Source organism: Rhinopithecus roxellana, chromosome 10, assembly GCF_007565055.1.
Source record: "Rhinopithecus roxellana isolate Shanxi Qingling chromosome 10, ASM756505v1, whole genome shotgun sequence".
Lineage (NCBI taxonomy): Eukaryota > Metazoa > Chordata > Mammalia > Primates > Cercopithecidae > Rhinopithecus > Rhinopithecus roxellana.
Genome location: NC_044558.1, coordinates 86546952 through 86835309, shown reverse-complemented (window position 1 = coordinate 86835309; position 288358 = coordinate 86546952). Strand labels below are relative to the sequence as shown.

At 43.0% G+C, this 288358-nt stretch overlaps 1 protein-coding gene and 1 non-coding gene across 2 annotated transcripts; one reads left to right on the top strand and one right to left on the bottom strand.

Moving 5' to 3' along the window:
• Window positions 1–14790: 14790 nt before the first annotated feature.
• LOC115900194 lies at window positions 14791–14921 on the bottom strand. The gene has a single exon (XR_004059864.1). It is a non-coding gene; the product is annotated as a small nucleolar RNA SNORA38 (small nucleolar RNA).
• A 95958-nt stretch (window positions 14922–110879) lies between these two features.
• Window positions 110880–286099, top strand: SRRM4 (serine/arginine repetitive matrix 4). The gene is made up of 13 exons (XM_010368269.2): window positions 110880–111392; window positions 231108–231254; window positions 243246–243332; window positions 245573–245644; window positions 248944–248970; window positions 250771–250821; window positions 254075–254173; window positions 258235–258391; window positions 272992–273296; window positions 278380–278583; window positions 279786–279896; window positions 280492–280632; window positions 282709–286099. The coding sequence occupies exons 1-13, from the start codon at window positions 111262–111264 to the stop codon at window positions 283028–283030; spliced, it is 1854 nt and encodes a 617-aa protein (XP_010366571.2). The 5' UTR covers window positions 110880–111261; the 3' UTR covers window positions 283031–286099.
• The last annotated feature ends 2259 nt before the right edge of the window (window positions 286100–288358 follow it).

Genomic DNA, 288358 nt, shown 5'->3' with positions numbered 1-288358 from the left:
ATGAATTGTCTAGCACAGGAGGAATGAGCAGGTTGTCTATGAGAGCATAAGGGTGGGTGAAAATAATTCATATCTCCAGTGTCTGCTCAATGAATGTTTTCTGAATAAATGAATGAAAAAGACAGAAAGGTTCTTGGAGGAAGCAAGATTTTAAGACTCCCTTCAGTGTATGAAGACTGAGTCTGGAGGGCATGTAAATAATAATGATTTATTCTCAAGTATTTTTCTACCGAGGACTCTTAATTTTATTGATAAGTCTGTAATGTAGTTTGGAAGGTAGAGGATATTACCCCCATTTGGGGATGAAGAACAGACCTAGCAAGACTGAGCATTTATTCTAGATGCCTGGTGTCTGCATCAAAGCAAAGTTCAAGTTTTCGTCTGCTTTGCCCTCCTGTAAATTATGTGACTGCAGCAAGACTACAAGCTTATCCGAAGTACCAACTTCACCTCCATTTTCATCCCTCCTCTGTGTGTAATTCAGCACAGCGAATACAGAGGATGTTAAGATCTAAAGTAGTTTCTAATTTTGTTTCATTATGACTGTGAATGCAACCCTCAGGACCCATCCCTATGGTCTTAACTAAACTTAGTCTTTCAAGCTATGAAAAGGTGAGATAAGGATCTGAATGGAGACTCCAGTGGAGGTGAAGGGCTGGGCTGACTTAGGCCCCGATAAACCTGCAGTCGAGAAATCAATAGAGCCATTATCCAACAAGGAAAAAGGTCCAAAAATAAATTGTGGCACGGAGTAAGATCAGATGAAGCAGATAGCAGGTTTTGCTGACTGTGGGGGCTGAGTTCGGGATGGCACAGGAAGGAGAGAATTAGCGATTTAATGAACTCAGTTCTCTCCCTGCTTGTGCTATGCAAGTGTTTTCTCACTGACTGAAGAAAAGACTGAGGCCAAAGGTGAGCCAACAAATCCCAGTTTCTGCTTGAACTTCACCCCAAAGCTGACCCTCCTCTGAAATCTAGGATAAGCTTAGACTTGCAGCTTAGATGAACAGGACTTGCAGAGTGGTTAACCCCTGTAGCCTTGAAGTCATGGATTTGAGTCAGGCTTTACCACACTGTGCGACATTGAGCAAGTTATTTCACCTGTGTATGAGCCTCAGTTTCCTGATCTTGATCGGGCTGCACACTGACTGGGGCTGGAGGAGAGCCATTACACAAGCGAAATGTTATGATGTTATGAGAAGAGGAGGAGAGGAAGGCTGAGCAAGAGCAAACAGCAAGGGTATGCCAGGCACAGATTTGACTCTTTCTTCCTGTCTTGCCTTCAGCATTTTGGGAACCCTCAAAAATGGCCTCACTGAGGTGGTCTGTAGTTAAAGTTCATATGTTGATTGGTGCAGTTTTTCAATGGTAATAACTGCGATTACTTCTGCACCAACGTAATGAGTTTATATAAAACCTTCTTGAAGGGTGCTGATTGCAGAGTGTTGCTGACAAGCAGGAGGCTGATTGGGTGCAGAGAACAACTGCAGGACAAGACGGGGATTCCCTTCAGGAGGACTCACCTGCCCCTCCGCTCCTCTGGGCTCTGCTCCCTACCTAGTCTCAGGGCCAAGTGTTTCTTCTACGTGCCACAGGTGACTTCTCTGGACTTGTATATCTTGCCGCCTACACTATTGTTACCTGTGAGACCTACCTGTCTTCTTCTTATTCTTCTTCTTCTTTTTTTTTTTTTTTTTTTTTTGAGACAGAAATCTCCCTCTGTCACCCAAGCTGGAGTGCGGTGGTGCAATCTTAGCTCACTGCAACCTCCACCTCCCGGGTTCAAGCGATTCTTCTGCTTCAGCCTCCTGAGTAGCTGGGACTACAGGCGCGCACCCCAATGCCAGGTTATTATTTTTTTTTTTGTATTTTTAGTAGAGACGGGGTTTCACCGTATTGGCCAGGCTGGTCTCAAACTCCTGACCTCATGATCCGTCTGCTTCAGCCTCCCAAAGTGCTGGGATTACAGGTGTGAGCCACTGCGCCCAGCCTGCCCGTCTTCTCTTAATCCTGGCCCCTCCCTTCTGGTTAGCTCAGTATTGCTAACAATGATACTTTAAGTGTTGATTAGGATATGACTACCCTCAAAGCAACACCAAATGCCTCATACAAGCTGAGGATCTGGTCTAAGACGTGCTCCCTCTGATCTCCCCACAAAGCTCTTGTGGGTGGATGTGGCTGGTTTTCAGTCACTGAGTCCTGAATGGGATCAGTCTGTGAATACAGCTTCTTCCTCTCCCTGTCCCATGACTTCACCCAGCATTCTTCTGCCAATCAATGGCCTCCACACTTCAGTCCACTCCAGAACCCTTAAAAAAACTTTAACCTCAAATTCCTCGAGGAGATGGATTTGAGATTTCAGTGACCCTTTAATTAAACCTCTTTCTCTTCTGCAAGCTGGTATATTGTCTTGACTTGCTGGGCATGTCAGGCAATGAACCTATTACAGTTACAGGGGTGTTAACCCCTGCACTTCTGGGGTTTCCCCTGCCTGAGGCTGAACAGGTTCTTGCAGCTTTAGAGAAAGCATTGAGGCAGAGAAGCAGAGAGGTTCTGGGTTCTGGAAAGATGCTTTAGGTGGGATGGTGTCAGTGTGCCACAGTCAGGGGAGAGCTAAGGGGATGTGACTTGAGCACCAGAAGCATCCGTTACCTCAGCAAAACTGCTGTGTGCAAGATTGAGACTTACAGATGTTACTGGGTCAGGAGGAAACAAACAACATGGCATTACCTACCGGTATGTAAAAGTCAAAATAGGCCGGGTGTGGTGGCTCACACCTGTAATCCCAGCACTTTGGGAGGCAGAGGTGGGTGGATCACTTGAGGTCAGGAGTTCAGGACCAGCCTGGCCAACATGGAGAAATCCCATCTCTACTAAAAATACAAAAATTAGCCAAGCGTGATGGCACATGCCTGTAGTCCCACCTACTCGGGAGGCTAAGGCAGGAGAATTGCTTCAACCTGGGAGGCAGAGGTTGCAGTAAGCTGAGATTTTGCCACTGCACTCCATCCTGGGCACAGAGTGAGACTCCTGTCTCAAAAAAAAAAAAATAAAATAAATAAAATAAATAAATAAATAAATAAATAAATGTCAAAATGAATACAAGTTCTAGAACTTTCTAATCTTAAAAACCTATTATGGTAACACACATGCATGCTCACACACAGAAGATTTCCCAGTTCTCTCTACTGCCTCTTCACCTCCCGAGTTGCTTTCTTCCACTGTTCGAAAAAGAAAACATTTCTGCAGCCTGTGCTCTGAGGAGGTGGGTGCTTACTGGCAACCCAAGTGAATTAGGCAATTCTTGCATTGCTATAAAGCACTACCTGAGACTGGGTAATTTATAAAGAGGAGAGGTTTAGGCCGGGCATGGTGACTCATGCGTGTAATCCCAGCATTTTGAGAGGTCGAGACGGGTAGATCACCTGAGGTCAGGAGTTTGAGACCAACATGGCCAACATGGTGAAACCCCATCCCTACCAAAATTCAAAAATTAGCCGGATATGGTGGCAGGAGCCTATAATCCCAGCTACTTAGGAGGCTGTGGCAAGAGGCTTGCTTGAACCTGGGAGGCAGAGGTTGCATTGAGCCAAGATTGCACCACTGCACTCCAACCTGGGCAACAGGGCAAGACTCTGTCTCAAAAAAAAAAAAAAAGAAAAGAAAAAAAGAAAAAAGAAAAGAAAAGAGGTTTAATTGGCTGTGGTTCTGTAGGCTTTACAAAGAGCATCATACTAGCATCTCCTGGCTTCCAGTGAAGCCTCAGGGAGCTTTCAACCATGGCAGAAGATGAAGGGAGAACAGGCACGTCCCATGGCAAAAGCAGGAGCAAAAGAGAGAGTGGCAGGGGGAGAGGTGCCACACACTTTAAAATGACCAGATCTCATAACTCACGACTGCGAAGACAGCACCAAGCCATGAAGAATTCGCCTCCATGACCCAGACATCTCCCACCAGGCCCCACCTACAGCACTGGAGATGACAATTCAACATGAGGTTTGGGCAGGGACAAATATCCAAACTATATCACCAAGTGTTTAAAAAAAATAAAAACTGGTGTACACATGTTAAAAATACAGAACCCGAGCATCTCAGAGGCAAGACCAATTAGCAAGGGGTTGCTGTATGTCCATTCAAAGGGAAGTGTCAGAAGCCTGATAGTTTGGGCCCTGCCCATCTAAGGCCTGCATTGGGTTGTCATCCACTCAGCCACATTTTCTCACCCCCATTTCCTCATCCTGTGGCCTTCATGCTTTGTTTCCCACTCCAGGTTCTGTTCTGGTCTTGGCCGGGAACCCTGTCTGTTCCGGCATTGTCCTGCATACTAGGCATGTCAGAGAGAGGAAAGACAGTGAGAGGGACAGCCTCTTAGGTGCACAGAGGTCCCATTTTCTAAATGCATATTCATTTGGATAACCAAATGAAGCTCTGAGTATGACTTGATTCTCTGAGCTTCCCTCCTAGATAGGAGCATCAGGGATAACTCCCCATGTGAGCAATTAGAACTCTGAGGCTCTGAGGGGGAAAAAAAAGACTCAGCCCAAATCCCAGCAGTGCATTTGTGGCCAGGCACATAGTAGGCATTCAGTAGTCACTTAATTTTTGTAAGAGGCCGTTTATTATTATAGTTAGAGCTCAGGGTTTGGGATTGGATAGATTGGTGTCATGCCCTAACTCTGCCTTTTCAGTAGCTAAGTGCTATTGAGCAGATGACTGAGCTCTCTAAGCCTTAGTGTTCCTGACTATAAAATGAGAATAACAGCACTTGTGGGTTGTTGAGAAAATTCAGTAAGATTGTGAGCTCTGCAGAATGTTTGACAGGTAGTAGAAGTTATATCATGATGATGATGATGATGATGATGATGATGATGATGATGATGATGATGATGGTGATGATGGTGATGATGGTGAATTAACCAGTCCTGGGCACCTGGGTGGTTAGGTCATTCCTCAGCTGTCTGACCTCTAAGAGTTTAGCCACCTCCCCATCTACCTTGTAGGTGAACAGAGGCAGAGGGCTCCCAATGCTGTTTTTCTGGCTTGCTGATAATTGTTTCTCATACAAGCCAGTGTTTCATTGATTCATTATTGATTTTTGCATGGGGCCAGGGAAATTCTTGGTTCATAAAGACAAAGGCAGCATTTTCCAGCCCAGGGGTTCCTGGTGGGTGTCAGGGGCATCACCTCCTGACTTGAGTGGCTGACCTCTGCCTTACTTGGGACAAATTCTTAATCAGAATCAGCCCTTCCCAATGGCCCCCTGTCTCTCTTGTGTCCCTTTATTGCTTTCATCAACCTTCCCCCTACTATCCCCCTGCTGGCTCCATTTGACCTTTAATAAGCACTGCTTTTGTGCAGAGCTGCTGGTGAGTTACTGCCGTGTGAGCAGCTCCCCAGGGCAGGCCACCCCCTAGCCCCTGGCCTCACTGCAGCTTGTAAGGGAAAATTACATTTTGATCTACATTCCCCATTTCCATTCTCTGTCACCTGGCTTTGGAGACAAAAGGAAGAAAATAATGTTTTCTTGTCTCTCTGTCTTCCTCCTAGGTGATGCCTATACACAATTTCCTCTCCTCCCCAAGCTCTTTCTTCCTTCTGTTCATTTGGGGAGAGAAATGACCTTGTTGGGGATCTTCACCTATGTCATCCACCCCTGGAAACCTGGGTTATCAAAGCCCCAGCAGTCGGGGCAAGATAACCCCTGAAAGTTGGAGATGGGCCTTGAGAATAATAATAAAAAAAAGCCATTTATCTTTAAGTCTTCCGTGACTGCTCCAGATCAGGCAGGGCTCTCCTATTAGATTGTTCTCACCACACCCTGCACCTCTTCTTTCTCCTTCACTTTTTTCTACATAACACAAAATTCACTTTTTAAGCCATTTTAAAGTATATCATTCAGTGGTTTATTGTATATTCACAATGCTCGGCAACCATCACCACTATCCAATTCCAGAACATTCTCATCACCCCAAAAAGACATCCTGTACTCATTAAACAGTCATTCCCCATTCCCTCTCCCCAGCCTCTGGCAAGCACTAATCTACTTTCTATCTCTATGGATTTGCTTATTCTGGACATTTCATATAAATGGAATTATATAATATGTGGCCTTTTGTGACTGGGTTTTTTTACTTAGCAAAATATTTTCACAGTTAATCCATGTTGTGGCATGTGTCAGCACTTCATTCTTTTTCATGGCTGAATAATACTCCATTGTATGGAAATACCACATTTTGTTTATCTGTTCATCCACTGATGAACATTTGGAGCATTTCTACTTTTTACCTATTAGAAATAATACTGCTGTGAACATTTGTGCAGAAACTTCTGTTTGAACACGTTTCCAATTCTCTTAGGTGTATAGCTAGGAATAGAATTTCTGTGTTGTATGGTAGTTCTTTGTTTGACTTCTTGAGTACAAGGGTTCTAATTTTTCCACATCTTCACCAACAGTTAATAATTTCCTCTTTTCTTTTGTTGTAGGCCATCCTAGTGGGTGGGAAGTGATAGCTCTGTGGTTTTCATTTGCATTTGTCTAGTAACTAGTGATGTTAAGCATCTTTCCATGTGCTTAGTGCCATTTATATATCTTCTTCGGAGAAATGTCTATTCAATTCTTTCTCCCACTTTAAAATTGGGTTGTTTGGTTTTCTGTTTTTTGTTTTTGTTTTTGTTTTTGAGTTACAAGACCTGTATCATCTAGATACTGTACTCTTATCAGTTATGTGATTTGCAAATATTTTATGCAATTCTATGGGTTACCTTTTCATTTTTTTTTTTTTTTTTGATACAGGGTCTCACTCTGTCACTCAGGCTAGAGTGCAGTGGCATAATCTTGGCTCACTGAAGCCTCTGCCTCCTGGGTTCAAGCAATTCTCCTATCTCAGCCTCCCAAAGTGCTGGCAGTACAGGTGTGAACTACTGTGCCCAGCCACCAATTTTCACTTTTTTGATAGCATCCTTTGATGCATGAAAGGTTTTAATTTTGATGAAGTTCAATTTACTTAATTTTTTCTTTTGTTGCTTGTGTTATTGTTTCCATGCTTATGAAAGTGTTGCCTAAACCGGTCATGAAAATTTACATGTACCGTTCCTTCTAAGAGTTTTATGAGTTAACTTTTACATTTAGGTCACTGATCATTTTTTAAAATATATATATATACTTTAAGATCTAGGGTACATGTTCACAATGTGCAGGTTTGATACATAGGTATACATGTGCCGTGTTGGTTTGCAGCACCCATCAGCTCGTCATGTACATTAGGTATTTCTCCTAATGCTATCCCTCCTCCAGCCCCTAACCTCCCGACCGGCCCTGGTGTGTGATGTTCTCTGCCCTGTGTCCAAGTGTTCTCATTGTTCAATTCCCACCTATGAGTGAGAACATGCAGTGTTTGGTTTTCTGTCCTTAAGATAGTTTGCTGAGAATGATGGTTTCCAGCTTCATCCATGTCCCTGCAAAGGACATGAACTCATCCTTTTTATGGCTGCATAGTATTCTATGGTGTAAATGTGCCACATTTTCTTAATCCAGTCTATCACTGATGGACATTTGGGTTGGTTCCAAGTCTTTGCTATTGTGAATAGTGCTGCAATAAACATACGTGTGCATGTGTCTTTATAGCAGCATGATTTATAATCCTTTGGGTATATCCCCAGTAATGGGATGGCTGGGTCAAATGGTATTTCTAGTTCTAGATCCTTGAAGAATCGCCACACTGCTTTCCACAATGGTTGAACTAGTTTACAGTCCCACCAACAGTGTAAAAGTGTTGCTATTTCTCCCCATCCTCTCCAGCACTTGCTGTTTCCTGACTTTTTAATGATTTTCATTCTAACTGGTATGAGATAGGTATCTCATTGTGGTTTTGATTTGCATTTCTCTGATGACCAGTGATGATGAGCATTTTTTCATGTATCTGTTGGCTGCCTAGATGTCTTCTTTTGAGAAGTGTCTGTTCATATCCTTTGTCCACTTTTTGATGGGGTCGTTTGTTTTTTTTCTTGTAATTGTGTTTGAGTTCTTTGTAGATTCTGGATATTAGCCCTTTGTCAGATGGGTAGATTGCAAAAATTTTCTCCCATTCTGTAGGTTGCCTGTTCACTCTGATGGTAGTTTCTTTTGCTGTGCAGAAACTCTTTAGTTTAATTAGATCCCATTTGTCTATTTTGGCTTTTGTTGCCATTGCTTTTGGTGTTTTAGTCACGTCTAACATTTAAGTCTTTAATCCATCTAGAATTAATTTCTGTATAAAGTGTAAGGAAGGGATCCTGTTTCAGCTTTCTACATACGGATAGCCAGTTTTCCCAGCACCATTTATTAAATAGGGAATCCTTTCCCTATTTCTTGTTTTTGTCAGGTTTGTCAAAGATCAGATGGTTGTAGATGTGTGGTGTTATTTCTGAAGCCTCTGTTCTGTTCCATTGGTCTATATACCTGTTTTGGTACCAGCACCATGCTGTTTTTGTTACTGTAGCCTTGTAGTATAGTTTGAAGTCAGGTAGTGTGATACCTCCAGCTTTGTTCTTTTTGCTTAGGATTGTCTTGACAATGCGGGCACTTTTTTGGTTCCATGTGAACTTTAAAGTAGTTTTTTCCAATCTGTGAAGAAAGTCATTGGTAGCTTGATGGGGATGGCATTGAATCTATAAATCACCTTGGGCAGTATGGCCATTTTCATGATATTGATTCTTCCTATCCATGAGCATGGAATGTTCTTCCATTGTTTGTGTCCTCTTTTATTTTGTTGAGCAGTGGTTTGTAATTCTCCTTGAAGAGGTCCTTCACATCCCTTGTAAGTTGGACTCCTAGGTATTTTATTCTCTTTGAAGCAATTGTGAATGGGAGTTCACTCATTATTTGGCTCTCTGTTTGTCTGTTATTGGTGTATAGGAATGCTTGTGATTTTTGCACATTAATTTTGTATCCTGAGACTTTGCTGAAGTTGCTTATCAGCTTAAGGAAATTTTGGGCTGAGACAATGGGGTTTTCTAAATATATAATCGTGTCATCTGCAAACAGGGACAAGTTGATTTCCTCTTTTCAATTAGGTCTCTGATCATTTTTGAGTTGATTTTTGTATATGTCTTAGGTAGGGTTCTAACTTCATTCTTTTGCGTTTGTCTGTATGTTTGTCTTAGGACCATATGTTGAAAAGATTATTCTTTCCTCCATAGAATGTTATTAGTACCCTTGTTGAAAATAGTTGATTATAGACACAAGGGCTTATTTCTGGACTTTCAATTCTGTTCCTTTGATCTATGTGTCTATCATATCCAGCACCACATTGTTCTGCTCATTGTAACTTTGCCATCAATTTTGAAATTAGGAAGTGAACATCCTCCAACTTTGTTTTACTTTTGTAAGTTTGTTTTGGGTATTTGGGGTATCTTGCAATTTCATATGAATTTTATGGTCAACTTGGCCATTTCTGCAATAAAGGCAGCTGGAATTTTGGTAGCAATTTCATTGAATCTGTAGATTAGGTTGGTGAGTACTGCCACCTTAACAATATGAAGTGTTCCAATCCATGAACATGGGGTATGTTTCCATTTCTTTAGATCTTCTTTAATTTTGTATAACAGTGCTTTGTAGTTTTCAATGTACAAGAATGCTTTCTTTAAAAAAAAGTATAATCATTACTAAAATATTTGTTGTGTAATTAGCAGCTCAGAGTCTGTCTCCCCAGGCTATAGGCTTCCACAGGGCAGCAATCTTTTCATTTTTGTGTACCCTTGTGGCAGATGTGGAGACGTATTGCTTAGATCTTCCTTCAAGAAAGGACTCATTGCCCAGTTTCAATGAGTGAGGCGAGGGTAACTGACAACCTACAGCTATTTGCTTAATCAGTATTTGCCTCAATTTTTAAACTAAGTTTACAGTATTCTCAAGAGAACCCCTGGCCAATGATTGAGCAAGACGATGAGAGCTGAGGGCATACTATTCTCAAGACAGCCCCTAATCTATAACTCAGAAAGGTGGTGGATGGTACAAGACCTGCTCATTTCTGCTCAATGGGTCCCTCTTCTAACGGGCAGTGCTTATTCCAGAGCCCCATTTGGCTAGTAGAGACTTTGTCAGGTCCACAGTTGTGTCTGATGTCTCTTCCTGCTCAGTTCAGCTTCCTCTCTTTCCTTTTTGCATGTGTAACTCCCCAGTCACCCCTTTGAATTCCTAAGTCTCTCCTGACTTCTGCTTCCTGGGGAAGCTGACTTGCATGAAATCATCTTATTCTCAGTATCTGGCTCATTGCTTGGCATATAATTCAATTTCTAGAAACACTTCCAAATAGAAAGAAAAGCACTGCTGATGTGGATCCTTGTGTATATAAGAAAACTCTGATTTTTTTTGTTGCCATCAATGTATAATTTTTCATCCTTGGTTCACTTGGTAGGGAGTCCAAGGATAAAAATTAATGAAGATGCATTACCTTTTTATAAGTTTTGGCAAAATGAAGCCTGTCGATAGTGGGGTCAGCTAGGATGATAAAGGGCCTAGAATTACATGCTCTGAGGAAAGAGAAGGTTATTATGAGAGATGAGTCCTCAGTGTGGACCACTGTGGTCAGAGTAGAGTGACAGCATAGGACAGTGCTAGGAACGGAGGCTAGAGAGCTAACTTTACATTTGAAAGGTGGAACATTTTTCTGTGTTGCTCCTCAAGAAAAACTTGAATGCTAACTTCTTATCTTCCAGGTCTCAGATTAAGTGTCACTTCCTCCAGGAAGCCTTCCCTGAACTTCCTCTCTTCTACCCCCAAGACCGATTGAGGTCATCATGCATTCCTGTCGTAACTCTGCACTTCTTTGAAAGGTTTTGTGAAGGCAGATCTAGGTCTGATTCATTTCCTGGTGGTATTTCTTCAGCAACAAGAGCAGTTTCAGGCTCACAGTAGATGTCTTATAAACACTGGATGAATAAAAAAAAAAGCTAGTGGAGAAAGTTGAAAAAGGAACAGATGTGGTTTTCATTAAAACAGTTCATAACACCAAGCCATGTCCAATAGTGGAAGGGGTCGCTTCCAAGAGCTGACTGAAAGCCGAGACAGGTGGATCACGAGGTCAGGAGATCGAGACCATCCTGGCTAACACGGTGAAACCTCGTCTCTACTAAAAAAATACAAAAATCTAGCCGGGCGAGGTGGTGGGTGCCTGTAGTCCCAGCTACTCAGGAGGCTGAGGCAGGAGAATGGCATAAACCCGGGAGGCGGAGCTTGCAGTGAGCTGAGATCCGGCCACTGCACTCCAGCCCGGGCGACAGAGCGAGACTCCGTCTCAAAAAAAAAAAAAAAAAAGAAAAGAAAAGAGTAATGACACAAACCCAAGGCTTTTGCCCTCTGGTCCTGTGAATTTTTGTGGTACCAAAGCTTCCTTGAACCTACAGCTTCTAGTCTCCTGCATTCTTCTTGCTTCTCTCTGCATCTTTCTCCATCCACTAAGAGAGACTCGAATTGTTCTCTGAAAAGGAACAATGTGAAGTACAATAGATTTTCCATCTGCTAGGAAAACTAATGCGAGTTGGAATATTTGAGAGCTACCCAGAAGAATAAATTTTTGGCTTCTCTCAAGCTCTAATACATTTTCCTACTATGAGAATTTACCATTTACCATTTACCATTTACTGAGCACTTACTAGGCACAAGACACTGTGTAACAAATGTGACATACAAACTATGAATCTTCAAATTCTTCTGCTTGATGGGAATTGTCATCTCCCAAATATGATAATGTTGTGGTTCTCTTCAACTCCCTTGGAATTCAATGCTAATATCCCACTGTTTAAAGGAGCCAGTCTAGGCATACAACCAGCTTGGAAGTGGCATTCTACTATAGGATCAGTAGACTGACCCCAGACAGTGGGCCGAGTGTCTTCTTGCACCATTCAATGTGACTCAGATGATTTTGATCAACAGCCCAAGAAACTAGATGTGACATTTATGTTTGGACTTAGTCCCACAACCATGTAACACCCAGAAGGCTCTAACAAGCAAATGTAAAATTTTAATTTTATTACACAGATTTTTTTTACAGTCTTGAATAAAGGGGAATGACATTCACCAGTACCTCCTAAATCATCAGAGAGAGAGATTCAATTATGTTTGCTGTCATTTGCGTTATCTGTACTTTGAAGAATGCTAATTTTCTAAAAATTGGTTATCTGAGTACGGTAAAAAAAGAAAAAGAAAAAAAAGTCTCTCCCTAATCAAACAGGCTTTAGTTCCCCGAAAAGCTTAGTGGTGGGAAAATTCAAGTCCTTTTCTTTTCTGGGAAATTGGGTTATGTTATGTAAGGTCACCAGTGCAAGTGTAAGAGCCCTGATAATTTTTCTTTTGCATTTTTAAAAGGAAGCAAAAGTGACATCTGAATAAGGAAGCCATCCAACACAGTGTGTGCATATAAAATTATTGATAATGGGTTATGTATAACTAATCTTCGTGCCTCATTCTCAGCTCCCCAGAAATTGTGAGTCTCCCTTTGCAAACTTGCAGGCAATCGGTCAGAATGGTGAGAGTGAGTGTTAATCTTGAGGAAACCCAGTCCCAGCTAAGTCTAGGTGCTTCAGTCAGGCTTCTTTTGATTGGAGCCAATAGAAACCCTCTCTGCTTACCTCCAGTACAATTGAGGCTTTGCTGTAAGATGCAGAAAGATCTCTTGGGAGTCTAGAGAAAGCAGAACAGTAGGCCTCAGGAAGGGCAAGGTGCATATCAGGAACCAACAGGATGGTGGTAAGAAAAATAGGCTCTTCCAGTTGCTTGCTGTGTGCCCCCAGGTAAGTTACTTTGCTTCTCTGTGCCTTAATCTCAACAGGCGAGATGATAATGTATATACTGCCATTGGCAATATAAAATGAGTTGATAATTGTTCTAGTGCTTAGCACATACTATACGCTCAATAATATTAGTTGTTATTATTATAAACATTTTAAAATTACATTTGTGCAGCTGTTTCATCTTCCTTTTGGTTGCTCATGACTTCAACCTTTATAGTGGCTCCTGAGTCCACCTGAGCTTTTAAGTTCTAGTGCCTGTAACTCCCCAGAAACGATGCCTCCTCTCAGTTGAAGTTGCTAAGAGGAACAGTCTGATTGACTTATCCCACCCAAATCACAGGCCCTTGCCAGCTCATGGCTGGGATCCCTGTAGGACAGAGATCTCCCTGGTCCTTCTGTCAGGGGATGGGCTCCCATCAACAGGGTTGAGGAGTTTCTCGTTAGGGGGCATGGATGAGCAACAGGCATCTGGAGCACGTCTAGGAGCACAGGTGTTGTCACTTCTGGCTGGGCGGTAAAGGAAGACCTTTCATGGGCTTCAGGAACAGGATTATGTGTGGGGCTGTGTGATCAGTGTGACTTGGAAGCAGTAGTTAGGGATGAACTGTCATGGTAGTTTCAACTTACTTATAAATGGAATAAAAAATATGTATGTATATGCAGTATGTGTCATTTAACGATGTGGATATGACTGAACCTATATAGTTCTTAGGCTACAAACCTGTACACCATGTTATGGTGCTGAATACTGTGGGCAATTGTAACACAATGGTAAGTACTTGTGCATCTAAATATAGAAAAAATACAGTAAACATACAATATGAAAAACAAAGGGTACACCTGTATAGGGCACTTGCCTTGAATGAAGCTTGCGGGACTGAAAGTTGCTCTGGGCGAGTCAGTGAGTGAGTGGTAAGTGAACATGAAGACCTAGGTCATTACTAAACACTACTGTAGTCTTTGTAAACACTGCACACACCGGTTATACTCAATTTATTTAGTTTTTACTTTTCTTTCTTCAATAATAGATTAACCTTAGTTTGCTGCCACTTTTTTACTTTATAAATGTTTTTAGTTTTTAAAACCTTTTTGCCTTTTTTGTAATAACACTTAGCTTAAAACAAAAACACATTGTATAGCTATACAAAATATATGCGTGTTTATATGCACACACATAGGTGTATATATACACATAAATATTATATATTAATATGTAATGTATAATGTCTTATATATATTATATTATAATGCATAATCAAATATTTATTATATAGGTAATATATTCTTACATAATGTATTATTATATTATATATTAATATATTATATATATGAAATAGGATCTCACTCTGATGCCCAGGTTGGAATGCAGTAGCACAATCATAGCTCAATGCAGCCTCAAACTCCTGGACTCAAGAGATCCTCCTCCGTCAGCCTCCCGAGTAGCTAGGACTACAGTTGCACGCCACCATGCCAGGCTATTTTTATTTTTCCTAGAGGCAGGGTGTCGTATGTTGCCCAGTCTGGTCTTGAACTCCTGGCCTCAAGTGATCCTCCTGCCTTAGCCTTCCAACATGCTAGCGTGAGCCACTGCATCCAGCCACTTTCTTTCTTTATATCCTTATTCTATGAATTTTTAAAACTTCTTAAAACTTTTTTTTGTTAAAAACAAAAACACAAATATATACATTATCTTAGGCCTACACAGGGTCAGGATTCTCAACGTCACTGTTTTCCACCCCCATACCTTGTCCCACTGGAAGGTCTGCAAGGGGAATAACATGCATGGAGCTGTCATCTCCCATGATAACAATGCTTTCTTCTGGAATACCTCCTGAAGGAGCTTCCTGCGGCTATTTTATGGTTAACTTTTAAAAACTATAAGTAGAAGTAGTACACTAAAAAATAGTGACAAGGAGTATGGTATAATAAATACATAAATCAGTTACATCATTTATTATTATTACGTACTGTACATAATTGTATCTGCTATCCTTTTGTAAAATATTTTTTCATTTTTTTCTTCTATGTGGCATGGTTGATGTTGAGCCTGTGAGCAGAAAGTTGGCCCCAGATTTCTCCAAGTCCACATTTCTGTGCCTCCAATTCTTACATGTCTGAAGACAAGAAACTATAGACATGCCTTTGTAGGAGGGTGTGTGTGCTACACTTGCATATGACTGGAAGTGCAGTAGGTTTGTTCACATCAGCATCACCACAAAAACTTGAGTAATATATTGCAGTACAGTATTACAATGGTTAAGACACCACTGGGCAGTAGAAAGTTTTTAGCTCCTTTATAATCTTACAAAACCACCATCATGTACGTGTTCCATTGACTGAAATGTCATTATGGAACATGATGACTCTGTGTGTGTGTGTGTACGTGTGTGTGTGTGTTTTCCTTCGGAGAGAGGGAGGGCAACAGATAATTTCATGAATCTAGTTGAAGGGTGTATGTGTTCAGTAAACTATTCTTTTAACTTTACTGTAGGTTTTAATTTTTTCGAAATGTAAAGAATGAGAAAAATCACAGTTTAACAAGTAAAGCAAATATTCTCATAATAGATGCAAATAAGTATGTAGATACACAAAATGGGCAGTAAGCAAACAAGCTCAGGACTCAGCAAAGCCCAGATCCGCTTATCTCTTCTCGAAGTGATATTTTTCTCTCTGAGCTTCCACTTCTGCATCTGGTAAATGGGTTCACATTACTGCCTCCGAGCCTGCTGAGGGGTTTCACTGATTGACAGATATGCTGTGCAGGACTGATGTTCAGCTGGTGGGCATTGGTATAGCTGCTGTGCTGGTTATCTGCAGCTAGCATCCACTCTGACTGGTTGGGTTGTCCTGGTTGTGAAATATGTTTGAATACTGTTCTTGATACCTGGCATGTAGTACGAGTCAAATTCATCGACACTGTCTTTAATGTCATCATTATTATTATGATCTTTTGAAGCATCATTCCTGAGTGCCTTTGGTCTCCCCACCCTAAGGATCTATAAAGAAAGAGGCTTTGGGAATAACTGCTGGATTGGGTGGGGGAGGTGGCCTCAGCACTGAGTGTTTTAGGCACCTCAGGGAACGATATTCTAACGTGAAATAGACAAAGAGATTTCAGCAGCACTTCAGGCTGGGGTGAAGTGTGCCCTCCTGATCCAGAAGAGATAAACTCTATTTGCAAACTAAATGCTGGTACAAGCTGAGAGAGCAAAGGATTTCCTGGGCTGCAGGGAGATGGAGGGATGGAAGCTGAGACCTTGGGCCTGTGTCTCTGGACCAGAAGGAGAAAATGTTGGGGATAAGGGGCCAGCTGTGTGTTCCTGAGTGGGCCCCAGGTACAACTGGATGGGATACAGAAGGGTGTATATTTCTACTCTTTCTGACTGTTGCCTTGAGATCCTTTAAAATAATATTGATATCTGGCATGTAGTAGGAGTCAAATTCATGGACACTGTCTCTTTTTTTTTTTTTTTTTTTTGAGATGGAGTCTCACACTGTCGCCCAGGCTGGAGTGCAGTGACACGATCGATCTTGGCTCACTGCAACCTCCACCTCCTGGGTTCAAGAGATTCTCCTGCCTCAGCCACCCGAATAGCTGGGATTACAGGCACCCACCACCACGCCCAGCTATTTTTTTGTATTTTCAGTAGAGACAGGGTTTTACCATGTTGGCCAGGATGGTCTCAACCTCCTGACCTCATGATTCGCCTGCCTCAGCCTCCCAAAGTGCTGGGATTACAGGCGTGAGCTACTGCACCCGGCCCCATGTACACTGTCTTTAGTGCCATCATCATCATTATGATTATCTTCAGCATCATCCCTGAGTGCCTTTGGTCTCCCCTACCTGGGGACTTGTAAAGAAGGAGGCTTTTGGAATAACTGCTGTATTGGGTGGGCACAGCTATACCAGTGCCTACCAGCTGAACATCAGTCCTGCATGGCACTCATTCTTGAGTGGGCCCCAGGTACAACTCGGCTGGATACAGAAAGATGTTTAAAAGCTGATGCTGTTTAAACCTCGTATTTCTACTCTTTCTGACTGTTGCTTTGAGATCCTTTAAAATAAGCTTGATAAATGTTTGTTTAAACCACAAATAGATGAATAGATAGATGTATGAGGGTGGATGGATTTAATAAATAGAAGAAAGAATGAGAAAATCATTAAAAAATGGACAAATAAATGAGTGGATATTTGAACGAATAAATGACTGAAACAATGAGGAGTGAAGGATTTAATAACTAATTTATAAATAATAAAAAAAACTTTTATTGAGGTCTTTCTAAGTCCCAGATACTCTGCTAAGCAATGTACCTACATTATCTCATTTAATCCTTACAAGAACCCTATAAAATAGACACCATTGTCATTCCTATTTTATAAAGAAGAAACTGAGGCAGAGAGAACTAAAATAATTTACCCAAGATGGCACATCTGGGAGTAATGGTGCCAGCATCCCAATGAGTGCTTTTGTTTCTGTCCTTAACCACTGTGGTACCCCGTTGTCTTAGTCTGTTTGGCTGTTGTAAGAAAATACCATCAACTGCATAGCTTATCAAGGACAGAAGTTAATTTCTCACAGTTATAAAAGCTGGAAAGTCCAAGATGAGGGTGCCAGCATGGTTGGGTTCTTGTGAGGGTCCTTTTCTGGGTTGCAGACTGCTCACTTCTTACTGTCTAGAAGCAAGACCACTACCCTCACGTGGTGAAAGGGGTAATTTCCCTTGGGCCTATTTTGTAAGGGCATAAATCCCATTCCTGATGACTCTGCCCTCATCATCTAATCACATCCCAAAGGCCCCACCTCTTAACACCACTACACTGGGGATTAGGATTCAGTTTATGAATACTAGGGGGAGAGAGATATTCAGACCATAGCAACTGTGGACCAGAAATACATGGACTTACTTTACTCCTTGGATAGTTGTTGGCCCCAGCACCTCAAGTCAACTTAGAGATTCATTCATTCATTCCACAGATATATGCTGAGCACCTACTATATTCCAAGTCCTCTTCTAAGCACCAGGGATACATTGGTGAACAAGCAAACATGGCTCCTCTATACATAGCTTATGCTTCCATAGGGAAGACTGAAAATGAACAAATATGTAGAAGTAAATGCCATGCAGAAAAACAAATCATGCAAAGAGTTATAGGAAACTGGTGTAGAGGGAAGCTATTTTAGATACAGTGGTCAGGGAACATCTTGCAGAGGAGGTACAAAGACCTGAATTATGAGCAGTGAATTATGCAAAGATCTGAGGAGAGAGCATTCCAGGCAAAAGGCACAGAAAGTGCAAAGGTACTGAGGTAGAAATGAGGACATAGAGAGAGGGAGACAGGTGCTAGACCTTTATCCTGGATTTTGTAAGTCAAGATTTAAAAAAAAGACTTTGTTTTAAAGGAGATAGAGTGTCTGAATTACATTGTAAAACATCACTGTGGCTGCTGTGGGTTGTTCCATTACTTTTGTCCTTAATCCAGAGAAACAATGGTGTAGGAATAAAGACCACTTGTTTGTCCTACTCTAAATGATTCCCCTCCTCTCCCTTCCTTCTTGAGACCCCATCTGCCACTGGCATTACCACCAGTTGGTACCAGCACATTTACTGCAAGCCATCCTCTTCTCGTGCTCTGTCTTCTCCTGGAGATCCTTGGCCTTGCTACTCATCCCAAAGCCCCAGTCACCAGAAAAGTAAAATGGCAGCAATGTATATATCCAACAATAGGGAATTGGTTATGCAAATCTATTTACTATACCCCAAAAATTATGTTGGGACAATGACAGGATCAAATCTATCCATACCAATATTAACCTTGAATTTATATGGGCTAAACACTCCACTTTAAAAGTACAGATTGTCAAGTTGGATAAAGAAGCAAGACCCAACTGTATGCTGTCTTCAAGAAACTTATCTCACATGTAGTGACACACATAGGCTCAAAGTAAAGGGATGGAGAAATATCTACCAAGGAAATGGAAAATAAAAAAGGAGTAGGAGTTGCTGTTCTAATTTTAGACAAAACAGACTTTAAACCAACAACAATAAAAAAAAAATAAAGAAGGGCTTTACATAATGATAAAAGGTTCAATTCAACAAGAAGACTTAACTATCCTAAATATATATGCACCCAACACTAGAGCACCCAGATTCATAAAACAAGTTCTTAGAGATCTATGAAGAGGCTTAGATAGCCACACGATAATAATGGCAAACTTCAACACCCCACTAACAGTATTAGTCAGATCATAAAGGCAGAAAACTAACAAAGATATTCAGGACTTTTAATGCTTGACCAAATGGACCTAACAGACATTGATAGAACACTTCACCTGATAACAATAGAATATACATTCTTCTTATTGGCACATGGCACATACTCTAAAATTGACCACACAATGGGACATAAAACAATTCTCAACAAATTAAAAAAAACCCGAAGTCATATTAATCACACTCTGGGATCACAGTACAATAAAATAGAAATCAATACTAAGAAGATCTCTCAAAACCATGCAATTACATTGGAAATTAAGCAATCTGTTTCTGAACGCCTTTTGAGTAAACAATGAAATTAAGACAGAAATAAAAAAATTATTTGAAACTAATGAAAATAAAGATACAACATATTAGAATCTCTGGGACACAGTTAAAGCAGTGTTAAGAGGAAAGTTTATAGCACTACACACCCACATCAAAAAGTTAGAAAGATCTCAAATTAACAACCTAATGTCACACCTAGAGGAACTAGAAAAAGAAGAGCAAACCAACCCCAAAGCCAGAAGAAGAAAATAAATAACCAAAATCAGAGCTGAACTGACTGAAACTGAGATATGAAAAACCGTACAAAAGAGATATGAAAAACTGTACAAAAGATCAATGAAACCAAAAGTTTGTTTTTTGAAAGAATAAATAAGATTGATAGACTATTAGCTAGACTAACAAAGAAAAAAAGAGCAATCCAAATTAACACAATCAGAAATGACAAATGACACATTACTACCAACATCTCAGAAATACAAAAAAAAAAAATCCTCAGAGACTACTATGAACACCTCTGTGCAACTTACCTAGAAAACCTAGAGAAAATAGATAAATTCCTGGAAAAATAACCTCCCAAGTTTGAACGAGAAAGAAATTGAAACCCTAAACAGACCAATAAGAAGTTCTGAAAGTGAATTTGTATTAAAAAGCCTACCAAGCAGAAAAAGCCCTGGAGCAGATGAATTCACAGCTGAATTCTGCCAGATGAATAAAGAAAAGCTGATACCAATCCTACTGAAGCTATTCCAAAAAAGTGAGAAAGAAGGACTCCTCCCTAACTCATTATATGAGAGGCCAGTGTCATTCTGATATTAAAACCCAGCAGATTCTGGATATTAGACCTTTGTCAGAGGAACTTAAACAAATTTACAAGAAAAAAAAAAAACCATTAAAAAGGGGGTAAAGGACATGGACAGACACTTCTCAAAAGAAGACATTCATGTGGACAGCAAACCTATGAAAAACAGCTCAACATCACAGATTATTAGAGAAATGCAAATCAAAACCACAGTAAGATACCATCTCAAACCAGTCAGAATGGCAATTTTTTAAAAGTCAAGAAACAATAGATACCGGCAAGGTTGTAGTGAAATAGGAACGCTTTTACACTATTGGTGGGAATGCATATTAGTTCAACCATTGCAGAAGATGGTGTGATGATTCCTCAAAGATCTAGAACCAGAAATACCACTTGACCCAGATATCCCATTACTGGGTACATACCCAAAGGAATATAAATCATTCTATTATAAAGATACATGCATGTGAATGTTCAGTGCAGCACTAGTCACAATAGCAAAGACATGGAATCAATTCAAATGCCCTTCAGTGATAGACAATGGTATATATATGCCATGGAATACTATGCAGTCATAAAAAGGAAACAGGCTATGTCTTTTTCAGGGACATGGATGGAGCTGGAAGCCATTATTCTCAGCAAACTAATGCAGGAACAGAAAATCAAACACTCCATGTTCTCACTTATAAGTGGGAGCTGAACAATGGGAACACACAGACACAGGGAAGGAAACAATACACACTGGAGCATTTTGGGGGATGGGATGAGGGAAGGGAGACATTAGGAAAAATAGCTAATGCATGCTTGGCTTGATACCTAAGTGATAGGTTTATAGGTGCAGCAAACCACCATGGCACTAGTTTACCTGTGCAAAAAACCTACACATCCTGCCCATGTACCCCAGAACTTAAGAAAAAAAACCTGGCAGAGACACAATAAAGAAAGAGAAAACTTCAGGCCGACATCCCTGATGAACATAGATGCAAAAATCCTCAACAAAATACTAGCAAACTGAATATAGCAGCACATCAAAAAACTAATCCATTACAGTTAAGTAGGCTTCATTCCTGGGATGCAAGGTTGGTTCAACATATGCAAATCAATAAATGTGAATCATCGTATAAACAGAACTAAAAAGGAAAACCACATGATCATTTCAATAGATGCAGAAGAGGCTTTTGATAAAATTCAACATGCCTTCATGTTAAAAACCCTCAACAAACTAAGCATTGAAGGAACATACCTCAAAATAGTAAGAGCCATCTATGACAAGTCCATAGGCAACATCAAACTGAATGGCAAAAGCAGGAAGCATTCCCCTTGAGAACTATAATAAGACAAGGATGCTCATTCTCATCACTCCTATTCAACATAGAACTGAAAGTCCTGCCAGAGTAATCAGGCAAGAGGAAGAAATAAAAGGCATCCAAATAGCAAGAGAAGAAGGCAAGCGATCTCTCTTCATAGATGGTATGATTTGCTACCTAGAAAATCCCATCATTTTTGCCCAAGCATGCAGATCTGATAAACAACTTTAGCAAAGTTTCAGCATACAAAATCAATGTACAAAAATCAGTAGCATTCCTATATACTAACACTTTCCAAGCTGACAGCCAAATCAAAAATGCAATCCCATTCACAATAGACACACACACACGCACACACACACACACACACACAACCTAGGAATAGAGCTAACCAGGAAAGTGAAAGATCTCTGCAACAAGAATTACAAAACACTGCTAAAGAAATCAGAGATGACACAAATGGAAAAACACACACACACACACACACAAAACACAAAAAACACTGCTAAAGAAATCAGAGATGACACATACAAAGAAAAATACTGATTATTAAACAATATTGATTTAACAATCAATATTGTTAAAATGACCATACTGGCCAAAGCAATTTACAAATCCAATGCTACTTGTATCAAATTATGAATGACATTTTTCACAGAGTCAGAAAAAGCTATTATAAAATTCATATTGAACTAAAAAAGGGACCAAATAGTCAGTACAATCTTAAGTAGATTGAACAAAGCTGTAGGCATCACATTACCCCACTTCAAATTATACTACAAGTCTACAATAACCAAAACAGCATGGTACTGGTACAAAAACAGACACATAGAGCAATGGAACAAAATAGTGAACCCAGAAATAGAGCCACACATCTACAATCCTGTTGATCTTCAAGAAAGTTGACAAAAATAAGCAGTGGGGAAAGGACTCCCATTCAATAAATGGTGCTGGGATAACTGGCTAGCCATATACAGGAGATTAAAACATGGACCCCTTCCTTTCACCATATACAAAAATCAACTCAAGGTGGATTAAATACTTAAATGTAAAACCTGTAATTATAAAGACCCTAGAAGAAAACCTAGGAAATAACATTCTGGATATAGGTCCTGGCAAAGATTTCAAGACAAAGATGCCAAAAGCAATTGCAACAAAAACAAAATTGACAAATGGGATCTCATTAAACTGAAGAGCTTCTGCACAGCAAAAGAAACTATCCACAGAGTAAACAGACAACCTACAAAATGGGAGAAAATATTTGCAAGCTATGCATCTGACAAAGGTCTAATATCCACAATCTATAAGGAAACTAAATATATTAACAAGCAAAAAGCAAGCAACTCCATTAAAAAGTAGACTAAGGACATAAACAGACACTTTTCAAAAGGAAATGTACACACAGCCAACAATCATATGAAAAAATGTTCAATATCACTAATCATCGAAGAAGTGCAAATCAAAACCACAATGAGATACCATCTCACACCAGTCAAAATGGCTATTATGGAAAAGTTAAAAACAAAACAAAACAAAACAAAACAAAGACAGATGCTGGCGAGGTTGCCAAGAAAAGGGAATACTTCTATGCTGCTGGTGGGAATGTATATTAGTTCAGCTACTATGGAAAGCAATTTGGATATTTCTCAAGGAACTTAAAACAAAACTACTATTTGGCCCCGCAATTCCATTGCTGTGTATATACCCAAAGGAATATAAATTGTTCTACCATAAAAGCACATGTATGCATATGCTCATCACAGCACTATCCACAATAGCAAAGACATAAAATTAACATAAGTACCCATCAACAGAGGACTGGGTAAAGAAAATGTGGTACATATGCACCATGGAATAACTGTGCAGCCATAAAAAAGAATGAGATCATGTCATTTGCAACAACATGGATGGTGCTGGAGGCCATTATCCTAAGTGAATTAATGCAGGTACAGAAAACCAAATACCACATGTTCTTATGTATAAGTGGGAGCCAAACACTGACTACACGTGAAGAAGTTGATAATAGACAGCAGGGTCTACATGAGAATGTAGACTGGGAGAAGGATGATAATTCAAAAGCTACCTATCAGGTACTATGCTCATTACCTGGGTAACAAAATAATCTGTAGACCAAACCCCTGTGACACGCAATTTACCCACAAAACAAACAAACCTGTACATGTACCTCCTGAACCTAAAATAAAAGCTGGAAAGAAAAAAATGATTGCTGATGTTATACCAATATTATATATTATTATACCAACAATAGTGATAGCTACTTGAACATCTATTGTGCACCAAGCTCAGTATTAATAATGAATATATTTTACTGCATTTAATCCTCTTGACACAGAGAGATTAATTCCACTTTTGTCCTCGGTGTATAGATGAGGAATTTAGGGCTTAAGCATCTTGCCAAAAGTTGCTAACTTCGTATAGAGTTTAGTAAGAGTAAGTTGCAGGTCTGTCTGATTACAAAGTCCATGTTCTCAACCAATGCCAATTCTGCGTCTCATTGGACTATGTGCTGCATTGTTCAGTGAAGGCTGGCTATTAAATAAAAGCGTAGCTTCCAAGCCCATCTTTTTAAGCACCAAAAGGGCGTGCAGCTAAATGTTAAAAGTTGTTTTCTCTGGGCAGTTAATTATGGGAGAGTTTTATGTGTGTTTATGATTTTTGTAATTAGAGCTCAACAAAAGCAATAAAAGCCTCTGTGTGTTTTTCTTCTCTACTCAGCCCCTCTATCTTTCTCCCCTGTGGCCTTCAGACCAGCTCTGGGATTCTCTATTAATATAAAGCTAGCATGGCCTCTTCCCCTTGGCCTCCCGGCTTTGCAATTTCAGCACAGTTCTCTAGATTGCTTCAAATTTTGCTAGCATTCTGGATGCTGAGTTAGTTGCAAATTTTTCACCTCCAGAAACAGAAGTGTTGTTTCTTAGCTAAGGGCTTGAATAATACATTTGCAAAAAAGCCAGGTCTCTAACATTTTGCCATTTAGGGTGTGGACTTGGTAATGGCCTCAGCTCCTGGAGTCAGGGCCAGGGGTCTTTGGTGAGAAGAAAAAGACTTAATTTGCTCGTAAGAGGCTGGACCTGGAGAATAACTGGAGGTGAGTGAGAATCTGTCGCCAACATTGAGACCTCAAATGGTTCGTTCTCAAACAGGGATGGGGATTTATCTGAGTTTATCCGGTATTTGGAGGTAATTCCTATGGGAGATAACTCCAGGACTCTGATATTCATGCATGCATTCATTCACGAAGGCAATATATGTTGGGCACTGACTCTCTCCCACACTGTGCTAAATGCTGAAAAGTCAGCAGTCAGGAAGAAAGACCCATTCCCACCTCCGTGAGTACACAGACTTGGAATTCACGGGGAAGACAAACGTGAACAAATGTTCAAACATTTGAATGTAACAGAAGGTGGAAATGCAGGCTACTATGGAAGAGAGTCAGCTGAGCCTGAGAATTTAGTAGAGACAGCCCAGGAAATGATGTTTAAGTGCAGTGTGGAAGGATGCTTAGGAATTAACCGAGTGAAGAATGAGGCAAGAGAGTGTTTCAGGCTGAGGAGGTGACATGGCAGGACATCAGAGTGGGGAAAAGCAGGTGCTGTCACCTTCTGAAGGAATGCATGATGCACAGATGCAAGGCAGAGAGGGGTGTGAGCTGGGCTGAAGGGGAACCTCGAGCAGACGCAGAGGGTCCAATAAACCACATCCAAACGTTTGTATGCTATCCTAGGGATGATGAGAAAAAAGCTAGTGATAGATTTACTGGGGGAAAAAAAGTTTTATTTTTAGGTGTCTTCACAAGCGAAGGCAATTAGACCTGAGAATGAGATGACTTCTTTGTGATAGAGGAGGCATTTGTGGTAGTCCATTGTCCTTTCATTCAACAAATACCTACGCAATGTCTACCACAAAACAGGCACCGTCCTGGATATTGGGAAAATGGAGGGAAACAGATTTCTAACTACATGAAGCTTACAGTCTAGTGGAAAGAAAGAGGCAATAAACAAAAGAACAAATGAGTAGATAATGCAATACTGGGCGTCACTAAGAGTAATGAAGAATGAAGAGTAATGAAGAAAGGAGGGTAAGAGGGAGGAATCATGTGGATATCTGGGGAGGTGGGATGAGTCATGATATTCCTGGTAAGTGGTCAAAAACATCCTTCAGAAGTTCGCATTTGAGCAGGGAACTGAGGGATGTGAGGGAATGAGCCATATCTCTTTCGACAGAGCTTATGATGTGGTCTCCCCTTAGTGAGCTTCTTGGGTGGCCAGCTATCTTTGGGAGGCAGGTGGGACTTTGGAACAGTGAGGGATGCTGGCATTCCCTCCGTCAGCAGAACCCTCGACCTTGTACCATTGACCTTGGTGCAGGAGATAGGGAACAGGAGGAGGAGAGTGAGAGAAATTGATTGCCAACCTTAGTCCAGTGAAAACTTTGCTCTGATAATATTTCCTTGGCCTGACCAATCCAGATCAACAATCCCCTTCTTTGGTGATTGAATAAGGGAAGAAGCTCTGTGAGTAGGACTAAACAAATTTACTTCTACTTTTGACTTTTTTTTCCCTACTAACCAACATTTCTTATCAACCAGGCACCCTGAGGAAGATCCAGGCCTACCATTCCACAAATGAGAAGTCCAACCCCAGAATTCACAGCCCATTCTGAGCTGCCTCCCCATGACTATTTAACGGCTGCTTTGGCCTCATTTCCTGATCACTAGTTGCTACACTGGATGCTTGTAGTTACCGACCTTTTTATTGAAAAACAGAGACGAGCCTGATCAAACTTGGGGCAGAACTGACACTGCTGGCCAAGCAAATTATAGCAGTGTATCGCTGAGATGAAAATCTCCTGGTGATATAACAGGCATCTATTAGGCAGCCCAAGTTAGAGCTTTGCTCATTAATCAGAGCCTCCTGATAAAGTCTGCCACAGCCAGAGCGGCATGTTCTTTCTTTCTTTTTAAAGATATAAAACACTATCATTGCCTTTATCGATCTCTACTACTATTATTATCAGAATATACCCTTTGAAAGTCATCACCTGCAGCTTCCCTTCATACAGTCTATCCTTCAGCCTCGTATGCGGAGACACTAGTGGGAAAGAGTAAAGGTTTGATGTCTGGTGTTTTGTGTTTAAACCACAGCTCTTTGACTTACAGGCTGGGTGACCTTGAACACATCACTTCACTTCCTCGAGCTTCAATATACCTGCCATCAAATGGGAATAATCACATCTACCTCCCTGAAGAGTCAAGAGGATTAAATTAAATAGTGAGGTAGGTGCTTCCTATAAATGGTTCCCCAAAAATGTAGCATATAAGAATGACTTACAGAGTCTTTTAGAGTTCAGATTCATGAGCCCTATCAACAGAGACTCTCACACAGTAGGCTAAGGATGCTTATCCCCAGGTGATTTTGTGCAAAGAGTTTTTTTAGGATACACTTGGAAAAACATTGTTCTATCATTTTGTTTTGCCGAAAATTTTTTCCTACTATTTCCTCAGCCTGGATTGTACAATGTTCAGCTCTGCCTTTATTTCCAGACCCACCTTTGATGCCCCCTCTTCCATAATTTCCCAACTCCTTTCCCAATTTCACTAGATTTGAAGGCATTTTTCTTTCTTCTGACTGCCTGCACAAGTGTCTCTCTTCTGACTATGTATCTCATATTATAGGTTATAGACTAAATGTTATCTGTTAGAAACATGAAAGTAATACACATACACTAGATACACATTATTCACTATGTATTTCTTTCACAGTAAAGCAGATAACACACAATATTGTAATAGAGATAGATAGCATATTTTATAGATATCTTCCTTCATGCACTCAACAATTTTTTGAGCATGTACCATATGCCAGGTGCTGAGCTAGCTACAGGGGATAGAGCAGCTAGCTAGGCACCACTAGGATCTAAGCATGGAACCTAGAATCTATCTATCTCTCCTTCCCTAGAATGAAAGCTCTTCATAAGTTCCTTGGCTCCTAAACCCCTTTATAATCCAGTTGCTATTGAGTAGAATAACATCAAGGTTTTTGAAGGACACCAGCTGAAGCAAAGGTCATCCACCTGTAAGATCCAACTTGTGCCTGTGGGTCATGGTCAAACATTCTCTCCTTGAAATTGAGTTGTCTCTTTTTAGATTTTCAGTTTTTTTTTTTGGCAGCCAAGCCATTATTTACTCCCCTGGGTTTGTGCGTTAGTCATATTTGCAGCAGCTGGACTAACATCTTTGGGCTTTTGCCATGTATTCATCGCTTCTAGCTAATTTCCTTCAGATTTGATTGCTTTTTGAAAATTCCATTTCCAAATGAGGAAGCATTATGGATTCCTCAATGAATTCACACTATATAGACTTTCATTCATTTATTTAGTCACGCATTCACTTGTTTAACAAGAATTGAATGTACACCCACTTATGTGCCTGGTACTGTGCTGGCTTAAGCCTCACTGCTACAGGAGTCTAACAAATGTTGGTGGAATTAATGTTATATTGGCGAATAATCTCCATTTCTAGCTTTGAGAGTGTTGTTGTCTTTACCAGGCGGTGGATGTGTGAATGTCATTGACCCAGTCATTTCTGTCATCTAAGCCAGTGGTGCATTGACTGGCTTTGATGCACAGCTATCAAGGACATTAGAGTCTATTATCTTCAATGCACTGGGACGTGTTGTGTGAGATCAAAACATTGATGTACCAACATGGGAGGAAGGGAATGCAGATTTTTACATTTGCAATAAAACTCCCATCAATCACACCACCAAGACTCAGAGCAACTGAACTAATATCTGAGCTGTAAGATTGCACTTTCTCTGACTTTCCTGTCAATAGGAAATGCTTGTGCATTCCAAATCACAGGCTGATACAAACACTCAAAGACAAGGGAGAAGGAAACATAAATAAGGAAAGAGAAACATCCTGTCAACCTGCCCAAAGTGTGCTAATTACATTTAAGTTGGCACTGGGTACCAGACATATATTAGGCTCATATTCATTCCTTATTCTGCTGTAAATGTTACCCAGCTCATCTGCACAGCCCAAGAATGAACAGGTATAGCATTATTAATGAAGTCCTAATCAATGTTATCATTATCATTGTCATCATAGCAAATACTCATATAGGTTTGCCATGTAGCCAAAAGATTACATGGATTATTTTTAATTCCTTGAAAGCAGTCTATAGGAGATATACTATTATTATACCCATGTTATAGATGAGGGACTGAGACACAGAGGGTAAGTGACTTTCCCACATAAGTGTCAAGACTGGGATTTGCTCCCAGGTCCGTTTTTGGATACCTGAGGCAGGTGGACTTCCAAAGGGATTGGGTTCTCACCAGAGAATAACAACTGGATAGAGTGCAGGATCGTTTACTTCAGCCAACTGACTTGTAAGATCAAAGCTGATAATTGGTTAATCTTGGGAAATTGATCTGAACAAAACTGGTGGTCAGATCCTCTCATGAATGTGGGCCTGAAGCACAGGTTACATTCCTATGAGTTCTGAGAATCAGCCACACCGATGTGAACAAAGCATAGTTCACGCCATGAAGATGCTTTTAGTCTGGTGGTGGGTGAGGGGATGAAGGGAACTCTGGGAGGAGACCAGGTCTGTGGGGCTAGAGAAGGAACCCTAAACCTATTCATTCAGGATTAGCAAAACCTACTATTTTGTTGTTGTTGCTGTTTGTTTGTTTTTTGAGATGGAGTCTCACTCTGTTGCCAGGCTGGAGTGCAGTGGCGCGATCTCGGCTCACTGTAACCTCTGCTTCCTGGGTTCAAGCAATTCTCCTTCCTCAGCCTCCAGAGGAGTTGGGATTACAGGCACCCGCCACCATACCCAGCTAATTTTTGTAATTTTAGTAGAGACAGGGTTTCACCATGTTGGCCAGGATGGTCTTGATATCCTGACCTCGTGATCCACCCACTTCAGCCTTCCAAAGTGGAAACCTACTGTTTTAAGGATAATCTTACTCTAAGGGCAAGTTTGTTTTCTTTCTTTCTTTCTTTCTTTCTTTCTTTCTTTCTTTCTTTCTTTCTTTCTTTCTTTCTTTCTTTCTTTCTTTCTTTCTTTCTTTCTTTCTTTCCTTCTTTCTTTCTTTCTTTCTTCCTTCCTTCCTTCCTTCCTTCCTTCCTTCCTTCCTTCCTTCCTTCCTTCTTTCTTTCTTTCTTTCTTTCTTTCTTTCTTTCTTTCTTTCTTTCTTTCTTTTACTTTAAGTTCTAGGGTACATATGCACAACATGCAGGTTTGTCACATAGGTATGCATATGCCATGTTGGTTTGCTGCACCCATTAATTCATCATTTAGATTAGGTATTTCTCCTAATGCGATCCTTCCCCCAGTCCCCACCCTACAACAGGCTCCGGTATGTGATGTTCCCTGCCCTGTGTCCAAGTGTTCTCATTGTTCAATTCCTACCTATGAGTGAGAACATGAGGTGTTTGGTTTTCTGTCCTTGTGATAGTTTGCTCAGAATAATGGTTTCCAGCTTCATCCATGACCCTACAAAGGACATGAACTCATCCCTTTTATGGCTGCATAGTATTCCATGGTGTATATGCACCACATTTTCTTAATCCAGTCTATCATTGTTGGACATTTGGGTGGGTTCCAAGTCTTTGCTGTTGTGAATAGTGCTGCAATAAACACACGTGTGCATGTGTCTTTATAGTAGCATGATTTATAATCCGTTGGGTATATACCCAGTAATGGGATGGCTGGGTCAAACGGTATTTCTAGTTCTAGATCCTTGAGGAATCGCCACACTGTCTTCCACAATGGCTGAACTAGTTTACATTCCCACCAACAGTGTAAAGCATTCCTATTTCTCCACATCCTCTCCAGCATCTATTGTTTCCTGAATTTTTAATGATTGCCATTCTAACTGGTGTAAGATGGTATCTCATTGTGGTTTTGATTTGCATTTCTCTGATGACCAGTGATGATGAGCATTTTTTCATGTGTCTGTTGGCTGCATAGATGTCTTCTTTTGAGACGTGTCTGTTCATATCCTTTGCCCACTTTTTGATGGGGTTGTTTGATGGGGTTGTTGTAAATGTGTTTGAGTTCTTTGTAGATTCTGGATATAAGCCCTTTGTCAGATGGGTAGATTGCAAAAATTTTCTCCCGTTCTGTAGGTTGCCTGTTCACTCTGATGGAAGTTTCTTTTGCTGTGCAGAAGCTCTTTAGTTTAATTAGATCCCATTTGTCTATTTTGGCTTTTGTTGCCATTCCTTTTGGTGTTTTAGTCATGAAGCCTTGCCCATGCCTATGGCCTGAATGGTATTGTCTAGGTTTTCTTCTGGGGTTTTTTATGGTTTTAGGACTAACATTTAAGTCTTTAATCCATCTTGAATTAATCTTTGTGTAAGGTGTAAGGAAGGGATCCAGGTTCAGCTTTCCGCATATGGATAGCCAGTTTTCCCAGCACCATTTATTAGATAGGGAATCCTTTCCTCATTTCTTGTTTTTGTCAGGTTTGTCAAAGATCAGATGGTTGTAGATGTGTGTTGTTATTTCTGAGGCCTCTGTTCTGTTCCATTGGTCTACATCTCTGTTTTGGTACCAGTACCATACTGTTTTTGTTACTGTAACCTTGTAGTATAGCTTGAAGTCAGGTAGAGTGATGCCTCCACCTTTGTTCTTTTGACTTAGGATTGTCTTAACAATGCGGGTTCTTTTCTGGTTCCATATGGACTTTAAAGTAGTTTTCTCCAATTCTGTGAAGAAAGTATTTGGTAGCTTGATAGGAATAGCATTGAATCTATAAATCACCTTGGGTAGTATAGCCATTTTCATTATATCGATTCTTCCTATCCATGAGCATGGAATGTTCTTCCATTTGTCTGTGTCCTCCTTTATTTCATTGAGCAGCGGTTTGTAGTTCTCCTTGAAGAGGTCCTTCACATCCCTTGTAAGTTGTATTTCTGGGTATTTTATTCTCCTTGTAGCAATTGTGAATGGAGTTCACTCAAGATTTGGCTCTCTGTTTGTCCATTATTGGTGTATAGGAATGCTTGTGATTTCTGCACATTGATTTTGTATCCTGAGACTTTGCTGAAGTTGCTTATCAGCTTAAGGAGATTTGGGGCTGAGACGATGGGTTTTCTAAATATACAATCATGTCATCTGCAAACAGGGACAATTTGATTTCCTCTTTTCCTAATTGAATATCCTTTATTTCTTTCTCCTGCCTGATTGCCCTGGCCCTAACTTCCAACACTATGTTGAATAGGAGTGGTGAGAGAGGGCATCCCTGTCTTGTGCCAGTTTTCAAAGGGAATGCTTCCAGTTTTTGCTCTTTCAGTATGATATTAACTGTGGGTTTGTCATAAATAGCTCTTAGTATTTTGAGGTACGTTCCATCAATACCTAGTTTATTGAGAGTTTTTAGCATGAAGTGCTGTTGAATTTTGTCGAAGGCCTTTTCTGCATCTATTGAGATAATCATGTGGTTTTTGTCTTTGGTTCTGTTTATGTGATGGATTACGTTTATTGATTTGCATATGTTGAACCAGCCTTGTATCCCAGGAATGAAGCTGACTTGACTGTGGTGGATGAGATTTTTGATGTGCTGCTGGATTTGTTTTGCCAGTATTTTATTGAAGATTTTCACTTCGATGTTCATCAGGGATATTGGTCTAAAATTCTCTTTCTTTGGTGTGTCTCTAAGGGCAAATTATTCTTGACAGTTGTGCATTCATTAATTGTTTCCTTATGTAAAGCAGTCAGAAAAAAGTTCAGAACACCAAGCGACAGTAACGTATCAGTTCAGCCTTCCCCTACCACCACCGCCCCACACAACAAATCTTTTTTGTTGTTGTTGTTATTATTATACTTTAAGTTCTAGGGTACATGTGCACAGAGTGCAGGTTTGTTACATATGTATACATGTGCCATGATGGTGTGATGCACCCATTAACTCGTCATTTACATTAGGTATATCTCCTAATGCTATCCCTCCCCCCTCCCCCTTCCCCACAATAGGCCCCAGTGTATGATGTTCCCCTTCCTGTGTCCAAGTGATCTCATTGTTCATTTCCCACCTATGAGTGAGAACATGCAGTGTTTGGTTTTCTGTTCTTGCGATAGTTTGCTCAGAACGATGGTTTCCAGCTGCATCCATGTCCCTACAAAGGACATGAACTCATCCTTTTTTATGACTGCATAGTATTTCATGGTGTATATGTGCCACATTTTCTTAATCCGGTCTGTCACTGATGGACATTTGGGTTGATTCCAAGTCTTTGCTATTGTGAATAGTGCCACAATAAACATACGTGTGCATGTGTCTTCATAGCAGCATGACTTACAATCCTTTGGGTATATCCCCAGTAATGGGATGGCTGGGTCAAATGGTATTTCTAGTTCTAGATCCTTGAGGAATCGCCACACTGTTTTCCACAATGGTTGAACTAGTTTACAGTCCCACCAACAGTGTAAAAGTGTTCCTATTTCTCCACATCCTCTCCAGCACCTTTTGTTTCCTGAATTTTTAATGATTGCCATTCTAACTGGTGTAAGATGGTATCTCATTGTGGTTTTGATTTGCATTTCTCTGAAGGCGAGTGATGATGAACAAATCCTTTTATTTTTTACTGCAGGTACCATTAAGAATAATCTGTTATTGGCTGGGCGCGGTGGCTCAAGCCTGTAATCCCAGCACTTTGGGAGGCCGAGACGGGCGGATCACGAGGTCAGGAGATCGAGACCATCCTGGCTAACACGGTGAAACTCCGTCTCTACTAAAAAATACAAAAAACTAGCCGGGTGAGGTGGCGGGCGCCTGTAGTCCCAGCTACTCGGGAGGCTGAGGCAGGAGAATGGCGTAAACCCGGGAGGCGGAGCTTGCAGTGAGCTGAGATCCGGCCACTGTACTCCAGCCTGGGCGACAGAGCGGGACTCCGTCTCAAAAAAACAAAAAACAAAAAACAAAACAAAAAAAAAAAAAACAAAAGAATAATCCGTTATTACCCCATTGGTTTTTCAACTCTTTGCTCATGAGGCTGTCTTCTTACAAAATTTCAAAGGTCTAACTACAATGAAAGCATGCCTATTTCCCTTGTCTTGCCTAGATCTTGGCAAAATGGGATGGAACAAGATTTTTATCCAGGTGAAACTCCTTGACCACAACCTGGCCTCTACTTCACTGCTCCTTCCCCAGGACAAATGACCTGCCTTCCACTTTGTACCCAGGATAATTGATAGTGATAAAACCCAGTTACAAACTTTTTTTTCTGTTTGGGCAGGCTTCTTCTAGACTGTGATAGAAGTAACTAGCAAGCAAACAAAAATTTTTGTCATGTAAAACAAGATGAATTTAGTGAATAGCTCAAAAGATTTTGTTTCTTTCCTTGCTGTAACTCAGGGATTGTCTCATGGGCGTGATCCCTCGTTGTAACTCAGAAATTATCTCATGCCTATGAAGTAGCCCAAATCTTTTGGTGCTGTGATCCCCAAATGACAATTTGTATCTGCATCTATATCTACTTTGTACTTACAAGGGAAGGAAACAATGTATCCATCTCTATGTCTACAGGGAAGTAAGCAGTATCATGTAGAAAAGGCCCAGGAATAACCCAGCTGCAGAAACAGGACTGTCTGAGGGTCCCCTGGCCCTAATTCTTGGAGGAGGGGACATTTAAGCTGCAATATGAAAGATTAGTTAGGGAAATAGAATGCCCCGGGTATGTCTGCAAAAATCTGGAGGAAGGAGTGAATCCAGTGTTTCCCAAGGTGTAACAAAGGCTGGAAGGTAAAAAGCAGAACAGAAGTGCAAAGAAAGAAAGTTAGTGTAGGTAAGCAAGGGCCAGAAAATGGTGAAATTGCCTTGAAGTAAGAACCCTGATAATGTTAAGAGTTGTAGAATGGAGATGGATTTGAGGAGGAAAAGTTCTGCTTCGGTGAAAGATTTCTGTTTAGGGAAAATCTCCAAGTATTTCTTCTTATGTGTGCACATTTATTCATTTTATTGTCAGTGTATGATTAATACTTTCATGTGTAAGAGAGACCATCTCACACATTGTAGTTACAGCCTAATATTTCCACAGGAATACTAACAAATGCAATTTTATCTTCAACTCCAAGTCTACATCACTGATGCCATTTCCATTTCTCTCAACTTCATCATCAGCATTTAAAGTAACCCAGCCTGCCTGCTATTCTCCTTTTAGTCCAAGACTTTCCTAGGCACTCCCCTCTTCATCCTTCACTCCCAGTCATATTTGTCCTCTGGAGGAGGCATTTCCTGGACAGGTTCTGTTTTGTTTTGTTTTAGACAAAGTCTCACTCTGTTGCCCAGGCTGGAGTGCAGTGACACAATCTGGGGTCTCTGCAACATCTGCCTCCTGGGTTGAAGCAATGCTCCTGCCTCAGCCTCTATGAGTAGCTGGGATTACAGGCATCTACCACCATGAGCAGCTAATTTTTATATTTTTAGTGGAGATGGGGTTTTACCATGTTGGTTAGGCTGGTCTTCAGCTCCCAGCCTCAAGTGATCTGCCCACCTCAGCCTCCCAAAGTACTGGGATGACAGGTGTGAGCCACCACACCTGGCCCTCCTGGACAGGCCTTTCAGTTGGAGCGGATATGTGAAGGGTACTGTCAAGAGCGTGCATGCCATCAAGTGAACTCGTGAATCCTGCTCCCGAGCCACTCTTTCTCCCTCCAAGTTTCGGAGGCCATGAGGATTTCTTTCTTTGTCTAAAGAAGCAGAGAGTCTTTCCTGTGGGCCTCACTCTAGTTTCCCTTGAGATTCCAAAAGGGCAGGGGAAGTGTTCCTTTTGCATGAGAGGGAGGTGGTAGTATCTTTTTTCCAATCTCATGAGAGAAAAGAGAGAAGAGCGAGAAGAAGGAGAAGAGAAGAAGGAAGAGAAGAGTAGAAGGAAGAAGAGGGGGAGGAGGAAAAGGAAGAGAGTGAGAGATTGACTGCCAACCTCAGTCCAGTGTAACCTTTGCCCCAATAACACGTCCTTGGCCTGACCAGTCCAGGTCAACTCTTCCCTTCTTTGGTGATTGAATGAGGAAGAGGAAGCTCTGTGAGTATGAATAAACAAATTTGCTTCTTCCTTTGGTTCTTTCTTCTATTAACCAAAATTTCTTAGGCACCCTGAGGAGAAGAAAACAATGCAGTAAGTTGGAGTGGGATGGTAGATGCCCTGTGTATCATGTTCAGGTGGCTTTGGTAGGGCCAGGGACTCTCAGCCCTTAGGTGACTGAATACTTTAGATCCTTCAAGAAGAAATATTTATAGTCTGAATTCTTAGGGCTTTTCACATTAACCAAGGACCTTCCCAGATTCTACAAAGCTGAAAAAAAAAAAAAAACCTTTCAATTTGAAGACATAATTGGTTAAAGTTATTTGCAGGGGGTAGGGCACACATCAGCAAGATGTGGCCATGTTAAGTCACAACATTTTGTGTCAATTAGTTTCACAGCTTAACAAACCACCTCTAAGCTATGTAACTTGCAAGCAATAGCATTTATTATTGTTTACCAGTCTGCAGGTCAACTGGGCAGTTCTACTGGTCTAAGACAAGATTAACTGATCTTGGCTGGGTTTTCTCATGAATCTGTGGTCAGGTTGCAGTCGATGGAAGCTTGCTAGTCTAGGATTGCCTTGCTCACATACCTAGAAGTCAGCTGGCTGTTGGATGGCATGCGGGGTGGTAACTGGGTTATGTATCTCCCATCATCCAGTAGAGTACACCAAGCTTTTTCCAAGAGGGTTGAAATGTGCATGTTTTCAGCCTTTTGAGCCCTAACCTTGAAACTTGCATACACTCACTTCTGACACATTCTTTTTAGCCAAAACAAGTCATTAGTCTAGCCCATACCAAGGATTGGAAAAGAGTTTTTGCCTCTTGATAAGAGGAGCTGTCAGGTCACTGTGCAAGAGGTGTGCAGAGAGGGATGAAAAGTTGCAGATATTTTTGCAATTAATCTACTTCAGGACTTAAGGAAGCAAAAGGTTTCTGAGAGATACCAAAGCTGTGAAGTGAGTTTCATAACCTATGCAATTGACTTCATGGATTTTTGACAGATCTATCACATTTCTGAAAGTTATGAGATTTCTTTCCCCTAAGGGAAGGCAGGGTAGGAGGGTAGAACATACCCTCCCTCCCCATCTTCCTCCTATCTTCCCAATGCTGTGGTGGTGCCCACCCCATGCCCTAGATACCTGTAATCTGTGTTTAATGGAGTCAATTGAGGAAGTCAGCAAGATGGAAGAAAGATGCTAGGAATGAGGCAGCAGAGAAACAAACCCAGACTCTTACTCACTTCCTGACTGTGCCAGATGCTCAGACCCCTTCCAGATGGATGAATCAGAGCCTTTCCAGAGCTCTCAGCTCGGGCCCGCCATTGCCACACAGGTATTTAATATGGGAAAATTTTAATCACGTTTGTTTTCCCATGTTTTGTTCTAACGACAAATCATTTTTAATGGGAGACTAGGGGGTGGAAAAAAAAGATGTAGCAAATCTTGGCTGACAGTTTTATCACTAGTCTCAGATCTCTGGTCCCAGGGCTGGATTTGCCACCAACTGCAAATCACCCTGAGTGAATGAGATGCGCAGGAAGAAGAAAGAGGGGCCACGAAGGACCCATGGTGTCCCTGCCTCCCATTTGTTCACCACCTCCCAATAAAAATTCAGGGACAACTACTCTGTTCTAGTTGTTACATTTTAATCCTCTCCATAATCCTGCAGGGTAGGAAATTGCTCTCCCCAAATGGCATCATGGGAACTGGTGCTCTGAGGTCCCCAGTGATTTGCCCAAGTTTACCTAGCCAGTAAGTCATGGAGAAAGGGCTTAAATCCAGGTCTATCTCACCTGAGAGCCTGGGTTCTTCACCGTGGCACCATGCTGCCTCTCTTTACAAATCACCTTTTAAAATTCCTTGAAAGTTACAACTTCTCTTACAGAAGTCTATTTTCTTTCTTTCCTTTTCCTTCCTTCCTTCCTTCCTTCCTTCCTTCCTTCCTTCCTTCCTTCCTTCCTTCCTTCCTTCCTCCCTTCCTTTCTTTCCTTCTTTCCTTCCTTCCTTCCTTCCTTCCTTCCTTCCTTCCTTCCTTCCTTCCTTCCTTCTTTCTTTCTTTCCTTCTTTTCTTTTCTTTTCTTTCTCGAACTCTTGCTCGTCTCCCAGGCTGGAGTGGGGTGGCACGATCTCGGCTCACTGCAACCTCTGAAGTCTATTTTCTAAGTATGTTTACAGACATGGAGAGGTTCACTTTGTCATGGACAAATATGCCATTCAAGGCCCATGTATGGATCCTGGCAGGGCCAAGCCAAAATGCCAAGTCTGCTGAAAACAGGGACTCCGTGGTTCATTGCCTTCCGTGAATAAGGCAGAAACTCTATCAGCCCTGGCTCTGACTAAGCCCCCGCCTGGATCACCTGAAGTACGTCCATCTTTGTGGTAGAAAGACCATTGGTTTTAGGAGTTCTAAGGAGACCTGGGTTTCTAAAATGGAATAATGGTAGTAAGGCATATAATTTTTGTTTTATTTTTCAACTATACTTACTTTTAAAAATTATATGAATAATACTTGACTGTATCTGGGGTAGTTTATTTATTTATTTATTATTTTAAAATAGGCTCTCACTCTGCCACTCAAGCGGGAGTGCAGTGGTGTGATTATTGTAGCCTCGAACTCCTGGCTGAAGTAACTCTTCTGCCTCAGGCCCCTGAGTAGCTGGGACTACAGGCATGCACAACCACGCCTGGCTAATTTTTAAATTTTGTGTAGAGATGGGGGTCTCATTATGTTGCCCAGGCTGGTCTCTAATTCCTAGCCTCAAGTGATCCTCCTACCTCAGCCTCTGAAAGTGTTGGGATTGCAGATGTTGGCCACTGCACACAGTACATCTGGAGTATTTTAAAGCAATTCCAAGGTATTGTATCATTTCACTCAAAAATACTTTAGTGAATATCACCAACAGATGAAGACTTTTGAAAAAGAACATATTCACAATCATGTAGCTAATTGTAGCCTTACTTTATTCCCTTGTAAAATGGCATGAAATACCCAGGAAGTTCAATTAAGAGTGGTAAATGAGAAATTGCCGTCAAAGATGTAAGTGAAGAGCCAGGAATTATTCCTGCATAAATCAGGAGATAGAGTTTCAAGCAGAAGGCAGGTGGTTAACAGCATCAAATATTACCAAGAAGCCAGACAGAATAAAAGCTGAAAAGTAACCATTGAATTTGGTATTGGGAGGTCTCCAGGGATCATTAGAGCTATTTTGACAGAACTGTGTGGATGGAAGCCAGACGGTAAAGGAAGTAACAGATGATGAAATAGAAATAGTGAATCTAGACTATATTTTCTAGATACTTGCGCAGTAGAAGGTTGGGGGAAGCTTCTACTCTTAGGGGGAAGGCAGGAGCGAATGACAGTGCTCTTTAGGGTGGGGAAACAGGAATTTCTTGTTGTGGGTGAGGATATAGTCAAGTTGGTGAGCTTGAATATGTAGGATTGAGAAGGAATAATTGATAGAACAAGGTCATTCTGAAGTAGGAATAATTGGTATCAATAGCACACGGAGAGGAGCTGGCACTTGAAAGAAGGAAGAGCTCTGCCATCATCCAACGTGCATCTATTGAGCTCTTCTTGTATGCATTGCACAGAACACTGTATAGGACAATGAGGGATATAATGGGAAACAAGGCCTGGCCTTCTTGTCAAGGTTTGCACAGTCTACTGATGGCTAAAAGCTAACTAAACAGACAATTAGGCATGGTGTCTATGCCAGTTGTGCAGAGAGGGTCAAGAAGAATTTGCAGAAAAATATCTCTGAGACTGGGAATATAAGTACAAGTAAGCAAGTGAGAGGAATGAGGGAAGAATGCTCCTGGCAGAAGGAATAATGTGTGCAAAGATCTGGAAGCCAGAGCAAACACCATTTAACTTTTAGGAAGAACAGAAATAGGTAAGCATGGGTAAAGATGCAGGTAAGCATGGGTAAGCAGGTAAGCTCATGCCTGTAATGCAGGCATCCTGGGAGGCCAAAATGGGAGGACTGCTTGAGCCCAGGATTTCAAGACCAGCCTGGACAACATAGTAAGACCCCATTTATAAAAAAAATTTTTAAAAGTCTGGGCATGGTGGTGCACACTAGTAATCCCAGCTACTTGAGAGACTGAGGCAGGAGGATCTCTTGAGCTCAGGAGTTTAAGGCTGCAGTGAGTTATGATCACTCTACTGTACTCCAGCCTGGGAGACAGAGTAAGACCCTGTCAAAAAAAAAAAAAAAAAAAGGTGCAGATAAGTTTGGAGATGAAAGACAAAGTGGGCAGAGTGCATATTGAATGGCTTATGTTTTCTTGGAGAGTTTGAGGCTGAGAGAGTTCACCGCGGCGATAGAGGCATATCGAGCAGAACCCATTAGAAAGGAGATGAGATGAGCCCATTTATTATGTATTTAAAGGGCAAGCATCAACTTTCACCACGGAGAAAGTTTTCCTACTTCTCACCTCCACTGTCAGGAAGTAGTCCAAGTTATCCTTGCCTTTCCCCTAGATCACAGAAATAGCCTCTTTTATTGGTCTTTGCCCATCCATTCTTGTCTCCTCCATTTCCTTCTCCATGCAGCAGTCTTTTAAAAAGATGACATAACTGCCTTGCTTAAAACCCTCTGATAGCTTCCCATTGTACTTAGAAAAAAAAAATCTAGGCCCTTTGCCACATCCTGCAAAGCCCAGTGTAGTTTCTTTGTCCACCTCTCCAGTCTCACCTTGAGCCTCTTGTTTTTGCTCTGTTCCAGCCACTCTGCCTCCTTTTCCCTGGATCTTCCTCTTACCTCCTGGCTTTTGCACATGTGACTTCCTGTGGCTGGATGCCTCTTGTGTCTGTTCTTTCTTTAGACCTCAGCTCCGTCATCACCAACTCCAGGAAGCTCTTCCTAACTTCACAGAATAGGTCACATTTCCCTCTTTACAGCACTAGCAGAATTGTATACCTCTCCATGTGGGTACTTAATAGAGGGGCAAGTTTACATTTAATTGCCTAATTATCTGATAAACACCCCTCTCAACCATTACTGTAGGTTCCATGAGAGCAGTTCCATGGCTGTCTGATTTTACCGCTTTCACTATTGTGACCCCAGGATCGAGTGCAGGGTCTAACACAGTAGACACTCAATAAATACTTCATAAATGAATGAATGAATACATGGATATTAGTACTCCTTGAAAAACCATTGAATCCTTTGCAATTCCTTGTAGAGCTATTGATTCAATCTGGTTTCATCTGAGCATGAACAACCTTTCTCTGCCAGTCATGTCCCTGTGATGATTTTTATCTTTCTGTACAAATATATCTACTTCCCACATGTCCGTGCACGTATGTCAGTGTGTATAATCCCAACTCCAGTAAATACTTTGCTTAGACAAGAGACAGCAGACACGCGCTCATCAAATCCATGCCTGCAACCAGGAGAGAAAGCAGCTCTCCTTGCTTTCGCACACATGTTTATTGATGATGCAGATTAAACTTTAATCATATTGTACAGTTTCAATTTCCAATTGAAATTGAAAGTCTGAGCCACGTATGGGTTTTTATTACCTTCCACTTACACTGCTAATGGAAGCGATCGGAGGGGAGCCATCTTCCCAGGCCTCAGGTGGGGTGGCTGGGTCATAAATCAAATTAATACTGCAATGTAGTGGAGGTGGTAATGCACAATAGGAGATGAGAGGGGTTAGGAGCAATTTAGGGAGTGGGGGGCCCTGTCATCAGGGCGGGATGGTGCATGACGTGTGGGGCTCCAAAGTGAGGAGTGGGGCTTCTGTCTCCAGTTATCTCTGCAGCATTTTTATAAGCAAAGAAAAATGTTATTTAACCATGCTTTGATTAACAGTTTGGAAAATAGTTGCAATGGCGAAAGTTCCTCCTGAGGAAGAGATCAGCTTCTGCTCGTGACAGTTTTAAGGTGCATATCCCTAAGAGCAGCAGACACTGCCCAAAGTGATTACAGTGGGTATTAGACCAAAATACATTTCTGCAAATTTTTTAGTATTATTGTAATAATACCTATTGCCCAAAATGTGGATATCCATATATCCACAAACGCAGAACACTGATGTCCATGATTTTTACCTGGGCTTTAGGGCTAGAAAGATCACTCACCTTTTTGGGGGAGATGGCAGTATCCATGAAGTTGTCTTGGGTGTCAGGCTGGTACCAGATCAAGAAGTAGAAATTAAGCAAGACTTCATGCCCCAAGTGGAGAATAATAATACCAGTAAGTAGCATTTATTGAGCACTTACTGTGTGCCAATCTCTGTGTTGACTCTTAACTAGTTTGCATAATAATGGTATGAAATAGCTGCCTTTAATAATATGTGTAAAGCACTCACTCAGCACTTGGTACATGGTAAGTGACAGTAAGTACCAAGCTCTTGTTTAGTGTTCCATTGTACACTTGGGGGAATGGAATGAAGAGGTAGAGAGGTGTGTGGCTCTTGCCTATAATCCCAGCACTTTGGGAGGCTGAGGCAGGAGGAATACTTGAGCCCAGCAGTTCAAGACCAGCCTGGGCAACATAGGAAGACCCTGGCTCTACAAAAAAAAAAGAAAAGAAAAGAAAAGAAAATTAAAAAAATTAGCTAAGCATGGGGGCATGCACCTGTGGTCCCAGCTACTCTGGAGGCTGAGGTGGGAATATTGCTTCAGCTTAGGAGGTCAAGGCTGCAGTGAGCAGTGATTGCACCACTGCACTGCAGCCTGAGTGACAGAGCGAGATCTTGTCTCCAAAAACTAAAAATGAGAGAGGTGAAATGACTTAGCCAAGGTCACACATCTAGGAGGTGGCAGGGATGAGGTGATTGGCATCAAGATGTCTGATTTTAGTGTGTGTCTTTAACATCTTTGCACTGCTGCCTCCTCATGTAGAAACCCCGCTCTGAAGAACAGATCTGTGAGAAAACCCACCTGTGTTGGGAGGCGCAAAGTTGAGTGTTAACCGGTGAAGTCAGTGTCGTTGAACTGAAGAACTTTGGGGCTCATGACAAATTGGAGGGCTGGACGAATAGCTGCCAGGATGAATCAGTGATTGGATAACTGTTTATGATGGGTCCACTTTGGGGTAGACTTTTGGGATGCGAAAACGAAAAGATAGCCCTGTTCCAAGGAATTGTGATCTATAGGGGAAATCCATTGTTTTACATAAGTTTTGCTCAGCTCCTCAGTGTTCTTCACTGCAAGTCCCTGGTTTGCTCAGACCTCTTTCCCAACATGAGAACTCACACAGGGGTGGAAACCTGGCTTCTTGCCTAAACCCCTATCCCTTATATGGCTTTGTTTTTGCTCAGCGCCATCAAAAATACCATGGGAGAAACCGCTTGAGTTCTGCCTTGTACATCCTTAAAGAGCCTGGCAATCTTCCTTTACCTGAAACATATGCTTAACAAGTCAGCACAAGAAAATCCCCATCACTGGCAAGTAGAGGGGGAAAATGGGCAGGAAAAAGTCTGAACTAAAATATCTAAAATCCCAGTAGGATTACTAAAGATAATAGCGGCCCCACTGGCCTGCATTGTAAGATCATAGTCCCCGCTATGTGCTGAATATTTCACTGGGTGCATTGGTTATCATATCTCATATAATCCTTCAAGGAAGGTGGAATAATCCCCATTTTACAGAAGAAGAAACAGGCTCTGAAAGGGTAAAACATCTGCCCAGAATCACACAGCTAGAATCTCAGGGCACAGATGTACGTGTCTGATTCCAAAGTGCAGGCATTTTCAACTCAACAACGTTGTCTCTTTTTTCATTATAAATTTTAATCTCTCTTACCTTCTTGAATAAGTAATATCTGCAAATGTTATAAAATTCAAAGGTGTAGCAGTATATAGAGCAAAGTCTCCTTCTCAACGCTCTCTCCTAGCCCCCAAACTCAACTGTGAACATTCCTGAGAGGAAAAGGAGAGAGATCTATGAACTGTATCCTCTGCGAGTTTCCAGGTCAGTTGAGTAGCTAGAAAAGCACCTCAGAAGCAAACTTACTGGAAAAAAAAAGAGAGATGGTGTTATAGGTGCCTTCCAAGATGGATACAAATGCTCTGGGAAAACAGCTGCCATGTTTTCAGATATTAGAGAAGGAAAATCGCGAATACTTCCTTGTAGGGAGTGGTATTAGATCTGTCATTTGAAGTACAGAATGTGGATGAGAGACTAGGGAGGAAGATTTGAGAAGAATGTCATTTATTTTGTGTCTTTTCTGCCCCAGGGTCTTCCAGAGGCTGTCACTTTTCCTGAAGCATGCTTCCTTTCCCCCTTGCCAGACCAAATCCTACTTATTCTTTCACTCCCAGTTGGAGTGTCTCATTCTTTTTTTTTTTTTTTTTTTTTTTTTGAGATGGAGTCTCGCTCTGTCGCCCAGGCTGGAGTGCAGTGGTGTGATCTCGGCTCATTGCAAGCTCCGCCTCCCGGGTTCACACCATTTTCCTGCCTCAGCCTCCCAAGTAGCTGGGGCTACAGTCGCCCGCCATCATGCCCAACTAATTTTTTTTTTTTTCTTTAGTAGAGATGGGGTTTCACCATGTTAGCCAGGTTGGTCTCAATCTCCTGACCTCATGATCCACCTGCCTCAGCCTCCTCAAGTGCTGGGATTACAGGCATGGGCCACCGTGCTGGGCCTAGAGTGTCTTATTCTTAAGAAACCTTTCCTGATAAGCCATACTAGGTTAGCCGCCCCTCTTATGCAGACTCTGATGTGCTGTCTTAGTGTATGGTGAATTTTTATTTGTAGCACTTACCACACTTTGAGTTATTTGGGTAATTCCCTGATTATATTTGTCTCTTTCTTCTAGACTGGGAGTCCCATGTTAGCAGGAACTGGGTCTTTCTTGTTCACTGCTGCATCCCTAAATACATAGTTGAGAATTGGTGAATATAACCTCGGTTCAGTCCTCACTCTGGCATGACCTTGGGCTAGTGACACTACCTTGGGCATGACCTTGGCTCTGGCTGAACAACCTTGGGCAAGTGAATTAAACTCTCATTGTTATTTTTAATTATAATAACAAACACTTTAATAACATTTTCTATATGTCAGGCCCCAACCTAGGTGGTTTTGCATATAACAACCATTTACTATATATAACAACCTTTTTGGGTAGGTACTGGTGTCCCCATTTTACAGATGAGAATATTGAGACCCAGTATGGAAGGCAGACTTCTAAGATAGTCTCCAGTGATCCTCACCTCCTGGAATCCATGCTCTTTTTTGCCTTTTCCTCTCATATGTGAACTAGACTAACGACTTGCTTCTAGTCAATAGAATATGGCAAATATGATGGGATGTCACGTCCATGATTAGGTTACAGAAGACTGACTTTTGTCTTGCTAGCTGACTCTTGATTGCTTTCTCAGCTTGCAGGCTTTGATGAAGCAAGCTGCCATTTGTAGATGTTCATGTAGCAAGAGCCTGAAGGTGGCTTCCTACTAACAGCCTTGTAAGAACAGAGGCCCACAGTCCAACAACCCTCAGGCAGCTAAAGGATGCCAGATGCGGGTGAGCTTGAAGGTAGATCCTCACCCAGTCAACCAATGAGATGACCAAATCCCTGGTCCACACCTTGATGTAAGCCTGATAAGAAGATCCAGCTAAGCAATGCTCACATTCCTGACTTACAGAAGCTGTCAGATCATAACTGTGCATTGTTTTAAGCTACAAGGTTGTGGGGTTGTATGTTACACAGCAATTGGTGATTAAAACAAGAAAGATTAAGTCTCTTGTCTAAGATTGCTCAGTAAGTAGAGAACCTGGATCTGAACTCAAAGAATTTTGTTCGGGAAAAGTTCACACTATTAAGAACTATATTCTATTGCCTTACTGTAATATGGTAAGGGATGCTTCTGGTACATACTTCAAATGCTTTTCTAGAGATTAAATGCTACCATGGGTGTAGAAATGCCTGGTGGAGTCCATGACACATAGTAAGTGCTTAGTAGATGTCAGCTATAATTATTATTATCTTCATTGCTGTTTGCTACCTTCAAGACATGAGCAAGGAAAAGGGAAAACCCCATAAACATGAAGTCAGAAAAGACACTCGTAGTAGCCTCTTGAAAGAGCAGCCATTTTCCTTCATTAAGAACCATTCCAAGGAAGGTATTTAATAAAACATTCATGAGCTACCACTGCCTGAAAGGCTGAAATGGCAGCCCCCGCAGTGACCCACAACTTCAGGCAGATGTACTTTCTTGGTCTCTCTTTCTCCTTTCTAGCATCATCAAAGAAGCCCCCGAGAGCAAGGAGGGAAAGAATAGACTGAAACTAAGTAGATATGTTAGCTGGAAAGGAATAGGTTTGGGAATTCTAAACAACACTCCTGGGATACAGTTTTCCTCCAGAGTTACAGCACCACAAGCAGAACTGATTTGGGCTTTTAAACACGGCTTTGCTCCAGGTTTTTAGGGAGCCACAGGACAGAGGATATTTCTGGAGGCTGTACCAGGGGGAAAACTGTCAATGTTATTCTGTGACCTTTCACCTTTCACAGAGTTCAGGACTGGGGATTCCAAGGGCTGAGACAGTGGGTGAGGATACCATGTCCTGATAATCTCTGACTTGGGGACCCAACAGAAGGGAGGAGAACATGTAACTGCATTCAGAGATCTGTCATCTCCCCACTCATGATGGGCACTGATGATAGAAGAGTCATAACAGCCTAATATTCAAATGGAATTGGAATGCATCCTTTCCAAGAGCAGAAAAATGTGAAATATATTCTGGCTTCCTCTTTATCTTCCCCACTAGGAATTTGCATGAAGCTGAATTATCCATGTTTACATAATGTCCTCTATTAGCTTTTCTTAGTTAATTTTTAGTATATCATGTCTGATTCTACTTTTCTTTTTTGTCTCCCCTGATGGAGACCTAGTTTTCTTCTTGGTAAGTGTGTATACTCTAAATAATTTAAGATTCTTGATATATGACTACTAGCCTTTAGGAAAGCACAGATACATTTACATTATAAGAATCTAAGAAATGCAGAATGTTTGAAGACACTGATGACTGGTCTGTTAGCAGCATAACTTGAAATGTCAAAATTTATATTCAGAGAAGTCAATGTTCGAATTCTTCCCTTATTTGTTATTGCTTCTACCTTTTCATTATATAGTGTGGGTTGTTGTGGTGACGGGCAACTGGAATATTGAGAGGCTCTTGGAGAAAATATTTTATCTATGTGAAATGATCCATTTCTAAGTCAAGTTGGGGATGGCAAATATTCTTCTATGGCCTAATCAGTCAAGAATCATAAGGTTAATAAAATATCTCAATGTTACTTGACTTATACGGCTTTGTCTTCTTTAAAGTGCTTGAGACTCAAAGGGTTCGATGCTGTAGGACAGGGAGGGTCCTTCAAGTACACAGGGATTTATTTAGTAGGGCTTGGCAAACTATGCAAACCATAGTTAAATCTAGCCAGTGACTTTTTTGGTAAATAAAGTTCTATTGGAACACAGCTACATCTTTTTTTTTTTTTTTTTCATGTTAACTAAGATTGTTTTTGTGCTATAACAGCAGAGTAGTCATGACAGAGGCCATATGCCTTGCAAATCCTAAAATATTTACTATCTGGCTCTCTAACTAAATGTTTGCCAGCCCCTGATGGGGTCATAGCCATGAAAAAAGCATAGTCCTGCTGCAGTTAAAGTTGAGAAATATGAGTTTCAAAGACCTGAGTTCATATCTCATCCTCTTGACTAACTAGCTATGTGAACTTGAATGCACCTATGCCCTACCTTGGTCTTTCTCATTTGCACAATGCAAATACTTCTGTCCACAGCTGACATCCTACTCTAGGACAGGGTCTATGATTCTTTAACCTTTCTTTTATTTCCTCATTCATTCCCATAAAAATGCTGCTGATATATATAGCAGGATCTGAGCACATTTGTTGAATGAATGTGTTTCATCATAATTATATCACAGAGCTGTCATTAGGCTCAAATGGTGTATGGTGCACACAATGTGAGACATATAACATGCTCCAGGCACCAGAGGCTATTTTAGACAGATCCATTTCTGGCTTGAAAGCTAGGGTCAGAGAAAATGGGGATTAGTTCACATGTTCTCCTCGATCTTTGTGGCTGGATTTCCTTTGTTTCAGTTGGATTCTTTCAGTTGCAAGACACAGACTCCTTCAAGTTACCTTTTTAAAAAGCAGTTTATTATTAGGAGTTGTGAACTGTAATTAGAACTGGAAAGTTGTCAGCACCTACGGCTGTTTTAGGAACCAGTCTCTCTTTCATTCTCTCTCTCTTGTCCTCTCTAATTATGTGTTCAATTCTCCTTTCTCTCAATTATGTTTTCCCTCATATTCTTTTTTGCTTATGTAGAAATTCGTTTTATTCATGATTTTGCCTGCCATGCCTCAAGATGTCTTTTTATCCTCAGCCCTTATGCTATCTCAGTTTCCCAGCTTAATAATGCTCAGTACTCCAGAGGAATCTGATTGGCTAAAGAGATCTTTTCATCCCAGATGATACAGGTCCTAAGCCATTGGCCACAGGTTGGATCCATCTTACTTGGGTCACAGAGTCCATACAATGCCCCAATTGGCTGCCAAGGTGAGAGGAGGTTGCTGAAGCAATAGGGGATGTGAGACAGTTTCCTTAAAAGGGTATGTGGGAATAAGCACTGACTGACATCCCTATTCCTCTCTTTGCTCCTTCTTGTTCCTTTTTATAGACTCTGCCTAATAATGGATTCAGAAACAGAACTTCTTACCTTTGTGGCATGTGAGTGTTGTCAATTAAAGGTAGAAGACAAATTTTACAAGCCTCCAATTTGTTTCCTGACTTACGGGCCATTGGAAAGTCACGGGATTTTCAGACACGGTATCCCTGCACTATCTATGAGGTTTCCTCTCCATGTCGCTTGTGATGTTGGGCCAGTCTATAGAGATAAGGGGTGGGGGGACTTGTGACTGAGCACCCAGGCCCCCTGGGAAATGAGACAGAGAAACTGGGTTCTAGGAGGACTTGTATCAGGAAGGCCTTTTGAGCGCTGTTAGTCATGCAGGATCTCTACCTCCCTATTGGAGGTTAAATTTGTTGGACCCTTTTATTTTACTGGAGGCTAAAGGGGAAAAACCATTATCTGAAAGACACAAGCATACGCACGTTTATAGCAACACAATTCACAGTAGCAAAGATATGGAAGCAGCCTAAGTGCCCATCAGCCAATGAGTGGATAAATAAAATGTGCCATATCTACACCATGGAATACTATTCAGCCATAAAAAGGAGCAAAATAATGTCTTTTACAGCAACTCAGATGGAGCTGGAGGCCATTTTTCTAAGTGAAATAACTTAGAAATGGAAAACCAAAGATCATATGTTCTCACTTATAAGTGGGAGCTAAGCTATGCGGATGCGAAGGCGTAAGAATAATGTAATGAACTTTGTGGACTCGGGGAAGGGTGGGAAGAGAGTGAGGGATAAAAGACTACACATTAGGTACAGTGTACCCTACTCAAGTGACAGATGCACTAAAATCTTAGAAATTACCAATAAAAACTTATCCATATAACCAAAAACCACCTGAACTCCCCCATAACTATTGGAATTAAAATTAAAGTTAAAAAATATATATTTTACTTGAGGCTGAAGCCAATCAAAAGAGGCAAGGAATTTGTTTCCTTTGGCAGCTCCCTCCGGTCAGCTTTTCACCACCTCTAGGGCTTGTCATCCTCATGATTCTACACTGAAATTTCTCCCCCTCCTTTTTCTCACTAGGCATTACATTTGTTTGGGTTCTTTTCCTTGGGAGAGTCTAAGTAATAAGTGTGATAAATTACCTGTCACTGGAAGAGAGTTTGAAAGCCCAGGTGACGTTCACCTCTTGCCTTACCTCTTGCTCCTCAATTCAACAGCATCAATTAGAGATCCTGTAAGCTAATCGAGAAACAGATTCAGGCTAATTTAAGCAGAAAGTGAACTTATTAGAATGATATTAGAAGGATATTGGATCACAGAATCAATGAGAAGGCTGGAAAACCAAGTGCAGAAGAAGAAAGGAATGCTCTGATATTGGCAGTGTAAAGTAGACCACTTTCTTGAAAGGGTGTCACTCTGGAAGAAGTGGTGTCAACTGCCTTTTCCTCCTTATGACACTACACTCGAGATCCACAAAAGCTACACCAGGAAAGGGCTGATTGGTCACCCTTGGGCTATAGACTCTTGGGTGGGGGAGGAAAATTGCCTTGACTTTTGGTATCATTAAGACTACACACATCAAAGGAGAGGAAATTCTCCCAAAAGAAACTGTAACACTATTATGAAAGCCAGAGGCAATGGATGTGGGGCGGAGGTGGGGGGCATACCAAAAGCCAGCAAATGTTCTCTGCTCTAAATCAGAGACTGTAACAGTGGGGATCTCAAACAACAGAGGTGATGACAGAAGGATGGCAGAAGGCTGCCCCATTCAGATCACATCTTATCAGCATCAGATCGCATTTTGTCAGACACTTCACACATTTTAAGAATTCAGTGGTGTTCTTTGCTCCTAAGACAGTTTCTGTTCACTGAAGTCAGTCCAGCATGTAATCAGAGCGGATAGACATCTACAAGCTGTGGTTTGATGAGTTCTTAGGAGCACCCCCCAACACTATCCTTTTTGCCTCTGGTCACTTCTTGATGCCTGGAATCACACCACACTTGAACCATCTCTTTGGATTCAGTAGTGCAATCTCTAATCTCTGTATTCAAATGGCAGATGCCTCTAGGAAGAGCAGGATTATGAGTCCCTAACATCTGAGATTGGACACAGTTTTAGCTCAAAAGCATTAAATCAATTCAAGAGAACAAATATTGATCATCTACTGTATACCAGACACTATGATGTGTGCTGGCATTTAATGGCAAACAAGATAGGAGTCCCTGAACTCACTGACCTTATGAACTAGCAGAAAGGATAGACACATCAAAATGTAAGGATAATACAGTGATAAGAGCTTTGAGAGCATAGTTTCCTGGGGAAAAAGGGAGGAATCAGAACAGAAGAGGCAGGAGAAGAAAAGGGGAGTTTTGTGACTTTTTTGGAGTGAAATGAAGCTCTCCAAAAAAGTTCACTGCCCTACCTTCTGCTAAGCACTCTCCAGGGTGCTGAAACACCTCAGCAAGGCTGTTTTTCATCTTACGCTCCTATTGGAGCTCAGTATAAGAATCTCAGTACAATCTCAGACCTGACACCTGCAATTAGCACTTTTGGCAGAGCCATGTGTTTAAAGACAAGTAAGAAAACCCTTGCTTATTCCAGAGGCTGCCTACCAGCGTGGGGTACGATGACCCAGGCTGTTTTACCCAGCTGTTTCCTCTATATCTTGCAATCAAAGATTACTTTAATATCTTTTTCCTTCTACCAGATCATTAATTCTCATTATTTTGGCATCTAAACATTTTTTCATGAGCATCAGACACTGGGTTTTAGAGCGAGTGGCTTCAAAGAATGAATCTGTCAAGGCTATGATGTATGAGTTTAAATCATTTCTTGCCTGTATTTTTTAAAGGAACCCATTTCCCCCTTTTCATATTCCTCAAAGCACAAGGCTAATGTGGTTACAATAACAAAATTAGCTCATCACTTACTAACTGTTAATTTAATTTTTAATTGTCCATTAAATCAGGCTCTGAGCTGTTTATATTTTAATTTTTAATGTCAGGGAGTTAAATTGCTTTCCAAATGAAGGTTACAAGAAAAGGCTATTCCTGACTCTCAAAACAAGTGAAATCATGTGAAGTCATAAACATGATGCTGCTATTTTCTGGGGAACAAGGGAGAGTGTGGACAAAGCATGAGGAATTAAGATAATCATAAGTATTTATTGAATACTCACTATGTGCCAAACTCTGTGCTAAGTGCTTTAGATGCATTACCTCATTGATTCCTTAATAAATTATATGATGTAGCTTTTATTCTTACTGTCATTATATATACGGGAGAACTGAGGCTCAGAGAGGGTAAGACATGAACTTAAGATTGACAGCTAGTAACTGGTTGAGCAAGGAACTGATCCAGTCTCTCTTAATCAGATTCTAGTACTTTGAACTAGAATGCTATACTACCTTGTTTGAAGATGTTACACTGAGGAAAGGATGGGAAAAGACATGAGGGTGGGAAGATAGTGTAGAATAATGGGAAGAGTGAGACCTGAGAGGGATACTCATGGACTCCCCAAAGCCAACTCTCTGGGTCTCAGATTAAGAATTCCAGCCAGGCTCAGTGGCTCAAACCTGTAATCCCAGCACTTTGGGAGGCCAAGGCAGGAGGATCACTTGACCCCAGGAGTTTGAGATCAGCCTGGAAGAGATAGCGAGACCCTGTCTCCACAAAAACCAAATACATAATAGCCAGGTGTGGTGGTGCCTGTCTGTCGTCCCAGTTACTTGGGAGGCTGAGGTGCGAGGATCACCTGAACCCAGGAGTTTGAGGCTGAAGTGGTCTGTGATTGCATGCTGTCACTCATGACAGAGCAAGACACTGTCAAAAACAAATTCAGGCAAGATAATCTAACAAGCCTATTTGGGCTATTGCATTCTCAAATTCTGCGACAGTTCACCTGTAGCTAAATGCTATCACTAGCTGAAGTTCTCATGGCCAGAGAAGAGGTTGGAGCTGTGGGCATCCCTGCTGTCGAAACCAGAGAAGCCAAAGTGATGCCTCCTCCTGGGTCCTTCCTCTAGTTCTTTGTGTGACAGAGAAGAATGGTGGAAGATGAGGTCCTATTGCCTAGTTAGTTGCGCAAACAGTGTTGTGTAAGCCTGTGTGTGTGTATGTGTTTGTGTATGTGCATGTGTGTGTGTGTGTGTGCTGAAGTTCAACAATAAATACGGGATGTGGAAAGCCAGAAAAAATATTGCAGAGGAAAGAGGCAGAGTGGGCAAAACCTACGTCAGCTTCTGAAACTATTATTTCTTTTGAGAGTACCTCTCAGGTAAACTTTGAGAGTATCTCTAAACATCCCTAGGAGGGGCAACAATTCAAGATAACTCACAACTTGGAATTAGATGAAGGCTAGCTGAAAACTAAATAAACAGCTTCTCTCTCTCTCTCTCTCTCTCTCTCTCTCTCTCTCTCTCTCTCTCTCTCTCTGTGTGTGTGTGTCTCTCTCTCTCTCTCTCCCCCCCCCTCCCCCCTCCCATTTTCCTCCCTTTTTTCTTTCATGCTTCCTTTTTCTAACAAACACTGGGCATTCTCTAATGTAGGCACTGCATTCAATGCTGTGGATACAGTGGTGCAAAGGGTAGCTCTATTCCTGCATATTGGGAATTTACAGTTTAGAAGTTACTCAAGAACAAGGTCAGGCATGGTGGCTCATGCTTGTAATCCCAGCACTTTGGGAGGCTGAGGCAGGTGAATTACTTGAGGTCAGGAGTTCGAGACGAGCTTGGCCAATGTGGTGAAACCCCATCTCTACAAAAAAAAAAAAAAAAAAAAATGAGCTGGGCATGATGGTGCCTGCCTGTAATCCCAGTTCTTTGGGAGGCTGAGGTGGGAGAACTGCTTGAACCCAGGAGGCAGAGGCTGCAGTGAGCTGAGATTGCGTCACTCTACTCCAGCCTGGGAAACAGGGTCTTCGCCCTCTCATCCTGAGTGAGTCAAAACTGAAAGAGAAAGTATATCATTGCCAGAGAGATGTCATCAATTTCACAGCTTTTCCAAGATCTAATTCTTCCGTGACATCTTAGGAGCATCACAGCACAGAGGTGAAGCGTATGGACTCTGGCGGCAAACTGCAGGGGGTCAACCCTGTCTGCCCTCTTTCCTTCAAGCTCTTGGACTTTGGGTAAGTTACTTAACCTCTCTGTGCCTCAGTTTCTTTGTCTGTGAAATAGAGATAGTAATAGTTTCCACCTCTGAAGGTTGTTTCGGCATTAAATACGTTGATATTTATAAAGTGCTTAGAAAAGTGTCTAGCATGTCATAAATGCCAGGCCAATGTCTGCTAACTAGATAACATTTCTTTTGCATATCCCTACATAGATTCTGGATTAACAGCCAAACCTACACGTAGCTGAATTCCTTTTGGACTTTCTTACATGCTGGAGGATCTAAAAATAAGAAGGAAGTAGGGCTTTCAAGCTAACTTCTGCTTTTCTTCCCTGACCCCTTATGAGCAGGCTCCAGCCACGACCAGCCTTGCTGTGTATCAGTAGCGCCCAAGGACATTTGTTTCTCAGAATTCTTGGAAACATTACTGGACAGTCAGGTTGCCTGGGTGACATGGATCATTTCCTCCTATGCTTGATACCCTTGGCCCCTTGGCCCAGATTTTACCTTCTGGGAATGAAATGTTTATGCCCTAAACCATGCCCTAAATGAAGAAGTTATATGCATGTAGCTTGTACATGTTCAGGAATATTAGTCTAGTGGCAAGCCTGCCTGGGACCCCAGATGTCTCCAGCTGTCTCTGTCCTTAGGAGAACATTAGGAAAGGTCTAAAGGAATAAAAGGACATAATAAAGCCAATATTCTGACCCTGTCTCCTAGAGCACTTTCAGGCCCATCCAATGGCTTCTGATAAACAAGTGAGCCCTAATAAGAAACAAGAGGAGCAGTCAATGAAGCTTGGAGGTGTTGGCTAAATTCCCACTGTGATTAAATTTTATATTTTACCCTGGGCTGGGATGGTTTCCAGAGATCAGTTTGTGAAAACAGCTATATTGAGCCAACTCTGTTTTCCTAAATAACCGAAATTCAGAGCTCTCTTCTGAGTTGGCAGGGGCTGAGAGAAGAAAGGGCTCTCCTTGGTGAAAAACAAACCATCTTGAGGTCTGATACCATTTAGTTTTCCAGATTATTAACAGAAGATGTGCAGAAAAATACATTTGCTAAACCAGAATGATCTAAAAGGAGGACCATGGATTTAGGGCTGAGACATCCTGAGTTTGAGTGCTGGCTCTGTCATTTGTTAGGTGAGTGTCTTGGGCAAGTCACTCATCTCTTTAAGCCTTATATTCCTCATCCGTAAAATGGGTATGTTAGTTAGCATAAGCTAGTTATGCTATGGTAACAAACAGCACCTCCACCCCCAAATCTTGGTGGCTTACAGCAACAAATATTTATTTCTCACTCATATCATATTCTGGCTGTAAAGCAGAGCTCAGCTATGGTTCTGTGGCTCCTTTCCATGTAGATTTTCATTCTGGGGTCCAGGATGCAGAAGCACCTGCTTGCTATCTTGGCTTTGAGACTAGGGGATAAAGGGTGATGGCAGAGTCATGCAAGATCTCTTAAGCTTTTGCTCGGATATACTCTGTAATCACCAGTGCTCATATTCTATTTGCCTTGGGGTTAGGAATGTTACACTTTTCCCACAGAAAGGCAGTGTAAGTTACATGGAAGTTAGAGGGTCCTATACCAACTCTCTTACAGAGAAGACAGCAAATAATTTAGAACAATAATATAGCCTACCCCAGTGGAAATAATAATACTTCTTCTTCACAGGGTACTTATGAAACCCAAATGAAATCATGCACATGAAAGTTTATTACAAACTATAAAGTTCGCTGTTCATGCCACTCATTCTCTTTAATGCCAAGTTATCCATGGGTCTCATAAAGGCTGAATGGAGACATATTGTGTGTATATCTCTATTTGTATGGAAATCTATTTGTTTTCAAATATACTTCCCATTTATTTTGAGGTGATTATCTCAGTATCAATTTCACTCCACATAGCCCTCCTTATAACAACCCAGAATCCAAAGAGTTTAGTTTTGTATGAAGATAAGTGTTGAGCCCAATATTTCAGAAATTCGTGATAGAGAATTTTGGCATTGCCTGGCTTTGTGTCACTAAGAATGACAGACTTTCCTAAAGGGAACCAGGCTTTGTTAGTTGGAATTTGACCCTTCATTGCCAACTACTCATTGATAGACTCTTCGTTCTTACCACTGGAGAAGACATTTACAGAATCATGTCAGAGACTGGCACAAATCCCCACGGACAATTGAAGACCTGGAAACTGGAGACCTGGAAATTTAAGAAGAAGATTGAGAAACATGATAACACTAGGAAAAAACTCATTTTGACATATCAGAAGACTTCATTAGTTGATGAATTTACTCAATAAATTATATTGCCTGTCTGCTATCTGCTAGGCAGTTGGTATTCAAATAATTTGTTTATTCGTTTGCTCATTTATTTATTTGACAAATATTTCATGAACATCTGCTGTGTGCCAGGCACTGTTGTAGGCACTGGGACTATATCAACGAATGGAACACTCAAAACTCTTGCCATTAGGGAGCTGATCTTCTGGGGATAGAGGATTCGGGATACACACAATGAATAAAACAAATAAACAAGGAAAATATGTGGTATAATGCCATACAATTAAGAAAATAAGAAAAGAGGACAGGAAATGTTGAAAAGGGGGCTGAAACTTTAAATACAGTACCCAAAAAGGGCTGGCTGAAAGAGTGCTATTTGCAAAAAGACCTGGAGGAGACGAAGAAGGAAGCCTTGTGAAAGAACAATCTAGGCAGAAGGAATAGTGAATGTGTACTCTCTGAGGCAGGAGCATGCCCCTGGCATGCCTGAGGAACTGTAGGGAGGCCACTGGGACTGGTATGGCATGAACTGGGAATAGAATAGTAGACGATGATTTGAGGAAGAAACAGGTGGCCATATCATATAAAGCCTTGTAGGCCATTTTAGAAACTTCAATCTTTTCCCAAGTGAATGAGAAGCCAAATGAAAGGTTTTGAGAAGAGGATTAACATGAACTGAATTACATTTTAAAAGGTTGCTGGCTGCCATTTTGCCATGGATTTAAGAGTGGCCAGGACAGAATCAAGGAGGTCTTGTTACAAGGCTGATGCAACAACGTAAGTGGGAGATGATGGTGGCTTAGACAATATTAGTAAATGGTGGTGATATTGGGTAGTTAGATTTGGAGTATGTTCTAAAAGTTTTAAAAGTACAGCTGCCAATATTTGCACATGAATTAGATGTGAGTTGTGAGAAAAAGACAAGTAAAACAGAGCCCTTCTCTTCATGGGGTAATAGGCACCCAAACATACAACCATAAAGCAGATAGAAGTGTAGGGATAGAGGTACATACAATTCCTTCTGAGGTACCTAACATAGAACTGAAGAAGGTGGATTTTAATGGATGAGTGGGATGTTCCCAAGAGAAGAGGCTCTAAAAATGGTGTTGTGGTTTAAATGTGCCCCCTCCAAAACTCGTGTGTTGAAACTCAATGGCCAATATGATAGGATTAATAGGTGGGACATTTTAGAAGTGATTAGGTCATGAGGGCTCTTTCCCCTCACTCATGAAGGGGTCTAGGTGTCCTCATGAAAAGGACTTGACAGAGGGAGTTTACGCTCTCTTGCCTTTTTGCCTTCTGCCATGTGAGGACACAGCAAGAAGGCCTTCACCAGATGCCAACACCTTGGTCTTGAAGTTCCTTGCCTCCAGAACTGTGAGGAAATAAATTTCTGTTCTTTATAAATTACAGAGTCTGTGGCATTTTGACATAGCAACACAAATAGAGTAAGACAAATGGTATGTACAGACAAGTAGAAGCCACTCAATGTTGGTGAAGGGAAAACTGTGGTTTAGAGGGTGCTAAGCCATGAGGCTAGAACAGTGGTCAGAATCCAAACTTTGGAGGATTCTATAGGCTAACTTGAAGAACTAGGACCCCTGGTTGCAGATGTTACACTTTGGTCTTAGCAACAAGTGACCTGGTCAGATTTGAGTTCTCAAAGGGTCCTCTGCTGCAGTGTGAATAGTAGATTGGAGGTGGTGGCAAAAGGGGAGGCAGGGATGCAAGTAAGAAGGCGGAGTGATGCTTAACTCAAGGAAGAAGAATTGTGTTGAAAGACTTTGACATCCAGTTCTCAAAGAGATCACAGCCCTGAGAAGGAGCAGGATAGAGTTTTGAGGCAGGGCTCCAACGACTGTACGTACTGGCTATACCACTTCCTCCCTTGTGGTGGAGGCTTCCTGCCCTTTTCAAGAACTTGCAATGAGGTTTTGCAGCATTCACGTGAATGTTGGAGAAAGTGACCATTTTGGAGGGCAAGGGACAGAAACCCAACTTAAGCTATAATAGCATGCAGCATGAAAGAATACTGGAGCAGTCCCATGTCCATTTCTTTCAGCTGCTTACCCACAATAAGAAAAGTATTAACTTTCTCCAAATATCTCTTCATAAAAAGCAAAGATAAGACATGGTTGGCTGTGTTTGGGTCACATGCCTACCCCTAGACCAATCATAGTAATTAGGAAAACATAGAATGTGATTGGCTTAGACTGCATCTTATGATAACCCCTGCGGACCTGGAAAAAGTGTATTTTCAAAGAGAAAGAGGGATGAGGAAGCTTACTGGGTAGACACAAAACAGCAGCATCCATATGGTTTGAAGAAAGCTCTCAGGAAGGATGTTGAGAGAGAAGAGATGACCTGTGATTGAGGAGTCAACACTAGCTCCACGGTTCCTCATCTCTTGGCTGACCACGTAGGCTGTATTAAAATCACGCAACTATCATTCAATTCCAAATTAAGCAATGAGCTCTCAAATTGTACAGGCTTTCTTAGGTAATTCTCTATGCCAGAATAACCTGCCCTTCTCAAACTTGGCCTCATCCTCAACATAAATGTCTTCTCCTTTATGAAATGTTTCTGTCATAATCAGGGCAGATTGATTCTCTCTCTCCTCTGTGTTCCTATGGCAGTTCATCATACCTCTGCTATAACATCTGGGATGTTGTATTGTATTTGGCTGCTTACTGTCTGTCTACAAGCTTTGCCTTCTAGACTGTGAACTCCTGCAAGATGATGACTGTGCCTCATTCATCTTTGTATCCGAGTTCCATGAACAGTAACAGGCACATAATAGACACTCAAAAAAGATAGCTCAAAATGGTGATTTTCTTTTCGAGTGTTGGGACTGGGTTTGTACAAAGTCAGCATTACTTACTGGGCATGTAAGATGGAATGTTAAATATTCGGAGTGAATACATGGTGTCTGTCATCAACTCTTCTTTTGGAGAAATGCCTTGCCTCCTCTTCTCTGCTTAATTTATTTTCACCTGACTAATCATACCACTGCATACCCCTGGCCACAAAGATTGAATCAGACATGAGTCCATGACTCAAAATGGGTAAATTGGGGAAAATATTTTCTTTCTCTGTATCATATATTGCAAGCTTGAGATTTCTGTGGAGCAATATTGCTGTCAACTGCAAAAGCCAATAATGAAGCCAGACAAAGAAAAGCTGTTTCAATAGAAGAGGAGAGAGAATAGAGAGAACAGGAGGAAGGTGAAGGGAAGTTGAGGGAAAGAGTTAGCTGGATCCAGCTATCCTAAAGTATATGCAATCCTAGGACTTAGAGTGACATGAACAAATAAGTACTCTTTTTGCTTAAGCTGAATTCATTTGGGTTTCTACCGTTTGCAACTGAAAATGTCATAATTAATATAGTATTACATCTGCTTCTTGGAGAGGCACAAGTCCTTTGGCAATATAAAAGGCTCTGTCAAGTCCTGCAGGAAGGAAACTGATGTTACCTTGTTTGTATTGAGCCAAGTATCTCCCAAATTTGTTTGATCACTAATTCCTTTTTTTCCAGTAACAAGTATTAATATCTGCAGGTCTACTACTTTTACATCTTGTGAAATATTGGCTAAAACATTGGCTACTTTAGATTAAGAGAACATACACTTAATAACTTAAAATGAAGTTAACTAGTGTTCACAAGGTGTAGATTCATAACTTAGATCAGCTTAATTGGGAGAGCTGATATCCTGAATTAGGGGAAATCCTCTGTCCCCAGAATTATTTGTAACACTTGAGTTTATAATGCTAGTAATGAAGTAATAGTAGTATTTAGTAATTATTACTGCTAATTAATTGCTACTCTAGTAATTAAAACAACTAATATTTGTCAAGCACTTACTATGTGCCGGACACAGTGCTAAGAAATTTACACAAATTATCTCATTTAGTCCTCACCTGTAAGGCTGGCATTGTTATATTTTACCCATGGAGCAAACAGGTCAGAAAAGTTGAATGACTTACCCAATGTCATAAAATCAGGATGTGAAGGGACCAGTGTTTGAACTCAGGTCTGGTTGATATTGGAACCCATGATCTTATCTTTGTCATTGCATGTTCATGCCTGTGAGCTTGAAAATAAGTCATCTAACTAGATACATTGGTCATCTCTGATAACTGTTGCTTAATTGACACACATACATTTCCACCAAGGAACCTAGTCAAATAAACTCCTCACATTTTAACATGCACATTTTACACTACTCACTGGCCAAAGCAACTCACATGGATTATAAATAGGGGCTACTAACATTATATTATGATTTGTCTCCGTGCTGTTTTAATAGACATAGTGTTTGCAGCTCTATAGAGATGCAGAACAAATTAGAAATTTTGAAACAACAACAAACCCAGCTACTGTCTGAACACTGCTATTTGGAGGGTGAGGCTGTGTTATGAGCATAGGAACTGACATAGCTGGATTTCTTATCTGTCAATAGATGCTGATTTGCTAACATTGCACTATGACATTGCAGTAAAAGCCCCCAATTGCAGCACAAGAATCATCATTCAACCCTGACTCTGATGAATGACCGTCAGAGCTTAGTATGACTGTTTCCTGGTGTGGGAAGGTCTCTACCTGATACTACCAGTCACTACCAGCCACAGTGAGGAGCCAGGTGCACCTAGACAAGCAGAAAGGGAGGCCATGTGTGTATTAGGGATACAGCATTTAAAGGGAAGGACCCTGGATGAGAAGTCTAGGACTTGGAATCCTGGCTCTGTCATCTGCAAGTTGAGTGACTTTACTGAGTAATCACCTAATGTCTCTGGGCTGTAGATTTCTCCTCTGGAAATGGAGAAACAGAGTTTGCATTTGCCAACTGAGAAGGCACTTGTTGTCAGAGTGACAAAAAATGTGTTATGCGAAAGCACTTTTTTTTTTTTTTTTTTTTAGACAGTTTTTCTCTGTCACCCAGGCTGGAGTGCAGTGCCACAATCTTGGCTCATTGCAACCTCCGCCTCCCAGCCTCAAGTCATCCTCCTGCCTCAGGTTCCTGGGTAACTGGGACTACAGGTGCATGCCACCACACCTGGCTAATTATTGTATTTTTTTTTTTTTTTTTAGTAGAAATGGGGTTTCACCATGTTGGCCAGCGTGGTCTTGAACTCCTGACCTCAAGCGATCCGCCTGCCTTGGCCTCCCAAAGTGCTGGGACTACAGGCATGAGCTACCGCGTCTGGCCTGTGAAAGCACTTTTAAAACTCTTAAGTGTCTATAAGACATAAGGTGGTCACATACTACATTATTGATAACAGTTATCTGGGGGAAGGGCAGGGAGGTATGGTGAGGTGTTAAGAATCTTTAAAAAGACTAAAAAACATAAGATTTTTAAAGTCAGCTGTAAAAAATAAATCATAATATGATGCCATTTACATAAAAAATATATATATGTGTGTGTGTACAAAAATATATGGGAGAAAATGTTTCAAAATACTAGCCATTTTAGGTGGCATTTACCTTTTTCCATTTACTTTTCTATGTTCTCACTTTTACAATGGACATGGATTATTTATATGGCCAGGAACAAAAAAAGAAAGTAAAACACCTCTTTTCATTTGGGAGTTGCGGCAGACATAGAGATACATTGCTCAGATCTCCCTCAGAGAAAGCACTGGCTGCCGAGTTGTAAGAAGCGTGGTTAGCTAAAAGCCTTCCACTGTTAACTCCTTCAGCATTTGAACCAAGGTCCTGTCCTTCGAGAGGGCAGCTCAAGCCAATGGCTAAACATGAGAAGTAGAATAGGTCCCAGCTATTTCCATTCAAGGTAGACTCATCTTTAAGAAAAAACAGCTTTATTGAGATATAATTAATAAAGATATAAAATTAATAAAGATATAAAAACATGCACATATTTAATATACAACTTGATGAATTTGGACATATGCATATGCCCATGAAACCATTAGCACCATCACGGTAATAGGCATATCCAATACCTCCAAAAGTTTCCTTGTGTTACACTGATTTCTCTTTCTTTTTTCTCCCTTGAGACTTAGTATATAACTCAATTAGAGCATGCATCACATTGTATTAGATTATCTGCTTTTGTGTTTGCCTCTATTTCACTAGGTGGTAAATGACTTAAGGGTAAGAACATGTTTTATTTGTATTTGTACCTCCAGCCCTCATTTATAGCTCAGAGTGTGGCACATAATAATTGTACAGTAAAATTTTGCTAGATGATTCTGACCTCATAAGTTTTATATATATGGGTGTGGTGGCTCACGTCTGTAATCCTAGCACTTTGGGAGGCCAAGGCAGGAGAATCACTTGAGGCCACGACTTCAAGAGCAGCCTTGGCAACATAGTGAGACCCCATCTCTACAAAAAGTAAAAAGAAAATAATTTGCCAGGCCTGGTGGTGTGCACCTGTAGCCTCAGCTGCTTGGGAGGCTGAGGCAGGAGGATCACTTGAGCTGAGGAGATCAAGGTTGCCATGATCATGCTACCACTCTCCAGCCTGGCTGACAAAGCACAACCCTGTCTCTAATAACAACAACAATGACAAACTATATACATGCCTTAGCAGAAGCTTGGAGTTTTTTTTAAAGAGTGAAACCTAGCTTGAAGAGATAAAACTGTATTCGCTCATATAAATACAAAATTTGGATGAAAATAACTTCAGAAACAGCTGAATATACCCGTACAAATGGAATCATCTGCACTCAGTCTTTCTCTCCATCTTTCAGCCTTGTTTTGCTCTCTGTTATCTTCATTCTCAGGTGGGCTCTCCAAGGACATATGCTGCCTTAAGTATATGTCCCTCCAGTCAACCAATCACAAGAGAAAAAGAATAAATATTGTGTATTATCCCCTTTCACAGTACTATAAAGAACTGAGACTGGGTAATTTATAAAGAAAAGAGGTTTAATTGACTCACAGTTCAGCATAGTTGGGGAGGCCTCAGGAACTTATAATCACGGTGGAAGGCAAAGAGGAAGCAAGGTGCCTTCTTCACAAAGCGGCAGGAAGGAGAAGTGCAAGCAGAAGAAATGCCAGACACTTATAAAACCATCAGATCTTGTGAAAACTCACTCCCTATCATGAGAACAACACTGGGGGAAACCATCGCATGATCCAATCACCTCCCTCCAAATCTCTCCCTAGACACATGGGGATTATGGGGATTACAATACAAGATGAGATTTGGGTGGGGACACAAAACCTAACCGTATCATCTTTATTGATGGTCCCAGTAAAATTCCAGAGTTGAATCTCATTGGACCAGCCTGGGTCACATACCCATCTCTGAATCAATCATGATGGCCAGTGAGAATATGCTGACTGGCCACACGTAGGTCTTGCATTCATCCTTGGAAAGCAAAGGGGTATGAACCCTAACAGAATCACAGCCTGAGGATAGGAAATAGGGTGGATTACCAATACTCTCATCAGAAGAAGGGGAATGAATACAGGTCAGGCCAAACAACAGATGTCCGTGGTACATGTTAGGATTCCACACTGGGGATACCAGCAAAGAAAAGACAGGTGTGATCCATTGAGGAAAATGCTGCAGGCAAACACCAGATGCTGGAAGCCAGATAGACAGGGGAGTGAATCTTCTTTTTGCAAAATTAATCCAATAGTTTTCCCCATCATTTTCTTATGCAGTGCTCTATTACATTTTTGTGTTTACCTCCAAATTATAAAATGCATATCTGTATATGAAGACATATATTCCCATGCCTTGGGGAAGTAAGTAAGGTATTAAGTGAAATTGCTTTTAAAGTAAAGTCACTATTCTATAGTGACACCATGCCCTTTATTTTCTGTCTGATTTACCTAGTAGGAATACAATGGGGACATGCAAATCCCGCCCCTCAGCCCAGGAAGGGACAGGATAACTGACTCCATTGTAGCACAATATTAATAGGATTAATCAAGAGAGGATTTGCATGATCAAAGTTCGAGACACTGAATTCAACAAAGTTCAGTAGGCATCTTTCCTGTAGAACTTCTCAGATCCTTTAATATGCTAATCATCATTCATCATTGAGATTTTCCAGGAGGGACACTGGGGATGGCAGAATTTCCCGACTTTATTTATTTTTTTTCCCAGCACTGAACACTTTCTGAAAAGTGCATATCACAGGGCATGTGTTACGAAGAAAACATTTTGGGTTGGCTCTATAATATCATTATTTTAAACATTTTCAAAATTCTAATGATAGAATTTGATCATTATATAGAACTGTTAAAAACTAAAAATGACTTATATTTTGTATGTGGCAGACCATTGAACGTACATAGGCACAGCTATTAAACAATACCTCTATTTTAAAAGAAATTTCATTGGGTTTATATGGGCATAAACATAACCTCAAAAGGTGGAAAATCCCTTCTTCTTGCCAGATTCCTTATCTGGGAATGTGTCATTAAATCTTTTCCAATCATACCCCAGCCTTATTAAGTTCCAATCTCCTCTTCATTCTCCTTCCCATCCCAAGACACTGATATTTCCATTCTTTGCCTTTTTCCTAACCTGTTATTGCCTCCAGGCCTTTGCTCCTCAGTTTCCCCAGCCTGAATTGCCTTTATCTCCAGTCCGTTATATCACACCAAATAGTCTATAATCCACTCCTCTCTCCTTCCCCACCTTGGCTCCTGTATGCCAGATTATAGTTGTGTGGGCAGGGGGCACAGCTACTGGAGAAGTGTCTAACTATATGTGTATGTGTTGAGACGGTTCATGCTTGGGAGTCAAATCCAGTTGCAGAAAGGTCAGGAAGAGAATGGCTCATAGGGTTCTGCTTCCTCTCTCATACTCCTTTCTCTGGCTGGGAAGACACTGAAACAGCCTGGGGAAGCAATGAGTTATAAGAGGAATGGATAGGTGATATGGTTTTGCTGTGTCCCCACCCAAATCTCACCTTGATTTGTAATAATCCCCATGTGTCAAGGTTGGGGGACAAGTGGATATAATTGAATCATGGGGACAATTTCCCTCATACTGTTCTCATGGTAGTGAATACATCTCATGAGAACTGATGATTTCATACATGGAAGTTCCCCTGCACAAATTCTCTTGCCTGCGGCCATGTAAGACATGACTTTGCTCTTCATTTGCCTTCCGCCATGATTGTGAGGCCTCCCCTGCCATGTGGAACTGTGTGTCAATTAAATCTGTTTTCTTTATAAGTTACCCAGTCTTGAGTTTGACTTTATTAGCAGGGTGAGAACAGATTAATACTATAGGGACTGCAAAGTATGTGAACTCTAGTCTTACTCTTCTGCCTCTTCCTAGATATGTGACTTGGGGTGAATTGTTTTCCTCTGTGGGCCTTCAGTTTTTCCCTCAGTAAAATGACAGGATTGGGATAGACCAGTGATTCCCATACCTAGTTGATCACTGGCATCATCTGGAAAGCTGGTTAAAAATATATTTTTTCTGGGCTCTAATCCCTGACTTTGGGTGATGACTGGGAATCTGAACTGTAACAAACTCATCCTGGTATGGGTAACACTAGACTAGATTATTTCTAAGACCTTTTTCCCAAACAAAGCATTGATAAATATCCTGTCCATCTTGGGGTAGTGGAAATCTCTCTCGCCATCCTCTCTACTACTGTGGTTCTGATGAAACTGTCAGTCACAGAACTCTACTGATGATCCAAACCTGTCCAATCATAGGACTACACTCCTCTGGTCACTGGAAAGGATCCATGAGAGTCAAGTGACCAAGAAAAGCCAATCAGAGCTTTTCCCTAGGACTTTTTACTTGGAGCTGCAGGAGAAATATCCTATAGGCTAAGATCATGGAACTCAAAGGGTGTTATCCAGAGCTTTCAGGTGGCATATGCCCTGTGAAGTGGAGAAAGCCTTTCTGCAGCAGTAAAGGGTGAGGCTGAGCAGTGAAAAGTTGAAATAAGATGGATAGAGTCAGACAATCCTAGGAACCTTCAGTTTCTCATGTCCTGAGAACTTCCCTAATTTCTAGAATCTGTTCTGTGAGTTACTCCCTATCCTGTGAACCAGTAAGGCCTCTTTCTGCTTACATCAACTAAGTTTGGTGTCTTTCACTTGCAACTAAGGATTCTGTGGCAAAATCAGGATTATATCTGAGTCTGACTCCAAAGTCTGCACTTCTAACCACTGTCCTATCTTGTACTCTTCCATGGGAACAAACATAACAAATTTCACAAATGTCCCTCCATTCCCTGCAAAAAGTCCCATGCCCTGCAAACAGCTTCAGTGATGTTTAAGGTCTTAACCCTCCTGCATGAATCTATTGCACTCTTTTCCTCCTCCATTTTGCTCTTATAATACTTTTTTTTTTTTTTTTTTTTACAACTCTTTTGCTAATAGTCATTTACTGCAGTGGACCATAATTTCTCATATCTGTATTAAACCTTTGTTTAAACTTTTTTATTTTGTCTCCTCCATTAAATTATAACTTCCTGAGGGTGGAGAACATGAATTGTATCTTTGAAAACAGATTTTTGGTTGGGCAAAGTGGTTCACACCTGTAATCCCAGCACTTTGAGAGGCCGAGGTGAGTGGATCACTTGAGTTCGAGACAAGCCTGGCCATCAAGGTGAAATCCCATCTCTACTACAACTACAAAAATTAGCTGGATGTGGTGGCACACACCTATAGTCCCAGTTGCTCGGGAGGCTGAGGCAGGAGAATTGCTTGAACCCAAGAGGTGGAGGTTGTAGTGAGCCAAGATCTCACCACTGCACTCCAGCCTGGGTAAGAGTGAGACTCTGTCTCAAAAATTAATTAATTAAAATAAAAAATAAATAAAAACAGATTCTTCATCATTATAAGCACAGGTGTGATCAAGAGCATTTTGAATAAGACACAAAGGCTTCGGTTCTAATCTGTTGCGCCAATTCGTGAATGGGATTTGAACCCAAGAAGGGAGGTCCTCAGAGCTTGTGTGAGTTTGTACTATGTCATCCAAAGCCACAGATGTGATAGATTGGGGACCCCAAGGAGAGAACACCCAGAGAAACCTGCCTGTTGATTTGGGATGATTTGAAGGAAGTCATTTTCTCTGCAAAAGCAGCCACATCTTCCCAGCAGCAGGCAGGATTCCCCAAGGAAACAGACACCTAATTTATACATCTGGCAGACAAGATGTTAGTGGAATTACTTAACCTTGATTCCCTTGCCTCACTTACCTAGAACATCGGGAGTGACGGAAGCTGCCATCCCAAGATCCAGAGCTCAGACCCCCAAATGATGTGAGTCTCACAGCCATCCAGGGCCACTGCTCAGGGAGAATCACTCAGCCTGACTCTCTTCTCCAGTCAGAGATGAATCCTCATTCCGGGAGTCAGAAACAGAGACCCCAACAAACCAGGGACCTGGTCCCTGTCCTCAGCAAGTCTAGGATCTATTTGAGGACACAGCTCACATCTGCACATGAAAACCAATTTGGAATATTCATAAGGCTGCCCAGTATGCTGTGTAATCAAACAGTGAATGCTGAGTACTGATAAAGACACCCCAGTCTTAGAGCAGGAAGAAATCTTATACATTTGCCAGTCCAGGGTCTCTGAATGGTGGCTCATGGGCTGAATTTGACCTGTAGATGGGTGTGTTTGAGTTATACTGTGGTTTTTTTTTTTTTTTCTTTTCTTTTTTTTCAATTTTACTACTCTTTAAACAGGCTTTTAAACTTGGAGAGAATTTATATAAAATACAGATTTGAGCTTCTCTTTAAAATTAGGTGATCTGGCAGCTTTGCAGGCTTACGTTCCTGCATGGTCACAACTGGCTAGCGCTAAGCAGAAAGTGCCCTCTCAAGAAAGAATACACTCTACAATTTGCCAGAGTCCTCACTAGTCCCTACTGCCTCCCCGATTCTGAGGCTCCGTGTCACCTGTTATGTGTTGTTGCATTTGTGCTATTGTTTTTCTTATAGTTAAAAAAAAAATCACTCTCTATACTCATTTCCTACCCAAGAGAGAACAACCTCAAGTTTATCAAGAGGATTGCACTTAGCTTGTTTCTCTTGCTTAAATAAACTTCCTTGTGCATTAAGCTCCTGAATGTGTGGTCCCTGGTTTCTCCCAAACCCTATATTTGAAGAAAATGAGGTTGAGAAAGAGGAAGAGACTGAAGTTTGGCATCATGGAATGAGCTCTGAGCTCAGTTCAAGTCAAGAGGACTGGAAGCCTTGGTCTAAAACCCATCAGTAAGCATGTGATGACTATATATACCCGGAAAGTTTGTAGGCTTACATTCTCTCTGAGCCTCAGTTGGTCCATCCATAAAATGGACTCAAGAATAACCATCCTGCTATAACAAGATTTCTTAGAAAAAAAGAATAACCATTCTATGGGGTTATTCTGAGGATTGAAAGATGTAAATCTATAAGTACTTTACAGACTATAAAAGTGTAAGGAACAAGAATAGTGTGCCTATCAGTGCTCTGAATGTTCTATTTTTATAGTTTGTGTTTAATTTGGGTCCCACAGCTCCTGCCATTGGTTTACCTAAATCCTTGCAATTCTGAAAAGAACTTTTAGTCTTTTAGACTTTTATTTGCTTCATCTTCTTTATGGGTAATAGAAAAGTTGTATTCTTGGATCTGCATCATCTGTGTTATTACTTACATACACAGATGTTTTTGATGCCTCTTCTAGGGAATATTTTTGTAGATATTTCCTGAGTTATTGAATCAGAGGAAAAAGCAAATGATCTTTTTCTATGGCTCAAAATAAGAATAATAGGTGATAGTTCCTGAGATGTTACTATAGGCCAGGCATCATACAAGACAGACTCTTCACATTCATTTGAACTTCACAGTGGCCATATGAGGTGTGTCTACCAGGAATTCATTGCCGAGTAACTAAGTAACTGAAATTTAGCAACTTAAAAATTGCAATAAATTTGTGGTGCCTCATATATAGTTTCTGTTGGTCAGGAATTCGGGAGTGATTTCACTGAGTGATTCTAGCTCAGGCTGTCTCATTAGGTTGACATCATCTGAAGGTTTGACTGGGGCTGGAGGATCCACTTCCAAGGTGTTTCACTCACATGGCTGGCAAGTTGGAGCTGGCTGTCGGCAGGAGGCCTCGGTTCCTTGCCATGTGGACCTCTCCATAGGCCTTCTTGAATATGCTCCTGACATAGTGGCTGGCTTCCCCCAGACTAAGTGATCCAAGAGAGAGTGAGGCTAAGGCTGCAGTGTCCCTTATGGAAATCTCAGAAGTCACACTCCATCATGGCAGCAACATCCTATTGGCTGTGTTGTTCAGCCCTATTCATTTTCAAAGAAGACTACTTAAGAACTGAACTTTCAGGAGAAGGAATTAATGGAGGCTATCTTTGAGGCTGGCTAGCACAGTCTATTATTCTCATATTTAAAAGATGGAGTAACTAAGGTTTAGAAGGATTATGTAACTTGTCCAAGATCACATGGATAGTATTGGCAGAGCTGGGATTCAAATCCAAATTTGTCTATTTGAAAATATGCAAATGGAAGCCCTGAACCACTCAGCTCTACTGCATCCCAGATATTTTCAAAACTGTAAAGCACAGTGCAAATAATTCTACTATTTGATAGAACATTCCAGGAACAGGTATGATTTTATTGGTAAGTGAGAGATCATTCATTTACCTACTCATTCATTCATTTATCCATTTAACAAACATCTATGGAATGTTTCATTTTTGCTAGGATCTGAGATAAATGACTTGGCTAAAATCACATAGCTGACAAATGGCAGAGTAGGTCACAAACCCAGGTCTGTATGACCCATAGTACTGTGTTCTTTCACCACCTAGACGGTTGCTTTGAACTTATTTTATATGTCTTCAGAGCATCTTGGTGAAGTCCAGAGAAGTGAAGTGACTTCTCACAGTCTAAGAGAATAGGCTTTAGCAAATACCAGATTTCTCCCTCAAAAGAGCTCTATGCCCTAGAGCAGAGAAACATTCAGACCTGCAAGAAAAACTCAGCTGTTGTCATGATTCAGATCTTACATTGTTTGTTTAATGGGAATTAGGTCTGAATCTCCACATATTTGATATGGTCTGGACGTATTGTCCCCACCAAATCTCATGTTGAAATGTGACCTCCAATATTAGAGGTGGGGTCTGGTGGGAGGTGTTTGGGTCATGGGGGTGGATCCCTCATGAATGGCTTGGTACCTTCCTCATGGTGATGAGTGAGTTCTTTTTCTGAGTTCAAGCAAGATGTGGTTATTTAAAAGACTGTGGCACCTCCCTCTTCTCTCTTTTGCTCCCTCTCTCACCATGTGACACACCTGCTCCCCCTTCACCTTCCACCATGATTGGAAGCTTCCTGAGGCCCTCAGCAGGAGTGGCTTCTGGCGCCATGCTTCTTGTACAGTCTGCAGAACTGTGGGCCAAATAAACCTCTTTCTTTTGTAATTTACCTAGTCTTAAGTACTTCTTTATAGCAATGCAAAATGGACTAACATAATGTTCCAGGCACTAAGAAAAATATTATCATGTTAGTGTTTAATGGGTATAGAGTTTCAGTTTTGCAAGCTGAAAAGCATCCTGGAGATAGACAGTAGTGATGTTTGCACAACAATGTGAAGGTACTTAATATCACTAAACTGTACACTTAAAAATGGTTAAGGTGGTAATTGTATGTTATGTGTATTTTGCTACAATTTAAAAAATATATTGTTGCATTATCTAATTATGTCTTGAAGACAGCCCCAGATGACAACATGTCTTTTGGAAGAAGAAATCAAGGCTCAGAGATGCTAAGTCACTTGCTCAGTATCAAATAGCTGAGAACCAGAGCTGGAGAATTGAAACCTAAATCCTTTCTACTAAAATACATAGTGCCCTTTTCTCTTGCTCCTAGTTTTGCAGCCAAAGGGAGGCCAGGTAACCATTTCGCCATTGCTAGGGCAGCAATTGTTCAGTCACTGAACGCCTTGGGAGGCAACTGGCTTTTATGGTCTGCAATCAAGCTGGGGAGAAAGAGCTGAGGCTCTGGGCTCCTTGACCAGGGACAGCTGACTTCAGAGCAGCAGTCTGCAATGAGCTAGTTCTCGCAAAAACACCCCAGGTGTGCCTTGGCTGCACAGCTGGTATAATTAGCTAGCCTGGGAACACCACAAAAGATATTTACAGGTCCAACTGCTGTTCTCAAATATTTTCCTGCACCAGCTAGGCCAGATATTGTCAGTTTTTAAAACTCCCTGAGATTCTGGGATGATTTTTGTGTAATTCGTGTGTGGGAAGGGGTTGCATGTGGCAGTACCATTATGGGTCCAGGCAAGGGGCTGGGAGCTGACTTGGGGCTGTCCCAGTCTCCCTCCCTTGCCTTCCCAGCTCGGTGCTTGTACTTTCCACCTGCAGTCTCTTGCTGGGAAAAGTGACACTTTAATTCAGAACAAGTGAAAAGGAGGCTCCACTTGGCTTAATGAGAAGTGACCAGGGAACACATTGGATTAACCAAGGGAGATTGTAAAGTGCTGTGTAAATATCAACTGCTGGACCACTGTGGGTGGGAAGGCATTTGAGTCGGTCTGGAAGAGGCGCCAGCTTCCCGAGGTGAGGCTGAGTTAGCAGCTTTGCAACCCGCTGAAGTCTGGGACTTGGTAGGTGTTGTCTGAAACAGGCAGGCTCGTTCTGAAAAGAGTTTTCTAGCCTTTCTGGGCCCTGCAGGCGCTTCTTACTGATTTGCAGGAGTAGGAATCCTGATCAAGAAAGAGAAGAAGAAAATTTTATTTGGGGAAAACCTATCAGGAGCCAGGGCTTGTGCTGTGTGCTGTCACACAGAGGCGGCTAACAGCTTCAGAGCTCACATGCCCACCTTTGAACCTTGCTTCTGTGTCTTGCTAGGTAACTGAACTTACATTTACCACTTAACCTCTCTGTGCCTCATGTTCATCATATATAAAAGGGGGTTAATAACATCTATCTGATGAGTTTGTTGGGGGAATTCGAGAGGATTAGCCCTATGCCTCACACATAGTCAACACCCAGTGCATGGAATTTGTGATTTCCATTGTTTATATTGTCATCTCCTGGGGTCATGATTCCAATGTTTATGAGGAATAACCAGTCACCAGTAGATCTAGAGAGATGCGTGCAAGGTGGGTAATTTTCAATATTGATCACCTCTTTTTTTCTCCCACAGCAAGAGTCAGCAAACTTTTTCTGTAAAGGGTCGTATATTAAACATTTCTGGCTTTATGGGCCAGATGGTCTCTGTAGCAACTACTCGGCTCACAAGCAGCTACAGGCTGGGTGCATTGGCTCACGCCTGTAATCCTAGCACTTTGGGAGGCCGAGGTGGGTGGATCACCTGAGGTTAGGAATTCGAGACCAGCCTGGCCACCATGGTGAAACCCCGTCTCTACTAAAAATACAAAAAGTATCTGGGCATGGTGGTGCATGCCTGTAATCCCAGCTACTTTGAAGGCTGAGGCAGGAGAATCACTTGAACCCGGGAGCCTGAGGTGGCAGAAAGCCGAGATCACACCACTGCACTCCAGCCTGGGCGACAGAGTGAGACTCCATCTCAAAAAAAAAAAAAAAAAGTCCGGGCGCGGTGGCTCAAGCCTGTAATCCCAGCACTTTGGGAGGCCGAGACGGGCGGATCACGAGGTCAGGAGATCGAGACCATCCTGGCTAACACGGTGAAACCCCGTCTCTACTAAAAAATACAAAAAACTAGCCGGGCGTGGTGGCGGGCGCCTGTAGTCCCAGCTACTTGGGAGGCTGAGGCAGGAGAATGGCGTAAACCCAGGAGGCAGAGCTTGCAGTGAGCGGAGATCATGCCACTGGACTCCAGCCTGGACGACAGAGCGAGACTCCGTCCCCCCTCCCCACCCAAAAAAAAAAGGCAGCCTGCTGGGTTTGGCCTGTAGGTCATAGTTTGCAGACTCCAGTCTTACAGTGATTTATTGGACTCTTAATACCTGATCACTTTTCATTTTGTTTTACAGCTGGTGGTAAATGTGCTTGATGTTTCATTTGAACATAAGCTCCTTGAAGTCAGCATGTGTTCCAGAATCTCTCTCTCTCTCTCGTTTCTTTTTCTTTTTCTTTTTTTTTAACAGTCAGGGTCTTGCTCTGTCACCCAGGCTGGAGTGCAGTGTTATGATCATAGCGCACTGCAACCTCATCCCCCTGGACTCAAGTGATCCTTCCACTTTAGCCTACCAAGTAGCTAGGACTACAAGCATGTGCCACTGTACCCAGCTAATTTGTTTTTTGATTTTTTTTGTAGAGGCAGGGTCTTGCTATGTTGCCCAGGCTGGTCTTCTTTGCTCAAGCAGTCCTTCCACCTCAGCCTCCCAAGGTGCTGGAATTACAGGCATGAGGCTCTGAACCTGGTCCATAATTGGTTTTGTGTGTTTCTAATTTTCTCCAAATGGGGAACTCAATACATGCTTCCTCATTGGATTATCACTGTGGCAGGCTTCAGGACAGTGAAGTGGTTAAGATCACAGGAGTCAAAGTCATAAATGCCTAGGTTCAAATTTTGGTGACTTTGGTCAAATGACTTCACTCCTCTGAATCTCAGTTCTCCAACTATAAAAATGGAGATGCACAGAGTACCTATTCCACTGGGTTGTTGGAAAGATTGACTGAGATGATGAACATAAGATTCTTAGCGATGTGCCTGGCAAGTAAGCAAATACTTAATAAGTGTTAGCAGAAGGGACAAATCCCTGAACCAGAACAAAGATACGCCAGATACTTGATAAGTATTTGTGCAATGCTGTTTATGAAGCCTGGGGGGAAGTCTCTCTCTTTCTCTGGGCCTCAGTATCCTCATTTGTGGACTGGTGATAAGAAGATGTGCTGTGGGACCGGAGTGAAGATGTAGTGAGACGGTGTGGTTGAGAACACTTAGCAAATCATACAGGTTCTCTGATGACACAGCTACTTTTACGGGTATTGTCTGCAGTATCCTCTGTCTCCTTTTTATCTCCTTAGTAGCCCCCAGCCCTCAGCTCTCCCTCCCCTAGTTCTTTTTGACAACGGTTTATCTACCTTGGTGCTATTGACATTTTGGGCTGGAGATTTGTCTGTTGTTTGGGGCTGTCCTGCGCACTGTAGGATGCCGAGCAGCATCCCTGACCTTTACCCACTCGATGCCAGAAGCACCCTCTACCTCTACCAGTTATGACAACCAAAACTGTCTTCAGACGTTCCCAAATACGCCTGGAGGGAGGTCAGAAATGCCCTCTGCTCTGGTTAAAAGCCATTCCTTTAGTACAAGCCTAATGCATATAGCAACGCAAAATTTGGAAGGAGGAAGAGGTGTCTGGGGCTTTCTGTGCTGCAGAGACACATGCAGAAATGATTACTCCATCTGCAGAGACTTTGCAAAGTGTGGCCTCGGACAAGTGTCTTAACCTCAGACAAGTGTCTTAACCTCTGCAAGCCTCAGTTTCCTCATCTGTGCATTGGAGTAAAAATTCCCACACCCCAGGGCTTGTGGTGAGGACCCAGTGGAGGAGTATAACCACACTGAAGACTGAATAAATCATAACTATTCTTTTTATTGTGTCTTTTGTTGTGGTTATTGAGGTATGATAAAGTTCCCCTCTGCTTCTTGAATTTCAGGTTTCATTTCAGCATTCATAGCACAGTTTGCAAACTGAAATGAATAAACTGGATTTGACCTTCAGATATGTTTTATTTGGCCTTCAATGTGATTAAAAAATGTTTGAATTCTTAGCTTACATTTAAATGTTGGGAGATTTTTGTCTAGAATTCCAGATTTGGGGCTTTTCCTAAAGAAGTGGGGAATTGGCCAGGGCTGGAGCTGGTACGTGCCAACCCCTTTAGATAAGGTCTGTGCTCTCCTGTTCCTCCAAAGCCTCGCCAAGCTCATTTCAACTTAACTTTATGGCATTTTCCTTTTGATTCCTACAGGTATTTGAGTTTGCAATCCCTCAAAATGTTTTTGGAGAATTTTTTTTCAAGGCCCTCAGAGTTGATGATTCTTATCCAAGTTTTTCTATTTATTTCTTTAAAGCTGAGCCACTTGTGAGGTAAGGGTATATCACTTTCGATGCTCCCCCCCCTTTGACTTTCTGACTCTTGACAGGGAGCCAAGGTGGGACCATCTCCAAACCATCCCGTCAGTCTGGGGTGCTTTGCAGGGGTTTGAGTCTCTGCCACCCCCATCCTGTTATATGTTCCCATTTTCCTGACCCACGTCCTCCCCCAATCCAGTCTTCCCCAGCGAAACCAGAACTGTCAGCTTCTCGACAACCGTTTATCAGACACAAGGAAATAACAGCTTTTAACCATGCTTGAAGACTGTGATCAAATTCCGAACCATTTCCAGAAGTGCCCCTTGGGACCCAGGGGGAGACGTGGTTTCCATGATAACAAACTCTTTGCTGTCTCCCATCTCCGGCCTCTTGGAAAGGAAGCAGATCTTACCTCCCTACGGTGCTAGAGGAAATTTAACTACAAAAGCTGGCAGAGGTGACATATACAGAAACAACAGCATCACCTTGGTGGGGACCTGTAATCAAATGTGCTGTCCATGACGGCAGTTATAATGCAGAATCTTGCAGCCCCCTTCCCTCCAGACACGCCTTCCAGGTTTGCCTGAGCCAGCATCCAAAATGGAGAGATGGGGGAGCTATGATTGGAAGAAAGACTCAAGTTCTTTCCAGACAGGATTATAGCCTCTCCTTCACACGATCTTGGGACTTAAGTACTTTCCTGAGAATTATTAAAAAACTAAGTAGACAAAAGAGAAAACAGAAAATGAAACTAGGAAAGGCTTGGGAGGTAGGGAAGAGGCTTCCTTCATTTAAAAAAGATGATACATGCAAATTACTTACAGGCTCTGATATCAAGAAAGCACTCCATATTTGTGATATTTATTATCCTCTGATTGGCTGTGCCTCAGAGGCTACAGTGATAACCATGTCAAACTTCTACTGAGTTCTTAATTTATGTTCATGATCATTTTAAATTCTCACAACAATCTTATCTGGGCATGGTTATGGCCATCTCAGAGATAAACTGAGTCTCAGACTGGTTAAGCTTGCTGAGGTCACAAAACCTATTAGCAGCAGAATTTGGTCCCAACTCCAGTCTGTCTATTCCAAAGTCCACGGTCCTATTCTACCACATTACACTGTATGTCCTTATCATAGTCTGAGTAGAATCAGTGTTAAGTCTGTAGGGAGGTGTAGAAGAGCCTGTGAACTTCTGAAGCCAATATACCTTATCTGTCGTTTTATCCCTCAAGCCTAGCGTAGCACCCAGAAACATAGAAGGTGCTCAATAAATATTCATGGGATTAACGAAAGAGCAATGATTAATTCAAATAGATGTATTTTTATTGGTGGGCTTTCAGGCAGGGTAAAGAGATGTGTTTGTATTGTAATTGTTTAATTGTCTTTCTCTGCCTCTTAATTGTGAACACCTGTTTCTGTGATGGTGTCTGAATTCATCTGTTAGGGCTGCCATAACAGAATATCACAGACTGGGTGGCTTAAACAACACAAATCTATTTTCTCACAGTTTCGGAGGCTGGAAATCTGAGATCAAGGTAACAACAGTTTCATTTCTTCTGAGACCTTTCTCAGAAGTCAGATACTTACCTTGTAAGATGGTGATAAGTGCTAAAGAGAGAGCGAGAAGAAAAGCAGATATCTTTGGTAGAAACATGTTTCAAATTTGAATGTAAGATGATGTTATAAAAGCATGGGTCCCTGTCCAGTGATGAGATCTTGGAGGGAGGCTTCCGACTATGGTGAACCACCACACTCCAGATCTACCTATACACACACCCACCCATCCACTCATCTCTCTGCCTGTCATCTATCCATCATTGATCCATCCATCTATCCCCTCATCCACCCATCTATTCATCCATCCAAGTATTTTACTCCTTGACTGGAGACAGCCATCTTCTCACTGTGTGCTCACATGGTTATCTCTGTGCACTTGAATGTATCTGGTGTCTCTGTCTGTGTCCTAATCTTCTCTTCTTATAAGGACACCAGTCATTTTTAATTAAGGCCCACCCTAATGACCCCAACTTTAACTTAATTATTCCTTAAAGACCCTGTCTCCAAACACAGTCACATTCTGAGGTACTGTGGGTTAGGGCTTTTAAATTGGAATTAGGGGAATAGAGTATATAATTCAGCCCATAACAATGTCTGTTTTGTTCACTTTCGTATTTCCAGAACTTCACAGAGGGTCAAGTGCACACAGTTGGATAAGTAGGTTTAATTAATGAATGAAGGAAAGAATAGAAGACAGAAAAATGGATACAGGATGGACAGGTGTCATATGGATGGATGCATAGATGGGTGGATGAGGGGATAGATGGATGGACTGATGATAGACAGATGACAGGTAGACAGATGGGCGGATGCGTGTGTGTATGTATGGGTAGATCTGGAGTGTGATGGTTCACCGTAGTTGGAGGCCTCCCTCCAAGATCTCACCAATGGACAGGGACCTATGCTCGTATAACACCATCTTACACTCAAATTCGAAACACGTTTCTACCAAAGATATCTGCTTTTTTTTTCTCTTTAGCACTTATTACCATCTTACAAGTATTTTACTTACATATTTTGCTTATTGCCTGTCTCTCCCAACTAAATCCATGAGGACAGGCAGGAGCTTTTTTCTCTCTTAAAGTTCAGTGTAAACATTTTTATTATTTGCTTATTTATTTATTAGAGACAGGGTCTCACTGTGTCACCCAGGCTGGCTGGAGTGCAGTGGCACAATCATAGCTCACTGCAACCTTGAACTCCTGGGCTCAACTCCTCCTGCCTCAGCCTCCTAAGTAGCTAGAACTGTAGGCATGCCCAGTTGCCTGTCTTTTTTACTGTTCTATTCTTAGAACCTAGAACAAATTAGTCACACAAGATGTATTCAGTAAATATTTGGTAAATGAATGCATGAATAAGCTGACCTCCTCCTATGGCCCCCATCTGGATACTTCAAGAGCCAGTGGAAGACTTTCCTTTTCAAGAGGCCTTTTCTGACCACCCAGTTTGCAGTAATCCTCATGCTTCCCCAGAGGTGGGAAGTGTGTTGGGCTATTCTCATCAGGTACTAATTATGAGATCTTGGAGGAAGGCCTCCAACTATGGTGAACCACCACACTCCAGATATACCTATACACACACCCACCCATCCACTCATCTGTCTACCTGTCATCTATCCATCATTGATCCATCCATCTATCCCCTCATCCACCCATCTATTCATCCATCCAAGTATTTTACTCCGTTACTCATTTACATCATTAATATGCCTTAATTGGTAAAACAGCTTGTATAACTACAAAATACAGATTCAACCCCACCCCAAAATGGACTAAATCTAAGTATCTAGGTGCAGGACCCTGGATAGTCCTCCCCCAGAATATTCTAAATTACATGGTTCTCTAATCAACTTTGAGAAACTGTGTAATGGGGAACCTGAGGTCATAACTGCTTGAGAATTTAGTCAAGTTTTCTGTCTTTATTTCTTGCAAACAGCCACCTGGTAACTTTCCCTCTATTTGTCTTAGAAGGATTTGATTTCCTCTCATAGACATGTACAAACTATGTCACATGGAGACCTTTTCTGATTACTGACAGTGGAGTGGGAAAGGGAGTTGAGCCCCCACAGATTTTGAGAAAGTCCACATCCTTTGGTGCTTAAGTCTTAAGTGTGGGAGCTGTTACCTTATAACAGAAGTGAACAAGAGACCAGGTTCTCAGGGCAAAGGTTGCAGATCCAAGGGCAAAGGCTCCAGGGTCCAGCTGATTTATTTCCTTGCTTTTATTAACACATTCCCTCTCTTCCCCACCCCCTACCCATGGGTTTACAATGTGGGTGGTTGTGGTATTATGTTGGGAAGAGGTTAGGGAATCTTTCACTGGGGAAATAGCACTTTTTCTTCTTTGTTGTCTTAGATGTGTTTGGAAACTGACTAGGAGCTCTTATTTCCCTCTTTCTCCTCCTCCTCTGTCTCTTCTTTTTCTGTCTCCTCTTCCTTCGTCTCCTCCTTCTCCTTCCAACAGCTACCATAAATTGAGCACTTAGCATAGGCCTGCCTCTATATCAAAAGTTTTACAAGTATTGTTCCATTGAATCCTTAGGACAATCATTTGAAGTACAACTATGACCTTCCCCACTTCCCTTTGTTATTGTTGTTGTTGTTTTGTTTATTGAGACTGAGTCTCGCTCTGTTGCCCAGGCTGGAGTGCAGTGACACAAACTTGGCTCACTGCAACCTCTGCCTCCCAGGTTCAAGTGATTCTCCTGCCTCAGCCTCCCAAGTAGCTAGGATTAGAGATGTGCACCACCACGCCCAGCTAACGTTTTGTATTCTTAGTAGAGATGGGGTTTCATCATGTTGGCCAGGCTGGTCTTGAACTCCTAACCTCAAGTGATCTACCTGCCTCGGCCTCCCAAATTGGTGGGATTACAGGCATGAGACACCGCACCTGCCCCCACTTTACTTTTAAGGAAGCTGAGGTTCTGAAAGGTGAAGTCACTTGCTTAAGGTTACACAGCTTGTTACAAGGCAGAAATAGGATTCAAACTCAGTTTGTCTGATGCTAAGCAAAGCTTATGCCTATAACTGTGACACAAAGACAAATAAATCCAAATGCCTACATGAGAGGCTTAGATGACAAGGAGTGGTGGAGACTGTGGCCAACTGAAGAATTCCTACCCTGGGTAAAGGAGGCTTCTGCTACCCATCTCCATCTGAATATTGCCAGGTGCATGGGGCTGGGGGCAGTCTTCTGATTTTTCAAGATTAGCTGGAAATCCGAATCTTTATGCAAAAATCTCTTGCATAAAGATTTTTTTCTCTTTTAAATGTCAGCAACTAATTGATTCTTTAATTGTGTAAGTCAAACACGCCTACAGATGGAATTTAGCTTGAAAACTACCAATCTGTGACCGCTGCTTGAAACAACCACTAGAGTGCAGCTCCCATGGGCATGGAGCTACAATCCATGACATCCATCCATTGGCCCCAGATTCTGAGAGTCAGATTAATCTTTGTCTTCTTGTATGTTGTCTGCTGACTCACAAAGAGCTATGGCTTCTGTAAAAGGAGAAGACCCAGATACTCTCAAAATAATATCTTGTAGAGCTGCATTGTCCAGTATAGCAGCCATCAGTTACACATGGCTATTTATATTTAAATTAATTGAAATTAAATAAAGGATAACATCCCATTTCCTAATGTCACTGGCCACATTTCATGTGCTTTGTGGCCACTATGTCAGGCAGCACAAATCTAACACATTTTCATCATCACAGAATGCCTTACTGGATGGACAACCCTACTGAGAATCAAACTCTGGACCCATCCCTTTTCTCTGCCTTTTATCTCCCATAAAATACCTCTGCAGGCTGGGCACCATGGCTCGTGCCTGTAATTCCAGCACTGTAGAAGGCCTAAGCAGGTGGATCACGAGGTCAGGAGTTCAAGATCAGCCTGACCAATATGGTGAAACCCCCATCTCCACTAAAAATACAAAAATTAGCTGGGCATGGTGGCACACACCTATAATCCCAGCTACTTGGGAGGCTGAGGCAGCAGAATTGCTTGAACCCCGGAGGCGGGGGTTGCAGTGAGGTGAGATCATGCCACTGCACTCCAGCCTGGGTGACAGAGTGAGATTCTGTCTCAAAAACAAACAAACAAAAACACCTCTGCATGCCCCACCCTCCCAGGGAAATATCTGCTAGTGACAAAGTGACTCACCTGGAAAGAGAAAAGGAAATAATCTCATATATGTTAATGGGAGAAAGCTAGTTGATCAGCCCACCTTCCTCTCAGAGTAAATATGGACATTATTAGTGTCCTTCTGGAGACTTTTGCCTGTGTCTCATTAGTTCAGAAGAGTAATTCTTGGAAAGCATTTCAGAACAGACAGATGAGCAGCAAGCCCTTGGAAATGATTTTTGAGGGTGCACAGTGCCAGCTCTCTACCCTTGGGAACTCCCACCCTCATGCTGTGTCTACTGCTGCTTCTGCAAGGACATCAGTGTGGTAAGTTAGTCCATGTTAGTCCTAGCTCAGTGATGGGAAGGAAAATTAAATGGAGGCTCTCAAATGCATCAAAGAGGAAAGAGTTCTTGGTGGGAATGTAGAACAGCTAATAAAAGAAGACAAGCTTGAAATTAATGATGATTCAAAAATGCCAGAGTTACCAAGGCTTTTTTAAGTAGTCAACGAGAAAGACAAAGTGCAGAAATTGGAACATTTACCAGACATGAAGAAACTGCAAGAATAGTTATCAGCCAAGAAGTAATTAGAAAAGACTTGGATGAGCTGGGGCATCTGCAAGTTTGGCGGAGGGTAAGGCATGGATATAAAGTGAAACTGCCAAATTGCCCCATGATTCAGGACCTGGGTGGGTGGGGAGCCAGAGTATTAGGGGAAAAGGAAGCCAGAGGAAGGGCTATGTTTGCAGAAAGTTTTCTTAGGATAGTTACCTGGAATTGTAACAAGAAGACTTAATGAAGAATTGAAGTGAGCAACATAGAGAAGTAAACCTTTTCAGGGTAGTACAAAACTAATCACAGGAGACACGAAAGACTCAGTCAGATGGAGATCAAAGTGTCACCTTTATTATTGATAAAAAAAAAAAAAACTCTGCTGGAGGACACAGCTTGTGAATACTCTCCTGAATTGAATTTATCCCTCACTCCAACTTCACCCAGACCAGTAGGACAATGCCTGATCCTCTAACCTCAGAATGCACATTTTCTGCAGGCAAGTGGATCCCAAGAGAGTGATGACTTAGATGAGTGCTTTCAGTTTCTTCTTCCAGATGTGCCAATCAAGGGGGCAAGAGGTCAGGAATGTCACTCTATTGGAGGTCCCTCTATAGAGAAACATGAGGAATGGGGAATAAATTCCTCCTGTTCCATCCCCTTCCCCAACAACATCAGGTTGTTTCAAGAAAATGGTATATTGAATATGAGAAAATAGAAATTGTGAAGTCATCAGAATTTGAGGAAAATATATAGGGCTGCCTGGCTGCCTGGAGTAGTCAGTCTCTCTCTCTCTCTCTCTCTCTCTCTCTCTCTCTCTCTTTCTCTTTCTCTCCCCCCCCCCCCCTCGCTATCTCACCCTTACTCTTTTAGTTCCTCATTACTAGATTTTTACATGAGGGTACTTTATACTGAGGTCCTGACTCAATCAACTTCTTACTGCATCTGCTTTTCTTGGATTATCACATTGACTCTATGAGTTAGGTACTATTATCTCTCCATATTACTGATGGGAAAACTGAGGCTTAGAGATATTAAATATCTTGTCTAAGTCACTCAGCTAGTAGGTTGAAGAGCCAGGATTTGAACCAGGCTTGTGCCCTTGTCCACTCCACTCCACTGCTGCCTCGGGACAGACAGAGAACCTGACTGGTTCAGCCTCTTTTATGTTTGTTTGTTTTCATATCAGACCATGAGAGAAATGTGTGGGTCCACAGGCATTTGGAGACTTGTCCTATTCAGTGGCAACTAGAAGCCCCTCCCTTTCAGTGTTGCCTGTTACGGACACAATACAGGCATTGGATGTGTAATACAGACACAACACAGGCATTGGATGTATAATACAGACACAACACAGGCATTGGATGTATAATACAGACACAACACAGGCATTGGATGTATAATACAGACACAACACAGGCATTGGATGTATAATACAGACACAACACAGGCATTGGATGTATAATACAGACACAACACAGGCATTGGATGTATAATACAGACACAACACAGGCATTGGATGTATAATACAGACACAACACAGGCATTGGATGTATAATACAGACACAACACAGGCATTGGATGTATAATACAGACACAACACAGGCATTGGATGTATAATACAGACACAATACAGGTATTGGATGTATAATACAGACACAATACAGGCATTGGATGTATGATACAGACATAATACAGGCATTGGATGGTCAAGAGGGCAGCTCTAAAGTCAGATATATCAACATTCAAATTCAAGCTTAGCCAGTGACTTGCTATGTGACCTTGAGCAAGTCACTTCTACTCTTTGGGACTCAATTTCTTTGCCTATAAAAGGGCATTTTTCCCGTTTATAAGAATTCAGTGAGCTACTGAGTGTTAATACTTAGCAGAGCAAATGTGCAATGAATGCATTTTGTTGTTGTTGCACAGGAGTCAGAATAAGGAAGGTTAAACTTTCCATTGTTTGCCCAATTATGACAAACCTCTTTGGGCCGCTGTGTTTTCGCCTATGGTGTTCCTCTTACCTACATTGTTCTTCCCTACCCCCGCCAACTCCCCCAGTTCGATGACCTCCCACTTGTCCTTCAAGACCACTCACCTTTTTGGAGCCTCCTTAGACTCTCCCAAGCAAATTTGGAGCCTCCTTAGACTCTCCCAAGCAAAATAAGATACTGCTTGTTCACATGTCTGCTAGGTCCTTCTTCCTTTTCCTATTAAATATTATGATGAGCTGGTAACTTGCCTCTTTTCCCAACTCCCAACTAGGCTAGAGCTTTTAAAAACTCTACTAGGTCTTTCTTCTTTTTCCTATTAGAGTGTTTTTGGTTTTGGCTTTGGTTTTGGCTTTTTTTTTTTCTTTTTTCTTTTTTTGAGATGGAGTCTTATTCTGTCACCCAGGCTGGAGTGCAATGGCATGATCTTGGCTCACTGCAACCTCTGCCGTCTGGGTTGGAGCAATTCTCCTGCCTCAGCCTCCCAAGTAGCTAGGATTATAGGCATGTGCCACCACACCTGGCTAATTTTTGTATTTTTAGTAGACACAGGATTTCACCATGTTGGCCAGGCCAGTCTTGAACTCCTGATTTCAGGTGATCCACCCACCTTGGCCTCCCAGAGTGTTGGGCATGAGCCACTGTGCCTGGCCTAGAGTTATTAAAGTATGATTTTACAATAATATCACAACTTGCCTGTCTCCCCAGTTTCCAACTAGGCTAGCTAGAGCTTTTCAAAACTAAAGAACCATGTCTGGTTCACCCGAGTGTTCCCTCATTCCACTTGGGCAACATGTTAAATGCTCAAAAAATGTTTGAGTAAATGGATATTTAATGTATTAGTTATCTATTTCTGGTTAACAAATCATCTTCTAAGACAACATACTTCTGATCTCACACTCTGTGGGCCAAAGTCTGGGTATGTTTTAGCTGAGTCCTCTGGTTCTGGGTCTCTCACAAGACTCAGCTGGGAAATATCCACTTCACAGACTCACTTATGTGGTTGCTGGCAGGACACAGTTCCTTGTAGTTGCTGGACTGAGACCTCAATTCTCAGTTGAATTGTTGGCTAGAAGCCTTCCTTGATTCTTTGTGATATGGGTCTCTCCACAAAGCATTTTACAACATGGAAGCTGCCTTCAACAGACTGAGAGCAAGAGAAAGGACAAGAAAGAGTGGCTGCCAAGAGAGTGCTAAACAGAAGAGAGTCATGTTTCTTGAAACCTCATCGTGGAAGTCACATGCCATTACCTTTGTCATACCTTGTTCATTAGAAGCAAGTCACTATGTTCACCCTGTATCAGTGGGAAAGGATTGCCCAAGATTGCAAATATCATAAGGCAGGGATCACTGGGAGCCACATTGGCAGCTGCGTGCCATGCTTAGCAAAGCAGAGGGTAACTGAAAGGAAAAAGAAGAAGGAAAGGAAATACCAAAGGGAGAGGATGAGGAGGGGACAAGGAAGAAGAAATAGTGTTATCCACACAATAGGTAGGTTCTAGCACTTGTTGGGTGATGGCCCAATGACCACAATCAAAGAGGATTTGGCAAGGGGATTTTATTACTTGCAGTAAATAAAGAAAACAGTGGTGATAGCTCCCAAAGCAGTGCCTTCCTGAGCTGGGGGCTGAGTCAGGTTTCATAAGGATAGGGTAATGAGATGTGATCTGATTGGATCTTGCAATGAGGTGATGCCAAGAGGAATGATCTGACTGGCTTCCACCATGGGGTGATTCCAGAGCCCGATCTGATTGGATCTTGGATTCTGCTACATGGTGTCCGTGTCTTAATTCAGTCCCTGCTCCTTGGTCTGAGCACTTAGGTTCCCCTTGTGGTTGCATACTTGGTTTATCCAGGCATGCTAATGTTATGTGACCTTCAATCTGGGAGTCCATGGCAGCTAAAAAGAAATGACTCTACAACTTTGTTACATAACAGTTGACTCAGATTGATCTAGTGCAGTTACAGTAAGGAGAAAGAAGAGAAAAAGAAGCAGCAAGAAGGAGATCAGTCATAAAATACTATGCATTTGCTGTATTTCCAGTAAGGTGATTTGAGACACAGATGCCATGACGTGGCCCCACCCCATGGGTGTCTGTCAAGATGAGAAGCCAGAAAATACACATAAGGGATGATTATTGGCAACTCAGGGTCATGGGTGGGGAACACTACATGGTTCACCAAACCTTAAGTGTTATGAGATTAAGATTAGGGTGAACTTATTGGGCCTGGTGTGCTGAGAAAGCTGAAACTTGAACTGGGGCTTGTAACATGAGTATATTTGGGATAGAAAAACAGAGTGAGGAACAATGTGGGAGACTGCTTAGAGGTGAAAGACTTCTTAAAGAAAGGGGACTCCAAAATACCTGCCATGGAGGATTCTAGGAGGGCATCATTGGGAGATGAGATTGCAGAAGCAGATGGAGATCAGGTTTTGAAGGTTCTTGAGAGTCTGTGAGATAATTTTGAACTCATTTGGTGGACAGCTAGGAGACTGTGAAGGTGGTTGAGTGGAGGCAGTGTGAGGCAGGGGTAAGCACAGAAATTTGGAATCAGGAACACTGGCTTTCCAATCCCTCTGCCACTTACCAGGTGTGAGAAGCTCTTTGGTCAATGTAAGTTCTCCAAGACTCAGTGTCTTCATCTGCAACATACTAATGTCTCCTTCATGGGTTTTTCTGAGGATTTAATAAATAATGTATGTAAAGTACTTAGTGTAGTGCCTGTCACACGATGAGCTCTCAATGATAATAATAAAGTTATTATTGTTACCATTATTATTATTTCTGAGTTGGGAATGGGACACATGGAGAGAGATGGATTTTTTAAATGTCAAAGTCTTCCTCTTGGTGGCAGGACATTCATCTGGCCCCTTCCCTTGTCTCTTCTTGGTTGTACACCATGACAGATGAGCAATAGGGACTTAAAAGTGACAGATGTGTCCATCTAGGACAAAGAGGGGAGGGCCAGAGGGAGGTAGGGTTGCGGAATGACCTCACAATGCCTGGAATCATGGTCAATGGAGCTGCAGAGGTTGAAGGAACTGTCTTCACAGAAATGTAATTGTGAGGCCAAGCCAAGGGCAGAGTTCCCAGAATTTGCTTGGGGCACTGGTCCCGCAGTTCTCATTGGGAGCTAGTGGCCTGATGTGGATTCTAAAGACAGGAGGGTCCTTGGAGGTCAATGGGATGGACATCCCTCCTTGTACTGTGTTGTTATTCCTTGAAGGAGGTTGCTGACTTGAGCAACTGGATTAGGGACAGTTGGGAGGGCCTCGGACTCAAGTAAATTAAGTTCCTGAGCTCTGTGATGGTGAGGTTCAGTCCTAGGTGAGTTGGGAAGTAGAAAAAGTTTGTTTTCTTTTTAAATTCCTCATTTTGCACCCCCAAACTCCTTTTTATTCAGACAAAATATCTTTCCAGCTATGTCTCATGCTGTAATTCTTTCCTCTCTTCTTCTTCCAGTGAAAATTTACCAACCCTGGATTACATTCCCTGCAATTCTGCTTTTTACTCATTTCATAAAGCAGTGGCTCTCAGACTTGTGAATTTCAAGAACTAGTGCATTTTTCGTGTTGAAACTTCCGCATTGAAATATAGAGAGACAGTGATATAGGGACAGATACAGAGATATGGATGTAGCTCAATGTAGAGATTGCCAACTCCTTATTCTTTCAAATACCTTTAAAAATTGTTCCATAAATGACATGGTTTTTATAAAAAAAACTCCAAACAAATAAGAATAGTCTCAAATAGAAGGCAACCCTTTAAATATAATAATTTTAGTGTTGTAAGAAACTCTCTTACATCGACTTTATTTTTTTGCACCAAGGACTATCATTTAGAAACTGCCATCATAGATAATTTATGCCAAGGTGTTAATGGCTTGATAACATGTTCATTTAGGAAATATCCAGCTCCTCCTATGTGTCAAGCCCTGTGTTAAATGCTGAACCTGTGGAGATGGAGACAACTGGATATCTTGAGGTCAAAAAATTTAGTCTGGTTGGGAAAACATTTATAAACAATGATGCTGATACCAATGTAATACCTCAGAGTGTGTGGGCTTTTCTAACAGTTTAGACGACATTCTTTAAGTGTTCAGGAGGGCAAGATGCAGAAAGCCTCATGACTAAGTAGGAGTTGAGGGAGGGCATTGCAGGCAGAAGGAACTGCCTGCTAGAGGGTGTATGTTAAGGGCTGTCATTTATCCAGGAGTTACAGTGTGCTGGGTTCTTTAATGTCACCTCATTTCAACTCAGCAACAACTGTGTAAGTTGGATATTGACTCTCATTTTATCACAAAGAAGGTTTAGGAGGGGGAAGTCACTTGCTGAAGATCACGTAGTAAGAGACAGGCATGGGGTTTGAATCTAGCCCTTCCTGATGTTAAAACCTATGTATCAAACCACCCCAGTGATGTCCTCCAAAAGCTTTAAACGGCTCTCTGATCTTATCCATACCCACCTGTACTGCTGCATCCCCCATACTGCTTACAAGAAAACGAAACAGGAAATAAGAGACGGAGTTAAATTGTCAGTAGGTAGGGTTGCCAAACAAAATATAAGATGCTCGTTTAAATTTGAATTTCAGACAAACAATGAGTCCTTTTTTTTTTTTTTTTTTTTTTTTTGAGACAGAGTCTCACTCTGTTGCCCAAGCTGAAGGGCAGTGGCAGGATCTCAGCTCACCACAAGCTCCGCCTCCCTGGTGCAAGTGATTCTCCTGCCTCAGCCTCCTGAGTAGCTGGGATTACAAGTGTGTGCCACCATGCCCGGCTAATTTTTGTATTTTTAGTAGAGACGGGATTTCACCATGTTGGCCAGGCTGGTCTGGAATTTGTAACCTCAAGTGATCCTCCCACCTAGGCCTCCAAAAGTACTGGGATTACAGCGTGAACCACCGTGCCCAGCGGAGTACTTTTTGTTTTTTAGTATAAGGGTATTCCAAATGTTACATGGGATATACTACACTTTTAAAAATAATCCTAGTTCACCTGAAATCTAAATTTAACGGGTGTCCTATATTTGTATTTGCTACATCTGTCCACCTTTTCAACAGGACAACACCTTTGCCTTTATATTCCAACCAGAACTTTCAAAACCTAAGAGTAATTTACACAAAAACGTTTCTGCCGCCCACGAAAACCCAAGTTCTCACAGTGCTGAATTTCAGTGAAGCAAGATGGAGTTAGGTTAGACCCCTCCTCCAGACTCTCAAAAGTCTTTCTGAGCAGTTTATTCGTTTTGTTCAAGAATATGACTTGCTGTATGGAGAATGTCATGGAACAGACTGGTTTCCAATGTCGCGATATCCATGGAAGAAAAAGGTGGGAGAGCACACGAGTTTTCAACCTTCCCAACTTGAGAATTCCACAGTCCCATGGGGGCTTTTCAGGGTCTGTCACCCCCATCCCATTTTCTCTCCTAGTCTAAGAAGCTGAAGTCCAGCATTGCCTCCCAGCTTGAGAATCGCTTTGTAGGCACTGGCACACCTAACCCATTGAGAGCGGGAGGGAGTGCACTTTCAGAGAACTTAACAGTGACAAGAGCTTTCCTTTATTCTCTTCTCCCTGCTATTTGACAAACAAAAGAGTTGTTTAATCACAGAAAGCAGACAAGTAGAGTTTTTTTTTTTTTTTTTTTTTTTTTTTTTTTTTTTTATCTTGAGCCATTCACTAACGGGATCAAATTTGGGTTGCCTTTGAAGAAATGAAAAAGAGTGGCTTCTTTTCCTTCTTCTTTCCTGTTCCATCAGCTTCGAAAAAAAAAAGTCAGCAATTATTTGAAGAAAAAATGCTTACGGACATAGAAAGTTCTCTATTGGTTAGAGATGCAAAATCAAACCTTTGGGCTAATGCTATCCAAGAAGCTGTTCAATATGTTTTTTTCTTCTTCTTCTTTTTTGTTCTACTATGTTTTTGCAAGCCCTCTGATGCAGGGCTTCACATTTTTTGCCATCTGTCTTCCTGGGGCTGCCTAGAATGGGGCGTTCAATAGCTAGGTTAATCTAAAGGTTTCTTGGAAGTGTAGGCTAGTGTACAGCGAGAATGAAATATAGTGACAGAAACTTTGCATATGTTGCCTCATGTAGTCCTCACAATAATACTAACAGATAAATATTGTTCTCAGCACTCTATAGATAAGGAGACAGACTCATGAAAGTTCAGGCTAGATGAGGTAACATGAAGATTTTGGGGAGTCTTGGCCTTCGGGTAAGAGTTAGAACAAGGAGGCTGATTCTGCTAATTTGACATCCACTGAAATACTCCGTTGACTCACCCTAGTTGAACTCTTTGCCTTCAGAATTACTCATCCTTACTCTAACAATATTAAACCCCAAGCTGCTATTGTAATGTGGGTAGTATTTTTTCTCTTCTCTTCACATGGGATGATGTAGAACAAACGAAAGTCTTCCCACCTTCTTGACAGCTCAGAAAGAATAAGCAAAATAGAGCAACATGTTCATTGAAAAATAGATATCAGGTTCTCCAAGAAAAAAAAAAATAGGAGAGAATAACATATTGGTGCTGGTCAATGATGGCGTTCACTGACCACTTTGGAAAAGTCCCAGGATTCTAGCACATGGACTGCGCCTGCTCACTAAGTGATTGAAAACATCCATATAAAGCCACCAAGGCGGGTTTCGGAAACCTGCCCAGTACAGTCAATTCCCTTCTGCAATTCTTTTCCACCATACTATGGGCAACGACCTACTGGTCTACAAGGGTCATATCCTCAAATACAAAATGACAAGTTGGATCGGGAGTAAGATTAAGGTTGAGGTGGAGACAATTCAGGTGGTAATGATCAGCTGTGTGAATCCACGTTTTTATTCAAATATTCATGTAATCACTCAGTAATATTTATTCAGGCCTGTGCCTGAACCTGTTTAGTGTGTTGAGATTACAGCTATGAACAGGACAGATGTTATCTGCCCACAAGGAGTGTTTACTAGTAGGTGAGGGGAGTGCAGATAGCTTTGAGTGATGAATTACATTATGTATTATATAATTATAACATGTGACAGTTGTTTCAAACAAGCTCTGGGTGTGTGTAATGGGAGGGCGGCTGATGTCACGGGGGAGTCAAGCTAGTCTTTTTCTAAGGGGGCAGATTTTGAATTGAGATCTGAAGGATGAGTAAGAATTAGCTAGGTGAGATGTGGGTGGCAGTGGGGGTGAGAATGAACATCCCAGGCAGAGACAACTGCTATGCAAAGATTCAAGGGGGAAGAAAACAAAAGCGTGGTGAACTCTTCTTCTATCACTGCACCTTCTAGCCCAGTGTTGTGATATTCTGTTGCCTGCACAGAATGAGCCTAACAATGGAGACTCCCAGGGGTTCTTATCTATTTGGGGATCTAAAGTCCCTTGGAGAGTCTGATGAAAACGCAATAGTTTTATCCCAGAATAATGCACATAGACATATAAGCACAACCTTTTCAGGGAGTTTATTGACCCCATAGACCTCGGGCTTCAAAACGAAGTACACGTGCATGAGTGGGACACTGGAGCCCCTTGTACTTCTCCAGACTCTTCTCCGGCTGCATCCCCATTTCCAACACTCAGGAACTGAGCTACTTCTGGGAAGAGACTCTGTTCTCTCTGACTCTTGTGTTAGCCGCCTATTCTCTCTCCTCTGCCTGAGACCCCCTCTGCTTCCAGCCACTCTTCTGGGGCTCACACTTACCTTTAAAGGCTCAGCTCAGCCATCGCTTTCTCCAAGAATTATTTCATAACTCCCTCAGACTGGGCCAAGGATTCCCCTCAAAGGCTTCCCCCACTAAAGTTATCCCTCTGAATTCTGTGCTTCACCTGTTTCATGGTTTGTCCCCCTCCTACTGGACTGTGAACTCCTTGAAGGCAGGGGCTGTGGTTATAACTAGACCCTCAGTGCCTAGTATAACACTGTGCCCTCAGAGATGCTCAGTAAATATTTCCCGAACGAATGAATGGAGTGTGCTAATTCTTATCCCCAAACATTCACTTCCTAGTCCCAAAGCTTGGATTCCTACGTGACCCAAACTCCCCTGCAATGTGAGAACTGAGCCTCCAGCTGACTCCCCATCAAGGGTCTCTAGTTCACGATGATCGTTATTCTTAGGCCTTCTATTCCCATCTCTCTGAGCAACAGGAGCTACTGTGAAGTTATTCGCATCAACTAAAGTCCATGCTACAGCAACAGGCCATTTGCCTCTTGTAGGAAACTTTGTAGGTTTACTTCTGTTATTGGATCACTCCCTTTACTCCAGCACCCAGTGAACATCTTAAACATTAACATCTAAGGACATTATTACTTCTTACTGACATCTACCACACACTTAATCCAGATCCTACCAGCCCTGGGGTAGTCTTTTTTAAAAACTTTGTTCCTCAAAGTGTGGTTTTGGCAACAGCACACCCTGGGAGCTGGCTAGAAATATGGAATCTCTGGCCCCACCTCTGGCCTGCTGAATCAGAAATTACATTCTAATAAGATTCCCAGGTGATTCTTGGAAAGCACTAGAACACAGTTTCTCAAATTTGATGCAACTTGGAATCATCTGGGGAGCTTTAAAAAAGAGGGGGACAGGCATGATCTCAGATCAAATGAATCAGACTCTTTGGGTGTGGAGCTCATGCATCGGTGACTTTAAAACTGTCTAGGTGATCGAATGTGCCACCAGGGTCCAGAAGCATTGGGATGAGACGATCTACCAGCATCAGCACCATTATGATATCAATTCCTATGAGATAGGTACTACTATTGCCCCATTTGACAGATATGTAAACTGAGGCTCAGAGAGGGGTTAACTCTTACCATAAGTGACAAAGTTGATAAGTGGAAGAGCCAGGAATTTGCATCCAGGTTTGCAGCCTCCATCCCAAATCCACACTCTTCACAAGCAAGTTTTCTACCTCCTGCTGTACTAAGGCTTGAGTTTGTATCATGGGTGGGCATCTTATTCCTCCAAATTTTGCTTTTCAGCTATTTAGAAGCAAGCCTTTCTTTCCTAGGACTAGCCCAGAATTCTGAAGTCAGAGCATTCTCATCAATTTTCATTGCTTCCTAACTTCTCCTAAGATGTAGGTGCCTTCCCTCAAGCACTTGAGCAAAAGTGCTCTAATTTTATTCCTATCCATTTCTGGACTTATTTCTTCCACACTACTCTGCCCACCCAGTCTCTTAGGTTGGCAGTTGTAGAGACATGAACATTTTTGTGCTTGGTCCAGTACTGGAAAAACTGACAGCAGAAAATGAGACTCTTCTGCCCAGGGGATACCCAGCACCTGTCACTGGCCTTGATCGTGACTCTCTGGTTTCTCCCCTCTATCTGTTATTATCCACTGAGATTGACAGAAAGCCCAGGAGTCCTGTTACAACTCTACTGCCTCCTCAATGCTGTGTGACCTGAGAAAGATCCTGCACCCACTCCAGGCTTCAATTTCTTGACAGTTAAAAAGAGGGTTCAGTTCTTCAAAATGTTAACCATAGAATTACCACATGATCCAACAATCTCACTCTTAAAAGAATTGGAAGCAGGGACTCAGACAGATATTTGTACACCAACGTTCAGAATAACATTGTTTACAATAGTCAAAAGGTTGAAGCAACTCGAGTGTTCATCAACTAATATACAGATAGGCAGAATGTGGTATATCTATACAATGGAGTATTGTTTAGCCACAGAAAGGAATTAAGTGCTGAGACATACTATGGTGTGGATGAATCTCAAAAACATTAATTTTGGTAAAGTAAGCCAGACACAAAAGGACAAATATTATATTACTCCACTTATATGAAGCACCAAGAATTTAAAAAAATATATAGAAAGGGAACATAGAATACAAGATCTGCAGCAGGGGGTGCTTGGAAGAGAGGGGAGTTATTATTTAATGATAGCTTGTTTTGGATAATGAAGAAGTTCTGGAAATGGAACTGATGATGACTGCACAATGTTATGAACATATTTAATGCCCTAGAGTTATACACTTAAAAATAATTAAAATGGTAAATTTTATGTCACATATATTTTACCACAACAGAAGATGCAAGTATAAAGATTAAATAGGTGAGTATAAGGTTAGTGATCCTGTAAAGTTAACTTCAACTTTCTAGGCCTAGGTAAGAAGCCACTCATTTTGCTATTTATTTCTATTTTTATTTTAATTTATTAATTACTTTTGAGATATGGTCTCACTGTTACCCAGGCTGGAGTGCAGTGGCATGAACACAACTCACTGCAGCCTCCACCTCCTGGGCTCAAACAATCCTCCCGCCTCAGCCTCCTGTGTATCTGGGACCACAGGCACGTACCACCATGCTGGAGTAAATTTTTTATTTTTTGTAGAGATGGAGTTTCATTTTGTTACCCAGACTGGTCTCAAATTCCTGGGCTTAAGCAATCCTCCAGCCTCAGCCTCCCAAATTGCTGGGATTACAGGCGTGAGCCATCATGCCCAGCTTTGTTTTAAATATACTTACTCAGTCCTCACACCGCCTCCTTCTGGGGCTGGCGGTATCACATCCAAGGCAGTGTTCCAAATGCTTACCTCTGTTCTAATGTGGGTCTTTCTCACCAATCTGTGGCAATGGGAGGAAAACACAGTATGGACAATGCTGGGAGCTTGTCAGCAAATGAGATTTAGTCCATTTAGGAGCAAAGTCTTTAATTCTGAGATAATGTCTTTCACTTCCCTACATTTTGGGTTTAAAATGTATTTCCTTTTGTGAAATGATCATGATAATTTACGACAGTTGATTCTCCCAAAAAATTGTCTATGCTTGACAGAAAAAGTGACAGCCTCTATTTATTTCATGTATTTACATTTAAAAAGTTATGCTTATTTGTGGAAACCCAATATCCAGGGACATTCGTTCTAACTTGGAAAGAGTCAATATCCTGAGAAGGATGGATGGACTGAGGGACAGAAAGTTCAATGATACTTTGAGCAATGGCCAAGGAGAAAGAGTTCATTAATAGTCTCTAAGTTTATGAGGCTCCCTGCAAATCAGACCTGCCTTCCTGCTCCCCACCCACCTTCTTCATCATTCTCCTTCCGTGGTTTGTCTTTATACACTTAATCTACTTGGGTTGCCTGCCTTCTACTTGCTGGTTTTGACCTCTGAGTTCATTTTGAGTCAACTTTCTGAATTACTTCTTCCCTTCTCCTTTTTGCCTCACCTTATTGTCCTGAAAAAAAAAAAAATTCAATGCCTGCCTCTTTCTGGAAGACATCCCAGGTAACCCACCTAGTCCAGAGCTCCTCTCCTCTGAGCCCTCTCAGAGTCTATCTATTTTGATGACCATTGTGGGAATTCCATGGTGAGAGTTGCCGTGGGCTTTGTGCTTCCTTTATTCACTGAGTTTGCTGACTGAAAGCATCTACTAGGTGCAGAGTACTGCGCTGGGGGAGTGGTGATACATAGGGTGAGCAAGGCAGACTGTTTTCCTCCTTTGTCGAGTTACAATTTAGTAGAGGGAGACAGACAACAAACACATACTAAACAGGAAGATTGCAGGTACGGATAAGAGCTATAAGAATAAACCAAGCTGATGGGAGAGGGAAGCAGAAGGACCACTTATTGTGGGGTGATCAGAGGAAGTACCATTTGAACTCAATAAAGTGGAGTTCATATTTTAAAAATCTGGAGGTAGAATGTTTCAGGCAAATGCAACAGCAAACACAAAGGCTTAGAAGTAGTAACAAGCTCAGCAATTTTGAGGAACACTTATGGAGCAAAAATCCAAGTGTCATGTCACTGCTTGTATTAAAGTTCCTCCAAAGCACATTACACTAAAGATAAAATTTCAGTCACATCAGGCTTCTCACGATCTGGTTCCTCCTCTTCTCTCCAACCACACTTCTGACCACTCAACCATGAAATTCTGTACTCAGTGTTTTTCAAGCTTAAACTTGAATTAGAGCCACCTGGAGAGCCTGTCAAAACACAGATTGCTGGGTTCCATCTATAGTTTCTTTTGCTATGCAGAAGCTCTTAAGTCAATAAGGCTATGGTAGCGCCTTGGAATTTGCATTGTCATCAAGTTCCCAGGAGACACTGATGCTGCCAGCCCCGACTGCATTTCAAGAAACACAGCATTACTGTAAGCAAAGTGAGTTCTGTTTTACCTCTGGGTCTTTGTACATGGAGCGCTCTCTCCCTGAGGTGCCTGCACCCTTTCCCTGCCTCTTTGGCTTGGATCACTCATACTTTGGGTCTTAATTTTCCCTGATTGCACCAACACAGAGAAGAATTCTTTTTTCGTGCATCTCCTCAGCCTTCTAAGTTTAGCCCTTAATATCACAGATTACTCCACCCACACCCTGGATTGGAGGCAGAGATCTTTTCCTACTGCTTTGTTGAAACCTCAACACTTGGTATAATGCCTGGCACTTAGTCTGTGCCCAATAAATTTTGTCAGTGTGTTATAATAATTACAAAGGACACGTGATTTGAGTTACTTTTTTTAGCAGTCAGCCACACTCTGTCTGTGGTTTGGGGCCAGAGCCATATTAAGTGATCCACTTTATATTAACTCTGGCCTCACTCAACTCATGTGGAAACCCACCAATCTATCTTTCCAGGTCAATGCCATCTTCCTTTCTTATTTATAAGTTTCTGCAAGCAGGAAGTCTAGCCATCGTTTCTGAATTTCCCAACCTCCTCATCTCCCAGGAGACCCCATCCAGCCCCAGAATCACCTGGTCTTCCTGCCCTCTGGTCACTGTCACATTCTTCATGTTTCTCAGACATAGGCTCTTTTTTTTTTTTTTTTTTTTTAATTATACTTTAAGTTCTGGAATACTCGTGCAGAACATGCAGATTTGTTACATAGGTATACATGTGCCGTGTTGGTTTGCTGCACTCATCAACCCGTCATCTACATTAGGTATTTCTCCTAATGCTATCCCTCCCCTAGCCTCCCACCCCCCGACAGGCCCCAGTGTGTGATGTTCCCCTCCTTGTATCCATGGGTTCTCAATGTTCGACTCCCACTTATGAGTGAGAACATGCTGTGTTTGGTTTTCTGCTCCTGTGTTAGTTTGCTTAGAATGGTGATTTCCAGCTTCATCCATGTCCCTGCAAAGGACATGAATTCATCCTTTTTTTATGGCTGCATAATATTCCATGGTGCATATGTGTCACATTTTCTTTATCCAGCCTATCATTGATGGACATTTGGATTGGTTCCAAGTCTTTGCTATTGTGAATAGCGCTGCAATAAACACACTGTGCCTGTGTCTTTATAGTAGCATGATTTATAATCCTTTGGGTATATACCCAGTAATGGGATTGCTGGGTCAAATGGTATTTCTGGTTCTAGATCCTTGAGGAATCACCACACTGTCTTCCACACTGGTTGAACTAATTTACATTCCCACCAACAGTGTAAAAGTGTTCCTATTTTGCCACATCCTCTCCAGCATCTGCTGTTTCCTGACTTTTTAATGATTGCCATTCTAACTGGCGTGAGATGGTATCTCGTTGTAATTTTGATTTGCGTTTCTCTAATGATCACTGATGATGAGCTTTTTTAAATATGTTTTTTGGTCACATAAATGTCTTCTCTTGAAAAGTGTCTGTTCCTATCCTTTGCCCACTTTTTGATGGAGTTGTTTTTTTCTTGTACATTTGTTTAAGTTCCTTGTAGATTCTGGATATTAGCCCTCTGTCAGACAGATAGATTGCAAAAGCTTTCTCCCATTCTGTGGGTTGCCTGTTCACTCTGATGAGAGTTTCTTTTGATGTGCAGAAGCTCTTTAGTTTAATTAGATCCCATTTGTCAATTTTGGCTTATGTTGTATTGTTTTTCGTGTTTTAGTCATGAAGTCTTTGCCCATGCCTATGTCCTGAATGGTATTGCGTAGGTTTTCTTCTAGGGTTTTTAAAATTTTAGGCCTTATGTTTAAGTCTTTAATCCATCTTTAATTAATTTTTGTATAAGGTGTAAGGAAGGGGTCCAATTTCAGTTTTCTGTACATGGCTAGCCAGTTTTCCTAACACCATTTATTGAATAGGGAATCCTTTCCCCATTTCTTGTTTTTGTCAGGTTTGTCAAAGATTGGATGGTTGTAGATGTGTGGTGTTATTTCTGAGGCCTCTGTTCTGTTCCATTGGTCTATATATCTGTTTTGGTACTAGTACCATGCTGTTTTGGTTACTGTAGCTTTGTAGTATAGTTTGAAGTCAGGTAGCATGATGCCTCCAGCTTTGTTCTTTTTGCTTTTTATTCTCTTGGCTATGTGGGCTCTTTTTTGGTTCCATATGAAATTTAAAGTAGTTTTTTCAACTTCTGTGAAGGAAGTCAATGATAGCTTGTTGGGGATAGCACTGAATCTATAAATTACTTTGGGCAGTATGGTCATTTTTATGATATTGGTTCTTTCTATCCATGAGCATGGAATGTTTTTCCATTTGTTTGTGTCCTCTCTTATTTCCTTGAGCAGTGGTTTGTAGTTCTCCTTGAAGAGATCCTTGTAAGTTGTATTTCTAGGTATTTCATTCTCTTTGTGCAGTTGTGAATGGGTGTTCACTCATGATTTGGCTCTATTTGTCTATTATTGATGTATAGGAATGCTTGTGAGCTTTGCATATTGATTGTGTATACTGAGACTTTGCTGAAGTTGCTAATCAGCTTAAGGAGTTTAGGGCTGAGACGATGGGGTTTTCTGAATATATAATCATGTCATCTGCAGACAGAGACAATTTGACTTCCTCTCCTCTTATTTGAATACCCTTTATTTCTTTCTCTTGCTTGATTGCTCTGGCCAGAATTTCAAATACTATGTTGAATAGGAGTGGTGAGAGAGGGCATCCTTGTTTTGTGCCATTTTTCAAAGGGAATGCTTTCAGCTTTTCCCCATTCAGTAGGATATTAGCTATGGGTTTGTCATAAATGGCTCTTATTATTTTGAGATACGTTCCATCAGTACTTAGTTCATTGAGAGTTTTTAGCGTGAAGAGGTGTTGAATTTTATCAAAGGCCTTTTCTGAATCTATTGAGATAATCATGTGGTTTTTGTTATTGATTCTGTTTATGTGATGGATTATGTTTATTGATTTGCATATGTTGAACCAACCTTGCATCCCAGGGATGAAGCTGACTTGATCATGGTAGATAAGTTTTTTATGTGCTGCTGGATTCAGTTTGCCAGTATTTTATTGAAGATTTTTGCCTTGATGTTCATCAGAGATATTGGCCTGAAATTTTCTTTTTTTGTTGTGTTTCTGCCAGTTTTGGTATCAGGATGATGCTGGCCTCATAAAATGAGTTAGGGAGAAGTCCCTCCTTTTATATTGTTTGGAATAGTTTCAGAAGGAATGGTACCAACTTCTCTTTGTACCTCTGGTAGAATTCAGCTGTGAATCTGTCTGGTCCTGAGTTTGTTTTGGTTGGTAGGCTATTAATTACTGCCTCAATTTCAGAACTTGTTATTGGTCTATTCAGGGATTCGACTGCCTCCTGGTTTAGTCTTGGAAGGGTGTATGTGTCCAGGAATTTATCCATTTCTTCTAGATTTTCTAGTTTATTTACATAGAGGTGTTTATAGTATTATCTGATAGCAGTTTGTATTTCTGTGGGATCAGTAGTGATATCCCCTTTATCATATTTTATTGTATCTATTGGATTCTTCTCTCTTTTCTTCTTTATTAATCTGGCGAGTAGTCTATTTTCTTAATCTTTTCAAAACACCAGCTCCTGTATTCATCGATTTTTTGAAGGGTTTTTCACATCTCTATCTCCTTTAGTCCTGCTGTAATCTTAATTATTTCTTGTTTTCTGCTAGCTTTTGAATTTGTTTGCTCTTGCTTCTCGAATTCTTTTAATTGTGATGTTAGGGTGTCGATTTTAGATCTTTCCCACTTTCTCCTGTGGGTATTTAGTGCTATAAATTTCCCTCTTAACACTGCTCTAGCTGTGTCCCAGAGATTCTGGTATGTTGTGTCAGATGTAGGTCCTTAAGACACCACAGACGCCTTCTACTCAGCATGACAAACAGCAAGTGGGATGGTTAGGAGCTGGACACTCAGCCGGAGAGCTCGGTTCAGTTGCACTGGATGTTGAATATAGCAATACTCCAATTTAACTTGGGAAATAGCTTCTCCTACGATCTCACTCCAGTGCCCACCCCCTCTGCATGACCTGGCCACTGCAACCACTTCCCTGGGACGCCAGCTATCCTATACCCAATATCCATCTGATGGGTCAGAGCCATGCCATATGAGTTTGTTTGTTTTATTTTGTTGAGACAGAGTCTCATTCTGCAGCCCAGGCTGGAGTGCAGTGGTGCGATCTTGGCTCACTGCAACCTCCACCTCCCGGGTTTAAGCAATTCTTCTGCCTCAGCCTTCCGAGTAGCTGGGATTATAGGCACACACCATTGCGCCCAGCTAATTTTTGTATTTTTAGTAGAGACAGGGTTTCACCATGTTGGCTAGGCTGGTCTTGAACTCCTGACCTCAAGTGATCCTCCCACCTCTGCCTCCCAATGTGCTGGGATTACAGACGTGAGCCACTGCACCCGGCCCATACAAGTTGTTAAGTGCTTTGAATATTACTCCTGGATAAGAGCATGGGCTTTGGGCTCAGAAACACCAATATTTAATTCCAGCTTTTCCATCTACCACCACTGCATGACCTTAAACAGACATTTTATCTCTCTGAGTCTCAGCTTCATCATACACAAAGGATGGATTCCAATAAGAGCTCCCTCACCGCGTTGGTATCAGAAGGGAACGAGATGACATTTGTACTTAGTTCCAATGCGAAGCACATAGGAATCATTCAACAAATGCTAATTTCTGCTGTTATTAAAATTATTGTTATGAATATTCTCAGGAAAGAAAAATACAAAGAAGCTACAGAATGTCATTCCTAAGAGGATCCTCAGGCCCAGAAATTGCAATGGTCAAGATGGAAAGTGTATATGCATAAAAAAGCCTGGATGAAATGCAATTAGGAGTGGTGGGGTCTGTGGCAAAAAGAGAACATTTTCCTTACCTATAGTCATTCATATTCTCTATTCTTAAATACATTGTGGCCATCAAACAAAAAACACATCTGTAAGCCAGGTTCATACTCTGGGCTGCCAGTCTGAGACCTCTGAGAGCCTAACCCTTTAATTGTACAGATGGCAAAACTGAGACCCAGACTTAGGAGTAAGAGTTGCCTAAGTTCAATGAGGACCAGAATGCTGGTCCTTCAAGCCTTCAATGCATTGCCCAACCTCTCTGAAGTCCCCCTTGAAGGAGATCAGATTGGGAGTTATGGCTTGTTGCTCATATTCCTGAATCATAGATCTAGGGAATCCTTCATAAAGTCTAATTGAAAGAGATATGTAAAAAACAGCATTTGTCACCTTTCTAAAGACAAAATTCTATGGCACTTTTATTATAATCACAAATACATCCTCCTCCTCCCCCGCCATGGAAAAATAAAAGAGAAATGCACTCTAGATGTTCTGGCTGTCTGACCTCAGACAAGTCCCTTCACTTCTTACGGAGACTGCTTCAAAGGGTCACAGTGAGAATTAAATGCGAGTATGTACATAAAGAGCTCATACCAAAGAGGAAAGATTTAAACACTCCAGAAGTTATTCTGGGTTTTTGGGTTGTCAGGAGCTTACACAGAATCTGGTCTGCCTGTAAGGCAAACCAAGTTTCCAGGAGGAAAATGATGCATTAACAGTCGTGGTCACATCACAACACTGGTTATCGATTTGTTCACTAATTACTTCTGCAACATCCAATCTGGGGGCAAGGCGAAAGCAAGGGTGCTGCCGCAGAGAGCTTTCTCCCAAAGCCCCTGGATGCAGAAGACACTCGTTTTCAGTTCTGCCTCCACATCTTCTGTGTACAAGGGCATATGAACAGGCTTGATTTTCTCTTCCTTGTCCTTTTTTTTTTCTCCCAAACCAAAGGTCAGTTGCCTTTGTCTTGTGCTTCAAAGCATTCCAGGAGAGAATTCTGTACTCCTTTCAGCAGAAAAGAGTAACAGACAAGACAAAGCAAGCACATTCAAAAGTTGCAGCCTGTCTTTAAAGGCAGAAGGCACTTGGAGCTATATATAATATAGACACACAACACACACAGACACACACACACACACACACACAAATAAGATGAGCCATGACAGATAGAGAGATGCTTTTAGATACAAAACTGGATTCTTTTAGGCAAGTTTTTTTTTCCACCTTCCTGTTTATAGGAACAGAGATTTGCACATCCATATTTGAATATTACAGCAGCTTCATACAACAGGTGAGATGCTCACAGTGTGCGTATGTCACATACATGTTGTTTGTAAGTAAAGGAACTAAGCTACGCACCTCTACACAAAAAGGTTGTCGAGTCAAATGCTAGAAGCACCCTTTCTAGCCTGGGCAAAGGAAATCTCAGGCTATTACAGACAGGTAACAGGGTGCACACAAATGTTAATGGCTCTAATACTGCTGTAGGGTCTCCATGGTATCTTTCTGTCACTGATGCTCTTATATACTACTTACGCTTTTAAAAAATGGAATAATTCTGAATGAGGAATATTTTTAAGTGAAAAGATAAACCACAAAAAATGTTTAAAATTACCTGAGGAGAGGAAGGAAATAGGGTAGACAGGAAAGCGTGTGTAGGCTTGTCTAAATATACCTTCCTAGTAGTTTTGACTTCAGAGCCATGTAAATATTTTACATTTAAAGAAATAAAGTTATATTGAAAAATAATCCTTAAAAATCAAAAGTAAACAAATAAACTTCAATGCAATCCCATTCCAGTTGACTTTAATACACAGTCCTTTGAATATACATCCAAATAAGAGGCAAAAAAAAAAAAAAAAAAAAAAACACTTTCAACTGAATTCAGTAATCATATTATGGAGGTAGGATAAGTGTAGTTGTCCTAAAATACGTGTGTGTGTGTGTGCACGTACACGTGTGTGTGTGCTGTGGGATAAAGAAATGAGTAATTATGTGGGTGTCACTAAATGTAGATTGTGAACATATCAGAAAAGAGACACAGAGGTACAATTTATGTGGTTAAAAAAAACCGCTTAGCCCTTATTTTAACTAGAAATACAAGTTAAAACTCATGATATATTTTTGGTCTTAAAATAAAATTTCCTGGGTCTGTATGCTAAAAAAATCCTAGAAACACTGACCAACTAATCCAGTAATGATGAGAAACTCTGACACCTGTTGAAAGGAATCATTGCATTTTGGAGAAATGGCTGATTTCCGGTCTGGGTCAGGACATTTATAAGTTGAGCTTGGAACAGCTTGACATATCAGAAAGTGAGAAAGCCACTGAAAACCTTCTAGGTCATATCAAAGGATTCAGAACCCAGTTGAATAGGCTCTCCTGGCTAAAGGTGGAACAATTAAAGCATCAATGAGAATAATAACAGCAATTTATTGAAGCACATACAATTTATTCAAATCTGAGTTCATTATAAGGATTAAAAATGGCAACAGCAAATAACCAATCAACTCAGTAGTACCTTAGAAGGATACTAGTAGCCCAACCCATTATTTTATAAACTAGAAAATAAAAGGGAAAGAATCAAATATCTATTCTGCCATTTCTATAGTAATGGTGCTCTAAGGTAACCAAATAGTTGATGAGAGATAGTTCTTTATAGAAGTATTCCAGCTAATACATTAAAGATAAATGATAGATTAGAATATCACTCTTTTGCAACCACTAGTAAATTAATAAATTAAGCAATGATCTTCGGTGTCAGCTAGCATCACAAGAAAAGAGAAAATAATACATTATTAACCTCCTGGTAGATGTTCTTTTGAACCTAAATCTGATTAAGCCTCTAGCTTACCACCACTTAACAACAACAAAAAAAAAAGGATGCAGAGAAACATGTTATCAATGTCACAGACTTGCAAAATCAGCAAAATACAGATTATGGAAAACTCTGCTAGGCAAATAATCAAGTTTCTTGTGAAAAATAAAGAAGACAGAGGTAGAATGTTTGTGTGCATGTTGGCAGTGGCAGAGAACCTAGGAATTAAAAGATACTGAAGGAGATATATCACCCAACCATGAGGAATGGGACTTATTTGAATTCCAATTCACACAAACAAGCCAATGAACAATAAGCAAACACTTAAAAGCAAACACTTAAAAGGATATTGACTGGATACTTGATGATATTCAGAAATTATTGTTAATTTTGTTTTGTGTGATGATATTGCGGTTATGCTTTTAAAAGGGAGTTCCTATTTTTTAGAGATGCACCTTGTATTTACAACTGGGAATAATGCAATGTCTTAGATTTGCTTCAAAATAATTTAGTAGTGTGGAAAGTGGGTGAGGGTTCCAATGAAACAAAATTGACTCTGTATTGATCAGTGTTGAAATTAGACAATGGGGACATAGGGACTCATTATGCTAGTCTCTTTATTTTTATGTATGTTTTAAATTTTTTATAATAAAAAAGTTTTTTAAAACTGATTTACTTCATTACTTAACAAATTTTAGCTAAAGAGGACATTTTAGAAATGAAAAACCCAGTATCACATGCCAATGATGAAAAATAACTATAAAAATAAATTCAGTGAAAGCAAATCAAGGTTATTAAATTGTAGTTGTCCAAACCTCTGAATCTGAAGTCACTTTCTTGTTGAAAACTAAGTTCTAAGACAGGTTCAAGACATTTCAAGAAAATCAAGATGTGAAGATTTACTTCTGGAGGTAACCCAATGGCTAGAAAAGAGAATTGAAAAAGAAATAACTTTCTCACATTATGATCATGTATTCCAATGTTATTTGGTGTGCTTTTTCTGCCTGGATATCACCTAAAACATGCTTGGGGCAGGGGGATACCACTAGGGTTCCAAGGTTCCTTACTTTGAAAAATAATGATATAAAATAATTGGCTTTTAAAACTGGGTGTAGTAATGATGATTCTCTCATTTTGCATTTGAAAGAAAAATGAGCCTCATTTAAAAGGAAAATGAGACTCAGAGAGTATAATTTCACTGCATGCAGCGCATTTTTTCATCACTAATTCCATTATTCTGCCTCCATTTTTTTCATCCCTGTGTTCTCTGGGCTTCAGCCTCTCCCTTAAGTGCATTCAACTCTTTCCCGAGGCGTGGCTTTGTGCATACTGAACTCTTCTGAAACGCTGTCTCCCTTCTTCACTTGGCAAATGCCTCTTACTCTTAGTTGAAACTTAAATGCAACTGTCTTGGACAGACTTTACCTCTTTACACTCAGTAAATTCTCTTTACACTTAGTAAATTCTCCAGTTATCCAGTTTTACATCGTCTCCTTTGAGGCATGGTTTTTTTTTTTTTTTTAACAATGTTTAACGTAACTAACACCACCCTCAACTGGACTGAAGAGTTTAGGAGAGGAGGACCCATTTTTGTCCCTGTCCAATTGCTATGCCTAATACATACTTGCACATTGAATGAATGTCACTTCAGGATATAAAAAATCATATTAGAGGCAGTATATAAGAATGATGAAGGGCTCTGCAAGTCAGACTAACTGAATTCGTATGTTGGTTTCACCTTTTACTAACTGTGTGTCCCTGGGTAAGTTATTTAAACTCTCTGTGTTTCAGCTTACAAAATGTGGTTAATAGTAGGGCCTAATCCATAGGGTTTTGGTTACTAACTCATTGAGCATTCAATGAGTTAATATTTGTAAAGTACTTAGAAAAATGCCTGGCATTGAGTACTGTGTAACTATATAAACATACATTGTTATAATTGCGTATTATTACTGTTATACATACTACATAGAATATACATAAAATACAGTGTTTTTCTCTGACCAATTCACAGTTAAGTTAACATATACAATATCAGTAAGCACAGTGTGAATACTATATTGTCATGTGTAATATGAGTATAAAATCATGCCTCATTTCCTGCGGGACTGGGTAACTTGAACATTAGTATAGTTTCATACTGTATAGGGAATCTACTCACTACACCAGCATTTATTGAACTTCTACTAGGTGCCAATTCTATACTAGGCATTGGTGACTCAAATAAGAAATAGACATAGTCTGTTCTTTCAAGGATCACCCAGTCAATACTATGACAAGTAACTCTAAATAAATCATAAAGTATACCCATGACTCAAAGGAGGGCCAAGAGAGGAAGATTTTATTATGGGTATGGAAGGTTAGCAATGCATCTGTTAAGACTTCTGAGATAATGTGATTATGAAGTATCAGAGAAAGAATAGGGCATTTTCAAAAGGACAGAGATGCCAGAGGGGTTTATTTTGCATGGTTTGGAGAGTTATGGAGTAGAACGGGGTATGTAGAGACACGATGAGCATTGTGAAATAACTGGAGGGTGAAGTTCAAGGACAGACAGAAGGCAAGCACCAGATCATGAGAGCTGTAATGCAGAGGGGTTAGCACTTACCCTACTAATTTGGGGGAGTCAGTGCAAGGTTTTCAAGAGAAGGAAATTATGAGCCGGCCCTGAATTTCAAGGAAAAAAATTCCCTCGAGAGAATAAGTGCAAAGGATGGGTTAGCAGAAGGTGAATTCTTGCAGCAGGAAGGCAGATTAGGTGGCTGGTACAATTGTTCTGGGGAGGAATGGTCCCTTTATTCCAGTGTTGATTTTGAGCATCTCTCTCCTTCTCCTCCCACTGAGATTCTTCAGTTTGGTTTTCTTTGACAAAATCAATATGGTAGCCTTAGAGACTCATGTCTTGTCCTGCCAACTACCTATAAAATATCAGGTTGCCCATATTAGGGTAGTACCAGACAAGTACTCTTTACTGTTCTGCAGGAAGAAGGTGGAGGCTCTGAAAATAACATCCTTGGTAGCATAAATAGATATGCAGACCAAAGGGCAGATCTAGACATGGACACAATATATAGACAGGATGGATACATTTGAACACTCACCTAATGTTATGCTTTTCTTATCCTGTTTCTGGAGGTCAGTATAGCCTATACTTTAGATTAAGACATATCTGAATTTGAAAGCAGACTCCTCTACTTGCTAGCTATGCAACTCTGGGCAAGTGATTCTACCACTCAGAGACTCAGTTTTCAAATCTGCAAAATTTGGATGAAGACGGTTCCTTTATCATAGAGCTGTTGTGAGAATTAAGTGAGACAATGTTTATCAAGGGTTTAAGCACATGTTGTGACTAGAACATAGTAACATATATTTGATAAGTATAGCAATTATTATTGTCTGAGACAGCAATGAATCCATCTGCCTTGTAGAATCTTGAGATCTATGCAGTCAGAAGGAGGCTTTCTGGTTTATCCATATTAGTCCAGGAGTATATGAAGTAGTGCACATGTGTGTTCCAGAAGAGAAATGGACAATATACAACGGAGGTGGGATTCAGGTTAGACACAAGGTAAAACTTTCAAGAAGTGAGGATGAAAGGAAGAAGTCAAATTGGGAATGAAGAAGTCAAGAAGTCAGGATTGATAAACCTTGAGTAGTACAATCATATTTTTCTCCCCAAATAAAGAATTTTGTAATTTGGATGGCTTAGCACGATCTTGTTTAAAGACATAAGGACAGATGAATTGGTCTTATTATTATGTTTCCCATCATCTCAGTAATTATTTGAATCTTTCACTGTTCCCTGGACTTTTAGAAATGGGTACAGACTGTCAAGTTCTCTGACGCTAGTAAACAATGGTTGGCTCTATTGTACTCCGAGAAATCGTGGACACCAAAAGATTAAGAGATTTACCCAAGGTATCATGGTAATGTTAGTGAGGTGGGATTTGAACTGCCTCAGGAGAAGGGGTAGCTATTTCTCTGAGCTGGAGGTGCTGTATCTTTGGATCACTAGGGAGAATGACGCATAAGAATCTTCTTAGTTCCTGCTTTAGAGTGCCTGAGTTTGCAAATTTTAGAAACATGTCTCCCTGCTGTCCCCTTTTTCAAATGAAAGAACAATACCAATCAGGTAAACAAACATTCTCTAGACATGGATGGCAAATTGATTTTATCTGGAATGCCAAGGCCAACCTATTAGTAGTGGCTATCTAGAAACTGTGTGTTGAGAAGGATTCTGAGGGTCAGTCTGAGAAAGAGTATTGTGAAGGATCAGTGACGTCTACCATCAGTAAAGCACGGAGGGTAAGAAATAATTGTGCCATAAGTTTATATTCTTTAGCTAGCATATTAATAAGTTCTTGTTTATGGGGTGGGCTGGCTTGCATCTGGGGAAACAGAAAGCAATACCATGAAGGAATGAGACACAAGATGGTTCTATTTTAATAAAGTGATGGAGGAACTGGAGTTCACGTTATATTGGAGAAGCCAGACCTAAAGTAGAAGTCACTGTGATAAGATGGAAAGGGGACAAGTGTTAGTCAGTGAGGGCCCAGAAGGTGAATTAGGCTGTGAACTGCTTCAGGGAAGGGACTATGTCTGGTTTGTCCTTGAGCCCTCCATGCCTGGGACTGTGCCTGGTCAAGATGCAAGATTGGGCGTCAGTTAATGATTATTGAACTGAACATGGCCTGACTTAACACACTAACAGGTGATTATTCCAAGATTATCAGCAAGAAGAGCTACCATTGAATGGTCACTTGCTATAAAGTGGACAATTTGTTAAGTCCTTTACAGGTAATATTTCATTTAATCTTCCCAACCACCGTGTGATATCTCCATTTTTGCAAATGGGGAAACAAAGGCAGAGGTTAGTTATTAGCCCAAGCTCATCCAGCTAAAAAGTGGCAGAGGTAGGCTTCATATCCTAGTTTTCTCTAAATCCATAGGCTTGGCTTTTAACCACTTGAGTAATTGATATTTTTGAGTAAACTGTGTTTCAGACACCATTCTATAACCTGTATGTGTGTTAATTCCTTCAATCCTCACAGCTAGTTCATCTAAACATATTATTTATAATCTTTATAGAATCTTCATGAAACCCCATCTCTAAAAATACAAAAAATTAGCTGGGCTGTGGTGGCAGGCACCTGCAATCCCAGCTACTAGAGAGGCTGAGACAAGAGAATGCCTTGAACCCGGGAGGCAGAGGTTGGTTGCAGTGAGCCGAGATCACGCCACTGCACTCCAGCCTGGGCAACGAAGCGAGACTCCATCTCAAAAACCAAAAAAAATCTTCATAGCATTGATAAAGAAACTGTGACAAAGGCAAGTGAAGTCACTCCTCCAACATTACACAGCTAGGAAATGGCAGAGCTGGAAGTTGAAGCCAGGCATTCTGGATTCCAGGTCCTGAACTGATTACTGCAGACTCCCAATTTAGGAGCCTCAACCCCAAGTGCTTCTAAATATGTGGCTCATTGTTATCTGATTTATTTTTAAATGCAACTCCATCCTGAGATGCATAGCATCCCACTCCGTCCTCCACTCCACCAAGCAAAAACAGAAACTGTATTTTTCACAGATTTCCTTTGCTTCCTACAGGATCACCCCGGGGAAGTCACTTGGTTATCCTCAACTTCTTCATCTTTAAAATAGAGTAAGATCGAATAGCAGGTCTACGTTTTTTAACTTTTAAGTTCAGGGGTACAAGCGCAGGTTTGTTACATAGGGAAACTTGTGTCATGGGGGTTTGTTGAACAAATTATTTCATCACCCAGGTATTTAGCCTAGTGCCCATTAGTTATTTCTCCTGATCCCTCCTCCCAACTTCCACCCTCCAAAAGACCCCAGTGTGTGTTGTTCCCATCTATGTGTTCATGTGTTCTCATCATTTAGCTCCCATTTATAAGTGAGAACATGTGGTATCAGGTTTTCTGTTCCTGTGTAGTTTGCTGAGGATAATGACTTCCAGCTCCACCCATGTCCCTGCAAAGGACATGATATTCGTTTTATGACTGCATAGTATTCCATGGTGTAAATGTGCCACAATTTCTTTATCCAGTCTATCACTGATGGGCATTTAGTTTGATTCCATGTCTTTGCTATTGTCAATAGTGCTGCAGTGAACATACACATGTATGTGTCTTTATAGAAGAATGCACAGGTCTACTTTTAGTTCTTTGAGAAATCTTCACACTGTTTTCCTTAGTTGTTGTACGAATTTTTTTTTTTACTTTTTAATAATGGTCTCTTGGGGGTAAGGTACTATTTGGGTGACAGGTATGTAAAAGCCCAGACTTCACCACTATACCATTCCTCCATGTAACCAAAAAACACTTGCACCCTTAAAGCTACTGAAGTAAGATAAATAAATAAAATGGAATAAGAGCAGCTTTCTCTCCCACCTCACCTGGCTACTATGGGATTTTAAAAAGGCAATGTCTTGCAAATGGGAGCTCTATCAACATTTTAGGGATTAGGAGCAGGCACACAGCTGGAAGATGTTGATTGATCTTGTGGGAATAGGACCCCACCTACCTCTCTCCTGCAGGTGACTCAGTTCATACCCTAAATGTCATGACTAAGGTTAGTTTTAAAGATGCCAGGCTACTTAAGAAGCCAGCTCTAGATTGCATTGACAATGATACAAACTTCTGGGTGGGAAATGGGGGTCAAGCCCAATCGGGGAATGGGGGATTTGGGGCGCAAGGTAAGAGGGAGAGGGAGGGAAAGGGCTAGCCTAGTCTCCACTTTGCTCCACCTCCAACCTTCCCAGGCCTGACCCCATCTCTGGGCCCTCTCCCCCGGCAACCCACTTAAGAAGCCAGCAAATGCACCTCTCCTCGTTGACCAGAAGGGGTCACTGCAGAGCGAGCAGCGCTCTCAGGCACTCAGATAAGCGGACGCAGGCATATCGAACACACACGCTTCAAACGTAGATACTCTTTGGGACGGGTACTCATTTACTCCAAGAATCTTTCTTCTCCTGCCCCATCTTATCCTCTCTGTCGGCCTCTTCCTCTTCACCTCCTAGTTACCTCTTGTTCCCCTTCAGAGAATTTCTGGAGTTCCCATTGTTCCCCCGACCCCCTCGCCTCCCGCCCTACCCTGCCCTCATTGGGTCCCCATTGCTATCTGCATTAGCAAAGAGCAGGAGTTTATTCTCTCTGTGACTGGAACCCAGCACCAGGGGCTTGGAGGCCTTTAAGACTGAGTGATGCCTCCTTCCAGGAATTTACAGCCTGGAAAGTGGAAGCGGGGGTGGGGCGGCGTTAGGTGGGAGATGGGGGAGTAGCAACTCTGCTAAGATTAAAAGTCTTCCAGGAAGGCAAGGGGTGAGGGGTCCCGCCACGATATCTTTTTTTATAATGAAAACCCTGGGGGGAAAACAAGAGTCATTCTAACCAGATCCTGTGTGTCTGGGGTTGATCTGGGATTCTAAACCTCCACTTGCATGGGATTACGATTGAACTGCGAGGCGGTAAGAAGATGGGGAGGAGAGAACGAAAAGTAACTATCCCCCTGCTAATCCTCGAGATTTTCCTCTCCAACCCTCCCATTAAGCGCTTTCGTTTCCAAAACGTGCTCCTTTCCCGAGACTAGCGGCATTAGGGAAAGTGGCTGCAGGCGGATTCCCCAGGAGTGGATGGGGATGGGGTGGGGCGGGAGGGGAACTCTTTCCTTTGGACGGGGTTGGCGGCGGGGGCGCTGGGCAGGCCGGCTGTGAGACACAAAAGAGGTACCCTTGACAGCTCCGCATGCACAGATGTAACGCTGCGCCCCTTGGCGGGCGGGGGCCCGGCTCGGCAGATGGCGAGAAGCCGAACTGGTGAGGGATTGTCGATCAAATGGCACTTTCTGGGTGGTGAAGACCTCGCTAACCCCTGGCTCAAAGAGGAACGCAGGGGACCCTCTACCGGCCTAGGCCGTCTCTCCCAAAAGTGAGGGTCCCGGGGAGGCCAGCTGGGGTGGATAGATTAAGTTTTTTACCCCCTTCCCCCCGCCCCGCCTCTCCCCGGCAGAAGATCAGCTACAAGACTTGTGAAGGGGCTAGGGAGAAAGGTGGCCTGGCCCCAAGGGCACCCAAGAAAGGGCTGAGGAAGGCCGGCGATGATGGGAGAAGAGAGGGGCCTGGGAAGCAGGATCTCCTGCCTGGCGCAGATTGGGGTGCCAGGATGGCTTCTCAGAGGGGTCAGCGCTGCAACTCGGTCGCTGCGGGGCCCTGGTGACAGGCGCACGCCCCGCCCTTTCTCCTCCCAAGACCTGCGGGCTTTTGTTATGCAGATGGCGGCAGGAGGCTGAGCCTGAGGAGGAGGGGGTTGGTGAGGAGGAGGAGAAACGGAGAGGGGGGAGGAAAGTGCAGCTTGCGCGACCAGCCTCCTCTTCCAACGTCACATTGTGCGAGAGACAAAACCCGGGCGCGCCGGAGCTCACACGCGCACGCACACACATCCGACCCCGTCGCCTCTTCTCTCCTGGCGCTGCCCAGAAAGCCAGCCCTCCCTTCCCTTCTTGGGGCGCAGAGGCTCAGTCAGCTCAGAGCGCAGCCAGGAGCCGACCCAGAAGGGCGAAGAAAACCCGGCGGACGAGCTTCCTTTCTCTGCTGCCTGCCCGGACTGGGGCGTCCCATCCCCCGCCCTGAACTCCGATCTCTCCCACCCCACCCCTCTCTGGGTGTCAGCCGGACAGAGCCCGGAGCTAGGTGTCGCCCCCGTTTGGAATCCACGTTTCAGCACTTCGGACAGCGCCCCGGGCGCCCCGGCCCCTTTGGGTTGGCGATGGCGAGCGTTCAGCAAGGCGAGAAGCAGCTTTTTGAGAAGTTCTGGCGAGGAACCTTCAAAGCAGTAGCCACCCCCCGTCCCGAGAGCATCATTGTCGCCAGTATCACGGCCCGCAAGCCGCTGCCAAGGTAATGATCTCCTTCTTAAAAGGGGGGATCCCGAAGGTCCCCCTTTCTGGCCTGTGCCCTATAGCCCGGAGGGGTGGATGCAGGCAGTCGGGCCAGGGCGCCTGTCTTTTCCCGTCACTACTCGGCGGCTCCCGCTGAAACATGGGAACTCATTGCTTGTGTGAGGTGGAAGATGGTGAGAAGGGACAGGAATTCTTTGTGGGGGGAGCAACGCTCAACGGAACCCCGTAGCTCCTATTCAAGAGGTTTTGCTACCTGAGGGTGGGCGGTGCAGGTGGGGTACGACTTGACTGAAAAACTTTTCTTGGTGTCACAGAGTCCAGAGGGCAGGTGGGCCAAAGAATGGTGGATTTGAGGAGTTTGGGGGGTGTTGTACCAGAAAAGGAGAATTAAGCCAGCTCAAGCAGCGTTCAGAGATAGCACACATTTCCATCCTCGGCTCGGAAGCTAGCGAGCTTTGAACATTTTTGACAAAAGCCCATATGCTGTTGCCTCAAATACACCCAAAACAGCACCCTCCTCCACGCCTTTCTGGCGGCTGCTGCCGCTGCTGCTGAATTCTCTCCTCTTCAGCATCCAAAACCAAGACTCTGAGCTCAGGAGTCAGGGAGGAGACTTCCAAGATCGTGAAGATGATCTTGGAAGAGTTTTATTTTGTTTTTCTTTTTTGTTTTTTTTCCAAAAAGAATCTGATTGCTTTGAATTCAGGGATGAGAACAGATCCTTGGATGGTGGTAGACATGGTGCTGATGGAAGAAAGAATAAGGGAAGAAATGAAAGAAAGAGGGGAACAGGAGGTGGGGTGAGAGGGAGAGGAGGTTGGGGGGAAATAGAAGCATTCCAAGACAGAGAAAAATCCAATTCTTTTCATAAATCATTCAATTTAGAGGAGTTTGAGAATGAAAGGAAGAAGGCTGTGCCCTCTGTCAGGGAAAATCAAGGCAGTATGAAAACTCATCTTTTGCTGGTGTTGGATGACTGGTTTAGTGGGAGAAAGGAAAGAAGTTGACCAGGGGGACCACTTGGAGGATTTATTAATCCTGGCAGTCTGCATTAGGGAGCAGATTGAAAACATGTCTGCAAAAGTGATTCGGACAGACTGAATGTCCGTTCTGGCACAACTGATTCTGAACTTTCCAGTGGGTGTGAGGTGGAAGACGTATGGGGAATTACGCCTGAAGAATCAAAGCCAGACTGGAGAAGTTTTCCTCTTCACCGTCTTGTAGAGGATCACACAGTTTTTTAGAGAAATGGGTGTCCCGTTTTAGGAACAAGGACAAGCAACACAACAGGCCAGTAGCGTGTAGCAGGCTGCAAGCTGAAGCAGCACCAGCCAGTGTTTGCAGATGGGAAGGAGGGGACACCCACCCACCCACTGACACAGGTTGGAGAAGGGGAACAACAATACCAAGTGCCGTTAAAAGCTGATGCTTCTCTGCTTCGAAGGAGGTTCTTTGTATAGAGTTTTGACGTCAGCGGTTTTATCTTCCTGGGTTTCTGCTATCTATTCCACCTTTGGAATGTACCTACTGTTGGCTAATCAGGTGCTGCACTGGCCAAAGAAAATGCCCTTGTAGAAGGAACTAGAGGAAATTTCACTGGAAACTAGAAGTATGGCATTTAGTCCAGAGTCTTCCATCTATTTTAGGGGTCCGGGGAGAGGAAAGCGGATTCCTGGTGGTGTTTTGATTCAAGAAAGCACACCTAATGTCCATCTTGCTTGGTACTTTCCACTTTTGTCTGTCTGTCTGTTACTTTCCTGCCCTTTTCTTGATCATATTTGCAATCACATGAATGGCGCACAAGGTCTTTCAACCTTCATGCTTTCTGCAGCTTTTTGCTAATTCTAATGTAATCCTTCTGAGACTTTTATAATACTCCACTCCCCCTCTGCAACCAGTATCATTTCACTCTTGGTGCCTTTTCATGTTGTGGGTCTTCTTTGCCATAGAAACCACCCCTGGGGTGAAAGCCTGAGCCATAAGCCCTCGATTTATGTCATGCTAGGAGAATCCTGTGTAATACTTCTGTAATAGGCGTGGCCTCTCTGTAGAACAGATTCCAGTTTTATAGCTGTTACTCCTGGTTTGGGGTAGAGAGTGAGAAGGGAACATTTGTTTCCAAGTCCTCAGGAAAGGTTGGATTGGAGTTGTCTTTTAACAGACCAGATAAAACCTGAATCATCCCCATTCTCACCCAAGCCAGCCACATCCAGTGACATTCAATTTCCACTTCCTTTTCAACATTCTACACTTACTTAAGGGTGAAAGTACCATGTTTCCAAAGCTGAGTTCTCAAGAGAAAAGAAGATAGAGGCATTGGCACAATATCAGTTGTGTTTTGGTGGCTTCCTCTAGAGGCAATCTGGGGACTTGGTCTCATCAGAAATGTTGTTTAGTTCCATGAGTCAAGCCCAGATCACAGTCGGCAGACCAGCACATGTAGCAGTCTGCAGGGGGATGGCAGAGAGTGAGTGGAGGAACCACTAGTCAGTCCTGTTGGTGACACACTTAATATTTATTTATAGATGAAGGCCACCCCCTTAAATAAACTTCCTCAGGATATTTTAAGTCTATCTCTGAAGGTAATTTAGCACCAGGATAGAAACATATATTCAATTCATTGATTTCATAGCAATATGCATACATCATGCAACTGCAATCCAAGCAACCCCCTGCTTAGTCTCTCTTTCTCCTCTCCCCCTCTGTGAGGCATACTTGGTGAGGCAATATCTTTATAATGTATCAAATTGCAACCAGATGTCTGCCTCAGATGTCAGAACAGTATAGCAGAGTGGGAAAGCAGTATATCATAGTGGTTAAGAGCTCAGACTTGAGCATAAGACAACCTAGATTCATGTACTGGTTCTATCATTTACTAGCTGTGTATCCCTATCAAGTAGTTTACCACACTGAGCTTGAAAATAGAAATAATAACAGTAGCCCCTCAGAGAGCAGGTTGTAAGGATTGAGTTAGGTAAAGCTCTACCCCTGTGTGTGGTACATGGTGTTGTTTAGTAGACGTTGACTCTGGAACAAAGCTTATAGTGGCCAAAAGGAAAGCAACAACTCCTCATCACTGGGTTCTCCATGCCTACCCATGTCTCCCCCAAGTAATGCTGACAATTTTTATTGGGATTTCAACTCCTGATGGACAACTACATTCAGATGAAATTAACACACATGAGGCAGGGTAGAGAGTGGTCCCATAATCCTCGTCTCTGAGAAAAGGTTAGCTGCTTTCTGATCTGACTGTTTCAGTTAGGGAGTTGGGGATAATACATAATTATCCGGATTCAGAATTGAATGGTATAACATTTCCATGGAGCATTCTGTTGGTTTGTATAGAGAAGACCAGGTACTGTCAGTCTAAAGAAAGCTCAAACTCCTTGAAAAATCACAATTTTAATCCCACGGTTTCATCAAATCTACAGTGACTATGTGATTTATAGTTTATATCAAAATGTCTTTAAGAATGAAAGAGGGTGTCGTTAGTAATTATTCTAGGATGGAAGATCTAACAGAGATAATCCCAGGCAAACCAGGATGTAGAGTGGTCCTTGTCAAACTTTATCTACCAGCAGGGAGGGAACCAGCATGAATTGATAAGACATGTGAATCTCTAAAGTGTAGAGAGCCACCTCCCTTTTATCCCCACCCAAGAAGGGTGGTCATTTTGCCTGGCATTAACTTGATTCTCTTTCATAATTGCTTAGTCTAGAAAAGTTTGTACCTAAGAAGTTTCAGCTTGGCGAAAACCTAATGCTTAAGGCTAGATCAAACCACAATATGATTTCATATTACCATGTCGACAAATAGTAGCAGCTAAAGGCTTAATGAACATGTAAAAATCATTTGAAATTAGCATATCAATTGTTTGTGGATGCATGAGTGTTAGTAAAGGACTAGAAAAGAGATCCCCTTAAATAGAATGCACATTTTCCTTACAATTCTTTTAGCAAGCTATTAATTTTCTTCGAAAATCCTTTCTACGCAGAAGAGACCAGAAGCAGACTTCATCCCAGGCCCTGTCCAAAAGGCCATAAATTCCAAACTATTGGAGATTTTACTACATAAAGGGAAATTGTAAGGCAGGAAAAAAAATGCCTTTGAACCATTTAATTCAAGACTCCCCTTGGTGCCAAGAGATCAGTTAGCATGTTTGTGCTGACTTGATCACCAGGAGCAGAGTGAGGGGCTGTTGAGAGGTGATTTTCTGGCAGCAGCCTGTGGTTAAGAGCCAATGTACTGAGGGTCACAGAAAATGCTTGCCCTGGCAGTGAATGAGCGTTTTTCTCTAGGAAGGGAGTGTTATTGTTTGGGTCAAACCTTTCTCCTTTTGAAAGGCAAAATTTGTTGAATGGGATGCAGGGGTTGGTTGCAGGGGTCATTTCTGACATTCTGCTGTGTTCACCTGGCAAATGTGCTATCTTAGAGAAGCAGGATGTGGTAGATGTTCAGTGAATGTTGGATGCATTCATTAGATGAGTGTGCATGGTTCAAACCCAGCAACAGATTAGCTCTCTCCCCACCCCACCTCCAATTCTGAGACACTGAGGCTTCTGATCAATGCAACTTGAAAGACACACACACTGCAAATAGATTTGACTCTCCCTGGTGTCAGAATGAGGTTCCCTAGATAGAGACATCTGTCTGGCTGGGCAAGTAGACATGTTAACCAGTACGGGGGCAGGAGGTTGGACTAAATGCCACTTGGATGTGCTTTCCAGGCCTGTGAGTCTCCACTACCTCCACCCCTGCTCCAGGCCACCAAAAAAAGGGAACATCCTTAAAACCCTAACTCCTTTAATAGGGAAGGAAGCCTGGGTCATGTGCCTTCTTCTCCACGAACACTTCAGGTGTGCGGCAGAAGCACAATACATTAAAAAAAAAAATCCTATTTTTTTTTTCAGAGTGGCTGGATTTACCTTCCTGTGAAGTGGAAGAATTCACAGGGGCTTAGCAAAACTAGAGCTCTTTAATTGCTTGTTCTTAAGACTTTCGCTGAAGTGTGATATGAAGAATGATGAAGAGTTTGAACTCTGAAGCCAAATCTATCCAGGCTCAAATCTTTCTTTGCTACGTGCAAACTGCACAACCTGCTAGTCACTTCACCTCTTTGTGTCTCAGCCTCCCCACCTGTGAAATACTCCTCTATTGGGGTTGTAGTGAGGAGTGAATGAGATAATTTATGTAAAGAGCATGGCACTGTGCCTGATACAAACCCAGATCTCCATAAAGCAGATGCCCTTGTGTACTATGCCAGGGGTTACCCAACGAGATGCAGAGAGGGGGGATGCTAAAGCCTCTTACTACCTGAGCTGTGCTTGTTCAGTAGTGATGCTTGGGTTCTGTGGACTGGACTCCTGAGCACTCCAGTGCTCTGTATTCACTTTTAAATGTGGTTTTGGTGCTCCCTAAAGAGCCACTGGAGATTGGTAGAGCTGTTTAAAACATTTGACAGACCCCAAGGGCACACTAATCAGAGGAAGTGTTTTATTTTATTGGCTGCAAATGCTTACAGGCTATGAGACTTGGCAAGCAGCTTGACCTTCTCAATCTCAGTTTTCTCATCCGTAAAATGGGGCTAATAATAGCAGCTCCCTCCAAGAGCTGCTGTGAGGACTGGATGAGCTAATTTATGGAAAGTGCTACTTGGCACCCAGTCAGGGCTCCATCAGTGTTGGCTCTTGCTATTAATAATAAATGATAGGTTTTTTGATTACTATTTGCCAGGCTCATTGGGGAGAAAAATGTTGAATGTCCTCCTGTGAGAGCCTCAGAGTTTAGTTGCAAAGGTAGATACAACGTAAGTACATATTTCATAAGGCAGATAGTCTTCTTAGGTTTTAAAATTTGTTTTTACACAGTAACTGCATATATTTGGGGGGTACGTAGTGATGTTGTGATACATATAATGTACAGTGATCAGCTCAGTGTAATTAACATATCCATCATCTCAAACATTTATAATTTCTTTTATTAGAAACATTCAGTATTTTCCTTCTAGCTATTTGAAACTGTAAAACATACTACTGTCTTAAGTACGATAATGTAGAGAGAAATAAAGACAGAAGAATGTAAAAAAAAAAAAAAACAGCGGAGAGAGAGACGCTTAATGAAGCTTGGAGTCCCTTGCTTATAGTCACACAGTTATTTTTAGTTATCTGATCTGCAAAATGGGGATGATTCCATTTCATCAACTTTATCTACAAATGCAGGGGATGATCAGAAAAAATCAGACTTTGCCCCCAGCAGGGTCCCGAAGACCATTTCTTTTCCCAGGAGAAAAAGCAGGCTAAACTCTCTGAGAGGAACATTAACTGCTAGGGAATAGTCAATGCTAGTGGAGGGGAGCCGTGGAAGGGAGCTGCTCATATAATATAAATTTTCCAGCTCAAGGATGCAGTCTCTGGCGTGGGCTATTAGCCTTCTTGTCCTTCATGGACTAGCTCTGGCTAATAGGAAATCCAGTCTGCATTCCACGAACAACCACCAGTGTTGGGGAGATTATAGCGAGCCTGCAACTGTTGAAGATAAAATTAATCACAGGGGAATGAATACACAAAGTGGAAGAAGCTGCACATTGGCTAAAAAAAATTAAGTTGTACTTTCATTCATTTATTCAGTCATTCAACATTTTTATTGAACCACTACTCAACGTAACAGTGAACGAACATGGGAACTCCCTATTCCCATGGAGGAGAAAGACAATGAATGAAGAACCAAATAAATAAATGAGAGCTGGTGGTAATGCATTCTGTAAAGAAGAATAAAGCCAAGGAAAGGAATAGAGGGTAAGGGAAGGAGCTGCTTTGTTGGACAGCATGATCAGGGACCTGAATGAAGAGGTGAGCAGTGAGGATAAGTGAGAGAAAATTGTTTGAGGCAGAGGGAACAGCAAGTGCAAAGGCCCTGAGGTAGAAGGATGTTTGGTGTATTTGAAAAATAGCAAGCAGGTCAGTGTGGCTGGAGCAGAGTGAGTGAATGGGAGAGTGACAGAAGAGGATTCCTAGGATGCAGGCAGAAAACAGATCAAGTGGGACCTTGTAAGCCAGTTTAGGAAATTCCGAGGTCCTACGCTGGGGGCAGGAGGTGGTCCCAGGGAGGTTCTTGCCTTAGGCAGAGTTCCAGGTCTGATCTGCTTCTCTTGACTCCTCTTTCCTGACTCTGATGCAGCCAGTGATGACTTTGAACAGCAGTATCAGAACCATGGCTGGGCCCCTCCATGTGTTATGGACAAGCATGAAATTTGCAGTCTCTTTGACTGTGATCAATCAGATCAGGAAACTTTAAAGACACTGTTTAGACTTCCAAATAGCAGTGACAGATTTTGTTCCCACAGTGCAAGGGTTTGGTCTCTCATATTCATGCATGCAAACCTAGACTATCCCTTGTACCCAGTAGCCCCCTCCACTGCACACTCTTGAAGCCACAGTCTGCTCTTTCTCTCTCTCTCTCCCTCTGTGTATCTCTCCCTGGCACCCATCTCCCTACACCTTCCAGCCCTCCACTCCATTTGAAATTTTGCTGAGGGAGCTCCCTTATGCTACAGCCAGTGTGTGGAGCTCCGTGAAATAAAACACTGAATTAAGATGTCATAGAGACAAAGCCAAAACAAATACAGGAACAATGCTGAACCCTAAAACAGTCATTAAGTAATTCATGTCTACATGTGTCTGTTCAAAACAAATATTAAGATCTTCCGGACGCAAATATTTCTCATTCGGAGAATCCCCTGGTTGCTGGATTCCCAGAGCTTAGATACCGCTGTCGGACAGCTTTGCTGAGTACAAACACCAACAGATCACTGTTCTCTGGCTTCATTAAAAGTTAAGCTTAGGCAACTGAGCAGGAATTTAGAAGACAGTTGCCACTTCTGCAGAAAGAAAGGTGCCATTTGGGCCTGAAGCGTGCATCCTCATGGTATGTGTGCATGCTCACTTGTGGTGGGAATGTGTGTGCTGAGAGCCTGGTGTTACTACGTGCCTCGCCCTGTGCTGAACACATTTCATCTCTTATCCAGTTCTATCCTTATAATAATTCCAGAATAGAGGTGTCTTCAAGACCCTATTTTACAGATGAGAAAACGGAGGCTCTCAGAGTAGACATGACCTGCTCACAGACACATGGCTGGTAAGAGTCAGAACTGGAATGAGAACCAGAGCTCTTAACCAACATGTTTATAGGATAAGACACTTTGCAGAGGAGGGAAAAATGATATGAGAGAGGGGATTTAAGCCCTGGGAATCCAGCAACCAGAGGAGTCTCTAGACGAGAAACCTTTGCATCCAGAGGATCTTGCTATTTGTTTTGAACAGACACATGTAGATGTGAATTGCTTAATGACTGTGTCAGGCTTCGGCATTGTTCTATTTGGTTCAGCTTTGTCTCTACGTCATCTTAATTCAGTGTGTGCCCACGATCACACGGTGTATAAGTGATGAAAGCAGGAGCTGAATTCAGGTCCGTCTGATTGCAGGTATATTCTTCTTTCCTGGCTGGACTTCCTGCCACTGTGGTTTGGGTTTTAAGGTTGGGGGTGTTTTTATTTTGTTTTGCTCATCTTATTTTACGTTCAATCAGCTTAGGTGATTGCCATTGTTATAATCCCATCTCATACCACCTGCAGCAATACTGCTTTCCTCTCTCCTTGCCCATGTTATCCGTTATCCACATAGACCCAGAAGAACCTCTTTGAAAAGCACATCAGACCATGTAAGCCCTCTCTCACTCCATCTAAAGCCCTCTACCACTTTCTCATGTTTGTGTTTTTTTGGTTTGTTTTTGTTTTGAGACAGAGTCTTGCTCTGTCGCCCAGGCTGGAGTGTAGTGGTATGAACTCAGCTCACTGCAATCTCTGCCTCCCAGGTTCAAGGAATTCTCCTGCCTCAGCCTCCCAAGTAGCTGGGATTACAGGCACCCATCACCGCATCCAGCTAATTTTTGTGTTTCTTTTTTTTAGTAGAGACAGTGTTTCACCATGTCGGTCAGGCTGATCTCGAACTCCTGACCTCAGGTGATCCACCCTCCTCAACCTCCCAAAGTACTGAGATTACAGACGTGAGCCACCATGCCTGTCCCCATGTCTAAGTATACAGAGCCAGCTCCCTGCCATGGCCTCTAGCCTCTTCATGGTCCAGCTCCTGCCCACCTCCCTGAGACCATTTCTAAAATGCCACCTCTCACTTCCTCTGGTTTAGTTGTATCTTATTCCTTTTAGTTACTCACATTTCCCAGGCTCCTTCCTGCCATGGAGCCTTTGCACATGCTGCTAGGAAAGCTCTTCCTCTCCCCTGGTGCCTGATTTATACCTACTCCACTTTCCCGAGCTCAGAGCAAATGCTATTTCTTTGGGGATCCTTCCACAATGCTGCATTCGAAGTCATACCCCTCATTACAGACATTATTTCTTATCATCGTTTTCAACATGTTTGTAATTGTATGTGGACTTGGGTGATCATTGGCTAAAGCATGCTTCTCCTAACGGTTGAGGCATCATGAGGAGAGGGACTGTGACTATGAGCTCCTTGCTGAATGAATCTCTTTCCCCAGAGACACCACAGGGGCCAAACACATGTTGGTGGAATGCATGAACTGTAGCACTTTCCTCTCAAATCACTTTCGCACCTAATAGTCCGAACCATATGGAATTGCCAGTATTCAAAACCAGCAATGTTATTTCCTCTGATTCATAGGAGAATTGTTTGAACCACTGGGGCTGGGGACCATGCCTGTCTCATTCCTTGTGGTATCCCAGCACCTAGTACAGTGGCTCAAGGTTGGTAATCTTTAAATATTTGTTGAATAAATTGTTAATGAGGACAATACAACCATAAGCACACTGTACAGATGAGAAAACTCAGAGACCTACAGAGGTGTAGTATTAGAATCGTAGAACTAACAGGACCTTAGGGATCACCCAATCTCATTTTACACGTGGAGGGCTGAGGGATAGGTTTGATAACATGCTTAATATATTGGAACCATAGCGTGCATGTGTAATTTGTAAACAAATACACATATATTGGGGTTTTGTTCTCAGCATTTCTCACTGAGAGAGATATGAGATAAAAGAAACTTTGGGGTCCATTGATCTAATTCAGCTCCTTTTAGCAGAAAGCAACACGAAGCCTGCAAAAAGAGAGATATTTGCCTAAGGTCTGTAGCCTGTAGGTAAGCTCTGGGTTCAGAGAAGTGATGTTTGCCCAGCGTCAGGGCTCTTGTTTGAACTTCTCTGTTGCGACCAGGTGATCAGACACTGGTTCTCTCTGGTGACCCCACCCACGCTGTGAGACATGACATCCCTCCCCCTCAGGGTCTCCTGCAGCACCTGCTGCCCACCCACTGGTCTGGGGATCCTGTCCATCCGCACCCAGCCTGTGCCTAGCAGAGCAGGTGAGCAGCTCTGGGTGTTTCTGGAATCAGATTTCAGAGCTTCCAGCTGATAAGGGGCTTAAGGGGCTTTTGTTTGGCCAGTGTTTTGCCCCAGCCTCCTGTCCACAGCCAGGTGGCAGGTGATTCTGGGACCCAGCCCACACCTGGAAGGGGTAGGTATCTGAGCAGTAGTGCAGGATTTATCATGTGGATGGTTGTTTGCTGCAGAAATGAGAGGCCATCATCATTATAGCACCTTTCAATGGTCAGTTCTCTATAAATCCTCATTGCCTCACTGTGGCACTTAGTCTACTGTCAGGATGAGAGGGCAGCCGGAGGGGACCTTCAGAATTCAAATATAGCATCTTCATTTGATAGATGGGGAGACTGAGGCACAGAAGGAGCACAGGGCATTCCACATTGCATCAGAAAATTAGTGCCAAAGCTGTAGCTAAAATATGGGCTGCTTGGCACCCAGTCCCAAGACACCACACTGCTCAGAGTTCCCTGGGGAAACAAGACAGAAAAATCAATGTATTCACATTTTACAAACGGACTAATGAGGCTCAGAGATGTGAAATGATTTTCCTAAAGTCACACCATGAAATAATGATATATCATTATTATTGTCACTGTTAAACAGTTACTATTGATCTTGCTTGATCCTCAGTAAGTACCAGTGTTATGTCCATTTTAAAGACGAAGAAACTGAGGCTTAAGTTCTTATAAAGACCTGGAATAAGCTCCAGATCTCTTGAATCCAAGTTCAGTGCCCTCGTGCCACTGTGGGGCAAGATTTCTGACCCCCAAGAGGTTGTGCACTGAGCGGGGATCACCAGGCAAGGGTGGGAACAGTGTGACTATCTTTAATCACTGACCCAGGCTGCGCTGCCTTAAGCAATCCCATTCAATCCCTCTCATTTCTGTTCACCCACAGAGTGTGCCAGCATCATGCCTTCTTCAACTGCTCTCTATATACTGTATCTTTTTCCTGCATGGAGAGTCTCTTAGAATGATATTCCTCTTAATGGCCTCGGGGGCATGGAGGGATTGGAGTGGACCCCCAAAATCGAAAGGGGAACCCAGAGATCAGTAGCCTTAGGAAGAAACACCATCTACCCCATTATGGAAGGGACAAGACTGAGGCAGAACAGGCCCCAAACTGCAGAGGGAAGAGTGCATGCGGGTCAGAAAACCTTCTTTCCATGGTGGGTCCTGGTTGTATGTGGCCCCCAAAGAAAAGACACCTTGACAGCTAGAAGAAGTAGGGGTGGCCTCAAGGTTACTATAGCTCAACCCTCCCTAACTCTTCATTTTACAGAAGGAACCCGGCACAGAGTAGTCAAGTCACTTGCCTAAAGTCTCACAAGCAATCAATGGCATTGACAATAGGTTCATTGTAGGGCACTTGTGGGTTTTTGGAAAGAGAAAAACTAGTATGATTGCTTTCTGCTGGGTGCTGTAACATACGCCTGCAGCCTCAGCTACTCGAGAGGTTGACGCAGGAGGATCCATCCCTTGAGCCCAGGAGTTCTGGGCTGAAGTGTGCTATGCCAATGGGGTGTCTGCACTAAGTTTGGCATCAATATGGTGACCTCCCAGGAACTGGAAACCACCAGGTTGCCTAAGGGAGGGTAAATCAGCCTAGGTCAGAAACAGCAGATCTAAACTCCCAGGCTAATCAGTAGTGGGATCGTGCCTGTGAATAGCTACTGCATTCCAGCCTGGGCAGCATAGCAAGACCCTAACTCTAAAAAATATAGTAAAAATAAATAAAAAATAGAAACGATTGCTTTTCACTGACCACTCCTATCCATACCCCAGAATACCGGCTGTTCCACCTTGGTTCTATAGCATTTATGTCCTTTTAACAAATCAGCTCTCAGACTGTCCCCACATGGTGGTTTGAATGCAGGAGCTAGAGGCTATGATCTAAGTGCTCCTAGATGCTTTCAATGTTTTCCAGGGAAGCTCAGGCTGAGGCTTCCACCACAGAGACTCCCAGCTTGCGACTTGGGCAAGATGCCATTTCAACCATCTTGATGTTTACTATCCTTACTCCAGTTCTTAAAAGCCTTTTGCCTTTCCCCTCCCTGGAAAATAGTGTGCCCTGCATTCCCACCCCTCCTAATCCTCCAACCTAAGGAAAGCATCAGCTCCCAGTCACCAAGCAAATGTTAGTTCTGACGCATGCCAAAGGAGGGGTGTTGTGTAGTTAGAAGAGTTCTGGCTTTGCAGGTAATGTGCTCGGGCTTGAATTCTACTCCATTACCTAGTAGCCTGTGTGATCTTCGGCAAATCCCTTCACTACCCTGAGCCTCAGTGCCCTCTTCTGCAGTATGGGGACAAAATTCTTAACTCGAGTGGTTGCTGGTTCCTGGTATGACTGAGTATTCGCAACGGTTGCCTTTGGCCATTCAGGCTCATGTTCAAAAGCGAGTCAGTTTGATGGTGGTGGTGGAGTGAGAAAAGACACTGGGATTACACCCCTGATCAAGAAGGCTAAACCTCACAGTTCATGGGTTCCATTCTCTGTTATGCAGATGGAGAGAAAGCCTCAGAGAGGGAAAGGCATTTGCCCAAAGTCGTATAGTGAATGGGAATCCGGGTCTCCTCACCCCTAGAGTTCACTTCTCTGCCTCGGTGACCTCATAAATGTCAATTTTTCAACTTCTTCATCTGTCAAAAGGATTAATAATAGTTACTAATAACAGTTTCTGACTACTTACTATATACCCAGCACTGAGAAAAGTGCTTTTTCTGCAATATGTCACTTAATCTGCTCAACCACCTTTTGAGGTAGATACTGTGACAATATCCATTTTGTAGATGAGAAAATTAAGGATCAGAGAGGTAAGTGATTTGTCTAACTTACACAACTACGTAATGTCAGAGCCAGAATTTGAATCCTGTGCTGCTAACTCTCACTAACTCTTACTGGGAACACCTGTTCTACCAATCTCCTGAGATAAGAGAGATGAGAAAACTTAGGAGCACCATATGGAAACTGGGAAATTCTTGACAAGCTGTTTATATCTTCCAATATGTGGCTCCATTCTGCTCCATCCCAGTGCCACAGTGGCACATCAGAGAGAATGTGGCTCAGTATGTCTGTCCACTTGCACTGCCCTATAGTTCTATTTTTGGAACTTGCCAGTTTGATGCTACATTAATGTAGAAGCCTTTCTGGAAATAAGTTTCTCTAGGAATGAGAAAAAGACAAGGAGAATAAGTGTTTCTTGAGTGAGAAATTTGGGACTTCTAATTGCAGTGCTTACCCCAGGCTGACCCAGTTAGGTGCAGCCATTATGCAATCATGGTTATTCTTCAGATGCACAATACTTTATGTTTGCTGAGAACTTGATTCATGCATCTACCCATCCGCCCATCCATTTATCATGCATTTACTCATCATCTATTCCTGCATCCATTTGTTTATCCACCACCACCTATTCATCCATCCATCCACCCTTTATCCATCCATCAGTCAAGCAACAATGCAACAATTGAGGCATTTATTATTTCATTCACCCATCCATCCATTTTCCAACGTCTTGTCTCTTCATCCATTCTACAACTATTTTCTTTTTCCTTTTCCCATTCATCTACCCGTCCATCTACCCATCCATCCACCTCTGCATCCAACCAACATTTATGGAGCATCTAATTTGTGCCTTTCTTCACCATTTCCCCGCCTTTATGGTAAAGTTAGATTTATTCATTTCATTCAACTGACAGTAGAAACTAACTACCAGCTCAAATTATTTTTTTCAAGACCACACAGGGATAAAGTTAAACCTGATCTTGCAGTCCTAGTTATCTCCAAAACACCTATAAAACATTGTGGGCCCAAAGAACCACAGGAATCTTGGGTTTGTTGTTCTTCTCTGAGGTCTTTTGCTGTGCATATTTAAATAATCATGCATATTCATTTATATCAGAAACAAAGGATCACAACAAATGCTGTGACCCTTTTTCACTTGTGCAAAAAGATTTCATATATGCAAAGCACAAAAAATAAAATTTTCTGTATTCTCAACTTGCTTTCATTTAGGTATGGGAGACATGTTTATGAATAGTGACTGGAAAGCAGGGCAGGAGTTAATAGTATCAAAAAAGAAAATTAAGGCCTAGGCAGGTAAAGTGACTTGCCCAAGGTCATAAAAGTTAATATAAATGCTGTGTAATTGAAAATAACTTCAATTCCTAAACTAAGCTCTCTGTTAGGCAATTTATAGACAGATTTCACTGAATCCTCACCCCAACTCTATGTAATAGGTATCATTGTCTCCATTTTAGGGATGGTAGATGTGAGACTCAGACAGTCTAAGCAACTTGGTCAAGGTTATCACTTTGTAAGGGTCAGAGTTAGCACAGGCATGCTTGCTTCCACAGTTTTCTCTTTCATAAAACTTTTCCCAGAGTCAAGATATGGAGTAGAAAATGTCACCTGTGAGGCCCAACTGTTCTCCTACTTCTGAGTTTCTAGGTGATTACTTCAGTGCAAGTCCATTCCAAGACGGGTTCAGATAGAGGAGGAAGGTTCTGCACAGAGATGAGGTGGACCTCAAGGGGCTGAATGGGGCAGTGGTGGAGTAGCGATGATCCCAGCCTGCACTGGGCAATCACTCAGAAGAATCAACCAGCCAGGAGGTGTCTTCTCAGCAAGAAGGTTATCCATAAAGAGGAAAAACCCTTCAAGACAAGGAAACAAGAGATATTAGTTAACCATATGTGCTCTTGATCACAGCTCAACTCAAAGATGGCACCCCAGGGGGCATGAACTGAGTCGCTGGAAATGAGGAAGGTGTTGGGAGGAGTGGGGTAAACATTCTCTAAGCACCAGATTTGGTAGGGATTTCCATTTCTTTATACTCATTTGTGGAGTGATTGAAAAGAGCCTTGTAATGTAAAGGAGAACACAAGCCCAGTGAGGTTGTTTTATTTACCCAGGGCTGCCCAACTTGGCAGAGCTCTGACTGTTGGCCATCAGTCCACACACGTTACTGTGGAAGCGTCAATCATCCCTGCCATGTGGCACCTTTCTGGTCTTATGGGTCTCTCTCTCTCTCTCTCTCTCTCTCTCTCTCTCTCTCTCTCTCTCTCTCTCTCTCTCTCTCTCTCCCCTTCTCTCTAGCCTGGAGGCAATCTCTTTCTATTCTGAAGAAATCTTTCTTCCTTTGTGTTTCTTCATGATTCTCTCCTCAGTCCATAAATCCCTTCCCCTAAGGGCTTTGACTTTTCCAAAAAGCAAAAGTGAAAACACTCTCATATTCTTTCTGTTTTCAGCCTGACACATGCCTCCCTGAGGCAATAAGAGTAGAACTCATGGCCTGCTTAAATGGTGAAAAAGAAAAGGGGAAAATATAGGGAGAGGAAAAAAAAATCCACATAGATCAAGGTCTCAAAATATTGTTCCATTGCACACGCAACCTCTCCTTTAAGCTGCTTAAGCTTCTGAGGTGCATACTGTCATTATCTCCAGTTTTCAGAGGAGGAAGCTGAAGTGTGGGGACATTATGTGTCTTCTCCAAGGTGACACAGCTAGGAAGTGGATCCAGGATTCAAACTCAGGCTTGTAAGGCACTAATTGTCAAGTTTTTAACTACCACATCCTACTGACACACTACCTGTGTGGAAAAAATATGTATCAAAACTATTCCCTAAGGAAAATTGACTTGCCCAAGATTGTTTGGCAAGTCAGTAGAATGGGAACCAAGCTTGCTGGTCAGAGGCACATCCATCAGGATCTACATTTAATGGACACTATCTGCATACATCTTGGTCTAAGGGTCACGTAGCTTGGTCTCTGAGGAGGCTACATTCAACAACCAAAAAAAAAAAAAAATGTTCAGAAAGGGAAGAGATATTTCTTAGAGTGCCAGCCAAGCTCCAGAACTGTGCAACTGAGTGGATAAGAGCAATATGGCAAAAAAAAAAAAAAAAAAAAAAAAAATCACAAAGTGTCAACATCTCTAACTAATTGGTAGTGGTTGTCTGGAGCACTGTGTTGAAATGGACTCTAGGGCTATATCTGAGATCAGTAGCAAAGAGTGCTTGGATCAATTAGTAATGTCTGTCATTCTTGCAGGAATGGGAGGTTGTAGCATGCATACTATGTATTTATCTTTCCTGCACCTGGAAGGGGATGCTACAGCTTTTGGAAGAATCAGATCAAGTGCTAACTATTGAACATTTACTACACTGTTGGTGCCATGCTCATCACATTCACTATTTCATTTAATGTTATCACTGGATTCCCTCTCCTGACACATTTTGCAAAGGAGAAAACAGAATGTCAGAAAGGTGAAGTTACTTGCCCAAGGCTAAAGAAGCTGGTCCATGGCTAACCAGCTATGATAATTACTATGCAATACATAAACAGTTAGGTTGATCAATAGAAATGTCAATAGAGAAACAATCCCAGAACCTGTTAATTGGTGTTTGAATGTATATCTTTGGCCAGAGGGCTTTGGCTTGTTTATCTCTCTATTCCCAGTGACTAGCACAGCGCTCTGGACACAAGTGATGCCCAATTCATATTTATTTAGAACTGTCAACAGACACTGCGCAAGACAGTGGTTTGGAGTGTAAAGAGATTTTGTTATGCATATAATGGAAAAGTGTCTAGTTTAAGGCTGGGCATGACTAAGTACACAATAAATATTTGTATAATCCAAGAGTGATAGAGGAGTTGGCTACTGGGTGGGATCAGGAAGACAAAATGAAGACAATCTTGGTGAAGACAGGACAAAGGTATTCTTTATCCTATCTGGAAGGATGTGAGGGGCCCAAGAACCAGCCCCCACACTGCTGATTGCTAGGATACCAAGCGATGCAGGCACATTTCATGATACCATCAGGCAAGTCCAGGAGGGAGAGTCCTGCACCTGGGGAGCTATTTCTGGCCATGTGTTCTGCCAGCAGTGTGCTGGGAGGCTGCAGGAGCCGGATCTGCTGCTGGGGCTCTGGAACTCAGTCAGGACAATGCCAGCTTTGTCTTGCCAGGGGCACGTGAATGTCATGGCAGGAGGGGAAGGCAGCAGGGAGGGGTGGCCTCAGGGAGCCCAATCTTATTCCACCACATCTTTTCCCAGCTGTGTCCCGCCTGTGTTAAGTTTGAGGGTGATTTATGTTATCTGCAGCATTGGCATATTGCATTTTAAAGAGTCTCAAATTATGAAATCACTGTGAGATTGGAAGAATTATTTTTTTTTCCATTTCATAGATGAAACAACTAAAACTAACACAGTTATTTATAATAACAACAGTAACAACAGTGTATGTTAGGCATTATACTAAGCATTTCGTATGCTGTAACTTATTAAAGCCTTAGAATGCCCTGTAAGACAGGGAATATTCTTATAGCTATTCTGCAGCTGAGGAAATTAAAGCTCAGAGAGGTCAAAACTTTATCAAATCCAGTCCCATCTGATTCCAGAGCCCACAGTCTATGCTACCTCTGTGTCAATCAACTAATTCACTTGTTAATTAATACTTTGCATGTATATAGTGTTTTAAATTTCCCAAACACTTTATGTATATTTGTGCCTTAGAGTGGTGCTCTAATACTAGGCACTAAGTAGAGCAAGTACTGTGTTTTGTTCACATCCTTTGACACATCAAAAATAATGCCAGGAGCTGGGAAGGTACTTACTGCTCTGCACTGTACTTTGTACAGACACATGATATTTTGTATTTTGTACAGAACACACTACACAATGTGATACTTTGTACAGTACAGCAAAGTAACCCCTGTAGTATACTATATTTCACTTCGCCAAGCCTCAACTTTGTCATCTATAAAATGGGGAAAATAACTTTTTCCCAAGGCCTGTGACCACTGGAGATGATAAATGGGAAAAGTGCCCAGCACACCTCACACATCAAAGGAATGCAATACGCTGTAGCTGCCAGCCACACACCTCGGAGTCGTTTTACAGAAGTGAGCAAATATTTCTCTTGCTGAAGTGAACAAGGTGACTGGCTAAAATAAGCCTACTCATCTGTAACTGAGGCATAACACAAGTTTATTCTTAGCATCCCCTTTGCACTCCCAGTCTCTGGAAAAGAAGGGACTCAGATCAAGGAGCCGTGAACTTTCCAATACATTTGACACCAGTGGACCCTGTGTTTCTTGTGACTGGCCGTGTACTAAAGACCTCAGTGTTCTTGGTCTCCATTTAGGCAAGGTCAGACCAGAGCTTTAGTCAGAGTTGGTTTAAACTATTTCCAGGTGCAAGAGGCATCTCTGGGAAAAGAGGCAAAAGGGACAGAAAAAATATGTTTACCATCGGAACATAGATTTTGTGAGTACAAGTCATCTAGCCATGCACAGCCCTGTCCTTGGGCTATAATTATATTCGTTCTGAGTTTTCTCAAGAAACAGCTAGAAAGGGAGGCATTCTGCCAGAGCCTAACCTAAATGGAAGCTTATCACTCGTGGTCATGGGATCATTTGGCCAATGGGGGAACCTGGGAGGTAGGTGAGGATTTCCTTTCATTTCCTCTCCTCTTTCCCATGAATTGCTCAGACCAGCACCATTTTTCTGCTAAGGAAAGTGGTCTCTGGCCATGAGGAAGTGTCTATTGTCTGCACACGCCATTTGGGCTCAAAGAATAAGCAGAATAGCACCATGTCAGATTGTTATCAAAAGGCCATTAAATGAGGATGGTATAGTTAGGGTAGGCAAGATTAGCAGCTAAAACAGTTGAGCTCTGGGATCTCAGTGGCTTCATTGAGACATTCATTTCTTGCTCTTGCTCTTGTTTTAGTCCTTCCTATGTTAGTTGAAGGAGAGATTGCTTCTCTTGGCATACAGGGACCCACCCTTATGGCATGACTTCAAAGTTATGTGATGTGGTGGTACAGCTAGAAGATGAGGAAAGTGAACAAAGTGGGAGAGGTCTCACCTACTCTTGACTGCCTCTGCTGGAAGTGACTCAACACTCCTCTTTAAATTTCATTGGTGAAAGCTTGTCACAAGGTCCCCTGGGTGCTAACTGGGAAGGGCAGTCTCATAGCATGTCTGAGTGGGAAGGGAAGGAAGTTTAGTACCAACCTCTCTCAAGGAAGGAATTGCCTTTCAGGCCAGGAATCACATATTAAGGTGAGCATCTCAGGCTTCTCTGAGAAGTTATTTCTCTGTATGAGTGGAAGAGGGCAGGAAAAATAACAGTTACTATTTATTGAACAATTGCTAAGAATCAGGCACTATGTTAAAATTTCCCAAGCCTTACTATGTTTCATATATAAACCCTGTCATGCATGTATTGTTATTTCTATATTATAGATAAGGAAAACCCCCATGAGAGAAAGTAACTTGATCAGCATCACACAGCTAGGTGGGAGTAGTGGCTTATGCCTGTAATCCCAGCACTTTGGGAGGGCGAGGCAGGCAGATTGCTTGAGCCCAGGAACTTGAAACCAGCCTGGGCAACATGGCAAAACCCCACCTCTATAAAATAAGCAAAAATTAACCAGGTGTAATGGCTCATGTCTGTAGTTCCAGCTACCTGGGAGGCTGAGATAGGAGGATCCCTTGGGATCCTGGGAGGTGGAGGTTGCAGTGAGCTGTGATCACACGACTCCACTCCAGCCTGGGTGACAGAGTGAGACCCTGTCTAAAAAAAAAAAAAAAAAAAAAAAAAATCACACAGCTAGAAAGAAATGTTGGAGCCTTGATCTACTCTGATTCTGATTGTAGGTCTGATTCTATAGCCTGTGTTCTTGCTCATTAGACCACACTGCCTACGTGAAATACAGCTTTCATTGTGGCCCTGAGGGATTAAACATGATGATAGACGAAGTGCTTAGCCCAGTTGCCTGACATGCCATTAGTCCTCATTAGATGCTGATTACGAAAAGAAAACAAACCAAAACAAACAAAAACAAAAATTCAGGTTTCTCTTTAATCTTTGAGGAGTTATCTGCTCTGATGGTTTTTTCCCTTGTAAACTGGTATCCCATTTATTCATTTGCACATTGAGCTAATGTATCTACTGAACGTGTTCTATGGGCTTATAGTGCTAGGCACTTGGTTTGTGAAGATGAGCCAGATGCGGTCCCTCCGCCCAAAGAGCAGAGTGAGGGTGTGGGATGGAATCATTCTCTCCAAATTCTTCTGGATTCTGAGAAATGGCACGGGGGTTGTCAGAAACCTGGGGTCTGATTGGACAGTTGGGACAGGATGAAAATCTAATTGATTAGAAGTGTTTATTTTTCATTTGTGGGGCAAACCAAGTAAGAAGGCAGATAAAAGGAACTGTAATATTTTTATTTAGTTCTCTCCAGAAAGATTTTCCTGTCTGATACCGCCTTATCTCTATCCAACTTAGGGCCACAATAGACACCATTACAGTTCTCAGTTATCCTATGTACCGTGTTTGGTGCAGGACTAACATATGATACTAGGAGAGCCAATCTCAGCCCTTCCCTGGGGCTAAGTACAGAGGAGAGTGACTAGCACTAGGCTCTGGTGGTGACAAAGACCATGCTGGACAGGAAGGATCACAGTAACACCCAGTATCTATTAGGCATCTACACTAAGGCCAGTGTTTACACCATGCTGCTGAACGCTGCATTTGAATGAAATTGCTTTAACCTCACAACCACCCTTCAAGGCAGGTACCTTTTCATTATCCTTATTTTACAGTTGAGAAACCTGGAGCTCAGAGGGGTGACAACACTCATTCAAGGTCCCACAACTAGTAAGCGATCAAGCAGGGGTTTGAATCCCACACCCTGTGCTCACAGTCACCATACCATACTGCTACCAGTTATCTCTATGTAGCTACCTCTGGGTCCCAGCAAGGAAGGGCATATGGGAAGAAGGCTAGGCTTGGGCTGCAATCTATGTTCAAAGACCAGGGGCAAGTAGATTTAACCCAGCCATTTGGACTGTGCTGTCTCTACTCCCCCTCGTCCCCCGACACCAGCGTCATCCAATCTAAGACCCAAACTGAATAGCTCTGAGCCTTCACAGTTTCCGGCATATCCTGAGCCCCAGCCCCCAGGGCTCTGTAGCATCCTTGATTTTTGATTCTTTCAGGGACATGCTATAAAAGATTGAAGTCAGCAACTGCGTAGATTGCTGTCAAAAATGAGGGCAATTTTATACATGTTTTCAGTTCCTATTTCCCCTCCTTGCTTTCCTCCAAGGATTTGAGATTGTTAAGCAGGAGAGCTGGTAGAGGTTCCAAGGCGAGGTCACCAACTGGAAATGAGGCACCTGCCAGATAGAGAAAACTACACATGGCTAAGATACCACATCCAGATCAGCTTCAAAAGCAAGCCCTCCTAATGGGCAGCAGAAAGATCAGAGGGGCACTGGAAGGTCTTGTCACCCCCAGTTCCCCAAGGGCTTGCTGCAGTGGCTTGAGGTCAGTCCTTTCCATGTATCTCCTCCACCTTCATATCTCAGTGGAAACCTTAGACCTCTTATCTTCATGGCTTCTTTTTCTCCAAAGTTCTCTTAAGCAAACCATCATAGAGAAAATGCTGAATTATTCTTTTATTCTCTCTATAGATGATATTACTAAATTGTCATATGAAGAGATGATCAGAATATGAAGGCAAAAAGTACAGGGAATAGAGTATGATAGAGATGTTTCAGGCTGTTAATTATTAATGAATTTTTAATTGATCAGTTATTTAATTAATAAATATATGTTCTAGTCTGGATTTCGGATGTTTGTGGGTTTTCTCAGCTTTTAAAAATGAGTCATGTGTTATGATCATCTTATTCTAAATATCCACCTTGGTACCAAACTCTTTGAAAATTTGATCTTCTTTTTCTTAGAGGGCCTCCAAAATTGTGTATACTGCAGGTCCCACACCCCTGGTTATGATCCTGGTTCTAAGATTCTGAGACCATAAGATTCATGGTTTATATATTCCCCGGATCCAAGGTTTGTCATCTCCTGATCCCTTTAGGGTCACTCCCAACCATTCTGCTCCTTGCGTCCTGTGGGATATTGTTCATTAGAACATCCGATTCCTAGACTTCACAATCCTGGAAGTTTTCTGTTTGTCTCCCAAACATTTGAAGACAAGGACTGCAAGGTCCAAGGGGTTTAGGAAAGTACAGTAGCTTCTGAAGGCAGCTGCTCCTGAGAGGGGGATGGGAGCCTACAGCAGAGAGCTTCTGAGGAGGCCTGGTTTTGTTCAGATTTCTCCATTCATTTGGTTTCCTCCATTTTCCATCCTATGGCTCATAGGCGGATTGAGAGAAATAGCCTCTAGGTAGCAAAGGGTGGATCACAATAAGGGCTCCAACCCCCTTCTTTTACAGGCAAGGAAATTGATCAGAATATGGCAGCCCATTCAACAAGTCAGCCCAGCTGATAGCTAAGACTCCTTTTCTCTCCTCTCGGCTCCCCCAGACTCAGAAAAGAGGACAAGCACTGAGAAGGCACTTCACTTCCTGCCGAGAAAGAAGTGGGGAATGATTTTAAAGGCAGAAGCAAAGACGATGTCCAGTGTCTGAGAAATAAAAATCTCCGTTGCCACCAAACCACAGACCCTTCTTCCAGGATCCATTTTCCTTCGTTCCCTTGGCGGAACCTGAGGCTCCCCACTCCACTATTATTTCACTCAATTTCAGGTGCGCCCAACTGGTTCACCCAGAAAAGATTAAAACAGGCTGCTAGCACCATCACAGTTCCTGTGGCTTCAGATTTTGGTGTTTCTGATTGCACAAAAACCTATTTGAAATAAACATAATAAAACTTTTACAACAGGCTCACTATAGGCCCCCAAACTCTGGCCGACTCTGAGGGAAAGGAGGAGAAGGGACAGTCAGGAACAGACTGCTTCTGGAGCTCTCAGCTCAAAGCACTCAGGGATTAACGCTTTCCTGTCCCAACCCTGGAGAGGATGGATTCTAGTCTGTCAAAACAGAAGGGGCCCCATTTTATAGAAACAGGGAAACTCAGCTGTCCCACAGCTTCTCCGAGACGATCAATGGAACAGTCTTTGAGGAGCGTGTGGTGCAGTGGTTCTCAAACGTGGAGGCTCATTGGAATCAACTGGGAATCTTTAAAAAAGTACTGACACCTGGGCCGCACTTCCAGACATTCTTATTTAATTAATTTGGGAAGAGACCTGGACATTGGGATTTTCTTAACCGCTCCTTAGGTGATCCTAATGTGCACCACCGTGGGAAACTGCTGGTGTGGTGGAGAAGGGACAGGGAGGTGCGTATTTACATCTCTGTCCACTGTTTCATAACTGTATCCTTCAGCAATCACGTGGGCTTTAGTCTCCTTCCTCTGTAAATTAAAGCTGACAGTGAAACCTACCTCATCCAGGGTCCAAGTGGGAATTAAATGAAATGATATGCATTAATTGTTTAAAGCAGCGCCTATCACAGAGTAATTGATCAATACGTGTTTGCATTATTGTTACTGATGTCACTGTTGTTACTTATCACTAAAGTCATCATTTCAAGGTCTCGGGATGGGAAATGGGGGAATATAATTCCCACATCCATTGATGGTTGAATTAGGATTTGGGAGATCTGATTTCCTTTTTGACTGTTCTGACAACAAACAAGCTGTGTGACCTTGGGCAAAGCTCTTAACCTCTCTGAGTTTAGTTACCACATCTTACCAGATGGGTCTCACAGCCCCTGGCCATCTATTGTCCAGGAAGCTGTGAGATTCCAATAAGATAATGGATTTGAATGAGATTTGAAAACAGGAATGCACCAGAGGAATTTGAGATATGATTATGACGCCCATTGCATCCCCCTTGTGCCCAGGCTGGCCCATCTGTTCTGAGAGCTTTCCGTTCTCTCTCTGCCTCCTTTGGCCGCCAGTCCTGAGCTGCTCTATCTGACATTTGGGCAGTTTCCAGGGAGGATTCTGTCCCTCTTCCATCTGCCTCTCAACTTAACTCTTTCTCTCCCCTCTTTTGGTCTACCAGGATCTGATGCCAGGGCGTGAGGCGATGGTGTGTGAGAAGAGACACTAGGGAGTGACTACTTCTTTTCCTGGTGTCAGGAAGTGGCCAGTTATCTTGGATTTCCCACCGTGGAAAAGTTGAAAAGTCCCTATGAAACCTTTTAGATAGACCAGGAGATGAGGTAGAATGGGAGGTAGCGACAGGATTTGAACCCAGCTTCCTGGACTCCCAGATAGTGTCCTTCTGCTCCACACTCCACTCCATTGCCCTGAGCTCTTGGGGATGGGCTCTGCAATATGGGATCCCTCCTGGCTCCTCAATTTCTCTTGGAGAAGTTACTGCCTGTGGGAGAATATCAGGGCATGGGAGTTTGCTGCTTCCTTCAGGAGCCTGGGCTGTCTCCCAAGGAGAATTTGTGTCCTTGGCCAGGTCATAGAGCTTCTGCAAGACTCAGTTTCCTCTGCTATTAATGGGAAAACCCACCACTGCTTCTATTGGTCAAATGCGACCACAAGCAAGAGTTTGCAACCTCTATTGCCTGAAATGCCAATGCTCCTGCTGGAGATGGGCATGGAGGTAGGTTGAATCTGCCAGGCCGATCTCCCCTGGCTGGAGACCGAGGCCAAGGCAGAGGCATCTGGGCTGCTCCGAGCTGTGTGGGCTGGGAGGAGCCTGCAAGAAGGCAGGGCCTGCTTGGGATTGGCAGCTGCGGGCCTGCTGGCAGATGGTCTCCTAAGTGGGCCACCTCAGGGTCAGCTTTATGGATTTGCACATTAACCCTTCCCTCCCCAGCAGCCCCGTGGCTGCTGGTTCTTTTTGACTTTGGCCTAACTGAGCTGTAGACTACACCCTGGCCCACATCTTATCACTCCCCAGCCCTCTCTGAAGACACGAACCAGCCGTTTCTCATGGAGTGCAATTTAAAAGTGTGCAGAGTCAGATTCTGAAACCTCATGACACTCAGAGCTGGGCAAGATTGAGAAGAGAACATCCTTTTAATATTCATCACTTGTATTAATACCCAGTTTTGTAAATACTGATGTACAAAAAAAGAAAATATCACTGCACAGGATAACCAACATAAATATTTTGGAGTTTATCCTTCTAGACTCACCAACTTACTTTATCTCTTTTTTCTCGTCTCTCTCTCTCTCTCCCCCTTTACCAATATGAGATAATATTGGACATTTTTTTTTAATTCCACACTTTTTAACAAATTTAGCAATAGAGTCTGAGTACCTTGCCATGTAAATATCCATCCATCTCATCATTTCTATGCCTTTATAATGTTCTATTACAGGCATCTATCAAAAGAAATTCGCCCATCTGCTATTATTAGATGACACCAGTAGAGAATGAGGAAGCAAACTCAGAGAGGTTCAGTGACTTGCCCAAGGTCACACAGCCTGGCAATAACAACTGGAACTTTAATTTTGGTCTTGGGACTTGAAATATGGTTCTCTTTTTTAGGTTAGAAGGAGTGAGGGTTTAGCAGCACTGCTCCTGTAAACCAATACGGACCAATCCCACTCCAAGAGGGGCTCAGACGAGTGTTGCTTTTTGATTGTTGTTTGGCTCGGTTCCGGGTTTGAATATCAGCCCCGTCTTGATTGGCTGTGTGCTTTTGCGTAGCCTGATTCGCCTGTTTAGTGGGGAGGCCTCTTTGGAGCCTCAATTTCTTCTTCCATAAAATGAGACTATTAAGATCTAACTTGTCAGGCCATTAAGGGAATTTGTTGAGAAGAAATTGTCCAGGTATGTGGCACGTAGTGGGTGCTCAGTGGTGAGGCTAATACTCTTCCGTTGCTGCTAGAATTTTTGGTGTTATAAGAATATGAACAGGCCTGGAGCAGTGGCTCATGCCCATAATCCTGGCACTTTGGGAGGTTGAGGCAAGCAGATTGCTTGAGCCCAGGAGTTCAAGACACCACAAAAACCCCATCTCTACGAAAAATACAAAAATTAGCCAGGTGTGGTGGTGCATGCCCGTAGTCCCAGCTACTTGGGAGGCTGAACCCAGGAAATCAAGGCTATAGTGAGCTGATATCGCACCACTACACTCCAGCCACAGTGATATCCTGTCTCAAAAAAACAAAAGAATGAAAAGATTAATGTTATCTAATATCTATTCATATTTTCTGATCTCTACTCTTATCTAATGTTATGTAACAGCTAATCATGTTAGAGCTCTAACGGTAGTAGTAGCCCCAGTCCTTAGCAAGTCTCCTTTCCATGCCTCAGTTTGCCCACCTATGAAAGTAGGCTACTGCCTTTGATTATTTCTGAAGGCAATTCTTCTCCTCACCTCCAGCACCCGGTGAGAACGCATGTTTATCTCCTGATGGGCACAGGCCTGATCTTGAAACCCCTCCCTCATCAGCACTTTCTTTCCCCTCCCCCACCAGTCAGAGCCAACGGGCTGCCCCTTCCCCCACCAGCTCTCAGGCCTTTGACACTAATTGATACGGAGTTTCCCCCTCTAATCCTGCCTCTGCCTGGGGCCCTTGTTCCTAGGGCATCTGCTTGGTGAGAGGAGGAGGAGGCAGGGCCGACCGCCACCCGCCTGTCTGCCATCTGGTCCCCTTCCCCTCCCTCCTCTCAGCGCCACCAAGGGAAATCTGTAATGAATCCGTGGCCCCCCGCCCAAAGGGGTGGGGTAAGACCGGTCACACGCTGGCGGTCTACACACACGCGCACACACATACTCACATACACACACTCACTCGCGCACGCAGCTTGTAGACACAATCATTAGCAAAGCTTTTGTGCGGCCCTCCCAGGCCCGCTCCAGCTGAACAGCTGCTGGGAGGGCTCCGGGGCGAGATGCTAACAGGAGGGGAACTTTAATTATCCCACCGAATGGCATCTTTGGCAGACCCCGGGGACTGGACGAGATGGGGAAGAGGGAGGAGAGTAGGGGAGAGAAAGACAATTAAACTAGAGAATCCCGGGCAAGAAAGGGATGGGATGCACAAGCCGATGGGGAAGAGATGGTAGAAGTTCTTCTCTGCTCCCTGTCTCAGAGGGCCAGATCTCTCCCACCCAGGGGCGTCCTAAGACAAGACTTGGGAAAATGACCACTTTCTTCTTCTTTTCTGATTGGGGTTACTCCACATGACTTTCTCTGCCTCAGCCATCAGGGCTGCCTTCTAAAAGCTTGGCATCAAGAGCAAGGCTTTGAACTCTGCACACCTGGGTCTAATTTAGTTTTGCTCCTTGCCAGCTGTGTGACCTTGGGCCAACTACTTCACCTCTCTGAGGCTTGGAGGTCTTCTGTGTAGAATGGAGATCACAGCAATACCTACTCACTGGGTTGCCAAATCAGTTAATATCATAAATTCAAACAGCAAATGTCCACTGAGTGCCTGCTGTATACAGGCACTGTGCTAGGAGTCAGGGATACAAGAGAATATATGATGGGGGGTGGGAGTGCAGACAATAAACAGGGGAACCAACTAACTACAGAAAGGGTATTGTGCTTAGGGCCCAAATACCAATTGCTTCAAGCAACTTTTTCAGATGTTCCCCCTTCGACTCCCGTCAGAATTATTTTTCCCCTTTCTTCCTTAATTCTGTAGCTGATGTTCATTACTGCTGTAACCGGCTCCCATAATATTCCACGAGTGTTTGCCAGCAGGAGTGTATTTTCTATGGGAAGTTCAGTGCTTGGCACATAGTAGGCTCTCAGAAAATATTTTCTTTTCCTGAGACGGAGTCTCACTTTGTCACCCAGGGCGGAGTGCAGTGGCACGATCTTGGCTTACTTCAACCTCCGCCTCCCGGGTTCAAGCAATTCTCCGGCCTCAGACTCCCAAGTAGCCAGGACTACAGGTGCCCACCACCACGCCCGGCTAATTTTTGTATCTTTAGTAGAGACAGGGTTTTGCCATGTTGGCCAGACTGGTTGTGAACTCCTGGCCTCAAGTAATCCGCCGCCTCAGCCTCCCAGAGTGCCGGGAGTTCAGGCATGAGCCACAGTGCCCAGCCTCAGGAAATACTTTCTGAGATGAATCATTGCAAACCACACATATATTAAGTGGTTGAAGATGAAAAGTGCCAGCCCTTACATGGGAGGCCAACAAGGGGTTTGTCCACTTTGAGAGTTCTCTTTGTTCAGTCAGGGTTTAAACTACACATTTTGTACTCTCCAGATTGGTTAAAACTAAAAACAGTGTGGTAATATCACATTTTGGTGAAGATGTTGGGGGATACACTCATACATTGCTGTTGGGAGTGTAAACTGTTGCAGCCTTTTAGGAATATGATATTTCAGCATTTATCAAAAATTTCTAAAATTTCGCCTACTCCATGACCAGCTCTTGATGTCAATACTAAAGGAAAAAGGAGGTGAGTTCAAGAGTGTTTATTGCAGCCATGTTTTTTATCAAGAAGAATCTGCAAACAACCCAGATGCTCTTAATTAGGAAAATAGCTAAACAAATTATGAAATATGCAGAATTATGGAATACAATACAACAGTTGAAAAAAATGTAGTAAATTCATGTGTATTGACATAGATCTCTAAGAGATTGTGACAGGAAAAAGCAAACTGTGGGATGACATGCAAGTTGTAATGTTATTTTATATAATATGTGTAGAAAAAAGCATTCTTGCTATCTATATATGCAAAAGAACACTATGTACTGTATATAAATATATGTGTAGAAAAATACTTCAAAGGATGTACACTAAACTGTCAATGACAGCATCACGTATGAAGAAGAGGGGGATATTTTAGCTTTATCTCTGTGACCACATATTTAATAAAAAATGTTTTCATCATTCACAAGCTTTCCTCCTGTGTTAGTTATGTATATAAACATGAATTTGAAAAAAAAGGAAGAGTAGGTGGAAGACATATAAATGGCAAAAAGCAAATAAACAAAGTCCTATGAAGAAGATTAGATTTCTATAGTCAGGTTTTTCAACCTTGGCACTACTGACATTTAGGGTCAGCCAGATAATATTTCCATGTGGGGAGCTGTCCTGTGCACTGCAGAATGTTTAGCAGCATCTCTGGCCTCTACCCACTAGATGTCATTAGCACCACCCTCCCTTTAGGCTGTGACAATCAAACAGGTCTCTAGACCTTACCAAATGTCCCCTGGGGAGCAAAGTTGCCACTAGTTGAGAATCACTGATCTAGAGATACATTTCCATCTACCCCAGATGATCTAGTCAGAGAAATCTGAAATGCTGAAAACATTAGGACCATTAAGACAACGTTTGCAAATCAAGAGATGTCTAAGACTTTGGAAATTAAAAAATAAAATAAAAGCCACATTGGTTTGTGTCTCCTGCCTTCCCATGGGTTTGGGGAGTGCCAGAGCTGCACAGTGAAAGGAGGAGCCTGTGATTGGAGTCTGACAGTGCTAAACTCCCTGAGTCTGTCCCTCCTATAAAATAGGGAGACTAGTGCCATTGCCGAGTGTCAGTTGTGGGCATCTTAGGGCACATAGCTTGAGCCTTGGAATTGGAAGAACTGGTTGCCAATCCCAGTTGGGCAACACTGGGCAGGCCACTTTGCCTTCCTAAGCTCTAAGCTCACCTGTAAAATGGGGATGATGGTAGTATCCACTTCATAGGTTGAATTTGAGGATTAAGTAAGGTAACATCTACAAGCATTTAGAACTGTCCTGATATCTAGTTAAGTGCTCAGTAAATGGTAGCCATCATGCTCTTGGTGACAATGTTTGTAAATTGTATATTAGACAGTGTCCTGATATAAATCAATAGTTTTTACATGGAAAAAGAGGACCAGAGCTTTTCTTTTTCACCTCCCTGGGATCATCATCTGGGAATTCAGATGTGTGCCCTGAAGTGAAAGACCACCATTCATTCATTGGTGCAGCAAGGGTTTATAATTTGCTAACCAAGGGCCACTTCCTTAAGATAGGGATGAATGAGTCCTATCCATGGGAGGATGGAAACACTGCATCGTGACCTAGTATCTGAACTGGACCCACCTGGTTCTTTTTCATCAAGGTTGCCATGATGTACCTCCCAAGAGGATATCCCCTGACTTAGCAACATTCCTCAGAGACAAAGCTCTCTGTGAGCTCTGTGGATTCTTCTCTTCTGGCCACGTTCCCTGCCCCCATACTCAGTCTTTCCCCACTTTGGAATTGTAGGGCAAATTGATAACAATCATAAGAACACAGTTTTCTCTTGCTGTTCTTATTCTTCTACTTGTCTGTTCTTTTCTTTCTCAACTAACAAACTCCCCCAGGATGATCTTTGTCTGCCACTGAGTCCCACTCTCTTTCTTCAAAGGCACTTCTGCTCACTGAGCCGACTTCTTCCTTCAGCCACATGTGGGCTCCATCCTTGTTCTTTAACCCATGATTCTTTGATACTTCTCTGCAAAGACCCTACAATGTTCCTTTATTTTTATGTGGTCAGATACTTCTCACCTGTGCATTTCTGCTTTTCTTGTCCCTATCGATACTTCCTCTTTTTGGTGATTTTCTCTGTTGATGTTTACTACATCGCCATTGACTCCTACCCAAGACATAGACAGACCCAATTACCTTCTAAACCTTAGGGAAGGCGCCAAAGAAAAATCTCATCAGGTGTTTTACATCAACCTGGGAGGTAATGCTATTTACTCTCAGCACGCACTAGGCCACAGGTGGAATTAACAGAAGGAAAGGTGAATGCTGGATCATCCTTTAGCATCTCCAGATATGCCTTCACAGTGGGGAAACATCATTATTGTTTCCTTAGATAAGTAAGTGACATGATCTTCAAGAGTACTAGATCAATGTTTGCACATGAGTAACAAGCAAAATTTTGGAAGTCAATCAGGCTGTTTCCTTTCTATACCATTTTGCCCCTTCTGTAGCATAAAGAACATCAATAACAAACCTGTAGCATTTCCAGTTCAGTGATGAGAAAATCAGGCCCAGAGAGGCTGAGCAATTAACTCAGTGTAACACAGCCAAAACAGAATATGAACCAGGCTTAAGATTCAAATGATCTGATTTTCAGATTTTAAGTTCAGTACTGAATGATCTTCTTTCTTCTAAATAATTTGTAAATGAGTTTTAATCATAAAAGTTACACATGACAATGGTTTATAAAGAGTACTGCAGAAGTACAAAAAAAAAAAAACCCAAAAGTTCCTTCATCTTAACTTTGTATTCCTTTCTTTTAGACACAATTACTATTGTGCTTTCTTTTATTATTATTATTATTATTATTATTATTATTATTATACTTTAAGTTCTAGGGTACATGTGCACAACGTGCAGGTTTGTTACATATGTATACTTGTGCCTTGTTGGTGTGGTGCACCCATCAACTCGTCAGCACCCATCAACTCGTCATTTACATCAGGTATAACTCCCAATGCAATCCTTCCCCATAATAGGCCCCAGTGTGTGATGTTCCCCTTCCCAAGTCCAAGTGATCTCATTGTTCAGTTCCCACCTATGAGTGAGAACATGTGGTGTTTGGTTTTCTGTTCTTGCGATAGTTTGCTCAGAATGATGGTTTCCAGCTGCATCCATGTCCCTACAAAGGACGCAAACTCATCCTTTTTTATGGCTGCATAGTATTCCATGGTGTATATGTGCCACATTTTCTTAATCCAGTCTGTCACAGATGGACATTTGGGTTGATTCCAAGTCTTTGCTATTGTGAATAGTGCCGCAATGAACATATGTGTGCATGTGTCTTTATAGCAGCATGATTTATAACCCTTTGGGTATATACCCAGTAATGGGATGACTGGGTATATGGTACTTCTAGTTCTAGATCCTTGAGGAATTGCCATACTGTTTTCCATAATGGTTGAACTAGTTTACAATCCCACCAACAGTGTAAAAGTGTTTCTATTTCCCCACATCTATTGTGCTTTCTAATGTATTTTTTCAGAAATATTTTATATGAAAATACAATGTATTATGCTGGGAAACTTGCCTTTTCTTCTTAACTTTGTATTTTGTATTTTTAAAAGATATGGCTACATTTAGAACTACCCTGTTATTTTTTTAATGACTGCATCATATTTGATTATATAGATGCATCATTTATTTAATCAATATCCTATTGATTTATAATCAGGTTGTTTTCAGGATTTTTGCTATAACAAACAATACTGCAGTAAACATTTTGGTACATTTATTTTGGTCCACCTTGAAGAGTATATCTATACTATAAATTCCTAGAAACGGAATTGTCAGAAATGTCCAGAAAATGATACTGTCTCATTGCCCACCCCAAAGTGTGCATGCTACCCTCCGCTTCTTCCCAACCCGCGGTATAAGAATCATTTTATTTGACCATTACTTGATCATTACTTGATAAGTTGGGGAATTATCAAGGTCTTTCACCTATCTCATTCTGAGAGTTAGAAAGTAGTGTATACTTGTTTTTATTTCTCTTTCTTTAATGAGTGAGGGCACACTGTCTTTGCATGTTTGTTGACAATTTTATATTTTGCTATCATTATCTTTTCATGTCTTTCATCCATTTAATAGAATTTATTCTTTTTTTAATTTGTAAGAGCTCTTTGCATATTAAAGGAATTATTCTTCTGTCATGTGTGTTGCCTCAAACTCTTTGTTTCCAATGAGTACAGAGATTTAGAACAGACAAAAAAAATTATAGGTAGCTTTCGGAGAAGCGATAGGAATTAAAACGGGATTTTATCTCCCTCCCCAATCCCCTCCCCCCACCCCTCTACCAAGAATGACTTGCTGTAACAGATGGAGAGCTATGAGTCAGAACAGGTATGAGGCTCTAATCTCTCCTCCTGCTGGACCTGGGTTCAAAGGAAGGCAGGTATTAGAGGAAAGAAAAACTGTGTGCAAGGAGGCTTGGGCTATTTCCCAGATCCAAGCTGCAGTTGGCAACCTGATCCCCATTCCCAAAATGCCACTCCATGTTTTTAAAGTACTAGACACAAGGTAGCATATGGCCTACAGGAACCCTGCAATTTTTAAATTTAGGAAGGCACAGGAAGTGAGGAGGTGAGAAGGGAGGTACAGCGGGCTCCTCTGGGACTGTTTAGCTTCAGAGGGTTGGGAAGGGATGGGCTTTTTCTGCTTCATAAGAGACCAGCTCATCCCTGGCCACTGAAACCATGGGAATATATTATGACTACATACAATTCTGTTAAAGTGAAAGTACTCTGCAACCCAACTACACCCCTTCTAGCTTGGAGAAACCCTCAGATGTGCCCAAATGATGTTCAAGAAACTTTTGATGAATTGAGTGATTGGACTGATGTTTATGGAAGCATTGCTGTAACTGTGAGAGATTAAAAACAACTGAAGTATCCAACAAAAGGGGAATTAATAAATGCTAGATTGTGATCTGCCAATAAGAGGGAATGCAATGAAGCAGACAAAATGAATGAGGCTGAACTATAAGTGTGATATGAGAAGTTGACCAAGGTGTTTGTTGAGTGAAAAATGGTAGCTGCAGGTAGATATGGAGAGAGTATAACACTAAGGACTCCAGGATCATCCTCTGCCTCCCCAGCACATAATCAATCCACCAACAGGTCTATCACTTATAAATAAAGCCAGAATCCCTTTTTCTGTACCTCCAGTGATACTGAATTAGTCAGAGCAGCCATCACCTCTCAACCAGACTTACAGGGACTGTCTTCCAAAAACCCCACTGCTGTTAACATTGCTTACTCCCCTCCAAGCTGCGCTGAATGCAATAGCCACAGTGATCAATTATAAACCAAACCAGTCCCACCCACATCGCTCCTCTGCTCAAAACCTGTGCTGCTGTGCTCTAAATAAAACTCCAAGCTCCTGTCAAAGCCCCCCCTCCCACTTTCCTTCCTCCTTTGGCTTCACTCACCCTTCTACATGCTGCTGCCTTTTCTTTTTAACTTTATATTTTGAATTTTTAAAATATATGACTGCATTTAGAACTACCCTGTTATTTTCTTAATGACTGCGTCGTATTTGATTGTATAGATGCATCATTTAATTAACATACTATTGATTTATAATCAGGTTGTTTTCAGGATTTTTGCTATAACAAACAATACTCAAATTCCTCAGACACACCATCCTCATCCCAGGCTTAGAGTCCTCACACTTCACCCTGGACTGTCCTTCCCCCTGATTTGTGCATGGTCAAGTCCTCCTCGTTCTTCATATTTCAGCACAATTATTGCATTCTTGGAAAGGCCATCTCTGACGACCTGTAGTGGTCATCAGACCATGTAAATTCATGCCCACCAAGAACCTTTGAATGTGGTCTTATTTGGAAACATCGTCATTGCAGATGTCATTAGTCAAGATGAGGTCACACTAGAATAGGATGGGCACTTAATCCAATACAACTGGTGTCCTTATGATGAGAGAAGACACAGATGCAGAGGGAAGATGAAGGTGAGGGCAGAGGTTGGAATGATGCTGCCACAAACCTAGGAATGCCAGAGCCACCAGAAGCTGGAAGAAGCAAAGCAGAATCTTTTCCTAGAGTCTTTGGGGGAAGCGTGGTCCTAACAACACCTTGATTTTGGATTTCTAGCCTCCATAACTGTGAGAAAATATATGTCAGTTGTTTTAAGCCACTCAGCATGTGGTACTTTATTATGGCAGTCCTAGGAAATGAACACACTCCCCCCAGCCCCCATTCAGTAACCACCTTTCACATCACACTCTATGAGGGGACTCTTCTTGAAAATGAACAAGGTGTGATATTTGCCCTCCAGAGTTCAGGATTCAATTAGATGTAATTGTTTTTGAAAAAGAAAAAATAGACTGTTGCACTTCCCTGGAAGAACTGTTTTCTAATAAAGAATTATGAAAACCATATAATGTAGACTTTGTATTTTCCTTTTGTCTACCAGGAGACTCAAATACAAATTTATGGTTCAACACTTGTCACCCTGGGAAAGGTTAGACCTTGCAGATCCCTGTTTCATGTTCTCCTCCATCACCTTGGCTACTGAGTGCCATTTATTTTTTCTTAATTCTGACTTTGCATTGTTTGTTTGTATTTTTACCTCTTTTACTATGTTTTGAGGGGCTTATTGGTAGCTTTCATTTTTCCTTTACAATATCATGCTATGGAAGTGCTTGGGAAAGGCAGGGTAGCACACTGCAGACAAGGCAGGCTGACTCTGAACCCCAGCTCTGCCAGTTTCTGTTGTGCAACCTTAGTCAAGTCACTTCATCTTTCTGTACCTCAGTTTTCTCGTCTGTAGAATAGGGATTAAATACTACCTACTTCATAGGATTGTTGTCATAATTAAATGAGATGATATTTATAAATACTATGGGGTCTGCAATATGAAAAGTACTATCATGCTTGTTAAATAAATAGCAAACTTTAATATCTGCATGGATTATAAGACTTTTTAAGGTGGGGCTCATATCACCACAGCCTAGTCTATAAATCCCCTGAGGTTGTTTTATTCCATTTTTAATCTCCAGCTTCTATGATTGGCACAGGGTGGCTGATTGATAAATCTTCCTTGGATGAGTGAATGAATGAAACCTATCAAGTACATGGTGGTAGAAAAGTCACTCTCCCTTTTTGGACTTTACTGTTCCCATCTGGAAACTGACACACCTTTATACTTTCTTCCAGTTCTAAGATTCCCCGATGCTATGCATGGAAAGGCACATCAGCATCCCATTTCCTTGGGCTAGGCATTTCCTTTTTTCTGGCTATTTACCTCTGGAGCTTTGACTAAGCCCCCTCAAGACTGTGGGCTCGTGTGTCTGGGCTGAGGACTCAGCGTACACTAAGTGGGCAGATGGATGCTGCATTCCGTGAGCTGAGGAAGATGGGAAGAAGGAGGAGGCTGGGGAGGAGTGTAAGGGGGTAGAAGGAGTGGGAGCAGGGGAGGAGACATGGGTGGGTGCAGCTATGCAGATGAAAGTGGAAGACTAGCATCTTGGGGACGTGAAGAGGAACAACAAAGAGTGGAGTCCGTGGCAGGGGGCAGTTGAGAGTGAAGGTTTCTGGCATCCTTTGGGGAGGGGTTCATCTCATCTTTGCTCTAGCAGAGACCCCCCCTCACTCACTTTGAATCTTCTATAGACTCATTACACCACAGTGAACTCATTCTGCTTCACTCCTCTCAGCTTATCTGCTCCCATCCACCTGCATGCTGGTAGTTTCACACTGCCCATCTTCTAAATTCAGGCTGACCTGGGTTCAATCCTGGTTCTACCACATATGGGATATGTTGACTTGGGTAGGTTACTTAACCCATCTGAACCCCAACTTCCTCATCACTAACATGGGGCAGAATAATTTAGCAGGATCATTGTGAATATTAAATAAAACAATCTCAATAAAAGGCTCAATACAGTGTTGTTGTCAAGCTAAAGAGGCTCACTGCCCCCATGTGCTATGAGTCAATACTATGACACTGGGTTTTTGAGAAAAGAAAAGCTTTACTTTGAAAGTCAACTCCCAAGGAGACAGGAGTCAAACTCAAATCTGTCTCTCTGTGCTGGTTTTAAGGCAATATTTGCATTAGAAAAGGCTACGAGGATAGATTCTGAAACTAGTAGGTGATTGGTGGAAGAAAAGAGGGGTTTTGGAAAGTCCTTGGGCATACACAGTTATCTCTGTGTACTACTTCATGGGTTGCGTGTGCAAATTTGAGGGGAGTTAGTATGAAACATGCTGAGGAAATTCAGCATGAACTCCAGTCGGCCATCTTGGTTCCAACTGACTTCAGCCATTTTTTTAAAAAATCTCATTAATGAAGGAAGTTTCAGTGTTTCAGCAAGTTGTTCCTTTTCTTAACTGACATCTTGCAAACTCAAGAATTTTTTTTGTTAGTCATTGATTTCTTTAACTCTTTGGGTCACAGTTTCAGTGTTAGGATGTAGTACGAGTTCAAAACATTCCAGCTGTTGCAATTATTACAAGAAAAAGAGAAGAGAGAGAGGTAGAGAGAAAAGCATTTTTTCAAATACCTGAAGAACAAGAACAGGAAGAAATGGGTTTAATTGAGAATGCTGGGTGGCCACTCGTATTGAGAAAGAGTCCAATGGCTGGTACTCTAGAGTAATGGAAAGAATTACTCTACCTAATTTGTTTTGTTGTAAGTTAGAAATTTTGTATCCTCAGTTTTGTAAAAAGTGGGTATCCCTACTCTCAAGTACCCTAAGAATCATAAAGACACCACTGAAAATTCTAGGGAATCAGTTCTGCAATCACTCACCCCCAGGAGTGGCTGAAGTTTGTGAGTCTCCCTTCAGAATGATTTGGTTACAAAAATCTCAAACTTAATGAAGCTCAAATGGAAAGAAAGAGATTTATCCCAGGGAACTTTCCCAGAACTGAACTTCTCCAGAATGACAGATATAGTCCCCAACCCTTCATAACCTTCCTGGTCCGCTCCCCAGAGCTGACAGACTGAATCTCCTTGCCACAATGCCACCTTTCCTGCCGACAGGATCTGGTCGGTAAAGGTGATGTGTAAATCAATGTGACATAAATCAAATTCTAATTCAAATGCTCTGGGGGCCAGCTACTTAAATATTTAACGGAGGCTTTAAAAAGTTGAGCCCCAAATCCTTTGTGCAATGTGAACAATCAAATCCTAATTAAAGACATGTCAACCATCCCTGGGTTGAAATAATGGGTGTTCAGCAGATGGGGGCTGCCTACAAATCTGAGCCTGCTGCCTCATTTCCTCTAGTCAACATGGGTAGAAAGGGGATTTCAGTAAGTCCCTGAAGCTTTCCAGGGCTTGAATTCCTGCCCCTCCGCCCGCCACCCCCCACACCGAACATTTCCCCTCCACCCACTCACTCCAGCTGTGTTTGTTTTAATTTTTTGCTCTCAGCCTGAGACCTCAGACAACAGCAGTTCCTTGCCTTCTCTGTTGGCAACTGCTCATGCACCCTGTTACCTTCCGAAATTACATAGTTTATTAACTTGTTACCCTAACCTACACCACCCTTCATAAGAACTCCCTTCTCTGCCCATGAACATCCCGCCACAGTGTCCCTGGAATTAAACTGCTTCTCTGAGAAATGAAACCATTGCCCAGCCCAACATCCCCTTTCCTGCTATTTTATTTGAGGAGTAGTGTTCTGTGGTTATTGATCACTTGAGAGGTAGAAGGAGGATGTTTGAAGGGAAAGGAAACATCAAGAAAACTTACAGAGTGGCAGGGAAGCCTGAGAGATCTCATAAAGTAGTGATTTTGAAGCCTTCATGGGGACTCAGATGCTTTGAGAAGCTGGAAAGCTCTGGACAGTTTCCCCCCACCCCACAAAAAAAATCACACACATGCAACAGCACCCAGGCTGCTGCTTAACCGTTCAGCACCTTTGTAGGAATAAGGGAAGGGGGTTGCTTTCTCTGGGCAGCAAAGTGTGGTCAATGGAGTAGGGTAAACTCCAGCCCTCACTTACCTTCTCAACAGGGCATCCTCGTGCGGATCACAACTTGCACCACCGGGGTGGTGGTGCTGCATGGACCCCTCACAAGTTCCCCCCTCTCTGACTTAGTTCATATCCCCTTTATCATACTGATGGGACCCTGAAGCCCAGAGGGGGGAAGTGACACTCTCAAGGTTGCGAAGTGTGTTATTTGTCCTTGCTATTTTATTTCCCTGTACCCTACACAGACCCTCTCACCTGCCTCCTCATTAAATAGCCCATTGATTATGCTCACTGTATTAAAAGGCAATACGACCAGTATGGTAGATAAAAATCTGTTGTCTAAATATCTAAATTAAATCCTTGTAGAAGATGCTTACATCCAAGTGTTGGTAAACCCAGTGGCCCTCGGGCAGGGAGGAGCTATTCATCTTATCAGTAACTGTCTGGGTAGAATGATCCATTTCAAACAGCGCAAGGAATGAAATCATGAAAAGGATAAGAGTCCTGATGAAGGGGGAGTGAGTCGGAGCTGGTGGCATTGAAAAGGTATAGCTCAGAGCCAGCAGGCTGTCCTGAAGAGGATCATTCAGGTGTGTTAAAGACAGGCCCGGTGTGAAAGTGCAAATGAATCGCTCAAAATAGATGAGATTTCTCTCCGTGGTAATTGCAAAAGGAGCTGGCGAGAGGTTTTATATCGAAACCACAGAAAGGAAAGAGCTGGGGAAATAAAGAGGATTTTATTTTGGAACCGAGAATGAGGCAGGACTTTTACAAAGAAAGCTGGGAGTGGGTGTTCCCTTCCAATGAGAGAAAAGCCCTATGGGTAGACAGGAAAATGAGATGCCCTCTCGCCCGTAGAGGGTGCTGTAGAGGCAGCGGGAAAGTGAGTCCTAGAGACGGTGGAGAGGAGGCGCTGTGTTCTGCTGGTTGCCTGGGTGACTTTACCTGTGATTCGTTTTTCTGAGTCTTAGTTTCCTCAAAACCCAGACAAAACACATCTAGACATCAGGAAAGTCAGGGAAAGAAGGTGAGAGAATCACTGGAAGTGAGTGCGAGATGGGTGAGGGGGTGCTTCTGGACATTGGGAATATTTTGTTTTCCAATCTGGTAGAAATTGATCGAGTTCTACCCTGATCATTTGGACACTCTTCTGTAAGTATATTCCAGCTTATTTAAAAGTTTACTTAAGAAAAAAAAAAAAAGAAGAAGTGATCCTATGGTCATAGTGTCTCAGAAGAGATGGAACCTGTAGTTCAAGGCAGAAGATAAAACCATATGGAAAAGAGGCAGAATGACTAACAGAAGAGATTGGCTGACTTGAAGCTATGGAAGGCTGTGCTTTCATCAGGGTATGGGTTCAGAGAATAAGAACACGTAGGACTCCTTGAGTCAGATAGGCAAGCAGGAACTTGAGCAGACTAGAACTTTCCAAGGACCCAACATGTCTGTGTGCACACGGGTATGCACCAACTACCCCCATTATTATTGCCAGATGTGCATTTTGAGGAGGTACCTTCTCATAGATGGCTGAAAATTCCAGCTTTTGCCCCCTCCCACTGGGGACCCCACCCCTGAACTAAAGTTAGCAGAAATAGATGTGCTTGCAACTTCATCAAAAGAAAAGAATGCTTGCTGAGGATGAGGCTTCCAGCTTCATCCTTGTCTCTGCCAAGGACATGATCTTGTTCCTTTTTGTGATTGCATAGTATTCCATAGTGTATATGTGTTACATTTTCTTTATCTAGTCTATCATTGATGGGCATTTGGGTTGATTCCATGTCTTTGCTATTGTGAATAGTGCTGCAGTAAGCATACATGTACATGTAACCTTATAAAAGAATGACTTATATTCCTTTGTATATATACCCAGTAATGGGATTGCTGGGTCAAATGGTATTTCTTATTCTAGATCCTTGACACAGGGAGGCGAAAAACACACATTGGGGCCTGTTGGGGAGGTGGGGGGAGGGCAAAGCATCAGGATAAATAGTTAATACATGTGTGGCTTAATACCTAGGTGATGGGTTGATAGGTGCAGCAAACCACCGTGGTGCATGTTTACCTATGTAACAAACCTGCACATTCTGCACATATCTTAAAACAAAATAAAATTAAAAAAAGAAAGAGGAGAATGCTTATTTTCTTTCTCTGATAGACAAGCCTACACATGACTCTGATGATTTCACATTTTTTGGTTACTTAAAACAAACAAACAAAAACCTTTTGTCAAGATCCACTCTGCTGAGCACTGGTCTAGATGCTAAGGATCCAATCACAACCATGGTTATTACCCAGTGGGGCCAAAATTCTAGGTAGTGATTTAAGGCAAAGAGATATCTCCACCAGCCTTCCTTCACAGGGAGATCATCCCCAAAGCAGCAATAGAAATGTAAGCTAGATGCCAAGAAGAACTTCCTGACTGCAATGTTAGTTGACTGTCTACCTGATGTGAAGAAAGGAAGCTTTACTAGACATAGATTTCATGCGCCCTGGAGCTGAGTTTCTAGCTATATCTTATCTAACATTGGCAGAGGGATTGTGCAGTTTTGTCCCATGGTCACATATATCTCAGTGTTATCGCATATATCTCAAACTGAGCATGGTCACATATATCTCAAACTGAGGCCCAGAGAACCTTTACCAATTGAAGTGTTTTCAGCTGCAATCTCCAGAAAGCACAATAATGAGGGAAATGCATTCTCCTACTTCATAGAAGTCCAGAGGCAGGGTTGGTTAATTCAGCAACTCAACTAGACTTCAGGTTTGGCTCTGCCATTCTCAGAGTGTTAATGATGTTTCCCCTCACCACTGCAAGAGGGCTGCAGTGTCTCCAGCTATTGAATGCAGACACAATGAGCAGAGCATCTCTTTTTGTGTCTTTTGAGAACAAAGAAAGCCCTCCCTTGCAGCCCCCCAGAATTATACTCCATACTTTTACCTACGCCCGTCATGGTAAGAAGAATGTACTTTCCATGGCTGGCTCCCATCAGTTCGTTCTCTGGGGCTGAGGGAGAGCTCGGTCTCCTCTGATGAGGAACACTGTCCTTCCCCCAATTCAAATGCTTGAACAGGAGCAGGATTGTGGTTAGCAATTCCTTGCTCCCCTCGCAGAGGAAAGTATCTGCTGGGTGGATAATGATGTGTCTCAGTGACAAATTGGAAACCATGAACTAATCCCTAGGCCACAAAATGGAGATGAAACTGGGTGATTTTGCATAGAGGTGAGCACTGGGAACAGCTTAGTGCCTGAGTGAGACAGTTAGTTCTGTTTATCCTTTCTTCCTCCTCTACCTCGTTTCCTTTAGGTGAGGGTGACTGTGGAAGCCAAGCTCCCAAAAAACACAGCATTTCCTTTGGTCCCTATCAAGAGCCAAATGATAAAGAAAGAGGTTGCAGGGCTCTAGTCATGTGGCTAAGGGCTATTTGTTGTGTCCTAGGCCAGCAGAGCTTGAGCAGTCCTTACCATCAGGCTCTGGTCTCCTGAAAACAGCCAGTGTGACCTTCCCAACATGCAAACCAGATTATGTCACACAGCTGCTTAAAACCTTCCAAAATCTTTTCATTACTCTCAGGAGAAAACTCCAAATTCTTATCTTGCTATCCAAGGTCTTGAATAATCTGGTCACTGCCTGCACCTTCTACATAAACTCATCCCATTTTCCCTCCTATTTCTTTGTTCCTGCCTCAATGAGCCCTTTCCTTGTCTTCATTGTTTCAGACCCCAACACATAATAGGCACTCAATACATATTCCAATAGATAAATACTGTTCCTCAGCCAAATATCTTACTTACCCCTTCCCCTAAACCCCACGTTTTAATTAACTCCTTCTCATGCGTTGACCTTAACAAGACTTTCTCTTCTTGCAGATGAGACCCTTCCTATAATTCTCTCTCATTGTACTCTTGGCTTTTCTGCATGTTACCTATCACATTTATTTTTATTTATTGATGTGATTATTTGTTGAATGCCTACTTTCCCCATCTATTCATGTTTTTCAAGAGGACTGTTTGACTTTCTCTCTTGTCCTCAGCTATATATGCAGTGTTTAAACCCAGCTCCTGACCCATCACGGGGGCTCAAAAATTGTACCTAAAGTCCCAAGAAGGAGGTGCTCTGCCTGACATCATCCAACATGTTGAGGCTGACAAAGGCCAGAACTCAAACTCTGCTGACCCCCAGAGTCCAAGTTTTTCCCCAGAGTCCAGCCTGTCCTCACCCAAGCTCACTGCTACCTTGCAGCATATCTCTATGTAGTTACCAAAGGTGCCCTCTCTGTGTTGTTGAATTCTTGCCAATGAAGCCTCACTGCAGGGCACACAGGGTGGTAGAGGGAATTTGGGCTGGGTTTTAGCCCCTACAAGCCCCCTAGTCTGGGTGCCTTTGTGTAACTCATCATCACACACACATAGAAGCCCTGTGTAACTCATCATCACACACACATAGAAGCCCTGTGTAATTCATCATCACACACACATAGAAGCCCTGTGTAACTCATCATCACACACACATAGAAGCCCTGCTCTTCATAAGCCCACTCTGTGTGTCTATTCTACTCAACACATCTCCTGTATGTCCTGGGTGCCCCCTCCCCTAACAGGCAGCTTGTCAGCTTTGATCTTTTAATCCAGGATTCTCCAGAGCATGATTGACGTGCGTTTAAACTGAGCTTCCCTGGGGCTGAGAACTGCTCCTATCTAAACCCAAGGATGGCCACGCCGGCCAGGCCTCTAAGCTCGATCTTAGTGCCTTAGGATCTTTTCCAATCCCTTTATGTCCAACCCAGGCTGATGCTGGGAGTGAGTGTAACATGAATGCTTTTCAGGACACTCTATCCTGAAAAACAAGGATTCTCTGTGTCTCCCCTAGCCATGTATGGGGACAATAGGAGGAGAAGGAGACCATCAGGCCACAAGCACTTACTGTGTGCCAGGGCCTGTTCTGGGGATTGGACAAATGGAGAGTGAGAGGATACAGTGCTGCCTTACATAGATCCTCATTCTATGTGGGGAAGCACTCAAGTCAGAAATTGCAGCATAGATGGATGGGTGCTTTGATGGAGGTTGGAAGAGTGTTCTGGGCATTCAGTGCAGAGACACGTAACCCTGGTGGGTGGGTGTTAGGAGGTGTGTGTGTGTGTGTGTTTGTGTGTAAGGAAAGGGAGAATAAAGAATCCCAGGAGAAAGAACACTTACATTGAGATGTTAGCCAAACATGGAGTGTAGGGGGCAATGGTATTGGGGCAGAGAATCAGGCAATGCAAACACCAGTATGTAAGGGGAGGCTGTCTGCATTTCAGGGGAGTTGGAGTATATGGTGCAAGGAGTATGCATGGGACATGAGGCTGGACAGTCGGGCAGAGTCCAGATCATGTAGGTTTGTTAATCCAGGACTGCTTAGATGTGAGTGTCAAGACAGGATTGCTCACATATGGATTTTTTTTTTTTTTTTTTTTTTTTGAGATGGAGTTTCGCTCTTGTTGCCCAGGCTGGAGTGCAATGGCATGATCTTGGCTCACTACAACCTCTGCCTCCTGGGTTGAAGCGATTCTCCTGCCTCAGCCTCCCAAGTAGCTAGAATTATAGGCATGTGCCACCATGCCCAGCTAATTTTGTATTTTTTAGTAGAGACAGGGTTTTTCCATGTTGGTCAGGCTGGTCTCAAACTCCTGACCTCAGGTGATCCGCCCGCCTTGGCCTCCCAAAGTACTGGGATCACAGGCATGAGCCACCATGCCTGGCCTCATATATGGATTTTACTAGGGGAACTGCCCAAAGGAGAAATGGGGAGGGAGGCTGAGAAAGCATCAGACCTCTATGCAAATGATCAGACCTTGAGCCAAGGAAAAAGGGGAGGAAGAAAGATTGGGCAAAAGTGTCTTAGCCTGCTGTGTAGTTTGAGAAAGGTTTGGCAAGGCACTTTGGAAGCCCTTAAACCAAAGTTGGCCATCGGGGGAGTCCTGTGTGTCCCTGCCTTAGAGTCATGGCCACCGAGCCATTGGCTGGAAGCAACCCATAGGAGGTTTGACCTTCCACAAGGTCAGGGCTCCACGTTGGAGGTCCTCGTGCCCTCTGTGGTTGAAGATCCAGGCAGTAGATTCTCCTGGCTGCCACATCTGGGTTTGGTTTTATTCTAGGGAGAATGGGAAGCCACAGAAGATTTTAAGCAATTTATGTTATGAAAAAAATCACTCTGTGGCTGTGGAGGAGATAAGTAGGAAGAGTTCAATAATGAAATTAAAAAAGAAATTGTGAGGTGGAGCTGCTAGAGAGGTTCAGGAAAGACAGACTGTTAACCTAGACTCAGAAAGTGATAGGATCACATAGAGAAATGGACAATTTGAAGTTATATTAAGGAGGCAAATTGCAACAGAACTTGTTGCCTGTGTGTGAGTGGTAAGAAAAAGGACTCGAAGAGGAAGTAACAGAGGACAAGGACCACATCTGTAAGTGTCACTTGTGTGCTAGACAAAATGTATGTACAATGATCTCATTTTATCACCACAATGATCCTTTTTCTAAATTAATTTAAATTTTTTAATTTTAATTTTTATTTATTTATTTATGTTTGAGATGGAGTCTTGCTCTGTCACCCAGGCCAGTGTGCAATGGCGTGCCCTCAGCTCACCACAACCTCCGCCTCCCAGGTTCAAGTGATTCTCATGCCTCAGCCTCTTGAGTAGCAGGGATTACCAGCGTACACCACCTCACCTGGCTAATTTTTCGTATTTTTCGTAGAGACAGGGTTTCAACAGAGGTTAGACAGAGATTAGCCAGGCTGACCTCAAGTGATCTGCCCGCCTCAGCCTCCCAAAGTGCTGGGATTACAGGCGTGAACCACTTTGCCAGGCCCGCAATGATCCTTTAAATTTGGTTCTAGGCATGGCATTGGAGAACCCCCAGTTTATCCACAACACCTCAGGTGATCAGTATAAACTAACCATGCTAATCCCATTCTCACACCTGCAAATGTTTTAGGAATGAGAGAAGTCTGCTCGAGAGGCTTTGGGGAAATATTTCTCCTTCTGAAGAAGGAGTCACATTTAGATGGTTCCTTTATTCCTCTGTACATTGATGTCTGGGTGTGATGCCTGGGACTGCCTGGCATCTTGGAATCCCGAGGGGAGCAGCTGAGACCACAGCCCTCTATCAAGAACAGGAGAGAAAAAGAGATGGGAGGAGTCTGGGCCCCAAATGACATCATGGAGTACCAACTAAACCAACACTGGACCACCCACCCACCCAACCAGACTCCTGGGAATTGAGATCCTGTATTTCTTTATGGTTTGCACCAATGCGAGTTAGGGCTTTCTGTTTCTAAACTCAAAGTATCACCCCATTTTGTAGACAAAGAAATGGAATCTTAAAGTCACAGAATGGGTAGGTGGCAGAGGAGGGACACAATCTTAGGTCTTCCTGAAAGATCACGTCCCTTTTTCAATGGCAATTTTCTTTCATGATGTCAACTCAAGTCACCTGACCATGAGAATGCTAGTGATCTTATAAGATATTAATATATGGTGCAATGAGAGTCAGATCTACAAGCATTCATTGTGCCCTTGCTGTATACCCTGCATGCTGCAAATGAGCTACATATAAGCCCTGCTCATGAAGAGTTTATGATATAACTGAGGTGAGATGAACACAATTGGAGACTATAATAATAGATAACTTAGGGGGCACTCATTCATTAGACAGTGGGCAAGTATTCTGCATGTCTTGTTAGGCTTTACTCCCCACAACAAACAACAGAGTATTTATTATTACTATCCCTGTCTCCATATTACAGGTATATAGACACAAAAAGGATATGAACTCTCCCGAGACCACAAAGCTGGTATAAATGGAATTTAAAGCAGTCTGAGTCTGACTTCGGAGCCTGTACTTTTATAACCACTATGTTCTTTTGCATCCCCATATACAGATTAATTAATGCAAGACAGCATCAACCCAAGTGGAGTATGCACAGGATAATAATAGCAAAGATTCTTAAACATACACATGCAGGTGCTTTGCACGTGTTGTTGCTAGTCCTTAGTGGGTCTCAAACTTCAGCATGAATAGGAATCACCTGGAGGGCTTGTTAAAACACAGATCGCTGGGCACCACCCCTAGACTTTGCAGCAGATTTGGGGTGGTGGTCTTAGGGTTTGCATTTCTGACAAGTTCTCAGGTGATATTTGTTCTAGGGATCACATTTTGAGAGCCACTGCCTTAAAATAACTCTGCGAAGGAAGGGTGATTACCCCCATTAAACAGATGTGAAAAGTGGCTTAGCGTAGGGAGCTGATATGGTTTGGTTGTGTCCCCACCCAAATCTTATCTTGAATTGCAGCTCCCACAATTCCCATGTGTTGTGGGAGAGGCCCGGTGGGAGGTAATTGAATCGTGGGGGCAGGTCTTTCCCGTGCTAGTCTCATGATAGTGAACAAGCCTCACGAGATCTGATGGTTTTATAAAGGGCAGTTCCCCTGCACAAGTTCCCTTCTCTTGTCTGGCACCATGTGAGACATGGCTTTCACCTTCTGCCATGATTGTGAGGCCTCCCCAGCAACATGGAACTTGAGTGCATTAAACCTCTTTCTTTTGTAAATTCCTCAGTCTCGGGTACATCTTTATCAGCAGCATGAAAACGGACTACTACAGCAACTCATCTGTACATATCTACAATGGACAAATTCCAGAGCCAGGATTTGAACCTGGGTCACCCTGGCTCCAAAGTCCATGCTGTGTTTATTGTACCATGCTGTCCCTAGATATAAATGCACCACAAATTTGGGAGGAGAGACAACAGTGGGCTGCACATGCAGCAGAGACTTTTTGGAAAAGGCCTTGAAGGAAAATAAATTTGAATCGGTGATCCCAGGCTATAGGCAAGATGCAAGAAACACTGGACTTGCCAAGTTATAGCTGATAGACACTTTGCCAGGGGTTTCTATGTAGCAGGAGGGATTTTGGTGAGGACACACAGTCGGGATTGCTCCATAACAGGGAGCAGGAAAATAGCAGGGATCTTAGAGACAGGAAGTGACAACAAAGAATGCCACCACTGCAAAAAGTACACAGGTGGGAAAATACTATGCCCTATATGCAAAGGTGAGAAATAACTTACAATATCTTTTTTCATGAGAGGGATGGGTAGGCATTACACCAACCCCATTCCCTCAAGGCAGAAGGAGGAGCATGGCTTACATATACTCCCACCAGAACCTGCTCCCTTATTCCCATTCTAATTTCCTTAATCAAAGCAAAGGACAAGGACAGTGATTTCTCCTTTGTCTCTGAGTGGAAAATGATACTATTCTAAGAGTGATTGAAGGCACTGGGTATGTTAAGCCTTGATGAAGACATGAAGATGCAAGCATGTGAGCAAACAGAGGAGAGAAGGTTTGTGCTGTGTGATTGCCAGGATAAGAAGTTGGACCGATAGGTAAAAATTCCAAGCTAATAATGTGCTAGAAATTCTTCATGTCATCCATTCAACAAGCATTGAGTCATTCAACAACCACTGAGGCATTCAACAACCAGTCATTAGGAGCCCTCTGTGTGCCAGGGACTGTCATAGATGTCTGGTGAGTCAAACAGAAGTGATCCTTGTCTTCCTGGTTGGCCTAAATCCATCTTGTTACAACCTAGACTTACTTTGAAGTTGAAGTATTTTAAGACCTTTCTCAGTGAAAGAAAATCTAGAGTCACCAACTCACTCTTCTCCTACACGTTTGTTTCTTCCTGCAATGATAAAACATGTTTTGATGGTGATGGGACTTGCCAAATATGCCAAAATCACATCACACAGATCCCTTTCTCCTCCAGATAATGGGAGCCTTGGATTAAATGCAGACATGGCATGGTCAGAAACACAGTAGGCAGATAGCACCAGGTAAATCTGGTAGGAGCGAATTCTAATGTAGGGGAATAGGTTTCTCGGTGAGGATGACCTTCCAGCTAATGGCCCATCCCTGGGGACCCATGCAGCTGTCCCAAGGCATTTCTGGAGTCTGAGAGAGAAAATCCATCAGCCATTCTTGACTAAGCTGGGGAACATTTCAGCTTTCTAATAGGGTCATTAGCTGGGTAACAGATGAAACGGAACAGCAACAGAAGGGCAGAGGTAACTGAAATGAGGGAGAAAAATGTGTAGTGATTTTCCACATTCTTTCAGCACACATGTTTTCCTCAAAATTCCCTCTACTGCCCAGCATTATGAAATGTCAGGAACCAAGGGATTTGGAGAGAGCAACTCAAAGAACCAAGGGTATGACACAGGATGGGAAGAACCTCCCCACAAGGGAGGATAACAGATTTCCATAAGGCAGAGAAGTAATTCGGTAGAGCTGTTGATGATATCACAGGGCACCTCTAAACACACTCTCAGGGATTCTGTAAGCCCAGGAAATCAGGCAGAGTGATTTGTGAGCAACAAGGGACAGTGTTCCAAACAGAGAGTTCCAAACAGTGTTCTAAACAGAGAGCTCAGGAATTGTATTAATTAATCTTGCTTTTTGATTACAAAAAGGGATGTCTGTTGTAGAGAGTACAGAAAAAAAGAATATAAAAATTATCCCAAATTCTATAATTTGAAGGTAAACATTATTCACTTTTTATTGGTATATCTGCAGTCTTTTTCTCTATGCATATCTGTATATCTCTCTTGCAAAATTGCTATCATATTTTCATTGTTTTAGAAACCATTTTTCTCACTTAACAATATATCATGAAATTTTATGATGTTCCCCCATATTGTATTTTTCATAAATACTACTTTCATGTCCATATCATATGAATGCATTAGGTTGAAACACATAAAATTTGTGCTATTTGACCTTTTTTAACCTGCAAAAATGATTTTGTATGGTTCACCTATATTATAATTGATTTCTCCAGCCTTATATTCACTGATATTTAAGCTGTTTCCAAATGTTCTTAATTATTTAAAAATTTGCGGTGAAGGTCTTTGTGTTTAGATCTTTGCACACATCCATGATTATTTTCTTCTGGTAAATCCTTATGCACTAGTTATGTATTGCCGGATAATAAGTTTCCACAAATTTAGCAGTTTAAGCAACACGCATTTTATGTTACAGTTTCCATGGATCAGGTTAAGCTGGTTGCTCTGCTTCAAGGTTTCTCTTAGGGCTGCAACCTAGGTGCAGGTGAGCACTGGGTCTCCTCTGAAGACTCAACTGGGGAAGGGTCTGCTTTCAAGTTCTTTCAGTTGGTTGTTAGTAGGATTCAGTTTCTTGATGGCTGTTAATCTGAGACCTTCCTCAATTCCTTGCCAAGTGGGCTCCTTCATAGAACAGCTCACAGAATGGCAGCTGTCTTCATTAAAGCTAGCAATGGAAAGAGTCAGATAGTAAGATGAATATTGCAATCTTATGTAACTTAACTACAGACATGATAGCCCATCACCCTTGCCATATTCTATTGGTTAGAAGGAAGCCCTAGGTCTTGCCCACACTCAAGAGGAGGAGATTATACAAGAATGCGAACACCAGGAAGAAGGGATTATTAGGGATCATCTTGGAGTATGCCTACTACATTCTAGAAGTGGAATTGCTGGACAAAATGATGTGAAAATTTTTAGGGTTTTGAGATTTACTGATAAATTGACCCCTGGGATAGCCACAGAAGTTCATCTTCCCACTAGGAGTGAATGAAAAAAACCTAGCTGCCTAAAGTGTCATCGTATTTAAAGTCTTTTCAATTTGATAGGAAAACCATGATATCCTGTTTTTATTTGCATTTCTTTGAGAGCTCATTTATTTCTTCCTTTGCAAATTGCTAATTCATAATTTTTGCCCATTAAAAAAAGCTGTTCAAAGTTTTAAAAGAATAAAGATTTTATTAACCATTTGTCTTTAATGCATATCTTAGATTTTTTTTTCTGATTTTACCATTTGTTTTAAAGTCTTGATGGCAAAATTTACAAAAATATTTAATTTTTAAATGGTCAAACCCAGCAATATTTTACTTTATAATTTCTTCTTTTGCTTTTTTCCTAAAAAATACCATCACCCCCAAATTAGATAGATAACTATCTAAATTTCATTTTTTAATAGCAATTAGTAATTTTGTTGTTTCATTATTATCTGTAACTCTTTAATCCACAGTTCATCTTTTCCTCACTCTTCTCACCTGAGCAATGAGTGGTGGTGTAATAATATCTCATAGTGTGTATCCTGGCTGGGAATGAGGGGTCCCCTCCCAAGAAGGGGTATTAGAATCTGTCTTGTTGGTATGGAAGGGAAGGATGGTGTGTGGAAATACCAACTGTGTTATTTCAGTTTTCTGCATTAATTAGAATTTCTGAGGGAAATTGTAAAATAAAAAAGACAATAGTGAGTGTCTTTTTCAAGAATGTCCCCAGTGTTTTGCCACTAAGCATGGTGTTCCATGTAATATATATTCTTAATCAAATTTATTTCTTATGCAGAGACATTTCAAATACATCTGTAATGAGTGTTGACTTTGGAGTGGACAGTATTAATTTAAAATATCCCAGTATTTTTTCTTATTTGACTTTTTGGAATAAATCTCATTGGTTGTGGCCCATTTCTCTCTTTAAAAACTTCTATTTTCCATCTGGTAATAGTTTATTAATAATTTTGACACTTGTATTTAAAGTGAGATTCATTGCTTATTTATCAAGATTAGGGTTATGCTAATCTCAAATACTTTGGGAAGCTTTCTCCTTTCTCTATGTCTTGATATAATTTATGAAGTATGATATTGCTGGTTCTTGGAGGTTGGAAAGATCTTACTCTAGAGTGACCAAGGCCCAAGACTTTTAACAGAGTTAACCATGTAACAATCCTTCAGATTCTTTATCATTTATCGTCTCACCAATTTTCTGTCTCTTATGTTAATATGGTAATTTATGTTTCCCCTGCAAATTGTCCATTTTGTTGAGAATTTAAAATTTATCAGCTAAAAGTTACAATAGTCCCATATTAAATCTAACTTCTGATCTGTAATTATATTCCTAATGATATGTATTCTTTGGTTCTTGCTTTATCCTTGGTTAGATATGATGAATCACCTATTTTTTTGTTGATTTTTTTCAAGATCCAGTTTTTATACGTATATATCTATCCCATTAGCTTTCAATTTTTAAAAACTTCATTAATGTCTTCACTTTTTTTATTATTCCTTCCTCCTCTGTTTTAATTTTTTTATGAAAATGTTCACACTAAAAATTAGGGCAAATAATATAATGTATGCTTCCTTACAGATCCATGAGCAATATACAGCAAATACCAACATTTTGCCACATTTGCTTCATCTTTTTCTCTTTTCTTTGTATTATTTGCTGAAATGTTTTAAATAAAACCCTGGAGATTATGTTATTTCATCCCTACACACCTCAGAGTACATCTCTAAAACATAGTTTTCTCAACCGGATGTGGTGACTCACACCTGTAATCCCAGCACTTTGGGAGACTGAGGCGGGCAGATCACGAGGTCAAGAGATCAAGGCCATCCTGGCCCACATAGTGAAATCCCATCTCTACTAGAAATACAAAAATTAGCTGAGCATGGTGCCGTGCACCTATAGTCCCCGATACTCTAGAGGCTGAGGCAGGAGAATCGCTTGAACCTGAGAGGCAGAGGTTGCAGTGAGGGGAGAATACTCCACTGCACTCCAGCCTGGCGACAGAATGAGACTCCATGTCAAAAAAAAAAAAAAAAAAAAAAAATACTTTTCTCACTTCTTAGACATGTTTTGTGTTTCTTTCTCCACCTTACTGGATTGATTTTTCTTGGTTTATTGATTTTTCATTCTTTCTTTTATAATAAGAAAGCACTTAACCCTATGAATTTGCTACTGAGTATAGAATTAGCAGCACATATTAACAAACTTGATATGTAATTTTCCCAATGTCAATATGTTTGAAGTTGGCTACAGTTAAAGTTTTCAGTCTTGTTTTAGTAACTATATAGAAGAAACACACACGCTCATATATAGCCTTCTGGTGTTTTTGCTTAAGTATTTTGGAAACGACTCTAACATTAGTTTGTTTCACAGGTTGGATTGTCTGGACAGTAGGGTCTGAGATGGAAATTAGCATGCAGGGGACTTAGGAGCAAGGGGCCTTGGGGTCAAGTGACACTTGTGGAAGGAAAGGAAAGGGGGTAGGACTGGACAGAGAGAGAAGTTGAGCTGCGACGAGATCTCAGTGGAGGACTCAGTCCACCCCACAGAGATCTTTTCAAGTTGTCTGGAGCTGAGAACAAGAGGACAGGCCTTTATTCCCCACACCAATCATTGAATACAGGCTGCCCCAGGAAGGGGACATGGCTTTGGGCTCTTCACTGGGAACAGACTCTGGAGAGGGCTGACAGTTGAGTGCTGTCTGCTGGAAGGACTCTCAGTGGCTGGGAGGGTCCACTCTTCCTTGTTGAAGATGAATCTGGGTGGGGCATCCCAGTCTCCATCACAGTTGCAGAATTTCTAAGTTTGGGGATTTGTTTGTTTAGTGTTCAAGAATCATGTTTATTCTTCCCCAGTCTAAAAATCTAATGCATGCATATTACTCAAACTCACTAATTTTACCTACTTGGTTTATTGAAGAATGTTAAAGTAGTCTAATAAAATTAGGATTTGGCTGTTTCTCCTTGTATTTTTATTTTTCATAGTTTTTCCTTTATACATTTTGAAGCTGTGCCATTCAATACAGAAATGTCGACAGTATTGCATCTTCCTTATGGCTTGAATCTGCTGCCCTGCAAAGCACCCTCTCTGAATATTGTTTTCTCTTGCCTTGAATTCTTTGTTTGTGGACATTTTCATCCCTGGTTCTTTTGGTGTGCCTGATAAATCTTTAGCTATACTTTTATTCCTAATCATTTTTTGTCATTTTAAAGGTGCGTCCCTTATAAAAAGCATATAATAGACTTGGATTTTTATTTTTTACTCACAACTGAGAATTTTGGTGGTTGGAACTGAAATTTAGCCCCTTTATAATTACAGTCATAACCAATATAACATCTTGTTTTATGAGGCAAAATTTTCAGGCTTCTTTAAATTTTACTTTATTCCCTGTCTCTCACTATATGAACTATATAATTCTTTATTTTGATTAATTTATTACTTGACCACAGTATATTCTTGAATAATTTATTTCAGAGTGTATAAATTAAAAATTTAACTCTTGCATTTAAAATAATGTGGCTTTTCTCCTCTTCAGTTGGGATATTACCTTCATTAACTGTGTAATTCTTGGGTCACAGTTTTTTCCCGTGAAATCTGCACTGTTTGTATTGTAGAGAAGAAATTTGGGACCTGCCTAGTTTTCTGTTTCTTAGCAGTAGTAATTCTCCCCTGCTTTGCTGATAGAATTGCTTCTTTGTAATTGAAACTGAAGAAGTTTGATGAATGTATTTAAGGGTCTGTTGCTTCTCATCATTTTTTCCTTGAGCTTAGTAGGTGCATTTAGTTTGCATACAGAAGTAATTATTCAGCCAAGCAAAGTTTTCTTCACTATTTCCTGGTACTCTTGCCACTTCTTCCCATTCTACAATTTTGGGTGTTGTGAATCCATGTTCTGTATGTTTTATTTTTCCTTTTTCATTTCCATGTTTCTAAGTTTTCTTAACCTTATTTTTATTTTTTAAAAATTGATCCTTTATTATTTTCGATATAGTATTTAATGCTTCTATTGCAATTTTATATTTAATTGGGTCATTTTTCATTTCCGTGGCATTTTCCAGATTTCATAGGTGCCCCTCTCTGATTATCCCCTCTGGTTACAGAGATGTGATGCCCTGTTTCCATCTTATCAGGAACATTTCTAAACCTTTCTGCTTGTAGTAACTCTATATTGTTAAGTCTCCTTCTTTATCCCCTTCTTCCGTACTTTGAGTCTTTTCATATGGCTAAATGTCTTTATCTGCTGGCCCCTGGCTTACAGAGTGAAGTCCTTGCTTCTAATAAATTGGAGGCCTACATGTATTCTAAGAGGGACTTAGTTGATTTCTGATTGGATATTTCAGGCCACATGAAGGGAAAAGGGAAAATTCTTATTTTCATTTTCCTTTTCCTTTTCAAAGAGTCAGCTGCTTGGAGAGATAAGAGAGATAGACGGAGCCAACGATATCTTTGGCAAGGAGTTTTGCCTGCATGGAAAAATTTCTTTTTCTTGTTTGTGAGGAAGCTAGAAGTGGTGTCAGACTTCAGTCAGCAAAGTCTCAGCAGTGTCCCACATCTTCACACTTCAAGCGCTCTATGAACCAGTGCCACAGGCTCCACTTGGTGTGGCTGTTGGCTCCGCTTTGCTTTTCAAAGATACAGTGGATTCCAAAATTTGATCTCAACGTCTTTGATAGCCCACTCTGGCTCCCAGGCAGGTGTTTGTAAGGCTCAGCCAGGGTCTCTTCCATTTGATTCCAGGCCCATTGTTCTGAGCATACGGTGGCTTGCAGCTGAGTTTGGGCCTCCTTCCACACTCACTCTGACAACCCCATACCCTGCTGCTATTTTCCAGTGTGTCTTTGGCTGTGAGTTTCCCTTCCTCAGCTTCCAGCAGAAACAGAGTGTCTTGAGGTTGAATAAAGGAATAAGACAGGTTTCCCTCTATGTGTGCACTTCACTCATCATCTCAGTGGCAGTTTGAGGACCACCAGGAGAGGGAGATGGATGACACCCCTGAGGAGTTCTTGTTTGCCAGTTAGATTTCAAATAATGTCCCACGGAATAAAGGTCCAGGTTTAAGGGAGAAGGAAAGGGGAAAAGATGCAGTGAGCGCAGAAAAGACAAGGAAAGAAAGAAGACCCTGGACAGAAAGGAAAACGGTCCCGCCAAGTGTTCTGTGATGCCCATATGTGCCTTATGAAAGCACCCACTGCTTGAGCCAGCTGTGTGCAGGGTTCCTAGGGCAGTCCCACCACCCCAGCTCGTGCTTCAGGGATATGATGATGTTAAGGGTGCTGTTCCGGGTGGGCTCCTTGTCCATTCTCTTCATTTCAGCCACTCACGCTTCTGGGGAAAGAGGACACACAAAGAAATTTCTGTCCCATTCCGGAAAAGTCTTAGAAATGGATTGTGGTGGAAACAAGAGGCTATACCAAAGACAAGACCAAGAGAGGTCCACGCCCCCTGCTGGTGAAAGCAATAAATAGCTCCACCATTTTTCCTGCGCGTGGTTCCACTCGGTTCTTGGGTGGGTGGGTGGGTGGCTGGTTGGTTTGGTCTGTTTTGCTCAAATGGTGATGGGGGTTTGGGAGAAAGGGAGTCCGTGGGAGAGAGAGATCTATCAGAATAAATGACACCCAGACTGCAAAATACCATACCATGTGAGGGGGAAAATGCCCCAGGAGTTAAGGATCGTCATCAGAAAATAGATTTTTCTGTCCAGAATGCAAAACAGATAGCAGGACCTTGTGGGTGGAGCTGGTGGGGAGGCTGGGAGGCAGGGGGAGAGACAAGGTGTCACCAGCCCTTCAGAATGAGGATTGGATTTCTGTTGAATTTTTTATGGATGCCTGTAAGCCTCCCCATCACATTAGAGTCTGGATGAAAAATTATCCACCAAGGAAAATAGATCTGCGTGAATCAAGATTTCATTGCCGAGGGCCAGGTTATCACATGGAATTTCTTTGTGGGTCAACATGGCTGATTTATTTATATGTGTACCCTGTGGGTGTCTATTAGGCCTCCCAGACTGTGATCACCATGGGGACGGCTGGCTTATATGTATGTGTTGCTGGGCACGTGGTGGAACTGAAGCTGAACGTTGGCCAAAGAGAAGGGGAAGGAAAGCACGGAGATGTATTTGGGCTGCTTCTAAGCAGTCAAGGCCAGCGCCCAGATCTAGGATTTGAAATATCTGGGTTCTCTTTCTAATTCCATTGATTGCTGGATATGTAAATTTGAATAATAGCATCACCGTGCTGAATTTCAGTTCCTCAACCATAAAATGAGGATAGTAATATTCTCTGCTGAGCCAGCAGGTCAATGAAGTATGATGGTGGCTGAAATACTATAGGAATGACTAACTTGGGTAGGGATTAATAATGCTATTATATCTATTTATTTAGTCATTCGACAACCATTTATTGAGCAACTACTATGGGTCATGCACTTTGCTAGGTGCTGGGGACACAGCAAAGATCAAGTGGGCACTGCCTCTGTTTTCTTTGTGTTGACAGTCCAGCGGCAGAACAGATAAGTCATCCTCCTCTGCCTTGCTCATACACTTGATTCTTTATTCTTGAAATTAAAAACTTTTACCAAGATTTCTAGGTGTTTGTCTTTTCTCATTATTTGTTCCTGGAACTTGCTATGTCTGTTTGACTTGCAGATAGAAGTTGTTCTCAACTCAGCAAAGTTTGCTTCATCATTTCTGTGTGCTCTTTTGTCTCCTTCTTATCAGACAGTATCAAGTGTTCTGGATTCATGCTCCACGTTTTTTCATGCTTCCTCTTCATTTTTATGTCTTCATGGGATGCTACAAGTGGATTCTGTCCTCAGGAATTTGCTAGTGGTATTCTTGCTGCCCTGTTAGATCTGATGTATTATCAGCAATTTGTAGAAAGCCATTATGATTCTCCCTCACTGTCTCTCATCCTCCAAAAAACGTACTGTTATTATGGGAGCCAGAGGGGTGCAGTTGAGGAGCTGAACTGGCCTGAAGAGGTCCAGTTGATCCCTTGAGGTGTAATACCACCTACTAAGAGCAGATCTTGTCTACTTCAATTCCACATTTCAACGCTCAAAATGCAAGGGTACTGAACAGGGAGCTGAAGAAATAAAGAAAATCTGGGATGGGACTGGGTTAAAACACAAGCATCATCTCAGCTCTTACTTTTTGGAACATGCTAAGAGTTGGATCAAATCAGCTCTTATCACCAAAATGGGGCACCAACACCCCATGTCCTGCCATAGGGCTTACCCCTGCTTTCATAGGGGAAAAGGTCACAAGCCAAACTCAATGATGTTGCAGTCAGGGTTGACACACTGCGCAGCACACCAAGAAAGCACCATGTATGTGATAGCCTATGTAAATGGCATGCTCTTGAGTACACACAAGGGTGTCTCCTGGAGGGCCTGGCTTGGGTGGTCCCTGAACGATGGAATTATGGGTGATAGCAACTGTTTTCTTCTCTATTTTATTCCTGGGTATTTCAAATGTCCTATTATTTTTCACGTTTTTCCACTAGTACTACTATTTCTATACTATTATTATTTGTTTGTCTGTTTAAGGAGTTTAGTAAATCACTCATCACTTCAAAGTTTGAACCAATATGCAGGGTGATCACCTCAGCTCTGTTGGTGTAGGACTTCCCCAGTTTCAGCACTGAAATCTCCACATCCCAGGATGCCCCTCAGTTTTAGATAAACTAAGATTGTTGGACACCTTACCGAGGTGGTATATAAACCACATGGTAGATTAATAACCAAACAAAAAACACAAAGTATTATCACAAATATCCAGTGCTGAACTTGAGAAGGCTGCAGTAGAAAATGTGACCTGGTTCTGAGGCTGAATTAGGACATTTGCCGTTGATACCTGAACTAAATCCTGAAACCTGAGACCCACATTTGCAGATGTGGCTGGAGAGAGAGAGAGAGAGCATTCCTCAGCCACCCATACACCAGGGCAGGAAACAGCAGGTGAAGCACACACATTGCCCCACACACCAATAAAGCCTGTCCCAATTATTTCCATTCTCTGACCATTTGGATGCCAGCGTTCACATAGAGGGAAGTGAATATGGGGAGGGCAGAAGATCAGAAATGTTAGTTATATGTAACTTTCCCAATATGGAGAAAGAGTGGATAGAAGTCACCTCCTCTAAGGGACAAGACATGTATGTGAGGAAAGGAGAAAAAAAGGCACCTGTCCCAACATTAATAACAATAAGAACAATAATAGTATAGCAGCTACCTTTTATTTTATTTATTTTCTTTTTCCATAAGTTATTGGGGTACAGGTGGTATTTGATTACATGAGTAAGTTCTTTAGTGGTGATTTGTGAGATCCTGGTGATCCTGTGAGATCCATCAACCAAGCAGTGTACACTGCACCATGTTTGTTGTCTCCCTCTTCTCCCTTCCACTCTTCTCCACAAGTCCCCAAAGTCCATTGTATTGTTCTTATGCCTTTGTGTCCTCATAGCTTAGCTCCCACATATCAGTGAGAAAATACAATGTTTGGTTTTCCATTCCTGAGTTATTTCACTTAGAATAATAATCTCCAGTCTCATCCAGATCATTGCAAATGCTGTTAATTCATTCCTTTTTATGGCTGAGTAGTATTCCATTGTGTATTTATATACTACAATTTCTTTATCCACACATTGATTGATAGGCATTTGGGTTGGTTCCATGCTTTTGCAATTGTGAATTATGCTGCTATAAACATGCATGTGCAAGTATCTTTTTTGAATAATGACTTCTTTTCCTCAGGGTAGATACCCAGTAGTGGGATTGTTGCATCAAATGAGCTACCTTTTTTTAATTTTTATTTTTGGGGGAATGGAGTCTCACTCACTCTTTTGCCCAGGCTGGAGTGCATGACATGATCTCAGCTCACTGCAACTTCTGCCTCCCGGGTTCAAGCAATTCTCCTGCCTCAGCCTCCTGAGAAGCTGGAATTACAGGCAAGTGCCACAACCCTTGGCTAATTTTTGTATTTTTTCAAAGTAATGGTGGAGTTTCATCATGTTGGCCAGGATGGTCTTGAACTCCTGACCTCAAGTGATCCACCCGCCTCAGCCTCCCAAAGTACTAGGATTACAGGCATGAGTCACCATGCCTGGTGGCTGACTACTTTGTTGACTACTCATTATATGCAGCCATCAGGTTACATTTCTTGCATATATAAGCTTAATTGATCATTAATAATTCTATGAAAGGTACTTATATTACCCCGTCCTTCAAATGAGGAAACTGAGGCACAGAGAAGTCAAGCCATTTGTCTAAGACACTCAGCTAATAAGTGCAGGGCTAAGATTAAAATCCAGTTCCACGTGGGTCTAATTAGATGGTAGGTTGGAGTCACACCTCTAAATTAATATGACTTTGATTGGGCCCCTTAACTTGTGGATGCCTCAGTTTCCCCATTTGTCCAATGAGGATAATATGCCTTTATAAATCTTACAGAGATATTCTGAAGATTCAGTGAAATGGTGAGTAGGAAAGTACTTCTCACAACTTACCCATATAAATTATTTTTTACATAAGTTAACATAATATCAATGGCTTTTCAATTTCAAGAATAAAACGATGAGCCCTACAGGTTTAAATTACAGCCCTGCAATATGGATCCCATGGACATTTCAAAGTTGCACTCTGTATTGAAAAGCAGAGTCAGGTGATAAGGTGAGACCTGTATCCAGACTGAGATCTCTGATTTCTTTAGCTTTTGTAGGATGCCATTGTATTTTTAGAGAGATCTGCTGTGGAATGGGTACAAAAATGGAGAACAACCCCCACTTGATTTTTGATTGGAAATCAGGTAGCGTTGAGACTCCTGTTTTCAGAGAGGGAATAGTGGGACAGAGGTGATTAGATGCTCTGGACAGTGGTCAGAGAGTGATGAGGATTCTCAGTGAAAGTGGAAGAATGCCTACTGTCTACAAATAACAATCTGAGCTCAATCTTCTCAGCATGGCTTCTTCCTACCAGGGACCTTGCTTTAAGGTGGTGGGGAGAGGGCGGCAACAAATCTCTCCAGGACCCTGTGTCTCTTGGCAACTTTAATGTCATTTGTGGCCATGGAACCAACTTCACGAGCTAAGAATGACCTTGGAACTCACTCAGTTCAATGCCTCCATTTGGCAGATGACAAGAGTCTTAGAAAGACTCCAAGACTTTCCCAAGAACACGCAGTCAGTGGCAGAGCTAAGAACAAGAACTCAAGTCTCCAGACTCCCAGGTCAGTGTTCTTTTCATCTGACTAACTGCCCTATAGTGCAGTTTGAATCCCAGGTTGAGGAAGCAGGTTGTACAGTGAGTTGGGTGGGCTACAGAAAGCTGTAGGCAGACCTGGTGGGACAGGAAAGGAGGAGGGGTCAGAGGGTGGGCAAAAAAGGAAAAGAGGAGAAAGAGGAGACACGTGGAAGGAACGGAGAGGCAGCGACAGAGAAACAAGATTTGCAATAAATAGGAGAAGTGCTATGGAAATTACTTGTTGAACGATATTTAACTGGTTTATTAGTGTAATTCAGTTGCAGTTTGATTTGATTCAAACTTCTAATGTGTGTGATCCACCATCCACCAAGGACACTTCCAGCCTTACACAAGCAGCAGAAAATGGCAGATCTGAGAGGAAGAGGGGGTGGTAGACAATGGAAGATGAAAGATAAGGAGAAAAGAGGAGAGAGCAAGAGGGGATGAGAGGAGGAAAGGGAAAGAAAGAGAAAAGAAAGAAGAGGAAAGAAGGGCAGGAAGAGGGAGGGAAGGAAGTGAGAATGGTGGACGGGAGATTGGAGATGGAGAAAGAGAAGAGAGGAGAAAGAAATGAGCAGGAAAAGAAGATAAGGAACAAGAAAGAGAGACAGAAATGGGGGCCTGTGATACAGTGACTATGAGAGGCATGAGAGGGAAAGCAAGGAGCCAGGAGAGATCGAGAGAGATGAGGGAAAGTATAAATACAGCAAAGAGGCTGGCGAGGCTGCAGAGAAATAGGAACGCTTTTACACTGTTGGTGGGAGTGTAACTTAGTTCCACCATTGTGGGAGACAGTGTGGTGATTCCTCAAAGATCTAGAGGGAGAAATACCATTTGACCCAGCAATCCCATTACTGGGTATATATCCAAAGGACTATAAATCATTCTATATAAAGATACATGCATGTGTATGTTCATTGCAGCACAATTCACAATAGCAAAGACAGAATGAACCCAAATGCCCATCAATGATAGACTGGATAAAGCAAATGTAGTACATATATACCACAGAACACTATGCAGCCTTAAAAAGGAATGAGATCATGTCTTTTGCAGGGCTGTGGATGGAGCTGGGAGCCGTTATCCTCAGCAAACTCATGCAAGAACAGAAAACCAAACACCTCATATTCTCACTTCTAAGTGGGAGCTGAACAATGAGAACACATGGACACAGGGAGGGGAACAACATATGCTGGGGCCTGTTGGGGTGGGGAAGGGAGAGCAGCAGGATAAACAGCTAATGTATGCAGGGCTTAATACCTAGGTAATGGGTTGATCTTTGCAGCAAGCCACCAAGGCATACATTTACCTGTGTAACAAAACTGCACGTCCTGCACATGTATCCCAGGACTTAATAGAATAAAATAAAATTTAAAAATAAATAAATACATAGATACAGCAAAAAGAAGTTTAGGAAGACCTGGGAGACCAAGGAAGTCAGCGGGGCACAGAGCAATAGATGTGGAGAGACAAAAACAAAGAAAGGACAAAGAAAAAAGAAAGGGCATGGGGAGAGAAGAAAAGGGAATAGGGGAACAATGAGTCACAAACACATACGCACACGCATACACACACACACATACACACAGACACACATGTCCTGGGCATCTCCTGATGCCCTTGAGGACCCATTGGCTGAATATTCCCTGGACTTTTTTTTTTTTTTTCAGTAGGTACGGGGTTTCTCCATGTTGGTCAGGCTGGTCTCGAACTTCTGACATCAGGTAATCCACCTGCTTCGGCCTCCCAAAATGCTGGGATTACTGGCATGAGCCACTGCACCTGACCCATTCCCTGTACTTATAACACGAGGGTAGCAACAGGACCCCGCAACCCTCCAGGTTATTTTCCAACCCAGGAAGACTTTCTACGTCAGTGGTGCTGTTCCCTCCTCAAACCCTCTGGTGACAGGGGCGGTCCTTAGACGCAGCTCCTGATGGGTACCTTGGGAGATGAGGAGGGTGGGCTTGAGCAGGTACAGACAGTAGCATTTCAGAGCTGCACAGGCCCAGAGTTTTTATTAAAGCTAATCCTCTTCCTTTCACAGATGGGGAGACAGGACTCTGGGGAGGAGAATGGAGTCAGAGGCAGGGCTTCCTAAGCCATGTGTCCTGCCTCCCAAAGCTCCCACAGCAAGCTCTTGGTATAGTGCCATGCCATGGTTACGGGCACAAGCTTTAGACCCAAACAAATCCAGCTGTGTAGACTTAGCCAAGTCCTTTAGCCTCTCTGAGCCTCACTTTCTGCAAAATATAGATTGAGACAGTTCTTAGGTCATAGGGCTGCTGGGAGGAACCAGAGAGATAAAAATATGTGGAAAATATCTAGAAAAAAAAGCCTGACACATACAAAATGCTTGATATATTATGATTTTTACTATTAATAAAAGAAGGCACCTGAGAGCCCCAATGGAGTTGGAGGCGGAGTTCTCCTCAGCTAAAATTTGGAAAGGGCAATGGGGGCATAGTGGATATGAATGTGAACTCTAGGCATCAGAATGCCTGGGTTTGGTTCCCAGCTCTGCCACTGAGTGACCTTGAACAAGTTAATGACCTTGCTGTGCCTCAGTTTCTTCAGCTGTGAAATGAGAATGAATCTAATTCCTACCTCATTGGATTGTTCACAAGAATCAATTAATACATACTTAGAATGGGGTCTGACCCCCAGTAGGTGTTAGATGCATGGTAGCTGTCACTGTTAGTACCATCACTGGGCTCAGCTATATGGATGTGGGGACCGAGATCCAAAAGGTGGACATGCCCAAGGTCACATGCAGTTAGTGCAAAGCTGGGATTTGAATTCAGATCTACTTGTAGGCTCAAGACTTCCCAAGACTCCAGAACCCCTGTTCAGAAATCTTTCCACATTGCCACACTTTCCCAAGAGGAAGACCCACCCCCACCCCTTCCTCACAGCCAGCACCACACGTCTTGTTCCTTCTGACTTAAATTTTAACCATATCTTTGATGAAAATGTCTCCCTTCCATAAGGAGAAAGGGCAGAGTGTGTTATAATCAAGACTTAGGAACTCCCAGGGCTTTGTCTCTGCCCCTACGCCCCACACTCCCCTTCCCCACCCCGACCCTCCACACACACCCTGCTTCTCCGTCTGTAATTACAGAAGCCAACTCCATGTGGCTAGTGGTAATCGGTTGGGAACCCTGGCTAGATTTGTCTCTAATGCCGATTCCAGGGACCTGTAATTTTCATCAGCATCGCGTGATTTTTTATGGAACCGTAAGATGCATGGCACAGCTAACGAGTTGTAATTCTGAAGAGCTTCTGCCTTGATTGGGACTAATTATTTTTATAAAGAAAATAATTAGGCCGGGCACGGTGGCTCACACCTGTAATCCCAGCACTTTGGGAGGCCAAGGTGGGCGAATCACGAGGTCAGCAGATCAAGACCTGCCTGGCCAGTATGGTGAAACCCCGTCTCTACTAAAATACAAAAAATTAGCCAGGCGTGGTGGCGTGCGCTTGTAGTCCCAGCTACTTGGGAGGCTGAGGCAGGGGAATCGCTTGAACGAGGAAGGCCGAGGTTGCACTGAGTCGAGATTGCTCTGCTGCACTCCAGCCTGGCAACAGAGTGAGACTCCATCTCAAAATAATAATAATAAAATTAATAATAATAATAATAATTAACAATCCCAGCGACCCACCGATGGGGAAAGGAGGCCTGCTTTGTGCACCATTGTATCCCAGGGCTGGTTTTCAGAACCTTTTTTGATCTCTTCTCAGCCTGGGACTGAGCAGAGTGAAGAGGAGCAGTGGTGCCGTCTTCACCCTCATCAAAGAGCTTTTGCATTGGGCCCCTAGGAGCAGGAGGAGGAAAGTCCAAGTCTGACCTCAGCCAAGAAAAAGAGATCTCTCGGCCTCTATCCACACTGAAACTCACCCAGATAATCCGGGAGCTAGAAGGGACCCTGGAGCTCTGAAATAAGTCTGGCAGTCTGGGTTTGGATTCCAACTATCTAACCTTAACTTCTCTGCATTTTGGGTTGTTAGTGGGCCCTGGAAGAATTTTGTATGGATTAAATGAGACAACCTGTGAAAGAAACATCTAGAGCTTAATGGAGACATCTCGTAAATGATTTTTATATGTGATTCACAGTTCAACGTCCTCAAAAATGCCCAAAGGAGGGAGAGCGTTTAACTAAGGACACAGTTTGCAGCAAAACCAGAATCAGAACCCAGGTCTTTTGAGGCCTCTGTGTTGCTATTTTGTGTTTGTATGTTTGCTTTCAATTTCACCTGGTGAACTCTCCATTATCCAATCTCTCTGAAATATCTTGAACACTGATGATATGGCCCTTATGTAGCCTGAATTATCTGGATACAATTTGGTCTTCCATTTCACAGGTGTAAGGAAGCAGCACAGTCTGGAGCATAAAAATGTGTGGACTCTCTGTCTTCACACAATTCAATGTTTTATGGCTTAGCTACACCATTTCCTTGCTGGATAATCTTGGGAAAATCTCTGAAACTGTGCCCCTTATCTTTAAAATAGAAATAATAATGAAATTTACCACAAATTTTAAAAGATAGTGAGCATAAAGTGATATTTAACAAGCATGTACATTTGTCAGCTAATGCCACAATAATGCTGTGTAACAAACCACATCCAAACTCAATGTTTTAAAAGATTAATCATTTATTTTATTATTAACTTTTTAATTTTTTTTTAATTTCAATAGGTTTTTGGGGAGCAGGTGGGTGTTTGGTTACATGAATAAGTTCTTTAGCAGTGATTTCCGATATTTTGGTGCACCCATCACCGGAGCAGTGTACACTGTATCCAGCGTGTAGTCTTTTATCCCTCACCCACCTCCCACCCTTTCTCCCCAAGTCCCCAAAGTCCATTGTATCATTCTTATGCCTTTGTGTCCTCATAGTTAAGCTCACATTTGTGAGTTAAAACATTTATCATTTATTCTCACTTGTGCAACGGCAGTTAGTTTATCTAGGCTGAGCCCAGCTGGGCTTTGGTTTAGATCTGTTTTAAATGCACTCATTTCCTTGGTCCAGTGGTGACCTGGACAAGTTCCAATGTGATGATAGAAGTGCAAGACAGGCAAGTGGGAAAACACAATCTTTCTTACGGCCTAAGCCTGGAGCTGGCACACTGTCATTCTTTCCCTTCTGCATTGGCTGGAGCAGGTCACATGATCAACCCCAATACTGATGGGTGGACAAATAAGGCTACCCCTAGTAGGAAGAACTGCAAAGTCATATGACAAAGGGCATGGAAGACACATGACGAGGAAGCAGAATAGAGAACCATAATGCAACCTGCTACAATACACAATCGATGCTAGCAGTTCTTATAAGAGATAAATGTTGCAACTCTAGATCTTGAGATAGAATTCTGCCTTCTGTGTGCATGCTACTTGGCAGTTTTCAGAGTTTCCCTCTCTCAAATATTCTTTTATGTTGTCCCCACTGCAACCCTCTGAAGCAAGAATTAGAACCCCTGTTTTACAGTGGGGACACTGGATCTCAGGATGATAATGGAGCTTGCCCCAGACCACAGCTGGAGAGGGTGGTGAAGCCAAGACCCAGCTCTGGGTCTCCCTAACCCAGTCCCAAATCAGGGGTGAGTCAATGAGTCCAAATGAAGGGAAATAATTCCTGGTGGCCTTTACCTTTCTTCTTCTTCCTAAAATCAAATCATCAAGACATATTTAGCAAGCCCATGTGATGGAGGTGAAGGAGCTAGATAACACAGTGAGAATAAACATAAATCGTGAGCTCTGAGAAATATTCTCATCACTTGCCTGGGGTAGAGTTTTCCAGGTCCCTCCTAGTATTTAAGAGCATGGGGAACCTGAGGCAGGGAAAACCAGGTTCAAATCCAGCCACCAGCTCCCATTCATTATTTACACCTGGACGTTTGAATTCTTTGAGCCTTGGTTTCCTTACCTGTAAAATAAGGGTAATAATAGTAGCAATTGCAGGCTGGGTGCAGTGGCCTGTAATCTCAGCACTTTGGGAGGCCGAGGTGGGGCTGATCGCTTGAGGTAGGAGTTCGAGACCAGCCTGGCCAACATGGAGAAACCCTTTCTCTATTAAAAATACAAAAATTAGTCTGGCATGGTAGCGCTTGCCTGTAGTCTGAGTACTCAGGAGGCTGAGGCAAGAGAATCACTTGAACCCAGGAGGCAGAGGCTGCAGTGAGCGGAGATCACACCACTGTGCTCCAGCCTGGGCGACAAAGTGAGACTCTGTCTCAATAATAATAATAACAGCAATTGCATCAAGAAGTTGTGAGGACAGATTCATTCGTTCAAGACATATTTATTGGATACCTACTGTGTGCCAGACACTGTTCTAGGTTCTATAGATGTAGCAGTAAATACAGGAAAGCCTTTGCCCTTATGAAGCTTAAATTTTTGTGGAAGAAGACAGCCTATAGACAGATACACAAGCAAATACACAGGAGAAAAATGACACATGGTAAGGGGGATAGGGAAAGGCTGGCATTGGGCAGGGGTCCCAGGTTATTTTTTACAACTGGTGTTTAAGAATTTCACTGATGAAGTCACGCTTGAACAAAGAGTGTGGAAACAATCCAGGGGACATCTGGGCAAAGAGTATCCCAGGCACATGCAAAAGCCTGGTAGTGGGTGTATACTTGGCCTGTGTCATGGGAGCAATTTGAGAGAAGAGGAAAGTGATAAAATGAAATTAGAGAAATAACAGGGAGCCAATTCGTACAGCAATTTTTTTTCGCTATTAGCAGGACTTGGCTTTGTAATTTGAGTGAGACAGGAAGCCTTGGTTTGAGAGGAGGACTGACATGATCTAACTTCCATTTGAAAGGATCGCTCTGGCTATGGGGCAGAGAGTAGCTTTAAGGGAACTAGGGTATGAATTTAAGGAGATAATACATGTGGAGTCTTAATACAGAGTCTGATCAGTAGTGTATTCATTTTCTAGAACTACCATGACAAAATGCCACAGACTGAGTGTCTTAAACAGTAACAATTCATTTTCTCATTGTTTTGAAGCCTGGAAGTTCAAGGTCAAGGTGTCAGTAGGTTTGGTTTCTTCTGAGGTCTCTTTGGCTTACAGATGGCTGCCTCACTCTAGGTCTTTACATACATCATCTTCTTTTTATACATATCTGTGTTCTAATCTCCTACTGGATTAGGGCCCACCCATAGGACTTCATTCTACCTCAATTACCTTTTCAAAGGTCCTATTTTCAAATACAATCACATTCTGAGGTACTGAGAGTTAGGATTTCAATATATGAATTTTGGAGAGACAGAATTCAGCCCCAAACAAGTAGTAATCTAATTATTATTGTCATTATTATCCTTATGCTCCATCTAGGAGCTCTCTTATCTGGGCCAATCATGCACTCTTCATACGTGAGCAATACCTCCCAGACAGTGACAGCAACCCTCTCCCACAATCTTTAGTCAACAATTATTTATTAAGCACGTACTCTGTGCCAGGTACTGAGCAAAGACAGCAAGGACGCTCACTTGTCCTTGGCATGACACAGTTTTCACCACCTTCACCATATTTAACAGAGTTCTGGATCTGTTCTGGATTTGTTTGATCTCCTTTCAAGAAGTAGTTGTGATCACCTACATGTGCCAGGTTCTAGTGATGATAATGATGAACAAGACAGGGCTCTGCTTTCAAGGGGCTCTTGGGGATTTTGCTCAGCATAGTTAACCGCATAAACAAATCCATCCTGATGCATCAGTGGGTGTTCATAAATTTTCCTCTTGAGGTAATACGTGTACCTTTTAGAGACCTTGCAGTTCAATGGGGTGCATGTGGTGGAACTTGCAGCAGAGTGACAGGCCTTTAGGGGAGGTATCTTTTGTTGTGAAAACTCGAAGCACACATTGCCTTGTATCCTAGCTTACTTGCTAGTGTCTAAGAGTTTGGTGAGAACAAGAGCCATGTCTGCCACTTTCCACTGTATATCCAGTGTGTGGGATCTTGGTTGGCACCTAATAGGTATTCAACAAACATTTGTGGACTGAATAGATGGACCTCAAACTATGTTATCTAGAACTGTGCTGTCCAATATGGTACCCATCTGTGACTATTTATAAATTAAATATTTATTATTAAATGTATTATTTAATATTCATTTATTATTAAAATTTAAAATTAATTTTCTAAGTCACCCTAGCCACATCCCAAGTGCTCAGTAGCCGCCTGTGACTCCCATATTGGACAGACAGATACAAGACGCAGACCATCTCTATCATCACAGAAAGGTTGCAGAGCCAGAAAAGTGGTTCTCAACCAGGAGCAATTTTTTCCTCCAAGAGAATTTGGTAGTGGTTGGAGGTGTTTTTGGTTGTCACAACTGAGGGATTGCTACTGGTGTCTGCTGGATAGAAGCTAGGGATGCTACTAAACATCTACAGTGCACAGGACAGACCCCCAATAGTGCCATGGTTGAAAAACCATGTTGTAGATGATCAGCCTCCAGGAGAGCCCAAGGATTTCTACCTGAAGCAATTGGTATTTACAAAAGATTGTGATGCTATTTTGTGGGTGACAGCTCACATATTTACAACACTCAACAGTTCACAAAGCTGAGCCATCCAATGTAATCCTCCCAACACTGGGAGAAAAGTAAACTCTTACTCTATCGGGGAAAAAAAGCAAGGCTCAGAGATGTATCTTAGAGGGCGCTGAAATGGAACTCAAGTGTGCAAGTTACAGGGAAGCTGCTTTTTTTCTTAGTTAAGGAAGAATTTTTCCAAATATTAGAGATTTCTGAAAGTGGAGGGAATGAATCTTCTCTTATTGAAAGTACTCTAAGATTACTTCATGGGACTGTATTTCTCAAAGTACCCAGTAGATTACAAAAGAAAATTTCCATGAACCCAAATGTCTAAGAAAGACTACACAATACTTTCCCTTCCTTGGCCTTCATGTTGCACTGAACATATTAAAGGCACTGATAAGTCCTGCAGCAGCAAAATTTGGTTCTTTTGTTTAATCTCGTGTTTCTTAATCTCATTTGAGTACACAATCCCATCTCCACTCCATGATAGAGGAGCAAGCAATGATTAAAGTATGGTAGAAATGATGTTTGGTGGAGCACATTGTGGTAAATGCTGCTTTACAGCATCGTCAGACATGGCAGGTAATATCAAACAATCTTTCTATCTTCTTGGCCCATCTGCACTTCCATTACTATCTAGGTAACCATGGGCAAGTTTTGGTATTTGGTGAGAAATATTTAGAGTGTCTGGATTTGAGCTAAATGACTTACCCATGGCCACACAGCTAGAGTGTACCATTTTAGAGTTTGGCTGGCATTTATTTATCATTTTCCTCTTCCTACCTCTTGGGAGTCTATTTGGATCAGTGTGAAGTCTTTCTCCTCAAGAGGCTGAATCAGATGCAATGCGCCCAATTCATCTGCTTGATGCCACACTCCCAAGGGGAATTACATCACCTGCCGTGTTTAGAATAATCACCGTGGCAACTGTGGCTGCTCTGGTGGATGTGGATGGTTCCCATGTAGCAGTGATGGGTGCTGGCTCATACAAGAGAGAGACAGGTAGTGGGTTTCCACTGCTAAGGACCCTTAGTTTTCATGTATGTCTGTCTGGTGATAATTGGGTGGGAGGATATGTCAACGTGCAATTTGGTGTTTCCAAGACTCACCTGGGAAAGACATGTAAATTGTAAACTTTTCCAACTAAGTACCAGCATAGAGATTACCTAGGATGTTTAACTGTTTTTGTTTGTTTGTTTGTTTGTTTGTTTGTTTTGAGACTGAGTCTCACCAGGCTGGAGTGCCGCGGTGCAATCTTGGCTCACTGCAAGCTCTGCCTCCCAGGTTCACGCCATTCTCCTGCTTCAGCCTCCCAAGTAGCTGGGACTACAGGTGCCCACCACCACGCCCAGCTAATTTTTTGTATTTTTAGTAGAGACGGGGTTTCACCATGTTAGCCAGGATGGTCTCGATCTCCTGACCTTGTGATAGGCCCGCCTCAGCCTCCTAAAGTTCTTGGATTACAGGTGTGAGCCACCGCACCCAGCATAGGATGTTTAACTGTTGAGAGACAGAGGGGACATAGTGTGGCGTAGGAAAGGAAGGTCCTTCGGTAATAAATAAATTGGAGATTGGAGTGCTATGTTTTTCAAATTTCTGTATCCAAATTATTATTTGCCTCAGAGATTTGAGGTGGCGGCACAGAAACAGAATGAAATTTCGTGGAATCTCATGGTGAGAAAGTGATTGTGCTTTCAATTCACTTTCCTTCCAGTTGTCAGAGTTGTCTCAGTTTGGGGCTACTATGTTTTTAACACCTCTCAACACTTGCTAATCATCCCTTTTTTAACAAAAGAAGGAGCAGCTGTCAGGCTTAGAGACTGGGGTGATTAGCAGTGTATAGCTGAAATTTAATAATGTTCTCTTGTTTTCATTTGTATCTATTTTAAGGCCTTTATCTATTTGTAAATAGGACAGTTATTTTCCATTTACAATTGTAATACGAAGCTTCCTTTTTAAGTATATGCATTAAGTTAAAAAGTAAGCCAATTGCAAAAATAATAAGCAAATGATAGTATAGGAGACACATGCGTAAATGCACAGCAATCATTATTGGTCTTGTGTGGGCAGCTGAGGCTTAAGAAACATTCTGTGGGAGACATGGCTTAGGAGGAAGGAGACCTGGGTTAAAAGCCAGCTCTATCATGCACTGTGTTGCCTTGAGAAAGGCTTGTGACTCTCTGAGTCTGTTTTGGTGTCAATTAAATGCAGATAATAAATTTCCTATCTTATCACATAGTCAATGTGAAATAATTATATAAAGCACATAGTAGGGACTCAACAAGTGAAAACACCCACTGTGCGCATTTTGTGACTAACATATCCATTTGTACAAATGGCGACTCTAAGGGTCCCATGTTTGGGGTAAAACAGCCTTCCTTGTAATCAAAATCTCAACAGTAGTTTTTTTCTTCAACTTTTGTGGGTATGTAGTAGGAGTATATGTTTATGAGATATTTTGATACAGACATGCAAAGCGTAATTATCACATGATGGAGAATGCAGTATCCATTCCCTTAAGCATTTATGCTTTGTGTTACAAACTATCCAATTAAACTCCTTTATTTTTAAATGTACCATTAAGTTAATATTGGCTATAGTCACCCCATTGTGCTGTCAAATAGTAGATCTCATTCATTCTTTCTATTTTTTGTACCCATTAACCACCCCCACCTCCCCACTACCAACCTCCCCACTACCTTTCCCATCTGCTGGTAACCATCCTTCTATTCTCTATGTCCATGAGTTTAATTGTGTTTATTTTTAGATCCCACAAACAAGTGAGAACATGCAGTTTGTCTTTCTGTGCCTGACTTATTTCACTTAATGATCTCCAGTTCCATTTATGTTGTGGCAATGATGGGATCTCATTCTTTTTATGGTTTAATAGTATTCCTTTGTGTATATGTACCACATTTTATTTACCCATCCATGTAACAGTAACACTTTTTGAGCACTCACTCTGTGCCAGATGCTGTTATAATCTTTAGATATGTACATTATCTCATTTAACATCCTCGGTGATTCAGTGAGGTGGGGAATATTATTATCCCACTTCACAGATGAGGCAGAGGGAGGTAGGGTAACTTACCAAAATCAAACAACTAGAAAGTGGAAAAGGCAGACCTCAAATTCAGTCAGTCAAATTCCAGTGTGCATGCACTTAACCATTCTCAGAAACCAGACTTTCCTACATTTTGTGGACCTACAGGAAAGTTTTGTTGTTGATGATGAGTGTGATTGTATTAGTTAGGAGTCCTTTACATACCAGGGATATAAGCCACACAAAGCTGGATCCAATAATAAAGGGGATGTATTAGCTCTCATACACGAAAAGTTGAATGGCTTCAGGTCCAGATAGATCCAGGAGCTTGAGCAATGTCATCCCTGTATTCATTTCTTGACACTTCTCCATGGTGTTGATTTCCTTCTTAGGCAGCTGTCCCTTGGGGTGGCAAGAGTGCTACCAGAGCGCCACACTTTTATCCTTTTTTAGCAACTTGTAGCAAAGGATAGTGATAGTTTCTTCCTAATGGTTTCAATACAAGTTGCAGAATTGAGTCTCACTGGCTCTGGTTGTCCTGGCTTTGATAGGTGCTCATCTCTGAACCAAGCACTGTGGCCAGGGGCATGTGATGCTTAAAATGACCAGGGTGGGGTCATGCCCCTCTCTGGAACTGGGGAGAAGCCACCTCTGCTTGCATCAGATAGACTGAAAGTAGGGAAGGGGCTGGTCCCTCAGAGAAGAATCTGCTGCTTGTCATAACAAGACAGAATGGATGCTCAGCAGGGAAATTCATGCCCTCTGTGAAATCTTATTTTTAATCTTCATTGAGAAGATTCATGGGCTACACAGGAGGGAACAGACTGGAGTTTCGTCACTTCTCTCCTACTGGTTTGCTCTGTGACAGACAACCCAATAAACTCTAGTGGGTCTCAGTGTCTTCAGCTGCTACATGGGGCCAGTAACTCCTTCCCCACATGCTTTACAAGACTATTCTAAAAAGCACATGTCAATGATGTTATTTATAGATGTAATTAACATTGTGGCTTTTTTCCCCTCCAGAGTTCCCATAAGAAACATATTTTAGTTCAGGGTTTTTTTCCAAGTGGCAAGTACCACTCTCAAAATCCCAGTTTAGTCAGCCTCTGCTGGATTTTGAAGACCTGCCTTTATTCCTCCCTGCAAGACTGAAATGCCACACATTTGGTATGGACTCAATAGCAGTTTCAAAGATGGTATGTTATATGCCAAGCACTGTGCTGGATATTCTTATATGCCACCTCATTTAGTGGTCAGATGACCGTGTTCTGTCATGAGTAATAACAGGGAGAGAGAATAACACAGGACAATTAACTCTGGAAAGCTGAGTTCCAATCCTGATTCTGCCTTGAGTAGCAGCGGGACCATGGCAAGTCACTTAACCTCCCTGAGCTTCAGTTTCCTCACCTGTGAAATGGGAGCAACACAGAAGCTTTGTCATAAAGTTGTTGGGAGGATACAAGGAGCTAATGAATGTAGTGGGCATCTGCCCAAGGTCATAGAATGGGTGTAGGTGCCTGCCCTTTCTGCTTCCAGTACCCATGCTTTACTGCCTAACAATAGAACCAAATCTCTTCTGGGGCCATGTGGGGACGTCCTTTAGCTTCCACCAATTGCAGGGTCTCTGGGCCCCTCCAGTCTATCCAGATTTGCTCTGTACACCCTGGTTACAATTGCCTGCTGCAATGTCTTGAAATAACTCTGCTCTTCCGGCCAGCCCCCCTCTCAGCCTCCCTCCCACAAGGCCCAGAATAGCCATGTACATCCTGGCTCCAAAACAGCCTGCATGATGCTCCCTCCCCTTTGATAATAGCTCAGCTTTGTCTAAGTTCTGGCATCTCCAGGACCACAGTGCCTGGTGCAGCCACAGTGAGGCTTAAGTATGCTATGCTATCATGTGGAGATGTCATTTGATGTCAGCTACAAGGAGATGTCACCTCATCATTTTACCTGGGTGACTGGGGAGGAAGGAAATATGATGTTACCTCACTTTGCTGATGGAGAAACCAAAAGACTAGTGACAGGTCCATCGTGATGGTCTCATGTAACATTCCGGTGAAGCTTTACCATTAAGAGAGCTTATATTTCTGTCTCACTTAGAATCTCTTTGCTGTGACCTGCAGGCATTCAAGACCCGGTGCCTGCCCACCTCTCTGATCTTACCTTCTGCCTCTCTTCTCCTTTCCCATTTTTCTCAAGTCTTTCTTGCCTCTTTTCAGTTTTTCAAACCCACTAAGTTTTCTGTCCCGCCTCAGGGCCTTTGCACATGCTGTTCTCTCGTCCTCGCTTGTTCTCATTCAACCTTCTTTTGCATGCATGGCTATTTTTTCTTGCCATTCAGATTTCAAGCAATTCCCTCCCAGTTGCTCACCCCTTCTTCCTTTGCTGCACATATCACAAATATAATTGCACATATTTTTTCCCAGAACACTTATTTATTGAATGTCTGTCTCCCATGCTAAATTGTGAGCTCCATTATGGTAGAGACCTACCTGTCTTGTTCATTAAGTTTCTGCAGAGCCCACTACAGTACCTAAATCTTGGAATCTTTCTGGCAGTAAATATTTTTGAAGGAAGGAGAGATAGGTTTGCAAAAATGTTATTTGGTAACCAGCATCACTCCCATTCGACAGTTGGTAAGATATAGGCACAGAATATCCAGGGATTTTCCTAGATCACCTCAAGGCTAAGAACATAAAAGAAATGAAACCCACATCCTCAGACACTTTTTCCATGATATTTTCTTTCTTTCTTTCTTTCTTTCTTTCTTTCTTTCTTTCTTTCTTTCTTTCTTTCTTTCTTTCTTTCTTTCTTTTTAATAATTAGGTGAAGAAAGAAATGGTTGGGTTTTTTCTTCATTTTTTATTTTAAGTTTTGGAATACATGTGCAGGATGTGCAGGTTTGTTACATAGGTAAATGTGTGCCATGGTGGTTTGCTACAAAGATCAACTCATCACCTAGGTATTAACCCCAGTGCCTGGCATCCACTAGCTATTGTTCCTGATGCTCTCCCTCCTCCAACCCCCTGACAGGCCCCAGCATGTGTTGTTCCCTTCCACGTGTCTATGTGTTGTCATCATTCAGCTCCCACTTAGAAGTGAGAACATGCAGTGTTTGGTTTTCTGTTCCTGTGTTAGTTTGCTGAGGATAACAGCTTCCAGCTCCAACCATGTCCCTGCAAAGGACATTATCTTGTTCCATTTTATGGCTACATAGTATTCCATGGTGTATATGTACCACATTTTCTTTATCCAGTCTATCATTGATGGGCATTTGGGTTCATTCCATGTCTTTGCTATTGTGAATAGTGCTGCAGTGAACATACGTGTGCATGTGTCTTTATAACAGAATGATTTATATTCCTTTGGCCATATACCCAGTAATAGGATTGCTAGGCCGAATTGTATTTCTGTTTCTAGATCTTTGAGGAATCACGGTACTGTCTTCCACAATGGCTGGACTAATTTACACTCTCACCAACAGTGTAAAAGTGTTCCTTTTTCTCTGCAACCTTGTCAACATCTGTTGTTTCTGGACTTTTTAGTAATTGCCATTGGTCCAGGGTTTTTTCTATCCCTCACAGCTGCTCTCAGAACAAAGGCACAAAAACATGATCTTCCCCAAGGGATGACAGGAAGGACATCTCCTGGAAAATAGACTCTTTGGGTGGATTCTTGACCTATAGATTAAAAAAATCACTGGGAAAGAAGATGGGAAAGGGAGTTCCCAGAAGAGGAAACAGTAGGTGCAAAGGATGTAACTGCCTCATTGCAAGCACTGGGCATATAACAAATCTTTTCTTGATTTACTCATTTGTTCATTCATTTATTTATATGATATTTATTTGATATCTACTAGGTATTATACATTTTGGGACATACTAAAATACATAAATAATAACATTTAACATTAATAATACTAAGTATTAATGAAGTCGCTAATAAATAAAAAGGATTAACATGTTGTTAACAAACAGTAAAGATTAACAATAATTAGTCAATCTTTACTGAGTCCATACTGTGCCTCAGACACTGTATTCAGTGCCTTATAACAATGAGTTAGATATCCCTGAGACTGGTATGGGAGTTGTCCCCATTTTACAGAAAGGAAGACTGAGGCTTGAAGAGGTTAAATAGCTTTCTCATATTGCTCAGCCCAAAGGTGGCAAAGCTAGAAATGGAATTCAGGTACTTTGAGTCAAAAGTCCAAGTTCACAATCTATTGGTCACCCTGCTCTTCCTATAGCCCTTCTATATGGTACAGGGTCTAGCATACTATAAAATATTTCTAGTGAAAATGACAGGAGCATTCCTTAGAAGTGTCAGCTACTATCAGAAATCTTTCCTCCTTCCCCACTTCTTTTGATGCTTCCTGGAGTGGAGACAAGCCAGTTACTGTCCGGTCTCCCTAGAGGACACACTCCAGCTCCATTCCTCTGCCTCTCTTCCTCTTTCTCCTCCCTTTTCCTTTCAGAGCCATTGTTCTCTTAACATATTTTGCCTTCCCTCTAAGGCTTCCCCTGCCGATAGCAGCTATGTTTGGTGCCATCCACCCCACTTTGCATGGTGTGTGTGAGTCCTGCAGTGAAGAGGTCTGTGATCACCACCCCGCCCGCAGCAGAGCCAGACGGAAAAAGTTGCCTTCAAATCCTGCAATTACCTCTCCTTAGATTGCAGCTATTTGGCTGGAGACATCTCTGCCCAGCCCTCCTCTGTGCCCAGCAAACTCAAGGTCTGTGAACAACAGAGCAGCAATTCAGGGCCTCCAGAGCAGTCCTCAGCCCTGTAACCACTTCTATTTGGATCTTAGCTTAAGAAATATTGATTCTACCAATTAAATATCCCCTTCCCTACCCACCCTGTCTCTTTCTACTTTACATTCAACCCCTTGACAACTATGTTGAAAAGACTCAGAAGTGCTGTTTTTATTCATTCATTCATTCATTTGTTCATTTTGTATGTATGACAGGTGCTGTGCCAACCAGATACAGATACCAGTTAATAACATACCTATCTGTCTTTCTATATGTAGTGGGGTTACAGAAGAGGCACATTTATCGAGGACTTGGGGAGCCAGAAGAAGCTTACACAGGAAGTACTGATTAAGATAAAACTTAATCACTGGTCATGACCAGGAAAGAAGAGAGGAGCAGTGCAGGTGTCCCCAGTATGTGCGAAGAGCGATGTGAAAGAGGACCTGGCCCACCTAGGGAAATGTCTCTCTGGCTACAGTATAGGGTGAAAGTTGAGAACTGAAAGAGTGGAAGCTGGGGAGGTGGAAAGGGATCGGATTCTGCTGTGCAGCATAAGCTACATGATCTTATCTTAAAGGCAGTGGGAGCCACAGAAGGTTTTAGGCAATTGCATCTTCTCCACATCTCACATCACTGCTACCCTGGCTCTTGACTACTCTTCTATATCTTTCTACCAAGAAATTTTTATCCATTACCAAGTCATATCCTCTTAGTCCAGGACTATCTGTCCCTCAAGCAAACCAGATTTCAAGACTGAAATGTCCAGAATCTCTGGGGAAATGAGAGAGGGTGCAGCGTCCCTTCATGTTGGGGGTCAGTGGAAGATTTGTGTTGACTGGTTCATCAGCCAGTTCTCTGCTTCATGTCAATCCAATCTTCTGTATGCTGAGGAACCATGATTAGTAGAGTGAAAGCCCTAGGGTAGAAGTTGAAAGTCTGGACTAGGCACTGCCCTGACTTTGACTAAATTTAACCCACTTTTCTAGATCTCAGTCTCTCCATCTATAAAATGAAGTGATTAGAGGCCCTCTCAGCTTTGATATTTCATGAACTAATGGGTATCCAGGAAACGCAAAATGATATCTGAGAAAACAGTTACCTGAAAATACCTGCATATTAATATATGATGCACAAACTCTTCTCCTTGGAATTACTCACTTTGGTGGACAGATGAACAAAACAGGAGAAAATAAAATAAAGTGTCCAGGAGAGCCATGGATCCAAAGTGGAAATGTCTATTGATATGCCGCTCCTATCCCACACTGCTGAACATGGATGAGCATTTTCACATGTACCCATGTGAGCATTCCCACACATTTAGGTGACATGGATAACTACACGTGTGTACATCAACACGCATGCATATACACATTCGCACTCATTTGCACTCTCACCCATTTACCTAAATGTACTGAGGATCTTTCAGTATCTCAAGTGTTCTTTATGGGAGCCAGGTCTCTGAGTGTCCTGTAGGAATTAGGAGAGTTTGTGTATTATCTGTGACTTCTTTCACAAGACCCCCTCCCAAGTATGGCCCAAAAGAACAAAAGAATGAGGACTGGGACTTCAACCGTGTAACACTCAGCCTCTCATTCCATCTTTAGTCCTGGCGAATTTCTCCCATATGCTGGATCCCCTGCATCTTACATTCCAGGTTTTCCAGCTCCCAAAGGACATAATGACCTCTGAAGACAGCTTCTGAGATGAGATCAGCTCATGCCTGCTCTTATCAAACATCTTATCAACCTAACTCATAGTGTGAGATGAAAGGAGGAACATAATCCCTACTTGCCAATTAAATCCTGGTCACTGGCTAGTTTGCTTTAAGAAAAGAGCCCTATATGCTACCACATCCCTTCCCCACCTCCTCCTGTAGGACACTGGAGTGTTACTTTCTGTTCTCATCTGAACATGCCTACTCCCTCCGTGCACCTCTTAGTATGGAATGTGTGTGTGTGTGTGTGTGTGTGTGTGTGTGTGCATGCGTGCGCATGTGCACACGCAACAGCATGTGTGACAAGGCTGTGTACTCAGCAGCAGAAAAGTCCTTGAAGGTGGAAGGAATGAATAATGGAAGGAAAACAATCACCACCCTGTCAAGCCCCAGACCAAAAATTCTTCAAGATGGACTCAAAAACAGCAATGTTTCCCGCATGTTAATTGTCTTGTTCCAAGGGTGGGGGCAGAGTGTCCTTGAGATGTGGTTAGAAAAGAAAAAAAGATGTAGCCCTGCGTGTGCACTTGGGTGTGTTGGCAGAACTTCCGCTCAAATCCAGGGGCTTTGCCGATTCATGTTTCCTAGAGCCTGACGGTGGTTCAGCACCAGGGACAGCGACCGCTGATTAAATAACAGGCTGCAGTGAATCCAACCATGAAAGCACTACCTGGCTGTTGCAGTCGTCCTTGCCTATTGAACCTACCAGTTACATTACTTTTCAGGTGTCTCTCACTTTTACGGAATGTGTGCTATTGAAAAGGTTTGTGTAAATCTATATTTTATAATGTGATCAATCTTGAAACACATTTATTTATTTCCAAACAATCTTCCAAGGGGTTGAGGCAGGAAGCTAGAAGCTTTTGTCCCCCTCATTTCTGAAAAGATAGATGTGTCCTTTAACTTAGTAGTTAAAAGTGTATAGGATATACCAGAATTTCTTGGCAATACTGACATTTGGGGCTGAATAATTATTTGGGTGACTGCTCTGTGCATCCTAAGACACTTGAAGCCTCCCTGGCCTCTACACACTAGATTCTTATTGTATTTCCCCAGTTGTGACAACCAAAAGTGTCTCCAGACATTTTTAAATGCCCCCAGAGGGAAAAAATATTCCACCTCCATTGAAAATCTATGGATAGACGTGCAGTCATGTGTCACTTATAGATGGGAATACATTCTGAAGTATGCATTGTTATGCACAGATCATAGAGTGTACTTACACTCTGTGATAGCCTACTTCACACCTAGGCTGTATGGTACACTTTGCTGCACCTAGGCTACAAACCTGCAAAGCATGTTACTATACTGAATTCTGTAGGCAACTGTAACACAATGGTAAGTGTTCGTGTATACGGGCATATCTAAATGCAGAAAAGGTACATTAAAATACAGTATAAAAGATAAAAAATGATTTATCTGTACAGGGCACTTACTGGAGCTTTCAGGGCTGGGAGTTGCTCCTGGTGAGCCAGGGAGAGAATGGTGAGTGAATGTGAAGAACTAGGACATTACTGTATGCTACTGTAGACTTGATAAACACTGTGAACTGAAGCTACACTAAATTTACTTTTTAAATAATTCTTTTTCTTCAATAATAGATTAACTTTAGCTTACTTGTGCTTTTTGGACTTTATAAACTTTTTCATTTATTTAAGTTTTTGATTATTTTATAGTAGCACTTAAATGCAAACACACTGCACAGCCATACAAAAAATATTCTCTATCTTTATATCCTTAGTCCTCTCGCTTTTTTCTGTTAAAATTTTTTTTTTTACTTTTTAACTTTATTCAGCTTAAACAATTTAAACCTTTAAACTGTTTTAAACTTTCAAATTGTCTTAAAAACTAAGACACAAACACACACTTTAGCCTAAGCCTACATCAAGGTCAGGATATCAAGACATCACTAGGCGATAAGAATTTTTCATCTTCATCATAATCGCATGGGACCACATCAATTACATCCACACTTTACCTGTCAAAGAAAGCCATGGCACCATGGTACCTAAATTCAAGGGGAAGAGTAAATGCAATCCTACTACGTGTCTGGAAGAAGAACCAAGATATTAATTAACAGCCTTAATAACTACCACACAACAATTTTACAAATGCTAGACATTGGTCTCTAGGAAATACTATGAGTAAGAGTGAAAGAGTGAATCTTGTGAGTAAGAGTAAAACCCTTCCCACTAATAGAAACAATTCAGTAGTTTCATCCTCTGATAATGAGTAAGGAATATCATCACACACAAAATATAGTATCCTATGCTCTTGAGAATGAAGATGGGAGAGACAGAAACAGAGAGAGATAGGGAAATTGAGATCAGTGGAGCCTCTCCTCTCCATTCCTAAACCCACACAAGAGCCCCAGGCTTTAACATACCGTGATCCTGGGCTATATGCTAACAACATAAGAAGAGCTCATACTTTCAGAAAGAAAACAAGAAGCAAAAAAATACCCCCACATCTGGTTGATGTTATTATCTTCTGAAAATAATTAACAAGAAAATTTTAATGGAAGCAGGGTGAGAGCAACTCCATTGATTTACAACTCAAATAGGAATAATCCGCATCAAGGCCTCATTGGCCATTTCATTTTGGCTTCCAAAAGTCCCATTATTCATTCATTTCTAAAGTGATCTCTCTCATTCCCAAGGGGTATATCCTGGTAACTAAGTGCTTACAATACTCTATTTGATTAAAATTTAACAAGCTATGTTATTGGCAAATAAACTATTTTTTTCAGTGCTGTTGCCAATGCCAAAAGGAATGTTTCAAACAAAGGAATGAAATTGACACACTAAAGAGATTGTCATTAATAATTTACAATAGCCAAAAAATGCACACATATAATTTTTTTTAGTGATGGCATTGGAGTATGAAAAGCCAGAGGAGTCAGCCAAAGTCCTCTGGTTTCCTATTTATTAAAAGGGGAAAACCAAAAACTTGAACTTAGGTTGGCATGTGGTGTAGTGGAAAGAACATTTCAGAAAACTAGCTATAACCCTGCTATTAACCTGCTGTGTGACCTGAGGCAAGCCACTTAACCTCCTCATTTCCTTCTTTTCAAAATGAGGCTAAGAAAAACCTTCCTTCTTTAAAGCTTAGGGTTTTGTCAGGATAAACTGAGAGAAAAGATATAAACGTACTTTGGAATGCAGAAAGTGCTTTATAAATGTATTATATTGATAAGTGCTTCTCTTCCTTGCTCCTCAAACCAGACACCAATTTACCTGGCATAAATTTGTGGAAAAGGGGGAAAAAAAGGTTTTCTCTAGCATCTTTTTTGGATGTGTATTGTCAGGAAAAGCCCCAAGTAAAGTTCAGCTTCAGTTGATAATGAAGACATTGGTCTGAGCAAATTGCCCCCATCAATCCTTAATTCCCCTGCTTTACTGATAACAATATTAGTTATGATTTGTTTAGCATTTAACTAACATATACTAGGAATCATGCTAACATATATATAATGTATTATCTCACAACCACTTCAATGAGGTGGGTACTATTAACATTCTCATTTTCTAGGGAAGAAAATTGAGGCTCACAGAAGTAGGTTACTTGTTCAAGGCCACCCAGCTAATAAGGGGTAGGATCAGCAATCAGGAACCTCCCTCAGATCTGTCCGGCTCCAGAGCCTCAACTCTAAATCTCCCATCTTCTTTGGTTCTCACATTGGTTGAGAACACACTGTTCTGAGTTGACCCCTGCCCACCTCCATCAAAAATGTGGACAGCTCCAGGTGAGTCAGACCCCCTGACTGAAAAAGGGAAATATCAGCCAATTTGAATACCAGGCCCACTTGACCAAGGGTTGTTTCCAATGAACTACATAGGATCTAATACAGTTGATAGCCCAAAGTAGGAGTTAAAAAAAAAATCCATGGGTGGCCAGGTGCGGTGGCTCACGCTTGTAATCCCAGCACTTTGGGAGGCTGAGGCGGGAAGATCACAAGGCATTTGAGACCAGCCTGGCCAACACAGTGAAACCCTCTCTCCACTAAAAATACAAAACTTAGCCAGGCATGGTGGTGTGCACCTGTAGTCCCAGCTACTTAGGAGACTGAAGCAGGAGAATCGTTTGAACCTGGGAGGCAGAGGTTGCAGGGAGGCAAAGGTTGCAGTGAGCTGAGATTGTGCCACTGCACTCTAGCTTGGGCAACAAAGCAAGACTCCGTCTCAAAATAAAATAAAATAAAATAAAATAATCCATGGGTAGGTGGTTGGATGGATAGACGGATGGATGGATAGATGGATGGGTGGGTGGGTGGGTGGATGGATGGATAGATGGATGAATGGCTAAATGGGTGGATGGGTGGGTGAGTGGATAGATGAAAAAATGGTAAGTGGGTGAATTAATGAAGGTATTTTCCACTTAATAGAAGAGTAAATAGACAAGCTGATTTAGCAGCCATGAAAAAAATAGTCACCAATTCCTGTCTGCCTTTGAAGTCTTGCCTGACAAAGAGTAACCCCTCAATATGCCTTACAGAATTTTTATTATTATTCACCAATATTAGCTACTTGTCACTTTACTGGTTTCTTGCTTTGTGTACTCATTGAAGATATCATTTTTAGTCTCAGTGCTAATGTGTCATTGACCAAGTGCTGATTTAAGCTTTTTCTCTGGGTAATAATAGCAATGGCTATTATTTATTGAGCTTCTTTTATGTCCCAAGTACTGTAATAAACCTTATATTTGATTTACTGTAAATAGACAACAAACTCACAGTGTTGACATTACCAATCCCATTTATAGATGGAAAGAAAAAACCTGAATGAGGTCATCTAATTCTGCCCAGCTTAAAGAGGGAAAGAAACTGGATTCAGCTCTCAGTGAATGGGGTTGCAAATTGAGTATGTTTTACTCTATACTACTGGGTCTGAAAATGCAGTCCCCACGTCAGCAGAATCAGCATCATTTGGGAGCTTGTTAGAAATGTGAATTCTTGGGTCCCAGCCCAGACATACCAAATCAGAAGCTTCGGAAGTGGGGCTGGGCAATCTGTGCCATATAACAAGCCCTCTAGGCGTTTCTGATGCACATTCCGGTTTGACAACCACTGCTCTAGTCTAGAAATGTTGCTTCCTTAGGTTGCAAGGATGCATTTATACTAAATAATCTACAGCCCTTCACCTGATGTTCCTTGTTACCAGCAACATTGCCTGGAGTTAGGATGGAAACTTTTGCTGGAGAACGAGTCACATAGTTCCTCCATCTTTTTTGTAAATCCACCATCAACTTTTGTCACGATGGTGAATTCCTGCAAAAGCCTTCTACCAGTCTTCCTGCTAATGACTCCAGCTCCCCCCCACACATGATTCTTAGGTGCACACACACATCCATTCATTCTATCCATACATCTACTAAAGCCAGGACTCTTTCCAAAGAGTGGACCTCAGTATGTTACTCTCCTGCCTAATAACCATCACTGGCTCCCTGCTTCTCTCAGGTAAAGTCTAATCACTATGCATGGCCTCCAGGCTCTGCCCTTCTAGTCTCATCTCACAATTCTGTCACTCACTCACTCCTTTCTGCTCCAGTCACTGCTTTTGGTGTCCACCCCAAATTATCCACTTTCCTTCATTTTTTTTGCATAATCACGCACCTTGTATATCTCCATCAAATTAAAACTTCTACGAGGGCAGAAACCATATCTGTTTTTCTTAACATCATATTCCCAGTGCCTAGCACCATGTCTGACACAAAGTAAGTGCTCAATAAGCATTTCTGCAAATAACACCTGGAAGCCCATTGCTTCTTATCATATTTCTTATTGTAACAACCCTAGTATGGTTCATTATCTTTTCATGAGTCTATCAGGCAAGATCTTGGGCTCTAAAAGTCAATAAGCCTCGGCTGGGTGCAGTGGCTCACTCCTGTAATCCTAGCACTCTGGGAGGCCAAGGTGGGCAGATCACCTGAGGTCAGGAGTTCAAGACCAGTCTGGCCAACATGGTGAAATCCCACCTCTACTAAAAATACAAAAAATCAGCCGGGTGCAGTAGTACGCACCTGTAATCCCAGCTACTGAGGAGGCTGAGGCAGGAGAATCACTTGAACCCAGGAGGTGGAGGTTGTGGTGAGCCGAGATCATGCCACTGCACTCCAGCCTGGGCGACAGAACGAAGAACGAGACTTTGTCTCAAAAAAAAAAAAAAAAAAAAAAAAAAAAAAAAAAAAAAAAAAAAAAAAAAAGGCAACAAGCCTGGATTGGAATCCCAGCTCCTCCACCTACACACTATGTGGCCTTGGGCATGTGATTTAATCTCTCTGAACCTCAGTTTCCTTATCTGTAAAATGGAGATAATACAGTAGGTTGAGAGATTAAATTAGATAACACACATAAAGCTCTTAGCACTGTGCCTGGCATCTCAGGGTTAATGATTCGTTTTTATTAAATCTGGCCTCCCCATCTATGTTGCAAGTTCTTCAAATGGTTGGTGGCACACACCTTACCTAGCAGATGTTCACAGAATGCAAGTCCACTAGGAATGTCCAAGCAAGGACAGAGCCCAGGACCGTGGCAGCATAACCTGGTGTTTAAATACCGGGCTTCAGATTCAGGCTGAGAAATATCTGGCTCCTTCTCGTCTTGGCTTTGTGAGCTTGGACAAGTTTCTGACCTTCCCTATGCTTCATTTTTCTCAACTGTGATAGCAGTGGTAACTCAGGGCCTTTGTCATAGCAGTTGTGAGACTCAAATGTATGGAGAGCCTGTAGAACCATGTTCAGCTGGAGCCAGCACGTGGAAGGTGCTGAACACCTGTTAGCTGTCATCACTATCATAGCCATCATCATCACTATTGTGACCCAGCCTGGGAGCTGCAGGACAAAAAGGGAGCCAAGGCAGTCTTTGAGCCGACTGCTTCTGCCACCAGCCTAATTTATTTCTCTTTCTCTCTCTCTTTCTGACTTGGTCCCTTCAGCAAGCAAAGAGAAGGGCTGGGCAGCTGCAGTGAGGGTGGGGGCCTCATCCCAACTCCACTTTCTTCTCCTTCTGTGCATATGCAAAATCACCTTGAAGGGCCGCTGTTTCCATGACTTGGGGAGTTTTAGATATTTATCTCCCATGCCGCAGATCCCTGGGCACAGGAATCCACACTGGCATGCCACAGAGCTTCTATCGCTCCCGCTCAGGACTCACTCTTTCCAACCCCCTCCATCAAGGTGTCAGAAACAGCTGATGGATTTCCAAAGCCAAGAGATAAAACCACACTTATTCCCATTAATTGATCTTAAAAGGAAGGTGAGGCTTAGAAACAGAGAGGAGGGGGATGGCAAGGAGAAAGAAACAAGAAAGTCTGGAGTCTGAGAGGAATCCCTACACGAGGTGTGGGGAGGGGAGGGTGATGAGTGATGATTTGAGGTTTCTATGATTCTTATTTTAAACCCTTTCCCCAAAGATACTGTTCTGGGGTGCCCTTTTTCCTGCCTGTGTAGCTCCAGGGAACAGGGAATCTGGGATACTGCACTAAGCCCACAGATCTAATTCAAGGTGGCTGAGGAAGAAAATCAAGAAAAAAGCCATCAGGCTTAGGGAGATATCCTTGAAGGAAGTTCAAGGTAAGGCAAAAATAGAAACGGGAGAGCCCCAAATAGTAAAGTCAACATTTAAGGGAATGGAAAGCAAACGGCAGAACAAAGCGAGCGGTTTAGCCTGTTATGGCCGGTTCCCGCCCCTGGCTGGGCACGAAAACCTCCGGGAGAGCTTTTTATAAATACAGATGCTGGAGTCCACCCCTTCTTCACCATGACCAATTAGATCAGAATCCCCAAGGGTGGGGCCAAGGAATTCGTATTTATGGGAAGTGCCTTCCGTGATTCTGAAGTAGCTCGACCAGCACGGGGTATGGACACACGTTGGGAGGACATGGATTCAGATGATTAAAATATAATCCTCGCAGTTGGAGCCCACAGCATCAGCTGCATGACACTCTGTAAATCTGACTGGAGCTGAGCCAACATTTTAGAACCTGGGAACAAAGACCCCTGTGTACAAAAGGAGAAAATGGGTGGCTGGGTGCATCCTCCCTACACGTGACTAGAGGATGTGGGTGCTGACCTGTGTGAGAAATTCCTGGAGCACCCTCAGCCAATGAGATGTAAATCCATGCTCTTGCTTCTTGGTTGAAAGTAACAGAAAAGAATGAATTTTTCCGTTTTCTGGGCCAGTTTCACATAGGCCACCTTATTTCTTAGATGGTGCCTGGAATCAGAAAACCACGACCAGGTTACCCACTATCACTTAAGCTATGACTTATGGCAAGCGTAGACCTAGGCATGGCTAGCTCTGTGCATTTCCAACACTTTGAAGGATAACAGAAGAAACTAGCCTTTAAACCAGGGAATCTCAAAATTAAATACCTACCAGGGTCATATAGATACCAAAAATGGGTCGAGTGAGCCAGGTGGGGACTAACGTGAGTTGTGAATTGCAGGGAGGTGTTAGGGGCGGGGGACACTGCTAACTAGATCCAGCCGATGGTTGCTTTGGGAGAGGAATGCAGGTCCCTTGCCTCCAATCTTGATCCTTCTTAAAATTAAAATTTGTACATGAAGTACCTGATGTTGAAATGTTGGCAATGAATTCGAGTTTATGGAAAGTACTCTACAGTATTAGCAAATGTGTCTGCAGCCACCTTCCTTCCAGAAGCTTCTTCACACAGGGGAGAAAAAAAAAATCTAGCCACTTTTCACCTGTCCACTAAATGAACAGGACTTTCAAGCATACGTTCACTCAGTATCTGTTTATTAGGCCAAGCACTGTTCTAAGCATGAGGGATTCAGTTGTGAACAGGACAGACCACAGACCACAGCCCTCTAAGTTATAGATCCCCAGATTTTAGAGTAGGGGCATCTTAGAGTTCACCCATGTCTGCAGTTTCCAAACTATATTCTGTGGAACTATTTCAGCTTTTGCCTTGAGGAGCAAAGAGAAGGTTGAGTGCCCAGATCTCCAAATTACCACCCCCTGCCTCACACAGAAGAGCTCTATTTTTATCTGTCTTATATGGGGAGGTTTTAGGTGACCACCAAGTCTATAAATAGGAAAACTAAGGAACAAGAAGGTGGCATGAAATGTCCTAGGTCACATACAAGTGGCTGGTCACCAAACCAGCATGAGAAACCATTTTCCTGGCTTCATAAAAGAACAGACTAAGAAACTGCTGCTTTCATTCCTATTCAGTTCATCCCATTTTATGATCCAAAATCCACCGTTCCGCTATTCCCCCAGAGCCTGACTGGGCCATGCCTCCCTGACACCTGGAACGAAACCAGATGACAGCAGACTTCGTGGTAAGGGTCCTGGGACTTGTCCCCACTGGCCTGATTTCAGAAATGCCAGATCTGCCCCCTCTTTACTCCACTGACTCTGAGGTTCAGAGATTAAACAGAGCGGGGAGGTGCCAGGACTGGCTATGAGCTGATGAAGCAGGATGCTTGGGTGTGACTTCTCTCGGGGAGAGGAGTGAGGGAATTGGCTGTGTCTTCCCCAGAACTCAGGTTCTCCATGGCAGGCCATATTACACTGTGATATGATCAATCACTTACACATTTTTCCTCCCACAAGCCTGGTAGCTTCTTTAGTTCAAAGTCCGGGGTATATTTCAGTCATATAATTCCAAATGTAGCCCTAGTGCCCAGCACAACTAAACATTGAATGGCTGAAAGATAAATAAATGAATATAAATGAATCTTAGTATGAAAACGATAACAAACGGGAGGCAGGATACAGCAGTGGTTGGGAGCACAGATTTTCGTGTAAGACACAGATGTGTGCTGGAATCTTGACTTTGGCCTTTTCTAGCTGTGTGATCTTGGGCAAGTTGCTTAGCCTCTCTGAGCCTCAATAATGCGGTTGTGAGAATTTAATCTGTCTATGCTTGTAACGGCTCAGTATGTATGAAGCGCACAGTAAACAGCTGCTGTCATTGTAATTTGTTTGCTTTCTAATTTTTTTTGCAACATTTTAGGGGGAATTTATATATAATAAAGTAAGTATACAATACGAATACCATGAGTTTGCACAAATGCAAGCTCCTAGATCTCACCCTCCATTAAGACATAAGACACTTTCTCACTAAAAAAAAAAAAAAAAAAATTCCTTCAGGCCTCTCCTTAATCAGTCCCTAGTCCCCAGAACTAATGACTGTTGCCTGTTTTAGAACTTCACAAAAATGGAATCCCACCTCTTATGTGTGGCTTCTTTTGCACAGCATGGCAACTGTGAGATTCATCATGCCGCATGCCATTGTCACTGTTGTTACTTTTCAGCAAAGATCTTGGCACACATCTGCTCCATCAGACTTTGACCTCTCTGAGGGTGGGCTGCATGTGTTTAGAACTTTGCCTTCCTGGCACCTAGCCAGTATCTGGCACACAGTCCATGCTCATGAATTATTTGATGAGTGAAAGGCTGAGTCTTAGGTGAGAAATACGAGTTCATGTTTCAGAGTAAAGCTCTGCAGCATTTGATCATCGCCTCTGCCACTTACCAACTGGGAAGTTGTCAGGTTCTCCAAGTCTCAGTTTCTTCATCTGTATAATGGGTACTAATAATAGTATTACCTTCCTCATAGGGTTGTCATGAGGACAAAAAGAGATAATGCTTTTGCAGACACAATAATAAGAATTCAGTGAAAGATGACTGTGGGTATCCAGTATTACTGTTCTGTCTGGCCATCCTATTTTAATAAATGGGGTTCCTTTCCCCTACTTATTCACTCCAGACTCAAACAGAAACCAGATTTATAAGGGGAAGGGCCGTGGCAGCTGTCACAGAACCTCAGAGGTAGTTGACCTAAAAATAGCCCCTTCCTCTCCATCTTCCTTCCCTACCTGCTCCCCAGGCAGCCATTTGCCCAGGCACTATTAGTCCTGATTTCTCATTTGAGGGAAGGATGAGGAAAGGGGGCAGGGAGGGAAGATCTATTTTTTTCCCCAGGCTGTTAGGGAAGGGAGGGTGAAGCTGCTCTCTCTGAGTTGATTGATGTTGCGCTTGGGGATCTAAATTCTCTGATGTAATTACACTGTGTGCTCTGTGCGATAAGGAGATTAATCAGTCCATTACGCAGGGGCTGTTTTACCCACAGATGGAAGTAATTGAACAGAGACGTCGGACACCACCAGGTCCTAGCTGGCCAGTCAGTCTGCTCCAGTTATAGACAGGTGGCCGGCCTCTGGGCAGATAGGCTATCTTCTCCAAATAGGAACAACTTCTGTTGCTGCCACTACTAACTAGCTTTTTTGAGCTTCCCTGAGGTTCCAGGTACTTCACATGCATGAATTCTCACAGTTGCGCTGTGAGTTGGCCATGACTCCTACCCCCATTGTACAGAAGGAGTAACTGGGGCTCAGCTACTTTAAGATGTCTGTCCAAAGGTCACAGAGTCTGTCAAAGCTCAGATTTGAATTTAACTCAGGTGAATTCAAAAGTGCTCACATCATCATCACCTCCAAAGGAGAAAAGAGAAATGAGACAGGGCCAACAGCTAACAGCCAAGTTGTCTACTACTGGTGATTTGAGTAAGCAGGCAAGACAAGAGGCATGTGTAACACATGGAAAGCAAAAAAAAAAAAAAAAAAAAAAAAAAAAAAAAAAAAAGTGACACTCCAAGGAAATAATTGAGTCTGGGAGCTAGATTGCCAAATGAATTGCCTGGTCTGGGGGAAAACAGGGAAGTGCAGTGATGTATATGAGGCAAGTGGTTAAAAATATCAGATTTGATCCTGGCATTACTACTTACTTGCTGTGTGACCTTGAACAAGTGACATAACTTCTTGGAGTCTCTATTTCTCTCTCTCTCTCTTTTCATTTGTTTGTTTGTTTGTTTGTTTGAGACACAGTCTCACTCTGTTGCCCAGGCTGGAGTGCAGTGCAATGGCGGGATCATGGTTCACTGCAACCTCTGCCTCCTGGATTCAAGCGATTCTCCTGTCTCCAGATTCATAAGGGGAAGGGCTGTGGTAGCTGGGATTACAGGCATCTGCCATGCCCGGCTAATTTTTGTATTTTTAGTAGAGATGGGGTTTCGACATGTTGGCCAGCCTGGTCTCAAACTCCTTACTTCAAGTGATCTACCTACCTCAGCTTCCCAAAGTTCTGGGATTCCAAACGTGAGCCATGGTGCCCAGACTCTCTCCTTTTTGAGACAAAGTCTCACTCTTGCTCAAGCTGGAGTGTAGTGGCACCATCATAGCCTACTGCAGCCTTGAACTCCTGGACTCAAGCAACCCTCTCACCTGAGCCTCCAGAGTAGCTGGGACCAAAGGAATACCCACTATGCCCTACCAATTTTAAAATTTTTAATAGATAGACATAGGTCTCGCTATGCTGCCCAGGCTGGCTTCTAACTCTTGGGCTCAAGAAACCCTACTGCCTTGGCCTCCCAAAGTGCCGGGATTATAGGCAAGAGTCACTGCACCCAGTCAGAGCCTCTATTTCTCATCTGAAAACTGCATTATAATACCTACCTGATAGGGTTGCCATTGACTGAAATAAGATAATATATGTAAAGTGTTTTTAAAACAGCCTGGCACAGAGTTGGAGCTCATTATTAATAATGCTGTTGCTGATGGTGGTGGTGGTGATGGCAAGGGGATGGCAGTTTCAGGTATTATGAAAATCTCCTTCTTAGGCTTAATACTGTTTCTTATCTTCCCTTCCTCTGAATGCTTACCAATGGACTTAGGAAAGGGAAACTGTGAAAAAAAATCACATTTACTGGGTATTTCTGATGTGATGTTCCTGTCCCCATGCAGGCCCCTTTACCCACATTTATCTCATTCAGTGCTTACCATAACTAGCTCCAAATAATAGATGTTCTTTTCAGTGTACAGACAGAGCAACTGAGATTCTGAGAGGTTAAATGGGGCAGAAGCACCATCTTTGTGAGCCAACGAGGGTCATAGTGTTTAGTATAAAAGATTATTGCCCAACTTAATAAATGTTTATTAAGTGCCTATAAGCCCTGTGGTAAGGCTACAGATGCAAAGACAAATATATGACCCGTACCTAATGGGCTTCCAGTCAGGTGGGCTTGAAAATCATATATACATATGAAGAGTAAAAGAGTAGGTATCACCTCTGGCTCTATATTAGAATAAGTTGCTGACAGAAAGGAGATGCTTCTAGAAAGGACCAGCACCTTATCCCCTGCCCTAGAGATTCTGTTTTGTTAATCTGAAATGACATCGATCAAAGACAGCCTACACAATGACATTTTTTAAACCACCGCCCCCACCCTGTGATTCCTATAGAAGCCACTGGTCTAGGGGCTTAGGAGATTATTTGAAAGCATTACACAATCCTACAAATAAGCCAACTAATTCGCCCCATCACATACATATGACGCACTAACTACAAGGCAAGTTGCAGTCCTTGCCCTCATGATATATTAGACACTTTCTTTTCCCTCACCTTTCTTGGTGAGAAAAATGAATTCCTATGAGATGGAAGAGAAAATCTATGAGGCCAAACAATGTGGAAGAAGCTCACAGAAAGTGGGATTGAGAACTCCAAGGGAGTGGGGATTTGAGTGAGCCCTGATGGATAAGCAGTGATAGAGGCCAGTGTCCCTCCTGTAAGGTCTGATGAATCAGGTGAAAGTCAAAAAACCAGTGGTCACCCTCCCTAAGCTCCAATTGAAATAAATGTTAATTGGTTCAAAACTTTGAATGAGGTTCATCATTTTGGATCTTTCTTATTGATTCACAAAACTTCTAACAAATATTTTGACACAATGTGCCAGACATTGTTTCTTCTTTTTTAAAAAAATGAGCAAAGTAAAAAATAATAATAATTTTCTGATATTAATAACTACTTATTGCATCAGCATGGGATCTGGACTGGATGATGATGATAATGACGGTAATGATGGTGAGGCTGATGATGATGATAATAATGGTGAGGGTGATGATGATGGTGGTGATGATGATGGTAATGATGATGATGGTGATGATGATGGTGATGATGATGGTGATGATAATGGTGATGATGGTGATGGTGATGATGGTGCTGATGGTGATGATGATGATGATGGTGGTGATGGTGATGATGATGGTGGTAAAGATGATGGTGATGATAATGGTGATGATGGTGAGGGTGATGATGGTGAGGGTGATGATGATGATAATAATGATGATGGTAGTAATGATGATAGTGATGATGGTAACGATGATGATGATGATGATGGTGATGATAATGGTGATGATGGTGATGGTGATGATGGTGAGGGTGATGATGATAATATTGATGATGGTGATGATGATGATGATGGTGGTGATGGTGATGATGATGGTGGTAATGATGATGGTGATGATGGTAACAATGATGGTGATGGTGATGATGGTGGTGATGGTGATGATGATGGTGATGATGGTGATGGTGGTAATGGTGATGATAGTAATAATGATGGTAATGATAACAATGATGATGGTGATGAGGATAGTGACAATGAATGATGATGATGACAATAGGCATAATGATGATCATGATGACAATGATGATGATAACGATAGTGATGATAATGACAGTTGCCATTTATTGAGGTTTTACTATATACCAGCCAATGTGCTTAGCATTTTGCATGGATTAACTCATTTAATTCTCACAATCACCCTTTGAAGTCGATAGTATTTTTATACCCATTTTACAGATGAAAAAAAATGGCTTTGAGAGGGTTATTTGCCTAAACTTGTAAGCTAATAGGTAATGGGGATCAGAATTCCAGGAGATGGAAGCAGGGTATCAGGAGAACCCTGCATTCAGACACAGGATGCCTGGCCTCCTCCCTGCCGTTCACATGGCTTTGTCACTTCAGGCAAGTTACTCTCTTCTGTCTGCTTCAGTTTCCTCATCTGTGAATTAAGTCTTTGAACTTCTCATATATTAAAATGGTATCAAAGTTGTAAAGTAAGAAATGTAATAAAAGTGTTTGAGGAGAAAGAAGTAAGGGCTGGTCACACTGAATAGAAAATTTATTTGGGGAAGTTGTCAAGATCTGTTATTCATCCACCCCAAGGAAGTGCAAGAGTACAGCTGGCGCTTTGCTGATTCAGAGGAACCGCTGTCAGGAGGTGGAAGCCAAACACACAGAATCTCTGTAATCAGAGAAAATGTCTCCATGATTTGCCATTATAATTCTTGATAACAAACTCTGGGGCTCCAGCATCAATACTAATAACTTGTAGGAGGTGGGGTTAGGAATGAATTAAGAATTTTTAAAAACTGGTTTTTGGTAAAGCACTGGGAAATGTTCTGGGCTTCTAAATTTAAAGGGGATTATTTTTAGCACCTGTAATCAAACTGACTTGCGTAAACACATCTGCTGTAGTACTGGCATCAAAATGCCTTTGGTGTCTTTGTTGTATATCTCTTGCAGTTCTCCTGAGACCAAGGGAGAGTTTCACTGATTTTCTTCCTTGCAGTATGTTTTTTCAAATCAGCTGAGTGATAAAGTCAAATGGGATATTTCTTTTATGTTGAAAGCTGCTGGGTCCCTACCTACAGAATGGCAATAAAATTCTCAAACTTTAGAAAGTGTAAGAATCACCTGGGAACATTGTATAAATGCAGATTCCTGTGCCTTGCCTTCAGATCCTGTGGTCCGATGTGGGCACAGCAGTTTTCATTTCACGCAATTGTCCTAGGTGATTCTGATATAAGTGATCCATGGGCCACACGGAGAAATACTGGACTTGGAATGAACGCACTTACGATTCTGGCTCCATCACGTACCAGCTGTTGACCTTGGGCAAGTTATTTTATCTTTTTGAACATTAATCATCTCATCTGTAAAGCGGGATATTAATGGTACCTACCTCACAACTTCATTGAGAGGATTAAATTTGTCATATTAGCTTAGCACAGTGCTGGGCATGTAATAAATGACCCACAAATGTCAACTATTATCATTATTATTAATTATAACTAGCTGGGCAAGTTATTTTCCTTTCTGACTTCTGGTTCTGTATCTGCGACATGGTAGCAATTATAATAATATCTTAAAATCAACTTTAATTCAAGGGTCATGTATTAAGTGAGAAAATGTCTGCAGAGCTCTTAGTATGCTATCTGGCACACAGTAGCTATCCCATAAATATTTGTTCAATGAGTCAACAAATGAAGGAATGAATTTAATGAGTGGTCCAACAATTACCTTCCGTAAACTACAGACAATAAGAATGATTTTAGGGGAACTTTCTCTCTCCCCAAAACTGGAAAGTGGACCTTTTCCAGATGTCCAATGTATAGGGTTCTTGATCTCTCAACCTTCACTTCATGGAGTCACTTTGCCTCTCACTAGCTTAAATCCTAGCTTCAACCATGCTCAAATGCATCCAGACATATCCAGCTGAGGTCTTATTCACTGGGTCTGCCTATTGGTGGTTCTGAAGACCTTCCCCTACCCAAAGGCAACATAAACAGCTTGAGGGGTGGCAGGTGGGATGTACGTTATTCACACGTCTACTGGATATCATTTTTGTGACTTTGGGAAAACCATAGCATATAGCCTCAGCCCCCTCCTCTATGAAAGGAATCATTGAGGGACTCTATTCATCCCTTATGTCCTGGTATTATAAGCATCCATTTGCCCCCTAGTTGTGTACCGAGTTATGACTTATTGTGAGGCAGAGATACCACCTTAGTCAGCTCTCTGACACCCACGTGCCCAGTTTGATGCTGGGCAATTACAGGTGCACAAGTAATGGGAGCAGGAAGTCTGAATGACTGGACAACTGAACCAATGGTGTTCATTTCTAAGAGCCCTAGTCACTGCTGCACATATCCTTAAAGGGCCAGAAGAATAAAGAGACAGTGAGCCTAATCACACTCATTCATAGTCAAAAAGGCAAGAAAGCATCCTGAGAGAAAGATGGTGTTGCTGATGCCTCATCTTGCAAGGGGGAAGCTATATGTCATCCAGTATCACTGGCAAATCTACAGTCATTCATTCCACAAAGTCTTTAAGCCGGGCACGATGGCTCATGCCTGTAATCCCAGCACATTGGGAGGCCAAGGAAGGAGGATTGCTTGAGCCCAGAAGTTTGAGACAAGCCTGGGCAATGTAGTGAGACCCCGTCTCTACAAAAAAATTAAAAATTCAAAAATTAGCCAAGTATAGTGGCATGTACCTATAGTCCCAGCTACTCAGGAGGCTGAGTCAGGAGGATCACTCAAGTCCAGGAGTTTGAGGCTGCATTGAGTTATGACCACACCACTGCACTCCAGCCAGGGCAACAGAGCGAGACTTGTATAAAAAAAAAAAAGGTGAAAAACAAAGCACATCTTTAAGGATGCACTCTGGGCTGGATGCTGTTAGATTCTGTGGACAAAGCAGACCAAAAGCACAGGAGAGGGGCTGCAAACCCAGCCAGGTGAGGGGGTTGCAGGTCCAGGAGGATGTGATGCAGGCATGAGTGAGTTAGGGATGGGAGGGAAAGATGTTGCAGGTGGAGGAAACTTCATATGTGAAGACATGAAATCATGAGAGCAAGAAAGGTTTGGGGTGGCACCATCGGTTGGTATTCTTGGAACCAAGGATACAGAAGTAGGAAACAAAATCTGCGGAAATGATGGGCTGAGACGGATCATGTCTGGCCTCCTGGGCCACAGTTGGGAGTCTGAACTATTCTCTCAAGAGGAATCCAAAGGATTTTAATCATGAAAGTGACTCAATGAGGTATGCTTTATAAAGACGGTCCTAGCCGCAGTGGACAAGAAAGATTGGCAGGGGAGAGATGGGAGACAGAGAGACCAATTAGAAGGCTACAGTCCAAGATCTGAATAGCAGGGATACTTGTCAGAGCAGTTTCTTTGAGGCATTTGGTCTCTGATTGCCAGTGATCTTGCCCAGCCTCGTGTGTTTGCAATGACTCTAAACTGTGCAGAGAAAAGCCATTTAATCATGTTTGCCTGCCGCATTGCACACTTAGCCCTGCCTGGTGGTTGCACACTTTGTCAGGAGAGTTGAGTTGTACTGCAAAGCAAAGAGGACCTTGGGGGTCAGCTACCTCTCTGTAAACCTCCAAAGCATTCTGCGTTGTCACATCCTTAAAAAGTGCTGGCTATTATGCCTGATCCTTTCCACCCATGAAACTGTTGGGATCGCCTAGTCAATTACTAGTCAAGTGGAGTAATGTGCATTTCATTAGAAGCCTCTCGTTTCAGATACACAAGGCCGTATATGAAATGAAATGTTCTGAAGTTATTTTTTTTTTCAGCCAGTGATTAGGCATTGTAATTAAGAAGGCATTGTGCCTGATTTCCAATCTTTTCTCTTTATTTAAATTTAATTGATTTTCTCCTTGATTTAATCAACCCGAATTCAGCTACCTGGTGCCCCTGTCCACTCAAATGCTCAGGAGAACTCTGATTCTTAAAGATGTATATCCATACCTGGAAAACGTGGGGTGTCAGCCAGTCTTAAACCCTAACCTTTGTTAGCTGCTATGAGAGGTGTCAGGATCTCTGGGACCTTGGTGGTTCTATTTAGGGAAGAAAGAGGAAGTATTGGTTTTACATCTTTGAAACCTGGCTTTGCTGTGTAACCTCAGGTGAATTCCTTAACCACACTGTGCCTCAGTTTCCTCGTCTTTAAAATAGGAGAAAGAATATTGTCTTCATAGCATCATGATGAGCACTAAATTATGTATAATTATATAATTAACATATATATTGCACTTAGAACAATAACTAGAATATAAGTACTAAGGTATTAGCTGTTATTGTTTCCACACCATTGTCTATGTGGTAACTCATTTAATTCTCACAACAACAGTCTTAGATTATAAACATTTAAGGTTATGAAACAGAAACTCACAGATAGTAAGTGGCTGGACTCAAGTCCTGATGTTAATTCCAAAGCTCACACTAATGTGTATCATCTCTCCCACCACGTGGCTCCTTCTTCCCAAGTTGCGCATGGGAAAAACAGAAGTTTCTGAAGTTAAGTTCCTTAGTCAAAATCACTCATCTAGGGGTGGCAGAGCCAGGACCTAAACCAAAGTCATTCTGGGAGCAATTACCATTGCATTATTCCTCAGCTATCTCTCAGAGAGAGGGCAGGCAACTGCTTCAAAGCTACACAGCAACGAAGGCTGTGAAGTACCCTCAATCTACTCATTCATTAATCCTATTATTCTCAATCGTTTTTTCAAGAGTCCAGATGTATACCAGGTGATATTTACATACATAGCATAGCCCTATGCATAAACCCAAGAACACATGTTAACACTGTGAACACACAAGCTCCAATCCGCACCTTTCTTTCCTGTTCAAGAAAGTGTAACAGAACACAACTGATGGTAAGGAGCTTTATCACAGAAGGAATTTGGAATCTGTTTGCTTGTTCATTTAACAAATATTAATTGAGCCTTTACTGTATACCAGGCACTATTCAAAGATCTGAGAAATAGCTGTAAATGAAACAGACCCAAAACCCCTACCCTCATGAAACTTAGACTCTAGTGGGAGTGAGGGGCGCATCCAATAAACAACATAAATATGTAAATGATTATATTATATTACAGGGTAATAAATACTATAGAGAGAAATAAAGCAGAAGGAGAGACACGTACAATGGGGAGGGAGTACCATTTTAAATCACGTTTGTATAGGGTTGTCAGGGAAGACCTGTCACTGAGAAGGTGATATTTATTTGAGCAAAGACTTGAAGAAAATAAGGAAGGAAGTTGTAGCTATTTGGAGAGTGTTCTAGGCAGTGGGAACAGCTCGTGCAAAACTCCTGAGGCAGGAGTGTAATTGGTGCATAAGGGAACAGCAAAGAGACCTGTGGGACCAGAGTGGAGAGAACAAGGGGAAAGGAGCAGGAAGTGAGGTCAGAGTGGTAACAGGGGTCGGACTGTGTAGACCTTGTAGCTACTTTGGCTTTAGGAAAGGGATCAGAGGGCTTTGATGGGAGCAGCACCATGATGTGGCTTAATTTTAGTAGGATCCTTCCAGCCACCTTCTGGGAAACACGATGCAGGAAGGCAAGAAGCAGGGAGACCTATTAGGAGGCCTTTGCAATAATGCAGGTGCAAGATGATGGGGGCTTGGACCAGGGCGCTAGCCACATACAAGAGAGAAGTGATTGGATTCTGAATGTACTTTGAAGTTAGCATCTAGATTGGCTGATAGGTCAGAACTGGGTTCTGAAAGAGAGAAGTCAAGGACAATGCCAAGGTTACCACCGGAACAGTTAACAGGAGCTGCCATTAATGGAGATGATGAAGATTCATGTATTTATACCTTTACTTTAATTGGAAACCATTCTCAAATTTTAGTCTTTAATAATCATTAGTAGCAAAGCCATGACAGAGCTGACAATTGATCATGACGGATCTGCATGCCACACTGTGGCTGACAGCCCCTGGGTTGTTCTGCAGGGAGAGGTTGTCTCTCGAGTTTGTAGCATTCCTGGCTGGGACTTGTGGGTTCAGGATCAGCCCCATTATTTGGCAGGAGTTAGTGAGAGTGGGCTGAACTCCCAGCAGGGGTCTCTAAAGGGCTCAGTAGCTCCTTTGAACATGAGCCAAGACCCTCCACAAAAAGAGGAAGTCCCACACCCTGTCCAGCCTCTGTCCCTCCTCCTCCTCCATTAGATGTAAAGCCACCCCCGACCCCTGCCACCACCAAGCTGGCCTCATCCCTTCTTTCTTAGCATCTCCCATCTTCCTTTCAGCCAATGTAATTTGGGAAAATGTGGACCTGTAGGGGTTTGGCAGAAAACATTTGATTGATCTTCTCAAATGGGCTGCTCTCTAGCGAGAAGGAGAACGCGCCTCCCCCACTTCCCCCCGCCCAACTTCTTTTAAATTGCAACAAAGGGCAAAATCCTATTTTCTTCCTCAGACTGTTGCAGCGCATAAGGATGCATTTGAATGCTGAGCCAAGCCAGCCTAGCTGGTGATTCAGCCCTGGGGTGCTGTGATGGGATGAAGGCTTCACTTGCTGCCAGCCCTGCACCCAGCAGCCCCATTTAACCTCCTCATCCTGCAGCCAGCCCCACCCCAGGCCTCCAGCCAGGGGAAGCAGTTCCGGCAGACTGAGCAGTGATGGAGTTTCCAGAAGAGCCTTCCAGAGTAGCCTGAAGCACAAGATGTCAGAAAAGCAGGGGTCTGCTTGCTACTCTGCCACTCACTGGCTATATGACCCAGAGCAGGTCAGGTCCCTTCTCTGAGCCTTACAGGGAGAAGGGATTGGACTTGGGGACTTTAGCATTCTGCCTGATCTTTATGCTCTAAGACTGCTTAGCAGAGCAGAAGCTCAAGAAAGATCCGAGGAAGGAGAGAAAGAACATAGGAAGGAAAGTGGGGAAGGAGAGCAGGATTTGATAAAGGGAGTGAAGTCTGGTGTTTCCTTGAATTCAGGACCCCCTCGTGAAAGCTCCAGGGCAGTTGGGCAGTTGATCTTTTTTTCTGGAGCACAGCCATGGGCTGCAGCCCTTCAAACCCTACTCAGTGCCTAGGCACAGCCAAAGTAGCCAATGTTGTCACTGACCTGCCCATTTCCCCCCACCACCCACCATTTCTGAGCACATCAGCTTGACTTCTAACTCATGGGACCTGCAACTCCTTACCTGAGTGTACTCTGGTCATGGAGCATTTTCATTTTGCCTCCTTCAGCTTCATCACCTCCTGTCCATTTTTCAGATTTTAACATAGACATCACTTCTTCCAGGAAGTCTTCCCTGATTTCTGCCATACACGGGGCAGGAATTAATATCTCTTTGGAGCAGCTTTCAACCAATGACTGATGGGAGCTGATGTAAAAATATTCCAGCTCCCTGGTGCTTAGGTGGAACAACTCTGAGGTCTATGGCCTACACAGGTTCCCAGGATTCCCCAGAGATATTAAGCTCCAGTCACCTGCAGCAGTAACTGGCTTTCTTCCCTGTTTCCCTTCCCAACATCCTTACCAGAGCATCCTAGGATCATGTCACAAATAAATTACTTGCCCCATAATTCTTACCTCTAATGCTGCATATAAGGGAATGGTCCCATTCCCCAGATGGCCAGGGACATTTGCTGGTCAGCTGGTACTTTGGAAAATGGACTCAGAACTATTGTGCTCAGAGCTGAGCTGACAGTGCAGCTGCCCAGAACATTGCTAGGTGCCTACAGTGAGCTTGGATTTGTGCTAGAGGAGATAACAGCAGCTGGGCATCTAAATACACAGAGGAGATCCAATCAATAGGACTTGGCCATGCAGAAACATAGGGAGAAAGCATTAGAAGTGAGCAGAACAGCACAAACAAGACACAGAATTTGCGATTATTGTTTTTTACGTCCTGCAAAGCATCACTGAGCTATTGCCGTAAGCCATGTGCATTACAAAGTGCATCACCTCACTGAATCCTCACCACGGCCCTACAAAGCAGGTGCTATTACACTTCCCATTTTACAGGTGCAGGAACTGAGGCAAGGAGAGGGAAATTCATTTGCCCAAGGTCACATAGCAAGTCTGTGGCACAGCTGGCATTTGAACCCAGCCCTCTGAGTTCAGAGAGTCTGACTGCTATAGCAGGTGAATATTGAAGGAGAGGAGAGGGAGGAGAGCGGGGGAAGGGAACTCCTGAACACCAAACAGAGTGATTCTGTTGTCCTCTGCACCCTGGAACTGAGGAGCTACCTCTTCTGGAAGGTGGGAGGGGAAGGCAGGCAAACAACTGGACATCACAGCAGGATATGGGGACTGGAGTCATGCACTCTTTCTGTGTGCAGCATCCTCAAGGGAAACTCATCTGCCCTTCAGTACCTGCCTATCTTGTAGAAATATCTATTACAGATCCCAGTGTACTGGGATTCAGGAATTGCCTCCGGTGGACTATGTGTAGCTACATTGATAGTGAGATACACTGCCATCTGCTGCCTGCACCCTTAGTTAACCTCTCCCTTGCTGGTTTGATTGGGCTATTTCTCTAGTTGGTTCTCTCATTCAACCAATGTTTACTGAAGACGCATGGTGGGGCTATCATTTTCTTAGGTGCCGAGGATAAAATGGAGCGGAAGTCTTGGGCTATGTCTCAAAATTATCATAGTCCAGTGGGGGAAAATAGAGAATTCAACAGACAATTGCAATGGAGGGGAATTGTGCACACAGAGAAAGGACACAACAGGCCTAGTAGTCAGGGGAGGCTTCCTGAAAGAGGTGACATCTGAATTGAAATTTGAAAAATGGACAGGAGATGATCAAGTTGAAGGAGGCAAGGTAAATGATGCCAATTTTTGAAAATATTTATTTATTTATTTGAGACAGAGTTTTGCTCTTTGTTGCCCAGGCTGGAATGCAGTGGCATGATCTCTGTTCACTGCAACCTCTGCCTCCTGGGTTCAAGTGATTCTCCTGTCTCGGCCTCCCGAGTAGCTGGGATTACAGCTGCCCGCCACCACGCTGGGCTAATTTTTGTATTTTTAGTAGAGATGAGGTTTCACCATGTTGGCCAGGCTGGTCTCAAAGTCCTGACCTCAGGTGATCTGCCTGCCTCAGCCTCCCAAAGTGCTGGGATTACAGGCGTGAACCACCACGCCTGGCTGATGCCATATTTTAATTAGCAAACACAGAGCACTTACTATTTCAGGCACTATTCCAACAGCTTTACATATTTTCACCATTAATCATTGCAATAACCCTGTGAGGTAGGTGCTATTATTACCCTCGATGACCTGAAGCCCAGAGAGGTAGTCACTTGCTCAAGGTCACAGAGTGGCAGCATTGGGGTTTGAACCCAGAAGTCTGGCTCCAGGCCATGCCCTTGAGTTTCATGCTCTACTGCATCTAACAGAAAGAACAAAGACAGCCAAGATGCTGGGGCTTTTCAGGGCACTGTAAAGCCTTCAGATGGTTTGAGCATGGTGAGTGAGAAGCAGCTGAGAATGACAAACCTGGAGAAGTAGCTGGGGCCAGAAATTGAAGACACATGAAAGCCATGCTGAGAGGTTTGGACCTGCTTTTGGGGGCTCTGCACAAGAGAATAACATGATCTGATCTTCACTTTGGAAAGACAGCTTTGCCTCCTGCATGGACATCAGGCTGGGGAGGGTCAGGGTGAAAGCTAAAAGCTGCTCTGGAGGCTGCTGCAGTTTCTGGGTGAGAGACGGTGGTGGCTTGGACCAGGAGGTGGCAATGGAGTGGAAGGCTGAGATGCTTTGGAGTCAGAATGAGCAAGAAAGTGAGAGAAAGAGGATGGAGCGTGGTGGCCAGGCTGTTGCTTGGATGAGTAGGAAGCGGGTAGAGCTAGAGAACACTTTGTAGGGGAGGTGACAGGTTGACGTTTGGTCACATTAAGTTTGAGGTGCCTGTGGGACTTTCAAATGGAGAGGTAGAAAGAACACTCAAGCCTATTCAGGAAAAAGGGATGACCAGGAGGGCCACACACACCTGAGCACTTATTGTCAACACACTTTTTGTTCCCCAAAGCATCCCAGTTTGGACAATGGATTACATGGCCACCTTCGATGTAACTAATCTGCCTGTATGACACACCTGGATATTAAAAACATCTGGGTCCAGGCTCCACCTCCCTCATACACACACACACACACATCTGGATACATCCTATATACTCATTTGGATATTCTTAGTTGGATACAGGTAAAAATATGGCCATGAATATGGAGTTCCTAGAGAGGCAGTTTCATTGTGGCTGAGAGATGTCTGATCGGTCTAAAGTGCTTTGCTTCCATCCTGTCCCCAACCCTTGTCTCAGCCACAGGTCCCACCACCAGGGGCTGAGAAATTTGTACAGGGAAACAAGACTCTGTCTTCACTCCACCAGCCAAATAGGTAACTGGTGGAATCAAGCCATAGCCATGAATGTTTCTGAATGTTAGGGCCTTTTATATTCAAACTATACTCTAAAGCAACCAGAGTGGTTGATGTTTCCCTCCCTGAAAAGGAGGATGCCGTAGTGTATATCCACAGAGGCAAGTGCACTCTGGGCTTATGTAGAAGGATGCAGTAGGGCCCCTTCACAGGGAAGGGGGAGTGGGATGGTGCATAGCTTTCTGGTTGTGTATTTCTTATTTGTATCGGCCATATAGATCAAAATAGTTGTAGGAAGAAGCCAGAGCTTTGGCTAGATGGTTGATCCCTAAGAGCAACAAATACCCCCAGAGTTTTGAGCCTGGTAAAGATCCTTCTCAAAGTCCTTGCCACTGGTTTCTTTTGAAAGATCTCACTCAGCAGTGTCCACTGTGACTGAAGTCTGGAGACAGAGTTCACAACCCCAACTCTAAACACCAATCTCACAGCTGTAGAAGGACATAAAGCTTTCTTGCCCCATTATGTGATGCTCTCAGATGCCCAAGGTGGGAGGAAGTTTTGCTGGGGCTGGAGGATCTACAGGTGGTTCCTGTGGTGCCCAGCCCAAGAGTTGTACTATGGTGAAAGGGTTAAAACCATGGACTCTGGAGTCAGATTGTCTGGGTTAAATTCTATCTCTACAACCTGTTAGTGGGATCTCCTATGATCTCAGTTTCTTCACTGGTAAATCAGGTTTGATCATTGTACCAGCCTCTAATAATTGTCATGAGAATGACAAGATCAAACATATGCAAAGCACTTAGAACAGTACCTAGCACATGGCTGGTGCTCCACGAATATCCACTGTAACTAGTGGTAATGTCAGCATTGACAATGGTGCTATCAGTCATAAAATCCAACCATAGAGATAGATGCAGGTGAAAGAAGCCAGGAGAAGGAACGAGGAGGAAAGGAGTGGAAACAGGGCCTTTTGCCTGCCAGGGCCTGGCTCAGAAGCTCCCAGGGGTCCGTGTAATGACATTTCATTCAGACATTTTTCTTTTATTGGAATGAGAAATGCAAGTTCTGTGTCAGAAATCATTGCAAATTCCAAATTAGTGAGGTTTCATGGTCCCCAGAAAGGTGCTGGAGGGAAAATTGGTCGACGGGGTGTTTTTTAGCTGTTGGAGCAAGCTGGCTGATTGATTGAGTGTCTCAGTCTATAGACTGTGCTGACAGCAGCCAGGGAACTGGGCGTAGGAGAGGAAATAGGGAAAAGATGGAACAGCAGTCAGCATGGGGGATGCAGAGACATGATCCGCAGTGGAAAGAGACATAATTACACCAAAAGCTGTGTAGACATAGGTCTTTCTGGATTGGGGAGCCATGCTCAGTCTGGAGACCAGGTACACCCAGCCACCGTTCCTTGAGAACACTGGGCTCTCTCACTTGCTCACTGTGTGTCTTCGGGCAAGCCACTGCACATCTCTGAGCCTGTTTTCTCATCTAAAAATGACCCTTACTATACCCACCTTAAAAGTTTACTATGGGACTTAAATGAAATAATGGGTTTTAATTGTCTGATGAAGTGCTTAGTACATACTAGGTGCTCAATAAATGTGACACAGTGAGTTGGAGAAGTTGGTAGACCCATGCTTCAGCCTTTAAACGTAATTGCTGTGTTTGGAGATGACAGCTCTCATCCTTAAATTGGGGGCTCATGGGCCCTACTGTGCTGCCCCACAGTGGTAGGTTCTGGGCCCTACTGTGCTGTCCCACAGTGATTCAGAAGGAGATGAAATGATGGGGAGGACTTCCATCCAGAGAAGAATCTGACTTACAAAAGTCCTGGAATTGGACAGGTTAATCAGAGGTCATTGGGACCAGTCCCCTGATTTCAGGTTCCCCAAAGGGTTCCAGGCAAATTAAAAGTCATGCACCCCCTCAAATATGACTGGGAAAGAATAATCCATAGGGCTCCTCACCAAGCAGAAATTATTTCTTATATTGGAGTCACTGAGCCTCTTTCAATAATAATTGCAATGCTAAATATAATAATAAAACAGTGTGCTTAGTTTGATGTATATTTCCCATAGCTACTGCAATACATAAGGTATTATCATCCCCATCTTTAAAACGAGAAAACTGAGACTTAAATAGATGAAGGACTTTGCCCAAGGCCACCAGTGATGTCTCGGAGGAATTCACAAAGAGATGCTGGAACATATGCAATTAAGAATTGATTCCTGTTTGGGGGTGCACAAAAGGAGGTTGGGAGAGTTGAGCTGAGATATGAAGGATGAGTGAGGCTTCTCCTGACAGACAAGGGTAGAGAAGGCACTCTGGGCAGAGGGATCAGCTTGAACAAAGACAGGGAGGTTGGAAGACTAGGTCCCAAAGGCTATTTACAATGAATAATTACAATTACAGTGACAGCTAACGTTGATTAAGTGCTTACTCTGTACAAGGAATTGTGTTAAGCACTTTGCGTGCATCATCTCTATGAGCTGGACACTATCGTTATCCCAGTTTTGCAGAAGAGAGATGAAGTGACTCGCCCAGGATCGCAGCTTGAAAGCAGCAGGATCAGCTTTTCAGCTGGAGTCTGCCTGATTCCCAAGCCCGCGGTGTCTCCTAGTTGTTCCGTCCCCGCCCCTCGTCACCAGCGAAGCCATGTAGTTTAAAGAGAGCGCATGTGAGAGCCCATCTTAGCACAGACCCTCTGCCCGTGTGGTTGGGAGGGTCCTGTGCTAAGTTGACCTAGTCTGTTTTTGCCACAACCCACCGCACCACCCCAAGTCCTCTTGGAGCCACGAGGAACCCACCAATTGGTAGGAGATAATCATGAAGCTGACTGCCTAATAAAGATAAAGCTCTCTAATAAACCCACAATCCTGAGGTAATGGGTTTGACTTTTAAAAGGCAGATAAAAGTCCCAACGGAAGGACAGACATTTCCTATCAACTCCTTATTCAGAATCACTGTGGAGGAGGCATTTCCTACAGGTGGGAACAACTGGATGCCTGGGTTGGCACTGAGAAATGGCCACTTTTGCATAAAGCCAGACATCTCTCTCCAGAGCTCCCTCTCTCCCACGGAGAATCCTTTGTCAGCGAAGAATGATAATGACAAAGGATGGAGCCTAAGGAATAAGCCTAAAGGAGGGTGAATGGAAAGGGTGGGTTTGAGAGCTTGCTGATGATTGGTGCTGGAGCTGCAGAGGTGGAGTCTTCTGAGAGCTTTGTGCTGATTGGTGGGGTTGGTATAGACCACCCTCTCTATTCATCCTGCCGTCATCCTCAATATCATCATCATCATCATCACCATTATCACCATCACTATCATCATCAGTAACATTATCACCATCATCACCATCACCATCATCATCATCAAACATATATTGAGCATTTATTAGGCAACCAGAAAAATACGCATTTTATAACTGCCTTATGAAGCAGGTAATATTAACATCTCTGATAACATTTCCCATTCTCAGATGGAAAAACTAAATCTCGATAATATTAAAGAACTTCCTGTGGGTCACACTGCCAGGAAGCAGCAAAGCAGAATTCAAACCCAGGTCTATTTGACTCCAGATAATACAATCTTGCTTCTCTGTTGACAAGGGAATGATGTTAACCATCATTTTGCATTTAGTATTAATAGTTTGATAGAGGAAAACATGGTCTGGGTCTGGGTCTTAGATGGAATTCACAAGAAAGAAAGCCTGAGATAGGGGTCTGGGTGCATGTGACTTATTGAGAGAGGAGAAAGGGAGTGAGGAAGCAGGGTAGGACAGGGGAAGACAGCTGAGAAAAGATGTAGTTTCAACTGGACTCAAGCCTCAGCCTGATCCTAAGGGGAGCTCTGGAATGTGGATTCCACCATCAAATTGGTCTGACCTTGAGGCAAGGGGGCAGGTCTTTTGTACTCCTATGTCAGCTAGTCATTGGCTATGGGCCTCCCTCCCCACATCCCACCAGGAGTGGGCAAAATCTTCTGGAAGGGGCATCCCTCAGGCATTTGCAACTAACATTCCACCAATCTGGAAAGAGATCTAGGATCTGACCAACAGCATCCACTATGCTGCAGACAAAGAGAGCTGATGGTCCTTTCTCAGCCTCTAACTCACCAAGTGCCCTTGAGTGTAGCACTCACCCCTACTGGACCTCAGTTTCTCCAGGCTTGGACTCAATGCTCCCCAAGGGCTGGCCCAGCTCTGACAAGTTCTCACTTTGATCTGGCAACTGACCAAGCTGGCAATCTCAGTTTCTGTAACCCAGGAGGAGAGACAAGGAGACCCCTCTGGTGGCCCCAACAGTGTGAAGCAAGGTGTCTGAGAGCCTCTCCCACTGAAGCCTTTTATCTCACTTCTTGCTGTGTTATTTTAAAACTAACAAGCCCAGACCGCAGGAGCTTACAGCCTGCCATGAAGATTTGTGGCTTGTCTGGTCTGTCCTTTCTGCAGATTTCAGCAGCAGCTTACTCTCTGCTTGTTAGGAATTTTCTCCCAAGCCTCAGCCTCTGGCATGAGTGTGTGTGTGTGTCTGCAGGAGCGCAAAGTCCTAACTGAGCCATCCTCTCAGAAGCCCCCTGTCTGCAGTTCTAGCTGATGAGAGGATCCTGTGAGGGACCCTGCAGTGGAGGGAGAGACAAATTTATCCCTGGACTAGAGAGAGAGAAGCCTGAACTCAGCAGGAATCGGGTTCCTGTACCATTTCTAGGTTCCAGCAGCATTTCTAGGTTCTGAAGTAGCCACTCAGCTTGGTGGTAGGAAGCCAAGACCTCAGTGTAGGAGGATCTCCTGGGACCCTCAAGGGCACTTCAACCTCCCGTCCCTCTCCTTCCCAGAATCCCTTGCCTTGGCTGTTTGAGGAAAGGTAATCAGAGTCACAGTGAGTGGGTCCCCAGAGGCAAGCTTTGCAACTGAGGCTGGAGACCAGTGTCATCTGTTCTTGGAAAATGTGGCTGATATTCAAAGTACCACCATGTGCCAGATACTGTCTAAGTGCTGGACATGCGTCATCTCATTTCATTCTTGCAGCAGCCTCATAAAGTGATTGCAACTTATGGTTTCACCAGGGACGTGAAAGGACTTGCCCAAGGTCACCCAGCTGGTGAGTGGTCAGGCAGAGTCTATCCGATGGGTCTACTCACTATGCACTCCCAACTCTCCCGGATTAGTAACTCTGTCCCTTCTGTGCAGCTTGACTTGTATCCTCTGAGCACACATGCCTTTCCCCAGTCAGGATGTCTCCTTTCTCAGCCACTTACACCCCATACCCCTATATGAGAGTTTCTAATGTACCTGCTGCATCCCTTCCTCTGGACTGTGCACTTGAAGGGAGGCTCATGTTTGAGTCATCTTGAAACAACCCACCTCAGGAGGAAAATGATGCTTAGCAGATGAGTGAGTAAATGAATAGCTGAGGAATGAATGGATGAATAAATGCACAAACAATAAATGAATCACTGGGTCTAGATAAATAACTTGGAGCTGTCGGTCACTTTATATTTTAAGAGCCAGTCCACCAGGCTGGGGTACTTTTATTGAGCCATCTTGTTATTTAAAACCCCACTGGTAGAATGCCATGGGAGCTTACCTCCCTCCTCAACTTTCACCCTTAATCTAGTTAGTTACTAGCCTGGTGTTCCATCTTACTCCCAGAAGATCCAGTCTCCTGGCTTTAAACACTGTCCAAATGCTATCATCTCTCAAATGCGTTTCCCTAGCTCTGATCTCTTCTCTGAACTCCAGGCTTATGTACCTACTTGCCCACCTGCCATCTCAACATAGATGTCTAATTGGCATCTCAAAAACTGAGCTTTAGAAGACTCTTCCAAAACACGCTTCCCCATCTGCAGTTGTTCCAGCTCAGTGATTGGCAGCAAGATCCTCCCAGTTGCTCAGACCCAAAACCTTGGAGTCATCCTTGGCCCTCTCTTTCACACTCCATAGCCAATCCATGCAACAACTACATTGATTCTACCTTCAATAAAGTCCATAATCTGACCACCTCTCAACACTACTGCAGAAAAAACATTGACCCCAGCCACCATCTTCTCTCACACGGATTATTATAGTCATTTCTTCACTGGTCTTCCTGTATCTATTCCAGATCCCTTGCCATATATGCTCAGCAAGATGCCAGAGGGATCCTTTAAAACCTAAGTCAGAACATATCTATCCAATGAAGCCTTCAGTGGCTTCTCATCTCACCGAGAGGAAAGAGCCAAGTCCCTGTGAAAGCCCACCGGATTCTTATACCTGATCCCTCATTACCTCTCTGACTTTACCTCCTACTAATCTCCCCCTTGCTCCCTCAGCTCCAGTCACACTGCTAATTCTTCAGTGCATTTCGTGTGTTCCTACCTCAGGTCCTTTGCACTGGCTGCAGTCTGCCTATTATGTTCTCCTGGGTATGCTCAAGGTTCACCCCCTCATCACTTTCAAGTCTTTGCTCAAATCTCACCTTCTCAATGAGGGCTTCTCTGATTACCCAGCTTAAAATTGCAAGCCCCTCCCAGTAGTATTCCATCTCCCTTATCCCACTCTATCTTTTCTCCATAGCACTCATTACCTTCTAATATTTACCACTTAATTATGTTTATTTTCTGCTCTCTTCCTACCTCCACCCATTGCAGTACAATGCAAGCTCCACCAAGCAAGGTTTTTTTTCTCTATCTTGTTCCCAGTGCCTGCACATAATAGGTGCTCAATAAATACTTGTTGACTGAAGAATAAGTGAACGGTCCCTGCAAGCACCTCTTGGGACCAGTTTACACTCTCCTAGATCTCGTACCAAGGTTCCTCCTTTCCTTGGTTGGAGGTTTCCTCTTAAGCTGAGGGCTTCTTCCCACTTTCCAGTTCCCTCTTGCTTGCTTTGTCTTTCTTCTAATAGTGGCTGTGATGATCCCCAAAAGGGACTCCCTTGTCCTGTGGCAAGAAAACATAATTAGCAGCTCACCCTCCCCAGAGAAATCCTAACTCTGTCTGCAATTCCAGCTGATGCCCAGGGGGCCCTGGGCTGGAAGAAGAGGTGTTATTCTTGCCCATGGTGACACAAGTTAGCAGAATCAGGATTTGAACCCAGGTCAGCAGGACTCCAGACCCCATGCACTTTCCCAGCATCACCTAGTTACCTTTTGCACACCCTGCTATGACATTTTGGAATTCAGTCCCTTCCCTAGTTGGAGGCAGCCTGCATTTTAGGCAGTCTCAACAATCGAATCCAATCCACTTCTCAGCAATTTTATCTCTCATGAAGCAAACAGGCAATCGACAGGCCAGCCTGTGGAGGGAGAAATGACAGGGTGGATGTGGAGTTGACTGGAGGGCAAGTGGATGGATATGTTCCGTGATGACAGTTCAAAACCCAGGCAGGTTGGGTGCCTGACCTGCTTGGCTGAGCTGGGCAAAAAATGCTGAGCTGATTTTTCTCCAGCTGGTTCTTTTGTCCTTTGACCTGAGCTTGAGAACCAAGCAATTCTTGATATACAAGAGTGTTTACCACACACTCATAAGCACATATACTCACACACGTCCACACACTTACACACTTGCTGTCAGCCCTGAGAACTGGACTAAGCCATTCTCATCCATTGCCTGTGGAGAGGCAGTGGTAGGGAGCTGTACTTGTCTATGTTGCTCAGTCCTCAGGATCAAGTTCAAATTCCTTGTAGAATCTACAACCCAGATACTCAGAGCATGGTTCATGGAGCAGCAGCCTCACCTGGGAATTGGTTAGAAATGCAGAAACTCAGGCCTTCCCCAAGACCTACTGAAGAATCAGCATCTGTAGTCTGACAAGATCCCCAGGTGACCCATGCACATGAAGGCTTGAAAAGCACCTGTCTACATGGCCCTGAAGAATCCAGCCCCTTTCTTCCTTCCTAGACTCAAGTCTTGCCTCCCACCCTCCACCTTCACTGTCTGTCCTAATTTACTGCATCCCCTGAAGTCACATGAAGGTCCACTGCTGTGTCTTGGTGCTGGACCTTTGCACTTGCTCTTCTTCCTTTTTCCTCCACTTTCCTGACCACTTTATATTCATCTCCTAGGAACACATTCTGTGATCACCTGCCCACATTCCCCAGGTTGGGTTAGGTGCCCTCTCTGTGGGTCCACTGCCCCCCAAGCCTCTCTCTATCAGATAACTTATTATACACCACATTGTAATTCCCAGTTTAGGGATCTGTCTCCCCTTCCAGGGTGAGAAGTCCTGCAGGGCAGAAACAATGTCTTGGTTACTTTCGGGTCCTTGAAATCCAATACTAAGTAGGTGTTCAGTAAACAGCTGTTGAGTAATGAATGAAATAATGAGAGAAATGACAGCCTCATAAAACTTCCTTTCATTTTTCATTCAATTTCTACTAAGATGAACATTACTGCCCCTGTATCCAAATGATGTCTCCCACAGCAGTGCTGTGCAATCCCCAGTTTTCCTCCAAGCTCTATTGCTTTTCCCAGCCACAACGGCAAAGCTCCAAGGGTCACAGCTCCTGAAGATTAACCCCATCCAGGCTTAATGAACTGAATTCACATTGAAAATGACTCAAAATGCCAAGACTGCAAGCCAGGACATTATTAACACAGCCCAGACTGAGGTCCCAGGAGCCAAGGCACAAATTGGCCAACTTCATCTTGTCTCTGAGCTAGGTCAGCCCCATGATAACTCTTGGACTTTCTGGTGAGCATTTAAGCATGAGAGTCTAGGCCTACATTCTCTGTCAAAACAGGCAGAGTGTGGGTGTCTGGCAAGTGTGGGCACAAGGATGGACCATTCACAGCCGTGGATGCAAGGGTAGAACAAGTACCTGGGTCATGAGCCCTGGATGGAAGCAAGTCCTTTGCCTCTCCAGGTTTCAGTGCCTTCAGCTATGCAAGGGAAGGAGGTTCACCACGCTGCTGCTGCACACCCCACAGAGGGTTATAGGAATCAATTGAGACACTAGATTAGTAAGTCCTCTATACACAGAAGGAGCTATTTGTGGAATGGAGGCGATAAATGTCAGAGATGTCTCCAATCTCCTGGCCAACTGCCATTTCTGTTTGTGGAATATAAGATTCAGGCCAAACCTTGAGATACAGATCCTCTCCAAACACATAAGACCATTCCTATCTTACAGTGTAATTACCAAGATTCCCCCTGTACCTCCACTTATCATTTCCTATATTTTCAAAATGTTTTCTACTAAAAATGCAAAAATTAGCCAAGCGTGATGGTGGGTGCCTGTAATCCCAGCTACTCAGGAAGCTGAAGCAGAAGAATCACTTGAACCCGGGAGGCAGATGTTGCAGTGAACTGAGATCACGCCACTGCACTCCACCCTGGGCGATAGAGCGAGATGCAGTCTCAAAAAAAAAAAAAAAAAAAAAAAAAAAAAAAAAAAATGTTTTCCAGAGTCGTCTTCTTTTTGTTCTCAGTTGAAGTTTTTTTTTTTTTTTTTTCTTTTTTTTTGAGACAGAATCTCACTCTGTGGCCCAGGCTGGAGTGCAGGGGTGAGATCTCGGCTCACTGTGAGCTCTGTCCACCTCCCGGGTTCACGCCACTCTCTTGCCTCAGCCTCCCAAGTAGCTGGGACTACAAGTGCCCACCACCACGCCCGGCTATTTTTTTTTTTTTTTTTTTTTTTTTTTTTTTTAGTAGTGACAGGGTTTCACTGTGTTAGCCAGGATAGTCTCGATCTCCTGACCTCGAGATCCGCCCACCTCGGCCTCCCAAAGTGCTGGGATTATAGGCGTGAGCAACCAAGCCTGGCCTCTCAGTTGACTCTTATAAACAGGGAGGGCAGCCACTGATGTTCTTGCCAGGTAATCTCTCAGAGTCCCAGTTTGTTCTTCACAGTAGGGTTGGTAATGCTGGCTTGTGGGTTTCTTTGAAAGCTTCAATGAGAAGATAAGTGAGAAGTGCTTAGTTAGCTCAGTGTCTGGTATGCAGGAGGTGCTTGATAAATACTAGCTGCTGTGATGATAGAGTGATGTGGAGAGAGCACTGGGCTGGGAGTCAAAAGGTGGCAATTCGACTAGCCAGAGCTATGATATGAGTCACTGTTTGCCTTGGGCAAGTCCCCTTGGCTCTTGGGCCTCCATTTCTCCACTCTGTACAGAGCTGAGCTGGATCTGGGGTTCTTCCTGCTCCACCATTGTTGGTCTCTGATTCCCCAAACAGTGTTTAACTCGAAATCTAGTGCTTGGGGCCTGAAGATCTGCACCCAACACTGGGTCAAATGAGCACTTTGTTGGGAGCAGCTGACTGATCGGCTCAGTGAGCAAGAGCTTTGATGGGAAGCAGGGAAGCAGCTAGGGAGCCAAGCCTCTTGAGGAGTTTTGCAGAAAAGTTCAGTCCTGACTCTTATCGCAGCCTTGGAATCTGCCGGTTGCCATGACGACAGAGACAGCATCTAAGCTCCAGGTCTCTGATTAGCAGGAACAGAGCCGGGAGGCCTTGAGGAATTCGGCACTCATGGCTCCCTCCCTCCCTCTGTGAAGTGGAGTGTGCCGGCCCTTGACTCCACTGTTTTAGCTGTCCCCGAAGATTTCGCCTTCTTTTAAGTATTTTTTTTAATGCGATATAGAAGGAAAATGAGGCAATTGCTGGTACTCCTCAGCAAGGATGGAACACAGAATTTTTCATAAGGACCTGCAAAGATGCAAGGCTGGAGGCAGGGAGGGGAGATGGGTGGGACTGTGGAGGGCTGAGGCTGTGGCTGAAGCCTGATTCCACTGCAGCATTGAGTGACCTCAGACTCTTTATTTGTACCTCTGCTTCTTAATTTGTAAGGAGAATTAGGATCTGATCTGTGGTTCCCACATGAGATCAGTAATCACAATTCATTTGTTCACCCATCCATGTATTCATTTGTTCATTCGATAAATGTTCATTGAGCAGTAAGCTACACGACGTCAGGCACTGTATCTTTGGGGTTTCAGGGGTGAGGAAAGAGATGAGTTTCCTCTCCTAAAGCTTACATTCTAGTCCAGAAGACAATCATTTGGCAAATAGACACATAAAATGATCATTTCAAACACTAACAAACTCGGTGAAGAAAGACACCACAGGCTACTGTGATTCCCATCATAGGTGGAGCAGAGAGCACGGGAGTCAGGGAGGGCCTCTCTGAAAAGGTGACTTTTGAATAGAAAGAAGGCGCTGGCCATGCAAAGAGCTGGAGGAGCAGCATACCAGATGGAGGCAACAGAAAGCGCAAAGGCTCTGAGCATTTGAGGAGAAGCAATGATGTCATGTGGCTAGAACAGAGTGAGATATGAAGAGGAGTAGGAGATGGGTAGAAGAGGGATTGAAAGCAGGGTCACAGGCCAGATTGTGCCAAGTCTTTTAGTCTGGACTGTCAGTTTGGATTTTATTCCTGATCCAGTAGGAGGCTGAATTGCCTGCGATGTGTCTTTAAGATGCAGATTCCTGGATGTTACCCCTTAGAGACTCTGATTTACTACAACTAGGATGGGACCTAAGAATCCGTATTTTTAAAAGCTCCTTAAAGGCCTCTGATACTGTGCCAGTCATGGAAAACCCTCAGCTACATGCTGTCTGAGTCTCTTTAAGTTTTAAGAAAGCTGAGAAGCAGCCTCTTGGAACATCTTGAAAAAAAGACTTTAAATGTTATGGTATATTACAGAGAATTTCCTTCTTCCTCCCCTTAGCGCTTCCTGTCTGCCTGACAGAATTCATTTTATTTCTGTTGGTTTTATTGCAAAATTCCAGGTGGGGTACCCAACACCAGGAAGGTGAAACCAGTACTATTGGAGAAAAAGAAAAATCTACCACATCAGAGGGTAAAAGTTACATAAATTCCTGCAACTCCATTGTGTCCTTCCTCACCAAATCATCTTCAAGATTTCCCCATATCTGATTCCTGACCCCTATTGCTGACAATGATGGATGAGGCAATGTCCTCACCCAAAGCCTTACACCCCAGGGCTCTGGCAGTAGCATCCACCAGCTTCTCCTATACTTCAGATAACTCACGCCTCTACTCTCTCCATTAGACAAGTCACTGAGACCTCCCACCCAATGCCAGCACACTCACCATGTGTTTATTCACTGCCAAATTCCTCACAGCTCTCAGCTTTTGCCTATCATGGGATTGCTTGTGGTATCGATTTATTTTCTACAATGCCCCCAGAGAGTTCAAAATTGTATTCTTATGTGTCTCCACCTTGACATAGCAATAATGTGTGACTAGCAAGAATTGGTCACAAAAGGCAGCTTCTGCCTTGGTCTCTTGGACTGATCATTGTCAGGGAAGCCAGCCGCCATATTGTGAGGATGCTCAAGCAGCCATACGGAGAGGCCCATGTGAAGAACTAAGGCCTTCTGCCCACAGCCAGCACCAGCTTGCTAGTCGTATGAGTGAGCCACCTGGGAAGTGAACTACCTTATGTGTCAAGTCTTTGCTGGACAATGCACACAAATCAATAAGCTCACTGATGTTTTCTGAAAGAAATATGAGGTTGAACAGAGAAGACGTGGATTGAGCAGTCTGAGTAGAGTGGGGCATTAGCTGAGTTATGGACCCTTTCTGAGATTCCATTCCCACCAACTATAACATCAGGAAATTAGTCCAAAGCATCTCAAAAGCACTTTCTAACTTTTGGAAACAGTGTTCTCTTTGGCTAATTCGTTACCGCTTTTATTGATTCATTGAAAAAATATTGCTGAGTGCTCACTAAGCAGCAGGCTCTGGGGCAGTAAGACCCAGTCTTGCTCACAGGCAGCTCACAGTCCAGTTTGACAGAAGACAATCAAATGACAACAACATATTATTAAGAGTTGCTGGTAGGGGAGCAAAGGCATACCACGTCTTAGAAAAGAGGATAGATCTTCCCAAAAGCTTTCTCCCTACTCTGCTTTCTCCATCTCCTCAATGTTGATGCCATCCTTCCAGTTGCTCAGGCTCAAAACCTTGACGTCATCCTTGATTCCTCCTCCTGTCTTACTCTCTTACTTTTCACATTTAGTCAGCAGCAAATCATGTCAGTACTACTTTCAAAATTCGCTATAATCAGACCACATCTCATCCCCCACTCCATTCTGTTACTACACTGATCGGAGCCTGGACTATTGCAACCATTTCCCCATCTCTGCCCTTCTCTCCCTTCAGCCTTGTGTCCCTCAACCACTAGAGTGATCTTTCTCAAATGTAATCACACTTGTTCCAAAGACTCCTCTCCCATCTCAGCTGCAGAGAGCCTCAAAGGTCTTCCCATGACCTGGTCTCTGATCTCACCTCTTGCCACTCTAGCCTTTGCTTGCTGTTTATTATTATTGTTGTTATTATTATTATTATTATTTGAGACAGAATCTCATTCTGTCACCCAGGCTGGAGTGCAGTGGCATGATCTCAGCTCACTGCAACCTCTGCCCCCTGGGGTCAAGCGATTCTCCCGCCTCAGCCTCCTGAGTAGCTGGGATTACAGACGTGCACCACCACACCAGCTAATTCTTTTATTTTTAGTAGAGACAGGGTTTTACCATATTGACCAGGCTGGTCTCAAACTCCTTACTTCAAGTTATCCACTTGCCTCGGTCTCCCAAAGTGCTGGGATTACAGGCATGAGCCACTGTGCCCGGCCGCTCTTCCTTATAATATGCTAACAATTTTTGAACTTGCTATTCCTTCTGCCTAGGGCACACTTCTTACTTCCAGCAGATACCTGTATAGAAGCTATATATAACTGTGTAACAAATTATTCCAAATCTTTTGGCTGAAAACAACAACAAACAGTTATTATGGTTCATAGTTTCTGTGACTCAGGTATTTGACTGAGTGGTTCTAACTCACCATCTCTCATGAAGCTGTGGTTAGATGTCAACCAGGTTTGCAGTCTCATGGTAAGGCTTGATTGGAGCTGGAGAATCCACTTCCAAGGCAGCTCACTCATAGGGCTGACAAGTTGGTGCTGACTGTTGGCAGGAGGCCTCAGTTCTTCTTCACATAGGCCTCTCCATATGGCTGCTTGAGTGTCCTCACAACACGGCTTCTGCCAGAATTATCAACCCAAGAGAAGAAGGCAGAAGCTACTTTTTGTGACCAAGTCTTGAAGGTCATACATCATTACTTCTACTACATTCTTTTCATTAAATGTGAGTCACTAAGCCCATCCAATATTCAAAGGGAGATAAACTAATTTCTATCTTTTGATCTTTTGATGACAAGAGTGTCAAATAATCTAAGAATACATTCTAAACTGCCCAAACTTTAAGATTAGTCCTGAATCCTTCAAGTCTCCACTCCCTTGTTACTCCTCCGGAAGGACTTCCCTGATTATTATATACAAAGTAGCGGCCATTCCTCCCATTTCGTAGCTCTGTCAGCTGAAAATGATGGCTCACACCTGTAATCCCAGCACTTTGGGAGGCCATGTCAGGAGGTCTTCAGTCCAGGAGTTCAAGACCAGTTTGAGCAATATAGTGGGACCCTGTCTCTACCAAAAAAAAAAAAAAAAAAAAAAAAAAAAAAAAAAAAAAAAAAAAAAAGGTGGGTGTGGTGGTGTGCGCCTGTGGTCCCAGCTACTTGGGAGGTTGAGGCCAGAGGATCACTTGAGCCAGGGAGTTCAAGGCTGCAGTGAGCTGTGATTGTGCCACTGCACTCCATCCTGGACAACACAGTGAGACTCTGTCTCAAAAAAAAAAATGTGTTACCATTCAACAAGCCACATTTGTACTTGCTATGTGTTTATTATCTATTCCTCCATTTAGAATGTAAACATTCCATAATCACAGGAGATATCACTGTCTTGTTCACTGTATCTCCACACCTGAAACTGACCTGGATACAATGAAGGCACTCAGGAAATTGGAGTTAATGAATACAGGTTACCCTAGGCCAGGACAAGTGTGGGAAGAGGCAAGCCTTGCTGGGTGTTAGGCAGAAAATAGAAACTTTGTCAGACAGCAGACAGGGCAGCATTCCTCAGGGATAAATGGGCAGAAGTAAAGGCATGGAAAGGTAACCCCCATAGCAGGAAGGTTTAGGGAAAACTGAAGCTGAGCAGGACGGAAGGGAGTTCTGAAAGCACAGAGTTGGCAGTGAGAAGGGCTGAGAAGCCCTAATTAGAATCTCCATCCCTCCAGGGCTTGCAGTTCTACCAACTCTGCTTCTAAAGATGCACTCATAAGTGGCTGACAGAGATGGATGTGTTTTGCTGCCCTTCCTTCAATATCGACTGGGCTTGGCTTGCTCTCTTAGAAGCCCTAAGGAGCAGGGGGCTTGTCAGATGCATTCATCCTGAGTCATAAAACCAACCTGGATGCACCGATGCAGGAGCCTGGTGCATGAGACATGCTAATGCCTTTGATCAATGCTCGACATGGGGTCTGAAGGCAGGGTGAGCAGGGAGGAATGCTCTCTGTGTGTCACCAAATACACCTGTTTCTCTCAAACTCCTGACTCTTCCTAGTTAAGAGGCAGGAACTTGAGTGACAGTCTCTTCAAAAACTGATTAACCAGGCAACTTCTTTGCCCTCTCAGGAACTCCCATAAAGAAATGGGACTCATAGGCGACTCCTCGGTATTCTCTGCAGCCTTTGTCAGTGGCAGAGGAGGGGGCTTCAGGACTGCAGGCCTTCATGGGGACTGCTGTCCCAAGTGGGTGGTTCATACCAATGAAGGACATCAGATTGGAGATTTGGTTTACAAGGAAGTAAAACCAAAGAAAACTGACACTTTTGAGGCCTTTCTGCTTGTATATTTTATCTCATTTTATATTCACAATAGCTCAGCAATATATGAATTGATATTATTCACTATTTTATAACTGAAGAAACTGCAACTCCGAGATGTTGTGACTGGCCCCAGACACTATACCTACCACACAGTTAAGACTATTTGAATCTACGTATATGTGGTCCATACAGAAATAAGGCAGAGAAATGGAATAGAAATGGCAAAGGGGCGTTTACACTAATCTTATCATGCTTTGGCCTCCCAGTATGTCTTGAGAAAGGAACTGAAATGCTGGTTTCCAGCATCTCTCTGTGATTTAGTCCAAATAGAATAAGCAATGCTGCTGTGACAAATAAACCTACATCAAAGTGGTTTAACCTAACTTCAGTTTATTTCTCTCTTGCAAAGTCTGATGTGGTACAGGCATCTTTCCTCCATCAAATAGTTTCACCTTTCAGAATGTGTGGACTCTAAAGTCACTATGACAGAGGAAGGGGGAGCTGGAGAAGGCACACAGATCTCGATTGCCTTGAACTGGAAATTGCATGTGTTCCCTCCTGCTTAGAGACCATTGGCCAAAGATAATCTCATGGGCTCAACCTAACTGCAAGGGAAGCTGGGAAATACTAGGAACTCTGAATATTTAATGAACGTTAAGTGTCTCTGTATATTCTAACACTTTTGTGTCCTTATTTCTTCCTCTGTAGGACAGAGCCCCAGAATAGCCCCATTGTCCCAGCTCGGGATGGACCCTCGGAAAAGCTGGGTCAGCATCTGGCCACTGAGCCCTTGGGCACCAACAGCTGGGAGAGAGACAAGGCCTGTCGGGAACTGGGTGCCGCCAGAGGACACAGGTGAGATCCAGTGAGGACGTTCAAGTTGAAGACACAGAAATAAAGTCTACTTCTCTGGTCATGGCTCACCTCTCCCTTATGCAAGTTCCTCTTTCAAACCCTTAAATCAAGGGTTAGTAAATATTTACTGTGGAGGAACAAATCATAAATATTTTAAGTTTGTAGACCCAGCGGTTTCTGTCACAACTCCTCCTCTCTGCCACTGTAGTGCAAAAACAGCCCTAGGTATTATGCAAACAAAAAAGCATATCTGTATTCCAATAAAATTATATTTATAAAAGCAGGAGGCAGGCTAAACTGGCCCACTGGCTGTAGTTCGGCAAGCCCTACCTTAAATGACAGAGTTCCTTTCCATTTTAATGGCTCTATGAGCCGCTGACTCCCAAATCATAGTTTCAGCCCAGACCTGTCTCAGGAGTTTCAGGTCTTTGTATTTTTTCTTTTACTCAGTTATTTAACTAGTACTTCTTGAGCACCCACTGTGTGATGGGCACTGTGCTAGCACACATATACAGAGAGCACTGTGTACACATACTGCAGAAAAATACTGTATACTCAGCATTTTACTGAGGCTGGGAGAGGTAAAATGAGTTCCCCAGAATACAACAGCCAGTAAGTGGCAGAGTGAAGTTTTGAACTCCAGTCTCTCTGATCTTAAACCCTTGGCTAAAACCCACTCCATGATCCTATGGATGCTACTGGAAAAAAAAAAAAATTATCCCCTGCCTCCTATTTTCGGCATACACTTACAAAGCCTGGCCCAGGCTTTGTAAGGCCTCTGGAAAATCTATTTCTAGAAGATGTGATAACTGAATTTTGGAGAAGTGGCTTGGGAAACTGGAATCATTTTTTTCCTTTTAAATTTTTATTTCATTATTATTTTCTAACTTTTATTTTAGGTTTGGGGTTACATGTGAATGTTTGTTGCATAGGTAAACACATGTCACAGGGGTTTGTTCTATACATTATCACCCAAGTATCAAGCCCATTACCCAATAGTTATCTTTCCTGCTCCTCTCCCTCCACCCACCCTCTCTCATCAAGTAGAGCCCCAGTGTCTGTTGTTTCCTTCTTTGTGTTCGTAAGTTCTTATAAGTGGGAGTTAAGTGGAGCAATTTTCAAAAATGAAGTCTTCCCCACCACCTAGGCTGCCCTCTCAGGTACAGGCTTTAGTTACGCTGCAATTTCAAAGAGAGAGAAACAGTTAAGCCCTATCAACTTGGAGAAGTGAAGTTCAACCACATGTCTGGAAAGTTTGCTCCAGGAAACAGGAAGAAAGTAGTTTCCATGATAGGCAGAGGGAGATAAAGAGAGAAGTGAGAACGAAGGGAATTTCCCTACTTTTAAAACATTGGGCCAGACGTGGTGACTCACGCCTGTAATCCCAACACTTTGGGAGGCCAAGGTGGGAGGATCACTTGAGGTCCGGAGTTGGAGATCAGCCTGGACAATGCGGTGAAACCCCTGTCTCTGCTAAAAATGTAAAAATTAGCCAGGTGTGGTGGCGAGCACCTGTAATTCCAGCTACTCTGGAGGCTGAGGCAAGAGAATTGCTTGAACCCAGGAGGAGGAGGTTGCAGTGAGCCGAGATCATGCCACCGCACTCCAGCCTGGGTGACAGAGTAAGACTCCGTTTCAAAATAAAAAATAAAAAATATTGTCTCCTACATGGAATCTGTGTGTACGAATCTCGATCCTGTCACTTACGAATCGAGCAACCTTGGGCAAATTTCTTTTCCTCCGTGGGCCTCAGTTTCACAGCTATAAAATGGGAATGTTGAGATGTAATTCTCAAGGTCAGGATGAGGATTAAGTTAGACCAGGCATGTACAGATTGTGGCAGTGAGGCTACAGCATAGGAAATCCTAAGATATGTTAGTGAGAGTTTCATGAAGCCAGAAGACAAGATTCCGGTCATGAAAATCTGAAAAAAAATGATGCCGTGTCGTACAGCGTCTCTGTTGTAGAGCTGTTGTACTCTAATGTACAGCGTGTGGGCCTCTTGCTCTCTTCTATCTGTGACTGACCTCTGATATGACAAAACCATAATAATGATGATAGTAATAACAATGATAATAAAAGTAATCATAATTATGGTAATATTATATAATAAATTTATAATATAACAATTAATTATAATTATAATAACAGAAACCCCTTATACTGTCCTCTTACTCTATGCCAGACCAGGACACATTACCTAAGTCAGCTCCTTTATTCCTGGAAGCAAACTTAGGACACAGGTACCATGTTTCTTCCCACCTTGTTGATGATCAAGATGAGACTCAGAGAGGTCTCTGAGCCCCGTTGGAAGTAAAAGAGTTGGACTTTAAATCTAGGTTTGTCAGCTTCTGAACCAGCATTCCTTACTGCTGCATACTTTACTGCATATGTAACCACTGTGTTTTGAACCACTGCATACTTAACCACTGCATGTTTAATCGATGCATGTTTAACCACTGTGTACTGCTGCATACTTTACTGCATAGGTAACCTCTGCATATGTAACCACTGTGTTGGAACCACTGTGTACTTAACCACTGCATTTTTAAAAACTTTTTTATTATGCTTTAAGTTCTAGGGTACTTGTGCACAAAGTGCAGGTTTGTTACATATGTATACATGTGCCATGTTGGTGTGCTGCACCCATTAACTAGTCATTTACATTAGGTATATCTCCTAATGCTATCCCTCCCGCCTCCCCTCACCCCACAACAGGCCCCAGTGTGTGATGTTCCCCATTCTGTGTCCAAGTGTTCTCATTGTTCAGTTCCCACCTATGAGTGAAAACATGCGGTGTTTGGTTTTCTGTCCTTGTGATAGTTTGCTCAGAATGATGGTTTCCAGCTTTATCCATGTCCCTACAAAGGACATGAACTCATTCTTTTCTATGGCTGCATAATATTCCATGGTGTATATGTGCCACATTTTCTTAATCCAGTCTGTCATTGATGGATATTTGGGTTGGTTCCAAGTCTTTGCTATTGTGAATAGTGCTACAATAAATGTACATGTGCACGTGTCTTTCTAGCAGCATGATTTATAATCCTTTGGGTATATCCCCAGTAATGGGATGGCTGGGTCAAATGGTATTTCTAGTCCTAGATCCTTGAGGACTTGCCACACTGTCTTCCTCAATGGCTGAACTAGTTTACAGTCCCACCAACGTGTAAAAGTGTTCCTATTTCTCCACATCATCTCCAGCACCTGTTGTTTCCTGACTTTTTAGTGATCACCATTCTAACTGGTGTGAGATGGTATCTCATTGTGGTTTTGATTTGCATTTCTCTGATGGCCAGTGATGATGAGCATTTTTTCACGTGTCTGTTGGCTGCATAAATGTCTTCTTTTGAGAAGTGTCTGTTCATATCTTTCACCCACTTTTTGATGGGGTTGTTTGATTTTTTCTTGCAAATTTGTTTAAGTTCTTTGTAGATTCTGGATATTAGCCCTTTGTCAGATGGGTAGATTGTAAAAATTTTCTCCCATTCTGTAAGTTGCCTGTTCACTCTGATTGTAGCTTCTTTTGCTGTGCAGAAGCTCTTTAGTTTAATTAGATCCCATTTGTCTATTTTGGCTTTTGTTGCCGTTGCTTTTGGTGTTTTAGTCATGAAGTCCTTGCCCATGCCAATGGCCTGAATGGTATTGCCTAGGTTTTCTTCTAGGGTTTTTACTGTTTTAGGTCTAATATTTAAGTCTTTAATCCATCTTGAATTAATTTTTGTATAAGGTGTAAGGAAGTGATCCAGTTTCAGCTTTCTACATATAGCTAGCCAGTTTTCCCAGCACCATTTATTAAATAGGGAATCCTTTCCCCATTTCTTGTTTTTGTCAGTTTTGTCAAAGATCAGATGGTTGTAGATGTGTGGTATTATTTCTGAGGGCTCTGTTCTGTTCCATTGGTCTGTATCTCTGTTTTGGTACCAGTACCATGCTGTTTTGGTTACTGTACCCTTGTAGTATAGTTTGAAGTCAGGTAGTGTGATGCCTCCAGCTTTGTTCTTTTTGCTTAGGATTGTCTTGGCAATACAGGTGCTTTTTTGGTTCCATGAGAACTTTAAAGTAGTTTTTTCCAATTCTGTGAAGAAAGTCATTGGTAGCTTGATGGGGATGGTATCGAATCTATAAATTACCTTGGGCAGTATGGCCGTTTTCATGATATTGATTCTTCCTATCCATGAGCATGGAATGTTCTTCCATTTGTTTGTGTCCTCTTTTATTTCGTTGAGCAGTGGTTTGTAGTTCTCCTTGAAGAGGTCCTTCACATCCCTTGTAAGTTGGATTCCTAGGTATTTTATTATCCGTGAAGCAATTGTGAATGGGAGTTCACTCATGATTTGACTCTCTGTTTGTCTGTTATTGGTGTATAGGAATGCTTGTGATTTTTGCATATTGATTTTGTATCCTGAGACTTTGCTGAAGTTGCTTATCAGCTTGAGGAGATTTTGGGCTGAGACAATAGGGTTTTCTAAATATACAATCATTTCATCTGCAAACAGGGACCATTTGACTTCCTCTTTTCCTAATTGAATACCCTTTATTTCTTTGTCCTGCCTGATTGCCCTGGCCAGAACTTCCAACACTATGTTGAATAGGAGTGGTAAGAGAGGGCATTCCTGTCTTGTGCCAGTTTTCAGAGGGAATGCTTCCAGTTTTTGCCCATTCAGTATGATATTGGCTATGGGTTTGTCATAAGCAGCTCTTATTATTTTGAGGTACATCCCTTCAATACCTAGTTTATTGAGAGTTTTTTTGCATGAAGGAGTGTTGAATTTTCTCGAAAGTCTTTTCTGCATCTATTGAGATAATCATGTGGTTTTTGTCTTTGGTTCTGTTTATATGATGGATTACATTTACTGATTTGCATATGTTGAACCAGCCTTGCATCCCAGGGATGAAGCCCACTTGATCACGGTGGATAAGCTTTTTGATGTGCTGCTCGATTCAGTTTGCCAGTGTTTTATTGAGGATTATTGCATCGATGTTCATCAGGGATACTGGTCTAAAGTTTTCTTTCTTTGTTGTGTCTCTGCCAGATTTTGGTATCATGATGATGTTGGCCTCATAAAATGAGTTAGGGAGGATTCCCTCTTTTTCTATTGATTGGAATCATTTCAGAAGGAATGGTACCAGTGCCTCTTTGTACCTCTGGTAGAATTCAGCTGTGAATCTGTCTAGTCCTGGACTTTTTTTGGTTGGTAGGCCTCAATTTCAGAGCCTGTTATTGGTCTATTTAGGTATTCAACTTCTTCCTGGTTTAGTCTTGGGAGGGTGTGTGTGTCCAGGAATTTATCCATTTCTTCTAGATTTTCTAGTTGATTTGTGTAGAGGTGTTTATAGTATTCTCTGATGGTAGTTTGTATTTCTGTGGGGTCGGTGGTGATATCCCCTTTATCACTTTTTATTGTATCTATTTGATTCTTCTCTCTTTTCTTCTTTATTAGTCTTGCTAGTGGTCTGTCAATTTTGTTGATCTTTTCAAAAAACCAGCTCCTGGATTCATTGATTTTTTTGAAGGGTTTTTTGCGTCTCTATCTCCTTCAGTTCTGCTCTGATCTTAGTTATTTCTTGCCTTCTGCTAGCTTTTGAATGTGTTTGCTCTTGCTTCTCTAGTTCTTTTCATTGTGATGTTAGGGTGTCAATTTTAGATCTTTCCTGCTTTCTCTTGTGGGCATTTAGTGTTATAAATTTCCCTCCACACACTGCTTGAAATGTGTCCCAGATATTCTGGTATGTTGTGTCTTTGTTCTCATTGGTTTCAAAGAACATCTTTATTTCTGCCTTCATTTCGTTATGTACCCAGTAGTCATTCAGGAGCAGGTTTTTCAGTTTCTATGTAGTTGAGCGGTTTTGAGTGAGTTTCTTAATCCTGAGTTCTAGTTTGATTGCCCTGTGGTCTGAGAGACAGTTTGTTATAATTTCTGTTCCTTTACATTTGCTGAGGAGTGCTTTCCTTCCAACTATGTGGTCTATTTTGGAATAAGTGTGATGTGGTGCTGAGAAGAACGCATATTCAGTTGATTTGGGGTGAAGAGTTCTGTAAATGTCTATTAGGTCTGCTTGGTGCAGAGCTGAGTTCAATTCCTGAATATCCTTGTTAACTTTCTGTCTCATTGATCTGTCTAATGTTGACAGTGGGGTATTAAAGTCTCCCATTATTATTGTGTGGGAATCTAAGTCTCTTTGTAGGTCTCTAAGGACTTGCTTTATGAATCTGGGTGCTCCTGTATTGAGTGCATATATATTTATGATAGTTAGGTCTTCTTGTTGTATTGTTCCCTTTACCATTATGTAATGGCCTTCTTTGTCTCTTTTGATCTTTGTTGGTTTAGAGTCTGTTTTATCAGAGACTGGGATTGCACCCCTGCATTTTTTGATTTCCATTTGGTAGATCTTCCTCCATCCCTTTATTTTGAGCCTATGTGTGTCTCTGCACATGAGATGGGTCTCCTGAATACAGCACACTGATGGGTCTTGACTCTTTATCCAATTTGCCAGTCTGTGTCTTTTAATTGAAGCCCATTTACATTTAAGGTTAATATTGTTATGTATGAATTTGATCCTGTCATTATGATGTTAGCTGGTTATTTTGTTCATTAGTTGATGCAATTTCTTCCTAGCATTGATGGTTTTTACAATTTGCCTTGTTCCTTTCCATGTTTTGTGCTCCCTACAGGAGCTCCTATAAGGCAGGCCTGGTGGTGAAAAAATCTCTCAGCATTTGCTTGTCTGTAAAGGATTTTATTTCTCCTTCACTTATGAAGCTTAGTTTGGCTAGATATGAAATTCTGGTTGAAAACTCTTTTCTTTAAGAATGTTGAATATTGGCCCCCACTCTCTTCTGGCTTGTCGAGTTTCCGCCAAGAGATCCACTATTAGTCTGATGGGCTTCTCTTTGTGAATAACCCGACTTTCTCTCTGGCTGCGCTTAATGTTTTTTCCTTCATTTCAACTTTGGTGAATCTGACAATTATGCGTCTTGGAGTTGCTCTTCTTGAAGAGTATCTTTGTGGCATTCTCTGTATTTCCTGAATTTGAATGTTGGCCTGCCTTGCTAGGTTGGGGAAGTTCTCCTGGATAATATCCTGAAGAGTGTTTTACAACTTGGTTCCATTCTCCCTGTCACTTTCAGGTACACCAATCAGACGTAGATTTGGTCTTTTCACATAGTCCCATATTTCTTGGAAGCTTTGTTCATTTCTGTTTACTCTTTTTTCTCTAAACTTCTCTTCTCACCTTCTCACTTCATTTCATTCATTTGATCTTCAATCACTGATACCCTTTCTTCCACTTGATTGAATCGGCTACTGAAGCTTGTGCATGTATCATGTAGTTCTTGTGCCTTGGTTTTCAGCTCCATCAGGTTATTTAAGGTCTTCTCTATACTGTTTATTCTAGTTAGCCATTCATCTAATCTTTTTTCAAGGTTTTTAGCTTCTTTGCAATGGGTTCAAACATCCTCCTTTAGCTCGAAGAAGTTTGTTATTACCGATCGTCTGAAGCCTTCTTCTCTCAACTCGTCCAAGTCATTCTCCATCCAGCTTTGTTCCATTGCTGGCGAGGAGCTGCATTCCTTTGGAGAAGAAGAGGTGCTCTGATTTTTAGAATTTTCAGCTTTTTTGCTCTGGTTTCTTCCCATCTTTGTGGTTTTATCTACCTTTGGTCTTTGATAATGGTGACATACAGATGGGGTTTTGATGTGGATGTCCTTTCTGTTTGTTAGTTTTCCTTCTAACAGTCAGGACCCTCAGCTGCAGGTCTATTGGAGTTTGTTGGAGGTCTGCTCCAGACCCTGTTTGCCAGGGTATCACCAGTGGAGACTGAAGAACAGCAAATATTGCAGAACAGCAAGTGTTGCTGCCTGATCCTTTCTCTGGAAGCTTTGTCTCAGAAGGGCACCCAGCTGTATGAGGTGTCAGTCGGCCCCTAATGGGAGATGTCTCCTAGTTAGCTACTCGGGGGTCAGGGGCCCACTTGAAGAGGCAGTCTGTCTGTTCTCAGATCTCAAACTCCATGCTGGGAGAACCACTACTCTCTTCAAAGCTGTCAGACAGGGACGTTTAAGTCTGCAGAAGTTTCTGCTGCCTTTTGTTCAACTATGCCCTGCACCAGAGGTGGAGTTTACAGAGGCAGGCAGGCTTCCTTAAGCTGCGGTGGGCTCCACCCAGTTCAAACTTCCTGGCTGCTTTGTTTACCTACTCAAGCCTCAGCAATGGCGGACATCCCTCCCCCAGCCTCACTGCTGCCTTGCAGTTCAATCTCAGACTGCTGTGCTAGCAGTGAGCAAAGCTCCATGGGCATGGTACCCTCCGAGCCAGGCACAGGATATAATCTCCTGGTGTGCCATTTGCTAAGACCATTGGAGAAGCACAGTATTAGGGTGGGCATGTCCTGATTTTCCAGGTACTGTCTGTCACAGCTTCCTTTGGTTAGAAAAGGGAATTCCCTGACCCCTTGCACTTCCCAGGTGAGGCAATGCCCTGCCCTGCTTCAGCTCATGCTCTGCGGGTTGCAGCCACTGTCCAACAAGCCCCCATGAGATGAACCCCGTACCTCAGTTGGAAATGCAGAAGTCACCCATCTTCTGCATCACTCATCCTGGGAGCTGTAGACTAGAGCTGTTCCTATTCAGCCATCTTGGAACCTCCTCACCACTGCATATTTAATCGATGCATGTTTAACCACTGTGTACATAACCCCTGAGCAGTTAACCACCGCATAGTTAACCTCTGCTACTTCCCCAAGGTGTGTTTAACTACCACTTGTTTAACCACTACAGACTTAACTGCTGCACATGTAACCACTGTATACTCAACTGATGCTTACTGAATTGTTGTGTATTTCATCACTGTATTTAGCCTTGCATATGTAACCACAGCATACATAAGTATTATGTACTTAACCTCTGCACGCATATCCTGGGTATACTTATCCACTATTCTGCCCCTTCCTGACTCTCTATGATGGTACACGTAGAACTAGTGTAGGGAAAAATAGGGGGTAGAAGAAATGTAGACCTACCTGGGTAAAGGTGTTTGGGATTTATTAAGAGAGTTGATGATCTCCATCTCATACACCTCAAATGTCTCCAAATTCAAGGGCTGTCTGAGTTTTACCGCATTACTTAAAAGTGAATCAAGGACGATGTTCCCGAATCATGCTCCCCTGGGACCCTGGGATTCTAGAAGTTATAGCTGACTGAAACAATAGGCTGTTTCCTCATTTTGTAAGACACACTTTTAAAAGGTTTTTTTTCTCTCTCTCTCAAGTATTTCTCCTTTCATGTTTTCCCAGTTCAAATTCCCAGTAGCTGTTGCACTGGGAAGTGTTTATATGAAACAAGATGATTTAACAAGAAGCTCAATTATTTCATTCATTTATTCCCTCTTTTGGTCACTCAACAAATATTGATTAGGCTTTTGCTCTGTGACAAGCACTCTTTAAGGAAAGAATTTGGTGGCCGGGTGCCATGGCTCATGCCTGTAATCCCAGCATTTTGGGAGGCTGAAGCGAGTGGATCACCTGGGGTCAGGAGTTCGAGACCAGCCTGGCCAACATACTGAAACCCTGTCTCTACTTTAAAAATACAAAAATTAGCCTGGCGTGGTGGTGGGTGCCTGTAGTCCTAGCTACTAGGGAGGCTGAGGCAGGAGAATTGCTTGAACCCAGGAGATGGAGGTTGCAGTGAGCTGAGATCATGCCACTGCACTCCAGCCTAGGCAACAGAGTGAAACCCTGTCTCAAAAATAATAATAATAATAAAAAGAATTTGGAAGTAGCCCATCCTGTTTACACAACCATCGTGTTTGCTTCCTGGACATGCATACTATGCCTTGTGCTTTATAACATATAAGTGTAGTTAAGTAGCTAGGTAATTAATTTCTGTGATGTTTATTTTTAACCTGCTAAAAGGGACCCTCTTAGAAATGCAAATCAAAACCACAATGAGATGCCATCTCACACCAGTCAGAATGGCAATTATTAAAAAGTCAAGAAACAACAGATGCTGGTGAAGTTGTGCAGTAATAGGAATGCTTTTACACTATTGGTGGGAATGTAAATTAGTTCAACCATTGTGGAAGACAGTGGTTCCTCAAAGACCTAGAACCAGAAATACCATTTGACCCAGCAATCCCATTACTGGGTATATACCCAAAGGAATATAAGTCATCCTATTATAAAGATACATGCACGCATATGTTCATTGCAGTACTATTCACAATAGCAAAGACATGAAATGAACCCAATTCCCATCAATGATAGACTGGATAAAGGAAATCTGGTATATATACACCATGGAATACTATGCAGTATTCCATACTATGAACAAGATCATGTCCTTTGCAGGGACATGAATGAAGCTGGAAGCTACTATCCTCTGCCAACCGATGCAAGAACAGAAAACCAAACACTGCATGTTCTCACTTATAAGTAGGAGCTGAACATTGAGAACATATGGACACAGAGAGGGGAACACCACACACTGGGGCCCGTTGGGGCAGAGTGGGGGCTGAGGAAGAGCATTAGGGAAAAGAGCTAATGCATGCTGGGCTTAATATCTAGGTAATGGGTTGATAGGTGCAGAAAACCACCATGGCACACGTTTATCTGTGTAACAAACCAGCACATCCTGCAAGTGTACCCCAGAACGTACAAAATTAAAATTAAAAAAAAAAATAGCACATCACAAGTTCCACATTCAGTAAAGCAAATTCGTAGAAAAGCTCAATAAGATAAATAGTCTCTCCTCCAGCTGTTTAAATAAAAAGACATCTGATAAATTTTTAAAAGTGGCTCTCTTGAAAATATTATTAATATTGCTATATGATTCTTATTTGCTGGAGATAGAGACCCTGACATATATTCTAGCCATTTTATCATTCTTTCTACTAATCATAATGATCCAGATTCTTAAAATGGAATTAAATACAGCAGTATTTTATGATGTTCTATAAAAAGTTGGGTAATTTCCAGATGATTGGCCACATGAATAAGTTTGAGAAGGCAGCTGGTTTTGTGGGGAAAATCTCAGGGTAGGAATCACACAGGCCTTGATTCAAATCCTAGCCTGGACACATTCTAATTGTCTAGCCATCAGCAAGTTAATTAACCTTTCTGAGCCTCAGTTTCTTTACCTATAAAATAAGATAGTAAAAGTCATACCATTCTCAAAGTGTTTGTATCCTAATATATTAAAATCTTGGCACATAGCAAGTGCATAAATGCTAGTTGTGTCACTGCTAAAATAATGACAGTAGTATTAGTAGTAAGATTATGTTTTCCCCATAAGGTTCCACTAGGTTGGCATGTTTCAATTCCCAAGCAGTTTTTCATCTAAAACCATCTTCCTTTGCCATGGGATAGTGTTTTTTAAAAAAAATCCCTGGAGCCTGCCCCAATTATAAAAGAAGATAACTTGACTTCATTTAACTGCAGCCTCAGCATTTGAATTTAATTGAACAGGAAATAATTATTCTTGAAGAGCGGAGGTTTTTGAGGTTCTACGAGGCAACATAAGATATGTATCTTGTTACATTAGACCTTGGCAAATATACTTTTAATAATCAGCTGCTACTTAACATACCTTCCGTCTCCTATTAAATTTCCAGCAGGAACTACAGACATGACATATTGGGGAGGGAGGGGGCTGAATGGCTGATGAATTATTTAAAAAGTGATTTATTTACCAAGGCAAGCCATTTGCAAATTCAATAATACATCTATTAAGGAGTAGTTAACCTCTATAACCCTGTTTTTAATAATCAATTGGTGTTTGGGTGACATACAACGTCTGTCTCATTAAGTCAGTATTAAGTCCTTATTTCGGTACTTAGTCTGAAGTGTGACCCAATCAGCCATGAGGTGGTAATGAGGCACTGGCTATGGGTCCTTGATCATCCAAGGACCTGGGTCCTTCCCTGGCTGCACCAGCTCTGGTTGGGGAGTTGGAGACCATGAGTTCTCTAATGCTCCTCTCTTTGCTCCTCACAGTGCCTCTCATGGCAAAGACTTGACACCACCACCTTCCTCCAGGGGAAAGAAGAAAAAGAAGAAATCCACTCGGAAGAAGAGAAGGAGGTAAAAGCACCAAGAAGGAGATAAAACCTATAAGATGCAGGCAGGGGCAAAATATGGGTTTCAAAGTCAGACAGTGATTCCCTCTTGGGATCAAATCCCCTCTCTGATGCTTAACTAGCTGTGCGACCTTAGGCAAGTCACCTTACCTCTCTGTTCCTGTTTTTATTTTACTTCTCCAAAATGATGATAATATCTACCTTTTGAGATTTCATGAAAACTAAAAGAAAAATTCGTGTGGAAGCAGCTGTCACAGTACCTGGCACATAGTAAATGACTAACTAATAGGAAGCATAGTCGTTAGCATGAATATTGAATTATTTTTTGAGAGCTTTCTAGATGCAGAGGTCTACACTAAGCACTGTGATCTTCAGTATCTCTTTTATCCCTGACCATTGTCTACCAGGAAAGCATTATTATCCCCATTTTAGAGATGAGAAAATAAAGGCTCACAGAGGGCGTGACAGGATCTACAGGGGCTTGATCCCAGGTGCTCAGTTGGTTCTACTACACCCACCTACCTAGTTAAATGTCTAGGATAATAGGTGGGTTTTTGAGGGGTTTTTTGTTTGTTTGCCAGCTATTGACTCTTTGATATCCTATGAATTTTTTTCTATTTCCAATTCCTTTAAAAAATTTTATATTTAAAATGACTTCCAGATTTGCTTGTAGGCTGCCACTAACTAGACTAAAAATATCTCTAGTGTGCCATCCCCAGAGGGGCAGGCTTAACTCTTAGGGCTGCCAACTGAGAATCACAGCAAACCTCTGAGGCAGTATTTATAGAAACCTGTAGGGGGCAGCAGAGAGAAGCATCTGATGACGGGCTTCAACTCTAGATTTTCTGGAATCTTGTTTCACAGACACCTCTTAGCCTCATTCTAAAAGGACAGGCTCAAACAGGACCCGGGGGAAATATGGATGAAGACTGAGTCGTAGCCGTTGTAGGGTAGGAGATGAAATTGGGGCAAGTGCTTTGGCTTTCCTAATTTGAGGGGTGGGCCAGAGAATACTTCAAAAAAGGAAACCTCAGATACTAAGATTCACTAATTGACTTGTTCATCCGATGAATATTCACTGAGCATGTGTCTGGGAACAAACATTATGATTCCTTGAAGGCTGAATTGTTTCTCAGTCATTCCCTTCTGCAGACATGTTTTGTTTGACCTGCAAAGTCATTAGATTTTTTTTTTTTAATTGGTGGTCAACATTTCCAAATGGAGAGATTTCATACTAAAATATGGAGTTTTGGAGGCTCCCTTAGAAAAGGCAGGTGCTTTAGAAGCCCAGACCTGCATTCCTACACAGGATCTTCGGCTAATCTGAGAAGCAGATCCCCCTCCAGCCAGAACCCCTCTGGTTCCCCACAGTCCTCACTACTCCCTACAGTCTTCTACCCAGCCTGCCTCATCCATTCATGTTATCTGAGAGGACCCTGTTGGCATTGAATTTGTAACCTCTCATCTGTTTCAACCCTGGTCTTTTGTCAGCGGGGAAATAAGAGACTTAGAGATGAGCCTTGACATGCCCAAGGTGGCTCTGTGAGTTAGTAGCAGAGTCAAGATTGGAACTTAGGTCACCTAAGCCTCAGTCTTGAGTCATCACCATGGACTTAGAGTAGCTCTGTTTCTCAGGTAACACTTTGATGGCACTATCCGTGCAGCCACAGCCTGGCAAGATATCCTTCAGGGGCTCAGTCTTACCAGGGAGACAAAGGATGGGGCAAAGGAGAGACCCTGAGACTTTGAGAGGAGGGTTATAGCTTGAAGGGAGAACAGCAGACAGAAGGAAGCCTTTCCAGCTTGACCAGGCAGGCAGCTATGAGGTGCTGTGGTGACTGAGAGCAAAAACCACTGGGATCCCAGCTCATCTACTTCCTGGCTGTGTCTTTGGGCCGGTCACTTCACCCCTCTGAACTTCATTTTCTTTGTCTGAAAAGGGAGGGTAGCAATTATACCTACCTAAGAAGTGTGTGGAAGGATTGAATGGGATAATGCTTACAAAACACGAGGTAATGGTTTACATTAACTTGTTAAAAATTAAAATCAAATGAAAAGTAAAATTAAATTTGTGAGCAATTAAAAATTGCTTACAAATGCAAGCTAATATCAGCATGGATATTATCCTTGATGTGTGTTCCTGAAAGAGCTAAAGTCCTGTATAGGGACTGGGGAAGGTTCTTTTTGAAACCACCTTGGCCTTTAAGAGCCTCCTTCTGAAGCGTGTCTTCTCGGCCCTGGCAGGTCCTCATCCTATAGCCCATCACCTGTCAAGAAAAAGAAGAAGAAAAGTTCCAAGAAACATAAGCGACGCAGGTATTGTCCTTTTTCTCTGCAAACAAGGCCTCCCCAGGTGGGGTGGGGAGGACAGTTGATGGCACCAAAAGGTCATCTGGAAGCATATCATGTCATTTATGTAAAATAATTATCTATGTCTTTTTACGTATTTGTGTCTTGTATAAGCTGGGACTGTGGCTGCGAAGACTAGAGGTCCACACATGCTAACTGAGGCCAGAGGAGAACTTGATTATGAAGAAGCAGGAGTGACTCAGGGACCAACCAGGCCTGAGCAAGGGGCTAGAACAAGGAGTGGAAAGCTGATAGGACCCACTTGGGACCTGAAGTGCCCGCTGTCTCCTGGTCCCAATGAGGGACATGGCTGCACCCTGCCCCATCTCTCCATGTTGCAGGCCAAGTTACAAGGAGACACGGAATCTCTCTGTCTTGTTCCTTATTCCAAATTCCCAAGGAAAGGCCCCTCTTGTCAGTACATTGCATGCTAGAGAATGGAATAATGTTGAAAAACATGGCTATGCTGAGATTGCCCACCCTGGTGCATGGGGATGCAGGGACGGTAGTTACAGGATATTATGAACTGGGCCCGTGTTCCTGGTGTTCACTATGCATACACACACACACACACACACACACACACACGTGTATATTTACAGGGGAAGGAAAAGACTAAAAGGATACTGTAGTCCCAGCACTTTGTGAGACTGAGGCAGGCAGATCACGAGGTCAGGAGGTCGAGACCAACCCGGCCAACGTGGTGAAACCCTGTCTCTACTAAAAATACAAAAATTAGCTGGGTGTGGTGGCATGTGCCTGTAATCCCAGCTATTCGGGAGGCTGGGGCAGGAGAATCACTTGAACCAGGGAGTCTGAGGTTGCAGTGAGCCAAGATCGCTCCACTGCACTCCAGCCTGGTGGCAGAGCAAGACTCTGTCTAAAAAACAAACAAACAAACAAACAAACAGAAGATATACAACAGAGGGCTCATGTTTGTGGTTTATGACCTAAACCAACATGTTATGATTGGAAGATTTTGCAATATAGAAATTCAGTTTTCTAGTTCCTCTGTATAGTTAGAGGGTCTGTCTTCTCTGGGCCTGTTTTCCCATGGACAGCCATGCCCTGGAGCTGAGGAGTTGCCATGCATTTAGACAGAGTAGGTACTTGTACTCCAGTTGGTCTCAGGACCTGTCCAGCCTGCTCTACCCACTTACAAAGCCTGCTTGGCCCCTGGAGGCAGGAAGTTAGAAATTCCCTATACAAGTTATTTGCTGTAGTGAGCTGCAGATAATGGGAAAAGTGTGATTTATGTTTTATTTTTGCTTATCTGTATCGTCCAATTTTCCTACATTCATTGTCGATTACTCGTGCGATTAACAACAGAATGAATGAAAGCTAAGAGGTTGTTTGGGGTTTCCCCCTGCATCTCAAGTCCAGTTCAAAGTTGCACCAATGTGACTTTTCCCAATCCAGGGATGTGAGCACATCTCAGGGCTGGTTGCTAGAATGGCCTCAGACTCAGTTTGCTCTCACTGGTTATGTCAACCACCTGCCCAGACTTCCTGACTGATGTTATCTGAGTTTGTGTTTACAACAAGGCATGGGCAAACTAATTAGTGAAATGTTGTTAATTTGGTGTCAGAAATCTTTCCCAACGTGGAGTCCTTTGTAGAAACAATGACCCACACTTATGATTCTAGATGGCCACCTTATCACCTTCCTTTGCTGAGCAGCTCCTCCTAATTTGGAGGTTCGCTGGGGAAAGTGGAACAATTTTCCCATATTTGGGTTCTGGAAGCCAAGTGGCTTCTCACTCACAGGTTCCTTCTCATGAGAAAGACACTGACAGACAGTCAGAAACAGGCTTTTCCTGCACTGTCAGCCCAGGTCTTAGAGCTTCACAGAGTAGGGGACTCATATGAGGGGGATGATTAGGAAGGGAAATTCTGTTGCTGTTCCTTCCCAAACCCTGACCTCCTGAGCACCATCCTACTCCTGGTCCAGTCTCTCCAAGCTCTTGAAATGTTTGGTTAATGATAGCTGTCAGTTTTGGAGATGGGAGCTAGGGGTAGCGAAAGCACTGAGATTCTTTTTTTTTTTTTTTTTTTTTTTTTTTTTTTTTTTTTTGTCTCCTCAGTTAGCAAGGCTTCTGAGTTTTAAAAAGTTTTTCATTGTTCTGGCTAATGCATGCTGCGCTTTAATACCTAGTGATGGGTTGATAGGTGCAGAAAACCACCGTGGCACACATTTACATGTAACAAACCTGCACATCCTGCATATGTACCCCAGAACTTAGAATAAAAATTAAAAATTTTTTAAAATTATTTTTCACATCTATTTATTGAACACCCATTATGTATCATGAATGAAGATTCTGAGTCCCAGAAAAGAGACCAAAACCCAGTCCCTGCCCTCCAATTTCTCACATTCTAGTGGGGAAAATAGGTCACTCGAATATAGAGAGGTCCGTACCCTGCTGATGATAAGCTCAGAGGCTCACCCAGAGCTTGGGGGAGTAGACGGGAGGCACCAACCAGCCTGAGGGACTCAGAAAATGTTACGAGGAGAAGATGGCCTCCAACTGGAGCGCTGAAGAATGAGAAGCAGCTACATGGGTGATGCTGTTTGACTGTCAGCAACTTAATCAACTTCTCTGATCTTCAGTGTCTTTGTAAAATGGTTGTTAATAGTACTCTACAGGGCTTGGGGAAGATTGAATGAGATTGTGTGTGACAGGTGCTAAGTACAGAACCTGGCACACAGTAAGAGTTCCTCATGTGGAAGCTGGCTGTGTCATGATGATGACGGTGATGACGAGGATGAGAAGGAGGAGGAATCCACAACGAGGGAGAGAGAAGATGAGATGGAGAATGGAGGAGGGGAAAGGCAGAAAAGGCAGAAGACCCTCTCTTACGTTTCCCTATCCAGCCTCATCCAGGACAGATTTACTGACAATTTTTGGGGAGGACTGAAGTACTGGTAGGCTTTGATCTGGAAATTCAGAATGCAAACCAGTATCTCCCATACAATTTTCATAGTCTCTGAAATCTAAGAGAGGAGGAGGATTAGCTAGATGTCCTGACCGCCTGTCACATGATCACAAAGACGCTGATACCCTCATACCAGGAAAAAAAGCAAAACAAAACTTTCAAACTCACCTATATTTACTTTCTCCCCTTCCTCCCTTCCTTCTCCCTCCCTCCCTTTCTTCCTTCCTCCTTTCTCTCTTTCTCTCCCTCTCTCCATCTCTCTCTCTCCCTCTCTCTCTGCCTTTTTTTTCTTTCATTCTTTTTTCATTTTTTTTCTTTCTTTCTTTTCAGGTCTTTCTCCAAGAAGAGAAGGCACAGGTAAGACTCTGGTTCTCTGACTGCCTGTTCAACTTTCTGCTTTCTCAGCAGCTTTGGGCAGCTTCTAGGTCAACCCTCAGTTTCCATCTGTGCTCTTAGGCATGACCCCTTTGTCTTCCTCTGCCTCAGTTTCCTCCAAAATGAAGGTCTGATCTGTTTTTTTCTGAGTATTCCAAGCCAACTTTTGACTTCCATCAGGCCAGGTGGCTGCTCTTGGACCAGCCCTATGGATACCTCGACCCCAGAATGTCTCATTACCCCTGCCACTGGTTGGAATCCTGAACTGGGGCACATAGGGAAACATCGGTCCTGTCACACCACCAAAACTTTCCCAGATCCGGCCAAGGAACAGGGCCAAGTCTTCCTATACTGGACACATTTGGGTGAACACAAATAGTTATTACTTACAGAGTCCTCACTCCAAACTGGATCCTGAGCTAAGTCCCTTCCATGTGTAGATGTGTTTAATTCTCATTAATCCCTACCACAACCTTGCACAGTGGATATGATTATTGTTCGCATTTGACAGATGAGGAAACTGAGACTAAGAAAGATTGTAACAGGAATGTCCACAGATAGAACCAGAAGGCATCGGAGCCGAAATTCAAACCCAAATCTGTAGACAGAGGATAAGGAGAGTGACGATGGCTTCTTAAAGAACAATAACCACATCTACAGCAATTTGTAAAATGCAAAGCCCCATCATTTATTTACTTAATAAGTAGATACTGGTTGCCAATTTCATCTGTCCACTCAGCTCTGCAGCTTCAGTAATGGCCCCATTTCACGGCTGAAGAAACCAGGTTTTAGAGAGAATGGGTAACTACCCTGATGTCACACAGCAGCTAAGAAGCAGAGGCAGCTCTTGGGTCCAATTGAATTCAGATCTGTCAGCAAGGTCCTTGGCTCTCCCACTGCCTGGGGTGAGTCTCAACATGAAGATAGACCCTGTGGCTAGCTTCAAGGTGTAAGATAGTTAGATGAAATAAAATTTCCCCTTCCCAGGTCCTGGGCCAATAATAGGTTATTGGTGACCCTCTGCAACCAGTCTAGCTTAAACTACTAAATAGTGTGTTGATCCTCCCTGATCTCTATTTGATTACACTGAGACCCCAAGTCATTCTTATCCATTGTACTCAGACCCCCGCCCTATGACTCAAAAAAATAATTTAAACCTGGATACTTGAATATGCATGGGCAGACCATTTCAGAATCTACCAAGCTCCATGAGAGTTCAAATATCTTCCTGGATATTCCATTCACTTCTCTTATAAGTTGATTGAACAGCAGTCAAGAGCAGGGACTCTGGGGACGCATGGTCTTGGATCCATGGCCACATCCTAGCTCACTTGTGCAATCCTAACCAAGTTTCTTTGCCCATCTGAGGTTCAACTTAGAATGAGCACTTATTAAATTGTGCCTCCACCCTTAGGTCGCGAAGAGAAAAAAATGAAGTTGTTGACAGCAGGTATTCAACAGAATGCCTAGCCTGTAATTAAAGCCTCAAAAAATGGCAGACATTGTTATTACTACCTTTATTGCTGCCATTATTATTAACCTAGCAAAGCTGAACTTGGCATCCTCCATACTCCATTCTCAACATATGTATGTGCGTCGGTATCCCTAGCCAAACTTGCTGCATGAAAATGTTGTTGGCAGTGAATTTTCCAGTCTGAGGCAACGATCGGTGTCCATTCCAAAACTGCCTGGATCTCACACTGTGTGTTAAGCATTTTAACTACTTGTTTATCTTTAACTAGAATTTTGCATCTTTCAATTAATTGACCATTTCTTGTTTAGCTCCTCTAGTCCAAAAAGCAAAAGAAGAGATGAGAAGAGGCACAAGAAACAGTGAGTAGATACTACCTGGAATGTACTCATCAGTTTGAGGAGTTGGGGGTTCTGGCTTCTTAAAAGCCAGAGTCTTAGAGTTGTCAAATAAACAGGGAAAGGGGGGAGAGGGTGAGCAGGTGAGAGGAAGGAAGGAAGGAAGGAAGGAAGGAAGGAAGGAAGGAAGGAAGGAAGGAAGGGAGGGAGGGAGGGAGGGAGGGAGGGAGGGAGGGAGGGAGGGAGGGAGGGAGGAGAGAGGGACAGAAAGGCATAACTGCATGTGTTGTAGGTTTAGGTATGTATGAGTGCACTGGGTCATGTGTATATAATGTGTATGTGTATGCGTGCTTGTTTATGTTGCATGAAAGTGTGCATGTGTGTGCCTGGCATGTCCCTTGTGAGTATATCTTGTGTGTACATTGTGTGTATATTTATATGCAGTATGTATATATCTAGTGTGCACATTGTCGACATCCGCACATTTTTACATTTTTGTACACTGTGTGTACAAATGTATACAATATGTGGTCTATATTTGTGCCTACACCAGTGCATTTCTGTGTCTGTGCTTGTGTGAGCATGAACGTGAATGGTGTACACAGGACACAATGAATTCTATGCACTGTGTGTGTGCACTGTGTAAGTACCTCTGTACATTTTGTGCACAGGGGTTGTATGGGGGTTTTTACCTGTGCATGAGTGGTCATGGGGGTGTGATCACATGGGTGCACGTGTGTGAGCATGTGTATGAATTCATGTTCTGACTGCTGAATTTACAGTGTGGAGATGTCAATGAAGCTCCTAGCTCCAGTCTTGGGGCCCCAGCTGTTTCACAGTTTATAGCTGGTAGTAGAAATTCAAATCAGCCACTGCTGCCTGTGGAGTTCAGTTCCCAGCCAAATTAACAGTAAATTTGGTTACAACCTACCTACTTTATATCCTGCAAATGTTAGTGCATGTGTTTTCCAATCAACTAATATTTTATCTCCCACCAAGAAGCTTCTAAAGAGAGGATCAAAGACAATAAGATGAAAGGTAGTCGGCTGCCAGGAAGAAAAAAGAGGAGGCAGGAATGCAGAGGGAGGGTGCCCAGCTTTGCTGCCCCAAACAGTCTTTTCACCCAAGGTCAGCACGAAGGAGGGCATTTCAGCCACCACCACAGAGGCCTGGGGAATGCTCCAGAAGAAAGCAGTAGATCCTTGAGTTAGCTCAGGGAAGAACTTCCTTATCATCGAATTTGTTCAGCTCAAGTCAAGAGACAATTATTGGCCACATGTATTGAATGTGCTTTCACACTAAGCACAGACAGAGTACGCGTTCTCAGCAATCTTGGTGTCACTTGACCAGTGGGGCCCCAGGGTAGGCAGCCACAGAGTCAGGGGCTAGGCCCAGACATCAAGAGCGCTAGAAAGGACCATCACTGAGACAAGGACTGCCTGCGTAAGGGCAGCAAGGTGGCCACCCTCCCCGATGGCAAGAGCTGGATAAGTCCCAGAAATTCCTAGCAGGGCATCAGAAAGCTTGTGCAAGCCAAAAGACAAGAGGCAGGAGAGAAAAAAGCAAGAAGAATAAGGCATCCTCAAGATAAATGATGGCTTATTCTTGTCAAGTCCATGGTCAGGGCTGCTTCCAGGCAAGTGGCTGCTGGAGTGAGTCAGCTTCCTTTCATTCAACATCCCTTAATGAGTGAGGCCCTACTAGGTGACTGGCCCTGTGCTGGGCCCAAGGACAAAGATGAGCCAGACACTGTCCTGGCCTTGAAGAGCTCACAGGAGCCAGATTTAGGGCTGGTCATGGCACAGCAGATGAAACCCTGGGCGTTGTGGGAACACAGGCACTGGAAAAAGGGCTTGGTGGCCTCCCACGGGAGACAGCGTCCAAGCCGCAGGTGAGCATGGGAAGTAATCATTCTAGGCTACAAGTTAAGCAGGTTGTTTAAACTCTCTGTGCCTCAGTTTCTTCATCTATAAAATGGGAATAATAAGAGAACCTACTTCGTAGGTTGTTATGAAGAATAGATGAATCCCTTTAAGAAAAATGCTTAGAATACAGTGCCTGGCATGAAATATGTGTTATATGCGGGTTACCTGTCGTCATCACCATCGTTATCATCATCATCCCTAAGACATCATGAACTGGGAAATGTGTGAGCCAGCATACATACAGTTCAGAGCTGCTTTAGCCCACCAGGCCAGGGCAGAAGAAGATGAGCAGTGAGGCCAGAGAACTAGGCCAGGGCTAGCTCCTGAAGCTGCCTGAGATTCAGGATCAGAGTTTGGACTCAATATGAGAGCAATGGGAAAGTTTTAAGCAGGGAAGGGATATGGTCTGATGATTACATTAGAAGAATCCCTGAGTCCTTTGTTGAGATAACCAAGTTACGTCCCAATAGAATCATCTCTAACTCCCACTGGCTTTCTTGTTTGGCCCAAACCATTGACGTCCTTTATATATCCTCAGTTACCACTACCACTGCCACTACTATTTCTGAATTATTACTACTTAGAAGTAGCTGAACTAACCTGTAGTAACACCATTGTTAGTGGTAGTAATTGTTGTTGTTCTAATTTTTGTTTTTGATGAGGTTTGCAGCCCATCCTGAAAGGCTTTTGATTCTATGCTAAGAACCTGGACTTAATTTTCCAGGTCTGAGGTTATAAATTGGCAGCCCGAAGGCCTAATTTACTCTGCAAATGTATTTCATTTGCCCAAAAAGGTGCCTTTAAAAAAATGAGCTTCCGTTTAAAATAAGAATATTTTACCTAAAAATCTGTATTTCCACATTCACTTGAAAAATCAGAGGATCACCACACAAATATTCTGGAGGCAAAGCAGCTCCTTCTGTTTTAACTCAAGCCTCCACTTGATATTGTGTTAGTGTTTGGCTGATTCACACATTTATGCTCCCTGAATGACCCCTGAAGCTCTGTGACATTGAGGCACCTGCCATGGGTGATGCAGAGGAGACACAGGGAAGTGACTTTCTGCCCAGGGTGTCATCTGGGGAACGGGGAGGACCCTGAGTCATCCACACTCCTTCCAGAGGACCCCTTTCTGCTCACCCATGTTCAGCACCATTGGTTACGGAACCCTCCACTCAACACCCAGGCAGGAAGCTGGACTAACGCATGGGGTCGAGGGAGATGGAGAACTTCGGGAGGGATGGTGACTTGAGTGCAAGGGAAAAGCAGGTGTCACAAGATCAAATCTCTCTCTCTCCCTTTTTTACTCTCTCTCTCCTCTCCTCTGATTCGTTCCTTCTCATCCCCCCAAGATCTCGAAGCCGGCCCCGAAAGTCTCACCGCCACCGCCACCACCGCTGCCCCTCGCGGTCCCAGAGCTCGGAGTCCCGCCCCTCAAGCTGTGAGAGCAGGTAACCCCTCGCCCCAGGATCCTCTTCTGTCAGCCACAGCCGAGCCCAGGCTAAGACACTGTTAACACTAGCTTTGCCTCCACACTTCCAGCACAGGGTTTGGCCCCCTTCCTCGCACTCAGCAGCTGGCACCACTTCCCTGTAGAGAAAGGGCTGGAGAGGCCAGGCGTGGTGGCTCATGCCTGTAACCCCAGCACTTTGAGAGGCCAAGGTGGGCGAATTACGAGATTAGAAGTTCGAGACCAGCCTGGCCAACATGGTGAAACTCCGTCTCTACTAAAAATACAAAAAAATTAGCTGGGTGTCGTGGTGGGCACCTATAATTCCAGTTACTCCGGAGGCTGAGGCAGGAGAATCGCTTGAACCCGGGAGACAGTGGTTACAGTGAGCCGAGATCATGCCGCTGCATTCCAGCCTGCGTGACAGAGCAAGACTCCGTCTCAAAAAACAAAAAAACAAGTTTTTTACAAAGGGCTTTCTTAAATGTCATCAGGTGATCCGCCTGCCTCGGCCTCCCAAACTGTTAAAATTACAGGCATGAGCCGCTTTGCCGGGCCCTAGCTGCTCTTTGTGCATCCACTTGCAGGATCCTCTCTACAACCCTAAGAAGTGGGCATTATTGTTATCCCCATTTTAAATATGAGAAAACTGAGGCATGGGGGGGGGGGTGGTTAAGGAATTTGCTAGTCTCTTAGCAACTAAGTGACAGGATTGAAATCAGGGAGCATGGCTCTAGACTTCGCACTCTCACTAAGGGACCACTCTAAGCACAGAGAAGTTAAGCAAACTATGTAAAACCAAGCAGTGCAAAGTAGCAGATTCATTCTAATGCCTTTTCAAGTCAGTTTTCTCCTAACCTGGACCTTCTCTATGCTAATACATTGGTCGTCCCAACCTGAGAAGGCATCTTGTTGATGAGAAGCAGCAGGAAGGGAAGGAGAAGAGCAAGAATCAGAACTGGGGCTTTGTTGGTGTTTGGAATTGTTGATGTTCAATGGGGACACTGAGACCTCCAGCTTCCAGATGTGAGGGGCTGCTTTTTTCTTTCTCAAATGCATCTCACACTTGACTCTCTGTTCACATCATCAGGGGAGATTTAAAATTTCATTGCCCTGACCCCACTTTTCCCAAATAAAGCAGAATGTCTATAGAACAAGGGAGGAAGGGCCAGGTGCAATGGCTCACGCCTGTAATCCCAGCACTTTGGGGCGCCAAGGTGGATGGATCACCTGAGGTCAGGAGTTCGTGATCAGCCTGGCCAACATAGTGAAACCTCGTCTCTATTAAAAATACAAAAAATAGCCAGGTGTGGTGATAGGTGCCTGTAATCCCAGCTACTCGGGAGACTGAGGCAGGAGAATCGCTTGAACCCAGGAGATGGAGGTTGCAGTGAGCCGAGATCTGCTGTTGCACTCCAGCCTGGGTGACAAGAGTGAAAGTCTGTCTCAAAAAAAAAAAAAAAAGAAAGAAAAAGAAAAGAAAAAGGGAGAAGGAGAACGTAGAAGGGGGAGAAGGAGAAAGAGAAGGCAGGAGAGGAATATTTACCCAAATCTTGCTCTGTGTCAGACACTGTGCTAAAAGTTTCAATACATTTTCTCTCTTATCATTCTGATAACACCATGTGCTATGCCAGTGCTTCTCTACTTCAGCTGCCCTTTTCAATCACTTGGGAAGTTTTAAAAGATGCCAATGTCTGGATCCCACCCTCTAAACATTCTGATTTAATCCAGATGAGATGAGACCAGAACAGTGAGATTTTTAAATCTCCCCAGGCGATGTGTGGGAAGCATTTCAGAAAGAGGCCCCTGGTACCTACTATCAAGATTAGACCTTGGTGTTTCTGCTGAACATCAACAATCTCCAAGAATATCACCATCCAGCAAGGCCACTCTGCAGCCCTGATTGCTCAAGACAAAACTAAGCCCCCTCTGTAATCAAGTCTGAGCCCAGATGAGAACACTGCACAAAACACAAAAGTGACCAAGCATCTCTCTACCCTGCCTAATATGAGTGACTGCTGCTTCCTCAGCAGTCAGCCTTAGCCTCGGTCTAGTCCTCACTCTTTCTGGATAAGATTGATGAAGACACCCAATCAGAATTACCCCCACTTCCTGGCAGCATCCAATTCTGAACAAAGCTCCAGGTCTGTAAATGCTCCCCAAGCCACCTATCACCAGCCCAAAGCCTATAATGGATTCTTTCTAACACCCTCTTACAGAGACACCTGAAACTTCCCTATGGTATCAAGGAGTGACAACAATGTTTGTTCAACCCCAGGTGGACTCCTGGTGGCCTCTTTCTGGAGGACGTTGGCCAAATGAGCTAAACCACATCTCTGATCTGTTACAGCAGAGACAACTGCCTTTTGGTGGGCAAAGGGATCTGAGTGAGGTCACATAGCTAGGAAGTGTCCGGCAGTGCTGGAATAGGTGCCAAGTTGGTGTGACTCAGCCTGAGCACTTCACCTACACCCCAGGCTGACTTATCTCTCGGCAACTAAGCCCTACTGGCCTGGGCCAGAGAATCATACAAGGATCTAGCAACTTACCTGTTAGATAAATGGTTAACATCACATACACTACCCCAGGCCTCCTCTGCTGTCCCATCTCCTCCTGATGGTGTTGGCATCTGAGCTCCCAGTGCCAATGAGCTGAGGAGCTTCCTAGCAGAAATGGAAGCAAACTGAGAGCTGGCACACAGGTTACACATTCAGTAGAAACGTGATTTTCAAGCCACAGAGCAGTCAGAGGCACTCCAGGGCATGAACCAGAGGCACTAGTTCCTAGAGGGCCAAAAAACTGCCCTGACCCTTGCTCTGCCACTTTCAGGCTGTTTGACCTCAGGCAGATCCCTAAACATATCTGAGTTTTGGCTCCCTCGTCTGTAAAATGGGAAAGTAATACCTTGCCCTGTCTATGTCTTCAAGTTGTAAGGAAAACTATGAAACTGCTTCAAGACAGGTTTATACACACCGTGCAAATCCATAATGTGCTATTTTTATTACTCCTGTGGCTCAGAGAACTAATGAGATATGCAGAGTCCAAACATACCCTTTCTAAGAAGTCAGACATGCCTTTGGTTTTCACTGCAGACCAAGCAGCCAGATCTAGACGTGACAAACTTGCAGAAGGCATCTCTGTCATTTTTGTCAGCCATTTTTTTTCACCAAAGTTTTGGGTGACAGTCAACAGGATGTCTTTATTTCACAGATGGCGAAGTCACATACACAAAGACACACAGTTATACACAGTTACATTTATAGACAAACACATGGAAACACAGATGGACACACCCAGACATACACATAGTCACATGACAGACAATCAGGGAGGCACACAAGTGACATTAAACTGAATAACTAATCTGGATGGGGACCTTTTCTGTTTTTAAAGCTGCATCCTCAGACCCCAAAGCAGTTCCAGATACATGAAGTAGTATTTGTCAAATGAACAAGTGAGAGAATGAATAAATAAAGGAATGAATAGATGGATGGATAGGTGGATAAATGGATGAATAGATTGTTGGTTAGGTAGATGGATGGATGAATGGCTGAATGGTTAGGTGGATGGATGAATGGATGAATGGTTATGTGGACAAATGGATGGATGGATGGATGGATGGATGGATGGATGGATGGATGGATGGATGTTAGATGGATGGATAGATGGTTTCTTAGACAAATGAAAGGATGGAGGGATGGGTGATACATGGTTGGTTGGATTGATGGATGGATGATGGACAGATGGTTTGTTAGATGGATGAATAGATGGCTGCTTAGACAAATGGATGGCTAAATGTTTGGATGGATGGATGGATGGATGGATGGATGGATGGATGGATGGATGGATGATTAAATGGATGAATTAATGAATAAATGGATATACACACAGTCCAGCTTTCATACACACACATGCAGACATACCCAGGAACAAAATCACATATGAACATATACAAACACCCCCAAACACACTTTATCATCCTCAGATCCTGATGGTCCCACATCCATCTCCCTACCATGCTCCCCTTCAAAAGACCCTCAGGTCTCTCTCCCCTTTCCCCAGGCACCGCGGCCGGTCCCCTGAGGAAGGGCAGAAGTCCCGCCGAAGGCACTCCCGCCACTGCTCCAAGACCCTCTGCAAGGACAGCCCTGAGGCCCAGTCCAGTCGCCCGCCCAATCAACCCCTCCAGATGCTTGGCTACCTGTCAGCCAGGGGTGTAGTAAGTATTCTTCACAGCCTCCTCTGCCAGCCTTGGCCACGACACTTGGGGGAGATGGAGGCACAAGTTCAGGGCAGTGTATGATACATTTTAATTCAATTTCTGACAAAATATCCCACTGGCTACAGACCTCATTAATGATGAACCAAATGATCATTCACCAGACTTTGGCAACACTGGCTTGGGGATTGGGGGGGAAGGGGGAGAAAAACTGAATACCCAGTCTTTTATCAGGAGAATGCTGACAAATAAATACTTGTCTCCAGAGTGATATCTGTAGGAAGACATGTTTAAGATACCATAGGAGGATTTTCTGTTTGTTTGTTTGTTTTTTGGGAGAGAAAGGAAAAGAAGGGCTCTTTGACATAACAGAGGCACTCCAGCTTTTACATGAAGTCTGCATCTTTTATGCCAGCTGGATGGCAACATTGGTTGGCAGCTGGGATTTCATTTCACCTATAAACATGACCTTGAATTTATATGACAGTTTTCTTCCAAGGAGGTCATAGCTCTTGAACTGCATCCTCTCATGTAGCCACACAAGGTCTTGGGAGTTGAGGTCACAGCTGTTCTCACTAGTCCCTTCTACAGATGGGAAAGAAGAATCAAGGCTCAGAGAGGTTAAGGGCTAGGGTAAAGCCCCAGAGCAAGGCAAGAGTTAATCCAATTTAGCAACAGAGCATTGAATAGAATTAAGCAGTGCTGCCCCAAGTCAACAAGGACAAGCTGGAATTTTGACTTCAGATAGTTTGACACCATGAGCAAGAGACTTAGAAATGGATCTGAATTCAGTCCTAGTGTGGCCACTTCCTAGCTGTGTGGCTTTGGGCAAATTACTTAATCTCCATTTTCTCATTGGCAAACTTGAAGTAAATACCACTTCCGTATGGGATTGTTGGGAATATCCAATAAGATAAAGTACATGAAGGCCTTTTGTAGACTCTAAAGAGACAGACAGATTAACAGGAAGAGAGTCAACATTGATATAGTCTACAATTACAGCAGACAGCTGTGAAAGGGACTGTCTTCTCTAGCTACATGTGAACTTGAAAATTTCAGGTAGATGCTCCCTAAGGAAGGATGAGGTGGAAGCAAGGAAAAGTTCAGGGGTCCTTGTGGGGATGTCAAGAAAGGGAAAGCAATGACAACAGTTGGGCCTGGTTGACACAATAATTATCTGCAGTGCATTCCAGGAAACTTCTTTACCAGTCAAGGCACCTAGCATCACTAAGGTCTAGTTTTACCCAAATCCTCTGCCTACCTGGAACCATCTGCAACTGTCCCCAGACCCCTTCTTGGTAGAGATGTCTGTGGTTACTGAGTCCTTGCAGATGGCAAATGCCCACCTGTGTACTCTTTCTCACACAAATATCCTAAAAAGGGGTCTTTCCAGCATGACAGAAAGTCTAGAGGCTTGGATTTGAGTCTTGTTTTGGCTGGACTTGTCATTTTACCCCTCTCAACCTCAGCTTTCTCACCTGAGAAATGGGCATGATTATCCCACTTGTCTCCCAGGCAGATTGTGGCAAAGGTAAAGATAAATTTGAAATATGAGCATGAAGAGGTAGAGGAATGTTTTTAAGTTAGCAAAAGATGCCTAATCTCCCTGATCATGGTATTCATGGTGGTCCATCTGGAGGTCCCAATTGACCCTAGCTAAAAAGTGCCATTGGGAAGCAACTGGCTTATACTTTCTTACAGGTCTGGGATGGTTTTCCAACAAGACATGTCTGTCAAGATGTTACAAAAAGCTAGGTCTGTCCACCTACACAAGCTGGGGAGGTTACCAGATTGGCTAGTGGTAGTTTGCTTTCCTAAAACACACGGGTTCTTGATGGCTTTGAGGTACAATGCCTCACTGTTCTTCATGAGCCTGGCCCTATCAGAAGAGCTAAAAGCCAGGGTTCACCTGTACCTATAAGAGAGGCCTTAAGAGCTCAGCTAGTGTAATGCTCTGATTACTAAGAAAGGAAACTGAGATTCACAGAAGGGAAATTATTTACATGGGCTATGGCAAGGCAGAGTTGTTTAAAAACATGGGATTATGAATTTGTGGTCACATCATATCCCTGAGATAGGAGTAATTACTTAAATATTTCTGAGCTGTAGTTTCCTCATCTGTAAAAAATAATAATAGTAATAATAGAGATAATAACAGTCTCTTCTTCAAAAGGCAGCTCTTGAGCCCAGTACTTGACACAGGTGCAAAACTTGACAAAAAATATGATGACAACATTCCAGATCCTGGCTGCACTTACCAGCTGTGGCTCCTTGAGCAAGTTTCTGTGTCTCAGTTTCCTCAAAAACTGCAAAACAAGGATAGCAATAAGACCTAACTCATAAGAATGTTATGAGAATTCAATGACACAATGTAAGTAAAAGTTTTAGAGTATAACAGGCAAGAAGTAAATGCTGCATAATGCTTACTGCTTGCGATAGTAACAGCAGTAGAAGTAATAGTGGAAATAGCAGTGGTGATAGTAGTGGTGGCAATAGTAGTGATGATAGTAGTAGCCACAATAGTAGTAGCAGTGGTAATAGTAGTGGTAGTAGTAGTAGTAATAGTAGTATAGTTCCAGGCACAGGCTAAGCTGCGACTTGAGCCAGGGCCCCTGCTTCCCAGACCAATTTCTTTCCATTCTAAATGGTAACTGTAGCCCAAATGGCTACCCTGCCCCACTCAAGGTTGCCTGGCTCCCGGAAGAATCACATGGCCCCAGATCTGGTTCTTTGAGTGCTCCTCATGCATGGCCCTTTCTCATCTTCTCCATTACAAAAGCAGAGATGGAAGAAATTTCCAGATTGGATCAAAGGTTTTCCAAGGGTCCTGGCCCCAAGTTTTTCTCTCTGTTAAAGCTAACAGTACATTTTCATTGAATCACCTGTCTGATCATTCATTTAAGTCTACAAACACCTATGGAGCATCTACAAAGGGTCAGGCTCTGACTTATCTCAGGATCCAATTACTAAGAAAGAAATAGCCTGTGCCTTCCAATGAAGGGAGACAGACAAGTTAAAAACAGTTAAAGGCAATGCACAACAATTGATGCTCAGATGCTTAATTGGGGTACAAGGTTAGCAGACAGGGGAGGGGACTGGGATTAGGGTTAGGGTTGGGGAGAGAAGGTAACAATTACCTGAAAAGCTAAGGGTGAGCCAATGAAGGGGAAAATAAAGATTAGAGTTGAGTGTTCAGATAAAATTCCAGGGCAAGATATGGGCTCTGGAGGTAAAGAGGAGCCCAAGCATGAAGGATTGTCTATGCCATATTTGATTACAGGTATTTCACATGCACAGCTCTTTTAAAAAATCAAGGACAGTTGCATAATATCAAGGGACTTATTTACATATATGAATATGAAAATTTTGGGGTTGGTTCTTAACGGAAATCTTAGTTGGTGAGCTAAAGGTGACCTGAGGCTCTCTTGCTTGGTCAGCACCCAAATCCAAATAGAGAATCCCAAGACAGTTTAGAGACCCTTCACAGCCTCACACATGGTCCTTATCTTCACTCCACCATCTCTGTTCAAGACACTGGGGAGGCAGATAGATTGTAAAAAAGAAAAAAAAAATACTACTCTTCCTGAACTCCAGGGGCTCACAGTCTAGTAGTCAGAAGAATGCTGCAATATAGTGTGATTGTTTTGTAATTAGGGCTGGGATTGAGTCAGGAGTACCAGTACCTTCTCCAGTTGTTAAAATATTCAAATATTTTCATACCAGTTGGTAAATAGGCCCTGTCACTACCTAACCCAACCCCAGTCAACCTAGCCATCCCTCCTCTTCCTTGGCACTTTCTGGATCTTCTCAGAATCCTGAAACTGAAAAGTGACACCTACTTTCCTTCAGCGTCAAAGCCAGCTTCCTTTGTGGTGGGGCAGTACCCACAACCAACTAGTTACTGAATATTGTGAATGTCACTCCTGGCAGTGATGAAAGCAACTACAATGTGTCATGGAAGCACAGAGTAAGGGCCAGACAATGTTGTCTTGATGTCTGAGAAGACTTTACCAATAAAGGATTATTTGAACTGGGCTTTGAAGGATGCATAGGAGTTCATTGGGTTGCAATGGTTGATGGACAGAGGGAGAGGAAAACACCACTATGTGTCAGGCACTGTCACATACTTTACATAATTTTTGCCTCATTTGATACCTAAAACAGTTATTTGAAGTAGGTGCAATTATTATCACCATTTTGAAGATGGGAAAATAGGCCCTGTGAGGTGTTGGTGCCTAGGAATGTAACCAAATTGGGAGAAAGGGTAACTGTTATGAGTTGTGGTTTGTGCCTTGAAAGCTTACCCTGATAGCTGGCATGGAGGGTGGACTGGATGATGGGAGGGTGGATTGGATGATGGAGAGACTCATGGCTCCAAGGATTAGCCAAGCCCTTTCCCTGTGGTATGGGGCTCTCTATCAAGTCTATCATAACCAGAGAGGGAATCTAGAAGGAGGCTGATCAAGACTGGAGCTGGGCCAAAGACAATGGCAGGTTTCTTGTTTCCTCCTCTTGCTTTCAGCCTGGGCCAATAGTTGCTAACGCCTGTCAACAAAAACCTGTACAGATGTCGAAACCAAAAATAATAAGAATAAAAGCAAAACTCGTAGTCCATAAAAGAGGATCTCATGAAATGTGTAAACTGGAAGAGGCAATGTGATTAAGACATGAGCTTTGGAGTAGATCTGGGCACCCTGGAGTTCTTGATCTCTCCGTGTGAGACCCTGGGTGACAGCAATAACTAATGCCTACTGAGCACCTACTATGCACCAGGTGCTAGGCCGATTGGTTTACATGTATCATCATCATTGCATTTATTTTTACAATAGCTTTTCAATGGAGCTTCCCCGAATATCTCCACTTTATGATAAGGAAACCCCAGCCCAAAAAAATTAAGTAAAAGGCAGCTATTCAACAGAGAAGCTAGGGTTTGAATCCAGGGTCCATGTTGACCTCAGAGTCCACGTGTTTAATTACATGACCTCCTCTGTGCCATTTCATGTCTTTGGGCCTCAGTATCCTTATCGGTGCCTTGGGCTAATAATAATCATACCTACTTATAGGATTGTTATGAGGATGGAGTAAGATAAGGTATCCATTCATTTCAAAAATAAACATGAAGCATCTATTCTCCTGCCCTCATGTGGCTTATGCTCTATGTGAAAAAATTTATCCCAATGCTTGGGACATAACCCTTAATGTATGCTAGTTGCCATAATATTTTTTGTCATCATAGCAGCTTTACTAAACTTATCCCAAATAAACCCAGATATGATGTTCTCAGAGTATCTCTAGCTTCAAAAAGCTGAATCCATCCAAGATCTCAGGTGAACTTCACACCAACCCCAGGAGAAAGGCAAGATGGGAATATGCTTCCCACTTTGTAGACAGGGAAAATGGGGCTGAGGGAGAACCTGGATGGCCCAGGCCTTCTGACCCCTGGTCCAGGTGCTTGCACGTTCTGCAAAGCCTTTGAGCTCTTGCCCAGCTGGGAGACCCAACATCCAACGTTTAATACCGTCATCATAGTTGAGAGAAGAGAGGAACCAAAGTACAGAACGTGGATGAGATGAGATTTGGGGATTTTCTGGGCCATTGGTTTTTTGTTTGTTTTTTGTTTTGTTTTGTTTTGTTTTGCTTTGTTTTGTTTTGTTTAATGGGAGGTGACATAGCTTTGTCAACTTTTACTTTTGCTAAGGAAGGACAGAAAAAAGAAAACCACCATTTTCTATCACTGAAGGCAGATTTTACCACTAGAACAAGTAGGAAAGACATGACCTTGGAAGAAAAAAATGAGTCTTTAAATTGAAAGTATTTAGCAGGATGAAAAACTAATTATATTGAACTTACTTTTTTTTGTTTCAATTTGGGCTGGTGAAAATGTGTCTAACTGGGTCCAGGTGGGGATTTCTGAGTACAGGTGGGCAAGGGGTCCTCAGGAGAGGCTTCAAAGAAAGGGTGAGCCTGAAACTGTCATTCCCTCTGGCTCCTGCTTAAGGAAAAGAATAAGGAGGCCAGACCACCTCTGCCTACCAAAGGTTCAATGCAGTGGACAGCCCCATGGCATAGCCCCAGCCCTAAAGGACTTTGTCATCTTCCCACAATGCCCGGCACATCTCCTTTCTCTTTCTCCAACTCCTCCTCCTCCCAGATGAACTCCCACCAGGTCAATGAATCCATTCCTTTGCTGTCTTCCTAATTAGTGCACTAAGGAAGATGAACAACAGAAAGGAAAATAAACTTAATGTCTTTGTGAAACAAAAGCTTTTTTTTTTTTTTTTTTTTTTTTTTTAGGAATAACCAGAACCCTCTAGCTAAAAGCTCTGCCATACAGCTCCATACTCACATGAGAATTTCCAGTCCCCCATATGGCAGGGAAGAAAAAAAAAAATTTATAGCCGTCTCTCTCCATGGGGCCATTTGAAGCTCAGTAAATGGACTTGTTCAGTTTAATTGGAATTCTCTTCTTGATTGTATTTTTGTAACCTATTAGGCCGTGCTGCCTCTTGATCTCGGAATTCAGCTGAAATTAAATTTTGAAGTGTAAGTGAGAGGTTGCCTTTTTTCCCCGTTCTTGATTAAATAATGATTTGAAACAAAAACAATAAATAGCAGTGCCGGCTTCCCCGGAGGGCTGAGAGAGACTCCCAGTGAAACGCCAGGGAGCTGGAGTTCGTGGTGGGGGGATTTAATTACTTATTAGAAAAACCTGAATGTGAACACTGAGTATATTAAGGAAGAAGGAGATGAGGCGAGCTTTGGAGTGGAGAGAGAGAGAGAGAGGAGATACTGGAGCTTCACATTGGAGGGGGTTGAGGGAGTAAAAAGGGAAATATTTGCTCACTTCCCCCCAGTGGCCTTGAGTTCATGAAAAGCATTCTGTATTTAAAATTTTTTAGATAAATTTTTAAAAGTCTGAGACTGACTACCCTGACTCAGAAAGAAGGAGTTTATAATAACTCTGAGGTCTGGATATGGTTTAATGGATCTGGTCTCCCAGTTCCTTTCAGTGACGAAAGTCCAAGAGGGATTAAACAGATTGAGATGGGAGAGATGGAGCAATTCCCTTCACAGATCTGGAGGGAAGACATGAAACATACAAAATGTACCGGGTTTATGTTGCTTACAGTGGGATCAGAGTAGCAACAAACTTTTAAAACAGAGGGTCTCCAACTTAGATGTCTTGGTGGCCAGGCAGCTAATAGATATGAGTACAATGATCTCGTGGGTTTGGGGTCAGGAGATCTCATGCCCCATCTAAAAGGGGAAGCTGTAATTACTCTCAGCTGATTCTTGCCGGTCAGGGATTCGGGCCCAGTGTTGCCAGATCTTATTTTTCAACAGAAACTGGAAATGGGGTTGTTATGTGAAACCTCCCCATTCTACCAATGTTGGCAGTTAATTCCAATTTACTTCCGACATACTAAGGGAGCTAAAGAAAGCATGTCTGAAACAAAGCATAACTCGGCTCACCGGTTTCGGCTCACCGGTTTTCCAGTGTTGATCTGGGGTATTGAAGCAGATAGTGTCCATATATAGATCCTCACCCTCTGCACTTCGGGGCACATGGCTGACTTCCAGCTTCCAGATGGTATTCTCTGCTGCCAAAACCTATTTTCTCTGCCTGTTTGGCAGTCTGGACATACTAAAGAATTCATGCTCCAGTGTTCAACCTTCAACCTGTGAGTGATGGGGAACTGGTGTATGAATATCCCAGCTCCCTCACTCCTTGGTTGAGGTTAACTCTGGGGTGCGTGTTCTACACTGGTTCCCAGGGTGTCATCACCAAAATTAATTATCTGCTGCCCACTGTAATACCTGGTTTGATAATGCATCTTTTTTTGGCTCCCTCTCTCCTCTACACCATTTCCACACTCCACTAGAGAGGTTCCTTCTCCTCTCAAGTTATTGGCACTCATTTTCCATCTCGACTTCTAAGAATCCAGATTAGACAGGCATTATTTCACTTGATCATTAAGTAGATCTTGTAGAAGCTGGATTTTCATGCCATAACCCCAAAAGTAGGCTTTTATGTAGACATCATGGAGGGTGAGGGCTGAGATGGAAGAAGAGGTAAAATTTGACCAAAGAAGAGAACCCTGGTGTGAGGGCTCCAGCTCTTAAAAGGGGGTCCTGGGTACCTGGAGGGCATTATTACCAGATGACAGAGGATCTGGAGTGGCTCTTGCTAACAAGTATCTTGGGACAAAGAGCAGTTGCATGCGCAGAGAGAAACTCCCAATGCATGAAGAGGAGCTCTTCAAAGATGAATTATGAGAGGCCTATTACATAAATAAGGAGGCAGAGAGAAGCAAAGGAGAACCATCCTGTTGTATCAATGTTGGAGGGCGGTGACTCTTTGCACCTTATGTGCCAGAAAGAGTAGCTGACTAGGACGGCAATACCTAGGGATGGAAGGGCAGAGGCAAGACCATGAGAGGCCCCTATTGTCAGCCCATCAGAAGCTCACAACTCTAATGTCTCCTCTGCACTTTCACGGTCAGACCTCTCCCATTCTGTCTTGGGCTTCCCTCAGGTGTGTCTTCCTTCCTCCTCTTCATGTGGAGTGAATGGAGAGCTCTGGACAAGGTAGAGTCTGGGGTTTAGGAGACCATTAAACTATCTGAACATCTCTGATGATGGCCTTGTGAAAATGCTCCTACCACCTGGAAGGATAAACAGAGCCCAGCAAGACTTGTAAAGACAATACCAAGTAGAGTTCAGCTGAAAAGAAGGAGGAATGAATGTCTTCAGGTTACCACCTCCTCTGTGCCAGAGGAATCTTCTAAGCAGGCCAGATGGAGTGACAGGATTTATTCATTCCAGATGTACCCGCTAGGGACATGATGTCATGCTGGTTGTGCCCTTTGAGAGGGTGACCAGCATGGAGAGCAACTGGGAGATCCAAAACCCCCTGCCCTCCATTTACCAAGCTCTGAATACAGATTCAGGAGTGCTTCAGCCCAGAAAAACGTGTACTATCTCTTTTCTAATCTGTCTGGCCAGAATAGGCAGCTTTTTCTAATTCTTAACCCATAAGGCGCACCTTTTTTTTTTTTTTTTCCTTTAAAAAAATGTAATTCTTATGTATATATTTCCAGGGTATATGTGATGTTTTCATACAGGCTTACACTGTGTAAGGATCCAATCAGGGTAATTGTGCATCCATCACCTCAAGCATGTATCATTTCTTTGTGTTAGAAACATTCCAATTACACTCTTTTAGTTATTTTAAAATATAAGATAATTTAAAATAACTAAGTTTAATATATTTAAATATAAAATAAGATAAATTATTGCTCATTCTGCTGGGTGCGGTGGCTCATGCCTGTAATCTCAGCACTTTGGGAGGCTGAGATGGAACAGATCACCTGAGGTCAGGAGTTTGAGACCAGCCTGGCCAACATGGCAAAACCCCGTCTCTACTAAAATTACAAAAAACAATTACCCGGGCTTGGTGGCAGGCACCTGTAATCCCAGCTACCTGGGAGGCTGAAGAAGAAGAATTGCTTGAACCTAGGAGGCAAAGGCTGCAGTGAGCCTGGGTGACAGAGCGAGACTCTGTCTCAAAAAAAAAAAAAATTATTGTTAACTATAGTCATCCTGATGTGCTACCAAATACTAGATCTCATTTATTCTCTCTAATTGCATTTCTGTACCCAGCAACCATGCCTATTTTATACTCCACTTCCCACTACCCTTCCCAGTCTCTAGTAACCATCATTCCAATCTCTATAGGAGTACCTTTTCCTAATGGGAACAAAGTCACTATGCAGGCTGGCAGCCTTGTTACATGCAGATGACCGAACTCAGTCCGTCTTTGAACTGGAGCTCTCATAGTAGCAGAGAGTGGAATAAGAAGTAAGAAGACCCAGCACAGCTTGTTTCATCTGGAAGGTTTTGCAGGTCTGAAATTTCTCACCTGAAGCCTGGAGCTTATGCTGTTGAGAATCTGTACAGAGCCTCTGTGTGCTTCCTCTCAGGGTCCTGGGTCTGAGGAGTATCAGGGGGAATGAGAGAAAGAACAGGGAGCATTCTTTCTCTCTGCCAGGGGTCTGGACTGGAAACTTTCTTCTAAGACCTTCTGTTCAACAGCACAGTAGAGTGGCTCTAGTAAACAATAATCTACTGTATATTTCCAAGTAACTAGAAGAGAATAATTTTTTTTTGGCTCAGGCTGGAGTGCAGTGGTGTGATCTTGGTTCACTGTAGCCTCCACCTCCCAGGTTCAAGTGACTCTCCCACCTCAGCCTCCCAAGTAGCTAGGACTACAGGCACGTGCCACCACACCTGACTAATTTTTTTAGTTTTTGGTAGAGGCAGAGTGTCGCCATGTTGGCCAGCCTGGTCTCGAACTCCTGACCTCAAGTAATCTGCCCACTTTGGCCTCCCAAAGTGTTGGAATTACAGGCATAAGTCACTGCACTCGGCCTTAGAAGAGAATAATTTGAATGCTCCTAGCATAAAGAAAAGATAAATGTTTAAGATGATGGATATCTATCTCTATTATCCTGATCTGATCATTACACGTTATGTGAATGTATCAAAATATCACATATATTCCAAAAATATGTACATCTATTATATATCAATAAAAATAAATGTTTGATTCTAGAGGTTCTCTCAAGCTCACACACCCAGCCAAGCTGGTCTTGAGACCCCAAGCTTCAGCCAGGGGTTCCCAAGGTTCCTAGAATGATTCCCAGTGTGATGGAGGCTGATTTCTTCTCAAATTCCCAAAGCTGGCAGACACCCAGCTGGATCCCACCTGGGCCTGATCACCCAGTTGTCTCTACAATAAATTAAGTCAGGCAGGCCCACAGAGGCTTCCAAGTGACCTGAGAGCAAACTTGTTGATTAGACAAAATTTACTGAGTGCCTACTCTGTGCCAGGCACTGGTGAATGCTGGGGAGCAACATTGAACTGGTCATGGTCCTGCCGTCAGCAAGCTCCAAACCCAGTCAGAGAGACGGCCAATAAAATAAGCAACTACTCTACTAAGGAACAGGGCTGTGGCACACAAATGACATTCATTTTTGAATGAGTGAGTGAATTCAAGATTCAGTGAATGAATGAATGAAGTACAGAGTATTGCGCTATCCTCGTCTGGAGGATGACAGAAGGCTTTCTAGAAGAGGTGATAGTACACCTGGAGGATGAATAAATTTAGCCATGTGAAGTGGGGAAGAGAGGAGTATTCTAGGCAGAGGAAATGGCAAGTGCACATGGCCTGGGATTAGAACAAGATGGGATGGCAGAACCAAGAAAACTCAAATCTGAATCAGTCAGCTTAGGTTATGGGGGCTGGGGTGGGATGGTGTGGAAGAGATGCTATTTGTGAAGTAGGCAGGGCTGGGGTATGAAAAACACTCTCATCCATGTCAAAGAGTTTAGATCCATTCAAAGAAATGGGACTTTTAAACATGCAGGAGAAGTTGGTATTTTCAGGCACCAAATTTAACCCAATGAGAACATTTCAATAGTGCCTTTATCCCTGTTTTTTGGTGATGATGGAAAAGTATGATGCCTTATAGATTTATCAGTTCTGACCACACAAGTTACATGTAGATAAGTCGCAGGCAGGTGGTAATACTCTGAAAGTATCCCTGTGAGCTCAGGGCGTGGGGTTGAGAAGATGAACAAGGCCAGATCCCCTTCTATATCCACTAGCCTGGAGAGGCCTCACATTCAAGAAATCCTTGCCTACGGGGATCCATGGTGCACCAGGAAAAATGAAATTCGTAGTCAAGACTAGGAACAAGTACCTGGGAGAGAAAGGCCCAGCCTGGCAGCCTCCAGGTAGCAAACCACAAGATAATGAAAATTATTGTACTCACAGGCCCCTGTCCTTGAGTTCTTCCAGCCTAGCTCCCTCCAAGATGGGCTTGCTGGATTCACTTGTAACACACTGGCTACCAACCATTCACCATCTCTGGGGCAAAGATTCCATGATCCCATTCTTGTACCAAGCCCAAGCCAGAGATCACAGATCTCAGGGTCTAGTTGCCTGGCATGATATATTCCTGACAGGGGTGGTGGAGATACATGTGTTACCACTGAACTCCAGAGTTGAGAAAGATGTGGCATCCAAAACGCAAAACAAGACAAATAAATAGGAGGACTGAATGGGAACAGGGCCTTTACACTGTTGTTTTAAAAGTCTCACTCTAAAAAACTCCACTAGAGCAACCTTATTTTGAGGTACCTTCTCCCAAAGCAAAGCTATCCAAGGTGCCATGCAGGTAAAATGGCAGCTGTGATGGACAGAACTTGCTAAAGCTAGACTATCACCTTGCCTGTGTGCAAAGCCTCCTGGGAGAATCTACAAAGGAATCCCTGCCTCCCGGGCCCCAGGAGCTGACATCCTGAGCGCTGGAGTTATGCTATTCTCACAGTTCCAATGTGTCTGTGTTTCACCCACATGACCAATTGCTGAGAAGGCAGAAATGGTTCTTAAGAAATTCCAGAAGTCCCCCCTCCTTTAGGGCCAAGACGCACAAGATAAAGTTGGGAGAAAGAGTAGGCTCTTTATGGTGAAGCCTGCCCTAACATTTGTGAGGTCAGAGCAAAGTTATAGAAGAAGATCCATATATTAGATGTCTAAATGTTCATAAATAAGTCAGCAAACTTAATAAAATATGTTCTGTTATCTTGGTAAACATACCTTCAAAATGATCTGAAAGTTAGTTATGATTTTAGAATCTTGGACCATTTCAGAGTGCCAGGATGTGACATAGCAGTCAGGGGAGAATCTGGCCCCGGAACTATCCCTTTCTCTCCCTGAATCTGGCACATCGAGCACCATGATAGGGCTTACACACATGCATATAGACCCCTCAGCCTGAACATCCAAGTTCTGTCCAAATAGCTACCTTTGGACCTAGGAGTGTGGACACTTGAAGCATGCTCTCCCTGCAGGAGAATGGATCCATGGATGAGGCCTACAGAGACCTGGAAAGGAGCACAGGAGTCATTTAAACAGAGAATTCTGGGATCTCAGGTATCCAGAGAGTGGTTGAGGCAGACAGTAGTCTTAAGGGGGTGCCTTCTTGGTCCCCCAGATTTCTCATCCCATAGGGATGGTTATCGCTGGAGGAGGCCCAGGGCAGGGGTCCCTCCCATCCGCAGCTAAGCATGGTACTGCTGGCAGAGGCCAGCATCAAACTTACTGTGTCATCCCAGCCACAGCAGGTCTGAATATTTAAAGAAACCGCCCCTCGTGCCCCCTGCCCCCCGCCCACCATCCTGCTTCTAAAAGTGTGCTCACCTTCCCAAGTGCTGGCTTTCCATCGCCTCCCTTACTCCTTCATTGGTCCTAGATCAGCCCTAGACAGGGTTCTGGGGGCCCCTCTTTATTCCCAGTCACCCCAAAGCCCAATCTCCAAGCTCATTCCAAAGCCCTCTGTTTTGCATCCTCCCTCCCTCGTGCCCCCTCGATATTCACACCTAGGTAGTAGATGCAGTACTCTAGCTGCCATTGGCATATTCCACAAGGGTTTCCTGCTCCAACTTGGGCCCTAAGGGATTGATTAGGTTGGCTAGGTTAGGTCCCCTTTATGACAAAACCAAACAGAATTGATGCCCCCACCTGTCAAGGGCACTAAAAAAAACCAAAACTCAAAGTTCAGGGCCAAGTTTGAGGATGTGCAGAAAGGTGTGTGTTTTTTCTTGTCAATTGCGACTCTAATGATGGACTCACGTTGCCCGCTCTTCCCTTTCTCTTACACCTTACCTACCTACTAAAGGAGGAGTTCTTGCTTGGTAAGTGGATATAATCCGCAAAGACATGAGAGAATTTATTAGAAGCCACTCAAGAGCCTTAGCTACCTTCTACAAGGGGAAAAGGACACACACAAATATCTATAGAGACCCTTTTTTTCATTTATTTTTGGTCAGACTAATTTGACTTCCATTTTTTTTTTGTCCCCTCCTTTCTTTTCCCCTTTAGTTGAAAACTGCTAAAATGTCAGTTTGCGACCTTGACTTTATATTTAAAAAAACAAAAACAAACTCTCATCTTTATTTCATTTCTTTTCCCCATGTGATATTTGTTTAGGGTTCTATTCAGCCAACTTTTTCTTTTCAAAACCAAAAATTGTTAAATTAATTGAGGATTTGGTTGAAGTTTAAAATTTTGGCTTTACCTGCTTTTATTTTTAATTTCCAAGATATATTTTTTCAGGCCCATAGTTCCATTTCTTTTTCCCCTTCCCTTTCCTTTATTTTTTATTATTGTTTTAGGTTGAGTTAAGGGTGTTTACACCCCCTTTCTATTGAGTTGACTCTTTTGTTTAATTCATTAGAAATTAAATTTTGTATAATTTCCTTTTTCTTTTGTTTAACCTGAATCGCATGCTTTTTCTCTGCATGATACCTAAATCTTCCAGTTATCCTAGCAGGGGGTAAAAAAAAAAAATCTCCTTTCTGTGGTATTCTTTCAGGAATTTGTGCTTTTGTTTTTTGGCGTCTCTTCTTTCTTCTCCTCTCTCTCTCTTTCCTTTCGTTACAGTGCATCATGATGGTAAACATTTCTTGGTTATTTAGACACAGCCCATGGGCCCAGCGCTCAGCAGTGTCCAACGGGTCTTTTTGCTTTCAGATCACTGGGTCGGGGTCTGCTGCTGACCTCTTTACCAAAACAGCCAGCCCGCTCACCACCTCGCGAGGACGTTCCCAGGAGTACGACTCAGGCAATGACACGTCCTCGCCACCCTCCACGCAAACCAGCTCAGCCAGGTCTCGGGGCCAGGAGAAGGGGAGCCCCAGCGGGGGCTTGAGCAAGATTCGGGAGCTCAACAGTGGCAACACCTCTGATTCAGGGAACTCCTTCACCACCTCCTCACCCCAGAACAAGGGGGCCATGTTGGAGAATCTCTCCCCAACCAGCAGGGGCAGAGAGTCAAGGTCAGTGCACCGCACGGGGTGGGGGATAGAGAGTCTCCCACCTTAGCTCCACCTTCTCATGCTCTCATCCCAGCCTCCCCTACTCCACCCCCAAGATTCTTTTATTTGTAACAGAGAGAAAACTCAACTCAGACTGGCTTAATTGTTTTAAAACGCTAGTGGCACTAGCTTCAGGTACAGCTGGATTCAGGGGCTCAAAAATATGTTGCTGGAAATCTGTCTTTCTCATTACATCTCTTATTCTGCTTCTTCATTCTACTGGCCTTATTCTCAAGCAGATCCTCCCAAAACATTGTCAAATATGCCAAGCAGCTAACATTCTATCGGTTTAGCCAGCCAACAGGAGAACAATGCTTCTTTCTCAAAGATTTCAGCAAAACACCAGGGCAGATGCTCATTGGTTCTGTTTGGCCCAGCTTAGGTCATCTGCCCATCACTGTCCCAGGGGATGACATGCTCTTGGCCAGAATGTGTCACATGCCATCCCTAGGGCTAATGAATAGAACCTTCCCACATTCCTCCACAGGAAAAGCCAGGTTATTGGTATCAGAAGAGATGGAGGCTAAGCAGGCAGAAAAGCAGATGACAATTTTACTAATAATCTTAGAAGAAAGTCTAACATTGGCAGGGCGTGGTGGCTCACGCCTGTAATCCCAGCACTTTGGGAGGCCGAGGCAGACAGATCACCTGAGGTCGGGAGTTTGAGACCAGCGTGACCAACATGGAGAAACCCCGTCTCTATTAAAAATACAAAATTAGCCGGGTGTGATGGCGCATGCCTGTAATCCCAGCTACTCGGAAGATAGAGGCAGGAGAATTGCTTGAACCCTGGAGGCGGAGGTGGCAGTGAGCCGAGATTGTACCATTGCACTCCAGCCTGGGCAACAAGAGGGAAACTCCATCTCAAAAGAAAAAAGAAAGAAAGAAAGTCTAACATTAAATTCATTGTAAGTCACTGTCATTTAAGAACTTATCACAGTATTTACCCAAATGAATTGAAAACTTATCTCCACATAAAAACCTGCACTTGGATGTTACAACAGCTTTATTCATAATTGCTAAAACTTGGAAGCAACCAGGATATCCTTCAGTAGGTGAGTGAATACATAAATTGTGATGTGTCCAGACAATGGAATGCTATTCAGTGCTCGGAAGATATGAGGTACCACGCTATGAAAAGACATGGAGGAAACATAAATGCATATTACTAAGTGAAAGAAGCCAATGTGAAAAGGTGACACACTGCATGGCTCCAACTGTATGACATTCTGGAAAAGGCAAACCTATGGAGAAAGTAAAAAGATAAGTGGTTGCCAGAGGGTGAGGGGAGGGAGGGATGAATAGGCAGAGCACAGAGGATTTTTAGGGCAGTGGAACTACTCTGTGTGATACTACAATGGTGGATAACTCTCATTATACACATGTCTAAATCCATAGAATGTATAACACCAGCAGGGTACTCTGATGTAAACTATAGATTCTGGGTGATAATGATGTGTCAGCGGAGGTTCATTGATTGTAGCAAATGGAGCACGTTGGTGGAGGATGCAGATAGTGGGGAATAAGGCTGTGCATGTGTAGCAGCAAGAAGTATATGGGAGCTCCCTGTGCTTTCCATTCAATTGTGCTATGAAACTAAAACTGCTCTAAAAAATAAAGTTTATTAATTATAGATACAGATATACCATAGTATAATTTATCAACATATCAGAGAACATTGAGATGTCTCCATTTTTTTTACCCATCTTAACACACTCACTAGATACAGTTTTCCTGCAGAAAACTCTTCCATACAGTTGCATATGAGCCAGTTGTAATTCTACTTCGTCACCCGCTTACTCTCTCACTCAAGAAATCACAACAAAATGCTAATCACTGAGGGTACTGTCATCATAATAGCTACTAAAATTTACTCATCACTTAGTCTGTACCATTCATTCTGTTATTTATTCCTCAACTTGTTTATCAGGCAAGTCTTCTCTACCAGACACTCAGCCTGGTGCTGGGGATATAAAATGGAACAGTCTCCTTTTTCTCAGGAGCTTATAATTAATGGGGCAGATGCACAGGTGCAGGATGGGTGGAAACGCTTTGCTGATGCCCTCTGTCATGCTAACGGTGAGGTTTTTCTACTTCTGAGGGTGGGAGTTTGCCTTTGTTCCATGTAGCCAAGATTTTCAAAAGATGACTAAAAAGCCTTAGCACTGAAGCAGCTAACAGCTTCTTCAAAGACAGAGTACTCTTTGTCCCTAACACTACCCCACTTCAGTCCTGGACAAACAGCTTGACATTCACATGCAGAACAGTCTTCCCATTTGCCTGCCCCAGGTCATCCCTGGCCTCAGCTCACACCCATGCTTGGCTGAGAACCTGAGCTGGGCCAGAGCGAATATCAGTGTCTCCAAGAACAGGCAGTGAAGTTCCCAGAAGGGAGGAGGAGGATACATGTTTACTGATATACTGCAGTGCTATTATGCAGGAAAAGTTGAAATAGCAGTAACCACGACCATAATAATGGCAGTTCATATTCATTGAGCCCAAATCACATGCTAAGTACACTGCCAAATGCTTTCCAGAAATAATCTTCCTGAGCTCCTCAAAACCTTTATGGGATAGTACTATTTGTAACCCTTTTTTTTACCTGATGGGGAAACTGAGACTCAGAGTGGTTGAGAAACTCAGTTAATAAGTGGCAGCACCAATATTCAAATACAAACATATCCCCCAAAGAGGAACTAAAGCCTGAGAGACATCTAGCAGTTACCTGTTTAATTTGATCTCCATGGATAACCAAATTAAATAATTTAGACCCAGCCTTTCACTTTGAAATATAAATGATGGTTGAGTCCACAGCTATTTATGTCATGCCACTTATGAGCAGAGAGGGCTCAATAAATATGGACTGAGTGGAAGAGACATCAGCTCTAAATCAAAGGAACCATAGACACTGAAGGTAGGGAGCTGGTGAGGTGGGAGGGGTGTGGGCTCTGGAGCTGCACAGATCAGGGTTTGGGGCTCTGGGTGGTGTTGAGCAAATAACAAACCCTTCTGATACTTCTCTGTAAATCTGGGGGTAATAACAGCATTGGTTGCTGGGTGCAGTGGCTCACACCTGTAATCCCAGCACTTTGGGAGGCTGAGGCAGGCGGATCACGAGGTCAAGAGATCAAGGCCATCCTGGCCAACAAAGTGAAACCCCATTTCTACTAAAAATACAAAAACTAGCTGAGTGTGGTGGTGCACACCTGTAGTCCCAGCCACTCAGGAGACTGAGGCAGGAGAATTGCTTGAACCCGGGAGGTGGAGGTTGCAGTCAGCCGAGATCATGTCACTGTACTCCAGCATGGTGACAGAGTGAGACTGTCTCAAAAATTAAATAAATAAATAATAGCGTCGGCTTCAGAAGGTTGTTGGGAATGAAATGATACTTGTGAAATTCTCTGAACATTGAAAAGGTCCCCAGGGAGTTGTCCCCAAGGAGCTCAATATCTGGGACAGAAGGACAGCCTACAAGTATAAGATATAAGACTAAATAAGTCTATAGGGATGGGGGAAACATAGGAACTAAGGTCTGTGGTAACACACTGGAAGTCACCCAACCTAGACAGGGGACAGGGGGTGTCAAGCAAGGTTTTCCAGAAAGGGTGAGGTCAGGTTAAAGCCAGAATCGTAAGTAGGAGTTGCCAGATGAAGAGGGAATGGGAGAGGGTTTGCAGACAGTCAGAATGTTCTGAGGCCGGGAGACAAGGAAGAGAATAGGGATATTTCAGGAGGAACAAGTAGTCTAAGACAGCTGGAGTCAGGAGAGGAAAGAGTCAAGACCTGAGGTCGGAGGGGTGAGCAGGGGCCAGGTCATCGTGAGCCTTGAAAACCATATTAATGTGATTTGAACTTGATTCTTGGCCCAATCCAAATAAATATGCCTTCACTGAGCGCCTAATGGAGGTCAGCCTGGCCCTAGGCAGGGTGGGAGTACAGAAGACAGCACCCTAACCTTCTGATAATCCTGAAGCCTCTGTCTTTTGGGAGGTCTCAAGTCCTCCATCTGCAAAATGGGTTACATCAAAATCTCCCAAAACCAAACCAACAACAAGTCATCTTGATTTTTACCATATCCACGTAATACTGATATTCCTGTTTACTTTAATAAACTCATTTTTTAATATATAAGTAAAAGGAAAATTACATTACTATCTGAAATAGAAAATTAGAATCAAATGTCCTTGACCAGGCACGGGGGCTCACATCTGTAATCCCAGCACTTTGGGAGGCCAAGGCGGGTGGATCATGTGAGGTCAGGAGTTTGAGACCAGTCTGGCCAACATGGTGAAACCCCATCTCTACTAAAAATACAAAAATTGGCTGGGCATGGTGGCACGTGCCTGTAATCTCAGCTACTCGGGAGGCTGAGGCAGGAGAATTGCTTGACCCCAGAAGGTGGAAGTTGCAGTCAGCCGAGATCACGCCATCGCACTACAGCCTGGGTGATAGAGCAAGACTCTGTCTCGAAACAAACAAACAAATCAAATAAAAGAATCACATAGCCTAAATAAAAAGTACCTATAAAAATACATATGATTAAAACAATGGATTTAATCCTACTAGTTGCAGTTGCCTACCCAAGGCTGAGTCTGAGGTGTACTTCTCTCTCTTACAGAGATTACAAAGTGTTAGAGAGGTGTTACAAACTGACCAGCACCCAATGGGGGCTTTCTCATTAATGTAATCAGAAGGACAGAAAAAGATTAGACAGGGAATAAATTTCTCACCATGTAATTTGATGTTACTTACCATCATGCCCATGCCTGATGACATCCTAAAATACTCCACTTGTGGCCCCAGTGGTATGTGTTTCACACTTGAGGAAATGTTAACCTGAATTGTCTACTTTTAAGGCATCTTCTATCTCTACTCCTCTAACATATGTGGCCTGGGAAGTCTTTCCAGAGAGAATAGGATGGGAAAAGGGGCAAGGAGGGTTCTATGAGAGCACCACAGCCTAAGCCAAGGTAGGGAGGTATGCACGCAAGATGCTCCCAGAGTAGTGGGCAGTCGGTGCTCATGGACATTTTCCCTCCTGCAGGGGATTTCAGTCACCATGTCTGGAATGTGCCGAGGTGAAGAAGTCCAGTTTGGTCCCATCCACAGCCCGGGGTTCACCCATGAAAGGGTGCTCCCGCAGCTCCTCCTATGCCAGCACCCAATCCTCCAGTCACTCGTCCCGATCCCCAAATCCCAGGGCTTCCCCCAGGTACACCCAAAGCCGATCCACCTCTTCTGAAAAAAGGTGAGTGTGGTTTTGACCTTTGCTCTGCAGCACCTTTCTCCTTAGGAAACTAGTTAATTGCAGAGGTCCTTTGACCAATGGGGGAGAGAAGTCAGATGAACTTAGGTTTGAATACTCAGTTTGCCCATTTCCAGCTGGTGGCCTTGGGAAAGTCAGTTAACTTCTCTGAACCTCAGTTTTCCCATCTGCAATATGAAAAAATAGCAATTCTTACCAGAAAGGATTGTTCTGAGGACTATAAGACACTTAGAACAGTACACAGAACATAATGATTATCAGTTATTATTGCTGCTATTGGCATGAGAATGAGCTAATGTGTATCAATTAACTTCTGCATAAAAAATTATCCCCAAACTTAGCATCTTTAAAACAAGTGCTTACTTAGTTCCTGATCCTGTGGATCAGCAATTGGGCTGGGCTCAGCTGGATGGTTTTTCTGATCTCACTGGGCTCACTTACATGCCTTTGATTGGGTTGGCTGGCGGGTTGGCTGGGGGCTGGAGGGTTTGAAAGACCCCAGCTGACTCATCTCTGCTCCATGTGGTCTCTCCTCCTCCAGCAGGCCTGTCTTGGTTTGTTCACATGGTGTTGGCAGAATTCCAAGAGAGAGCGCAGTATTGTGCAAGGCTTTGAAGTGATTAGCATCCCTTCTGCTATTCTATTAGCCATAGCAAGTCACAAGACCAGTACAGATTCAAGAGTATTCCTCTCAGTGAAAGGAACTGCAAAGTCACATTGCAGGGGATGTGGACACTGGGAGAAGAAAAATTGTGGCCATTTTTGCATTCTGCTACCCAGTTTCAATAGCTATTGGTAACTGCTTGATTGCCTCATGTAGAATAATAATGTAGCAGAATGAGACGTGAAATCTCAGAAATTGGAAGATTCTATCCAAACGAATCAGCCCATAAATTCAGGGAGTCCAGCTTTCCTCTGCAAAAAAGAAATTGATAATAGTACCTAACCCTAAGAAAGCTAGTAAGTGGCCAGGAGAGTAGGCACAAAATAGAAGTTGTTGGTATTATTATTAACCACCCAGTGGGGAGGGACTTTCATTCTTCGATTGGGGCCCAGTTCCTCTGCCTGGCTTCCAGAAAGAAAAAGGTCACTGCCCAGGGACCCACCGAATAAAGCGCAAGCCGTCTTGGACAACCCAGGCGGACATTCAGCAGGCTCCTCAGAGGCTGTTACCTCTCCCCCAGGTCCTACTCCCGTTCTCCCAGCTATTCCTCCAAGTCTGGCAAGAGGAGCCCGCCCAGCAGAAGCTCTCGGTCCCGCCGCAGCCCCAGCTACTCCCGCTACAGCCCCAGCAGGTACCGGCCCCGCCCCTCAAATTAGGCCCGTCCAAGGCCCCACCCCCTTTGCTCTGATCCTCCTCTCTGACCCCGCCTCCCGTTCTCGGGCCTTCCTCCTCTTAGGTCTGACCCTGACTCAGCATTCTTACAGTTCCCTTTGTCCAATCAGGAGTGGCAGCGAGGCACCAAATATACCCTTGTTTCCTAATGTCTCCAGGCCAAACACTCCCACAGACATACCCGAGAATTCACATCCCCAGCTCTCAGCCTCTACCGACCATCCCTATACGCAGAGCCCCCAGTTCTTACCCATGCACCAGCGCCTGCGTAACATTCACGTCCTCACCCCTGCAGCACCTGCACCGCTGTGATGCCCACCTGCAAATGCTGACACCCCTGCACACGCCCAGCCCCCACCCCTACGGTACTAGCAACCCTCGCAGACTCTTCCCGCAGCCCCGTCATCCTCCCTCCGGTCTCCGTTGAAGCAACGTGCATACCCCATCCCCTGACCCAGTCGGGTGGGAAAGAAAGGGAGTGTCCCTCTCCCACGCGCTCACGCAGAAAATCCAGCCCAGCCCCAGCTCCCCAGTAACCTCCCGCACCCCTTCAGGGAGCGGGATCCCAAATACAGTGAGAAGGACTCGCAGCAGCGGGAGCGCGAGCGAGCGCGTCGGAGACGTCGGTCCTACTCGCCCATGAGGAAGCGCCGGAGAGACTCTCCGAGCCACCTGGAGGCCCGGAGGATAACTAGGTGAGGCCAGGGGGAAAGTGGGACCCATCTTCACCCTCGTTCCTACTCCCATTCTTATTCGTTCGAGCCTCGGGCTCTCCCTCGGCCTTCTTGGGTCTGGGATTCAGGATTGTGCGACCTTAAGGTCCCCCCAACCCCAACATCATTGAAATTACATGTCTGTTCAAAGCTGTGGGACTGAGTCTCCCAGCTCAACCAGCAGGACCTGCAAGAAGGAGGCGGGGCCAGCCTTAAGAATCGGGTGCGGCCTGGGGGGTGTGGCCAAAGCCTGAGGGTGGAGCTGGGGCCGGGGAGGCGGAGCTGGGGGAGAGAGTGGCATCAGGTTAGGGAATGGAGGCCAAAGCAATGTGGCGGGACGTTGGCCTGGGAGTGGATCCGGAGCAGCAGAGACAGACCTCTACCCTCAGACCTGTACACTCAGCTGTCAGGCTTAAATAAACCTATAAGTAATTATACCTTGAACCAAGTGTGGAGAGGGCAAATAGGATTGCTTAGGTGCCAAAGGGACCTAGAGGAGCCACGGTGGATAAGTCGGAGAGCGCTGGATCTGGAGTGGAATCCTGGATGTGCCACTTTGCAGGTGACGTAGTAAAGGCTCTTACCTTCCTGAGCCTCAGTTTTCTCATCCATGAGATACTGGAGGAAATAACTCCCAGAAGTATGAGGATGAAATGAAAAGGGGCAAAAAGATATGAATGAGCTTTATAAACTTAAATGCAGAGCACACAATATGCCGTTGTTGATTGGTCAGAATAGATGGATACCTTTCCTGGAACAGGCAAGGCCTCGGAAGAGAAAAGCTCTAGCAGAGTGAGTGCAAGCAAATTTCTCAGGCCTTGAAAGCTGGGAGAATGGTTGAATGCTACCCTAAGATTGGGTTGGGCTCTTCCCGCTGGCCTTCCAAGCATCTGCCACTGAGTCCAGAGAGTGGACTGAGGAATCAGGGATCCTCCCTGGAGATGACTGGGAGGAGGAAAAAGAATGTGTGTCCCAGATAGCAAAACTGGGATGATGGAGTCCCCTTCTCAAATATCCCACAGGGCACCCTGCCTCAGCTTGTAAAGAATTCCTAAACCCTTGGGAGGCCAAGGCAGGCAGATTGCTGGATCTCAGGAGTTTGAGACCCGCCTAGGCAATATGGCAAGACCCTGTCTCTACCAAAAATACAAAACACTAGTCAGGCATGGTGGTGTGCACCTGTGGTCCCACCTACTTGGGAGCTGAGGTGGGAGGATCATTTGAGCTGGCGGGGTGGAGGTTGCAGTGAGCTGCAATCGCACCACTGCATTCCAACCTGGGTGACAGAGCGAAACCTTGTCTGAAAAAATGTAATTAATATAATATAATACAATACAATATAATTCCTAGCATAATTTCTAAACCCACTCCCTTGATCCAACATCACACAGCTAGTAAGTGGCCAGGATAATAAGCACAAAATACAAGTTGTTGGTATTATTATTATCTTTAGGGTCAACTTAGAGGAAAGCTAAGATAGAGAGTGGTATTTCCAAATGGCTGTCTAGTTTCTTTAGTCAATCTCAAATAATTCATCTTGATTAACCAACTCAGTGTTTCCCAATCTTCATTCACCAGTATCCTGACCACGTATGCCTTGCCTGTTTATCAACTATACTAGTCTTAATTTTCTTTAAATAGATATGACCCTTTTCAAAGGTTCATACATTTATTTCTAAAGGAAACTTGATACAGTACAGTAAATGGAAAATTAGCCTCTTTTGCCATAAATAGATGGTTCTAGTAAAAGTAAAAATAGTTAAACAAAACTATGATTAAAGTTTAGATGTAGATTCTGTTGCAAGCTGGAAGCTCTGAGCTCCAGGCTTGCTTCGTGGTGGGAAGAAAAAAGTGAGATAATCATTTTTCAAGACATACTAGCACTAAGCTGAGACTTTAATGTGTTCTCAGGACTGCAAGAGAAGTGGAAAGGGAGTATTTTTTCCTAAGGGACTGGGAAAAGGGAGGATACTGGTTTCCCTTGGGGCAAGACTGGGGCTCGCTGCGGGGAGGCAGGGAGGGACCGGCCCTCATCCCTCCTCTCGCTGGTCTCTGCAGTGCCCGGAAACGCCCCATCCCCTACTATCGGCCCAGCCCCTCTTCGTCCGGCAGCCTCAGCAGCACCTCCTCCTGGTACAGCAGCAGCAGTAGCCGCTCAGCCAGCCGCAGCTACTCCCGGAGCCGGAGTCGGAGCCGGAGCCGGACCCGGACCCGGACCCGGACCCGGAGCCGGACCCGCACGACCAGCAGCTCTAGCTCCCGCAGCCCTAGCCTGGGCTCCCGCAGTCGGAGCCGGAACAGGAGCAGGAGCCGGAGCCGGAGCAGGAGCCGGAGCCGGAGCTACAGCTCAGCAGACAGCTACTCCAGCACGAGGCGCTAAGTGCCCCTGAGCCAGCTGCCCTTGGGGGCCCCTTCACGCTGCCAGCCTCCCCCAACCACCTGCCCTCACCGCCTTCTCCTTGGTGACAGATAGTGAGGGCTCCTATACTTTGTCCTTCCTGCTTGCCTAGGGGAAGAGGAGAAGAGGGTACTCGGGGGTTTCACTCTCTAGATCAACCTGCTAGGAGCCTCTACCAGCACCACCCTGGGGCCCAGCTCAGGCCTGGGCATATGGAGAGAACCATCATCTTGTGGCACAAAAAAAGAAAAAAGGAAAGAAAACCTCAAGGTTTTGTAAGAAGCAATGGGTCTGTGACTCAAAAATTGAGCTCTGGCCAGGAAAATGTAGAGACAGTTCTTCTCCTCCACTGCTCACAGGAGGCCCGTGGTAATTCTCTTCACCTCGCCGGATGCTCCCCTCCTCCAACCTCATGGCTGCACGTGGATGGACCCCCATGTCGGGGAGAGGTGAAGGAGGAGATCAATGGCAGTTCAGGTTCAAGATAAGGGGGTCAGGCCTTTAACTTCCTCAAACAGGCCAGAGCAAAGGCTGGAAGACACTTGGGTCCTAGAAGAAGGGATATCCTTGAACACCACACATGGACATTTGACTTGGTGGGAGGTGTCAGGAGATAGGAGATGGTTAAGATGATAGATAGCAAAAAGGAAGGGGTCAGTCTGCTGCTCCCAATATCTCAGCATGGTAAGGGGACAGAGCCCAGCAGATCCCAGCTGTGGAGAGGCCACTGCATGGCTGACACAAAACACCTCTTGGCTGTTCACAGGGGCCCTGCAACCTCACAAGAAAGGAGATAGTGGAAGAGTCAGGACAGGTTGGTCTCCAGCCCCACTTCCCAAATATGCCTCAGCCCCACTAGCTGGCACCAACTTAATTCCACGGGACCATCTGCTGAACATTCCCCAGTGCCATGGCCGGTTGCCAGGCCCCAGCGCCAGCCAGTCTGGCCTTACCCTCGGGTTGGCGCCTGCCAGCCCCCTCCCCTCTGCCCAGGCTGCCACGCCCTGGATGCCACCCAGTGCAGCCTGGCACCTACCCACCCACCCTTCAGCTTAAGCCACTCCCCTTGCCTCTCAGGAATTTTGCCAGGATGGGGCACAGCGGCTCAGGTTTGGGGGAAAAGACCCGAATCCAGGGTGCCGGGGAGAGAGGCTTGGATGTGCCATGTCTTGGGCTCCTGCTGGCTTCTAAGGTTTCTTGTCAGCTTGGGAAAGACCCACCTTTATTTCTGCCTTCACCCCAAGTCCCCCGTGGCTGGGACTGGGCAGAGAGGGTAAGCTGATCTCCGATACACAAATACCACCAGCTGCTTCATCCACAGAAGGCGCTAAGAACAGGGAGGTGAGGAATAAGATCCTTAAAATAAACTCTTGGGCATCCCCCTCACCAGCTGACTGGCTTTCCGGAGGCTTGTGGGTGAGTTTCAAGTTTGTGGTGGCAACAGCAGCGGGACAGGGCATGGAGGGAGTGAGGGAGAGAGGACCAGTCCCAGCTTTTGGATATTTTGGGTTATGGGGAAGCAGGGGCCAAACATTCTTTATCCCTCCCACCCCAGGGAAAACATTTGGAAAATAGTCCTTTTTCTTGGAAGCAGTGACATCTCCTCTACCCAATCTTTCCCATCCTATTAATCCATGGGGCTTGAGACTGCCAGGCAGCCACCACCACGACAGCCCTTCCTCCATCAGAAGAGAGGAGCGAGGGCCCCAGGCAGCGGTGGACGACCCGGCCTCCCTATACCAGGCCTCTGGCCGAGACCTAAGCCCCGCCCACAAAGACTAATGGATGCCAGTGCTGTCACCACAGAAGGCCAGATGGCAGGTGCCTGAGACAGGGGCAGGTGCCCCAGGGAGGGCATGTACAGCCACTGTAAATAACCCTCATCCCTGCCCAGGAACCCAGACTGGACTTCAGTCTCCCTCCATGGAGACAAAGGTTTCCCAGAGCCACCAAAAATCTTAGCAGGACAGCTGTGAGAGGCATCAGAGCCTCGTGTTCGGACTGCCTTCATCGAGACAACTCTAGGGGACCATTTTGCCTGGGGCTCCTAGCAAACCTTTTTTATTTATTTATTTATCTGTTTATTTATTTATTTATGTGATGACTGTCTCTCTTGCCATTAGCAGTATTGAATTATTTATTTATTTATACAGAGGTGTGTGTGTGTGTGTGTGTGTGTGTGTGTGTGTGTGTTGGGGGGATCTCCTAAATTATTTTTGTGCATCTCCCTTTTCTGCTGTTTTTATTGATGGGATTTGAGAGGCCAAAGGTGAGTGGGCTATTGGCTTTCTCCCTGAAGGCTCTAAGCCTGGAACACCGTGGAGTTGGCCCAGAAGGAGGCACATCAGTCCCAAAATTCATCACTTAACCCAGCGTCCAGGAGGGTCAGGCATGTGCCCCAGCCTCCTGTCCCCCAGGTACCTCACAGGGGTATCAAAAAGATGCAAACAGCCCAGAGGCTTATGAGCTAGGGTGATGAATTGACACAGTGGAATTGCAACTTAGGTAGGGGTTGGAGTCGAAAGTTGGCAAATGGGGCCAAGGCTGCACAAAGTCGAAATCCCTTGTGAACGTCCCTTAGGGAGGCACCAGATTGGAGACAGATGTGCTATCTCCTAGCAGACTGATGAGGCTTCGGTTGAGTACTTACTCAAGTAGTTGTCTTGTATTTTGAGGGCCATGGTGGATAAAAATGACATCTGGTTTATTACTGGAATGGCACTTGGGGTTGACAAGGTGCTCACACCATGAGACTGGAGGCAGAAATAGAGCTGACTGAGGGAAGATGCACCTTGATCTCACCCTCACTCCAAGGCACATAGCAAGATCACTCCCCAGCTTCTCTGAGCACACCTAGTTGGTTTCATGTATGTTACACATGCTTCCACTCCACAGTACCTAATTTCTCTGCATTCCCCTGAGATCTGAAGGCTACCTTGGGAAGAGGCGTCAGCCATCTTGCTTGAGAACCACCAACCCAAAAGCAAAAGCCTTTATCTATGATATCTGCTGTTCCATCAGGGGAAAGCACAAAGCTATTTCTAAAAGTAGAAAAAAAAAAAATGGTGGAAGGAGCAGCCAGATGTTCCGCAGGACCCTGCCAAGAAGGTCATTTCCAAACCCATCCTGGAAGGGCCCAGGATCCAAAGGTCATCAGTTCTGCTTATCTGACCAACTGGCAGTGTCTTCTGTCTGCTGGCCGGAGACAGCTCTTGCCCTTTCCAAAGTCACTGTCCACTGCCTTACAATTGCCAGCTTGTCTGGTCCAACTTTGGGTTTGGTGAGACTTTTGCAACATCCCTGGTTGTTTCCCTGGCAATGTGACTCCCCAGCCCTAACCCAAAGCAAGGGACTGCCCCTTTCCTGGGGGAAGTTTACAAGAAGGCTGCTTAAATGCCTGCTTCTGGAAAATCTCTCTCTCTCTCTCTCTGTGTGTGTGTGTGTCTCTCAGTGTATTTCTCTACTTTCTTTTACATTTCCTTTTTTTCTATCCAAAAACAGTGTGCTTGTTGAGGCACTGGTAACCTTGATTAACCAGAACCTCCCATTCCTGGTATTGCTGTTCCTTCGCCCATTTCACCCTCATTACCTTCTGCTTCCAAGGAATATGACAGATCACCAGGATGCTACTCGTGGTGAGGATTTATCTCAAAAACCAACATCCAAAATGGGAGGGGGATGTGGCTTGAAGTCAAGGACCATGCATCCCAAGCCTTTGACCTTCCCGCTATGGAAGTGCGCTGGATGACAGAAACTGGATACATTGTTCCCTTTCCCCAGGGCAAAGTTCCCACCTCTGTGAAAAGGAGGGGTTTGGGGGATAAAAATTCAAAATGTTGGCCTGAGGCCTGAGAGTGTCCCCAAGACAGAGGGAGCTTCACTAAGACCCAGAGGGAAAAGGAAAAGAGCCTCAAACATTTTTAGGAGGTTCTCCATTATGAGAGTAAAGACGAAAAGCAAGATTTGATCTCCCTTCAGTTAATTAGGCAATGCTAATTAACTCAAAGCCCCCACTTAGTAACATTCTGGTTCATTGAGGTTTGACCATATTCCTATCTGCTTTCCTTCCCTAATTTGAAGGACAGTTGATCTTTCAGAAGCAGAATAAAATTAAGATGTTAGAACAAAGGTCTCAGTCTCAGAGAGCTCCATCACTTCATTTGCTCAGTCATCCTCTTTTGCAAAAGGGTTTTCTTGGAGAGACCAAAATTCAGGGTGCTCTCAAAGGCAAAGAAAGCACATTGTCTTCCTTCTCCAGTCCAACTTTCATCTTCTCTTCTGCTGTTTTCTTTTCCCCTCTTCTTTTTCACAATGTTCAAAATGGTCTCATGCACATATGTCTTGCCCCGCTTTCCCCTTTAGCTGAACAGAAAATTTCGTCTTTCGACTTAGTAAAACAAGTCAAAAAACAGGATTCCTCCAAACATGCCTCCTCCCACACCAGCCAGCTGAGTCCAGCTGAGAAACTTTTGCTAGATTCAATGTCATTGAGCAATGTTTTATTGAAACCTTGTTCTCACTTCTGCACCAATGAGCCAATGATACTGACGCAAATGTCATCTCTCCTCCATCTGTGGTTGTTGTTTGTGGAGTTAAAGTGTGTGTGTGTGTGTGTGTGTGTGTGTGTGTGTGTGTGTGTTTAGTTCTTTTGATGGGTGTTGTTTTGCATTGTAAATACCATGATGGGGGACCCCCATCAGAACATGGTTTATTTAATAATTTATTTCCTATTTATTGAGTAATATTGGGAAAAGAGAAGCACCACCTCTTTCCCTGAATTGCTATTGAGAATTGGTCCATCTCCCAGCTCTGGGTGCTGCTGTCTGCAGCAGGGGCGTTACTGCCCAGGTAATGAGTGCTAGAATCACCAAGCAAATTGAAGTTGGCAGAAATGGAGGCTTTGGTCACACAAATTAGGCTCAAATGGAACTAAAACACTGGTTATCTCTGAGAAAACCTCATTTAGATGGAAATTAATTGAATAAAATGCTTACACAAGAACCAACGTCTATTAAAAAGTCACAATTCCTTGACAAAAAAATGAAGAAAGAAAAATTGCAAACCCTTTCTCTTTCTGGCCAAAAAAAGCTATGCCTCATCTTCTAACGAGCCAAGTGAAAAAGACTACAATGGTATTCCTATGTGTTTCTTTGGCCTTTGTGTCAGTCTGAATGAAATAGGATGGGTCTCTCTAGCCTCAGTCTTGTCATCTGTAAAATGGGGTTTGTCCTATATATTATCTGCAAGATGTAGGAAATGGGGGCCCAAGCCCTGATGCTGTGGACTCCATACTGTTGGATATATGGTCCC

Coding starts and splice junctions, on each gene's coding strand:
- SRRM4 (XM_010368269.2), top strand. CDS start 111,262: ATGGCGAGCGTTCAGCAAGGCGAGAAGCAGCTTTTTGAGAAGTTCTGG. Junction 111,393..231,107: donor GCCCGCAAGCCGCTGCCAAG/GTAATGATCTCC, acceptor CTTCCTCTGTAG/GACAGAGCCCCAGAATAGCC. Junction 280,633..282,708: donor GAGGCCCGGAGGATAACTAG/GTGAGGCCAGGG, acceptor TGGTCTCTGCAG/TGCCCGGAAACGCCCCATCC.